Raw genomic sequence first — 288,358 nt, 5'->3', positions numbered from 1 at the left:
AAAAAGTGGGCAGAAAATATGAACAGACATTTTTCCAAAGAAGATATACAGCTGGCCAATAGGCACATGAAAAGATGCTCAACATCACTAATCATCAGGGAAATGCAGATCAAAACTACACTTAGATACCATCTTACACCCATTAGAATGGTTATAATCACCAAGACAGAAAACAACAAATGTTGGAGAGGTTGTGGAGAAAAGGGGACTCTCATACACTGCTGGTGGGAATGCAAACCGGTGCAGCCACTGTGGAAAACAGTATGGAGATTTCTCAAAAAATTAAAAATAGAATGACCATATGACCCAGCTATGTCACTACTGGGTATTTATCCAAAAAACTGGAAATAATTCAAAGAGACTTATTCAGCCCTATGTTCATTGCAGCATTATTCACAATAGCCAAGATGTGGAAGCAACCCAAGTGCCCATAGATGGATGATTGACTAAGGAAGATGTGGTATATACACACAATGGAATACTTCTCAGCCATAAAAACAGATGAAAACGTCCCATTTGTGACCACATGGATGAACCTTGAGGGCATCATGTTAAACGAAATAAGCCAGACAGAGAAAGACAAATCCCATGTGATTTCACTCATATGTGGAAGATAAACAAACTTACGGACAAAGAGAATAAATTAGCGGTTACTGGGGGAAGGGTGGTGGGGGATGGGCACAAGGGGTAAAGGGGCATACTTATATGGCGTCTGACAAACAATAATGTACAATGAGATCTCACTATGTTGTAAGCTGTTATGACCACAATAAAAAGTAAAAATAAATAAAAATATCACAGAATTTTAAGGCATCCCTGGTATGGAGGTGTGCTTACCTGGTTGGTTGTAATCTTTGATGTCTATGTGGAATTCTGGGACTGAAAGCTCATTTTTTGGAGTATACTTAAAGGGGCAGCACTAATTCCAAGAAAGCAATACTTTAATAGTAGTAAATATAACAGCTAACATTTGAATGCTTACTAAATGCCAGGCACTATTCTAAACATTCTACAGATATCAAAACAATCTTAAGAGGTGGTCCAGTTGTTGTCCCTGTTTCACACATGAGGAATCTGAGCCACAGGGTGGTAAATTTTCCTCATGCTGCACAGCTAACGCTGAAAGTTTCTAAGCTCAGACTGCTTATTTCAGATAAGTATCATCTATGTAGGTAAACCATCAGTTACATTAGTGCAAATACAGTGAGTTGTTACGAGTTATAACTTCACATTACCAAGGTCATTGGACAGTTCCTGTTATAGAAGGAGGTTTAGCACGGGACTTTTCTATTATCCGGTCAATGCATTCCAATTAACTGCGGGTGCTAGACAGTGAGTACAGGACGTGAACACACACTGGAGGGAATCATAAGAGGAGACCCATAATTGTGGAAAGCGTGTAACTTTTATCAATTACAGCAAAACAGCCACGTTAGTGCCAAGGAGAAACTGCCTAACAGGACAAGTATAGTCACGTCATGCCAGTAGGCAGCAATCTCTTAAAAGATGAAATAGACAGATTCGAGTCTAAAGCCTTGTCTGTATTTTTATTCTTTTTGAAGCTGAATGGGTATCTACTTGTAGATCCCAACTTTCTATAAGCTCTAGTCCTCTTACTGACCTTCACACACCCTGCCCAAACTCAAACCCTGTGTTCTCCATCTCTCAGATACGGAAAGACCAAAGTGAGGCATGAGTTCGCCTTTGGGAGGAGAGGGCGGTGGAACAGACAGGGCTGGAAAAGGCTAGGAGGAGAGAGAGGTGGAGGAGGGAAATAGGAAGTAGTTAAGGGATGGAATATTATACCCATAGCTTTGAAAAACAAAACCAAGGGTGTAACTCTTGTAAATCTCAAGAACTTATAGGAAATGTCACTAAAGTCCTTCTCAGAGAACCACTGGTGGTTATTGTCACCATGACCATCTGCTCAGCTAGTGCTTAGATAAGTCATGAGGATGCTATAGTTTTTGTAAGAAAGTTGTTGAAAAGTTCACATCATGCTTTTTAAAAAACTTTCCAAGGACCTCACTAACTGGTCCCTCCTTCATCTAGGTATGAAAGAATTTGACTAAAATTAGAGAGAGCATGTCACTCCAAATGAGCCTTTTGACAAGAAAGAAGGAATCTTGTTAGGAGTGTTTGACATGGTCACAATTTACCTTCTCCGGAAAGTCTCATTGTTGAGGCATTTAAATTCTTAACTACTTGGGGAAGTGGAATAATCCTGGAAACTTGAATTCAGTCCTAATGAAGTGGTAAAAGCTTTGGTAATGCTGATGAAGGTGACATAAACTCTTAAAGACGGAAGGGCCCCTGGAGATATCCAACCTAATCCTTCCGTTTTACAGAAGATGGAATCAAGGCCCAGGAGAGATGCAGTTACTTGCTCAGGATCACAAGGCCGGTTAGTAGAAAAGAAAAAACTCCCACTCTCAGATCAAAGGTCTTTTCCTATAATATATCTTGTTCTGAGAACTAGTTCAAAAAGACTCTCACTTTACCAAGCACATTCTTGAAATTTGCCATTTTCACCAAAATATATATGTAAATCCAGTAGGGATCACTAATTGGTTAATTGGTCAATCACATCATAAATATTCACTCACTTATTACTCTTAAAAGCCCTCAAAGCTTCTCTAAAGAGCAAAGATTTGCATCACTTCTACTTATAGCAACTCCAAGCTCATCAGGGTGGTAAGAAACACACACAGGAAAGGACGGCTAAGTGTCCCAAGGCGATGGATGATAAAACGCCAGATTAATGTGAGAGAAAAGGGTCTGTGATGCTGGATGGGAAAAAAATCCATCTTTACTTTTCTAATCTGTAGCTGAAATTTAGCATTTTCTACAATTATGAACATAAACAACAGATCACGGTGGTATTAGCAATTCCTGTGACCGTGACCAATAAAAATGACAGATATTTTTGTACTTCATTACAGTTGTTACTGATATGTTGAAAAACCATTTGTGCTCATCACTACTTTGAATTTATAAACATTATTAGACTTGCTCTAGATCTTGTTATTAATGTGTTAATAAAGACGAACATATTATGTCACATTATCCGTAATCCTAACTAGGTAGGATAATGGCCCCCAAAGATTCCCACACCCGAATGCCCAGAGCCTGTGACTATGTTACCTTTCCACGGCGAAGGGGATTTTGCAGGTGTGATGAAGGTTAAGCACCTGCCGGGGGATGAGCCTGGATGATCCAGGTGGGCTCAATCTCATCGCACGCATTCTTTAAAGGCAGGGAAACTTTCCCAGTTGCGGCGAGAGAGGCGGGTGTGGAAAGGACTTGATTCACCTTTGCAGGCTTTGAAGATGGGAAGAGGGAGCCACAGCTGAGGAATGCGGGTGGCCTTTAGAAGGTGGGAAAGAGGAGGAGACAGACTCTCCCTTAGGTCCTCCAAAAAGGAACAGAGCGCTGTCAACACCCTAAGTTTAGCCCAGTGAGACGTCTGTCAGACTCCTGACCTTCAGAACTCTAAGATGATCAATTTGCGCCGTTTAAGCCACCAAGTTCGTGGGAATTTGTTACGGCAGCAGTAGAAGACTACTACACTACTTATTTTATGCATTAGAAACATTACTCTGAGAAACTTCACCAAAGGTGTTCACGCACAAAAATAGCTTAAAAACTTGCTTAGCAGTGTCTGTTGCTGCAGTTAAAAGGAAAACCTGCAGTTTGACACTGACACCAGTCAATGTCTACTGGGACCCCAAAGATAAATCTATATGTACGTATTTTTGACAATTGTCCAAATGTTCCAGTAAAAATTTTTGTAGCAAAGTCACAAGTATAGTTCTCATTCAAGCTTGGCTTTTTCTCCCCACTTTCTTTCTCAGTGGTTCTTACTTTTTCTGGCTTCTACCATTTCCGAATCTGGATTGCATTCCTGTATGCAACTCATTCATGCAGGAATGAGAGCCAGCGGAAGAGAGATTTTAATCCCTTTAATCAACATTATTACTTTATGAGTTTCCAAATGAACCTAGCAGCTAGTAAAATATCATGCTTGGGAACTTTTGTAGGAAAATGAAAATGCAATAAAGAGGACCTCTGCCAAAGGAGATGTGTTTCCCATAGCCAGTGGTAATAGGGTCTGGTGATTTCTTTGTTGGTATTCTTGGGATCAATTCCTAATCTTGTTATAATAAGTTAATGCAAGAATGATTTTAAAAAGAGTTTCCATTTTCCTCCCTGTTAAATGTAAATAGCACTGTTTGAAGTATCTGGCTAATTAAAATTGGTAATGATATTTGGTTTTGTAAAGTTCCAGGAAAATGCTGACACAATTTCACCAGTATATTCTTATCTATTATTCTGAAGTCCATCATAAAAAAATTACTTCTTTAAAATTCCAAAAGAGATGTTTCTTTCTTATGGAAAACCACAATCGTGAAGGAACCGACGTGAGTCAGCCTTTGTCAACAGCAGCCAGGTCTGTCTACTGTTAGGCACAACGTGCAAAGCTCTTATCAGCACAGCATCCACGTCCCCTTGTAATAAGCAGTCTTGTTAAATGTGTGCATTTGGAGCTTGAGAAGATAAGAAAACTGCCAATGCTAACATTATAAAATTGGAAATTATTGATCAATTTGCTTTTGAAAATAGGCATAAAACAATCTAATCTTTCTTTCCCAGGACTAGCTCATTTGGGTAATAAAAGGCAGACGTGCTGGTGCTGCCGAGGTCAGGAACATACAGTGTATAATGAAGTATGATACTGGACCTGGGACAAAATGGAATGTCAAAGCTAGAGGGCTGCCAGCTTTCCACTGTGCAACGTCTAATTTAGTTGATATATCTGTTTTCCATGCTTCATGACCCTCAATGCATTCTTATGAATTCAAAGCTAATATTTCTCGTTACTAAAGACACATAGTTGTTCCAGCCTCAGGTACCTAAAGTTGTTTTAAATGACATCTATATCTACATGGGAGATTTTCAGAATGCCTTACAGAGAGTTTTCTAAAATGTAAAAAAAGTAAAGTGATGCTAATAGTCAGTCAGCTGAAAAGTCCATAAACATTTAAGTTGCACTTCACAGAGTTTCCAATTACTTTTTCACTAAATCAATTGCATGTTCCCACATCCAAAAAACATCTCAGATCTCTGATAGAAAGCTTCAGCTGAGACCAGCATTGTATTGGCATTTTCATGTAACTAAACACTTCCTAAATGCCTGTGCGTTGTATGGTAAATGGTGACAAAAGGCAGAAAACAACTGTTGATGATGCAGTTTGCACTTAGCAGCTCAGATTTTTTAAAATTAATCTAATAGAAAATAGCATACAATTCCATGCTGTTGAGGAAAATCTTTAGGGGTCTATATTAGCTAGGGTAGCTTATACTACTATAATGTATGTTCTCCAAAATGCGTAATAGCTCAAACACAACATGTTTGCTTCTTGCTCAGATGGAAGTCCAAGGTGGGTGCACCTGGTGAGGGAGCTGTGCTCCCGCAGGCGGTAAGTGATGGACACAAGTTTCTTCTGTCTTGTAGCTCTACCGTCTCCCAGAGGCTCTTCATCATCTACATCCAGCTGGAAGGAATGGGAAAGAGAACTTGGAGGTGGTACACCCTCCTCTTAAAGTCTCTCGCCAGAAGTTGTACAAATCGCTTCCACTCAAATTCCTTTCGAAGAATTAGTCACATGGCCACAATGAACTGCAAAGGAGAATGGGAAACGTAGCACAGTGGCGTGCCCAGCAAAAGGAGGAATCAGATTTCGTGAACAAGCCCTAGTACTTTTAGGGTGATTTCCACGGGTACGAGACATACAGCTTCTTATACCGGAAAAATAACTCATTCTCAGTGGGAAAAATCCAACACTGTAGAAAAAAAGTAGTAAGTGAAAAATCACATCAAGCCCAGAGATTATTACTGTAAACATTTTGATAAACATTCTCCCTTTCTGCATGTTTATATATTTGTAAGATTTTACATCATGCAATAGTACTCATGTAATTCTATACCCTGATTCTTTTCATTTAGCAATATCTATTACACAGTTTTTCATATCAACAATATAAAACTATATCATCAATTTAATGGAACATAGTATTCAATTTTATCTGTGTGTCACAATTTAATTAGTCTCTTCCCTTTCTGCTATTATTAACAATTATTCAATAAACATGCTTGTGGTTATATCCTTTGGCATTTGGGCGGGGTTTTTTTTGGTACAAATTTATATAAGTGGAATTTCTGGATTGAAGAATTTGCACATTTTATATTTTTAAATATATTGTCTATCTGCTCCCCAGAAATGTTACACCAAGTCGCAGCCCCACCAAGGGCACGTGGTAGAGCCCATTTCCCAATGCCCTCTACATTGCAGCACTTGGTACTATTCACATTTTTCTCTATGCAATATGACAAGTGAAGCATATTTCATTTTTAATTGGCATTTCTTTTATTATTAGTGAAGCTGGCTATTTTCAGTTCTTTGGGAGCCATTTGTCTTTCTTATGAATTCCCCGTTACTGTTCATTGCCAATTCTTCCATAGAGACTTAGTTTTATTACGTTAATTTGCACATGCTCTTTGCATAAGCATATCAATTCTTTGTTTTTCAAACATATTGCAAATATGTGTCCAGTTTGCATTTCATCCTTCTGTATGCTTTTATATGTATGTAGTAAGAAAAAATTTAAATTTTAGATGAGTCAAATAGGATTTTTCTTTTTCTTTATTGTTCTAGGTTTTGTAACATGCTTAAAAAGCATTCCACAACTGAGACGTACAAAAATATTCACCACAGCAGATTTTTTTATTGATTTTTTTTTTGTATTTAAACTTAGTTGAATCCCAACAACAGAACAAAGTACGAGACTTCAGTGCTCATGCTGCATAGTGCTTTAACAACAAACATCTGTGCAAGGAGAGACTAAGCCTAATGACTAGTTTATTAATCAGCCCTGGAAACTTTGTCAGGGTGGGAAGTTTCCACTCAATTTGCGGTTTGTTTACATAATGTCAAACATCCAGTTTAACTAATTATTTTCTTTGAATTGATCAAGTATTTAGTTATGAAATAAAATACAGCTTTCATATTATTCTAACGGCATTTTTGTTTAATAAGGACCAAGGCAAAAATGAACCTAGAGTATATACTGTATTATGCATATAAAATACAAGTATAATTTGGATCTATTCAAAACAAATTATGCACACTCCTTAATTTATATTTATGTTCCAAGGTTGATAATTTCCCCTGTGGATTCTATTAACTATGAAGAGCAATTAAAACCAAACTTAAGAAATAAACAACCTCTGAAAAATATATATATAGAAAAGCAAACTTCTGATTAAAAAAAATCCATAATGGCACCATTATACTAATTTAATTATAGGGATCCTTCCTTCTCTGAAAATACTAAATAAAAACGAAGTCTCAACTTGCCACAAAATGCTGTGGCATAAAGAGCCCCAGGCCGGCCGTTGGGAGGCCCGCCCTCCACCACCCAGGCCCTGCCGCCATTTAGCCACACTACAGAAGCGCCCTGTGTGTGTTTTCATGGGGCCCACAAGATCTGGCTAGATCTTAGTCTTCTAAAACATTACAATTTATTTGTGAAATAAATCTTCCTCTCTCCATCTTTTCAGGGTTCAATACAAGGTATCCTGGCTCCAAAAGCTGCAGGAAATCAATGTTGACTTCCATAATGTCAATGGCATATTAAGCACTTACCATGTGACAGTCTCTCCACAAAGTGCATGCTCTGCTCACCCTCCGGTAATCTGACGATAACTCTGGAAGGTGTCTGTTGGTTCCTATTTACATCGGAGGACACTGAAACCAAAGAGGTTGAGTAACTTATCAAGTCCATGCAGCTAATTAGGACGTGAGGCATCGTTTAAACCACATCCCTGTGACTTCAAAGTCTGAACTCTACTGTTAGGCACCCCTGCCCTCTTGTCACTTGCTGCCCCAGATATTTCCTCAAATGAGGTCATAGCATGCCGTCAGTCTCAGGAACAACTCTTGTTCTTCTAAAATGTAAGCTTGGAATTTCTCTGAAAAATTGCTGTAGCTTAATCATTTTGTTGTTTTAGCTGTGATGTGCCTTGGGTGAATTTTTTTAATAATAGTTTTTTCCTGATTATAAAAATGTATATTTTCATTTTAGAAAATTATGAAAATGTAGAAAGAAATACAAATAATAAGGATCATCCATAATCCCACTACACTGAGAAATTCCCTGGTAACATCAACGTCCACCCTTCTCAGACCTAGAAGAGGAAAGGCGGAGACAGGCTCGCCCGTCAGGCTGCCCAAGGCCAGTCAGACAGCAGTCCTCAAAGGGACAGAAGCAGGAGCACCTGAGGACGCAGCTCACAGCGTCAGCCGGACGTGTAGCTTGAAAAAGAAAAGCCCTGCTCCCCAGGAAATTCTGATAACCACCCCCCCGCCACGCACGTCTTTGGGCATCTTGGTAGTAAGGAGAGACATCAATGTCTGCTGCATTTTTAATTTATATTCAGGTACAAACAATGTGTCCAAACCTCCTGGAAACACTCTCCCTCTCAACCTCATTCCACACTCTACGGAGTTCAAGCTTACTTTTTGACCTCAGATCTATTGCAAACTGAAACATGTTTGTTTTAATCACATTTTTTGCAAGAAGAAGAGATCCTCTAGTTTTAGATTTTATAGTTATTTGAAAAATTACTAAACAGCATATATTTTATCAGTAGTTCAAGTGTTTCTCACCCTTTACTATGTATTCAGGTAAAGTCAACATTTCATTATAAAAATTAAGAACACTGAGAGTATATTTACCCAGAGAAAATGCATCCTTTCACTGGTGCAAGCTAGCACTGATTCCGTCAGCCTCCTAGACAGCGCTCCCCTTGGGAACAGGCCTCAGCATTCTATATCACAGAACAGACGTCAGCAAACCATGACCCACATGCCAAATCTAGCCTGCGTCCAGTTTTTAGCAATAAAGTTTTATAGGAACACAGCCATGCTCATTCACTTCTGGATTGTCTGTGGCTACTTCCTGGATTGTCTGTGGCTACTTCCATGCTGAAAAGTGAGCAGTTGAGTGGTTGTGACAGAGACCATATGGTCCAAAAACCTAAAATATTTCCTTTCTGGCCCTTTACAGAAAAAGTTTCTTGACTCCTGTCATAAAATCTAATTGCAAGGACTTTAACCTAGGGAGTTCAATGCCAGCTAGTACTAGTAATCCTGAAAGATGTTCAGTAGGAATTCTTTAAAACATCTGGTTTAAATTGCACTCTATTCTGATGGACCTACCAGGAGGAGTTATGTGCAGAATGTACCATAGCAGCAGAATCAACTGATTCGTCTCAAGAGAGACTTGGCATCATAAATTTGAACATTAGAAAATGTCTGCCAAATGTGTGTGTGTGTGTGTGAATGTTGTCTTTGCAGAAGTTAATGTTATGACGCTGAGCTGCTCTATCAGGGAGTAATTAGTCATCAGACCCTACTCTTAAGAACTTCTTGGTTTAGGATAGGAAAAAGACATCATCATCATCGAAGAGGAAATGGTTTCGATTATGTCGACAAGTTGGTATGGGTTCAACTTATCTAAAAACCAAACCGTTTAGATATGTTAACAAGAGGTAGGCAGAGCTTGCATCAACCTCTTTTCTACCACTTAGCATTGAATTCTGATCTGCCAAGAGACTACTTCTTTAATCTCCAACTATAGCTTCAGCATTTCAGTACTTCCTGGGAAACATGGTTGTTAAAAGTATGTCTTCTTCCACTCTTTCAACCTGAGTATAATCAGTGAGTGCATGCTTCTGTGCATAAGCTAACCTCCAATTCTGTATTTTTGGATGTGCAATTAATGTTAATAATGATCCCCTTGTGGGGAAAAATAAACAATAAAAATACAGGCCCTGAATTCCAATCACCAGAATAAAATCAGTCTCTGCAACTTACTGGCCAGGTTGCCATTGACGAGTTACTTAGAACCAAGAAACTTCCATTTCCTTATCCACAAAATGGGAGGGAAAATAGTAACTACCTCATACAGTTTTCTTGAACAAAATAGAATATTTGTGTATATAATATGAACCTAAACTAAACAAAAAAGATTCATTTGTGTTTACACACGGACAGAAATCCCTGGGACGACAGGGAAGTTTGGTCCCAGTGCAGGGTGAAAACATAGGCAGGGTAGACAAGGGCCAGATACCAGAGGAAGGAGTTAGTGTGTGGTGGAATTATTTTGGTAACTATTTTACTCTCTAATATTGTCTTGAATAGGCAATTACAATTGCAAGGCAAGAAAACTGTCAGCAAGCCTAGAACTGTCAAGGGGTGACAGAGTACCATATGAGTGACAGTGGAGCCAGCTGGTGGGGAAGTGGTTTAAAACATGCATGGAGCACACCGGCTGGTCCCAGCGTGTTCACATGGTCCCTCTGCCTACCACCTCTTTCCACACTCTGTGGACGGGGCGTTTGTAACAGAGGTAAAGGATCTTGACACGTGCTGAGCCTGCGAAGGGGTTTCACACTGTAACGACCCTGGGTAATTCCTCTCCCCCGACCCAACCCAGGCCTAGCAGGAGAGGCGCAAACCGCACTGTCGCTTTCCCCACCCACCTCATATGCCTCATGAGCCCAGGTGCCTGATATCCCCAGGACAGGACATGGGAGTTCACAGGAGAAAAAAAGAAAATAAAGTTTAAAATAAACAAATTCAATAAGGAAGGATATTACGAATAAAGCAGGAAGAAAATGTCATAATGAAGCAAATAAAAATACTGGGTATGGAAAATATAATCACCGAAATAAACCTAATAGATAGATGCATTGAAGAGCAGAAAGGATACAGTTGAACAAGTTAATAAGCTAAAATATCAGGTTCAAGGCACACTGCAAGAATAAAATACAGAGCATTTGTGAAGCGCTCACGGGACGTCTTGTGTAGAGTAACATGAAGGGAAGTGAGTGCGCCTCTGCTTGTGGCGAAGCACGCAGGTGGCCTGTCCATGTCGGGCATCCACGACGACAGACCAACAATGGGCGCCGAGAGGCCTAACGGTGAGCGTCGGCGGAGCGCAGCGTCTTCCGAATCTGCTTCTCAGCGAGGAGCAAAGCTCAGCGACGATCAGTAACGGAAGAGCTGCGCCTAAGGTCCGCTTCCTCCCTCTTCAAGGTGTTGAAGGGACGTCCAGATTGTAGCGTCTTTTTTTAAATGTGAATCTATTTACTTACTTATTTTTAAATTTAGTTTATTAGGTCACATTGGTTTATAACACTACATAAATTCAGGCGTACATCATTGTATTTCAATTTCTATATAGACTGCATCGCATTCACCACAAAAAAAACAGTTTCCATCCAGATAAAGAAGATGTGAGATGTGTGTGTGTGAGAGAGAGAGATATGGAATGTTTCTCAGCCAGAACTGTAGCATCTTAAGAAAAAGACATTAAAATATGAAGAAATGTATAAAACGGGAGGCATAATTTGTAAGGGACAATTACTTTTTTGAAAAAGAGTAGATCAGTGCCTCTCAAAGTTCTTCTCCAGAAGGCAAAGGAGAATGCGTGGACGCCTGCCGAGTGTTCTGGATAAAGCAGCAACACAGGACATCTCTGGAATCATGAGGTGTAACGTATGGTTCATTGAAGTGTTATATTCTACATCTGATTTTTTTATATTTGTTGTTTTAAAATGTCCTCAAAATCTCAATGATTTTGTACATCAGTGTACGTGTGAGGGCTTCCTACCACACTTCCACTTATCAGATAAGAAGCACCAGTTGCCAGGGGTTTATTTATAGTCTGTATACTTGTTGAGGGAATTATCTCTAAGGAATAAATTAATTTGGGAGCGAAAAGAACCTATCACCTTGAACAGCACCCAGAGAGTCAGTTATAATGATGATTGTTTTCCCTCAAACCTGTGAAGTTAAAGTGATATTAGAGAGCCACTCAAACAATCCTTTGGGAAAATTGTTAGACTTTTATTCAAGGGAGCCAGAGGCAATCTTGATCTTAGGAAACTAGTTACGTAATGGAAAAGAGGAGGATTTTTCGGTCAGTGTATTCTGAACCCAGGTGTGCCACTCACCGATGAAGGAAAGTTACTTAACTTCCCTAAGCCTCAATTTCTCATCTGCAAAGGGGAATAACAAGGAACGTTGTTTAAGGGATCAGAAATAGTGTGTACAAAGTGCCTGGCTTGGTTACTATGTGGAGTGGATCCTCACTGTAATGGATATGGTAATATTTATAAGGTTTCAGTCATTCACTTGTATATAACTTATTCATTTTGGTTGAATGGTATGTCAGACAAGGTGAAAAGCAGTGGTCTGAATACTGTTCTTGACACACATCTTAGTGATGTCTAATGCAGCAGTTTCTCCAGATAGACGTATAGATCACAGAGTGCACTGGCCACTAAATAGTCCAGAGAAGTCTGAAAAACTTATCTGCAAAGCAATGAGGTTACAATTCCATTAGGGTCAGTTTTTACAAAGGTCCATCTAAAAGTAGTTATTGAGCTTTCACTACGCAAAAAAGCATCGTACTAGCCATAAAATGCAAAGGGCTGGCATAAAATGGAAGTGTGTATTATGACGAGAGCAAAAATTGCCGTTCCTAACTTCTAAAGAACTTACCTCTAAGGGGGGTAAAGTGAACATGCAGTAAGCCCAGTGCTTTTGTCCTTGAAAAGGACAATGAACCCAGGCTCCGGAAATATATATTCTCAAAATTTCTGGATAAAATTTTATGTAAATGCAATATTTGCTGGATGCAGGAAGCACCCAAATGAAACTCAGCAGTGTCAGCTCCAAAAATGCTCATAGTTGGGGCTTGAGGCCATCTGGCTGGAAGGAAGGCCAGATAGACTTGTCTTGAAGCTCGGTTCACCTGTGCTCTGATTTCATTTGGGTGCCTTTGGTGGTGGTAAAGGAGATTCTGGAGAAGGTTTAACCACGACCTCCACCCACCACTCCCCCCAGTGACGCCTTAGCACCACCTCTGAAATCTGGGTGTTAGAACTGGTTTTATCTTGTGTTTGGAACCTAGAGATAACGGCTATCCTCTGAACACATACTGAGTACCTTAAAGGTACCGTTCCAAGTGCCAGTGAGGACACAGTATCTTTTCCCAAAGGGCTCAGAGTCTCACCTATGGGACAGAGCCCTGAGAACAAGTAAGTAGAGAGTGTGAGAAGCATCCATCTGGACTGAATTATCTCTAAGATGATATAAATGGGGTGGATAGCAGGCTTCCATCTAGAAAAGGCAGGGTAATCTTCCAGAATTTGGGTTGTTGAACCTAAATCCTGAAGGAAATCTTTCTCCGCAGCACAATTTCTATAAAATAAATGTTTATTTTCAAAACTCATGTTCCCTGAAAGTTTTATCTTCACTGATAAATTTTTAAAATGGTTTGAAACACAAAAGATTTGCATGTAACTCTCCTGAGGAACCCACAGATTGAAAACAAACTTCACTAGTGCCCTAACGTTGCATTGGGAGAAAAAGAAAAGTGCTTTGGCTGCCCCTTGCTAATTCAGTTAATCAGCGCCCAAAGAAAGCCCAGTCCTCTTCGATAAAAAGATGAAAATATCGAGTGACTGGCATAAGCCAAAGCTGGTGCTGGGTTATTACATATATTATCTCTATCAGAATTCCTGAGAATAATTCTTCTTAAACCAATTTCTATTTCAAAGCCCTGAATTACTCTTCCCAACAACATTTTGAATATCCTAGTTACGTCCTTCCCTTCACCTACCAAATGTCACTCCAAGGGCGGAGTTTGGAAAGCAAGACCCTAAACGGCTTAACTCCCTGTTGACGGTGCTCTATGTGGGATCATAAATATTTGGTTCAGAATTGATAGCTTCTGTGGCACCTTAAAAGGGCCAAATTGCAATGTGGCTCTGACTGAAATATTTGCCAAAGGCTTGAGGCTGTCAGTATAATACTGACTTTATAAAGACATGAGTTCCACCTAAGTGTAAATGTGCTCTTGCCTTTGGCCTAAAAAGTAGTTAGTTCAGGAGGAAGATTTTGCTCTATATCTCCAGTTTATCCAACACCAGACCCTGCACACTTCGGGTCACATGCTGTGGTGAATGGGCGCACGGGGCAGAGCTGGCCCAGTCTGCTCACGTTGTGGATGAGGGAGCCGACGCAGGAGACTGAGTCTCCCCTGACATCACGTGGCTTAAAGAGAAGCGCGAGTGCAGCTGGAATGCAGCTCTCCTCCCTCCATTCTCTGCCTTCCCTCTGCTCCTCCTGTTAGGGGTCCCTGTGGCTTTTGTGTACAGAGTTCCCGAGAGCTCTCCATCAGTGTGTCATGCTAGTTACATCTCTGTAGTCTGCTCATCCCGTTATTTTAAGTACTTCTCAACATAAAAGGTCACTCGAGCAGACAGTCTTTCCTAAGACAATAGCCAACTGTAACATAAAAGCATGCTGATGGTTTTCTGCAGCAGGAATCCCAATATCCCACAGGATGTTGTGGAATGCAAATGTGTAATAACAGTAACGACTAAGTCATTGGAAAACCAAGATAACACATGACCAGAGTTTAGTTGGGGATCAGGCATGTCAATGCCTGTGGGAATGGCTAAGAGTTGATAATGGCATAAGCTCAAAAGAATATATTCCAGTTTCTGTTAATTGATAGGGGCAGAAAATTAATAAACAATAAAAGGTAATCAGTAATTTATGTGTGTGTGTGTGTGTGTGTGTGTGAGGAAGACTGGCCCTGAGCTAACATCTGCTGCCAATCTTCCTCTTTTTGCTTGAGGAAGATTGTTGCTGAGTTAACATCTGTGCCAGTCTTTCTCTATTTTATGTGGGACGCCACCTCAGCATGGCTTGATGAGTGGTGTGTGGGTCCCTGCCCAGGATCCAAACCTGTGAACCCCAGGCCGCCAAAGCGGAGCACATGAACTCAACCACTATGCCACAGGACAGCCCCTATCAGTAACTTTTTAGTTACCAAATTCAAAAGCTTCCTTATCTCTCTTGTCTTTTTTGTACATCACCGATTGTCCTCCCCTTTTTGAAACTGTTTTCCATTGGCTTCCAGGACACCATTTTACCACCACAACTCTTTTATCCCTCCAACTCTCTCCTTCTGGCGCTTCATCCTCTGGACGCTTGCTGAATATCATCCCTCTATGACGCTGATCCCTCTCTCTCTCTTTCTCTGCCCTTATTTTTCAATGGAGATACAATTTTGCATTTTCAACACTCACAGAGAGTTTTCACTGTGTATTTCCAAGGCATCTCAAAGTCTGTGGTCAAAAATGGACTCATTTTATGTACAAGCTTCTCTCTCAGAGAAGTGGACTATAATTCTCCATTCCTTTAAGTGTGAGCTGTGCATAGTTACTTCTTTCCAAAAAGCACAGCATGAAAAGGAGAGGGAAAGAGTAACTTACAGTGGAGAAACCTGACAAACCACCTCCCCAGAGGGTCAAGATCAACATCCCCAGTCAGTCACCTTGATAGTACATACCTTTAACATGAAGTGATGAAAATGGTACTTTTCTTTTGTGGTCTTCCTTCCAAAACTCCTAACCTAGGTCTAATCACGAGAAAAACAAAAGTCAAATCCCTTAGGGACATGCTACAAAATACCTGACCAGGATCCTCAAAACTGTCAAGGTCATCAAAAACAAGGGAAGTCTAAGAAACTGCCACAGCCCGGAGGAGCCTAGGGAGACATGAAACTAAATGAAATCTGGAGTCCTGGAAGGGGTCCTAGAGCAGAAAGAGATATTACATAAAAACCAAGAAAATCTGAATAAAGTATGGACTTTAGTTAATAATAATGTATAAATATTTGTTCATTAATTGTATGAGTGTACTACACTAAGAAATCAATAAAGGGACAACTAGGTGTAAGCATATGGAAACTCTGTACTATCCTTACAGTTTTCCTGTAAATCTAAAACTACTCTAAAATAAAAACTTGGTTAAAAAAATGAATTCACCTTTTTCCCTCTCAAACATTTTTCTTCTCTTATGTTCTCTATTTGTGTCAGTGTAATTATGGTGGGCCAACCAGGGCTTTGCCTTGGGTATCCACATTTATAAGGCACAGATTTTAGTGTGCAATGTCTTAGTAGTTTTTAAATTTAATATCTATTTAGCATCTACATATTGGGAAAAAAAAGTTAAAACAAGAATCTTTCAAACAGCCCCTATTGTTAATGACATGACTCTAGGTACCACATCGTGAAAGACAAAGTTGATTGAGGTGATCTATAGTGGCGAAGTCAAAATGCACCCACTATGACTCAGACTCAGAAAACTGCAACCTTATTTTTCTATTACTTATCGAAACTGCCTCATTTAAGACCACCCACAGGCCCTTCTGCCTTTTCTGCTGGCCAACTTAAATTTATTAAAGTCTTTCCAGTTTAAAGCCTAGACCTATCTTCCTGGTTACCTTCAGTTGAATAAATACTTAGTACTCAAGTCTTTCTCCTTCTTCCGCTTTCTACTCATCAGAGACATTTTAATGTCTCAAGTAGCCTATGTACCCTGTGGCATAAAGAGAGAAGTAGCATCTGGTTTGCCACCATCCCCATGTCCTAGTGGCCTCTTCTATGGTCCAGATTGACCTCATTGGTCACTAACATCCTGAGCTGATATCCACACCAGTGGCACAGCTAGGCCCATCTTGCTTTCTCAGGTTTTCTACTTTTCATGCTGACTCTCTGCAGTGGCCTCTGGTCTCCTCACTCTTCAGCCTCTGCTTCCTGACCTCTGGCATCTTCCAGTTCTCCTACCACTTCCGCATAGCTTTCAGGACACATGGAAAGTTCTGGATCCCTTGCACTCCACATATAGGCCTTGGGTGCCAAGAATGGTATCTAAGGTCCATCTACCTACACCCCTTCTTTATCATTGGTAATTATTGTTTTGTTCACTGCTGTCTTCTCCGGATGCCACGTTGCGTTATGGTGAATGCAGACCTTGTTGAAGGAGCCATGCCACAGGAAAGAAGGAGCAAATCTTCTACTTTGGGATTATCTCAAAACTACTGGGGTCTTTTTACCACTGTGCGTGGCACCAGATCTCTTCCCCTTCGCCTTGGCGAGGTGGCAATGGAATCTGGACTACATCCCCCAACTGGTTCACCTCTTGCTCTGCTGTTCATGCCTACTTGTGTTCGTGCGCTCACTCTCTGTCTTTTTTGCTTTCGCCCTCTCTCTCTCTTCAGCCCCCTCCCTTAGCTCCTCTCTGTAGACATAGAAAGAATTTTTATTTCCTTTTCCTGCTTAATAGGAACTGCCTTCGTGTCATAGCCCCATCCTTCTCTATTCTATAGTTTATATTAAAACATATTTGTATGGCTTATATTAAAACTTTATGCTATAGTCCTCTGTGTATGACTCAATATTCAAAGCCTAGATTTGGAACTTCTGTGAAATTCTTTATCTCCCATGAAGCCAGGCTCTTACAGATCAAAAGACTTCTTTTCAAACTATCATCTCACCATGGACTTCAAAAATCTGTTTTTGAAATGCAAAGCAGAACGCTAATTTCTTCTGATTTTTTGTCTGGCCAACACAGTGTCTGCCCTCTGCTGCCCTTGGACAATACGATCAGACTTGGGTCCTGGCCTTCTTGGCAGAAGGGCTGCCAGAGACAAATTTCAGTTACTCAGAGAGAAAAACTCAGTAGCTTATATTTAAGAGATCATCCCAAAATAAATGCTTTTGGTCTGCTTGGCTTCAATTCCAACAATGCAGGCCATGGCTCTGGATGGAACCCCCATTTGCCCTAGTCAGCAAGCCTTATAACAGTGGCTTTTTCTAGACTTCATTCTTTGCCCTCATATTCAAATATCATGTGTTGATTCTGCCATTGTAATATTTCTATCATTTTTCCTTCTCCCCATTTCCCATTAATTCACTCCTTTCTTCTCACCTAGATTATTTCTGTAAACTTCTAACTTGTTTCATTGCCTGAAGTCTCTCCTTTCAGAAATTCTTTCAGATGTTCTTTCCTTAGGTTGGGAACATGAACCTTAGAGTGACATAAACCTGAGATCCAATTCTACATGTACATTTGCTAGTTTGTGAATTTGATCGTTTTTTCCTTCTGTTTCCTCAACCTTAGAAGGTTGCCATGAGTCCGAAACAAGATAATCTCTGCAGAGTGCTTATTATGGTGTCTGACTGAGGCAGAGCAGGTGCGAATGGTTGCCGTTATCGTTATTATTCTGCTCAAAAGTCTAAATGTTTCAAGAGGTTCACGGATCAGATAGACACTGAAGGCAGGATAGGCTTCAGGAAAGTATAGTGGGGGAAGATCATGAACACAGGTGTGAAGGGAGGAAGGTGCCGAGCAGCAAGTGGGCAGCGAGACGGGGGCAGATGCTGCCGGGGCTTGAGGGAGAGAAAGGGTGGGGAGACCAGCTACAGAAAACTATGGATGACCTTAATTTCTAAGGCTAAGAATTTGTATTTTGTTTCAGAAGCATTGAAGATGTTTTTGCTTTAAACAACAAAATTGCGTGTAGTATGAGCATGTGAGTGTATGAATTTTAAAAATAAATAAAAACAAAATGTTCGAAAGACAGCAAACACTATTGGATCAGCCTGTTGAAATAAACATGCTCACATTTTCCGAATATTTGCTTCAGAGTTTTTAAAGAAATAAATCCTCACAGATGAAGTTTAAGTATTGCAATCCTCCTTCCCTATCTATTAGCCAAATAAGTCATTGGGTTTTATATCATGTATGCAAGATATTCTAATTTTTTTCCACCATAGTTTCAGCTTGGCAGTAAGGTTCTTCTGCTTTGTGATACTCTTAATGCAAGTAAAAGGGAGAGAGAAAGAAACATTTTAGGGCCAGCGAGAACAGAGAAGGAAATTACCAATATAATACGATTTGGAAAACCTAGGGATAAAATCTTAAGGTTGAGCCTCATGAGAAGCAAATAGCAATAAAGGCACTCACATACTGAAACAGTCGGTGACTTCTCCCCACAAATAACCCAAATCGAAGAATAAGACAATTAGGCAGGTAAGAAACTGAATCCACTTTATCTTTAGAAGCAAAAGGCGCCAGGTGAACCTGACAGCACTGTCAGTCGTGTTGGGACAAATTCATGAATCAGCTCATCAGGGGACCAATTGCCAGGCTCTCAGCAGAGAGAAACCACGCTGTATTTATTGTGTCAGCTCCTGTCACTAACACCCAACTAGCCTTCAGTCAATGTATTGAACTGGACTACACTGGATGCCTGAGGGTTGGAGGATCTGAACTCTGGCCATGGGATGGGGTTGGCTTTTCCCAGCTTTCAAGGAGCTCTGAATTATCCTCTCTCAGCTACGCAACACCTGGGCGGTGGGACTGGTGGGTCAAGACTTCTTTAATTTTACATTCTGACTGAGGAGGGTTTATGGGGTTGATTTTTCCCTTACCGGCCCTTAGTGTAAAGACAATTTATTTACCATGACTTTACGCTCAAGGATCCAATTGTTCCCTTCTACCCGGGTTCTCAGGAGCTGCAGAGAGTGGACCAGTACTCCGACCCTGTGCCGTCCCAGGAAAACGATATTCAAAGTGCAATCCTTATTAACTCCATTCTCCTTCCTGTTAGGTCCTTCCTAAAAGATGGGCCACAAGGAGTTCAGAATTACTAACGATAACCGAGAAGATGGAGAAAGGTTAAGAAAGCTAGATCAGCGGATTAATAAAAAACAAAAACTTGAAATAATGTTCTGTATCCTTTACCTCATGTCCTTCAGGCTCTTAATTACTCTCTTTAGTTTATAAGAAAAATAGAACCTTAAATCCCGGCGGATAAGCTTTCTTTGAACCTTTGTGGTACACTTGAATTACAGCTATTAATAGTGAGATCATGGAAGAATGAGTAAGACATTCCTACTCGTTAAAGTTCTCCCAAATGATACATTCTAAACTTGAAGTCCCTTAAGTGGCTGTAACTTTCCATTAATAATGAAGAAAGTTTCCTTATTCTAAAATTTCTAGGAAACGGGGCCTTGAAATACATGTACCCTAAAAAAGATCAATTCATTTGTTATGAATTATCCAGTGTATTTTTTCTTTCTGTTTCTTCTCTTTTTCCTATTATCGAGGTGCAAGAAGTGTGACTAGAGTCCTATTCTTTATTTCTAGGCCCCTCTCCCAGAAGGTTACATCCAGATCAGTGAAGATTATATTAAAGATTCAAAAAGTCTGATGGTGTAAAAAATGCAGATACTACTATTATTTATTTTTTTTCTTTTAAAGATTGGCACCTGGGCTAACAACTGTAGCCAATCTTTTTTTTTTTTTTTCCTGCTTTATCTCCCCAACTCCCCACCCCCGTCCACAGTTGTATATCTTAGCTGCAGGTCCTTCTAGTTGTGGGATGTGGGACACCACCTCAACGTGGCCTGACGAGCAGTGCCGTGTCTGCGCCCAGGATCCGAACCCTGGGCCGCTGCAGTGGAGCGTGTGAACTTAACCACTCGGCCACGGAGCCGGACCCCAGATATTACTATTATTGACATTGTTGTTATTGCTATTACTCTGCTAACTTCCATTTCACGTGTTAACTTTCCATTCCCAGTCAGTGGTTTTAGCCTGCTCAAGAAAAGTTTAATTTTTATTAATGTTCACTTCTTAAATATCAGATAAAATAACAACATTTCTCCTTAATTTTAGATGGAAACAGAAATGAAATAGTAATAAAAGCAGAGAGGGGATCTGTTCCTGGAAGAAGTTATCAAACATGTTTTTGGGACATTTTGGGACAGCTGTGTCCCAGGACAGCTCTGATTACCTAGATCTTTCATAAACCAAATTTTCTTGTTTATTTTCTTGTGATGAGAACTGTTAGGATTTACTCTCTTAGCACCTTTCAAACAGACAATACAGTATTGTTAATTACCGTCACCATGCTGTCCATTACATCCCCAGGACTGACTTATAACTGGAAATATATGTCTTTGATCTTCTTCACCCACTTCATCCACCCTCAACCCCGGCCTCTGGCAACCACCAATCCGTTCTCTGACTCTATAAGCTTGACTTTTTCTTGAGATTCCACATATAAGTGAAATCATACGGTCTTTGTCTTTCTCTGACTTCTTTCACTTAGCCTAATGCCCTCAAGGTCTGTCCATGTTGTCACAGGTTTTCTTAGTTTGAAAAGCAGCTGCATATATTTTTTATTAATCAGTTTGAAAATCTGCAAGAGTTTTCACCAATGGATGAAAGACAAAGAAAATACACAATTAAAAAACAAAATTTCTCATCTGTTCAGGTCTTAAAAGAGCCCCGGTTCAATCTGCTTTTTCCCACACAGCTGAGGTGCTTCAAAGTTGCAGTGGGAATAAGATTGACCTGAGCTGAGAACAATGTGGATTGGAAAGGAGAACTTTCCAGTTTTACTTTGATTCGAATTCCTGAGGGGTGAGGCCGCAGGACAACCTGGAATGGGGGGAGGTGAGGTTGGCCTCTGTGCAGGCTGAATTCAGACTCCTGCAGGGGAACAGAGCGAAAATCAGTCACCAAGCCAAATCCACGTGTCTTCCATACACTGTGCCCCGGGAGGCTGACAAATGTAAAACACGTGAAAAAAATAGTTGGGTAGCTATAAATTCCATCATAAAAGTTTCCCAGTGGGAATACGCAATAAGTCCATTAAAAATAAACCACAACAGGCATTCTTGACGGTGGAAAACATTACAAATAACTCGCAAGCTGGCGAGAAATCACAACCAATAAGCGTGTTCTAAGAATAGCAGACTGAAGGAGGGAAACTACCTACAACAAATGGTTTCCAAAGGAAATTCCAATTACTAGAAAAAGGCCAACGAAAGAGGCGGCAGTGGCCTGAGTGCTCGCTTGCAGGCTTCTGTCTTTCCCCACTGGCTTCAGTTAAAAGGAGAAACTTTTTTTTCTTTTTAAATTTCTCCATTATGAGTAGTTCCCATGTTTTAATATAGTCAGAAGATTTACATGTTTTTCCCACAGTGTGAAACGGGGCCTTATTCTTTAAGAAAAGCACAGGAATTGCAAAGAGTTCTTACCATTACTGCGTCCACATAGGTTCGTATTTCTATTTCTTGAAGAACATATCCAGACTTGACAAAGCAAGCCAGACGGTGGCCCCAAATCCTAGTCCTTTCAGAAGTGCACGCATATAAAGCACACTCTTGTGTCAATTGCCCACCCAGAGTCAGGCACCGGGCCTTCCCATCAATGATCATGCTTGAGTGGCACAGAAGGGCAACATGTCGGCTACGATATGATTTGTTCAGTAAGGGAGGTATGCAAAGAAACCCCAACGAGAGACCAAAGACACACTGGGAGGCAAATTGCTTCAACTGGGACCTGGATTTTCTCACCCAAAACACGGCAACAAGAACAACTACAGCACGTGGGTGCTGAGAGGATCGGATGAATTCTATCTTACTGAAGGTTTTAAAAGTTAAGAATGCTACACAGACGCAATCTAGCATTAATTTACTTCTAAAGTAAAAGGTTTTACTGAGCACTAAGCACTGTTAACAGCCATTAACATTTATAAACTGATCCTCTCTGTGTGTATAAACCGGTTCTCTCAACACTCTCTGAGGTAAGTACTTCACAGATTCCTGCTCCACAAATGAGGAAACTGAGGCCCAGAGAGATTAGGTAACTTGCGCAAGATGACGCAGCTAGGGTTCAAACCCAGCCATCTGGCCCCAAGCAGAGGATTTACCACGAAGCTAAAGAAGCTTACGCTTTGGGACTTCTCCCCAGCATGGACCACTGCAAGGCTCTAGGTGGAACCCCAGTAGTATCTTCACATGGTCATATGCTCTTGTAATATTTGCAAGAGTAAGATATTTTAGCCAGTTGGTTAAGAATATTCTCCCTTTCCACTCCAATACGAGATCTCCCAGGCTCCCCCCTTGCCAGGTAAGGCTGGAGTAACCATGTCACTTTTGAAATCCGGCTAACAGGAGTTGAGTTGATGATACACTGAGTTTGGGTTTAGTGAGATCCGTTTGTGCCGTCTGCAGTCACTCCTATGTCTGGCTCACTTCTCACCAGGGAGAGTCACAGCCTAGCAGGATGTAGAGGTTCGTCTGACGCTATTGATAACGCTCCTGACTCAACATTGCCTTTCACGTGTGTAGTGATCCATCAACGGGTCTTCAGTTCCTTAATTGAAATGCACGATAGTCTGTCCTCAGCCACCAAACAGCATTTGCCAGTGTGTTCATGTCCTACCTGGCTGTAACACACCTCTCAAGTCCATGTCCCTCTGCAGCTCTCCCTACACATTCCATCCAGACCACACTCCCCCCTCTGCTGGATCATGACTTAGGCTCATCCTCAGGCTCCTGTTACTTTCTTGCTGCCTTGATACAGAATCCAACATTAACAAAGATAACATAAACCCCTAATGTGCCATGGAAGGACTGACAACAAAGTGGTCAAGGAGGGTTGGCAATTCAATGAACATTTAAAATAAGTCACTGGACAAGAAGACTTTAAATGTCAGAAATCCTACAGCTTGTACATGAAAAAAGAAGGTTGATAGAGGTTCCCCAAATTTAACAAAAATGCTAAAAGTTTATATGAAATTATCAATAATGGCTTTTGAACCTGAAAGTTTTCTAAAAATATCAATAATTATAATTGTTGACTCATAGTTTTAGTCTCTCATGATGGTAAAAGGACTGAATATTCTTTTCATTCTCGCTCAAAAAGAGTAATATCGTAACAGTTGTTATATACTGTTATGCATAGTAACAAAAAATATATAGTAAAATATATGTTTTACAGCAAAAAATATACAGTAAAACTATTATAAGCTTATCAGCAGTTAATTAATAAAATGTTTTTTTCTGTATTTTCTGGTTTATGGTGTCAGTTTTTGGAAACAGCCCTTATTATTTTTAATAATTTAATAAATAATAATTTTTGATGAATATTTGTTTTCATACCTATTGCATTCTTGTTCTTAAACAGAGTCTCACAAATTGTACAAGATTTGGGACCCACAAAATTTAAATTTGTCCCCATTCCTGGCCATACATTTTTAAAAGCCATTCGGCTGGTTAAATAGTGCTTTGGATAAAGGTGCTACCTTTGTCGTATGGATTTCAGGTTGCTTGACTTTGCCTTAAAGGCGTGTTTCTTTGAGAGACAGCTGCACACGTTGGACAGAGCTCTGGCTGGGAGCGGGCGGCGCCGGTGCCAACCTGGTTCTCCCTCCAGAACGCCGCGCGGCCGGGTCCTCTGCGTCGCAAGTGCATCTATGCCGGTGGCACCTACGCCTAAATGTCTCCAATGACCCCTCTGTGGTTCTGGGTTCTGTGGTTCTCTGACAACTGTATGAAAAATATTCTCTCTCCCCACTTTATTCTTAATTTTGGTTTGGCTAATGGGAAATGAATGTTTTTTGAACAACAGAAACCAAATAACCAATGACTCCCTGTCTTACTGCTTAAATTGGCTTCTAACCCTATTAGCTGCATCATTGAAGCTTCTTTATGGGTATTATTAAGTATATAATATTAAATTTACATTAAGCATATAAAGTCAATTAAACGGAAACACTAACAAAATCAATTGCTGTAGAAAAATAGGCACGTTGCTGGGGCCAAAGCAAAGACCAGGATGCAGCAGAATCTGCGGCTGTGAGAGGAAGCCAGACTGAAAGACTGCTTCCCATCCTAAGGCCAGAAGTGGGTACATGAGACTGGAGGCCTTGCAGGTGCCAACAGCAAAGAGCAGTGAAGCGAGGCAGCAGCCAGACAGCTAAATCAGCAAGATCCCAGACAGGGCCGTGCAAGCAGCCCCTTGGGTCTGCAGTTCTCAGTGCCAGCTGAATGTTAGAATCACCTGGCAAGCTTTTAAAACAAACAGTCCCCTACCCCCTCTGACGGGAGTAGTTAAGGTTACCAGGTGATCCTAATGCGCAGTTAGGGTTGAGAGCCACTGGTCTCAGTGCTGCAATTTCCGGGGCACCTCAGAGGCTGGGCTGGATGCTTAGGAGCTGTCTTTTAAACAAAGGCTAATAGCAGAGCTGGAATTCATTTACTAAAAGAATTCAGTTAAATATAGATCTCACTGAAGGAAAAATATCTTAAAGTGTCATTAGTCACACTTTAGTGCAGACCTTTCCAATAAACACTCATCTATGATGAGGAAAGTGTCCTACATATAGGGTGCTGTCCTGCTCAGTTGCCCACTGGCCACATGTGGCTGTTGAGTGCTTGAAATGGGGCTCCAAAAACTGAGCAACTGAATTTTAAATTTTATCTTATTTTAACAAATTTAACTTTAAATAGCTTCATGTGACTGGCGGCTCCCACATTATTGGTCAGTGTAGTTCTGGTGTGAATGTCTGAGGGATAAAAGGATAGAGGATAAGGGTACTGAATATCTGGGGAGATGAATAAGAGGGAACACTGAGGATGGAAAGACGGGCTCAAACTCATTCTCTAGGGAGAGCGGAAGGAGACGCTATGGTGAAATGTGGCCTTGGGAATGTGTGTCATTCTCTGTGTCTCCCCAAAATAATGCTGAAGAGGAATTTCTCAGGAGGTGACTTTTGCTACTTTCTCTTGTACGGACCAGTGCCATACAAACTGTAAAGCTCACAGAAGCCCTTGCTGCCGTATCCATTACCAGGAAGGCAGGAAGGGGTGGTGGAGAGAATAAAGCACCTGAAATCAGGCAACCTAGCTTTGCAGTTCGGCTCTGCACTTACAAGCTTAAAAAAGTCACCTGGTTATCTCTGAGTCACTGTTTTTTCATTTATAATGCTTGAGCGGTAATACACAAGTACCTGCTTGGCATCATTCAACACATCTGATATTGTAGGATCAAATAAACCCTTGTAAATGGAAGCCCCTTGCACCCTAAGAGAACCATTGAAAGATTCTTGATTTTCCTGTGGAATGATCTGATCCTGTTTAAATACCATCCCTTCCAGAAGTGTTTCATAAAGAACTTCCGAAGACACGAAGGGCATGGTGTCTGAAGACACCAAGACCAAAAGGAATATTCAAAGAATAAATTTAGGACCCACAACAGGCCAGTCAGCCACACCCCATCCTGTTAACTCTTGAGAACCGTTCTTGGCCTCTGGCCTGCAGTCCTTACCTTATTCCAGGGAGCTGACCACGTTGATCTCTAAACAATAATGTATTTTTAAGCTGACAGTATGTATTGAAGATGGGTTCATCTAATTTAATAATTCCTAGTTAAATAACTACGTAAGGATATTTAGGTCTTATATCTACCCTCAAATCAGTTTTATGTTTTTAATGATACTACAGGTTAACTATTTAAAAAAAATAAGGAAATAAAATATTTTTATGCTTAATTACAATTAACAGTCCCGGAAAGCTTTGGCATACATTTTGACAGGAGAGTGAAAGAAGTTCAGCGAAAACAAAAAGGGAAACGGGAAAGTAACAATAAGACGTGAGGAGAAATGACAGGCTGACCACCTGGAACACACAAGAGCATGGATGGCTGCCCTTCATGATGTACCATAAAGAGTTGTTGACATGACCTCTCACCCTGTGGGCTTGACTTCTAGCATATTCCTCCTGGTCTAGACTGCATAGCTATCCTTCCCTGGTTAGTCTTACCAGCTCACCTTGCATATGCGAGGCACAGCTCTGGGCCAAGGATCTGTGGAACTCCTGATAGATATTTCTGTAGCCCTCCTTAAGCACAGCACCTTTCCTACTTGTCCCTTTTGATTCCAGTATCTGCAGCAGCCCAGGACTCCCATCTCTGCTTCCGCAGCTCAGTGGGGCCAGTGTTCCTTCTGTTTACATTCTACCTCCTTGTGCCCTATTCAGAAAGTTTTCTCCAGGCACAGAGCCAAGACGAAGTGTAGCTCATCAGTGAGATTCCTTTTCGTTAGGGATCACTGACTTACACTACCCCTTGTTCATGTCTGGAACAGTTGCCTCAGATATTTTGTCTGATTTTTGAGTTTTATGCTTTTTTCATGGGTAGAAGTGGAAGTAACTTCTGCTTTATAGAATTTTAACAAACTTTGAAATGTTGTTTATAATAGACACACAAAATATAATGAAAATGTGTAAATAAAGAGCTAGAAAAAGATAGACCTGGAAAATACTAGCAAGGAAAGCTAATGTAGCCCTATTGAAATAGACATGAAAACAGCATAACAATGAGAAAAAAGGATTCTTTATATGTTGCTAACAGGAAAAAGTCATGGGAAAATATAATAAAGCTGAACTTGTGTGTGCTTCAAAACAGCCCCCAAATGCAAAAGCAAAATATTTAATTAAATAGATGGAGAAAGTTACAAATATTCTGTCATAGTAGGGAATTTTAGTCTGCCTCTGCCTCTCTCAATAATTGATTGATAAAGCAGGCAAACAATTAACTGATAAGAATATATATTATTTGAAAAACACAATGAACGAGCTTTACCTAATGGAGAGATGCAGAACTCTGTCCCTGGGAATTGAGAATACACATTTGTTACAAACACATGTGGAATGTGAGTATTGAGCACATAATAATTCACAAAACAAGTTATAACAAATAATGAAGTATGTATTAATTATATAGATATCTAAGTACTTTTAGAGGTTTAGAGACCTTCCCTAGATAATTTCGTCTATAAGAAAATGCCATGGAGATCCGGTGTCAAGATGGCAGCATAGTGGACTCTGAACTCACCTCCTCACATGGACACAACAAATTTGTAACTACTCTTGGAACAATTGCCCTGAGAGAAAACTGAAAACTGGATAAAAAGAACCCCCACAATAAGGGACAGTCCTGACTGAGGTGGGAGAGGCAGAAATTCCTGTCTGGAGAGAAAAAAGCCACCTTCATGAGGCACAGAGATTCACAGCCAGGCAGGAGCCACCCTACAGTATGCAGCCTTCCCTGGAGGAGTCGGGGATCTGAGCGGGGGAGCATGACCACCATAGGCAGCTTTTGGAGTCAGCAAAACTGAGACAAATGTTGTAATATCTGACTTTGCTGGCTGTTAACAACAATGGAGAATACCCCAAGAAAAGCTATTGGACATAAGGGAGAGAAAAGCCTGCACTTAAAGGACCAACACACAAATTTGCCCATTTCAGAAAGCAACCTAAAATCACCAGAAATAAATGTGCACAGTCTTTTGGTAAATAAAGACTCACTTAATAGGCTCTGGGTACATTTCAGCTAGGGATGAGGCCTCCCCAGGCTGGGAGCACCTCCCCAGGGAGGGAGACATTGGTGGCAGCTATTGCTGTGACCTAGTACAGGCATGCTGACACAGACGCTGGCAGACACCCCTGGAGCTCTTCCCCTGGTCTGCTAGTGCAGGGGTCTGCCCCACCCCCTATGGCACTGGTTTAATCCAGCTTAGCCAGGGAAGGCAGTCCACCCTAGGGACAGGCCCCACCCAATGGCAAGCCCTGGGGCAACTTGTGGGCCCAAATATGTGGAGCATGTGAGACCTCTGCAGTGGGATGAGTGGGTCCACCTCTGTGGAGCAGGGTCTGCGCAAGGGGCAGGCCTGCATTGGTGGAGTGTTTGGGGGCCTCTGCAGCGGGGCAAGTGGGTCTGCTTCAGTGGGTCAGGGCATGAACACAAGGCAGGACTGTGTTGATGAGGTGTGTGGCTCTGTGGGTGGTGGAGCTTGTTAGCTTCAGCAGACTTGTGCCTCTCAAACAGCCACTAAGGGGATTAGCCCCACCTTCCAAAGCCTGAAGCCATTGAGTGCTCACATGCCTGTGGTCAGCCCCACTCAGTTGCAATCCTGAGATAACTGACAACAGCCTTGCAGACCGGAGGCCTACAGCAATTCTAAGCTCCTGGGGTTAGCAACCAGCCACACTGGGGGCCTACCCACTTAATGGGAAAACTGCAACAGGACTGTGCTATTAGACCTCACAACCAACTATGCTGGGTCTCCCCATGCCTGATAAAGTGACTGAAGAAACCATAGCATCCATACACAGCTGAGCATTACAACCTACTTGTCGAGGGGACAGCCTAGCCTCCCTGGGCACCTGCAGCAAGAGCAACCCTGCCACAGTAGAAGGATACACGTAGCCCACACAAGGGACACTTGTGGAACAGTTGGAACTGGTGATGAGAGGGAAGCACCCTACTGGGCCTCAGAAAGCATCTCTTATGTAAGACCACTTCTCTAACATCAAGAGACATAGCTGATCTACCTAATACATAAATATAAGCACAGACAAATACACAAAATGAGGAGACAAAGGAATACATTCCAAATAAGGGAACAGGACAAACACTCAGAAAAAGAACTAAATGAAACAGAGATAAACAATCTACCAGATAAAGGGTACAAAAATAGTCATACTGATACTCACTGATCTTGGAAGAAGAATGGATGAATTCAGTGAGAACTTCAAAAAAAAATTGGACAATATAACAAAGAACCAATCAGAAACGAAGAATACAATAATGGAATCGAAAAATTCACTAGAGGGACTCAATAGCAGAGTAGATGATACAGAGGAACAGATCAGTGAGCTGGGCAAAAGTCTAGAGGAAATCACTCAAGCTGAACAGATAAAAGAAAAAAGGATTAAAAAGAATGAAGACAGTCCAAGGGAGCTCTGGGACAATATCAAGCACCCTAGCAGCTGTATTATAGGTGTCCAGAAGGAGAAGAGAGAGACAAAGGGGCAGAGGATCCATTCAAATAAATAATAGCTGAAAACTTTCCTAACTTAAGGGAGGAAACAGACTTCCAGATACAGGAAGCACAGAGAGCACCAAACAAGATAAACCCAAAGAGGCATACAACAAGGCACATTATAATTAAAATGTTAAGAATTAAAGGTAAAGAGAGAATCCTAAAAGCTGCAAGAGAAAGGCAACAAGTTACATACAAAGGAAATATATATGCACCCAACATAGGAGCACCTAAATATATGAATAAATAAAAGACATAAAAGGAGAAATAGACAGTAACACAATAATAGTAGGGGACTTTAACACCCCACTTACACCAATGGATAGATAACCCAAACAGCAGATCAATAGGGAAACACTGGCCTTAAATGATACATTAGACTAGGTGGACTTAGTAGATATGTAGAGAACATTCCACCCAAAAACTGCAGAATACACATTCTTTTCAAATGCACATAGAACATTCTCCAGGATAGATCATATATTAAGCCACAAAACAAATCTCAATAAAGTTGAGAAGATTGAAATAATATCAAGCATCTTTTCTGACCACAATGATATGAAACTAGAAATGACCTATAGGAAGAAAACTGGAAAAGCCACAGATATGAGCAGATTAAACAAAATGCTACTGAACAGCGATTGGGTCAACAAAGAAATCAAAAAATACCTGGAGACAAATGAAAATGAAAATACGACATGCCAAAATTTATGGGCTACCACATAAGCATTTCTACAACAGAAGTTTACAACAATTACAGGCCTACCTCAACAAACAAGAAAAATCTCAAATAAACAATCTAACAGTACACCTAAAGGAACTGGAAAAAGAAGAACAAACAAGACCCAAATCGGTAGAAGGAAGGAAATAATAAAAATCAAAGCAGAAATAAATGAAATAGACTTAAAAAATGAGAAAAAAATCAATGAAACTAAGAGCTGGTTCTTTGAAAAGATAAACAAAATTGACAAACCTTTAGCAAGACTCGCCAAAACAAGAGAGAGTAGACTCAAATAAATAAAATCAGAAATGAAAGAGGAGAAATTACAATGGAAATTTCTGAAATACAAAAGATTAGGGGGCCAGCTCCATGGCCTAGTGGTTAAGTTCGGCACTCTCCACTTCAGCAGCCTGGGTTCAGTTCCCTGGTGTGGACCTACAGCACTCATCAGCTCCCCTGCTGTGGTTGTGACCCACATACAAAATAGAGGAAGATTGCCACAGATGTTAGCTCAGGGTGAATCTTCCTCAGCAAAAAAGAAAAAGAAAAGAAAAAAATACAAAATATTACAAAAAGCTTATGTCGACAAACTGGATAATCTAGAAGATATAGATAAGTTCTTAGAATCATACAGCCTTCCAAACCTGAATCAAGAACAAATGGAGAATTTCAATAGACCAATCAGCAGTAAAGATATCAAAACAGTAATCAAAAACCTCCCAAAAAATAAAAGTCCAGGACCAGACGGCTTTCCTGGTGAATTCTACCAGACCTTCAATGAAGACTCAATAGCTGTCCTTCTCAAATTCTTCCAAAAAATTGAAGAGGAGGGGTAGCTTCCTCACTCATTCTACGAAACTAATATTACCCTGACACAAAAACCAGAGAAGGAAAACACAAAAGAAGAAAATTACAGACCAATATCACTGATGAACATCGATGTAAAAATCCTCAACAAAATACTAACAAATTGAATACAATAATACATTAAAAACATCATACACCATGATCATGTGGGATTTACTCCAGGGATGCAGGGATGGTTTAACATCCACAAATCTATCAACGTGATACACCACATCAATGAAAGGAAGAATAAAAATCACATGATCATCTCAATAGATGCAGAGAAAGAATTTGACAAGATATAACATCCATTTATGAGAAAAAATTCTGAATAAAATAGGTATAGAAGGAGAGTACCTCGACATAATAAAGGTCGTATATGACAAACCCACAGCCAACATCATTCTCAATGGAGAAAAACTGAAAGCTGTCCCTCTAAGATCAGGAAACAGACAAGGGTGCCCACTGTCACCACTCTTATTTAACATAGTACTGGAAGTCCTAGCCAGAGCCATCAGCAAAGAAAAAGAAATAAAAGCGATCCAAATTGGAAAGGAAGAAGCGAAGCTGCCACTCTTTGCAGATGACATGATTTTGTATACAGAAAACTCTAAAGAGTCCACAAAAACCTTTTTAGGAGTAATAAACGAATATGGTAAAGTTGCAGTATACAAAATCAACGTACAAAACTCAGTTATGTTTCTAACAAACACTAACAACAAAGTGACAGAAAGAGAAATTAAGAATACAATCCCATTTACAATTGCAACAAATAGCATAAAATACCTAGGAATAAATTTAACCAAAGAGGTGAAAGACCTGTACACCAAAAACTATAAAACATCACTGAAATCAATTGAAAAAGACACAAAGAAATGGAAAGATAATCATGCTCTCGGATTGGAAGAATTAACATCGTTAAAATGTCCATAATTCCGAAAGCAATCTACAGATTCAATGCAATCGCTATCAAAGCTCCAACTACATTTTTCACAGAAATAGAACAAAGAATTCTAAAATACGTGAAACAACTAGAGACCCCGAATAGCCAAAGGAATCCTGAGAAAAGAAAACAAAACTGGAGTTATCACACTCCCTGATTTCAAAATATGCCACAAAGCTATAATAACTAAAACATCATGGTACTGGCACAAAAAGAGACACACAGATCAATGGAACAGAAGTGAGCGCCCAGAAATAAACCCACACATCTATGGAGAGCTATTTTTTTTTTTGAGGAAAATTATCCCTGAGCTAACATCTGCGACCAATCCTTCTCTTTTTGCTGAGGAAGATTGACCCTGAGCTAACATCCGTGTCCATCTTCCTCTACTTTATATGTGGGATGCCTGCCACAGCATGGCTTGACAAGCAGTGCCATGTCCGTACCCAGGATCCAAACCTGCGAATCCTGAAGCACTGAAGCGGAACGTGCACACTTAACCGCTGTGCCACAAGGCCCCTATGGACAACTAATTTTTGACAAGGGAGCCAAGAACATACAATGGAGAAAGGAAAGTCTTTTCAATAAATGGTGTTGGGAAAACTGGACAGCCACATGCAAAAGAATGAAAGTAGACCATTATCTTACGCTATGCACAAAAATCAACTCAAAATGGATTAAAGACTTGAATGTAAGACCTGAAACCATGAAGTTGCTACAAGCAAACATAGGCAGTACGCTCTTCAACATGGGTCTTAGCAGCATATTTTCAAGTACCATGTCTGACCGGGCAAGGGAAACAATAGAAAAAAATAAAGAAATGGGACTACATCAAACTAAAAAGCTTCTGCACAGCAAGGAAACTATCAACAAAATGAAAACACAACCTGACAATTGGGAGAAGATATTCGGAAAACATATATCTGATAAGGGGATAATATCCAAAATATATAAAGAACTCATATATCTCAACAACAAAAAAACTAACAACTCAATTAAAATATGGGCAAAAGATCTGAACAGACATTTCTCCAAAGAAGATATACAGATGGTCAACAGGTACATGAAAATATGTCCAACATCGCTAATTATTAGGGAAATGCAAATCAAAACTACAATGAGATATCACCTTGTGCCTGTTAGAATAGTTATAATTAACAAGACAAGCAATAACAAGTGTTGGAGAGGATGTGGAGAGAAGGAAACTCTCATACGCTGCTGGTGGGAGTGCAAACTGGTACAGCCAAATGGAAAACAGTATGGAGATTCTTCAAAAAATTAAGAATAGAAATACCATACAATCCAGCTGTTCCACTGCTGGGTATTTATCCAAAGAACATGAAAACACGAATGTGTAAAGATAAATGCACCCCTATGTTCATTGTAGCATTATTCACAATAGCCGAGACTTGGAAGTAACATAGGTGCCCATCAAGGGACGAATGGATAAAGAAGATGTGGTATATATACACAATGGAGTACTACTCAGCCATAAAAAAGATGAAATATGGCCATTTGTGACAACATGGATGGACCTTGAGGGTATTATGTTAAGCAAAATAAGTCAGAGGGAGAAAGTCAAATACCATATGATCTCACTCATAAGTAGAAGATAAAAACAACGACAAACACACACATAAAGATAGAGATTGAATTGGTGGTTACTAGAGGGGAGGGGGGTAGAGGGAGAAAGGGGTGATTAGGCACAGAAGTGTGATGATGGATTGTAATTAGTCTTTGGGTAGTGAACACGATAATCTACACAGAAATAAAAATATAATGATATATACCTGAAATTTATATAATGTTATAAACCAATGTTACTTCAACGACAACAAAAAATGAAAGAAAACATGGAAATTAGAAACTATTTAGAACAGAGCAGTGATAATGATACTATATATGAAACATAAGATACAGCTACAGAAGCAGTCATTCATAGATACAGGTATAGTTTTAAATCCTAATGAGAAACAAGGTCAAAAACAAGGAGTAGTCAACAACTCATAGTTTAGAAAAAAATGAAAGGTAAAGGAAAGAAAATATTGACGAGAGCAATATAGGAACATTATACTTTTTTCAGAGAAACAATTGAGATTTAGAGGTGAAATATAAAATGAGAATAATTTTGTAGGAAAATCTAGAAAAGTACATGTCAAACACAGAAGAAGAGAAAATCTTAACCAATATTAGAAATTCAGTATTGTATAACAATTTCAAAATTGAAAGTTTTTATATAGCAAAAATGTTACAAATAAAATCAGGAGGTAATGACAATGATGGGAAAATATTTGTAATGTAGATTTTAAAGAATATATGTGCTATACAAAAAACTATTAAAAATTTGAAGAAAATGACAGACAGCCCAATAGAATATCCAATAGCACAGCCTAGGAGTAAATGAATCACAGAGGAGTTAATCTAAATGGGCAAGAAATACTTGGAAAAAATACTTATTTGAAAAAAAATGCTCAAAAAAGCAGAAAGATATCACTTTGTACCCATCAGACTAGCAAAGTTTAGCAAGAGCTGTAAAACCTATTGTTGGCAGAATGAAGGGAAAGATTACTTTCCTGTATTTTCAGTGGAAATATGATGTTTTACAACTTTTTGGAAGGCATTCTGGCAAGATACACTAAAATTAAAAATAAATGCATTCTTTGACTTAGCCATTCCTCTTCTGGGAGTGTATCCCAAGGAAAGTAAGTACTAACATATAGTAACAGATGTATAAAGCTATTCTGCAACCATGTTTTAGTGGCAAGAAAACAAGCAAAATGTTAATACCCATTAATAGGGGAGGAGATGAAGAAATTTTAGAATGTTTTTTCAGTGTCCTATGGACACTTGTTCTTGCTCCTGGACACTTATTCATAAAGTAATATTCAGCCATTAAAAAATTATTGCTATACTAGTTTACTTAGAGATAGTCCCAAAAGATACTATTGAACAGAAAAAGTAAGATATAAAATATATATAATATGACCTCATTTTTGCAAACCAATGATTTTTTAAAACCCTCTGCACATGTGTGTTTATATTATGTGTATGAAGGAAAGGAAAGGTTACTTTCTCAGTTTACTCATCTAGTCTAATAGTCTAGTATAAATGGGAACTTGATGTATTGCAGATCACAAGGGCATTACAACAGCCATTACATATCAGTAGGGGAACAATGGATATTTAATAACTGGTTCAGGGACAATTAACAATGGAAGAAAAAGATTAAATTAGATCTGAAGTGCACATCAAATACTAATAAAAACCCGGGAAAAAAATCAAGATCAAAATTTTTTTAAATAAAAGTTTTTGCATATACATGGGAAAAATTGTTATAATATTGGCAAAAATATTTCTTTTAAAAAAGCAACAAAAAGGGACATTCCATAAAAGAAAAATATTAACAAAGAGGGCATTTTTTTAATTAGAACCTTGTATACAACAAGAAATAATTAACAGTGGGGAAAAGCAGGCCACAGATTGGGGGAAGATATTTGGAACTTTATATATCCATCAGATATAAGAAAACTACAAAGTATTAATACAAAATGACAACCCCATAGAAAAATAGGTAAAGGGTTTGTATTAGTTAAGGCAATGCTGCTAGCTTCTCTAACAAATAAACCTTCAAATTTCCTTGGATTAAGACAAAAGTTAATTTCCCATTCATGTAACAGTCCAAAGGGAGTATCCTGGTTGATGGTTTCCAGCCTTCCTCCACACAGTGACTCAGGGACCCAGACTCCTTCCATCTTGGAGAGCTCTCCATCTCCTAGGGGCTCAGAGACCTCTGCATCCAGAGAGAAGGGAGAAAAGAACAGGGAAAGCTCACTCATTTCTTATCCACCTCGCCAGGAGGAATACATCATTCTGCTCATACTCCATCGGTAAGAGCAATTCATATGGTCCAATCTAGTCGCCAGGGGTCCCTGGAAATAGATTTCTGGTTGATATCACTTATCAGCAACAGGTCCACAAAATCAGTGGGGAGCATGAATGTGGCAGCACTCTCTGCCACAGGTTATGACGCGGCAGGTAACAGAAGGAACTAGAAAAGTCTACAAACAAATGAGAGAAGCTTAACCTCAGCATTCATCAGGGAATTGCTAAGTAAAACAACAAAGAGATACAAAGAATTTTACACCAGATACGGCTTAATCAAAAGATAGTAAAAATAAAAAGACCTGAGAATGTACAGTTAGCAAGATTGTGGGGAATAATTTTTTAACCGTATGGTTGACAACTGAAATTGATAGAACCACTTCAGAAAGTAATTTAATTATCAAGGGAAAATGCAGAATCCGTTTCGTACGGCACACTAATTCCAAGCGGACAGCTGGAGGACCTTCGTGGCAGCATGGTTTGTAACGTCCAAAATGTGGGAAAACTCAGTAGGAAAATGCATATATAAACAGTACTTTCTTCAGTCAACATAATTTATGCTACATTAAATTAACTAAACAAACATCTATATACATCAACATGGATAAACTAAAAAGTAGAAAGTTGAGAAGCAGATAAAGTTGCAAAAGAGTATGATGGCATGCCACCACTTATTCAACATTTTAAAGCATAAAAAACAATGGTACCTATTGCTTGTGGAGACATACAAATGCACTAAATGTATAAAAATATGCATCGACTTAAAACTCCCAACTTTAAGATAGTGGTTACATCGAGCAAGCGTGCTGGAATGGGGGTGGGGGAAATTTTAGTTTACAGATCTGAGACAAATACAGCAAAATACTAATGTTTAATGTAAGTGTTGGGTACACATGTGGTATATTACTTTCTATTCTCTTTTCTGTGTTTGAAATTAAAATTATGAAATTGTCAAAACTGAAAATGTTTGTCATCAGTCTGGGGTGGTCTTTTGGAAAGAGCTGGTAGGCAAAATTCTTGCAGTCCAAAATCAGATTATAAAATGCCAGATATCTTTAGATGCTTTCATAGGTAGTTGAAAAAGTGTGACATTATTTTGCAGTGGAAAGTGTTCCATATTTATCGTTTTTAAATAGCACACTCTGCCACTCTATATTACATTGTAATACAAATTACACTAATCTCCAGAACACACCACACTGAAAGGTTTATGTACAAGAATCTCTGCTTACTGCCATAGAAAATATTGAGAGCAAAAATTTGACCTTTCAAAATATAGGACCAGGGGGCCAGCCCGGTGGCGTGGTGGTGAAGTTTGTTCACTCAGCTTCAGCAGCCCAGCATTGGCGGGTTCAGATCCCAGGCGCCGACCTACACCACTCATCAAGCCACGCTGTGGCAGCATCCCTCAGACAAAATAGAGGAAGATTGACACAGACGTTAGCTCAGGGACAATCTTCCTCACCAAAAATAAATAAATAAATAAATAAAATATAGGACTATGAATAAAAACAGATGAAAAAAATAACTATTGCTACATATTAACAAAATGATTTGTATCTATACTTACATTTTCATCTCTAAAAATATCTGACAAAATTTTTATAGTTTTAGCAAAAATACGAGGTAGCAATTTTTATTCTTACAGCTAAATATTCACACAACTAACTAGAAGATTTAAGCAATAACAAATAAATGGTGAAATTAATATTTGAATTCAGGTTTATCTTGTTCCTAATTCTTACAATTAAACACTAAACTACACTCTCTTACTTTCCTTATCCCCAGTGTAGAGAAGGATCAAACGAGAAAATCAGTGAAAAGACAAAGCAAAATTTTTGAAGGTGGGTGATCATCCTTGTTCTCCTTGACTAATTTATAGTGATTGTTCTTGTCCATAGTCTAGACAAAAGTGCACAGGTGTGAGTGCCCTTCAGTCTAACTTTGTGCTGTTGGGATACGTGTCGGGGCCGGCCCCGTGACGGAGTGGTGAAGTTCGTGTACTGATGGAGCGGCCTGGGGTTTTGCTGGTTCAGATCCTGGGTGTGGACATGGCACAGCTTGTCAGGCCACGTTGAGGCGGCATCCCATATGCCACAACTAGAAGGACCTACAACTAAGATATACAACTGTGTGCCCAGGAGGGGGGGGATTTGGGGAGAAAAAGCAGAAAAACAAAACAAAACAGGATACATGAGTATGTTCACAGACACCAGCTTGTTATTAAAATTTGGTATGTAAATGATTTTGAGTGAAATTCATAGGTCAACTTCCCTTCCTGACACTAAAAGAAGTATAGTGAATTTTTTTAAAAAGAATTATTATAAAATGCTAGCTAGAAAACACTTCCTCATATGACTGTAAATGGTACCGCTATGTTTTGTCCTGTTCAATGAACTGAGGAAACCCACCTCCCATCTTGGCGATCTTCATGTGTAAGAATGCATGAGAAGAATGTATAAGAATGTTTGATCTTGTAAATAGCTTCTTCCATGAAGCACATTTGTCAAGGAGAATCGTTAACGGAGAAAAATTTAAATTTAGGAAAAAGTTATGATCAATAAAATATGACAGAGCAGTCAGAGGATTGTCATGAGAAAGCTGAAGATATCAATGTAAGGGCAACTCCATCCCTGAAAATTGCCATATCTCAAAAGAGACCACCATTCACTACCTCTTAATAAATTTATAGTCCCATGTAAATAGTAATATGGTGAAATTTGCAAAATTCCAGATTAAACAAATTTAAATGTTTCTTTATTACAGGACTTCTCAGAGCCTTTATTTTGTTAATCTTATTTATTATTCTTCAAAAGAGAGGTTGTCTACTCATAACTGTGGAGCCCCCATCTGATTCAGGCCGTCTTACTCAATAAATGTTTCCAGGAACATGTGTTGAGGCCTGCTGACCCTTACGGCCGTCTTTCAAGTTCTGTCTTCTTTTCATTCGGGACACATTTGTTTATTGAATTCCTGCAGAACACCTTGCACTACGGTGGAAGCCAGCGGCCTCCCGAGGCTCAAAGGCTAGCTGGAAAAGCAGGCATGCAAACAAGCTGTTAGACAGTAGGCTCAGTCCAAGGTTGGCTCCGGGTTAGAAAATTACTGGAGGAGAAGGAAGAGCGGACATTTGCATTAACAGTGCGGGGAAGAGCAGGCCTCTGACTCCAGGCAGGTGGAGGAGTCACAGCGCGGACTGCGCCCGGCAGCTTGAAACGCAGATGGTACACCCTGAGGGTCCACGTGGCACTGAGACTCCACCAGGAAGGAGCCTTGATGGTTTTCTTTTTTTTTTTTTTTTTGAGGAAGATTAGCCCTAAGCTAACTGCTGCCAATCCTCCTCTTTTTGCTGAGGAAGGCTGGCCCTGAGCTAATATCCGTGCCCACCTTCCTCTACTTTATACGTGGGACGCCTACCACAGCATGGCTTTTGCCAAGCGGTGCCACGTCTTCACCCGGGATCCGAACTGGCGAACCCTGGCCAACGAGAAGCGGAACATGCGCACTTAACTGCTGCGCCACTGGCCAGGCCCCATCTTGATGGTTTTCTTTTCAGCAAGGTATTCAAAGGCTCTAGTATAGAGTAGACGCCCAAATATTTGCTGAATTAATTACTGAATGAATGTGTGTCCCCACCTCATGCCCACGTTCCTGCCAGGATGTGCCCTGGAATACTCTCTCTGGAGCACGTGTCTAATCTTATATTGAGGGCGGGGCATCTCTTGAGGCTCTGTCCTCCAGGTCCCCAGGGGAAGATCTCTTGCTGAACCCATTAGAAGATGACTTCCTCTGGTTTCTTCAGAAACTTCTTTGTTTTCTTATCCTAGTTCTCAAAGCCAGACTTTTTCTATCTTCCCAGGGAACAGGTCTGAGGTACTGATTCTCACTAATGTGCTGTCAACCTGTAGAAATCAGAAACCAGGTCAAAAGGAAAAGCTCTTATTTGAGATAGAAAGAATTGCAATTTGGGGATCACAGATTCAGGTGGAAACCCAAATTCTGTCTCAGTTACAGAAGAGGGGCTCAGAGTTTTTACGGGAAAAAGGGAGGACGATGAGGTGAGCTGTAGTAAAGGAGAGTTCACAGGTGCTAGATGAGGTAAGGCTGGGTTTGCGCCTCAGACGTTGGTTTGAGATTCGCTCATCAGGCAAAAGGCCAGACTTGTACTTCACTGATGGGTTAGCATTTGGCCATCAGCAAAGTCCAGTTTCATCAGTCCTTGCAAACAGGATATTCTCGCTTTACTGCCTTCTTGGAATGTCGGCGGGATGGTCCAGTTTGGAAGATAAAGAAAAGACATACAAGGCAATTTTTCTGAAATGGCTGCCCCTGCTCTGTTTTGATGTGCGTCCGCTGACGTCGCCTTTCCCAGTGCTAGTGGGAGAGTGTTAGTTTTAGACCTCCAAAGGCAGATGGGATTAGGGGTGCCAGAGAGTTATGGGGGGGCATGCTTATGAAAGTTAAAGGAAAGGAAATAGGAGAGGGTGGGAAACCGTTAGTCTGCAATGCAGATCTGACATCTGTGAAACTGACGGTGAAGGAAGGAGGCCTGGGAGGAAAAATCTCAGACTAGAGCACAGTTCTGGAAAGACTTCAGCCAGGCCAATGGAGAGCCCTTGAGACAAAGGTACTCATTACAGGAGCTCTGAGTCAGGGAGGAGTGGCTGGTGCTAATGCCCCTGTCATGCTCAGCTATGGGCTGGGAGTGGGAAACATGACCTTGAGGGGCATACCGGGTGTGTGCAGTGGGAGAGCAGTAGCTGGAGCTTCAGTCAAATACTTGCTCCCTCAGAGGATCTCGGTGGTGTCTTTTTATGACCCTGCAGGGAAAGAATTTACAAGTGTTCCTTTAGTGTTTCTTTCTCTGCCCTGGTTACAAATGGGAATTTTCTAGAGCCTTCTGGAAAGAAAGCTCTTCTTTTGTTTACCCTCATGCTTCCCAGGCCTCTTCTTGTCTTGGCACACATAGAAAATGCTAACATATTGGCAGCACGTTGTGGTAAACAGACAGAGGATGTGAGGTTGCAGCAATCCAGAGGACAGATGGAATCAATATCTCAAACTTTCTTTTTTTTACTTAGGTCATATTGGTTTATAATATTATATAAATTTCAGCTGTATGTCATTCTATTTTGACTTCTGTATAGAATGCATCATGTTCATCACCAAAAGTTTAGTTGTCATCCATCACCATACACATGTGCCATTTACCCATTTTGCCCTCTCCCCTCTGGAAACCACCAATCTGTTCTCCGTATCTGTATATTTGTTTGTTTCTCTTCCACATGTGAGTGAAGTCACATGGTATTTGTCTTTCTCCATCTGACTTATTTCACTTAGCATAACACCTTCATAGTTCATTCATGTTGTCTTAAATGGCAAGATTTCATTGTTTTTATGGCTGATTAGTATTCTACTGTATATGTATATATATATATATATATATATATATATATATATACCACATTTTCTTTATCCATTCATCTGTGGATGGCCACTTAGGTTTCTTCCAAGTCTTGGTTATTGTGAATAATGCTGCAATGAACATAGAGGTGCATATATCTTTTGAATTAGTGTTCTTGTGTTCTCTGGATAAAATACTCAGAAGTAGAAATAGCTGGGTCATATGGTAGTTCTATTTTTAATTTTTTAAGAAATCTCCATACTGTTTTCCATAGTGGTTGCACCAATTTACATTCTTACCAGCAGTGTACAAGGGTTTCTTTTTCTCCACATTCTCTCCAACATTTGTTATTTCTTGTGTTTTTAATAATAGTCATTCTGATGGGTGTGAGGTGACTTGCATTGTAGCTTTGATTTGCATTTCCCTAATAATTAATAATGTTGAACATCTTTTCATGTGCTTGTTGGCCATCTGTATATCTTCTTTGGAAAAATGTCTGTTTATATCCTCTGCCCATTTTTTTAATATCTCAAACTTTATTTACCTGTGTGGGGAAGAAAGAAAATTTCCTCTACCCTTCTAGGTTCTTCTGGCTTGTCTAAGAATTGAATTGACATGAGACAGTTTAACAGAAGAAAATCGAGTTTAATAGCACACATATGAGAACCCCACATGCACGAGCTGTTCAGAGACCTCATATGCATGAGAGGTTCAGAGACAAAAATGTAAAATGAGGTATACACACCATCTTGAGCTAAGGAAGGGGATAGAGGCCTGATGCTTCAGAGGAGAGGAGAGTAATTCACAGGACAGGAAGAAAAGCAGATGTTCAGTAATTAGAGGTTTGCCCTGCCATACAGATGGGTCACACAGATTCATTTCTGGTCATAACTCTTGTTATAGGCAAAGCCCCCAATTTAAGTTCTTTAAGGGACACATAAAACTTTCTCTTGAACCCACAAAGGCCCTCCATTGCCTTTAGCTCAAACATGCCAAAGTGGCACATATTGGGTATGCCTGTTCTGAACCCCCTCAGTCTCACCTTCAAAACTTCATGAGACATTTCACATCCAAAAGATGGGTTGGGAGATTGCACCGTTTCATTGCATCAGTCTCTTGGTTTAGAAAATGGATCAGTCTAATCAAACGGCAGTGTCCAATTTCAGGAGGCAGTGATACAGGTGGACTCCCAAAGCTAAGCCTATGGTGCAAGAAATCAGCAGAGACATTCCCATGAAACAAAAGGAAAACAACAGCTATTGATTGGAGCAGATTATAATCCTAGTTTTGAGTTCTAAAGGCAGCCAGTCGAGGAGATTATTAGACGTTTGGTTTGAAGGAATTTCAGATGGATTGAGGGCGGACAGTGGGAATCTGACAGATTTTCCTAGATTGCACTGTGAATGTCTCTGACGATTTTTCTGAGGGGCCCATAGAGTAACAGGTATAAAGATTATCCATACATAAGCTGTTGTGGTAATTTTTCTGAAATTTATATTAAGATTTTTGGCTTTAGTTTGGAAGGATTCAGGAAAATGGTAGTTTTAGTTCTCAATGATTTCAAGTCAAAAAGTGGAAGAAAATTGGATATGTTCATTTGGAGGGTTGTAGCCAAGTATTGGAGGAAATTAGAAAAATTCAGGATCTCATCCAGTTTATAGCTAGCAAACAGAACCTTAAAAGATAATGAACAGCACTAGAATCTAATATCCACAAATGCGTATTATAGTTTCTATTGAAACATAATTTTTCTCTCTAAAGTTACTCACATTTCTATCAAGTATAACCACAGTAAGATTAATTTGTTTATAAAATAAGTTTAGGTTCAAGAAACTTGACTTGTTATTTTCATAAGTGCAGCAAGAATAGCAATTGGTCATATAGGCACTTTTAAATGTGCTTGGCTGGAATCTTTCATAAGGAATCTCTAGATTGAACTTAGAGACTTCTCAAGGCCAGGAAACCAAGCTGAGGACTTTCCATCAGACTCACCTGCAATAACTACAGATTTGTGTGAATTCCTCTCTTCTTGAGGTTTCCAAAATATTTTGAGCTTCCTGCACCTGCCAGGAAGTGACCTGCCTTACTCCCTGGTAAGGCTACTGAGAATCCTATAAGCAAGGTACCAGGATGATATTTTCAAGGGGATTTATTGGCTCTATAAAGTCAATATTGGTTCCTCAAAGCTGACTAGTCATATCTGAGTCTATGTACATTCTCTCTCAAATATGACATTCCAGTCAAAGCCTTGGTAATATAACCAGTTTCCAATTGTGCCCTGCTACAAGGAGAACAGATTATTATTGAATTTATGCAAATAACTATATTGATATGAAAAGAAGAATAGTCACTAAATTTCTGAATTTGGAGGGATCAGGTGGTGAGAAAAAGATGTTTCGATTCTGCTTATAAAGGTATAATTTACCAATTGCTGTAGTCATAGTTGGCTTAGGAGAAAAACAATTTCTTCATATCAGGAAAACAAAAGATTTAAAAAAATGATATTTTAGACAAAAAGCATAAAAATTATAATCATATTTATCAGCTCATTCAGTTCTATGTAATTAAGTCTTGTTGATTGTGGTCTTTTGTTAGTAGTTTTATGAAGCCATCAGTTTTTCCATTAGAGTTCTGTAATTTCTTACCCAGTTCAGTGGTATGATCTGAAAGTTATCATAGACCTATACTTGTCAAAAAAGTTGCTTCTATGAAGTTTCTTGAAGATGAAGCATTTTTGAAAAAGCATCAGAGTAAAACAATAACTGGCTATAAATGACAAAAGACTTAACATTATAATGCAGTTGACAAAGAAACTTGGTTATTTTTATGACATGCAATATTTTAAGAAAATAGCTAAAATTATAAGTGGTAACATTATACCAAGACATATCAGAATTTTAGAAATTCATTTAATTTCTAGAACACATATTTATAATATTTACCCACACAGTATAACCTAAGAAGATTCATCAACATTTATTTGACAATGCTTCCCAAGTAATTTAACATACCAAATAAACCTAATTAGTTTAACATCTTTTTGTAAGGAAAGAAAGCAAATCTTTTGAGGTGTTCCAGGGACCCTTTGGAAAACCACTAAGCCAAAAATATTTCATTTAGAAATTGATTTGGGGAAGTTTGTCAAAAATATCAAAAGGTTTTAAAACACTTGCTCAAATAGGATCATAAGTCATTGTGAAACAATGCTCAGTTATCCACTTAACTATGGTAAGAATTAAAGACTTTCAGGCAAATACAGAAACTTAAATGGCATTTCCATACTCTAATAATGAACTAACAGAAGTTAAGGATTCAAGAATACAATTCCATTTACAATCGCAACAAAAAGAATAAAATATCTACGAATAAATTTAACCAAGGAAGTGAATGAGCTATACAAGGAAAACTATAAGACATTACTGAAAGAAATTGATAATGACATAAAGAAATGGAAAGATATTCCATACACATGGATTGAAGAATAAACCTAATTAAAATGTCCGTGCTACCTAAAGCAATCTACAGATTCAGAGCAATCCCAATCAGAATCCCAATGACATTTTTCACAAAAATAGAACAAAGAATCCTAAAATTCCTATGGGGCAGCAAAAGACCCCAAATAGCCAAAGCAATCCTGGGAAACAAGAACGAAGCTGGTGGCATTGCAATCCCTGACGTCAAAACATATTTCAAAGCTATGGTAATCAAAACAGCATAGTACAGGTACAAAAACAGGCACACAGATCAATGGAACAGAATTTAAAGCCCAGAAATAAAACCACACATCTATGGACAGCTAATCTTCGACAAAGGAGCCAAGAACATATAAGGGAGAAAGGAAGGTCTCTTCAATAAGTGGTGCTGGGAAAACTGGACAGCCACGTGCAAAAGAATGAAAGTAGTCCATTATCTTTCTCCATACACAAAAATAGAGTCAAAATGGATCAAAGATTTGAAGGCAAAACCTGAAACCATAAATCTTCTGGAAGAAAATATAAGCAGTATATTTTTTGACATTAGCCTTAAAAGGATCTTTACAAATAGGATGTCCACTCAGACAAGGAAAACAAAAAAAAGATAAACAAGTGGGACTTCATCAGACTAAAGAGCTTCTGGAAGGCAAAGGAAACCAAGATCAAAATGAAAAAGCAATCCACCAACTGAGAGAAAATATTTGCAAATCATACATCTGATAAGGGGTTAACCACCATAATATATAAAGAACTCACACAACTGATCTACAAAAAAATAAACAACCCAATCAAAAAGTGGGCAGAGGATATGAACAGACATTTTTCCAAAGAAGATATAAAGCTGGCCAATAGGCACATGAAAAGATGCTCAACATCACTAATCATCAGGGAAATAAAAATCAAAGCTACATATAGATACCATCTTACACCCATTAGAATGGCTATAATCACCAAGACAGAAAACAACAAATGTTGGAGAGGTTGTGGAGAAAAGGGAACCTTCATCCACGGCTGGTGCGAATGCAAACTGGTGCAGCCACTGTGGAAAACAGTATGGAGATTTCTCAAAAAATTAAAAACAGAAATACCATATCACCCAGCTATCTCACTGCTGGGTGTTTATCCAAAGAACTTGAAATCAACAATTCAAAGAGACTTATGCCACCCTATGTTCATTGCAGCATTATTTGCAATAGCCAAGACATGGAAGCAACCCCACTGCCCAAGAACTGATGAATGGATAAAGAAGATGTGGTATATGTATATTCAATGGACTCCTACTCAAACATAAAAAAAGACATAATTGTCCCATTCACAACCACATGGATGGATCTGGAGGGCATCACGTTAAGCAAATAAGCCAGACAGAGAAAGACAAACACTGTATGATTTCACTCGTGTGTGGTTTATAAACAAACTTACGGACAAAGAGAACAATTTAGTGGTTACTAGAGGGAGGGTGTGGGGCAGGGTGGGCACGGGGCATGCAGGAGCAGATTTATATCGTGTTTGACAAATATTAACGTACAACTGAAATTTCACAATGTTATAAACTATTTAGACCACAATAAAAAGACTTAAAAAAAAAAAAACAACAGGAGGATGGGCCCAGATTTTAAGAAGGGGTTTTATGTTGGAGTCTTAAGTCTAAACTTTTGTTCTTTCGTCTGTTAAGGAGTCCATAAGTCTAGCTGTTATATTATCTTTTTTCCTTTTCTGTCTGAGTGCTAGACAATTGTACTTCCGATATCTTGATTTTTTTTTTTTTTTTTTACAATATCTGCAAAAGTCTAAAGGTAAATAGGAAGGGGTCTGAGTGGCCTTTGATTTTTGTTCTAATTTCTCTCCTTCCATCATATTAAGGAAGTCTTAAAGACTACTCATTAAACGAATATGAGAGATCTCTAAAAATTTTTTCCAATGTAGAAGTTTTTTCAATTCAAAGGATCCATCATCTGGCCATTGATAAGTAGGATGTTAATAGCAACTCAAACCAATAAGCCTATTTATGACTTAACCATGGATGCAAGAGGTATTCCCAAAGGAGAGTGCAGACGAGGTGATACTGGCTCAACAAGAGGTTGACATAAGGGAAGTTATACTGTAGAAAAGAAACCCTACAGTAACTTTGAGCAACCCGATTAACTAACCCAGCTGGATATGCACCCTCCAGGAGGTATACATCTCTGTAGGCTTTATGGCCCCTCCCAACTGCTGTAAGATGATAACTTTGGTCTTTCGAGTTCCTTAGGAGTGTGATGACCCTGGGCAGAGAGTCTATGCTGATAGCCATCATCAATGACACTGGAAAGATCTGGGTATAGGGTGTTGCTCTGGTCTCTGATGTTTATCCTGTAAAACAAAAGATTATCAGGAACGAAGGCCAGACGTCTGCCCCACCCGAAGATCAGATGTCTGCCCCAACCCAGAGACCAAATGCCTCCCCATCTGGAAACCAGCCCCTTATATAACCAGCTTGTAGTCTTTGCTCTGTAACATGGTTATTTCAGACATTAGTTGGCCATCTTACCCCTTGCTAGCAAGCTGTAAGAAAACCCTTTCTCTCCTACCACCTTGCCTCTCAACTTTTGGCATGTCTTGTGGCGGGCAGACAAACCCCCCACTGCTTTGGGCAGTAATAGAGGCAGCCCTCACAAAATCCAAAAAGTTCACCCCCAGAGTCAGCCTAAGAAGGTAAAGCCAATAATTATGAGGGCCCCTGTTTTTAAACAGCCCTTCGAAAACATAGGGAATCATGTGTTCCCCCCACACTTTTGAACAGAATAGGGTTTTAGGTTCCCTAGCTCAGATCCGTAGCTTACTAGGCTGCCCACCAAAAGCATATGCATCCTCTGGCTGATGGAGACAAAAAAAAAAAAAGAAAAACAATGACCACCTCTGGGAGAAATGAGATTAACAGAATCAGAGTACTCATCCCAAATCTTTGGCAGAGTCGCTTTTGCCACAGAACCTAGCTTCACAAATATTTTCTCCTCCTATCTAAATTTAGAAAAGAGAAAAAAGACTCTTATTACTCTCACTTCCAATAGGCCCAGAAACAGGCAGAGATCTGGGAGACAGACAGGGCAAGAACTTTACCTTCTGCTGGTGCTTGTCAGATGTCCCAGGATCTCTCAGCTGCAGCAGCCTCTGAGAGAGCAGAATCCAGCTGAAAAGTTTATCCAGCTGACTGTGCCAATTGTGGGGGAGGAAGAAATTTTTTTCTACCCTTCTGGGTTCTTCTGTCCGGTTGGAGAATTAAATTGACATGAGACAGATTAACAGGAGAAAATCTAAGTTAATTGCACTCATATGGGAACCTCACATACATGAGAGTGTCAGAGACTCCACATACATGCCAGATTCAGAGGCAAAAAGGTAAAATGAGATATAAATGCCATCTCGAACTAAGGAATGGGATAGGGGCCTGAGGCTTCAGAGCGGAAGAGGGTAACTCACAGGACAATAAGAAGAACAGATGTTCAGTCATTAGAGGTTTGCCCTGCCATGCAGATAGGTCATAAAATTTACTTCTGGTAATAACTCCTATTACGGGCAAGGCCCCCAGTTTAAATACTTTGAGGGAGGGGTAAAAGTTTATCTTGAACCTGCAGATTCTCCATTGCCTTTAGCTCAAACTATTCCACATGCCAGAGTGGCACATCTTGGCAAGACCTGTTCTGAACCCCTTCACCCATTGGAAGCACACTCTGGGGAACCTGCCATCTAACCCCTTGGTTATTTTTATTGGGGAGGAAAAATTTTCCTTCTCTCCCTCTAGCTTCTTTGTCTGGCCAAATAATTAAATTGATATAAGACAGATTAACAGGAGAAAAACAAACACAAGTTTAGTAACATGCATACATGGGAAAGACCCAGGAAAACTCGGTAATTCCCTGAAATGGCAGAAATTATCATCTTAAATACTGTCTTTAGCTAAAGACAAAGAAAGACGTTGGGGGTGGGGAGTCAGTTGTGGACAGTTACCAGGAAATGCACAGTAAACAAATTGTTATGCAAACTTAGGTCACTGCCTTCTGAACTGATAAGAGTTTCTAGAAATTTGGTCATCCTCCTCTTCCTGGTACCGCAAGGGAGACACCCTTGCATATGGAGATTTCTCTCATAAATGTAAATATCTCTTACAAAAGGGTAACTTCTGTTCCTTTTCAAAGCTTCTCCTGTGTCTGCAGTTTCTTTTTAAAAAAAGCTTAAAACAATCCTTATGCCAAAGAGGCATATTTTTGGGTAGAAAATTCTGCTCCCCTACATTTCACAGAAGTTTTTCTATGCGGTGGTTCACAACCCTGGCTGTGCGTTAGAATTGCCTGAAGAGTTTTGAGAAAGAATGAATTCCCTGATCCCACTCCAGATCAATCAAAATCTATGAGTTGGATCCCAGACATTTGTACATTGATTTTTATGTATAGTCAAACTTGAGAATCACTGTTCTGATGCCTACCACATGACAGTGATGTGGGGTCAGCGAGCCGAAGAGTCAAAAGAAAGATTTCTTGGACTCTCAAGGTCTGGCAGTAGTGCTCTTTTATTTAGAGAATAGTGTGGAATAGCATGAGGACAGGACCCATGGGCAGTAAAGAGCTGCCGCAAACACGGGTTGAGGGTAGGGCTAAATTTAAGGCATAGGTATGAGTTATCTCTTTACAAGACAAAGGAAAGGTTACATAAAGAAAGTTATTAAAATGGTATCAGTATCCGTGGGGTCTGGTTACTGGGTGGTCCTATAACTTTTAGATAAGAATCAAACCTGATTAAGTAAATGGCAGAAGCCTCCATCTTAAATATCATCTTCAGCTAAAGACAAAAGAGGATGTTGGTGGTGGGGGGAGTCAGCTACATGAGGTTACCAGACAAACACAATAAACAAGACTTAAGTCCTTGCCATCCCCATTAAGAGTTTCTAGAGATAAGGTCATCCCCCCTTCCTCCTGGTGCAGAGAAGGAGACACCCCCACAGATGGAGACGTCCTTCACAAATGCAAATGTCTCTCATCTAACGGCAAGCAAATTCCACTCCTCAAAGCCTCCTTCTCATCTGCAGTTTTTAACAGTAACCAGCCTAAAATAATCCTCATCAACAGGACAAAGGAGAAGAGATTGTAGGGCAGGCAAGTCCCCAAGGCACACATCTTTTTCTCTAAATAGAGGGAGTCCTGACAAGAATGGTAATGGTGAAGAGTACTAGGATTGTCAATGCCCTCAGGATCCTTTCTTCCCATTCCTCCTGGCTTTCTAGGAGCTGGGAGACTGTTCCGGGCTGGGTTTCACAGCTGTACCACCATAGCCTGTCTCTCAGCTAGTGTTTCATACTAAGTCTACATGGAAAGGCAAAAGACCCAGGATACTGAAGAAGTTTTGTAGTTTTTAAAAAATTTTTACATTACTGAAATTGGCAAACACTACAAATCATGACTTTTCTTTGTCCAAAGAGTCGGTTTAACAGCACTGTTTTAACATAGACTTCTCCTTTGAATTCTTTTTCTTTTTTAAAAAAATTTATTTGTTGCAGTTACCTGGCTATTTTTGCTGATTATAACGCTCTTTGGTGTGGTTTAACATGTATTTCCTATAAACAAGTAGCATGACCAGATTCAGGTTTACAGTTTTGAAGACTACGTCATTTGCTGTTACATTCTTCTACAAGGAGGCATGTAATCTAGAGCTTCTCCTCCTTTTATTAACAGTTACTGTTAATGTTAACAGTTACTGATGCTCAAGACCTTGATCCATTAATTCATTATGGGTTACAATGTCATTCCTATTTCCATTGCTTAACTGCAACACGTCTATAAAGGGAAGCTCCCTTACCTACGATGTGGTTGCACAGTGACATAGATTTTAGAGGAAAGACAGGACATATGTTTGATTCCTTTCCCATACTTACCATCCTCAAAATAATCAGTCAGTTCCACAACATCCTCTAACGGCAACCATTAGGTTGTAGTTTTTTTCCCTCAGTATTACTAGAACTCATGTATATGAGCATGCATGATGTGTTTGAATCCATCACAGTCATTATCCTTGTAGACGTCCCAGCTTTGATTGGTGGGACCACTTTAGGTTGGATCCCGAGTCCTTCTGACCCAATCCTAGTCTTTAATAGATTCATTACCTTCTAGTGTGATAACATGTTCCAAACTCATCTTATACACTTCCTGCCCCAGACCTAGGAATTACACAGATTTCTAAGATATGTTCTTTTCAGTGGGAAATAACATTTAGGGACCACAGTCCAAGCTTAGGGGTACTATTGCTACAACTGACCGTTTCTAGGTCATTTCAGTGGACAGAGCTGCAAAAATATAAATGAATCTGATACTTCCAATACTAATGCAGAACTGTATGGTTTTTGTATCTCCTCAACTACCTTAAATTTCTGTCTCTCTTCTCCAATGTCAAGAATTCTGGTCGTTTAAGGATACCAGAGACGCTAAAATCTGAATATCACATAATTACTTTCTTGATTTAATAAACTTGACTCACTGAACACTTTCAGAAAATAGTGTCATTACTATTAACAATATAATTATTGAAAGAACTAAACATTTTACCAGTTCTTCTGTTCCTTGATATCCTACTAAAACTGCATAAATTCCTGTGTTTTAAAGTAATTTGATATAATTCTTCTTGGTGTAGTTGTGGCACCAATACAGAGTAGATTCACTTATTTTTCAAATTATTTTTGATATTTAGAAATTCTTTTTTAAATTTAAATTTTGTTTTAAAATTATGTAGAATGCCTATCTGCTTCAAAATGCAAATCTACAAAGAGAAGATATATTCAAAGAAATCCTTCTCATATCCCTATCTCTCTACCCTATTCTCTCTCTCCATTTATTGGAAACCGTTTAAAATAATTTACACTTATCCTTCCATTGTTCTTTATTTCATATAACATATGCGTATGTGTCTATAGTCTCTCCTCTCTTTGATTGATAAACAGTAGTATTCTGTATACACAACTGTGCTTTTTTGGCTTAAATCTTGGAGATTATTCCATAGTAGTATGTCTAGATAGTCCTTATTCCTTTTTACATCTTCATAATATTTCTTTGTGTTATATAGTTTTTTCAACCTCTCTTGATGGAAATTTGGGTTGTTTTTCCAGGTTTTTGCTGTAACAACAGTCCTGCAAAAAATAGCCTTGAACATACATCTTTTTCACATTTTTGGCAGTGTAGCTGTTGTGCCTAGAAGTGGAGGTGCTGATTTAAAGCATATATAATTTTATTAGGCGTTGCCAAAATCTCCTACATTGTGATCGCACCATTTTACACTCCCACTAGAAATATATGAGGGTTTTTGTTTCCCCACAGCCTCTCCAACCATCTAGATATCAAACTTTTGGAATTTACTTCCAGTGTAACAGGTGAGAAATTGCATCTCAGTAGAGTTTTAATTCACATGTCTCTTATTATGAGAGAGATCATGTGTCTTTTCATATAGTTAAGAACCAGTTTCATTTCTATTTGTAACTGTTCATTTTAGTAGCCCATTTTTCTATAGTATCAGTCTTTTTCTGCTCTATTTTTAGAAGCTCTTTATATATTTGTAAACCTTTGTTGTATAAATGGAGTGAGAATAGAATTGAGGGATATGGAGAAATAGGAACCAAATTATAGTTTGGCTGAGGATGACGAATGAAGCCCAAACAGCTTTCTCAATGTGGCTGTGGACTTCCATCAGATCACCTTCCAACGTAGCAACAAAAAAATACTGAGTTCCTCTCATGTGTAATTCTCTGCATTCTAGTGAGGTCACTGATGCTTTACTCATGTGACCCAAGACATAAATTACTTAAGATTTTATTCTTATTAATATTCTTCTTATTTTCTTATTCTTTTATATCTGCTGACCAGACTATACTCTACAAGGCATTGCTTCCAAACCTTTTTCAAATTATGGCACAGGTAGACAATTAGAATATTTACGTAGCACAATGAGGTAAGCTACAGGGGGCTTGGAGATGTTTACATCAGGCTTGCTGAAATTATCTTTATATCATAAAAATAAAGTTACTAGAGATATAGTAACTGAGTTGGGTACAACTTCAAAATTAAAATTTCCGAATTGGTTAATGTAAAACTGAAGCTTGTTTTTGTGAACGTAACTTTTTAAGGTTGGTTTGAAATAGTGACCTGGAATTCCTAATCTTTGAGGAAGGGGCACTTTATTCACAAAATGAAGTGACAAAAATATTGTGACCTCTTGTTTCACCCCTCCAAAAATTTACAAAAGTTGAAATTTTATTACAGAAGCTAACGCCTCTTTTTCTTCTTTCATTGATAAATGTATTATGAACATTTGTTACGATTAGTGAACACACAGGCTTGGTGCTGGTCCTGTCCACAGACCTGGCCAGGCTTCCTCAGACCCACACACCTTGGTCTACAGGCCTTTTCCTGGGATGCATGGAACACGAGCTTCTCCTGTGGCTTTGCTAGTGGAGGAACGTGATGGGCAGTGGCATTCTCTCAGGCCAGTTGCTAAAGGAGCTGTAAGACCTCCTCGGAGATCTTGGTTCACCAGACACATCACTGAGGGAAAGGTGAGTGCTCGACCTGGCTCATCATTCTTATCACCTGCAGGGATAGCGAGATGCGCCACTGGACCCTGTGCTGCTAGTTACCATCTGAGGAGCTCCGGGCAAACCTGCTCTTGGTCAGAAATGACCATCCCCAGGGCTCCAGCCACCTGAGGGCTGAAGGGATCAGTATCTCCCAGCACACAGGTAACCCACCCCAGTTGACAAGTGCTGCTATCATGTGCTACGAGCAAAACACCTCTGAGAGGAAACGCTCTTCCTAAATCCTTTCCTTACCGCTCCATGATGCTGGCGTAAATGAAACATAGGTTCAAAAGGCTGTTTTTAAATGAAATGTTTGTAAAATTTTTTAAAAACTGAGAAGCAATCCTACTACAGATTTTATCTTACCGATTTGTGTGGAAAAGGGAGTTTTAAGGTAGTAAAAGTATGTGTCTAAGAGCTGTATTTCCTGGGTCACTTCTCACATTGTCAACCAACTGTACTTAAGTAGTTATGGCCATCCCAACTGGCGCCCTCAGCTCGTGAAACTCACTGTGGCCTTGCCTAACATTCCGTTCACTACAGCTACATCAGAGAAGTCGAAAAATGAGAGAGGAAGAGTATTGCATACCACACTCTCATCTTTGAAGAAGATATTCTATAAAATCATCACTTACATGTACATTGAAACCAATCAGACTATAGGCCTCCAAATTCTGTCATTTGGTTGAGGATAGCATGACAAATTTCTTGCTTCTCCAGGCAGATCTAAAGAATAACATGAAGTGTGTGCACATGCTTGTGTGCATGTGCGTGCGCACATGTGTGTGTTGGGTGGTGGGGGTAGGTAGTAAAGTGAGGGGATGGTGGGAGGAGGGGGGAAATAAAGACAGAGGGGAGGGCTGGAGAGGGAAAGGATGAGATCACAGGATAGAGGAATCGAGAGACATATGTGGTTAGAGATAGAGATTGCTCTTATAGGCACAGAAGTACCCATATTATAAATCATTAATTCAACAAAAATGTGGTAAGTACCAACTGCACTGGGAGCTGGGACACAACAGTGGAGAAGCCAGATAAAACCCCCGTCATTCACAGTTTATGTTCTAGCAGATTCTGTGCAGCTGCCAAACCTAAGTGAATAACCAACTTACAATAGATTGGGGAAAAGTCCCTATTAGTAGTGTATCTTGAGGGCAAGACGTACTTTCAGTTTGATTTCTAATCTTGAGAAGTAGCAGAGGATAAAATATTATACAATTGTCTTAATTTCAGCAAATATGATGTTTTTTTAAAAAACGTTTAAAAAGGGGGTTCGGTGAAAAGATATAAAGGCAAAGTTGTACCTCTCATTATCACTATGCATTTCTCTTTCTGTATTTTTTTTTTTTTAAAGATTTTTTATTTTTTCCTTTTTCTCCCCAAAGCCCCCCGGTACATAGTTGTGCATTCTTCGTTGTGGGTTCCTCTAGTTGTGGCATGTGGGACGCTGCCTCAGCGTGGTCTGACGAGCAGTGCCATGTCCGCGCCCAGGATTCGAACCGACGAAACACTGGGCCGCCTGCAGCGGAGCGCGCGAACTTAACCACTCGGCCACGGGGCCAGCCCCCTCTTTCTGTATTTTTGACAGGAATTTTGTGAATTCATTTTCAGATTGCCCATTGACCCCAATATGCAAAATTCCTTCATAAACTATAAAATTGTATGCAAAGGGGACAGGATGAATTCTCTTCCCCATTTGTCACATTTCAGGGAGCTTCCCTTTCCTCCTCTGGGGCTCTGACCCCCACCAGGTAGGGTTAAGGGAAGAGGGGTGTCTGAAGACTCTAGTAATGGAGCAATGGAGCCAGAGGTCTTGGCGTAGTGAAGCACCGGAGAAGCTCTTTCCACAGAGGAGTTCAGGAGGGACCAGTTTCTCTCACTCTTCCCAGATACACACTAGACCTGAGAACACCCACGGACACTCTAGCGCTCCATCAAAGGGAAAGCCAGATGGAACTGCCCAGTTGTTAGCTCAAACCCAGAGAAAGAAGAAGTGCCCCACTGGGGAGGAGAAAGAGAATGGAGCCAGAGAAAGACAAGGGGCACTCTGATGTCCACACAGATTTATCAATGTACACCAAGCTCTAGACACCAAAAATCAGATTTTCTTTCTGTCTTTCCAGCAAGAGAGAACATGGTTAGGGAGTTTCACAAACGCTTTATTATTATTATTACAATGATTATTACTGTTCTTGTTACTGTGGAGATGACTCCAAACATGCCTGTCTCTCACACCCCCCCCAAGACTCAGACAATGGCGGTCATAATGGATGTCACACAACAGCAGTCCCTGCCCACCACACCATGCCCATGGGATTAAGGGGGAAACAGCAAAGCTGTGCATATCCAAGGACCCAACCCTAATCTTTCTCTTTCCCTTTGGATTCTCGGCATGTGCCTTTGCCTCAGTCCTGCTTTCAGATTAGAATGAGACCGTGGGCTGTGGACTGTTGTGAAACAAGAACTACTCAATGGAGAAGAACAGAGGCACTGAATAAGTGCTGCATGCCAGAAGTTTTGCTTTTCTTATTTAATCCCAATAATAACACTGCATGTTATTATTTTTATCACCATTACTTTACAGATGAGCAAATGGGAGGCTTAGAAAAATTAAGTGAATTGTACCGTGTCACACTGGCCAATAAGTGGTGAAAATAGAAGCCAGCCCTAAATCTATCCAAAGCCAGAGACTATATATTTTGCACTGTCTATCTTTGTCATGCTACTTTAAGTGGCTCTGTGAAAATCCTCTTTGTGCCTACAGCTGCACTGCGTGCTGGGAGGGCACGAATGAGTCCCAGTTTGTGTGCTTAGTAAGAAGCTGTGACTTGTGGCCTCCCATCCTACCCAGACCCGTCTCACTCAGCGCAGGTGTGGAGCCTGGTGAGGTGGGGCATTCTAGGGATTTGCCCCCTGTGATGATACGAAGATGGGCACCTGAGGAAAATATTCTTTGGCTCCCTTCTTTTCCAGAGCCTCTGTTATTTCTTTGGGCATGGTAGTGAAGTATATGGATCAAACTATGCCCTTTGGTGTCAGACAAGATCTGGGTTCAACACTGCTCCATCACATTCTAGCCATATGATTTTAGCCGAAATGTTCTCATCTGTACAATGGGGATAATGACAATATCTGCTCATGGGGTAACTGAGGATTAATAAAATAATGTACCTAAACTCATGGCACAGTGTGTTACGTAGTAAGCAAGGTAGGTGCGAGAGTCTAGTTGGAACAGCATATACCTGATTCAATGCATTGCAATTTAACTTTCATTGCCAAGGGCACTCATTCTGATTTCAAAAAAAATCCTGTTTCTTACTCTGCTCTCTGTTTAAAAAGTCACAATCTCCCTGTAGATGGAAATATCTCCTCTGAAAAAAAAAACTTTCCTCGTAAATAACAGCCCTGCAAGGATTTGTTCACTTTGATCTCAGCCATACAAAAAGGGCGGTATGTAGACAGTGAGAGTAACTGTGCATCTCAGTTTTCCGTAGTGAAGTTTCGGTCCCTTTTCTTCTTCAGCCAGGCCACCGAAACATAAAAGCTCTTAGGTATATGTGTGGACCAAATTTGTGTAAGACATCTCTCCAAGGTATATTTCTCTAAAACACATGGCTCTCTCCTGAACACCAAGGCATGGGAAGAACTCAGCTTCTCATCAGGAAAGTGCTTTGGGTGACATTTTTAACAAGTCACATCCTTCTTTTTAAAATATTTTGAGAGGCTTGAGTGTATTTGTATATGATTTCACTTAATTCACAGATTTTTCATTTATGAATTGCAAAGTTCAGCCCCAAAGATGCCTTTCTTGGGTGGAAACTGAAATCCAGACATCAGCATTTTCCTGGGATATAGAGAGATTTGGGGAAATGAGAAGGTGGCTGCCAGATGTTCAGAAAGCCAGCCCAATGTGAGAGGAAAATAGATCAACGAGTCACCTGCAACAAACACGTATACACATGCGTGTACACACATACACACATACATCTAATTGTACATCATGAGTAAGTTGTGTTTAAATAATTTTGAAAATATTAATCCATGTTCTAGATGCACCAAATGTTCTTACGTAAACAGACTCCAGATAATTTAAGCAAAAAGGGAATTTATTGTAAGTTGCTGAGTAAGATCACAGAATTGAAGGGGAAGCACAAGAACCACGTAAGAAAATTCGGGAAGCAGCTAGCTTCAGGGCTTTCTATGGCAACAAAACCCCTGTTGTCTTCATCAGTGGGACACTAGAGCTAGAAGTTGTAAGTTCCAACCGTCTCTTCTGACTTTCAGCTTAAGACTCAAAATCCTAGAAGAGAATACCTGATTAGCATAGTTTTTGCTTTATGCTTACCTCTTGGCAAGTTGAGGAAAAGCACACTGTTTTGTGGTAGTTCCAAGACTACAAACAATGGAAGGAGTAAGAAACTGGGAGATGTAAATATCCAAAGGAAAGAGGAAATGGGTCTTGAGTAATCAACAATAACCAACATCCACCATAGTTAGCTATTTGAAGAAAGCCTGAATTTTTCTTTAAAAAGCAATCATCCAACTCATCTTCTTTCCTCTCCAGGGTGCTTTCTTCAGCCCTGCATATGGGTTTCTCTTTTCTCAGAACTCCTGTGTCATCTTGTGTGGACCACTCACTTTGTCACCTACTCATCCATTACTTTGTAATGTTATTGTTACTCATTGTGTCATGAGTCTGGGAAGAAGTTAGCACTTAATAATACCCTTTCTCATCAGGAAATAATGGGGAAAGTTGGACCAAGCAACAGGAAGAGCTTTCAGGTCAGAAGAGAGTCAAAGGAAAATGCACAGATGTGAATCACAGTTTTCACTTCTTTTCAAATTTCCGCAGAAGCCGGCCAAGTGCTAAGTACCTTTATGGGACCTCAGTAACTCACAATTGAATTTCACAGAAAAAAAGGAAGAAATGGGGAAAGAACTATTTTGAGGAATCAGAGAACTCATGTCATTCTGGGTTTTTCTTTTTTAAAGTGAACCGAGTTTGAATATGTATCCAACTGTTTTAGTTCAGAATGTTCACGGGACAGAGATCAGAGTGGTCATGGAGGTGGTCCCCACTTGTCATTTATGCCCTGCCTCAGAAACCTGAGGACCTTCAGGAGCTCCCAGCATAACTCCCCAAGGTGCTATCAGCAGCTGTGATGAGACTCTGTATCTTCAGTGCCTCTGGGATAATTCATCCCTTCATTTCTTCTAGTTAGGAGCTTCGGAGGTAGGAAAGTCAGAGCTCTGCCTCCTACCTCTCCCTCAGCAGTGACCAAAGGATAATCAATCACAGCAAAACAGAAACGTCAATAGGGGGTCATGGGTTTCACGTCTTTGTATCCAGGTAGAAACAGGCAGAAAGTCTGTTCTGAGGTACATTATATTAACTTTATTTTTGCTGTAGAAGCTCAGAGCTCAACAGGGGTCTTACATATTTTTGTCTCTAAACATACACATCATGTTTTCCACAGGGAGCTTTTCAGTTTGCTCTGGTTTCCATTGTGACCACTGCATTGTACTGACCACCCACCAGTTCCTTGTTTTTCATGCATAATAAATTTTAAAACCACATTTCAGCCAACATTTCTGGTAAAAACTCCTACCTCAAGGGAGGGAAATGAGGTATTCTTTTGATTTATTAGTTGCCATTAGGTATAGGCATTTAAGTGAATGCAGAGAAACAAGCGCTCAATGAGGTCCAGGTGACCAAAGAATAAAGTTTCTTGTAAACAAAATAAAACGAAACGAAAAGATACCCCAGAGAAACCATATTTAGGGGAGTTCCAGAGGGCATATCTTTATCAGCCTCAAGTGCAGAGACAGGATACAAATTTCTAGTGGAATTCTGGGCACTTACCAAAATATTCTCTTCTCTCAATCAATAGGAGATTTTAAGGAGGAATTTAGTAATGACTTTGCGATGACACCGTGCTGGACAGCCGCCACGTTAATATTCAGTTTTCTCAACAGTTCAGATATCAGGTCTCCATGATTTACATTTCTATACACCTGGGATACATAAATGACATTTTTCTTCGGCCAAGTATTCCCCCCAGGCACAATCCCAGGAGAGCCATCTCTAGTCATTATTCTCATGTTCTCTTACAAATTATTTGGTTCTGTATCGACGTTGGTATGCTGCGCGACAATAAGGTGCTGTTCTCTTTTGATCTGTTTAAAGATGACCCAGGGGCTGGGCAGGTGGCACTATGGTTAAGTTCGCACGTTCTGCTTCCGCGTCCTGGGGTTCATCGGTTCCGATCCCGGGTGTGGACATGGCATGGCTTGTCAAGCTATGCTGTGGCAGGCGTCCCACATAGAAAGTAGAGGAAGATGGGCACGATGTTAGCTCAGGGCCCATCTTCCTCAAAATAAATAAATGAATGAATAAAGATGACCCCAACAAAGTCACATTCTAATTGTCATTCGGATATTTTTCTGATTCATATACTATTCGAATGTAGCTGCAGATTATGAGTCACTTAAAATCTATAGGCAGAGCTGACTTCTTAGGGGCTGGCAGAGGACTTCTAAAAGTGACCTTTGCTAATAACATAAATTCCTGAAATCCTACTATTAGATATTTATTAATTTTGTTCCTTACGTGTTAATCTACAAATACCCAGGGAAGAAGGTGGCTGGAATGCTTCTAGTTCTCTTATTTACAGTTTGCTCAACTTTTTAGATTTTTACGGGTGGTAGGAAGAGAACAGCATAACCAGGAGGGAGCCCGGACCTGAGGGAGGGACGGAGATGCTCTAAGAGAAAGAGAGAAAAGGGGGAGGCGGCTTTATGGGGAGATCAGGCATGAAGGTTCACATCTTTAACAGCCAACTTAATGTCGCTTTCTCCTTGAATTCTTCGCTGTACATCCCAGTGAGACGCAAGATGATGCCTCTCTCCTATCAAATCTAGGAGGATTCAGCACCAATGTCATGATATTCCCACATCCTCCTTTGTACTGTGGTAGTGTTTACAAAAGTTTAATTTCCTGTTTTGTGTACAGCTATGGTTTATAAATTTCTCGGATCCTCTTTTTGTTGCTTCTAATTCATAAGCAGGTTTGCCTAAGCCTGGGGCGAGTCATTTTACACAGTATTTAATTCTGAAGTGAGGAGGTGAGAAAGGAGAACAAAGACTGTCTTCTTTCATGAGAACAATTGATGCTCCCCTGAACCATGACCTCAGAGCACCCTATCAACACACAGAGTCAGCCTTCGGTTACAGGAAAAACGTGCTCTCAACCAGGTAACAGCCTAGCTTAAACAAATACTCGGTGTGATTAGATTACGTGCTTTTTGAATAATAACAGTAATCTTCGTCTTTATCCTCACTGTCGTTCAGCTGTTCTGGGACGATGTCAGGTGTTGTTAATATCTCTCTCTCTTTCTGTCTCAGACAGAGGTGAGTCATTTGAAGCTGAGAGATGTTAAATAACTTGCCTGAAGAGCAGATAGTGCCATGGATGCAGAGCATACTACACCCAGAAGGGGAGAGTTAGACCACTTTGGTATCATAAACGCCTCGCTGATCCTTTCCTAGAAAGGAATATCTACACTTTCTCCTCTCTCTCATTTTGGAATTACCATCCTCTTGTTCATCCAGATAAAGTCACAGAATTATTTCATCTCTTCCTGCACCCCAGAATCCAAGATCTCTCCATTCTTCTTGGGCAACGTTCAAATCATTCATTTTCACTGAAAACACCTTAATGCCAGTTTCCCTGCCTAAACTATTGACATTTTAAATTTCCAATTCATTTTCTACACTGCTAGAGTGCTCTTCTTAAAGTTAAGTCTTGAATAGTTCACTACCTGATTCAACTATCCATTGATGGGTGTAGGATGAAATCCACATCCTATTTAACATGAGTTTCAAGATATGGTCTCTTAATTTCCCATTTGAAGAGTTGATACCCTTACTTCACATCTAGTCATCCAGGAAAAGAAGAATCTTAGTCTTTCCCAAAACACGTCTGTGGTTCCCTAATTCTGCGCTGCTTCTCACTCTTTTCTCAGCATGATACCTGTGTCTAAAATTTATTGAACCTGTTCTATGCCCTGGGTTCTGTTTTAAGCAATGGGTATACATCACCTCACTTATTCCTCACAACAACCCCACAAGATGAGCTTTCTTCTTCCTACTTGGTAGTCGGCACACAGGGATTTAACAACCTTCCAGAGTGATAAAGCAAGTGGAGACAGAATGTGAACCCTCTTTTATCTGACTTTAAGGGGCACTTTCTACCTCTTCTTCGGCAATCTTCCCAACTCACATGTTCCTTCTCAAATGCAAATATTTTGTTCCCCTTATGTTCTTTGTGTCATGTTGTGTTTAACTTGCTAATGTCATTAAGGATTTTTGCAAATAATCTTATGAGGAATATTTGTCTACAGTTTTCTTGTCTTGTAACTTTTTTTCCTTCTGATTTTTGTATCTAAGGAATAACGGCCTCATAAAATGAGTTGGGAAATGTTCCCTTTTCCTCTATATTCTGATACCATTTGTGTAGGATTGATACTATTTTTTTCTTCAATGTTTGATAAGATTTACCTATCAAGCTACCTGGGCCCCAAATTTTCTTTGTAGAAAACATTTTATTTATGAATTCATTATTTTAATCAACATAGGGCAATTCAGATTTTTTGTTTCTTCTTGAGTCAGATTTTGATAGTTTCTTTTAAGGAATTTGTCCACTTAATCTAAGTATTACATTTATTGGTATAGGTTTTTCATAATGTTATCTTTTTCATGTGTGTAGAACCCTCTCTTTCATTCCTGATATTGATAATTTGCATTTTTCTTTTTTTAATTGATCAGACCAGCTAGAGTTTTATCAACTTTATCGAATTTTTTAAAGAACCACTTTCTAGGTTCATGTATTTTCTCTCATTGATTTATATTCTTTTCTTGTGTGTGTTTTATTCATTTCATTCAGATAGGGTTTAATTAACTTCTGAAGTTGAAAGCTTATATCATTGATTCTAGATCTTTCTTCTTTCTTAAATGTAAGCATTGTATGTTATAAATTTGCCTTTAAGCACTGCTTTGGTTTCATTCCACACATTTAACAATATTGTGTGGTCATTATCATTCATCTTAAAATATTTTCTAATTTTCTTTTTGATTTCTTCTTTGGTAAACGGTTTAATTTAATTTCTAAGCTCTTGTTTAATTTCCAAATTCTTTACTTTTTAAATATTTGGGGGAATTTCCAGATATGTTTCTGTTTGAATTCAAGTTTAATTTTGTTCTTAGAAACACATTCTGTAAGATTTCATTCCTTTAAATTTATTGAGAATTGTTGTATGGCCAATGGTCTATATTGATAAATACTCCATGTGTGCTTGAAAAGCTTGTGTATCATGTTATTACTGTGTCATGTCCTTTTACACGTCAATTAGTTGGTTGATAGTGTTATTCAAGTCTGCTATATTCTTCCTGATTTTCTGTCTACTTTTTCTTTCAAATATGGGGAGAGGAGTATCAAAATCTTCTACTATAGTTTTAAAGTTATCTGTTTCTCCTTTTATTTCTGCTAATTTGGGGAGCTCTGTTAGTAGGCACATATACATTTATATTTGTTGTATCTTGTTCTTGTATAGATTCTTTGAACTTCATGAAACGTTCCACTTTTCTGCAGTAATATTCCTTGGCTAGAAGTTTATTTTGTCTTCTATTAATATAGCAACTCCAGTTTTCTTATGCATATTTGCATGTGCTTTTTTTCTATCCTTTTTCTTTCAACCTATTCATGTATTTACATCTAAAGTGTGTCTCCTTTACACAGCACAGAGTAGAGTGCTACTTTTTTAATGTAGTTTCACATTCTCTGCATTTTATGTTGTGTGTTTAGTCAATCCACATTTAATAAAATTATTTATCTTGTGGACTTTAAGTCTGCCATTTTACTTTTATGTTTTCTTGTTTCATTTTTGTTTTGTTCCTCTCCCTCCTTCCCTGCTTTCTTCTGTGTTAAGCAGACGTTTTGGAGTCCATTGTTGTAAGTCCTATATTGACTGCTTAACGTACGTCTTTACAGTTTATTAGTGGTTGCTGTAGGGATTATAACATGCAGCTTTAACTTATCAAAATATATTCAATTAGTGTTGAATTACTTCCAGTTGACAGGAAACTTTCAATAGTATAGTTCTGTTTATCCCTCCCTTCTTTGCATTGCCTTTATCTATATATTTTAATTCCAACAATATAGAAGTATAAATTTGGGTTTAAATAAATAAAATGATAAAAAAAAGTATTTATATTAACTCAGATATTACATATGTATCTTTTCTGGTGCTCTTTATTCCTTCCTGCATATCTGAATTCCCATCTGGTGCAATTTTTCCTCAGTCTGACAAACTTTCTATAGCATTTTGAATAGTGCAGTTCTATTAGCATTAATTTCTCTCAATTATCTTAATCTAAAAATGTCTTTATTTTAGCTTTAGTTTTGAAGAATAATTTCCCCCACTACAGATACCTTGAATAATAATTTTTTCTTTCAGCACTTTGAATATGTCAACCCAATATCTTGTAGCCTCCATTGTTTCTGATGAGAGGTCCAACATTAATCATGCTGTTATCTCTCACTACATATTATGTCATTTTTCTCTTGCTCCTTTCAAATTTTGGCTTCCGTTAGTTTGAATCTGATGTGCCTGAGTATGATTTTCTCTGTTTTTATTCTACTTAGATTTCACAGAGATTCTTGGATTTGTAAGTTTGTGTTTTTCAACAAATTTAGCACATTTTACAGCCACTGTTTCCTGAAATGTTTTTTTCTGCCCCTTTCTTTCAGTGCTCTCCTTCTGAGACGCTAATTACGCGTGCTGAACCACTCGATATTGTGGCAAAATTTTTTCATTTTCGTCAATCCTTTTGTTTTTTTCTATTTGTCAGATAGGGTAACTTTTATTCATCTATCTTCAAATATGCTAATTTTTTCTTTTATGTCATACAAAACCTGCAGTTGAGTTTATTGTCAGTTTTTTAGCTCAGTTATTGTATTTTTGGGGTCTAGAATTTTCCATTTTTAAAAATAATTTCCATTTCTCTGTTGGCACCCCTATAAATTCATTCATTAATATGCTGTTTTTTAAATTATTAGAACAAATTTCTTTTCATTATTTGAGTATATTTATAGTACTGTTTTGAAGTTTATAACTGTTAAATTCAACTCCTGGGCCCACTTAAAACTAGTGTCTATTGACAGCTTTGTTTTCTGATATTTTTGTATAACTTTTTTTGTGACTAATAAATTGCACTTGAAAATTAGACATGGTAGCATCTATGGAATCTGTTTTGCTCTTAGGAGAATTGTCAGTTTTTTTACCCAGCAGTCTGTAACTTGCCCGACTCAAGTTACGAAACCTGTTTCCATGAAATGTGTGGTAACTGATGTCTCTACTCAGTTTTTTTCTGACTTGCAGTTGCTGTTTTTTTAATTTAATTTAATCTTTTAGTTGGCATCTTGGACGTCTCCATAGTTCAAGAGAAAAAGTTCATATGACAAAGTGTGTGTGTGTGCATGTGCCTTCTCTTGATTTTGTCTTAATTTTGCTTGATGAAAATTGACAGTTGTAAGACTGTCATGCACTGATAATTTTCCCACCACATTGCCATACCAAGGGACTTCTTCCTGCCAGGGTGCCATGTTTTTACATTTGCTCCTTCAGTCTTGCCTCCCCTTCCAGAACATGATGCCCATGGGGGTCAGGGGTGCTACAGAGACCATCCAGTCTACCCCAATCTAGTTGTCCCGAACAAACAATAGGTTACTGGCTTCGATTTTGGAAGTCTGTACTTACTTTGAAGAACTCTGAGCTCTGCCAACTCTGCCCGAGGTCTTCACTTTGTTCTCTCTTATGTTGGCAGGATTTTGCCACACTTGGGAGCCCTTCTTTATTTATTATGGGTCAACTTTATAAATGTTTCTTACTGTCATCAACGATAGAGTTGTTGGCTGTTTTTTTTTCTGACATCCTAGAACTAGAAATCTGAAAACAATTTAAATCACATGGAAAAGATTGAAATAATAACAAACATTTGCTCAACACTCTGCAATTTTAACGCATTGCCCTGTCTATTATCTAATGTGATCCACACCATATGTGGAGTAGGTGTTGCTATAATTCCAGTTTTACAAAAATTAAGCTCAGTGTTCAAAGTCTCTTAGAGAGAGTTACGATGCATATTTACAGGATACATGAGATGATCTTGCTTTAACGTCCTCGTGGACCATGCCATATTCCATTCAGCTTAGCCTCTCTGGGACTATGGCAAGGGTTCATATTCATTTTAACTCCAAAATTAACACTTTTTTCATCTATACTATGCTTCCATAGCTATAATACTGTAAGACTAATAGAGATTATATCAAAAAAGTTAGTTTTAGAAATCTAATTAACAATTCAATTTGAAAGTCAAACAATGAAGAAATATTCTCACATTTTAAACTTAGATTAAACTCAAACCAGACATAGTTACATATAATTACAGAGCTCATAACTCACACTTATATTTATGTAAAATATAGTTCATCAATTTAAGCCAAAATATTATAAAATTAATATCAGTATTTAGCATATGAACACTAAGGAAAATATATAATGTAAATAATTATAAGTTTCACAATATAGACAAAGTGAAATATGACCAAACAGGAAAAAAAAGTGGCATGATTATATTAATTAGTCACCTATAATCTTAGGTAGAAATTTGGGGTTTAGTATGATATAAAGGAAGGAAGCTTACCTTTTAAGGAAGAAATTCAGATGTACAAAAAAATGAATAAAAATTTATAAAAATATCATAACCAATTCTTTATTTTAATGACAGGCACTGGAAATTGTTTTGATGACAAAAGAATACTAAAAAATAAAACGTAATACTTTTGTTGACAATAATTATTACTATAATTTATTGAATACCTACTCTGTGCCAGGTTTGCATAATTAGTAAGTGTTTTAAGCTTATTACCCTTTTCAGTGAGATCTAAAAAGGAAATTTTATTACACTGTACAAAATCCGAGTAATACATATGAAAATTGGCTTTAAATATGAGCATACACATTAAAAACTGGTCTTCCAGTCTGGGATTATCTTTCCACTTTCCATGAAATATCAAATAATACCTCTCATTGAGTTCTATATACATTAGAACCTTGGCAGATGCTGATTTGCTAATAATTAAATGTGAGAAATTCCCAATTTCTTCATTAATCTAGTTCTGAGGGTAAAAACAAGGAATTAAAGCAAATAATTTTATATTATTTTGCCTACTTTTATAAAGACTCACTGAAAGGGCAACATCTCCTTTAAGAGACAGTGGCCATTTTCAGTACCTTTGAAGAGTGAATCTAGCCATTTTAGAATATGACTGTGTATTGCGTTCACTGTGTTAGCATGATGAAAAAGACTGAAGACCAATGTCCAACAGGGATGGATTAATAGCTCTCTTGAGCTCCACTGGAATCAGTTCCTACCCAAAGCAATGACCTATGTCTTGATTATAAGAGTAAAGTTTGTTGAGTCTAGCTGAGCTGAGAAAGTAAGATCCAGGATTCGGGTTCATTTGGGGAAACCATAAAAATGATGGTGTGCTCACAGACATGAATCTTATTAATTTTGGCAAAGATTTCCAGGGAAATAAATGGCATATATGAAAATAGAAATACATAAGCTAATGGTGCAACTCCATTAATCATAAGTGGTATTTGGAATTTAAACAATAGCCATCTTAAATTTGACACACTCATAGGGGGACACTGATAAAGTAACACAAAACATCGATCCTTTGTATGAATGATGATTTCTTTGAGACCAGCCATAATTTTTTAAATGAGTGAGGAGAAGTTGATTATAAAATGTATTAACATGGCACAGAAATAATTGAGAAAAACATCATTATAGGCTCTGCTGAATATATAATTTAAAATATATTTTTAATTAAATTCACTTTTAAAAATATTTTATTGGCTGAATCAGTTTGGATTCTAGACATAGTTGCCTATGCCCAAATGCACTAGCATTTTCCATGTCAAAATATTTCTTTTCCTGAAACTCCCCAGCTATTAGCAGCTGTCTGTGTGAGAATAGAGAGAGGATTGTTTTCACTTCACTCCAAGATTAATGATATTTTACAGCTTCAAAAGAAGTTTTCAGTTCTGGCTTTCATGGCAAGCACCTCCTTCTTGTCTCCTTTAATTATACTGCCTCTTTTTAAACATAATTATTCATTCTGTGGCATATTGAAATAGTCTACAAAGCAAAAGTTTTTATTGGAAATAAGATTTTGCTTGCTGCTAACTCTGCAGAAGTAGATTTCTCTCTTTCTCTCATTTTCCAGGTAGCATTGTAATCATTCCAATCATTTTTTAAAAAATTTTTGCTCAAATATTTAATGCTGGCTAATGGAGACATGGAAAAGGGGTGAGAGAGGGGAGCTGAATTTGTTCTATTTTCCTCCAGGTTGTACATTTTTTGGTTCTCGAAAGAAAATGTAGCAAAGTTTCAGTGATATAAATTAAGTTCTGAAATAGTGAAATTGTCATCCACATCCAGTATTCTCTGACCTGCTGTCAGAACTGAACCTAGGGTAGCACAAGGATCATAAACCTAACGTGGAACATCAACAAGGCTTCTGCCAGGCCTGTTCTTTTTCTGATCACCCACTTTCACTTCTTTCAAAAGCCTTGGGTTTCCTGGCCACTTTTTAACCTTGTGTGTGATTCTAGCAGGACGCCCTCTAAACTCTGAGGATTAAATGTAATAAAGCATATGTAACACCCAATCAAAGTCTCAGCAAATTATTTTGTGGATGTTGATAAACTCATTCTAAAGTTTATATGGAGAGGCAGAAAACCCAGACTCGCCAACACAATATTGAAGGAGAAAATAAAGTCAGAGGACTGACACCACCCAACATCAAGACTCACTAGAAAGCTACAGCAAGCAAGACAGTGTGACATCAGTGAAAGAAGAGACAAAGAGATCAATGGAACAGAATAGAGCGCTAGAAATAGACCCACATAAATACAGTAACTCATCTTTAACAAAGGAGCAAAGGCAATACAGCGGGGAAAAGATACTCTTTTCAGTGAATGGTTCTGGAACACCTGGACATCCACATGCAAAAAAACAAATCTAGACACACACACTGTATCTTTCACAAAATTAACTCAAAATGGATCACAGACCTAAATGTAAAATGCAAAATATTAAACTCCTAGAACATAACACAGGAGAACCTAGATGACCTTGGGTATGGCAATGACTTTTTAGATGCAACACCAAAGGCACGATCTAGAAAAAAAAACAATTGATACACTGGACTTCATTAAAATTAAAAATTTCTGCTTTGCAAAAGACAATGTCAAGAAAATGAGAAGACAAGCCACAGACTGGAAGAAAATATTTGCCAAAGATACATCTGATGAAGAGCTGTTATCCAAAATATACAAAGAACTCTTAAAATTCAACAACAAGAAAACCAGCAACTAAATTAAAAAATGGGCCAAAGACCTTAACAATTACCTCATCAAAGAAAATATACAGATGGCAAATAAGCATATGAAAAGATGCTCCGTATCACGTCATCAGGGAAATGCACATTAAACAAACAATAAGATACCACTACTCACCTATTAGAATGGCCAAAATATGGAAAACTGACAACACCAAATGCTGGTGAGGATTTGGAACAATGGGAAGTCACATTCATTGCTGGTGGAAATGCAAAAACTTTGGAAGACTGTTTGCGGTTTCTTACAAAACTAAGCATGCTCTTACCGTATGATCCAACAATCACGCTCTTTGGTATTTTCCCCAAAGAGATGAAAACTTATGTCCATGCAAAAATCTGCACATGGATCTTTATAGCAGCTTTATTCATAATTGCCAAAACTTGGAAGCCACCCAGATGCTCTTTAGCAGGTGAATGGATAACTAAAATATGGTACATCCAGACAATGGGATATTATTCAGTGGTAGAAAGAAACGAGCTATAAAGCCATGAAAAGACATGGAGTAATTTTCAAATGCATGTTACTAAGATAAAGAAGCCAGTGTGAAACAGCTGCATACTGTATGATTCCAACTATATGACATTCTGGAAAAGGCAAAACTAGGGAGACAGTAAAAAGATCAGTGTTTCCCAGGGGTTGTGGGGAGGGAGGGATGAATAGGCAGAGTACAGAGGATTTTTAGGGTGTGAAAATACTCTGCATGACTATAGCGGTGAATACATTTCATTATACATTTGCCTAAACGAATGTACAACACCAAGGGTGAACCGTAATGTAAACTATGGACCTTGATTGATGATGATGTGTCAATGTAGGTTCATAAGTTGTAATATATTATCCACTCTGGTGGGCAATGTTGATAATGGAGGAGACTATGCATGTATCGGTGCACGGGGTACATGGGAAATCTCTGTACCTTCCTTTCAATTTTGCTATGAACCTAAAACTGCTCTAAAAAATAAAGTCTATTTTTAAAAAGTTAATGCATAAATTATGCCTTTGGAAGTAAAAAAAAGTAACAATCTTAAAAAGGAATGAATTGTATATATACTTCAATATAGATGAAACTGAAAGGCACTGTGCCAGGTGAAATAAACCAGACACGGAGGGAAAAATGTATGAGGTACCTAGAATAGTCAAATTCAGAGACAGAAAGTAGAACAGAGGCTACCAGCAGCTGGGGGGAGGGGACAGTGGGGAGTTATTGTTAACGGGGATACGGTTTCAGTTTGAGAAGATGCAAAAGTTCTCGAGCTGGACAGTGGCGACAGTTGACAATAATGCAAATGTACTTAATGCTACTGAACCATAGACTTAAAAATGTAGTTTTACCACAATAAAAAAGTTGATACAGCTCAATACACCATTTTATCTGTAATTTGAGAAGGCATTTTGGAATGTTTCAACAAAACAAATAAGAAGTTACAAAAAAATTAAGTGTAATACAGATGGCAAATATACAGACAGCACTTTAGAGAAATTATGAGAACAAGAGTCTTGTTGTATGTTTCTTGTCAATCAAAAATGGGGCGGGTTATAGAGGACTCAGAAAAGGTAGTTTCTGATGACGGTATTGCTCACAAAATTGTATTTTAAGAATACATTAAAATTGTGTTTTAAGAATTTCACTTCTTAGGTGAGCTAAAGACCCATTTTACCTGGCTTGTATGTTGACACTGTAAATCTTCAATGATCACGTCATACTTCAGATACCACAGCACAAGATCTGTGTCCTCAGTCCATGGCATGTCAGCCAGACCGTGAACATCTGAGGTGGCAAAATCTGTTACACTACAATTCAGGGATGCTGGCTACAAACTATATCCAGGATGAACGCACACAGACACGAAATGAGTCACAGAATTCAACCTGGTATGAATTAACAACTAATTTTGGCTATTTATTCTGTTAGTTAATCTTACCCTCTTCCTGAAGAGGATCTTTATTTTCCCATAGAAAAATCTGATTCTACTTTGAAATTCTTATTAATAATAAGAGCTCCTATCATCTTTAAGCTCCAATTCTGCCACATTTTACAAATACTATCTCCAAGCATAATAACAGTTAATGGAGCTGGGCATCGTTTATTCCCACTTATAGATATGGAATCGGGCTCAGAGGGACCAATCTTTGTCTAAGGCCACCTAATGAGTAAGTGGTACAGCCTGGGTTTTCATTCTGTGCTTCCCAAGTGTGTGTTTTCCAGTGTGCTCTGCTTTCTACTGGAGCCCCAAGTTCGCTGCTCATTCTGCTGGATCCAGGGCCTACGACCTCTTGATTTCTTACTCTCTGAGACCTCTATTCCAAGGTTAAGTTTCATGAGTAGCAATTCTCTCTGAACCATTTTAAACAAATTTGACTCCTTATTCCTTTTTCTGACAATTCTCATCTATAGTCTAATAGGCATGTCTTATTTTCAGTCCTATTTTTTGGCCCGGGGGACCTGTGCCTTTCCTTATTCCCAACTGTTCTGACTCTGCTAGATAATTCTAACTAACAATAAAAGTAGCTTCTCCAAGAGCAGCAGAGGAAAGGCATGATTAAAAGCATTATTAAAAAAAAGGAAAAAGTCCAAATTCTGGCAATGTTTCATACCAATTGGCACCCCAAATATCAAACGAATAATCAATGAGACAGTTGGAACTTAAGTGTGCATAAACTTTTAGAAAAATATGTTCAAAAGTTTACATGTGAATAGATATCTTTGACTGAAAAATAATTTGTATAAGTTTGTATGATTTTAGACTTATCTTTCCAAACCGTTACAATTTTAAACTAATCATAATTTTGCTTAGGAGAATATGGATTTAAAAATCTTAAGTCAGTTTTGCCTTCCTGAAAACTAAACAAAGCTCACTTGCTCTTTCGTACGCATCCTAACAATCCTTCAGTCTCATGGAGGATTTTCAATAGACGGTTGAACCGCCTGTCAGTCCCACCACGAGTTCACTTTCTTGCTTGATGTTGGTAATCCAGGAATATAATCACTATCTTGCAGACACCATTTTTCTTTTTTATTGAGATAACATTGGTTTAGAACATTATATCAATTTCAGGTGTGCATCATTATATTTCAATTTCTGTGTAGACTACATCATGTTCACCACCCAAAGACTTGGTACCATTTTGGATACCATCAGACACCGTTCTTGGATAGTGTGATGGGACATATTAGAGACCAAGTCCTTCATATGCATTCCAGATTCTTCCGCCATTCCCTCTTGATTCTCAAGGCCATCACTCCTGCAATTACCTTCCACCCCCACTCTCATCAAGTTCTTCTTTCTGGCATCATTTATATCAACCTACAAACATATTTTTGTGTCTCCATTTGGAGGGGAGAACATCTCTGCCACACTTCTTTTCAAGAACATCATGTTCCGTTGTTCTGCTCCACTTCAGAGCTAAATTTCTTGAAAAATTTGAATATTGCCAATTGCTCATCTTCTGTTCTTTTTTCAGGTTATTTCATGATGATTTCTTGTCTCACCACTCCACCGACACTACTCCTGTGAGTTACTGGGGAGCTGTGTTGCCATTTCCAAGCATCTCATCTTTATCAGCAGTGTAAAGCTGATAGCCGAGGCCCTTCTTCCTTCTTGAAACGTGTTTTTTCTTTTACTTCTATGACAACACATTTTCTTGCTTCAGTTCTATCTCACCAGCCACTTTGTCTTCTTGGCTGGCCCCTCTTCCTCTTTCAATGTTGGTTTGTCCCAGGGCATGGTCTCAACCCTTCTCTTCTCTATATGTCTCTCTGGACAGTATTCTCACTCATTCTAAGAGCATTAAATGTCACTCATATGCTGATGATTTCCAAATCTGCTCCTTAAGCTCTAGATCTATATGCCAATTGCCTATTTGATATCTTCTACATGGATATCTACAGACATCTCAAACTTAACATGTCCCCTTTCCTCCAAAACCACCCCTTCAACAGTATTAACCTTTTGCCACCACCATCCACTCAGCTGTTCAAGCCTAAACCCAGCTGTCCTCCTTGGTCCCTCAGCCCTCTGCATCTAAGCCATTATAAGTCATGTGACTTCAACCTCCAAAACTTGTCCTGAATCTGTCTCCTGCTCTCTTCATCTTTACTATTAACACCTTAATCCAAGCCACCATTACCCCTCACCCCAGAATATGCAATACTCACCTAAGTCGTCACCATGCTTCCATTTTGTCCCTCTTGAATTCATTCTCAACCCAGCATCCAATTGTCAAGCCTCCATTTGAACCCCTTAATAGCATACCATAGTACTGTAAAGAAAATTCCAACTTTGACCCAACTCACAAGACTGTATAATCTGGCCCCTGCCTATTTTTCTGCCCTTATTTCCTATCCTCTCCTCCTTACCCTCTATGCTCCAGCCGCACTTGTCTCACCCTTTCCCCTCAAACATATTAAATGTGCTCCTGCCTTAGACTTTTATAGTAGTTATACCCCTCTGCCTTGATGCCCTTCCACTGTTTCAGCACAGCTCGCTCCATGGTGTCAATCAGGTCTCATTTTAAGTGTTACCCTCTCTGAGGTGCCCTCTATGGGGACTCGATCTAAATTGGAACACTTTCTTCCAGAATTATTTTCCCATTTTTTTTAAAGCAGCAGCCGCTGAGTTAAGTCTGGATAATACCTCTCTGGGTTCCCATCACATTTCCTTTCTTTGTTTTTTTAAATTTTTTTTTTGGCTGGGAAAGATTTACCCTCAGCTAACATCTGTTGCCAATCTTCCTCTCTCTTTTCTTTCCATCCCCAAATCCCCAGTACATAGTTCTATATTCTAGTCGTAGGTCCTTCTAATTCCATCTCTAGCATGGCTCCTGACAGACGAGTGGTGAGGTCCCCCTCCCAGCAACGGAACCCAGGCTGCGGAAGCGGAGCACGCTGAATTTTAACCACCTGGCCATCAGGGCCGGCTCTGCATTTCCTTTTTAAGAAAATATTGGAAATGTATTCTGTCAAAGAAAAAACAAAGCTGGACAGTAGTTAAAACAATAAAAGCTGATATTAATCAGGAACTATTGCAATAAGGAAAAGAGATCTCAGTGTGGAAGTGGGCTCAATTCTGAATATAACAAGGAAAAGTGGGGATTTATAACCAAGGAGCAAGGTTGGGAGAGGGGGTTGGGGGGAAATTACTAAGAGGAAACATTGGAGTAAAAAGAGACTTGTGGCTGAACTAATGTACCGGGATTCTTGCTGAACGCAGGTCAGATATTACCTGGGGTGGGAAGGAGGACATCGATCAGATATCAAGGGTGGGGATTCTGGCTCAACTGACTTAGTGGGATTCTTGCTAAAACTGGGCTCTTGGGGACATGCCCAAGGATGGGGCTTAGTCCGGCTCACAGGGCCCTGTCTAGAGTGGGTCAAGAGAGAGACTCTGCCAGTTTCAATATATCTAACACGTGAAACTGAGGGCTTGTTCACCTCTATAGCTACATTCCTGGCTGCAAAGTTCTAAATAAAATGGCATGATGTCCTTTGGGTTAAGGAGTGTGTTTATCCTTATTAACTAATGAGCTTTAAATTAATCAATGTTGGGGCCGACCCTGTGGCACAGCGGTAAAGTGCACACATTCCGCTTCGCCGGCCCGGGTTCACCAGTTCAGATCCCAGGTGTGGACATTGCACCACTTGGCACGCCATGCTGTGGTGGGCGTCCCACATATAAAGTAGAGGAAGATGGGCACGGATGTTAGCTCAGCACCAGTCTTCCTCGGCAAAAAGAGGAGGATTGGCAGCAGATGTTAGCTCAGGGCTAATCTTCCCCGAAAAAAAAAACAAAAAAGAGTAAAAAAACCAAATTAATCAATGTTTTCTCCAATTATAGAAAAGTGCATTGGTGTCACGGTGTTTACTTCTCCAGTTTTGTCATTCTCCCATGGGGAATGTAATATTCCCCTCTCTCATGCACAGACACACGCACACACTTTCCATTTTCTGCCAAATCCCTGGAAAACTACTTTACTTTGATTTTTTAAAAAAACAGGTCACAGAAGGCTTTTATAGAATCAACTCAGTAAAGCAAATACATAATAAAAACTATTACTTCCTGTCCAGGCTTGTCTCTTTTGGGTGAGACTTACAAATATCATTATATTTCAAGTGATACATCTGTTACTCAATCCTTTACAAATGGAAATATAAGATTTTCCACGTGAAATAGGTCCCTCAATTATTTAAATATCTTTGACATTTGGGTGTACATTGCTTTATTGATTCCTTAACAACCATTATTGTATCAGTCAGGATCAGCTAGATTTTAGCCTAGTAACAAATAACCTTGAATCTTAGTGGCTTATCGGAACAGAAGCTTATTTATCACTCACTCAGCCCTGCAGGTTGGCTGGAGTAGCTGTTCCACATCTTCCTCACTCTGGAATCCAGGCTTACGGAATCTCCAACATTCTATAATATTGCCAGTTGCTGTGTCAGGAGGAAGAGATGGTGACAAATTGCACTCTGCTTTTGAAAACTTCTCTCCCAAAATGAGACATCTCATTTTACACTCACATGCCATTTTCCAAAGCAAGTCACATTACTAGGCCTAACATCCAAGTGAAAGGGAAGAGGACCCCCACCATGTACGGAGAAGGAGAACCATCATCCTACTAAACAATCCCAATGGCTCCCACAGCTATATCACACAAAATAGCAAAGGATCACGAATAATTGCATAACTTAAGAATCCAACCAATCATACTTTGTCTGCATGATGTCAAGCATCAAAGAGCTTAGATATCTGTTATGCAGGTTTGCACTAGATAAGAATCACATTTCCTGGACTTCATAAGTCTCTTGAACTCATTACTTATTTTCCATTTTCATTCTTCCTACAATATTTATTTTCTCACCCAGTGCCTCTGCAGTCCTGTCCTTGCACAAATCTTCTCTGCTATAGTCCATCCTGATTAATTCTCTACAAACAGTGCTTTTATCACGTGGTTTCCTTGCCATCAAGCTAAACAAAAACAGATGTCAGTTAAAAATAAGTCAAACTCCTTAGCCTGACCCTCTGAGCCTTCCAGATCTCCCAGCAATTAGCCTTTCTTTCCCAATCAGCCTCTAGATCTACAATTGCAGCCAGACCATTTACTCACTGACCCTCAAATATTTATCATCTTTTCCTACATTGTTGCTAAAATAGTTCCATCTTCAAGAGTTAACTAAACTTCTAACTCTTCTATAAAATTTTATTCTACAAATAATTGCCAAGGAAGCTTGACATTGAACTCGAGGTAAAATCTTAGAATGAAACGCTTGCTTGCTTAATTAATTTATTAACTTTTATTTTACACCTAATAAATTCTAACAAGTGCGGTAGCTGCATGTGTTAGAATGTCTAATAAACATTGTACTTACTATGTTCAAAACTGAGCACTTGATTTTCCCTCCTGACCCCCCTTTTCCCTCTCTCTTTTCCATCATGGTTATTAGCATCTCCATTCACCCAGTCGTAGAAGAGAAAACCCCAGAGTACTCTTGGACTCTGCTTTCTCTCATATTCCATATTCAATTATCAGCAAGTCACCTTCAAAATATCCCAAGTCCAATTACTTCTCACCATTCCCATTTCTATCGCCCTAGTTCAAATGTTCATTATCGCTTTCTTTGATTATGCAGCCTACTAAATAGTCTCTCTGCTCCCACTTTGGAACTCCCAAGAGACTATTTCATATATATGTCAGACCATGCTCTTGTCTATTCAAAATTACTCCAATGACTACTTAACAATAAAATCCAGTTTTTTTCTATTGCACATAAGGCACAAAAGTTAGCCTTTTGGTATCCCCCAGACCTCGTTCCATTTTTCTCCCTCAAGTCGCGCCTCTCTGTTCCCCTTGCTCTGGTGTGTAAGCCAAGCCCATATTGCCTCAGAGCATTTGCACTTGCTTTTCCTTCTTTAGAACACTCTTTCTTCATATACAGTCATGCACCACATAAGGACATTTCAGTCAATGACAGATCGCATATACAATAATGGTCCCACAAAATTAGTGCCATATAGCTTAGGCGTGTAGTGGGCCATACCATCTAGGTTTGTGTAAATGTACTCTATGATGTTTGCACAATGAGTAAATTGCCTAATGACACATTTCTCAAATGGTATCCCTCTTATTGAGTAATACATGACTCTAACTGCCTGGCTCTTTTCTCCACTTAATTCAAGTCTCTTCTACAGCAACATTGGTGAGGCTTTCCTTGACCACTCTGTAGAAAAAAATAGTACCCATCATCCCTGTCTTCTTTAATCTCTCTTGCTTTACTTTTCATGGAACTTATCATCATATGTATACTATACACCTAATTTTTATTAGATTTTTACTGTACTATCTACTTCCCCTCCCACCCCAAGTGGAATTCAAGCCCAGCAAAAACCGGGACTTTGCTTATTTTGTTTATTATTGTAATGACAGCGCTTAGAACAATACCTGCCATAAAGTAGGTGATCAATATTTTCACCTAATGAATGAATGAGTGAAAAGGGAAAGTAATAATTATTTGGATGAATGTAGCTCTCATTATTGCATTTCTTTCCATATTTGATTTTCTTGTATAATTCAGAAGTGTTTTCCAGTTTTTGAAACTGGGAACTTTACAAAAGCAACGTATATATATATATATATATATAGCTAGATTCTCAGAAACGTTAACTAATACCCACCCACCTAGTGAAAGCCAGTTTTGGAGTACTTTTGAGAACAGGGTAATGCAGTAGCAGAAAGATCTGAGTGGTTGTATTTCCTAGATTCATGTCTTTTTTCCTTGCATTTCTTCTGACCAGACTGTACACGGGAACCTCTGTATAAATGTTCCAGGCAAGTAGAGGCAGACCAGGACGGGCTGGTCGAGAGTATAGGTGTGGCCGTCAGAAAAAACTAAACCCTTTTAGGTCAACTCTCTGTATCTGTAGGGTTGGTGTGAAGATTAAAGGAGATACTACATGTAATTATCTTAATAAAGTGTCATGTACATAGGAAGCACTAAGAAGGGTGGTAATTATTGGTGATATTAATATTTTCATTATCCATGGAAGACTAAGCAGCTTCCACTACATGAAAGCACTTTTAGTACATAAATTTCAGAGCAGCCCACGGTCATCGCCAAACAAAAGAACCAGGCTCACAGTTATGTCATGACAGCTTTCAAACAACATATCATTTGTTCTGATTTTCTCATAAGAAAGGAGGATTTGCGGGAAGTCGAATTGATCAAACTTGATGTTTCTCCTAGATATCATCAAGGATGGGTTACACAAAAGATGGCTTTTGAGCACTTGAAAAGAATGAGGTATTACTGAGAACCAGCAAAAACTCATCAAGAACAAGTCACATCCTCAAACCCATGTTCAGGATTGATAACTAGAATGTCTACATTAGGAGATCAGGAAAACATAAAAGCTACATGACTTTCCTGATGTATTTAATGTCCTGTGGTAGTCTGGGGGCTCCAGTCGGAGGAAGTGTACGGGGTGAGTGAAAGGCAACATAGATTAACAACTGGTTCAAAACGTGTGCCATCCAATGTTGATTACCAGCAGATCAGCATAGCCAGGAAGCAGGGCCCTCAATGAATTCCCCAGCGGCTTTGCTTGGGTCCATGTTATCATTTACACATCCAAATGGAGGAAAGTGCATTATTAAATCTGCATGTGGCAAAAGCTTGGAAAAGATTGTTAAGATAAATGAAGAACTCAAATTTCAAATTGGATTGAATGCAACAAAATAAAATGTCCTCGGCCCCCTGACCTGGATCCAGACCTCGCATTAGGGCTGGGTGGGCTTTCTGACTTGGCGACAGCACACCTGAAAAGACTTGTGGCCAACAGCAAGGAGAGGCCATGAGGGAAAAGCACAATATTGCCAGTCACTCAGCAGCCCTTGGAGTGGGTTCAGCTTCCCCTTTCTCATTGCATGATCTTGGGCAAGTTGCTTAACCATTTTGAACGTCAATTTCCTATGTTTAAAATAGCACTAATAATCATTTTAAAAAAAACCAATTTGTGGAGGTGTGATATTTTTGTGAGATGAACTTCTTATTTTCCTTTTTCCCTCTATTTATTTCCCCTTCTTGTTCTCCCTATTCAAGCTTTCAGCTAGCGTATGATCATAGCTTCTGGAAAGGACTGGGCAGAGGAGAAAACAGAAAGCATTCAGAATGTCTGGATTTGTTTCTCATAAGCACCAAGAGAACCGAGGGGAGTGGAGGTACAGCAGAGAAAGAGAAGCTATTGTGCCTCTCACAGGTTAGAAGGGGAAGGGGGAGAGTTGGGGGGGTGTTGAGAGCAGGATGCTGAGAGGTCTCCTCCACTCTACCTCTCAGATAGAGACCCAGAGAGGAGTCAAGATCTCAGGGAGAGAAGAGCTGCTTGAAAGGACGTGGCTGGTAGACGGTGGAGGCCCATCAGGGAGAGGAGAGAGAGCCATGAACTTAGAGGACCCTCTCTGACCAGACTGGCTACACACGTGGACTGATGACCCGAGACCACACAGCTCGATATCTGCTGACATGGATAAGTCCGCGACCAAATTTCTTTTACGCTCCCTGCTGAGGAAAGCCGCAAGCCTGGAGAAAGAAGAGGAATTAATTGATGAAGGCAGAATGAGAGATTACAACAGAAATTGGGTTGAATTACTTACAAATTAAGATATATGTCTTGAACAACTCGATTTGTAAAATAAAATTTATATATTCCCTGGCACATAGTAGAAGATCAATATAATGAAAGCCATTCACCTTCCTACTATAAATATTTTATGTGGCTATTCAAAAGGTGATATTAACTTTAAGTTACATAAGAGTAATATCCAGTTCAGGAAAGATGAAGATCCCACTGTTATCTGGGATGAGGTGTGAAATCCACTGTGAGTACATTGTCAAGAGGACTGATAACAACACATGTTGATAGTGAAGGACAGTCACGTGTGTAATGAGGAGCCAGGCACTGAACGGTTAAAATAACTTGGCCTGTGAAATGGAATAAGGGCAGGCTGGGGAGAGAGATGATAGCTGTCTTCAGATATTTGAAAGGCTTTTTGTGGAAGATAGAGTGTCCTTGTTCTGAATGGAAGTTGATGGCATGAATGTTCGATTCAATCAACAGAAAGAGGAAGTTTCTCATAGTCGAGTGCTTGTCAATGCTCAGGATTCAAACAGATGTTCAATATTCATTTCGTCTGGAATGTTGTCAGGGGATCCCTGTACGCAGAGGAATGTGGTCCTGGCACTTTCAGTTTTAGGATGATACATGGGGCAGGCAGAGGCGACCAACATTATCAAATTCCAGGAAACACGCTGGGTGCTCTGCACGATTAGCTCATCGAATCTGCCTGATGACCCTATGAGTTAAACATTATAAGTATTATTACACATCGGGCTTCCATAGTTTACATAGTAACTGCCAGAGTTCATAGTGCCGGGAAATTACAGGAAGAAGTTCTGAACCCAGGTTGTTACGTTAAAAGACCATGTACTTTCCTCTACACACCCCATTTCCCTAACATGCTCTTTCCAAGGAAAAAAAAAGGAAATCCTTAGTCTGAGGACAAGTATCAAAATATACAGGTTTTACTAATGTACTGAGCAATGACAGACACTGGCCTCTTGAAATATTTTAGCTATGATTCAGGTATTGTATGGAAATACTGATACATAAATATGAACATTTAACATATAATAGCACATGTGAATATACTACTCCTGTCTTCTATATATATGGACATTTGTTCTAGTTACCGTGATGGTTAATTTTAAGCGTCCACTTGGCTGGGCCAAGGTGTCCAGATATTTGGTCAAACATCATTCTGGAAGTTTCTCTGAAGGTGTTTTTCTGATGAGATTAACATTTAAATCTGGACTTTGAGTAAAGCATATTACCCTCCATAAGGTGGGTGGTCCTCAGTCACTCAGTTGAAGGGCTTACTAAACAAAGACTGACCCCTCCCAGACAAGAGGGAATTCCACCAGCAGACTGCCTTTGGACTCAGACTGCAATTGTTCCCTGAGCCTCCAGCCTGCTGGCCTCCTCTGCAGACTTTGGACTCACACCTCCACAATCATGTGGGCCAGTTTCTTAACTTTGTGTACATGTTTGCATCCTGTTGATTTTGTTTCTCGAGAGAACACTGACTAATCCAGTTATTTCTATTTCTTTGCCCTTATGTTTCCTGGTTTCTTCTAGCTCTAAAATGCGATGAGTGGAAAAAGTACAAGTACCAGCTTGCAAGCATATCACTCCCCAGTCAAGCCTTCAGATAAGACCACAGCCTTAGCCAACCCCTTCACTGCAGTCTTGTGCGAGACAATGAGCTAAGTTGCACTCAGTTTCCTAAACCTGAAAATTGTGAAATAACAAATGTGGTTGCTTAAAAAAAATTAATTGTGGAACTTAAGTTTCCTTAGGACAGTCTGGGGCAATGGGTACTGAGTTGAATTGCAAGACTTGGGTGCTTCCAGCTAGTCTGTGCAGACCTCCCATCGCAGGGTCGCATTTCCCTATCTGTAATACCAGAGGGTCAGATAGAGGGACTTTTTTCCTTAAGTGCTACAATTCAATGTCTCTATTAATCATACCACTTATTCATCAAAATAAACAGTGATAGAAGTCACAGGAACACACCCTGGCATTTCAGGCATCTGGATTTGGTGGCAGCGGGCCAGCTTCCTTTCTGTCTGTGGTTGTCTGTGCTTAAATCCGGCTCTACTGCTTTTTTCCCACCCCAACAGCTCTCTATCAGTAGCCAATCAATGTTATATAATTTTTTGGCCCTTCTGTGTGTGGCTGTGCATGCGTGCATGTGTGTACATGTTCACAGTTCAAGCTGGACTCCTCTGGCTCTGCATGTGTGTACACTTCTGGCATCTGAGGTCTGCCTCTAGCATTTTGTGGATTAACTCTGGCAGTACAGAAGAGGAAGGGAACTTCTTTTCTCTGTTCTCATCTCCAGGGAGGCGTGTCCAGATCCCCTTGCCAGGCAGCTGCCTTATAGGAGCACTGGAGGCCAGGTAGCTGACTTTCCTCAGTGAGTAACTGGATTTGCATTTGTAAATCAATCCTGCTGAATAAAATGTTATGAGAACATCTTCCCAGCCCCTGTTAATACCCCTTCATTTGTTTGTGATACAAATTTTTTTTTTTTAAGGTGTGACTTGTCTAGCCCTGTCCCTGAGTCCCAGTAAAGCAGCAGACTGGATTTCAGGCAGGAGGGTCCCAGGCCAAATTGTGGAGCAGGCAGTCTGTCACTATCCTGCCAAGTTTTGCTTTCCTGAATCCCTCTGTACCCACTCTCAGACCCCTGAGGGTGTTTCCACCTCACATCTTGAGACACCCCCACCCCCCAATCCCGGCCACCCTAGCTTCTTTCCAGAAAAGATTTGAATGACTCAAACTAAGGGCAATGGCAGAGGTTTAAAGTGTCACCACTCCCTGGGGTATTTAGATGCATTTATACAGAAGACAAAATTCTGAGCCAAAAGGACGAATCTCTAGTTGTGGAACTAGGGGCGTCCACGATCAGTGGGAGAAGGGGAGCGGGTGTATCTTTGTGGTGGGCGCGGAGGTGGGCATAGGTGTACTGCAACCTGCACCTGTTCAGTTCCTCTTAAGTCTAGCCTTCATCCTTGTTTGGACCCGGGCTTCTTGGGGGACTGTCTCCCCCCCCCGATCCCTGCAGAGCCCAGGAGATGTGCTGATGGTACCGGGTGGCTGAATGTGATCTAAAGACAGACGGGCTCTCCCTTCACTCTGATTATTAGGGGGGAAAAAAGAAAGAACAAAAGAAGGAAGAGGAGAGAGAGAGAGACAGAGAGATGAGAGGAAAGGAAGGAGAAGACAGAAGCCAGGCATGTGGCCGAGGGCCCCGCGCGCGGACTCGGCCGGGCTGGGCAGCGGCGTCCCGGCGGGCGGGCGGGGAGGGGATGCTCGCCTGCCGCCTGCGCTGCGAGCTGCAAATTCCCTGCGCGGAGGGAGGGTCTCCCGGACTCGGGGCGACCCCGGGGCTGCCCGTCCCCGCCCGCCTGGGAGCCGAGCGAGCCCGGCCCGCGGTCGCGGGTGGGGCCGCCGCACCTGAGCCCCGCGCGGGCCTCCTGGCGGCGGAAGGGCGGGCGGAGGGCCGGCGCCCGGGGGTGGGGTGGGGGGACGGCCCGGGGACCACGTGCGGCCGCCGCCCGCCGAGGGCCCCCAAGCGGCCCCGGAGCGGCCCGCCCGCCCGCCAGGGCGCCAGCGCGGACGCAGCCCCGCGGCCCGCCCGCACTTTCCTGAAACTTCGGCAGGAGGGACCTGCGGCCGCGGTCGGCGCGGGAGCCCCGGCGCGGCCCCCCACCTTGCGCCGCCCCGCGCGGGCGGAGCGGCCCCGAGCGCTGATGAACAATCCAGAAAGAGCGTGAGGGCAGGTCCGCCCGCGGCGCGCCGGGCTCCCAGGGGAGCCGCAGAGCCCGAGGACGTGGAGATGATCGCGCGGCCCCAGAGGACCCCTGCGCGGTAATGCCAGCATGTAAGTCTCCCCGCCGAGCTCGGAATTCCTTCACACCTCCACCTGTCCCTCCCCACCCCCAACGGGAGGCTTTTGTCAGGCCCTCAGCTGCATGGACCCAATAAACCGGTTTGTCTTCAGCTTGCCCCCCGAGGCGCTGAGGGGTGAGCTGGCATTGCCACTCGGAGCTGTGACATGTGTGCGCGGCTGACTTTCTTTCCAGCGAGAGGTAGCCCTCACATTTGGGCGGCGGAAAGCCGAAGAAGGAGGGCAGAACTTCAAGAATGGGGAAAACGTGTTTTCGATTCAAATTAAACAAGGAGTAACAGGCAAGGCTCCTCCGTCCAGGGGCCTCGCCCTGCCAAGAAAGCGCTCTCCTGGACCAGCACGGGGGGCTTGGAAGGTACTGGTACGCTGACAAAATGTTGACTTTACACATTGTCACCCTCGACTGTAGAAGTTATTCTTGGATCTTTGGGTGGTTTGAGTGGCTAAAAAGGAAAAGCGCGCTTTTGAAAAGGTTCTTGGTTCTACTTTGTACACTGTAATTAAGGAGTGTGTCATTTACGCGATAGGATCCGTGAGGTGACTTCTGGAGAAGGAGAAGCGGGGAGGTATAGGGCGATGAGTGGTCAGAGAGACCTAATAGGTTTTGCTTCTGTGGAATTGTCATCTGCGTGGTGAGGTCCCTCAGAGCCACCCTGAGAAGGGGCCAGCGAGCACCGCCTGGCCTTCCACAGTGGAAGAAAGGTGGTTCTCGAAAGGGCCAAACTTATTTTTGTGGCTAACTCAGAAGTTCCCTTTTTCTTGTATGTAATTTTCCCTCTGTTATTTAAACTTGGGCAGGTAGCCTGATAGTCTGCTCCCTTCCACTAATACACAAGAGTTTCTAGAAATTGAGATTTACCCTCCCTCCCCCACCTACTGGAACCTTATTTGAGTATTTCCACTTCACTTTCGTCTTTCAGTTTACTACCTGGGAAAAGACATGCCCCTCGGGCTGGTCTTGCCCTTCCCTGCCCTGCCCGCCCCCTCCCCACCCAGCACACATTTTTAAAACAGGAAAAAGAGTAGTACCCACAAGCCTCGCGGCCTGCGGCTCTGTTCCTGGTGGTGAGCAGTATAATTAGAAAGGACCCACTTATTTTTATTGAAACTGTATGTGAAGTAATTCCACACCTGTGAATTTTAAGGTTTTATTTATGCCAGTGGAATCCGCAAGGTATAACCTGAAAGAATTTATTTTGGGACGCAGCCAGCAGTCTCATATAAGACTTGTGCTCACAGGGGACACATTTGAATGAATGTGGGTTTGTTTTAAAACTTCAGTTTTTCCTGAAAATATAGTAGGCTTTTTAACAGCAGATGTTTGTCTAGCTTCCTTTCAGCTTTCCTAGGTAGATCTTGTGGGGGGAAAAAAGCATGTTACACATATGCAAAAAATATGGATACCAGTTTTTAAAATAAAAGATGTGAAACCGATCAACAGGTAATGTAAAAATTTCCTAATTATGAAATTAAGTTATATACTCCATTTGAATTCCGCATGATTTAAAAATCTTATGTCATTATAGGGTAAAAGCAAGAATATTTAATCACATGAAATATAGTTTAGTACCCTGATTTGAGTTTCTTTATTGAGCTATTTTGACTGAAATTTTTTCCATTTCTTGCTAGATTATAACTATTTTTTTCCATTTTGCTATGTATAATTCATATGGAATGGTTTAAGATGATCTGACACTCTTTTTAGATATTAAGTATCTTAGAATATATTGAAGTTATACCAATCTTTCCAAGGTAAATATTCCTACTATCTTATTTAAAAGTGTTAAAATGAGGAATGTAAACTATATTATCTTTTAAATTTTAATAGATTCAAGTACACACTCTACTTAAGTATATTGTCTGCCTACTATGTGGAGAAAGAGTATTTATATGTTGTTACACTCAAGTTTTGAAATTCCGGACTTTGTAAATACATTTTGGAGTTGTAGTGACTGTGTATTTTTCATACCCTAAGAAATTTAATAGATTTAGCAAGACTTGCATTAATTGGTCTCAAGCTGCATGAAGCCACTGTTCCGTTTATGGCTTATATAAATTACATGACATTGTGCTTTTCCAGTGTGAATGGTGAATGAGGCTATTGTCTCTTGGCTTATGGGAAATATTAGAAGCTTGTAGTTTTACTGCATAACTGGACACATCCCTCTGATTTCTGGAAATAATGATTTGAAAGAGAGTCAGTTTGTATATTAAAAATCAACTGACAACTGCTTCCTTAAACCTGACTGTTTTTCTAACTGCCCATATCTTACAGAGTTTACATTTCCGATGGGATGATTAAAAGTTTCTGGGGATTATTTAGACTTTAGACTAAATAGAAGAAGACTTTGTTCAATGTGTGTGGCATGCTTGGGCAAAAACCGTGTCTTTCCATTTGCATTTCTAATTGGATGACATTATTACATCGTCTACACTGGATGACATTAAGATGCACACTGAGTGACTGGGCTGATAACGTTTAAAAGACATTTCACTAGTAACAAAAAATGCCAATAAAATGTGAGTGCGGCTACCTGAGTATCATCTTGGTTTCCTTTGTAAGCATTACTCAGGATGGAATTATCTGGAATGCCTTAAGGAAGATTTCAAGATTACTGTATTTAAAACGTTTATAGCAAGTGTAACAAAGGCTTAACATATTTAGTATAGAATTGATTAAAAAAATCACAAATCAGTAAGAAAAATATTTACATTGTAATAGAAAACTATACAAATGACTTGAACATGCCAATACAAATAAAGGAAATCCAAATGAGATGCCACTTTTATCAAGCTGGCAATGATTAAAGCAATAATAATCAACATAGTCATGTGCTACATAACAACATTTTGGTCAACGATGGATCGCATATACGATGGTGGTCCCTTAAGATTAGTACCATATAGCCTATGTGTGTGGTAGGTTGTGCTATCTAGGTTTGTGTAAGTATGCTCTGTGATGTTAACACAATGACAAAATCGCTTAAGCACGCATTTTTCAGAACATAACCTTTCTTTAAGTGACACACAACTGTAGTGATGAGAGTGTCATGAGATAAACATTGACACACTTCAGTAAATGTGTTTGTGTGTATTTAACTTTATTTAGAAATAGTTTTAAACCTACAGAAAAGTTGCAAGAATAATACAAAGAATACTTGTACACTCTTTATGCAAAATCATTTAATGTAAATATTAACCCCATTTGTTTTCTTTCCTCTCTTCTTCCCTCCGCCCGCACTCTCTGTACACATACACACACACACACGTAATTTTTTCCCTGAACCATCTGAGAGTAAGTAACATACATCAGGGCTTCAAGGTTTACTTTCTAATTGAAATTTTTATTGAGATATTTGTAGAGTCACATGCAGTTGTAAGAAGTAATACAGAGAGATCCCACCCGCATACCCTTTACTCAGTGTCTCCCAGTGGTAACATTTTGCAAAACTGTAGTACAATATCACAATCAGGATCTTGATACAATTTACCTCTCTTTTTCAGATTTCCCCAGTTTTCATGTACTTTGTGTGTCTGTGTGTTTCTCAAGGTTGCCTTTTAATTTCACTTATGGTCCAAGCCAGTTATGCATGTTACAGCTCAACTGAGGGTCCAGATTTGTGCAGATTTGAAGAATAAACCTTTCTGCCTTTTTGAAGCGGGGGTGAATCCAATGAATAAAAGAGCTAACTTGAGAAATAGAATAGCGCTTTCTTTTTTTATTCATTGCATAGGTTCAGGAACATGGTCTTTAGCCAAAAGAAGAAATACAATTATAAGCAGCAGACTTGAACAAACTAGATTACCGTTCTTTTCACTCTGGAAGAATTCAGGTGTTCTCTGTGTCACTCCTCAGACCCCTTTATGAAGCGATTTACCATAGAAATACAGTTGGGATGTGAAGAACAAAGCTAATTCTGACCGTTAATGGAATTAGTACCATATCAGTTTCTCCACTAATTTCAAAATTTATTCACTAATTTCTCTTTAAATTGTGACTTTTAGCATCGCCAGTGGGAGTAAAGAGACGGAAGATGGTTGGTTTTGTAAATTATTTCAGTGATGCATTTGGGTTAAGTCACGTCTACAAGAGGTCATACCCACATTTAAAACAATTTCTATAAAAGGATTGTTCTAAAGTTTCCTGAGACAGGACTCGAGCATATTGTAAATTTTAGTTTATGCAGATTGAAAAGGAGAGAGAATTTGCAATAGAGGTAGCTTGGTTTTCAAAAAGGACCGGTGACTTGGAAGCCTGGTGACACAGGGGGTCTTTTGTCTTTGCCACCATCGATTATGCGATCTTGAGCAAGGAGTTTAGCATCATAGTTTTTTCCACCTGTGAAATGATGTCCTATTGTGTAATTTTTAGCTTCTTTTCTGGTTATATAAGTCTATGACTCTCTTTTACTTAAAAATATTCTTGCTCTCTCCTCTAGAACTTTGAGGCCACAACCCTAGTGACAGATTGTACTATGTTTTCCATAGTTCCCATTCAGAACCTTAGTAACCCTATTTTGGATTTTCCATTCCTGTGAGAAAGTTGTTTACATCTCAGGGATGTGTCTTTGCTAAGTGATCCCCTGAGAAGACACACTGTGCTTTCCTTCCTCTGTTCTATTCTTAATTTGTTTGTTTCTGTTCTTTGGTAAACAGTGAAGGGATGAAAGCTGGCGTGTCTTATGGTTTGTGTTTGGTTACAGGCACTTGCCCTGTCCTGGGTTCTTTTCTGTGTGTATTGATGGTGCCCTGAGGCTGGCAGGCGTCAAGCGCTTGGTAGTCCTTTGTGCTATCATCTGGTGGCATTGCAGGCTGCCTTTGTAAAACAGCTTCGGGACTGGATATGGAACCCATAAGTGTCGGAACCTTTTATAACAGAAGAAAGTTGTGTGAGCACTGAAAATAAACAGCATGAGTGTTGCCAAGCTAATGACCGTGATTCCCTGGGTATCGATTGGAGAGCGTGTGACCTTAATAGGGTCCACTATTCACACATTGATAAAGGAGGATTGTCATGTGCCATGAAGATCTCGAAGCTGGGAGTTCTCTTGGGCTGATACTCTCTTCTGTTAATATCCGTAAGGCTGGTAGCCGAGCGTGATTGGTCTGCCCCCTTATTTCTCTGGGCCTCAGTTTTCTCCTCTGTGAAATGTGGAGGTTAGACTTCGTCTTTGTCCTTCTCAGCCCTAAACTTCTTTGACTGTGTAATTGTGCTTTTGTCTTCGAGGCATACTCTTTCATCCCCAGCGTGAATGGGGAACGCCTCATTCATCCAGCATCAATGGGAAATAATTGATGGGTGCAAAAATAATGGGTGGATAATATCCTATTTGCAGAAGAGGAAAAGGCTCACAGTTTAAGCAGTTGCCCCCAAAACCACACAGTAAATAGAGGCCCTGGCATGCAACTCTGTGCTGTTCCAGAGTTTGTATCCGTTATTACTGTATTATACTATATTATAATGATACTATGTCATTATTATCGTGACTTACTGTCACAGCTTCTCATGCGCAGTAACACTGCTCTTAATTGCAAATATTTTGGGCAGATAAATTTGAAAACATACCTTCTGTGCCCATCCTCTGCTTTACATGTGGGCCGCCTGCCACAGAACGGCTTGACAAGTGGTGCGTAGGTCCACACCCAGGATCTGGGCCGGCGAACTCCAGGCCGCCGAACCAGAACGTGCAAACTTAACCGCTACGCCACTGGGCTGGCCCCCTTAGCCTTGTTCTAGTTTAGAATTGCCGTGAGGAGCTGCACGATGCTGGAACTTCTAGTTTGGTGAATATAAAAACGTGGCCCGAATAGCAGGCAATCCAAGCTTCTGTATTCGTGGCAGGCATGAACACATCATCCATTTCCTTTCTGTTCCCAGGTGACCCCAGAAGTAGCCACAAAGTCAGTTGATTGGTGTTGCCTTACTGTTTGTCAAGTGCTTGCCGAGCGTCAGGCCCTGTTCTTAACAGACATGATCTGATTTAATCCATCCAGCAACTCTGTGGGCCAGGTACTATTGCTGTTCCTGTTTTACAGATGAGAACAGGAGGCACAGGTGGTCAAGTAAATTTCCCAAGGGTTGCATAGTTGGTAAGTAGCAAACCCTGGTCTGGCTGACTCTAGAGTTTGGTCTCTGCTGCTTAGCTGATCTCGAACAGTGGAAGACTCTAGCAGCAAAAGGTTGAAAATGCGCTTGAGGCAAGTGCAGGAATCATTCGATGTCTATTTTTGCTATTTGGGATTTCTCTTCCTACTTTTCTGGTTTTTTGTTCAGTATTACACGTTTGACTCCAGATAAGCAAGCTTCAGGTAAAGAAGATCTTACTATGACTGGAAAGCATCTTATTAGTTGTCCTTCTTTTAAGAAATAGAGTGACTCTCGATTACCGCTTATGGCCGAGGTGACTCCCTTTGGGGATTTTAAGATCTGGAGATTTCTTACTGCTACTCAACAGTCTTCTTGCCTCATGACTCTCCTGCTCACCAGTCCGTTTCTGGTCCCTTTTGGTGACTGACTTTTATTCTTGCTGCCCCCTTCACTGGTTTGCCTCTTTTGATGGGGCTGAGTCAATGAAAGGTGTCATACCACTGTTCTAAGGCAAGATAGCGTGGATGTTCCTGTCTAAATCATTATTAAGTATAATTTTGAGTTTAAAGATGAATTGTACCGAGAATTATTTGAGAGCTTTCAAGGTACCGCCCGTCCATCTAATGTCATTTACTAGTTTCTACAATACTTAGTGTTTACTAGCCATTTGAAAACGTTGATGGCCATTGCTGTATATAAAGAAGTTATTCTTTTCAGATGTTAATGACTCAGTGCTTCATTTTCAAGAAAAGAAGAGAATTTGGGCAATTTAGTTTCAATAATTCCATTTATAAAGCAGCAGATGCTATCAAATGAAGACATTTCCTTAAGGTCTAAAGTTCTGGGAGACTATAGAGGAGGTGGATAGAAACATCCTCTTGCTACCCAGGTGTGCATGTGACTGGTGATGCTGAAGGCTGAAGCTGAAATTGCTTTAGTTTTTAATAAGTTATTTTTTTTCTTGAATTATCTGAATATTTCCCCATCTTCGGGCAGAGGTCACCTATTATATAGTCTCTGATAAGGAAGGTGCCACCAGGTGGCAAATAAAATAAATGGATGTTTTCTTTTGCCTACTTAGCTTAAAGGAGATAGTTTATCGTCTTTAAGATGCCTTCTGTATTCGGAAGCCGACTGAGGAAGGTTCCTATTTTTCAGTCCTTGCTGGGAACCGATGCCCGTGTTGTCCTGATGCCTCACTGAGAGTCAGTGTCCTCATGGGTGCTCTCTTCCCCTGCAGGATGCTACCCTCAGGCCGAATGTGGAGCTGTCACTGGAAATGGAAGCGAAGTTCTCTTTTGTTCTTCTTTGCTTTATATATCGTCTGTGTTCCTCACTCAGGTGAGTAAGACTCTTTCTTTTTTGAATCCCAAATTTTGATAATGATTCCCTTGCCTTGAGGCTGAGCGTGTTACTGACTTAGGGTGCCCTGACTTCATTTGTCGTCATTTCTTTCTCTTTCTGTCCTTTCAGGCTTTTTCTGTTCATGGCCTCTCATTCCTCTTGAATTCTGTGTGAAAACTGTTCCTTTGATCATTGTTTTATCTTCTAATGATTTTATTTCTTTAATCTTTGTTGCATTTCTTTTAGTTTTATTTATTTATCTAGCCCATATTGAATGATGAGATAGCTGCATACCTGACATTAAAAAAGTGCTAGCTGTTTCTTCTACTATTGGATAAATATATAGTACGTAGTTCTCTCTCCTTTTAAAGTTTTCAAATAGTTATTTATGGAAAGTAAAGTTTAAGCTTTACTGTTTTTATTTGATTTTATTACTACGTTGCAGTATGAGAGAAGAATTTGAAATGTGTTTAGACCATTAAGCTTATTTAGTTGACTTGATTTGAAAAATTAATTTTAATTGTAGTATTTGGGGAGTTAAAATATCTAATTTTTGTAATTACAATTTTTTTCCCTAAACTTTGAAACAAGATTCCTTTAGCCATTGTTGAAAGCTAAATTTTCTATAAACAGCTAATTAAATGAATAAGCCAGTGAGAACCCGAGAAATGTGAATGATGTTTAGAAGTAAACTGTTTCTTCATTATCTGGTTTTGTTACTGAGCAAACTGAATTGCTCTTGTCTATTTTGTTTTACTTTTTTTTACTGCTGTTTTCAGTTTATTATATTTTCCTTTAGAATAAAATCATTACTCATGAAGTCTTATGTATTATTACTTGGGATTTATTTGATTTTGTACGTTCCATATTTATAATATACCTGTAAGTTATTATAAATAATACATTTAACAAATCGTGGAAATAGATTGCTAAAATTGTTTATTCATGGATCAAGAAATTCAACTTGTATTTAATATATAAATACTTTTTTCCAAGCCGTCAAATATTTTAAGAGTTTCAGCTACTTTGGAAAATCCCTGGCACTTGTTTTAATGACTTCAAAACAAAACTGATCTTTGAGTGAATTTTTTGTGTCTTTGTTTCAATTTCATTATAAAGTCTCTCTTTCTGTTACTTTCATTGCCAGAAAGAGGAAACAGACTTGTAAGGAGATCTGAAAATTAAATCTACACTGTATCTTTATGATGTACAGTGTTGAACTATTTCTTAACTTTCGAAAGTGATCCTTCAAGAACCAATTACGCAATGTAAAATAAGTTAGGAGATTGAAATTAGTTGAGGTCTATTTGCTTTCATTTTTGTTAGGCCATGGTCTTTGTAAATTTTCAAGGCTTCTCCAGACCTTAAATTGGGACTTTTAATTTTAGATGTCAACATTTTAATTGATATATGGACATTCATTATTTTAATCACTTGAGTAAATGAAATGAAACACATGTTTTTAGACCAATTAAAAGGAGTCAACTGGCCAGGGACTAGAGCGAGGCAAGAGAAACTCCTAGGGTGCAAAATTTAAGGAGGCCCGTGTTCTCAAGGGTGTGGGAATCAGAGAACTTGCAGTTGTTTTGAAGTTACCATCTGACACAAGAAATCTTTGAAAAAAAATTCTTTCACTCCCCAACACTTGCCCGGTATCATGTAAGGCTTTGGGACAGATGCTTATCTGCTTACTCATACAGCCAGAACATTTTGTATCTATAGATCTGTAACCATGACTCACCTAAAATGCCACCACCTCACTCATGAGTGTCTGAACTCACAGAAATACTATAGGGATTGTTACTGGCATGTCCATGTGAAGTTTTTGCCCTATAAGGTAACTCAGGGTAGAGTTCCTTAAAATAATGCATATTAAAACTTAAGATATATCTAAGTTTTCAAGTCCTGTCTTTAAATCATGGTGTAATACCACTATATTTTTGAAGACCATTTAGTACTTACCTGTGATGTGATGTCTCTCTATATACACTCTTTCACTTCTCTGGATGACCCCGAGGTGACCTTATGGAGTCCATGGCTTTAATTGGCATCTTGCTGCCGGTGTCTCTTAAATCCGTTATCCTCAGCCCTGGCTCCTTCCTGGACCCTGGAGTCACCACTTGGGCTGTGTATCCTCATGTGTACTTGGATATATAATAGATGTCAAACTTCACCTGTGTAGACAAGACTCTTGATTCTTACCTCCTATCCCAAATCTGCTGCCCTCTCAGTCCGTGCCAGCCACCCCACTACCATGCTATTTTCTCTGCCCTTACAATTTTCTAGACTCATTGGCCTTGCTATTTTTTGACCATACCTTCTAGTACTCTCTTCTTCCCAATCTACACATGGCTGGTTCTTTTTCGACACTCAGATCCAAATAAGCCTTCCTATACCCCCATTCAAAGGAACTCCATCATCGCGATCATCTTACTTAAAGAGTTATAATCTGTACATTGTGGTTGCTCTCTTGATTGTTAATGTTTTGTTCATTTAACTGGATAGCTAGGTGGGAGGGTTGGCAAAACCTCTTTTGATTGTTAAGATTGGCACTTAGTTCAGATGATTAAAAATTAGAATCTTATAGTTTAATTTGGATAACATCCATAGTTTAATTCATGTAATGGAATTGCAGTAAGTCTCCCAGTAAGTGAGTTAACATTTTTGTAGTTTCATGGAGCATTTACAAAGCAAATAGTGTATAAGGTTTGTGCCCTTCAAGATTTTAAAAGGTAATGTACAAAAAGAGCTCATTGTTTCTTGACAAGTGATGAATATAATTTTTAATAAGAACCACAATAAAATAACAGCCAAATATTTAAACTGGTCCCACAGAAGTGCAGATTACAGAATGTGATTGTTTTTTACCCACTGGCTTGACAATAGCCAACCTCGTGGTCTAGTGGTTAAGATTCTGTGCTGTCACCGCCGCACAGGGTTTCATTTCCTGGTCAGGACGCACACCACCTGTCTGTCTATCCATTGTCATACTTTGGCAGCTGCATGTTGCTGTGATGCTGAAAGCTATGTCACCAGTATAGCAAATACCAGCAGGGTCACCCAAAGTGGCCAGATTTCCCTGGAGCTTCTAGACTAAGACAGACTAGAAAGAAGGACCTGGCTACCTACTTATAAAAAAATTGGCCATGAAAACCCTATGAAGAGCAGTGGAACCCTGTCTGATACAGCCTCAGAAGGTGAGAAGATGGCGCAAAAAGACCTCGCAGGGTTCCACTCTGCTGTATGCAGGGTCACTAGGAGTTGGGATCAACTCTCTGGCACTAACAACAAAACTTGATGATGTTTAGAAAGATTGATAATGTTAAGTATTATCGAAGTTGTTGGGGCATGCACCAACACTGTTGGCTCTGTCTTTGGGGAGAGTAATTGGGCAGTGTGTATTCTCTTTGACCTGTCATTCCCACATATAGGCATCTATCCTATAGAAATAAAAAATGTAGTAAATATATAGAGAAATATGTACCAGTATGTTAACTGTAACAGCAAACAATTGGTAAAGATTCTAATTGTTCATCACCAGGGGAATGGCTAGACAGATTATTGTAAATTCATAGCGTGAGTGAAATACTGTGCAGTCGTTCAAAACAATGCGGTCAAACTGTGTATGTTGGCTTCAAAAAATGTTCATGGTAATAATGTTAAATTGAAAAGCGAATTGTAGAACAATATAAGATTACCCCAGATTTGTAATAGGTTGTATTACAATACTGGAATGTGTTATGTGTAGAAATATGTTTGTGTAAGACTGTGTAAACATATTAATAAAACACGGAGTGACACATACCAGGCTTTAAAAAGGGTCATCTCAGGGTCATAGGTTGGAGCGAGAAGCGGGAAGGCAATGGAACTTTATACAACTCTGAATTATTTGCCTTGTTACAGTGAGCATGTATTACTTTAGTAATTTGGAAAAACAGAAAAACCTGATAAAATTCTTTGGGTTTTTTTTTTTTAAGCCACATTAAAAACATGGCCGGAGAGGCTGTCGAAGTGTATGAATGTTAGAGTTTTCTGTTAGTCATGTAACCATTACTCCTGGTCTTTCTTCCCTTGATAAGAATCTCTAAAAGGTGTTTCAGATAAGAACCTCTTTTTATGTGGCACGATGCCTCCTGACTCTGAAGACGAACGATGATATCTCAAGCAGACAGCAGGTTATGGCTTCAAGGGGAGTGCAAAGCAAACAGCCAAGAGCCAGTGAATTCCTAAGCAACCACGCGGGAGCCTGTTTCCACACCGAGAGCTCAGTTGTGAGCACTGAGGGAGGAGCCTCCCTTCTCTTCTGAAAATCGATGACATGGCAATTATTTCAGAATCCACTGTCATTCTGGTGTCTGTGATGCGTCAACGCTGAAAGGGGAAAAGTTTCTGCAAGTACAATCTGGCCTCAGTTGTGTGCTTTCTAGCCCAGAGTGAGGCACAGTTGTGGAAGGCAGGTGATTGGGCAAAGGGAATCTTGTGCCTTTTTTTTTGGTTTGTGTGTTAATTTTTTGTCATGATCTTAGATTGAGCAGTTATTCTGTAGTATCAATTACATTGCAATCTGTATTTAAGTGTTAGACATACCACTTTATACATATTTTAATAGTTGATCAAAAGGCTTTCAAATACATAAAAAATAATCCTTTTATAAATCGGCCAAGTTTTTTTTAGCCATTTTAGTGTTAGTGTGTCCTTAAAATTACTAAGTAAATGTATCTGAATGGTCAAAAATAAGGCTGTAGTTGTGCAAACTATTCTTATCACGTGAAGAAAGAGCCAGAATAACGATTGAGTGACTAACAGAAAATAGTACAATGATAAATGTTGTTGGGTTTTTTCCAGTCAGGGTCAAAGGCTCCAGATTACTGTCTGAGGCTTTCAGCTAAAGGGCTGTTTCCAGTGTACACTTTGATGAGAAGAGCCAGTTTGAACAAACAAACCCTAGAAAGTTGCTTACAAAACTTTCTTTGAGACATCTTCCTGGATAATTTCCTTCATATAACTTTGAGAGGATCTGAATATGATGTAGGTAAACCTGGAATCCTACATTGGGGTCATAAAATCAACTACATAATTGTGGAATAGAGTTGACTTATCTTGTCACGGCAGTGGCCATTTCAAGTGACTAAGCAGTGTCAGGGGCCACTAATGAAACTGACCCCACTGAGACAGTATTAGGAAGAGAGGGATGTCAGCCAAGAGTCCTACCCCTCACTAGCCAGATCATACTCATCTCCAGGCGTGGTAGTCATCCTGTAGAGAGAGTTAGTAAACAGTATCTAGACCAGGGGGATCAGTATGGTGCTGAGTCTCCAGTAATCTAAGGAATGTATCAGAGCGTCTCTGTCTACGCTGTGTTATGTGAAGCCTCTGTGGGGGTGGGCCTCAGCTGTGGGCTCACATCCTTGTGTCAGCCACAACATTGTTGCTTTTGTGTAACAGTTTGTTTTTTAAAAAAGTAAAAATCCTGCTGAATGAGAAAATCAGAGAAATGGCATACTTTAGAATAGTGAAGTCAGTCAGCGTAAGATAGCGGTTTTTAGATACTTGAAGTGTGGTCATTTGGATGTGATAGTGGACTTATCTTAAGGATCTCAAAGAGTAGGCATAGGACAATGGAGTTAATACTCTAAGTACCATGTGACTCTCCTCGAAATTGGTTGCTGAAAAATAAAACCAGCTATCCTTCAAATTCCAATACTGGAAATAAGGACCTGAAGAAGGAATCTTAATACTGAAGAGGAATTTGTGCTAAACCTTGAAGGCCTCCTCAGCCTAAGATTTAATCATAGAGTAGGTATGTGTGTGTGTTACACAATCTGGTTTTTTGATGTGCACATAGTTTTAATTGTTTTACCTCAAAAGTTGTATTCTGTGTGCATTTCCTTTCAATTTTAGCGTAGTTTTCATATGGAGCTAGAGATTGGGCAGGTAACTTTCTTGGACAAGATAAATCTGGGGAATTCTAGACTTTGGCAGGTACAATATTTTCTGCCACTTTGAAATTAATAATTCTTTGAGTTTTCCTTCTTTATTCAGCAAGTAGAGTATGTGCTTTTTGGCACCATTCTTACAAAGATTTCGATATCATAGTATTCAGTAAGTAAAGAATGTGAAAAAGAACCAAGGAGAGAAAAAACGTATTCCAGATTTAATAAGTAAATATATTTTCCTGGTGGGGCAGCAGAGGAGGAGAGAATGGAGGTTAGATAGAAAGCGTGTTAATCCCACAATGAGCGTGAAGTCACAGCATTGTAAGCATCCTTTCCCCTCCACTGGACTAAGACAATTCACGGAGAAGGAGACAAGGCCTTTTGCCAGCCCCTGGGTGGTGGCCATCGCCACTTCAGGTGAACCTTTGTGACCATTTCCTAAACAAAAACCAGGAAAAACTCTCAGAGAGGAATCAAGTAGTCTGATGGGGACTATGTTACTACCATATTTCTGTAGTTAAGACTAGTTATCTTGATTTTTAAAAAAAAATCACTGAAAATCTTTACAGCCAATTAATCTTTTTAGATGAGCTCTTTTCTCATGGAAATAGTCTGAATTATGATGCATTTCATGTCAAAATACCTTGGTTTACAGTCATTCCTACACCAGCTTCATTTTAAACTTGTGGTTTAGAAATGGTATACTTTTTAAAACATTACGAAATTTTCTTCTTTAAATCAACTGGTATGAATCAAAAAAGATGCCTCCACCTCTAGTACATTCTGCCCCGAGTTTGGAGCTGCTAGTGTAGAGGAAGAAAAGAGAGGCAGTTTTCCCACGGGAGTTGAGGTGATGGATTATGTCAACCCACTTAAAAATCAATCTTGGGGCCGGCCTGGTGGCGCAGCGGTTAAGTGCGCATGTTCTGCTTTGGCGGCCTAGGGTTCGCTGGTTCGAATCCCCCGGATGCGGACATGGCACCGCGTGGCAAGCCATGCTGTGGTAGGCGTCCCACGTATAAAGTAGAGGAAGATGGGCACGGATGTTAGCTCAGGGCCAGTCTTCCTCAGCAAAAAGAGGAGGATTGGCAGCAGTTAGCTCAGGGCTAGTCTTCCTCAAAATAAAAAAAATTAGAATCTTTTCTTCTCTTTAATTACAAAATTACGCTAATTACTATTATTGGTCTGGGCAAAGGTACAAGAATGAGCTAAAGCTCATACTTTTTCCAAATCCCCAAACAAGGATCCTTTTAGAAGATTCTTTACCTGGTTGAAACTTTAGATTAAAGAGTATTGTTAAAGTGAAATACAGATCTCAAAAAAAAAAAGTCTGGATGAGAATAATAGTCACTGCTTTGAGACACGTCCACGGTTCCTTCCTTTATTTATTTTTGCCTTAAATATATGCACAGAAATAGGGAATTATGTGTAATCAATACTGGCCCTTATTGGATATAAGTAACAGTTTGCGGGATTACTGGCTTTATCGAATAGAATTTTAAGGCAGAGAATGAGAGTTTTCTGGTCATAGTGATTTCAGTGGCCTCGGTGGTGGTGCTATGGGGGAAATAGATAGACTTTTAGAGAGATTTTGCCTCGGTATTGGGTTTTTTAGAGAACGAGCTGTAAGTATACACACTAAGGCATCGTGGAATGTGGCCCCCACCTCTTCCTGAATTCTCTTCCTCACACTGTGTGCACAGATCGTTCCCTGGCTGACTCGTCAGAGGTCAATATTAGCTTTCTACTTGGACTGCTAACCTCCTCTCTCTTAAGAATGGTAACCTGAAAATGTGTTACCTGTAGGAGGGTCATGACCAGAAAATTTCTGTTACAGTTCTGGTGAAGCGCTAGCATTTATGTGAACAGTGATGTTTGTGTTCTCCTCTCGGAGCCCTGCTAAGTTGTTGGAGCGCTTCTCCCCTCCCCGTGGGTAAGCTCTGATGCTCTCGGTGCTGTTTGGTTAGGAGCCTCATTCCTTATCCTCTGACTTGCATACGTGTCTCACACACACGTTAGAAAGGTCTGCCTCATTCAGTAACTATTTCAGAAGAACCTTCTCTCTGAATTTGCAACCATTCCTTTTTTTTTAAATTGAGATATGCTTGACATATGACATTACATTATGCAGCCGTTTTTATGTTTAAGGGGTTGCCGCCATGGGGGAGGTTTGCAGTGAGGGTATAGAGAATGACTCAGATTGCTTTCCGAGCTGCCCTTCTGTGACTTTGGGTTTCCTTAGCAGGGTGAGTCTAGCAGATGTAAGGGTCAGGGATTCTTTGTGAGAGCACTTATAGTACTTAGAGGAGTCCCAGAGAACATAGACTTAGTATTGATACTCTTAGATGCATTTAAAAGCTAAGGGCTATGTCACAATAATATCATCATAATGTTTGAGCATTGTGTGTGTTGTGTTTGTGTGTGTTTGTGTGTGTATTTGTGTGTGTGTATCAGATATGTATGAGACTCTTTTCAAAGTCCTGGCTATGCAGAGCCAAATCATAGTCCTCAGTCTCGAGTTTTAGTGTTGATGGGGAGACCGACATGAGAGAAATAGGAAGCCCTGTGATATGTGGTCTAATAGAATTGCGAAAGTGATAACGAGGGATAACGGAGGCGATCTCAGAAAGGTTTCCGTAAAGGAGGGAATGTTGAAATATGTCTTCTAGCAGGAGTGGTAAAAAAATATTTACAAATTGGTATGGCTTTGTCCTTGACCATTTGGAAAGCTTTCCCTGCAATCAGGTTGGGTGGCCAGCTATATAAACTGCCGCAGCCGTGGGAGGGGTTTGTACACCATCAGCCCTGCTGGTGACAGAAAGCAAGACGATGGAAACGGACAGGGGCAAGGGCAAACCACGAATGCGTTGAAAATGATTTCGTGGAAGGATCGATACTTTGGTTACTAAGAGTTTCTGCAGAAGAGAGTAAGGACTGAAGTTAGACAGGTGAGCAGGAGGCGAGACTGTGGAGGAGGTCGCTCCAGGGGCTGTGCTGACAGAGCTGAATGAGGACTTCCAGCCCAGGAAGGGGGAAGGACGTGCTGCCACTACCTAAAATTCAATAAGATATGTGCAATCAGAAATGTATGCCAAAGAGAATAGAGGCTAAGAACTTCCCTAGGGTCATAGTTACGTCACTCAGTGGCAGAACTGTTTTTGTTTATTGAACTTGTAGTTTATGCTTTTTATCTATCATACGATTTTGTTTCAGAAATGGCAGGCTTTCTTTCCTCGCTGGGGAGCAGCATTGCTATACATATTGAAAAGCTGGAGATATTAATGGAACTTCAGGTGCACCCTGGAGGCCTTCTCTTTCTTGCTCAGAACCATATTTAGTTGCGACCAAGCGTTGCTGAATCTGGATCAGAAATATCTTCTTTATGTTAATAACTAATGCCTCCAAGGCTTTCATCTCCACCAGGTATTGTCTGAGCCCCTGAGTCATCTCCTTGTATCCAGTGTTTCTGTTAAACCACAGCTGACATCTTGCCCTGCCCTGGTTAAGTTCCCTGAAGATTCTTCTTGTCCCCAGGATAGAGTCCACAGTCCTTAATTTATGTAATTTCACAGCTCCCTAGCCTTGTAATGCCCTATCACGTGCCTGCCAAATAGTAGGGTCTCAAATATTGAACGAGGACAAAAGTTAAAGAATTAACATATTTTTGCTAAGCACAATTGGGATTTAGCCATAGAAATGCAATTACTTAAGAAATTTGTGCTTAGTATAGGTACTATGTTGAGTTTTAAAAGCTAGTAGGTCAACTCTTCTATCTGTTTGGAAGACCAGCTATTTGAGAGAGGAAATTTCATGAAACTTTGTGATAATTATTTGTGCCAAAAGAAAAAAGCGGTCACTCTAAATGAGCTCAATAACCAAAATAGTCTTTATTTTCACTTGCTGCGAGAGCTGAGCTTCTTGAGGAAACACGGTTCGTTTTTAGGGCCAGACTAATCTCATCACTATGAAAATGTACACTTAAGAAAAAATTTTTTTTGTTGTTGAAAATAGAAAAAATGGTTGCTTTCTTAAAATTCTTTCAGCAGTTGTACTCCTCCGACCTTTTCCATGGCTCTCCCATCATCACCTCTAGCTTAAGCTTATCTTGGTTTATACCTTACCCAGCCTAGTCCACAAACATATTCAAGTCTTTTCAAAACTAAAATTTCACACCTCCCCTGGACTCTTCTGTTCTTTTAGGCTATCATTTTCGTTTGTCATTGTCTTCGTTTCCACGGGTCTTGAAAGAGTAGTCTACATTTGGATTTATTACTTTCTCACCCTTAGAACATAGATGATTCTACTTTGTAGATGCATTGATGAGTATAATTTTGTGGTGTGTGTGTGTAACAATTATGTTATGGTTTTCTAAAGATCTCCTGGAGTCTTCCAAAGGGTTTTTATTTTTAAGAGCATTTTTTAAGTAGATGGAACATATTCACTGCAATAATTTGTTTGTTATTGAGAGGACAAGAAAACACTTTCTTTGTAGAGTCTGTTTTAGGATGAAGTTGCGTCACAAAATGAGATGACCAGTGATCTAGAATTTAGTCTGTTTACATTCAACTTTAGAATGCACACTTTTGCATAGAGTAATTGTTCCTTTCGGTGCCTCTGACTTCCCAGAAGCTTATGTTACTTCCTTTTTTTTCTCATTTCGATCAGATTTACATCCTGATTTGCCTAGTTGGTTCTGTTTCTTGTTCCTCTTTCTTTCCTTTCGAGTACTTTTCAGTATCCCCATCCTATCTTAAAATTTTCTATAACACAGGATATTTATTTCAAAGTGGTTGGTTTAAGCGAAACTGAAAGACTATATTCTCTGCCCACTCTGTGTGCTGGCCTTTACTTTATACAACAACCTTTATTTTTGTTATAATTATATTTGAAAACACCATGAACTGGGAATTTCTGCCTAATTTACATTTAAAACTCCCATATGTAGGAAGTAGAGAAATATAAGATATAAAAATTTAGTGCTGTGGGTCACAATTTATTGTTTTGGTCAGAAAAGCAAATAGTTCATTAAACTATTTGTTAAAATAGGTTAAAAATCATCTAACTTTCAGGGCAGAATATATAAACTAAACCTATTTTGTTAGTCATATGGAAGTGAAAAATTAGATTTGAAATCTAATAATAAAATTGAACATGTGTAATTTTGTTTTCCCTATTACTAAAGGAGAACTTTGCGGTTTTTCAAAAGTAAGACCATAGTACCTGCTGAGTGTTTGAAATTTAAGTAATCCTAGTCAGAAATAAAATCAGAAAGTATATTATGGGCTATTTCAGTTTAAAAATACGGGTAAATCCTGTATTGTTCAAGAGAAAAATGTGCCTTTGAAAAACATTCTTTAAAAACTTTAAACCTATGTTGGATTTTATTTAAACCTGAACTGCCCAGACCAGCTCATCAAGGCATTTGTCAGCGCATCTAAACTGATAACGAGAGTGAAAAAGTTGGTTAGCTGTCGATGGTTCTGCTAACCTGACTCGGGGTAACTCGATTGGTCAGTAACACGCGTTAAATGCTGACTCTGAAATACAGTTTTGGAAAGATGCAAAGATGTTCTTTTGCAGTCAGAAATACCTTCTCAGGGGCTGTCCTGGTGGCACAGCAGTGAAGTCCATGCGCTCCACTTCGGCGGTCCAGGGTTTGCCTGTCCGGATCCCGGGCATGGACCTACACACCACTCATTGGTGGCAGATTAGCTCAGGGCTAATCTTCCTCAAAAACAAAAGAAAAAAATACCTTCTCAGTGCGTCCTGGAGTTTATTCCTTGTGGGCTCCAGGTGGGAGGAGACAGTTACTACACGTGATGAAAACTGTTTGATCTTTTAGATTCTGTTTCTGGCAAAATTTGGCAGATGGTACTTACAAGTTATTACACTGGGTCGATTTTTGTTTTTCTGGCTGCATAGCCTAGATGTCACTTGATCAAAAAATTAGCTTCAGTTTTTATTTATTCAGCAGATGAATATGGCACAACTCTAATCGAAATTCTTCAGTAAGTTGAGAAAGGATCCTGTGAATTTGATTTATTTTACATTCTTCTCTTTCTGTAAATTTAATATATATTAGAATAGTAGGACTTTTTTGAAAAGCTAATATATTTTATATCTATCAAGCTTTGTCAAAGACTTTGACCAGTAGGAGCCTGTGGGTAACAACACATATGACTTTTCATTACAGAAACAGTTACAACAATAAGTTTTAAAGACAACCTAAATATCCAACAATAGGGAATTTGATAAATTATGGTATATTTACATGACAAAATGGTACATATATCCCTAACTTTATTTTTTCAAATGTATAGTGAAGTGGGATAAAGATGAAAATGTAATTGAAAAGAGCAGACATTAAATTATGAGTAGTAGGGTTTTGGAGTTTAAAAAAAATAAAAGAAATACAGTAAGAAAACAATCTGTGTGTTCTTAAGATTCAGGTATTTTCTTTTTCATCATATCTTTACGTTTCCAACAAAAAGCATGCATTGATTTCATAATAATATAAAGTCAATGCATACTCATTCTTTTTATATTTTTATGTAAGGATGTGATTAAGCTGTTTGACTCATATTGATGTATATTCACCATATATATACAATGCTCACTGGTTACCTGTGTATATAAAGTTCGCTGATCTAAGTCTATTGGTTAATATTTTTGCATAAGAAAACTGGCTTGAGCAGTGGTTATCTCACCTTGAAAACTGGAAATACCACTTCATCTCCGCTAGGTTGGCTAGAATTAAAAAGACTGAAAAATACTAGTGTTGGTGAAGATGTGGAAAGTTGGAACTTACATATGTTGCTGGAACAAGTGTAAAATTGTCCAACCCTTTTGGAAAATAGTTTGGTAGCTTTTTAAAAAGTTATATATATCTGTACACACACACACACACACACACACCTACCCCCAACGCTATCATTTAATAATTACATTATTGGTATTTATCCAAAAGAAATTAAAACATTTGTCCACAAAAGCTTCTGTTAGAATTTCATAATATCATTATTCATAATAGCCCCAACTGGGAAAAATGCAAATGTCCATCAACATGTGAATGGATAAACATATTTTAGTATATTCACAAAATAAAATAGTACTCTGCAAAAAAAAAAGGGGGGGGATGAACTACTGATACATGTGGCAGCAAAACGGGGATCTCTAAAACATGGTGAACAGGAAGGGACATAGTTACACACTCGATGATTTTATTTACATGGAGTTCTAGAATAGGCAAAACTAAATGATAGGAATCAGAACAGTTGTTGCCTCTAGGGAACAACTGACTGGAAGGAAACAGAGTAAGATATACTAGGTTGGGGATGGCCCAGTGGTGTAATGGTTAAGTTCAGGTGCTCTGTTTCCATGGCCCAGGGTTCATGGGTTTGGATCCCGGGCATGAACCTACACACTGCTCATCAAGCCATGCTGTGGTGGCATCCCACATACAAAATAGAAGAAGATGGGCATAGATGTTAGTGACAATCTTCCTCAGGTGAAAAGAGGAAGATTGGGAATAGATGTTAGCTCAGGGCCAATCTTCCTCACCAAAAAAAAAAAAGATATACTGGGTTGATGGAAGTGTTCCAAATTTTGGTTGGGATGTAGCTACATAAGGCTATATACATCTATCAAAACTTGTTGAAGCACACTTAAAATCTGTGCATTTGATTGCATGTCAATTATACCTCCAAGAAAAACAATCTCAGCTAATTAGAAAAAATACTGATAGTAGTTCTAGGATGCAGTAAATAGGATTCCAATGCCCCAGAACTATCTGGATTTTACTAGCTACATTAAGAATTAAACAGTAGCTTTCGAAAGCACAACTTCTTTGTTGTATTTGCTGGGGTTTTGTTTGTTTTGTTTTTGGGTTTTTTGGCCAGCAGGAAAGTAATATTTTACTGTATATAGATTAGTTGTACTTATTCAGATATTTTCAGTACTCAAGAATATTCTTTTTTCTGTGTGGGAGAAGACATTTCTGCAAAGGATGTAAACTTCACCTAGCTCAAGTGTAAGTGCCCGTCCCACCGTTCTCTAGCCTCTACGCACATTCAAAAGTTCGAGTGTCGTATCTTTGCGCGGCAGCTCTTTTCCTTGAGAGCTGCTTTCCTCCATTTAATAGAAACACATGCAGTGATCAACATACCATTTTTTCCTATTAGTTATATTTTACATACACATACTGGGTTTTGTTGTTGTGTTTTTTTTTGTAAAGATCGACCCTGAGCTAACATCCATTGCCAGTCTTTTTTTTTTTCCTTCTTCTTCTCCCCAAAGCCCCCCAGTGCATAGTTGTATATTCTAGTTGTGGTCCTTCTGGTTGTGCTATGTGGGACGCCACCTCAGCGTGGCCTGATGAGCGGTGCCAGATCCACCCAGGATCCGAACCGGCAGAGCCTGGGCCTCCGAAGTAGAGCATGTGAACTTAACCACTTGTCCATGGGGCCGGCCCTGGGTTTTACTTTTTAACTAAGACATTATGGGAGATATATTGTATTTTTGGCTTGTTACCATTAATAAAAATAAAGATAAAAAAGGGTAGTCCGGGAAAACTCACTCCATTTTTTGTCGTTGTTGTAAGCACGCTTTTCTTTCTGTTTATTTTGTTTTATCTTAACAGAGCTGTTTATAATTTACTGTAAAGTGATTTGTACTCATTTCACAAATGCGTGGTATTTGTGAAAAACTCCACAAGTCTTTTTGTAAATTTGATTGCTCAGCAAATATAAAGTATGAACCAGACAGTAAATTTTAATCAAACACTTGAAAATTCCAACCTAGAGTAGACGCAGCACCTGGTGAGTAGTTTCTGAGGGGTTATTTGTTCTGCCCTGGATACTGACTTGAGAGGTTTACATGGGTAAATACTGGGTTGAAAGCATCAGTCAAGACAGTCTCATTTCTGAAGACGCACCTGCTGTGAGTGTACCCCTGGATAAAGGTCACTGTTTGCCTGTGAAGGGTGTAGTGAGAATGTGGCCATTCATTGAAGCAAAATAATGGGACCCATAATCATCAACTGTTAATAACAAGATCCCAGATGATGCACAGATTGTACAAAAACATCTCTTGAAACTGAGAATATATCCTTATCAGATGGACAATTTGAGGAAACACTCTGTATGATTCAGTAAATCCAAACAGGGAAAAGTAGTATAATTTCATACTTCAATATTACAAAAAGGTGAAGCTCAATTTTTACATCTTAAAGTCTGATCTCATTTCTGGATTTCATCCAAGTTTAAAATTAAGCTGATTTAGCAGATGTTTTGCTGTGCAGGACCTGTGCTAATAGAGATAATATCTTTGGCCTCAGCCGTGGAATAGGACAACCTTTTATTTTCTTAAAAATCTTCACATATTGTAAGATACTGGCAGTCCTTTGAAACCAAGCCTACATGATAAAGAATAGGGGGAATTTAATGCCTCATCAGTGATTTTTAATTTTGATTCCTTTACGGCAGAGAGGGACTGCTTGTAAAGTGATCTGGACACAGAATCCTTTTTCTGAGTTTTACTACCAGTCATTAAAGGTCTTGCCCATATCTAATGGCACAGCTGTTTTTATTTACCTTTATAAGAAAACTTTCCTAACCATTCAGCTAAGTTTTCGTAGACCCCTATATCCTTTTGCTTACATATTTTTGTTGGTTCATGTAAAATACAATAAACTTTGTAGCTGGAATATGAAGTATATCTAGCAAAAAAAAGTCTAGGAACAAACATAATCTTATAAGCAGAACTCAACTAATGGGAGCAACTGTTCACAGGACGATTAGCTTTGAATATTCGGCTTGCTGTGTCATTCGGTGTGTTTTATGGGAGGCAGTCCTGAGTAGGTTAATCTGGGGCTGGTTGGAGAGCATCTCGTGGACCTCCGTGCAGCAATCTCAGCTCTTCTTCAATCTCAGCTGCTTTTTCCTGGCTTCAGTGTGTCACTAATATCATCATTTTTCTTCCCTCCAGAATCGGAATTTCAAAGATAGCTTTGACTCCTCCATAGCAGCTCCTCTCTGAGATGGAATCCATTGCTAAATCTGGGAGCTTCTCTAGTTTTCCTGAATGCTCTTCGTTTGAATGCCTCCTACCTAAACTCTTGTAATAATAGGGAAACTGATGCTGTTGTCTCCTGTCTTCCTCTGCAATCTAGGAATAAACCACTTTCATGTAAACATTTCTTAAAGTGTAATTTGCTCAGGAGCCTTGAAGAGCTTTCAGTTACTGAGTTAAGGACTGCCTTTCTGGATTGACATTCAAGGTCTTTCATCATGTATCGTCAACCGGTATTTTCTAAGCCTATTTCTAAGATTCCTTCTACATAATCTAAGAAATCAACACACTGAAAAAATATTTCTCTCTGACGTTCCATGTACCTCCCTGCCTCCAAGTCTTCATACCATTTCCTCAACCTAAAACTCCTTTTTCCTCTTTTGCTACCTAATCAAGTGCTTCCCCATCTCAAGACGTGTGTTAAATGCCTCTTCTTGGAAGGAGCATTTAAAATGAGCCTCATAAGATGGGTAGTTCTTTCCCATAATTTTCATGTATCTATATACCCTTGTAACCACCTGTTGGGATAAAATTTTAAAGTAGAAATGGAGCAGGAAACTGTTTTATAAATCTTCAATTTTTCTCCATCTCTCCTTTGGAATTCTGTAACAATTTGTACTTATTCTATGTTTTGTTGCCATATTGTGTTTTATGATTATTAATATATGTATTTTCTTCCTTATTGATTATTAATGCCTAAATGGTGGGAGCCATGTCTGCCTTATTTTTGTGTTCTGCACAAACCCGAGAGAGTGTAGGTTCTGCAATACGAATGAATTAAAGCACGTAATTTAAAGGAGACATTTGTGACTGGGGTCATCCATCCACTCTGCAGGTTTGATGTGAAGGGCGGGGAAGTTAGGCTGTGAAAAAGTGGACGGAGCGCAACCATGCATTTTAGTTATCATTCCAGAGCAGATTTACTAGAATTGTTCAGAGTGCTGCCAACCCTGCTGGCTCAGTCTGCGTTTCACTCATTTTGCCTCTGTTGATGCATACACAAAATTAGATATCACCTAAGGAAAACTTCCCAAGAAGTGGTAACATGACAGCCCTGAACTTTACAAAACAACATGTCTGAAAGGCCAATATGGTGAAGTTTACCTCTTCCTGTGTTTTCTGGGCAGAACTACCCCTGTGGTAGGTTTATGCTCCAGCACATCCCTCCACTGCAACCCACCTTCCTCCCCTCTCCATAGGAGACCAGGGAAGCACTGGCGTTCCCACCCAGCTCCCTCTTCTGTTCTTTACATCCCGCATGAGGCTCAGAGCGGAGCAGAATCTTGGGCTGAGGCTCCAGGGTACTTAGTGGATTTGGGGTTCTGGGCTATTATTAATTTTGTTTTAGCTACATTATGGGTTGGCCTAGGATTTTAACTGAATTTTACAGTGCGACTTCCATGGGAAAAATAATTCTAAAATATAAACAACAAACTAGAAACTTATTTTTTGCAGTATAATGAATTAGTACATTTTAGAGTTGGTATTTTTGACTTTTTAAGATCAAGTGTTTCAAAATCTATTGTATCCATGCCCTATTCTTTTAAATAAAATTAAAATATTATGAGTTATTTAGAAACATGATATAATCAGTGTTTTAAATGTTTATCAATTTATCTGATATGCTTCCATTTAAATGAATATTTGTAGACTTTAAAAGATTTATCTCTCATAATAAGTGGATTTATTATACTGAAATTAAATGTAGATGTTTAATTTTTAAAAATAGTCCATGCTGGATTCATCCAAGAAGATGAGGTTGTACCTTCTGACTAATCACTGGGAGATTTACCAAGGAGAATAATTTAGTAGAAACAAAGCTCACAGGTGGAGATGCTCATTTAATACTACCTATGGTAGGAACAGCAAAGAACTACGTACAGTTCCAAAATACAGAATAATTTTATGAACTATGGCAAAATGACTACAATTACAATGTAAAAATACACACAAGGTTTAGAATGGTAAGCAAAATAGTACTAAGTATTAGGTATACCAAGTTTGAAAATACTCATGCATATAAATGACAGGGAGGTAGTATGCAAGTATTAAACAGGAGTAAGAGAGTTAAGACTAATAGCTTTATTTTGTCAAAATGTGTCTTTAAAAATAATTCTACTTGATTTTAAACAAGTTGCTTCTGGAATAATAGTGCGGGCTGACTTAAGCCGTACGTATCCAGAGAAATTCGGAACTAGAAGTTTTGCTTCTCTGTACTCCCTCCTAACAAGAGAAGTTGTCCTTAATAAGCGCTTTCCAGTTGTTGTGGTTCCTTTTCCCTACATTGCTGCAAAATTTGTGAATTTTCAAAACTCCCAAACAACAATAAATGGGAATTAAAAATTAAGTAGACTTTTAGAAGGATCATTGGCGTATCTCACTGGGCCTAATTATTCCCAATATGCAATATTATCGTAACTTTTCGCACTCTCAGCTTATTTTTTTTTTCCTTTTTGGTCTTGAATGTGGCTCAAGATGAGTGTCACCCTGAATGCTGACTGCTTGTCCAGAACAGAGTTGTTTTGTTCTTCTGTACCCCTGACTGTTCCCTGTTCTTTTAAATTAATGGTGCAGGGACGAACTCATTCTATGAGACTGAGATCATCTGTTATCCAAACTCAGTTATTAGGTGGAGACAGAGAGCTCGTGGCTGAAGTGATTGCAGAAGCATCTGTGGAAGGGGCCATATCGTCAGGTTGTGTGAGGCTGAAGGGGGTGTGTGTGTGTGAGTGTGTGTGTGTATGAGTGCTGGGGTGTGTGTGTGTGTGAGTGTGTGTGTGAGTGCTGGGGGGTGAGTGGTAAGTCAGCTGTGAACCCTTTTTGTAGACTATGGGAGTTGTATTTGCATACATTTGCTTTTTTTTTTTAAGATTTTATTATTTTTTTCCTTTTTCTCCCCAAAGCCCCCCAGTACATAGTTGTATATTCTTCATTATGGGTCCTTCTAGTTGTGGCATGTGGGACGCTGCCTCAGTGTGGCTTGATGAGCAGTGCCGTTTCCGCACCCAGGATTCGAACCAACGAAACACCGGGCCGCCTGCAGCGGAGCGCGCGAACTTAACCACTCAGCCACGGGGCCAGCCCCTACATACATTTGCTTTTTATTTAAAAATCTTTCCATTTCAAGAATCCTTTTTAGATTAATTGACATAGATCATTCTTTCAGAAACTGATAACATCCAGAAAAATCTTAGTACATTATTTAATGATTCAGTACCAAGTCATGGGTATTGTGAAAGTATCATTTCTCATCTTGATCTGATAATGAGACACTAGTATCCCATCTTGCCCTAATACTTTGGGTGTTTATACTTTATTAATTTGTTTTCAGATGTAATGCAGTTGTCAATGGGATATTATTTTTTCTAAAAATGCTTTACTTTTTAAAGCCTGGTAAAATAAATGATGAGGCAAATGAACCATGGCTTTTACTAAAATAATAATAGGGAAGAAGAGAAAAAGAGGAATTTAGTTGTTTTTTTAAAAAAATAAGTCTATGAGGACTAGGAGGAACTGGAAGTAGCATATTAGCAACTTTCTGTGTAAACTGGAGAATCCCCTAATTCAAAATGCATTGAAGTCTATCCGTTAGGAAATGTTTCTGAACACAGTATGAAAATCAGTGCAAGGAACAGATTTTATTAGTACAGACAGAGAGTAAACTTCTGAGGCTGAACGCTGTTGTTGAATTCACTTTAAAAGGGAGCTGTTAGATATTTGTGGCAAAAGTGTGTTATCTTTTCTTGGTGGTTGTGTGACGCTAGGAGGCTTTCACCTGCCCCTGGTGGTAGATGCAAAGGACTTCTTACCGCCACCTCCCCTCTGTTTCTGCTCTCTCTTCTCAAGAGGGTTGTGTAACCAATCTCTGTTCATTTTATTGTTCAGAAGTCAGTTATTTTTATAGAAGATGCACTCTCCAATTTTCCAATCTTCCGTCGTCTCCTCTAACTCTTTAGGAAATTTTTGAGTTAGAATATGCTCTGATCATGACTCCTTATAATAGTCAACAATCTTAAACTGGTGTAAAATGTAGTTTTCTCTAAGGAAAAACAAAAGCTCTACATTTTGAGGTTAAATCAAATTTAATGAGAATCACAGCAATGCTACCTTACATTGTGTATTGTTCCTTACTGTATAAAATATTTTTATTCAGTCACTTCATCAGATTCTGACAGTATACAAAAAAAAAAAAAGCAAAACAAAAAAAAGGCAAGAGAATTATTATTCCTGTGTTCCAGAAGAGGAGACTGGATTTTAAGAATGGTTGAATGCAGCTATGTAGTGCAAGAACCAGAACACGTTCTTCGGCTCCTAGTCCTTCTTTCTGCTGTGTCGGGTAAATCCCCACAGGGCCCATGAATACCAAGCCAGCAGCTGCTGTGAAGGTTTATACACCGTCACGGCTGCTTCTTTTCTGATTACACGTACGTCATCTCGATAACCAGGAGTCAGGGTATGCATTTTATGGCTCACTTCTTTTCAGTAATAGTACCCAACAAAATTTCTTCCGCTGTGTAAGTATCACTCAAGTGATGGTTTGTACCAGTGCTTCTTCAAGTGTGGTCTGATGAGCATCACCTGGAAGCTTGATAGAAATGCAAATGCCTGGGCCCCACGCCAGCCCCACTGCGTCAGAAACTCTGGGGTGGGCCCAGGAGTCTGCATTTAACAAGCCCCCCCCCCCAGGGGATGCTGATGCAGCCAAAGTGTGAGAACCGCTGTTTTAAACTCTTTTTGTGATGCGGTTGAAATTCAGGTTAATTATAGTTTAATTTTCTTTTTTTGAGACATCTAAGGAGTCTATGCAGCATTTCTGACAATGTTCTTGGGGATGTCTGCAGCCCCCACATTGGTGGCCTGAGCTGGGAGATGTGATGGTTCAGTATGTGGGCTCTGACGACACTAGGAGTTGGAATAGTAGTTCTGTTACTTACAAGTTATGTGGTCTCAGGGAAAGTGACTTTTCTGTGTAATGAGGTCATGATAGTTCCTACCCCCTAGGGTGGTTGTGACAATTAAATAAGGGGATTCCTGTAATGTAGTTAGCAGAACTTGACCCCTTGGAAAACACCAAAGAAATGTTAACTATAATTGTTATCATTGTTCAGCACAGTGAGTAATTATTCACCAAGTAAATATTATTTTGGAAACTATTGTTTTGGTTTAACCAAGGTTCTTAAAAATGAACTTTTGGGGAAACAAGCAATTTAGGACTTTCCAGGGCTACAACGTAATGTGCATGTCTCATTAGCACTCTTTTTCCTTTCTAAATGTTGTTTCCTGATTTCCTCCTAATAAACAATTTAATAACTAAAAGTAGGCATATAGAGAATGTTTATGCCAAAAAACTCATTTGAAGGTAATATTCCTCATTTTTTCCCTCCAGCATTTTCCCTTTTGAAAGGGAAGTAAAGAATTGCATAAGCACCCAGCTTCTAGGCCTCAGCCGTCTGCAGCACGTAGCGTCTGCTTTGTTAATTCACGAGATGTTCATGATCCCTACTAAAAGAAAGTTATAAAAAGGGAATTTAATCTGCACCTTCTAGTATTTCCTCCTTCCTTCAATGAATAATCTTTATTCATGGAGAGCGCCCATCGCAGAGTCATTGCTCTTGTGACCCACACAAAGGGTGTGTGATGAAAGGCCCCGGAAGTGAGGGGAAGGTGTTCTTACACGGAAGGTTTCTTTTTCATTTAAACATTGGTGCTTAAATACTTAGGTTGCCAAGGCATTCCCTTCAGAAATCCTGAAGATTTCATGTTCCTCCCATCCATTTGCGATAGCCATGCATGTGCCCCTGTCTGACGGCTCTTCCACCTGTAATAAGAAGAGGGAGAAAAGAAAGACGGCCCGGAGGTCGGATATGTGACTGCTGCTCTGGGACGTACTCTTCACAGCAGCCTAGAGCTAGCAGCTGTTGCTTCTTTATTTTTGTCTTTAATAGGCTCTGGCAAGAAAAAAAAAAAACTTCTACTGGAAGAAATTTTTTATTTGCCACTGCAATTTTTTTAGAAGCAGAAAAACAGGGTAGGAGAGCGGTTAGGAATTAGGTGGTGAAAACATTTTTTTCTGGATGGCATTCTCAGCCAGAGGGGGCTTCTGTAAGCCAGAAAGATGTGAGAGTAAATATGGGAATGTCATTCATCAATCATGAAAACCGTATTAAGAAAAGGGCTTCCCCTAACCTCAGTGTCATATATAGGGTCACCAGTTCCATTTTGGGACTCAGTTTTCTATACTCTGAATCAAGAAACAGGTGGTGTTGAACACTTTGCCTTTCCCCACAGGAAAAGAAATAAAATATGTTTGAGAAGAGGACAGGTTTGATTTTCTCTAACCTTGTCATATTGAATGCATTCAGTGGGCTGAAAGTTGAAAATAGTTTGTCTTTTTCCCTCATGGACATTAATTTGGGGCTTTGAGGAGGAGGAATTTACAAGTTGCTGTTTCCGTTTTCATTACTGGAGTATAAAAACATGCTCTTTCTATCTTGAAAAATCAATTTGCAATTTGTTATTCATCAGAAGAATTGCAGCACAGCATTTTTAAAGCGTAGTATTTTTGCCCATGTAAAACATTTCAGAATTGTTTTCAAAAAGGGTTTTTTAAGCTTCATTTATGTAACGGGGCTCGGTCAACAGCTTTGTCTGTGGGAGCTCAGCAGTAAAACTTGCGTTTGCCTGAAAGTCATGGAAGGGGCCCGGGGAGGCTGAGTCTCCTGTGGTGTTGGGGTCAGAGATGCCTTCGAGTGACGTGGATATTCTATAGAATATAGCAGGAAAAGAATTTAAAAAGTAACTCTCAAACTGGTGTTTTTCAATTGTCTTGGATAGTTGTAACCTTTGCCGTCACTGTGCCCCTCGTTCTGAGATTCCTGCCTCTTCTTTGTCTTCCCTGTCACCGCCCCTCCCCCGAGTCTTAGGGTTTCTTTACAGTGCGCGGTTCAGAGAGAAGCCGCGGTGAAAGGGCCATGTCTTTCTAGGCACAGTGAAACGAGTCCTGCAGACCGTGGCCTTTGTCTGAGGCTTTCTGTGACCTCGTCTTGCAGGGTCAGAAAGGAAAAGAGATTCTTCTGTTCTCTGTTTGCCGGTATAATCATCACTCTGGATGACGAAAATGCGATGGGAACCCAACAATGACAGGACCCTCTGAAAGGATGCGAAGAGAAAACTTTTTAGAGATGTCGTTCGCTTGAGCTTGTTTTATTTTCGTTGATGAAAATGGTTCTGAAATTCATGGGTATTCACAGACTGTAGATCTGGATTTGTATATTTAAAAAATTTTTTAAAGCAACAATATTGATCATTATTGGCAAGGCTAATGGAACAGAATAGTTGATGAAAACTATTGCCCTCTGCTCTCTCTCTTTTTTTTTAAACTGCTCTTTTTTTTAGCATACTTATGACTAAGTAGGAAAATATGTGTCACTGCTTCTCCCACCCCCCCCCCCCATTAACTAATCTGCTTAATTCACAGCTTGTGGAATTTGACGTATTTTCATGTTAATTCTTTTGGTCTAGTCTGTTAGGCCATCTTTTAATGAGGAGTGAAGAAATAGTGTTATCTCAAAAAAGTTAACTGCATTTTTACAATTCAGGACTGTATGGATTTCTTGTGTTAATGAGAGCTTTACAATGGGACAGTTAAATAAAAATCTTTAGATGTTTAGAGTAAAATACTGACAAATCTAAAATATATATTGTTGGTATTTCAGAAAGAGAGAAAGCATATGTAAGTCCAGGTATGGCACACAATTCTTCTTAAAGTAGACGTAACAGAATTTGGTATCAAAATATGGGTAGCTTACTCCTTGTTGATTCCTTTAACATGACTCTGTTGCTGTAGCAGATAGTAGATTCCCATCCTTCCTTATGGAAGATTCGGGCACAGAACTCTTGCCACAGAGGCCGGCCGTGCTTGCCAGCAGAGTGATGAGTAGGTCGCAGGTCCTGGACTATTAGGGATAATCTCTTCTAATTCAATTCATGAACTTAAACATATGTAGGTATTAGATAGCATTCCATAGAAATGGAAAAAAAATTTAATAGAAGTAAATTATGTAAATGTTGGCTTGATGACCTTTCTCTGTTCTCCACTGGACTAGAATGTTTTTAACCAGGATGTTTTTTGCCTCATTTGTGAAGGAAGTCTGGGTTAAGCAGAGTTGACATTCTGCTGCCTTAGATAATGAGCCAGCTCGTTCCAAGGCAGTTTCTCTAGAAAATGATTTCCTTTCCTTATAAATCTTGCTGTGAGGCTTGGATGTTGTGTGGACATAAAACATTATTATTTACCAAGTCAAGAAATGATAGCTTTTGTGGGAAATACAGATAGATTATGTTTATTTTATATACACCTGTTTTGTTTATCTTTGTGGTTTTAAGGACATCCTCCTCTATAGATTATTTTATGTAAATTAGTGAGAATACCCTTGAGGTCCTTTCCCTCCCACTCCAGAGAAACAAGGAAAGAACCAAAATATGGGCTGAAGGACCCTGGCAGGAGGAGCAGGCCAGCGGGAGTTCTTGAACCTTCCAGGGAAGAGCTTCGTCCAGAGGCTTGGGAAGTTTGGCATGTGGCATGCTAGCATGCTGTCTGCTTACCACTCTCAAAGCTACATGGGGCAGTTGACCTAGTGTAAAAATCGCCCGGCATGCACCTTACTGACTCAGAGAGTGGAGATGGTCACAGGCTTCCAGCATCCAAATGGTGATAACAGTGGAAGAAGATGATCCTGTCATCTGCCTCAAATTTGAGAGCAAAGAGAATAGATGATAACAAGGCTTAATTAAGACAACATTAAATTATTCTCTTGCTTGGATTTGTCAATTAATCGGTGTCTCAGTGATCAGACCTACCCAGGGAAGAACTTTGGACAGAATGGGAGGCCCAGGTGGTTAGAAAAAGAGCACTGTGTGCTGACTTTTTGTTTTGATTTATCACCAGGCATATTTAATGTTGGTTTTTCAGGTTATATCCCTTCTCAACTATTTTACTATTCCGTAGGTGTCTGCATATGTCATTAGAATTGTAAAATATGATCAACCCTGAACCTCATCGAATTCTTCTTCCTCGTTTTAGTGTGTGGTGTCCTCCAGAGTGGATGTTGGAGTTGGGCCGACTGGAGTCCTTAACTCACCTTCATTCAACACCTTTAAGAGTCAGGCTCTGGGAACTTGAAAACAGTACTTCATGTTCGGATCTTTCGAGGATGGGGTTAGAAGTACTGATGTCACACTGCACTCAGGTTGAAACAATATAATAGATGTCTGTGGGATGTTGTAATTTATTGTTTGCAGATGAGGAAATTGGTTTGCAGACAAGTTCCGTGGTTTGCCCACCATCACTTTAGGACCCAGTGTCGGGGGGCTGGGCTTCAGGCCTCCGTCTCTAATCCTCTGTCTTTGCCAACTATCACTCCTCTAATTCAAATGGATTTTGTGAATAAAATCTTTTCCAAGGATCAGTATGTAGGTAAACTAATGGTGTTTGCAGAAGGAGAGCTGATATACATTACCACCAATTAGTGATATCAGATTGTTAACCAGGAGAGGAAAGTGGGTTTTGCAATAACTCCCATTGGATGGGTATGGCAGTTGGTTCTGTGGTAGTTTCAGAATGTTTCCAAGCTGAGCCCCAAAGTATGGCAGCTCAACCTGTAATTCTAGAAATATGGTCAGTAGAGGAAATACAAAATTCCTAACCAAAAGATGGAAGAAATAATCCAATGAGGAAGCTAGAAAGAGTAACATTTTTGTAAGAATCAGAGAATTAAAACAGTGAATTTGGCTAAAGGGAGCAATTGATAAAGAAAAGGAAGGAAAGAAAAAACTACTCTGCATTATCAGACATTAGTTGTTAGTGCTGTCGAGCAGATTCCAACTCCTAGTGATCCTATGGACAGCAGAGCAGAACCCTGCCCGGTCTTTTTGCACCATCCTCGTACCTTCCGGTGCTCTGTCAGACAATGCTCCATTGCTATTCACAGGGTTTTCATGGCCAATTTTTTTGGAAGTGGGTGGCCAGGTTCTTCTTCCTAGTATGTCTAGTCTGGAAGCTCCACTGAAACCTGTCCACCATGGGCGACCCTGCTGGTATTTGGAATCCCAGTGGCATCAGCTTTCAGCATCACAGCAACATGCAGCCACCACAGTATGACAACCGACAGACAGATGGCAAGGTTCCCTGCCTGGGATGGGAACCCAGGCCGCAGCAGTGAGAGAGCTGAACCTTAACCACTAGAGCACCAGGGCTGGGTTATTACCAGATATAGTAGACATATATTACACTGGTTAGCAGGTAGGGGATCCAGATGGTCTGTACCATCCTTTGACCCATAAAACAATAAGGTGGATTTGCAAACGTTAACAGATTGTAGGAGTCCTATTATCTAACTCTCCAGAAATAACAGAAGCCCAAGTATTTGTAGTCCTAGAGCTGGGAGTGATGAGGAAAAGTTACCAGGAAGTATGTCTTGGCCCAGAGTAAGGAAGAACTTTCTAACAATAATAGCTGCCAACAATGGAATGTCCTATTCCCCAAAGTCATGAGCTTCCTCTCGCTGGAGAATCAGCAGCCATCAGAACATTGTCTGGCAGGGGTGCCATCAGCAGTCTCAGCAACGGGTCAGAGTTTGAATCAGATGAACCCAGAGGTCCCTTCCAAGGTTCTGTGATTCTATGACTGTTTTGGTTACACCTTATTTCTCTTTCATACTCAAGTTTCACTGTTTTTCATAAATATCCTTTCCTATACACCGGGAGAGAGTTGGGCTTATGAAATAAGATTAGCTGTGACAATCCTTGAAAAAGAAGTAATCAAGTGAAATTCTAAATAATGTCTGCTACAGGAAAATAACCAGAATACGAGATTCTTTTGAAAGTCGTATTGTATAAGGCCTGTGGGAGTGATTATAAATCCCAATAGAACGAATAAAGGTGGTTTGCAAAGGACACAAACACATCTGGGAAAGAGTTTATCAGTTGTGTTTAATATTATTTTGGCAGAGGAAAGAGCTTACACGGAGCAGGCAGCAGCCATGAACAAGGAGCCCCGGGCAGACGTTTTCCTTTGGTATATAGCGGATTGGAGGAGAGTGTTGAGGAAAAAACAGTCAGAAATAGCGTCAGATATTTCGAGTTCATGTTTTGATCTTTGTGGAGACCTGGTTTCTATGGAAGGTTTTGGTTTTTTAAATAGAGATGGGCGTGATCAGAATTGTGTTTCGCAGGAATTAATTTGGTAGTGGTGGGAAGGAAGATTTAGAAAAGAGAAGCTTTGGAAGGGAGGGATCAAAAGTATAGATGAGACAGACTGAAAGGAAGAACGGAAGTCCTGACAACTGAGCTTCTGGGACAGAGTTAGTTGCCTTTCACAGAAATGGGAAACCCCAGGGAGAAGAGAATTCGGAGGATGTCAGCGCGAAAGAAGGTTGTCTTGTCCGTCTGACGGCCACAATGCAGATCCAGTGTGTGGGACAGAGGTCAGGAATTGAGACAGATTTGGGGGTGGTTTACGTAGAGGATGGAACTGAAATAATCAATTTGATGAAATTCCAATGGGAGAAACTATCGGGAGAGGAGACCTCTGAGCTGAACTTGGGGAAACAGCAAAATATGGGGAATGAGAAGGAAAAACCATCAGAGAAGGCAGTAACAAAAGAATACTTAATAAGGAGAAAAGCCAAGAGACAGTATTTCTTGGAAGCTGAGAAAGAGGAGAATTTCCAGAAAATGTGGTCAGGGACCCTGTGAGAGACCATAATGGTGGGAAGTAAGGAAAAACCTGAGTTGGAAGTTTCCATGGAGGTTGCTAACCACCTCTCAAGAGCTTGGGGACTGGGGTGACCACATAATTTTGTAAATGTGAAAGAATAAAAAGCAGCCAGGTTATAAATTAGTCAAAGTTTTGTTTGCTGCTCAAAGTGACTCTTCATGATCTCTTTTCCCCTCTGGGTGCTAGCGATGCCTCTCTCTGCCCAGGTGTGCAGAATTCGCCTTCCCACCTGCAGCTCAGATGCTCTCAGGGATACACAGCAAGTCAGACTGAATTTGTGGTTTTGCGTCAGGCTCCCCTGGAGGACGGCGTTGCTCCGGTTTTTCTTTCTTGGGGGGAAGTAGACAGTTGGGGCGTCCTAGCATTGCACTTGCACTTATCTCTGGAACAGTGTCGTGTGCATGATAGCCTGTTGTAAGACTGACTTTGCCTAAGCTGCAGTTCAGAAGGGGCAAATCCCTACTTGCAGCTGGACTCATTGTACATGCAGGGAGAAATAGGATCGGAGAGTACGTCAAGGTTTGCTTTTCTATGTTTTGCTGTCTGATATGATAAAAGTAAATAACTGCTTCAGTTGAAACCTTAGACCTTATGCAAAGAGTTCACCTGTGAAGTGTAGCAACTGTAGTGTGAGCCGCTGGTGATCAAATACACTAATTCTACTAATATGAATATAACAGACACCGCACATGGATTGAGGCATGTTCTAAGGTTCTGTGCTAGACACTACATGTAGTTACATATATGTACACACATGCATCTGTATCATCTTCTTTTATGACAGCCTCCCTAGAGGGGTGGTATTGTTGTCATTATACAGATGAACAAACTGAGTTTGTGAGAGATTTTGTGACTGCCCAAGCTCAGACGGATGTAAGAGCTGAACTGAGAAAAGGCCCGAGGACAGTCTGTTTTCAGATCCGATATTCTCCATCCCTGTGTCACGCTGCACTTTCGAGGATGTGGAGATATCATGGTGGAGACCGTCCACTCAAGGGGTTCAGCATTGAGGCATGCGGGCGAGGGAGCCGAAGTGCCTGCCTGGGGCTCAGGCCCAGCCTTGCAGGCTGCTGTCCGGTCCGCGTCTGCCTCCCACCGTGGGCTGGGGCTCCCTACGGCCTTTTTCTCCTTTGGAACAAATTTCAGACCATTGTGTCCAACTTTTGTCTTCAAAATTTCTTGCCACTAGCATTCTTTAGGATAATATGCTTGCATTTTATTGTAATATTGTGTGTTTTCAAGAATTTCGTGTGATCTGGTTTTCTTAGTGAGTTTGGGACTGCACGTTAGCAAAAAGAAGACCGCCACTGTTAGCGTGAACAAAATTTCCACCTACTGGAAGTATTCACGTGGCGTGAGAATTTCAAAAGAATTTTGCACTTTGTCTTTTGGAAGTTATAGTTAAAACGAAAGAGATGGTGGTTCTGTTTTAATCTTAGGTGGACTATTTTAGAGAATGCTGCAGTATGACTCAGGCAACGAAACCAAAATGAGCCAGAAAAATGGCAACAGTGCATGTTAGGGAGAAGCATTTCTTCCTCTGATGGTTCCTCTCTGTGATGGAGCTCCAGGCTGACTTCATTCCTGGAGGGACTTTAATGATTGGTAATCTGTAGAAGGCACGACTGGGCATGCTCAGCTGGACCCCACCCTCCCACGTGGAGGTAGCTGCCTGCCTGAGGGAGGAAGCGTTCTACAGCATTCTAGTGCGTCTCCACAGGGACCCATGTGGGCATATATGAAATGAATATTGTTAGCGAATAGTTATTATCTGATCATTTTTATATACGTCTGACATTGAATTTAAATATACTTCTTATGTTGAAAATGAACACATGTTCTGATAGTAAATCTTTTTTTATGCCCTGTATCTTTGACATTATATTGAAATTAAGGAGATAAATCTTTTTTTTTTTTTTTTTTTTTTGGTGAGGAAGACTGGCCTTGAGCTAACATCTATTGCCAATCTTTCTCTTTTTTTGCTTGAGGAAGATTGTTGCTGAGCTAACATCTGTGCCTATCTTCCTCTGTTTTGTATGTGGGATGCCGAAACAGCCAGCATGGCTTGACGAGCAGTGTGTAGGTCCATGCTCAGGATCTGAACCTGTGGACCCCGGGCTGCTGAAGCAGAACATGCGAACTTAACTGCTATTCCATTGGGCTGGCCCATAAATCTTTGATTTTAATGATATTAACAGTTGTTTCTTAATCTATGTTGAGAATACTTCATTTTCTTTGATTGTAGTTCAATAATTCTTAATAAAGCCTGTAAATAAGAGTGTTTATTATATTCCATAAATTTAAAGATTTAAAAGAAATACTCGTTTAAATAATGGCTAATAACTTTACATTGACGTGTCATCAAATTCATCTTAGCCATAAAACTTTAAAGTATCCAAATTAATTTTCTTTGATCATGTTAATACAAAGATTTCTCAGCAGAAGTTTTGCTAAGGTAATTACCATTTCACAAATAGTTATAATATAGTTAATATCATTAGAGTCATATATCATAATCCTCTAAATAATCTGAAAGAAGTTAAGTATAATTTTTAATTTCATCTGATATGTAATTGAACCATTTTAATTATTTTTTCTAATTCAAATAGTCACACCTATTATCCGTCCACCTACTCATCCATCCATCCACCCACTCCCCCTGACACACAAACTTGGAAGCAACCCAAATATAAATGGACGATTTTCTCAATGGCTAGCTAATTGTTCCAGAAATTTGTCAAATTTACCCCCTACGAATACAAACCCAATCCACACCCCACTGGTTATGAATGACATTGTCTTAACTCTGCAAATTAACGTAGGAATTTTGTCTCTGTATTCCTAAAGCTTCACATCCAGGACGGTTATTAATTAGTGACCCGTTTTAGCCAGCTCTTGTACAATCTCAGATGTTGATTTAAATGTTCGTATTCCTCAGCAGTGTTCTTCACATTCTGAGTCAGACACCCTGGTGGAATTGGACGCTAGCTGTGCCCAGGCCATGGCAGTCACTCCCTGGAGGTTCGTAGACCTCTGACAGCCTGTCAGGTGGGGAAATCCGTCTCCACTGTAAATTGCCCATTGGTGTTGGAGGGGTAACAACGGTGCAGATGCCTCTTGAGAAGCTGGAGAGAGGAGGCAGTAAGAATTGGCATAGGGTGCTGAAACGAAGGATTTGATTTAGGAACTCTCAAGCATGGTTCTATCAGGGCTGATCTCAGAGCTTTCTAGAAACCACACTAAAATTAGAACCTCTCCTTTCCCTCTGCAGTGCCAAGAATGAGTACTGATGCAAAGTTTGGTTGTTTCTTCTTCTCTACTTCTGCTTTGCTCGAGTGCCCAGATTTGTCCTTGTGTGTTGTTACTGACATCGTCTTATGTTAAAAAACAGAGCCCTTTTGTGATAGCAAGGGTTAGTTTCGTGCTATATTCTGTCACACTTGGCAGTGGTGAGCAGGCCTTCCTCGGGACTGTCTGTGCTCCTACGATGTTTTGACTTTTAGGATTGTCGTGTACCTTACTAGAAGTAAAGAAGAAAAACCACTCTGAAATCACCCACTTAATCTTTTCATTAAACTCTCTGTATTTAGTGCCAGGTCATTGTTTCTGGATTGCCTTACATCACTGAAACTTGAGAAAAAAGGTGATTTTCTTTTTGCTTTTATTCTGGTGTGTGACTCCTCTGCATAGTAGGGTAAGTATTCCCTTCCACGTTGCATTGTTATTTATGCAGGTGTTGCAGCTGTGGTTGGCATTGGAAATGCTGGCTCCTGATCTAATGACAACAAAGCTTTCAAACATTAGATGCAAAGTTGGGTGGTGCGAGGCCACTCTTGTTTAATAAACTTTTTTTGTCTTTTAGTGATAAATATTGCAAAATAACAGTAGCTTTTATGCACAGTAGGACCAGGCCGTCTTTTTGGTAAGTGACTACACATCTGTGGAAAGAGGAACATTAGAAGTGGGAGTTAGATTAACAGGTTGTTATGCTGACATACCAACCACTGCTGCAAGCTATTTTGCAAGGAAGACAGCATGCAATGCAGACGCATCCCAAGCGTAAATGTCCATCTGTGGCAATTTGTCCATCACCAATTATTTATTGATTACTATGTACAAGTCCCTATGAATCAGAGAAATCTTTAACTCTTAATCTGTGAAGCTGATGAGTTACAAGTGAGTAGCAGTGAAAAGCTTAGAGAATTTATTTGAAGTCCATATAAAGTCTATTTCTGTTACCTTCAGCTCCTGGGATATTTCCTAGTAAATTCAGGGATTAAACAAGTAGAGTACTGCTCCCCTGCATCATTTTCTCTAGTCATCTGGGACTTCGAGGCATTGCAGGACGATTGAGGTTGTAACATTTTTAATATTTACATAAAATAATCTCATAAAGTGCAAGCATAGGAATTGGTTTAGGAAGTCATTGTGGAAAGATGTCTTAATAAAATCATAAAAAGGAATGTGGCAAGAGAGTGAGCTGCTTGCTAGTAGATTTTGAGAATGAAAGAGGTCTTCAAAGTGGAAAGTGACAGCCTAGAGCTGGCTTCTGTATTTGAAGGTCATCAATAATGGTGCTCCTGGGGTGACGTGACGTGGAGGACTCTTTCAGCTTGAATCCTGGTTCCACCACTTCCAAACTTTGTGGCTTAGTAACTACTTAACTCTCTTTAAGCCTTGGTTTTTTTAGACTATTCAATAGGTGTTATTAATGGTGTCTGCCTCATTGGGTTGCTCAGCGAATTGTAAGGACTTAATACATTTTTTAATGGAATATCAAGATCTTGGTTTATTACCTGCTTGGAAATGTGAACAGACAGCTCCTTGGAGACCAAGATCCTTTTTTTTTTGTTTGTTTCTTTAAAGATTGGCACCTGAGCTAACATTGGTAGCCAATCTTTTTTTTTTCCCTCCTTATCCCCGAAGCCCCCCAGTACATAGTTGTACATTCTAGTTGTGAGTGCCTCTGGTTGTGCTATGTGGGATGCCACCTCAGCATGGCCTGATGAGCGGTGCCATGTCCACGCCCAGGATCTGAACCGGCAAAACCCCGAGCCCCGAAGGGAGTGCACGAACTTAACCACTTGGCCACCGGCCGGCCCCGGACAGCAAGATTCTGACTGTAGTTGTGCCAGTGAGTGACTGCATGGCCTCGGGCAGGTAGCATTCTCCCCACCTTCTCCCCCGCCCCTCCTCCTCTCCTTCCTATTCCTCCTTCTCTTTCTAAATTATAAAATGAAACAGTGGACTGTATGCTCTCTAATTCTATTCCACTTAGAATTCTGTAACTCTATGAGTATTTTACCAGTGAAAACCAAATTCTTTAAACAGTCGGTCACTGCACCTTGACTAACTGAAATGCCCCCAAAACTGTTTTTGTTTTGTCAATGTTAAAAGTGGAATCTGGAGTCAGGCCCCACACCTAGAAGACTCGCCACTTAGTGTTAATCTAGAAGACGCTTTTTGGGGGCAGTTCAAGTCTTAAGATGCCCATAGTTCCAGCGCCTAGGGAGTCCCTGGTTATAAGCGTCTGCTGCTCTCAGGACCCGTGTGCCAAGAGGGAGTGACGTGGAGTGGAGGGCGAGCAGGCCAGAGGGGGCTTTGGAGAGACGGGACAAGCGGCAAAGAGGCAAAGTGTGGCTGAGTGGAACAAAAGTTCTCCAGAGGCCAGAGAAAATTGTAGAAAGGAAAAACATTAGGAAACTAAGTTTATCTCAGGGATTTATTCCAAAAATCAAATTCCGGAGGAGTTCCATTTCCACAGTGCTTTCCCACTCCATATTTATGCTGTCGTGCAGTGATCATTATTATTCAAAATGAGAAGTTATAATTTCCTAAATAATCAAGGGAAAATTGAATGATTTTTATTGTTCCATGGCACACAGTATATTCTTTTCTTTTAAAAAGATTTTTAGGAGAAATGATTCCTGCCGTGAACCTGAAAATATTTATTGTGAATCCCCTCATTTCCTGAGCTTTCTTGTGCTTTTTTTTTTTTTTTGGGTGAGGAAGATTGGCCTTGAGCTAACATTTGTCCCATTCTCCCTCTACTTTATGTGGGATGCCGCCTCAGCATGGCTTGACAAGCAGTGCTAAGTCAGTGCCCGGGATCCAAACCTGCAAACCCCGGGCTGCTGCTGAAGTGGAGCCCATGAACTCAACCACTACACCACTGGGCTGGCCCCTTCCTGAGCATTCTTATTCTTTACCATCTGAATAAGGCACATGGAAGTTTCATAATTAACTGGCCATTTCACTTGTGGTTCACCAAGATCAAAATGAGTAAGCCACAAAGCTGATAGTAGTTTTCTTCCCATTGCCCTCTTCTGAGTTTTTAAAGAGTTTATTAACCTTATAAACAATTTAAAAAATCATCAAAATTCCTTAACAAAGACAATCAGAGAGTAGAAAAATCAATGAAATAAATTTTATTCATAGTCATCTGGAATGAATTATCATCTCCTCACGGTAAATATATATTTAGCTTTCTAGAAGAAGAAAAATAATGGAAAAGATCCAATTTTATTTATTTTAAAATATATTTAGATAAGTAAAATTTCTGCTGAGAGTACAGATGACATTCTGACTTCTGATTTACTCATGTACTGTTATTTTTATATGTACCCCAATGTGGCTCCCAGATACACATGAATGTATTATTTATATTAAACTGGGTAAAAATATAAATACTTGTCTATAAATGTATTCTTTGCATTTTCTGCAAAATGAGATATGTGTTTTTGACAACTATGTAAAATTTATTTCCTGCTTTTCATATATTTTTATTTAATAATTTTGATGATACTAAAAAAGTGCTTGTGTATTCCTCATATTCATGGAGAACTTAACTAAAACTTACTTGGTTATTTGGAATAAAGAGAGCGTAATATCTTTAGAAAATTGAATAGTGGAGATAGTGAACCATCTTTAAGCAAATAAATAAATTCTACTTTAAATAATAACATTCAGAAAAACAAATTATATTTATTCCTTTTAGTAAAAATGAGGAGAGGTACCAGCATCTTTGATCAAAGATCTTTATTTATGGTTTATTTTAAATTATGCGTTTTCCCTCATGATCTTATTTAGTGAAATTGTTCTATGAAAGATAAAAATATAAAGTCTGTAGAGATAAATATTTTTATTATATACAAGTTCAGGTTTTTCCTGAGATTGTAAAATTATAGATTTACATTCTGGATTTTTAAATTTGAACAATGTAAAAGTAGTTTTAATCTTTTAATTACCATTGAAGAAGAGAGTAAGAGTCAGCCAATTTGGAAAATACATTTAGTTTCCAAGCATAATATCATTTAATCATCCATTGCCTTTAGATTAACCAGATCCAAAGCCATGAAAATTTGCATTCACTTTTTTAACGTGGTACAAAAGTCAAGACTTTTCACGTGAATTTTCTTGCAAAAGAAAAGAAAATTCAAAAAGGGGCGTTTCTCAATTTTTATTCTCCTGGATTTAAACACTAAGATTTATAATACCCCAGTGTTTTATTTGGTATACTTGACTATTACTTGAAACTGACAGCACTGAATTCCCGTTTCTACAGTTTCTCTAAATGCTAAATGAAATGGATGAAAGATGTCTCTGTTGAACAATAGCTGCAGTTCCTGCTGGAGTGTTTTTTGGTTGGAAGACTGAGAGGGTGTTCCGAGAGAACTCAGACAGATCTAGCCTTCGTGCTCATACGTGATTTATTATTCTGGATTTACTACTCTGTGAAATGTGGGGAAAAAAAAAAAAGCCTTCTCTAGATGGTGTCACTGATTGTTTTGTTTCCAAAGGATTAGTGATAAGAAAAATATTACATGAGCTCAAAATTGTACAAGAAATACATACTGGAGAACAAGCCATCTAACAACGTGATGATCAAAATAGCTAAGTGTTATTTATCCTGCAACTTTGTAGTACAAGGATATTTGAAATGCTTTGTTAATACCATCAGAATGCTTTACGTGAGTTCCAGCACATCACACAGAGCCATCCTACAGTGCATACAAAATATCCAAACTCAGAAGAGAAGATATGACATGATTTATCCTTTGGATGCAAAATTAACTTGGCGTTTAGTTACAAGCATATTTTAGAGAAAGTAGTGTAGAGGAATATTTAAAGGGATGGAAATTTCTGAGGCTAGACAGTCTAATAACGTTTACAGCTAAAGCAATTAAGTGGTGTTTTCTTTAGACCTTTGGTACCATGAAACATATTAAGAAGTACTACCTCTTCCAGAAATTTTTGTTAAAGTAGATGGGTGCCTTAAAGCTGTAAATGCAAAGCTTCTGTTTCCATTCTATTTTAGGCAATAGTTGGTAAGTAAGAGTCCATGGAATGGGTACTCTGAGGACATACACATGCTCCTTTGAACACATCTGACATTGTGATGTTCAATGTGAGTCTAGAATTGTAGTTATCAAGTTGTTTTTGTGATAAAATATATTGATAACTACAAGGATATTTGCAAATCTCTTTAGATGACGGGGATATTAGGAAATGAACTGATTCTACTTCCACTTCAAATAATTCCAGATACCCTAGACTAGAACAGAGCAGAAAGGAAGAATGAGAATTAGAAGAACTGAGAGTCATGCCAGCCCAGATAAAGGTCAGAATCATGGGTCATTCAATAATTGGATTGTAAAATATTGTCAATTATGAAAGTCAAAGGAGAGTTGAGGAATATTCATTTTGCATTTTAAAAGCTTTGCATGAGTGAAAAATGTCCTACAGAGTGTCACAGGAGAAAAGAAATATGTGCTACAGATTTGTTGATGAGTTAAGAGTGTTTTTGATGGAAAAATGCAGTTGTCTTCAATCTTTCTTTAGTTTTCAATTAAGAACTAGACTAGGGGAAAATGTCTATAACTTGGAAAAATATCTTAGTATCCTTAGCAGTCATAGTAAAGGCTGTTTTGCTTATATTTGTTGACTGATCACTGTAAACATTGTATACATAACAAAAATACTGAAAAACCCTTGGTTTGTAAATATAAAATTAACCACTATATTAAACCTTTTGCTTTTTTGGTTAGAAATCCTTTTCACGTCATGATAAACTGTTTGAATTCAAAATAGTCTTTCTGGTTTACATGTCATTAAATGTGTGAATTTTTAGTGGGTGTTTCTGACATGCGAAAGGGAAGGAAACAGAATATTGTAAATATTAGCCCTCCCACAGTATGTTCTGAATATACCCTCTAAGATGGTTTATTTTATGTTTCAAGTAAATTTATGATCAAATAATTTCATCAACTAGACATACATTTTCCCAATAACAACATGGCTGATAGTCCGAGTCTAAAGCATAAGAGATGAAGAAGGGAAGTTTTATTATTACATGACTAAAAAGACTGTTTCAGGGACCGGCCCAGTGGCCTGGTGGTTAAGTTCAGTGCACTCTGCTTGGCGGCCTGGGTTTGGTTTCTGGGCGTGGACGTATACCACTTGTCAGTGCCCATGCTGTGGCAGCATCCCACATACAAAATAGAGGAAGATTGGCACAGGTGTTAGCTCAGGGTGAATCTTCCTCAGCAACAACAACAATGAAAGGCTGTTTCCATAATCAAACTTGTAACTACTAGCCAGACTTTAATTTGCAGCAAAATTGACTTATTGTATTAATCCATTAAGTTAGTTAATTGTTGTTGTGTCTTAGATTTGTGTTGAGAAGACAAAGCATGTGAAGTTGTTTTTAGGAAAACACATCAGTAGATGCCTTTGATTTGGGGGGCTGGATTCTTAGGGGTTGTTCCAAGTCTGTTCCTTATGTTGGTAATGTCACGGTAGGTTCTGTGCGGGAAAATCCCCATGGTGTCTGCAGGGCTGGGCCAGGAGACTGGACTGCCTGTAGGAAGGCTAAGACTATTTCCCAGGAGACCTCACTGAAGGCTGCTCCTCACCTTAGTGAATTGGTCTAACCCTTAAGTTTGGGAGGCTCAGAAGTCTGATTATGAACTCACTATGCAAGTGGATCCATCTCGTAAAGGTAGATTCATCCAAGCTAAGGCGCATTATTTATTGACTTATTTACTTGTCTTTCCTTCTTCTTTCTCTCCCTCCTTCCCTTTCTTTCTTTCATTCTCTCTCAGGGCCAGGAATTATACTAGCTTTGGAGATCAGTGGTAAATAAGATAGTCCCTGGGCTCGTGGACCTCAAAATGTACAGAGCTGATACTCAGGTGTTTTTAATGGTGCACCTTCCTGGCCAGCATTTACTCTGACTGGTCAGGGCCCAAGTCCTAATTGTTATGGGTTGTTAAATATATTTAATATTACCCCTGTTTACGTTACTGTCATGAGGATAGCTCTGTACTTGAGAAGCCAAATTTTAATGAGCCGGGTTGTTGATATATAATGAGTAATACCTATTAGAGAAACCAGAAGAGTCAGTAGTCTACCACTGTAGGAAACAAGCAATGATCTGAGCCTGAATTGAAGGACGGTGATGAATTCAGTGTTTAACCGTATCAGTCCAAATGAGCCTTGTGTGTTGGGCTTATAAGAGGCTTGATCTTGGTGGCACAAGGACTCTGAGCCATTTTCCAGGATTTTCTTGCTGGCCCAGTACAGTACTTACATAGGTACTACCACTGAGGTCTTCTTAGATTTTCCTTTTGCCGTACTCACTGTATTTCTTCACATTCATTCTAATAACAGTCAAGTCTTACTCAGAAAGATTCTCCTTTTCTAAGATGACTATGTTCATTGCTATGAATGCAGCAGAGTTAAAACTTAACACTATAATGAACAATCTGATTTTTAAATTCCTGGGGAACTCTTCATTATAGCTCCCAAGTACTGACAAGAGTTTTATTGGAATAAGGTAGCTAAATATTCTCCTGGATTCCTATGTTAGTTTTTTAATATTTTGGACCAAACTACTATGTTTTTTCTGGCCAACAGATTTAAAATCTAAACATAAAGGTTTATTTTTCATAAATATGTTTTGAATTTGACCTTCACAGGGAACATTTTAAGTCTTGTAATCAGTGAGTACCTCCTTACAGAGAACTACTGTGATTATGTTTTTGTGGTTGGATTTTTCTGAGCCCATTAGCTACATGGTAATGGAGTGATGGAATTAAGGTTTTGAGAGTTGTCACACCACACGCTTACCAGAAATTCAATAAAAAACACACATGAGTGATAGGTGTGTGCCCTAGCACAGCGTGCTTTAAATGGTGCTTGTTAAACCCTCTAGAGGAGACGTCAAAGGCAATATGAAAATCCAACTTGGATCAGCTGAGCCTTCTTATAATTGGACTTTCATCAAAGGTTAAAAGATGAGATGGAAGAGGCAAATTTAGACGTAGGCACGAGAATGGTCATTTTTCTAGTAGGAACAGCGTGTATCTTTGGATTGGTAAAAATAGGGTCATAGGAAAATATCATTTTCTAATTCCCTACATTATAAAAGTTCCCCTCCTCTGTTCATTCCTGGCATCATTTGAAAGCATCTGTTACTTCAGTGTGAAGACGAAGTTCACTTCACTGACAGATGACTTCCTCTCTGTGCTTCAAAAAAACTCATGGGTCATTAGCAATGATATATTTAATCAGGAAGTGTTTTGTTGAGATATTTAGATTTCATAGAAGAAAAAAGAACTAGTTTCCTAAAAATTACTTTAAATCTTAATGGAAATATAGGAAATTTTATTTAAACAATATAGTTTGATTAGCGTTCCACAATGAATTATTTAATGAATTTCCACTTGGTTAGATCAATCTGGAAAAGTTCTGCATTCCAAATTTGTTAAGAAAAACATCACGATTTTTAAATTACTCGTCTTTGGTCTACAAATTGATTGGGATTTGATGAGACTATCATTATCAATTTTTTTTCAATACAGGTTATTTTTTTCTTGACCTGGAAGAAATAAGTGTTGGACCTAAAGAGAGAACTAAAATGAGGGAGCCTAAACTTGTGTCAAAGTTAGAACGCCGTCACCTTCTAAACCATTAAAGCTGAAATATTAAGTAAGTGACCGGACGTACCCAGGTAGTGACCGGAACCAGAACTCACGTCTTTTAGTTCTCACAGTTTGAATGGAGATTTCTTTACTGAGCATCCTCAACGCCTGTTGTTTCATTCAAGCATAAGACAGTGAAACGACCTGATATTGCAGGGCGAGTTGCTGTGACTCCGACTCAGAGATGGAGGTCAGCCTGTGGGAGGGTTAGCAGGGAGAACGCTTCAGCCAACACCCGTGAGGGACGTGAAGGCAGCACAGGGAGAAGGAGAAGTTGGGCTGCGACACAGTCACAACAGTGGCCTCAGCAGACACTGCAGGCAGCTCTGGAGCTGGGATGCCCTTCAGAGTTCTTACATTAGGGCAAGGGGCCTGGGCCTCGTAGCCCTGCTTTGACCGGTCACTGGATGGGGCTATCCTGGGGAGGCTTTGGGGAGGTGTCTTTTTCAGCTGATGGCAGTCTTCTGAGGGAGACGCAGCTGGGAGCTGTCGGTGGCTGACGCTCAGCAGCTGAGAGAATGAGTGGCGTTCTGAAGGGGGGTCTGGGCAGGGGTCTTCAGCATCCATCACACAACAGTAATCAAATGACTCTTCTATGTCAGCCAGTGGGCGAGGCCATTTCTATAGGGTTTCACGCATGTCCACAGTAACCACAAAAAAGGAGGTGATGTCTTCCCTTTTCTGAGAAGAAACAGAGGTTTAATAACTTGCCCAAGATCACATAAATGTGGCAAGACTCCTTGACTCCAGAGCTCGTGTTCTTTTCACGTTGCGTCTTCTTACAGTAAGAGAGATGGTGGAGTGGACTATCTAGACTCTACGGTTCCTGGAAATACTGATTCTGAAGACAATTCGAAGAATAATTCATTGTCATTATTAATACTGTGACCACCAATACTACCACCACTAGGGATGGATTTAGCATGTAATGGGACTAAACCAAGTTAGATGGGATCCCTAACTTCCAGAAGTGTACTGACTAGAGTACACAAGAAAAGTCATGCATTGAAATGATACACAGAAATCTCAGTTTTCTCATCAATAAAATAGTGATAACACTACCTGCTTTGCAAGATTGTTGTAAGAATTTAATTTACATATATAAAGATAATAGTACATGGCTTGAGATACCTTAGGCACATAAAAATTTATTTTCTATGTTTACATTTATTATAAGCATACGCGTATTAGACAGTATTTGCATTGACCATAGTTGGGAAATAGAAACAATTCTCTCTTTTTTTTTTTTGAGGAAGATTATCCCTGGGCTAACATCTGTCGCTGATCCTCCTCCTTCTGCTGAGGAAGACTGGCCCTGAGCTAACATCTGTGCCCATCTTCCTCTTCTTTATATGTGGGATGCCTGCCACAGCATGGCTTGATAAGTGGTCCACACCCAGAATCTGAACCGGCAAACCCCGGGCCGCCGAAGCGGAATGTGCAACCCTAACCACTATGCAACCAGGCCAGCCCTGAAACGGCCTCATTTTAATTTTAATTTGTAGTGTCCTCTCAGGCAAGTCAGTTGGTATCTCTGGGCCTTAGCGTCCACGTTTGTAAAATGAGGGGCATGACGTGAGTGATCTAGGTTTCTACAAGCAGTAATATCCTACTAAATGTGGTTGATGATAGAGATCCAGATGGTTCAAGAGGAAACTGCATAATATCTACAACTGGCCCCACAGAATCACACAGCGACCCTCCTACATCGGGAAGCTTTGGGCACCTCTGCTGTAGCCTCTCTTCCTCATAGTAAATCATTTTCCTCTTCAGTATTTATAATGTGTGCCTTACACATGGCACATGCTCAGTAAATGTAGATTGAGACAAGTATATTGTATAAAACAAATATAATCTCAGCCTAGAGTGAATTCAGTTTAACTTTTGTCATGACCAACAGGAGGAAGGAGCAAGCAACTTGATGTTCTACCATGTACAAATCCTGGTTGTTAAAAAAAATTTATCTTGTAATGTATATATTTAAAATATATATAAAAGCATATATGTTAATAGTGTATATATTTTGAAGTACGCACATATGTGTGTGTGTCCTTTTTTCTCAATTTCTGGATATTTAAGTGGTGAATCTTTGCCACGTGTAGCACTGGGCACTGGCGACTTAGAAGGGAATCAAATAGATGTGGAAACTGTTTGCATATATATCATATATACATCCAGAAGGCACACACATTATGCATATACGTGTCAACATTCACCCTTTTTTATTCTGTCCTTTTATTTTTGAGTCGGATTCATCTTATGAATTTGTGGTATTTAATTGAGAAAAAAAAAATCTCACGAGAAAAGCAAGCAAATAAAATTAGATGAAGGGTGCCAAGGAGAATAGTCTTAAATTTCAGAGGGTGTACCACGAGATTTTCAGATCTCCCTCCCACCAAAAAAAAACCCAACAAAAACCAGCACAAGCCTTTCTCTATGTGAACGAAGGAAATCTGTAACTTTGTGCCCTGGCCTTACACAGTGTCACAGTATGAACTCGATAAGTGGGTCATCTTAGAGATGTCCACTTGTGTTTTTTTCTTCTCTTTACTTCCATTTTTATTGGCTATAACCCAAAGAATCAAAGAGGATGCAGACAGTAAATGGCTCCCACCCGACCTGTGTCCAAAATACATTTTAGTTCTGTCTTCCTTACCACCAGTTACTAAAGGAGGTCAAGAGGAAAGTGTGACAGTTTAATCGGCCATAATGCTATTCCAATTATGTTTAACGAGATGCCACTCATCTTGCGATGATTTAATCACAATTTATATCAAACATTCTTAGTGTAGAATGTTTCCTCCTAATCTCCCCTAAAATCCTGGATGAAATCAACTGAACATTGGCATTATCTTTTCTTGTTTTACTTCTTTGTTTTTAATCCACCGAAGAAAGAGAAAGGATCAGCACATTAGTATGACTTGGATATTGTACCAAGTGGAGTACAATTTCATATACTTTTCTCATTAAAATGTCATTAACATTACAATTTGCCTTTATTAATGTTACTCGAACTTAGGAGATTTTCTAACTGAAGCCCTGATTTTTTTATACTTCTGAAAAGAATGTGCCCCGGGAGGTAGATGCCCATCTTTTTACATGGGTTTTACATCACTAGAAGCCATGTAAAAAAATTAAACTGTGAATGGAAAGGCTGTCCCTAAAAATGACGTCATGAAGCAGATTGATAGAAGCAGACAGGATATAGTGCTGCCTTTGTCCTTTGCTTCAGCAGCCCGAATCGAATTGTTGAATAATGTGCCTGGGAGGACAGTAGTGCCTTTCACTGGATCACTGTGCACAGAGCTCCAGCCAGACCATGTGCTATTTCCAGTCAAGTATATGGAGGGTTTACATACTGAGAGCAGCTGTGAGGATGTTGGCATGGGAGCACCTCCAAAGCCGGTTCAAACAGAAACTGAGACTTGCGTCCAAAATAACTTGTGTGAGCTATAGGTGTTTAATTTTCAGCTCTCCTGTGAGCACATGTTTAAATATAGTAAACAGAAATGATACAAGAGGCTATCCTTTAAGGTTTTGCTTTCTTTGTATTCTGTGAAAAGGGGCTTTGTTGTGTCCGAGTTGGTAATGAGCAAACAGGATCCTCAGCTGTCAGCTGTACGTTGTCTTATATACAATCACGTACAAGATTCTCTTTCATGCTTTGGCCAAGAGCTCTGGCTTGCATTTTAAGTTCAGTGTGATGCATGTATTTCTTACTGACTATGTTATAAGATAAATGGTGACCAAGGACCTTCATCTGTATTGTCTGCTTTTGAATCATGACTTAGTTTTATAGAAAAGAAATTTGTAAAACATCATAAAATAATACCCATAAAAAGTATTAGAGAAAAAAATATTTTTGATAATTTAAAAAACTATTCCTTTCAGATAAAATCACATATATGTAAACTATTAACATCACTTTACAAGCAAATATTGTTTTATTAAAATTTCAATTAACTTTTTTTTTGTCCATTTTGCATAGTGAGGCTAGCAGTCTTTCCACTTAGAACAGTACCACATTGGCTGGGTGGTCCTTCAGAAAAATGCCTGATTTCTTGCTCATGCTAAAAACTGAAAGTCAACTGATTATCTTGGAGGTAGAAGATTATTTTGATTTCCTTTAGTAGAGATTCACCTCAAACTATCTTAGCAAATAACTTTCAGAAAGATCTCTTAGTCCAGATAGCTTCTTTATACTTTAACTCATTATTACAGAATCCTGAAATCTAAAGTTTCTCATCTTTTTTAGGTTGAAAGTTGATGCCAGAATGACACATAGTGTTCCCATCATAGACCCTTCACTAGGAAAGTTATATACGGTCATGCATTGCGTCACGACATTTCAGTCAACAATGGAGCACATATACGACAGTGGTCCCATAAGATTAGTACCATATAGCCTAGGTGTGTAGTAGGCTACACCATCTAAGTTTGTGTAACTACACTCTATGATGTTCACACACCATGATATTGCCTAACAATGCTTTTCTCAGAACGTATTCCCGTCATTAAGCTGTTCATGACTGTATATGTATCTAAAGCTTTAAGTATTGATATTGGGATCCCAAATTGCCATTGTTTGAAATTCCCCTTTCAGTTTTTCTGTAAGACAGACCCCCCATGTGATTTCAGAATCTCTGGGGCTCTGAGTCTGCCTATTCACCTGTGTTATTTTGATGAGAGCACGGTGACTAACCTATGTGCTGTAGCTTCTACTGAACCAGAATAGTGTTATCCCTGTTCTCGTTTCAAAATAACTTCCTGAGATAATACCCTACAAACTTCCCTACTTGGTATTCCAAATGGGATCATGAAAGGAATCTGTATATTGACATAATATTTCTTTCTCTCAAACAACATTCCAGAGCTAAGTGGTAATGAAGGACCTAGAAGCAATTTTACAGAAATTTCAAATGATCATTCGGCTCCCCCAATAGTGAATGAGGAAGATGGATGCAGCTCAAGGACTCCTACACTCTGCAGCGACAGTGAGCTTGGCTCCCAGTTCAGACCTCTTGGTCAGGCTGTGCCTCTGACTGGAAGCATACTGCTGTGTTTGTCTGTAGACCACCCAGCCCACCCACTCTTGGTGGTTTGGCCTTCGCTCTGCCTTGCCTGCAGGTGTGACCTGATCCACCCACCTATAACAAGTCAGTCTCCCATTTTTCTGCAGTTTAAAAATATAACTGGCTGAAAGAACGCAGTAAGCAAGTAGACCTTTATACTATCCTGGAAACTTATAATTATGAAGTTTGGTGAACTTCACGAACTTTTTCTAGTGTTTTTGCTGCAGACATGATTGATGTGGAGGCTCCCTGGGGCAGGGGTGAAGGGGTTTAAACGTAGAGAAGTTGAGTGAGTTCCTGGGTGTTCATAACCTGCCAGAGGCTCTACGTGGTTAGCACTTCCATCACCTCTTCCACAACACAGTGCAATTAGAAAGAGAGAAACATTTTGGCAATGTTACGGCAAACCCAAATTCAGCCATACTTCTCAATTGGTAGACTAACTTTATAAAAGTAATGAACTATTTTTTTTTTTTTGTCCAATAAGCTGGTAGGCATCAAGAACATGCTAAAGCAGCTATATTAAGTAGAAAGGAGGTGTTTTTTTTCTGATGTAACCACACTCTAAATCTTCACAATCTGTCACAGCTTGCTCCATAATTCTAAGCCAGCAATATTCAAAATAGCACAATAAGTACTGTTAGCAAGATGTGGAAACTTTCTCGAGCAGTCGGAATATAGCCCAGAAGCCAGGATGTTTGCTGACCATTAGCTCCACTTGCCTTCCATCTGTATTGGCTGACTTACGACTCCAAAGTGGACAAGTGAACACAGACAGGCTGAGACTCATAACACTCAAAAAGACCCTCTTGCCTCCTAATCTTGTTGACCTACACATCAGTTCACCCTTTTCCTTAGGGAATTGTCAGATATCTTCATGACTCTTCTAGAAGATTCTTCCTAGTAAAGGGAGCATTTGAAGCTCTGTTAGGAACTGAATCCATCATCCATACTAGGATTTCAGAATCAGAGGAGACATTTCTTTCAGATGTTGAATCCCAGGACTCAATGGCTGGTGACTAGCTCAGGGTCACATTGTCAGTTAATGGAGAGCCAAGACCAGACCTCAGTGTGATCCCACCTGTAATATGGCCACATGTTCCCATAAATGTGGATTATTTCAAGAGGAGGGCAATCTAGTCTTTCTTCTCTCATCTGGCAAAAAGTAATAACTCAGTTAATGCCAACTGTTGTTGCAGTCATTGTTATTTTTATTTATCTGCCTCTGCACATTATTGTTGTGAAAACAGTATGTTTTATGGGTTCATAGGGCTTGTATTCAAATTTTAAAGAAAATGCCTTGAAAGTCATCATTTTAGATCTGGAAAGGATCCTGAGAGACCTTCTAGTTCAGCTTCATAAATGACTTGTCCTTCCCAGAATGATTTTTTTCTACACTAACAAAAAATATTTTTTGTTAGCTAGATCTTGTGATTTGGCGAGAAAGAAGTTTGAATAAAGGAAATCTTTTTAAAGTTGAATTTCAGAGTTTGCTGAAAAAGTTAATCTATTTCTCTCTCACACACAAGAATCCTCTAATATATTATACTTGAGATCTGTGTGTGAAGTTAATACTATATAAATATTTTGAAAAGTAATTAATTCCAGTGATGAATTAACTTAAGGCAGTTGGCATATTTAAACAAGCTGTTTATATATAAAATGGGAAGTTTTACTGAAAAAACATTTTTTTTTATTTTTAAAAATCTATATTATGGAATTTTTACTTCAATGCTTTCTTATTACTAAGATGTTTACATAAAAATGTATTCCATAAAGGGGCAAAATTCTGTCAGTTGCATCAGTAATTTGCTTTGCTCAAAACCTTGACTATTTAAACTGCTTCCTTTTATGTGTACAGACCTGAGAGGTTTTTTATGCCCTCAAATTAAAGGCTTATTTGGAAAATTTGAGCTAAGATGCGCACTTACCCTGCCACTGCCATCTTCTTCCTATTATATTCTTCCAACTTATTGGGAGAACAAGTTTGTAAAACCAAAACATGTTGTAGCTATTAATTTCAGGTTCTTCACCTGCACCACATAACGTGGAATAAATTGGAAGCAATAACCTTCACTGACTTCTCAAATTTGTTTTACTCCTACCTCCCCTTCTGACCACCGTCTGGTAACCAGATGTAAAGACATCTAAAAGAAAAGTGAAGATGAATGGAAATAGGGGCCCAGAAAATTAAATGAATGAATGAATGAATGAATGAATGAATGAATTGAAATATGGCTAACATGCTCTGCTAGTAAATAACAACCATAACCACAACAATACTAAGAACTAATATTATTTGAGCATCTTACTACAAGCCAAGTACAGACTAGTACTTTATATGGATAGCTCGTTAGCTGCATTCATGTGCTCAAGAAGTCAGTAATGCACTGTGTAGCCAGTAATGACATCATTGCCTTCATGGGTATAAGAACTATAATTAGCTTTTATTAGGCTAAGACATTCTCTACTTATGTTGGTAGTATTTAGCAATATTTTTCTGGTTATTGCCAACATACACCAGTTTTACCCTGCAAAGTTCCCTGGATAATCCATATGGAAAGATTTTCTGTAACATTCTCAAGTGTGGAATGAACATTAGGTGAGTGTTGTTTTTATAGTTCCCTCAGTGTTTCTTTAGGGGTCATAAACACATGAGATCAAAGGAAGGCACATCTTCAGTGAACACGGGGTTGGTCACCTGGCTGCTTTTATCTTACCCATCAACACTTAGGCTTGCTTCAGTGCGTCCTTGTAGCATTCATCTTTCCTGCCACTACGACTGCTACTTTCTTCCCATAAACAAGCTGTCAGGGTGGCTTGCTGTCTTTTGTCTTTCTTCTTGTCGTCTCTCAAGTCCTTTGAGTTTGGCTGCAGTGATGTTTACCAGGGTCTTTCTTCACTGGTAGCTTTGTGTTGTTTATTTGTATAAAAGGGTGGAGTTTTAAAAAATATCTGGCTAGACACAAATCTGACTATTTTACTTTCCTATAATTAAAACCTTTGTATTTTCACTACTGCTCTTATAATTTATCATTTTCTTTAGCATGGTTATGCAAAATCCTACAGAATCTAATCTCTGCATAAGTTGCCATCTTTATCTCTTATTTCTCCTCACTTTGTGCATTCTGCTTCAGCTAAACCAAACTCCTCAGTTACTTTAACAATCCATGCTCTCTCTTCCCTGCAAGCCTCTGCACCCACTGACACTACTGCTTGGAACACTCTTTTCTTTTTCTCCTCTATCTCCCCTTTTTACTTGGCCCGCTTCTGTGCTGCATATTTAGGTCTCAGTTTCTTCGTCTGGTAGAAACGGCACCATTTCTATGAAGTCTAAACCTAGATTATTACATTCATCTACCTGCTTCCTCAGAGCAATTTTCACATTGTATTATCACTATCTACTTATTTATCTGTATTTGCGATAATCTATCTGTTCCATAAAGTCAGGGATTATAATTTATCTATGACTGTATTCCCAGCCCCCAGCACAGCGCCAGGCACATAGATGCTTGGTAAATCTTTATTGAGTGAACTCTATGGGTCATTCAAAGAATCTTGTCTTGTTGGATCCCAGAGAAGATTTTGACTTATAGAAATCACACTTACATGCTTGCATTTGCATTTTCATAGACGTTTCTTGTGGTGGTGTGGAGAATGAGTTGGAGGTGATAGGACTACTGACAAGAAGACTAGTTACTGAGCTTTTTGTTCAAGAGAGAAAAGATGAGAACCTTAAACTAAGCAGCCATGGGAATGAGACGAGGGAATAAGTTAAATAACCGTGAATAAAATAAATGTCATCACCCTTGACAGACTGTTTGAGATGGTGTGGGAGAAGGAAGAGAGAGGGATATTCAGAGTCCTAACTCGGATGATTCTCATGCTACTCACAATTATAAAGTGGATGAAAACAAATCATCTGAGGAATGGTGTTTGGCTTGAGAGATCTCTGGGATCTCGAAGTGGAGATGTTGAGTTGACATTCGCAGTTGTGGGTGTGGTGCTCAGCAGAACGTGTGTGTCATCAGCATTTGGATACAATGAAGGCCTGTGTTTGGATGAGCTCACCCAGCGAGAATGAGTGTAGAGAGAGGAGAGCTGAAGAGAGAGGGGAGCCCCGCAGAGTGTTGGCTTGAAGCACACTTGGTTATAAGGAACAGAAATCCACTAAAGCTGCATCAAGTGAAGAAGTGGGACAGTAGGTGTAGTAAGAGTTCTTGTCATAGAATCCAAGGACAAGCCACAAAGAACAGCGCCTCCCATTAGTTACTGGACGTGGAATGTCTAGAAAGAAAGTCTTTGTGTTTCTCAGGCGCCTGGTTTTCTCTCATCATTCTGTTCTCTACATTTTCTCTCTCTCTTTTCTCTGTCTGCTTATCAGTGGCCTTTGTTTGCAAGTGGCCAAGGCAGCTGCTGCCTTTGAGTTTATATAACCTGATCATTCTATTGTCCTTCACTCTCTAATAAATTATCCATATCTCTAACTTCAGATTCTTAGAGAATCTGGCAGCGTAGCCAAGCCCATGATCTGGTTCTCTTCAGGTCGGGTGTCCTCCCCGGGAGCTGTGGTACAAATATGACTCCAAGAGATGTGGGAGGGGCAGATCTTCTTGGGAGAAGGATATGCATGGAGGTTGTGAGTAGCTTCTGCAGTATGTTGTAATTTAAAGGAGGACTTGTCAGATTTTAATGTGCTTATGAATCACTGGAGAATCTTGTTAAAATACACATTTTGGTTAGTAGGTCTGTGTGATCCCACAGTTTCACAAGCTCCCGGGTGATGCCGACACTGATGCTGCGGATCTGAGGACCATACTTGGAATAGCAAGGATTGTAAGGGCCCGTAGAGCAGGGAGAATGCTCAGAGAAGGTGCAGACAAGGACAGGAGAAGAACAAGGAGAAGGTGGGAACTGTGGAGGAGAGACTCAAGAATCAGGGAGTGTTCAGAGGTGTTGAATGTTGCAAAGGGTGAGTGAGATAAAATTGGAAGCCTCTTGAGTATAAAGAATGTGCACAACTTTGTGAATTCTTTTCAGTAGTGCTCAGAAGCATACGCATCAGAGAGCAAGAAGGTCCATAGCTAGATTATTACAGAACTGGAGGTGTGCAGTGCAGGAGTGTGGAAGAGGATAAGAGACGTGCATGTATTAATAGAGGGTAGATTAAGTGATAGACCATGCAGCTTTAGCTTGTTTCAAATTATGAAATTGCCTTTCAGTTGTTTTTTTTTTTTTTTTGGAGGAAGATTAGCTCTGAGCTAACTACTGCCAGTCCTCCTCTTTTTTGCTGAGGAAGCCTGGCCCTGAGCTAACATCCGTGCCCATCTTCCTCTACTTTCGTATGTGGGACTCCTGCCACAGCATGGCTTGTGAAGCAGTGCCATGTCTGCACCTGGGATCCGAACCGGCGAACCCCAGGCCGCCGAAGCAGAACATGTGAACTTAACCACTGTGCCACTGGGCCGGCCCCTCAATTGTTTTTTTAACAACGAGAAAGACTCAACCACTGCTTAAGAGAGAACAGTTTCCCATACAAATGTGTGTGGGTGTGTGTGCATATGCATGCATGTGTGCTTGTGTGTTTAATCCTCTTGCATGGGATATATATCTACATAATAAGCTGACTCCAGAAGCATTTTCAACAACAGTTCACCTGTTTGGATCTTCCAAAAGGATTACCTTTTGCAGTTACTTATGGAATGTTCTCATGCCAAGGGGATTATGGAAAGACAGGACTTGAAGTCTAACCATTAACAACGTTACAGCAGACGGAAGTTTGTTTGAGGGTGTGGTGCGTGTGAATCTCTTTGGAGATTCAAAAAGTTGTCAGGCTTAATGGTGCCTCATCAAGGGGCCTTCAGTTCAACTTGTTATTAGTTTTCTAGCTGTGTCAGACTTAACTGACGTGATTCAAGTAAAGAGCTACCCTTTTGAACTCGTGCTTAAGTTGTTGCGGTTCCTTCGTATTCGTGGTGCTTCCGGAGAACATTTTGAGGTTGAAACATGACAGAGGGAAGTCAATTTTCCAGTACTCTCTGGGGAAACCAGTGTTTTAGGAGGAGTTTGGGAGTGAACTGAAATCCTTGCTTGGCTGCTGGAAGCTCCAGCAGGAGATTGGAGTGACCCGTGTAGCCCTGGTTTAAGAGTGACCCTCCCCTACATGGAAATGCTATCCTTGAGTGAGGAGTTTGAAGAGGAGGATGAAGGAAAGTGGGGATGGCTGCCAAGTCTGTCACATTAACAGAATCACACATGTCACAGCCAGATTGCCTTCAGATTCCTTGCCATCCTGGAAAGAATCTGAATAGAGGCCTGAAATCACTTAAATTTAAATACTTACTTTGATGAAGTTGTTCGGTTCTGTATATTATCAGTCATTTAATACATGCCAGCATCTGAAGTCTTATTTATATTTTGCATTTCAGTGATGTTACATCTGGGAGCCTTTTCTAGATCTGGAGAAATGGTGATTTAGGCATCGGAACTGGTCGTAGGGCTCTCAGTTGCCAGCCGTTAGGTTTAATCTTCAGAAACCAACAAGGCTGCTAAATATTTTAATCCTTTTTAGGCAAGTGAGAAACCTTTCCTTCATGAGAATTTAATGATAGTCACATAGATGATTCAAACAAGGGCTTGAATAGATGCAAACTGAGCAGGCAACTTCAGTCAAATTCTCTGGAGGTGATTTTCACCAGCCAGATTTTCCAACAAATTCACTAGCAACAGTTTTACACACATGCAAATAAAAAGCAAGATGTAATCTAAATGCCTTCATTTCGTTCAACATTTAACACAGTGTAGGAAAAACACTTATTCCGTCTATAGCTCTGTGTTGAAAGCAGCTGAAATTGATCTCTTGATTTATCTCTTGGGATCTGATACTCCTATCTTAGATTTAAAGAACATGGTATTGGATTTACAGAGAAGTACTTGCAGCAAGGGTGGAGTAAGAATCCCAATGTCTGTGATTAAAGAAAACCTCATAAGATAAGGGTTATTCAATCTATTATATCTAAATGTTGTTTATAAGTCGAGCTGGGCTTTGGCATGCGTGGGGGGGTTTTCTATTTTAGATTTGAGTTTCTTCGAATAATGAAGTTTTGTGAGACCATGCATGAGTAAATTACTAGTAAACATTTGCAAGCATAGGCAAGAGCCAAGGGTGGGGTTTGGTTTGCTGTTTGTTTAGATTACCTGAAAACTTTTTATTTTTCTTTTTGGTGAGGAAGATTGGCCCTGAGCTAACATCTGTTGCCAATCTCCCTCTTTTTTGCTTGAGGAAGATTGATGCTGAGCTAACATCTGTGCCAGTCTTCCTCTGTTTTGTATGTGGGTCCCTGCCAGAGCATGGCTTGATGAGTGGTGTGTAGCTCGTGCCCGGGATCCAAACCTGTGAACCCCAGGCTGCCCACACTCTCTAACATTCTTTACTCAAATATTTCAAAATTAGTTTCTTAAAATATTAATTTTAGGGTGATTACACTATATTTAAGAAATACATTATGTTAAGAAATTAAAAAATACTGTCTCTTAAAACACTACTTGGGCTCACCACTTTGCTCTGTCATTTGTTTAATTGTAGCCACTTTCTTTTTCCTGTAAAGACACTACACTTATGTTCAGAAGATTGGGTTGAATCTTGGTCCTGTTATTAATTAGATGTGTAACTTCGGGCAAGTTATATAATCTGTAGTAGCCTTTTTTGTTTCATCTGAAGGTGGAGGTGATACTAATTCCCAGGGTTGTTATGATGTCAAATGAGGTAATGTATGTGACAGCCCTTTCCTGTGATCTGTTGTAAGTATAATGAATATGATACTGTACCTAGTAAATTGCCATTTCATCCAGTTAAGATAGTTAGTATATAGCATCACTATCTCTAAATGCTGTCTAGCTACCATAGATAAGAATCATATAGAAGAATGCTTTAAATGTTTTTTAAATGAATATTATGGATGTCTTCTCTTTCTTTTTTCTATCCCAATGTGTGCCCAAGGGAGAAAAGATTCTACTAAAGTGTGATGCTATTTTCCCCCTCTTAAATTATTGATGCACAGATTTTGTGTTACAGTAATGATTAATAATAGCCAATACTTAACTAGTGCTGACTCTGTGCCTGGTCCAGCTCCCAGGACTTTGCAGTATGGACCCGTCCAATCTTCTGAATAACCCTGGGCAGCGGGTGCTGTTATTACCACTGCGTAAGGTGGTAAAAGTGAGGCACAGAGGGATTGACTTGTTCACGATTACACAGTCAGTGTTATCAGTCAAACTGGATTTTCCTGTACCTTTCATTCAACTTTTAGGGAAGAATTTGGTGAAAATAATGAATCAGGGTAAAGGAAGTCACGACCATTACTTGGGTCTTGGATATAGTGGGTGGCATCTCATTTTGGCAAAACAATGCTTCCTGAATGCATGTGGGAATGACACAGAGATCATGTCTTATTTTCCTTTCTATTTTTATTTTTTAATCTTCAGTGCCTATTACTGGATACATTATTGTGAATTTATTAGGATTACTTCTCTCTCCTGAGCCCAAGATACAGTAACAGGTAGCCAGACTTCTCAGAGGGGCCCAGTCCTCTCAGTGCCGTGCTGTGAGAGAAATGCTTGGAAGAAAGAGCCCCCAAACCCCAAAACCCCATCCAAAGAGGTACTCCAGAGCTCATGCACTCCGTATCTTTTTTCCATACTTAGATTTTTTTTTTTTTTTGAGGTTGATTAGCCTTCAGCTAACGTCTGCTGCCAATCCTCCTCTTTTCGCTGAGGAAGACTGGCCCTGAGCTAATAAGATCCGTGCCCATCTTCCTCTACTTTATATGTGGGACGCCTGCCACAGTGTGGTTTACCAAACGGTGTGTAGGTCCCCACCTGGGATCCAAACCGGTGAACCCTGGGCTGCCGAAGCTGAATGTGTGAACTTAACTGCTGTGCCACCGGGCTGGCCCCATACTTAGATTTTGTTTGACTTAGTTTCGTATAAAATAATTAGTCACTTTTGATTTAGGCACATTTCCATTCATTTAAGCTGCTCTTTCATTCATAAATTTAACATATTTTATCGAGGGTCTCCCGTGTGCCAGGGACTGTGTGAGGTCCTGAGGAGTAAGATGGTAAACATGACAGTACATGCCCTCTGCTCGTTGAGCTTAGAGACTCAGCGAAAAAGCTCACAGGTGGGAGTCACACAGCTGCTCTGAAGAGTGCTACTGAGGAGAGGAATGTCGCGCTCCAGGGATGGATAAGAGGAGGCATTTGGCGAACGCTGGATGATCATAAATCTTTTTCCCTGTCCGTCTTTAGTCCTGTACAAGATGTTGGAGACTTAGGGAGGAAGAGCAGAGGGAGGGCAAGTTAGAAAGAATGGACAGGGGCAGAGTTGGCAAAGCACACAGTGCAGACTACAAGGCAGCCACGGGGAGAAGACAAAAGAAAACTGAATTCGAGCAACATCCCATACCTAAGAAGTCCTTGAATTTATCTCCATTATCATAGAAGAATAAGTCAGATTTTCAGTAACTACTATTTTCAAGAAAAGTTATTGCATATCCGTTCTACTCATCTCGGTAAAAGAGAAAGGAACACAAAAAATTAGAGTGATTCCCATTAATGTGGTTAAAGTATTTCACTGTTTGAAAATGTGTGCATCAGTTTTCCTACATTCTCTGGAAGTGCACGGGCAGTGTTGTGGCCTCCGTGCGTTTTTCTGGAGAGAGTTCCCATAACTGTCGTCAGATTCTTAAGAGTCTATGACTCCCGAGTTTAAGAATCATTGCTATAAACTGGTGTATTTTTCTTTTACTTCTTGTCACCTTGTGGATTTTCTTTTTCTCCTTAAGATGGTTTCATTTTCCTTTTAATTTCAATAATTATATTTTGGTATTTTAAAATGTGTACTGTTTGGTTGTCCCAAGTGTGTGGTTTATCAGATGCCTAATCCAGCCCTTCTCTCTGTCTCTCTTTTGTCCGGCCAACAGTGTGGGGATGTGCCAGCTGCAGGCTTATCCTCTCCAACCCTTCTGGGGCCTTCACTTCTCCCTGCTACCCTAACGACTACCCTAACAGCCAGGCTTGCATGTGGACCCTCCGAGCCCCCACCGGCTATATCATTCAGATAACGTTTAATGACTTTGACATCGAAGAAGCTCCCAATTGCATTTATGACGCATTATCCCTTGATAATGGAGAGAGCCAGACTAAATTTTGTGGAGCAACTGCCAAAGGCCTGTCATTTAACTCAAGTGCGAATGAGATGCATGTGTCCTTTTCAAGTGACTTCAGCATCCAGAAGAAAGGTTTCAATGCCAGCTACATCAGAGGTATGTAAACCAAAGGCAGTGCCAACCTTCTGCTTTCATTTCACATGTTCTAGAATAAACACGAGGACCAGAAGACAGAGTTATGCTCTTTTATGTGAATGTGAATGATTAGGGTTAGAATTTAAGGGAAAGAATCTGTTAATATTCTCTGAGCATTCTCATTAGCAATATACAGTTACCAAATCCAAACTCTGGTTACAGTAGAGCCAAATCCTTTTGTATTTTTGTTTATATGCAGAACATTTAAGAGCTGCTTGGAAGACACTGTAGATATTCCACAGCTGATAATTAAAATCTGTAATTCTTACATCTCTTCACTGAACATTTAAAACATTCCTAGTTAGAAATCATTTTATTTTGGCCTTTTGAGATGTTGCCCTTTTAAGGAACTATGCTGGGAGACAAATATAGAAAATTATCATATAAATTAAAATTCAAAAAGAGCTATTGATAACTTAAGCTAATAAACAACATAACCCAAGGGAAGCCCCCTGAAAATGGCTAATTGAAGAAAGAAAAAATATTTTTATAAAATATTTCCCAGATTCTGGCATGTCATAACATTTAAACAATCTCGTTCCCTCTAAAAGCTGTTTGCTTAAGAAAAACTCAAGCGTCAAAACTGTGAGATTTAGTTATACATTTTTTTTCTTGAGTTTCTTAAGTAGATGTCAGGTATCAAAAAAAGAAATAAAAAAGAAATGCGCCACTATGAAAAGGACTGGCCTTCATTATTATAAATTGTGTTTTTGGTGGCAGAGTTATTTACTGTGTGTGATTGATATTAGATATATGTGTGGTTAATTGAAACACATGTGCTTTAATTTTTCAAATAATGTTTTAAAAATTATATTATAGAAATTTGAAAATAAATAGAAGCAAATTAGAATTACCTATACGTGTACCCCCAGCCATCACCACCAATATAATGTTGATGAACATATTTCTTTCCAGCCTTTTTACTTTAACAACTAATATAGAACACTAGGTTTGTATTGCATAAGTGTCCCATTGGGTAAATAGGCCTATAAACTGCTTTATATTTAAAAAGTAGGCTAAAATCTGTGATTCTATTAAATTCCATTGTGAATTTTTAACTAGAATATTTATATTAAAATGATGTTTTTACCATAGACTCATTCTTGGTGTATATTAAAATATATTCAAAGTAGTATTTATATGAAACCAGTATTAAACAGTATTTTTGAGGAGAGCCACTTCTCTTTTGAATCAGTACATAACGTTTCACAATGACTATTATATTAGCATAGGACTAACTCCATTGCATTATTTAATAATTTCACATATGTCCCAGAAGGAGTAGGCTAACACATTTTTAAATTTATTATTCATGTGGTAATAGTAATCAGTATTAGTAATTAATGATAGCTGTATATTGACTCTGGCAGGGGCACTGCCCCAGGGCTTTGCAGGTGTTAACTTATTTAATTCTTATTGACCAGCTGTGCAAGAGACGCCGTTGTCTTTCATTTCACAGACGAGCCTAACAGGTGGAGGACGGGCGCGAGCTCACCAGCCCTGTGTGGGAGGTCTGCCTTTTTAACCACGGCTCCTTCCTGTCCCTCAGAGCTAGCTTAAATGCTCAGATGTAAAGGAAATATAGCTTAAAATTCCATTTTTGTTTGTTTTTTTACTAGACTCCCTCTCCCCATGGGATGTCTTTGCCTTTGCTGTTAAAATAGCGTGGCAGTGGGGAGACGGCATACGGGGTGTCTGAAGTGGGGAAGGTGGCATAGGAGTGTCTGGGAAGAGTGAAAGGCAACTGTTAATGAAAAATAGAACTGTTAGCTATTCTGTTTAGAAATTATTTGAAAAATAACATAGTTTGAAAATCTTCATGTATAAACAGAGCAGTCTTCCTGAAACTGGTAGTTTCCTTAACTATGGTTTGTTGTTTTTTTACCCCCCCCCCCCCCCCCCCCCCAGTTCAGGGATTTAAAAAAAGTACTTATCAATTTGCCTGGTTGTCACTCAAAGGTTCAGGTTCCTGATTAGAGTTAAAAGGGGTGGGGTTCCGTTCAGTTGTTATTATTGGTGTGAGGTGATGGGTGATTAGAGAGAGCCGGATGGGTAGAGAACACAGGAGGATGAGGCCGAAGTCAAGTGGTAGAGAGTGGTGGAGGGCTCAGGCATGTCAGATTAGTCCCCATCTGAAGTTAACTTGTTTTATCTGTTAATATGTTTTGTTCCAGTTGCCGTGTCCTTAAGGAATCAAAAGGTCGTTTTACCCCTGACGCTAGATGCTCACCAGGTGTCTGTCGCAAAAAGCGTCTCTATTCCAGAGCTCAGCGCTTTCACACTCTGTTTTGAAGCAACCAAAATTGGCAAGGAAGACACTGAATGGATAGCTTTCTCCTACTCAAATGCATCCTTCACACAATTGCTCAGTTTTGGAAAGGCCAAGGATGGCTATTTTCTATCTATTTCTGACTCAAAATGCTTCCTGAGCAACGTGTTACCTGTAAAGGATAAAGAAGACATTTTCACAGAAAGCTTCGAGCAGCTCTGCGTCGTTTGGGATAATTCTCTGGGCTCCGTTGGTGTAAATTTCAAAAGAAACTATGAAGCTGTTCCCTGCGATTCTACCATTAGTAAAGTTATTCCAGGGAATGGGAGATTGCTGTTGGGCTCCGATCAAAGTGAAATTGCCTCTCTAAAAGGGGACATTTATAACTTTCGACTTTGGAATTTTACCATGAATTCCAAAACCCTGGCCAACCTCAGCTGCAGTGTGAAAGGGAATGTGGTCGACTGGCAGAATGACTTCTGGAACATCCCAACCGTAGCTCTGAAGGCTGAGAGCAACCTAAGCTGTGGTAAGTCTGTGGCACATTCACTCTTATTTTAGCATTGTTCTATGAATCTGTGTGTCACCAAGAAATTATACACACGTATATATGTGTATGTGAGTATATACATATATGTATGTGTGTGGGTATATATACTTATCTATATTTGTTATTAATGAGCTCTTTTATTTTTTAAAATGTTACCTGCTCGGCCGTTCATATTATACATTTGATTACAGCCATGCTTATTCTTTTTTTTTTTTTTTTAGATTTTTTTTTTTATTATTTTTTCCTTTTTCTCCCCAAAACCCCCCGGTACATAGTTGTGTATTCTTTATTGTGGGTTCTTCTAGTTGTGGCATGTGGGACGCCGCCTCAGCGTGGTCTGATGAGCAGTGCCATGTCCGCGCCCAGGATTCGAACCAACGAAACACTGGGCCGCCTGCAGCGGAGCGCGCGAACTTAACCACTCGGCCACGGGGCCAGCCCAGCCATGCTTATTCAATTGAAGCTTTTGGTCCTACTATTTTTAAGTTTTCCCTATGCCATAAAATATCACACAGTTTATCACTAATGTAACAATGGTTTATAATTACCATGTCTCACATAGAAATATTAACACCATGACCGAAACAAAAGAAATTAAGTTATTGTTTTTAATCACAAAAATGACATGGTAAAAAGCTGATCTCTATCGTCCTGGAATGAAAATTCCATTACAATATTTAGACAAACACCCGCCACCTCAAAGAATGTTATTTACTCAGTCAGTGTTAAATATCAAAACTGTGCATTTTCTCGAAAATCTTTGATAATCTAGAATTATCAGTTTTTCCCTTGAACTTCTCTGTTTGAAAGTGAGCATTTTTCGTTTGTTTCGAATACTCTTCTCTTCGTTGGTCTTTGAGGGACTTTAAATGTGAGGTTACTGAAAGTAGCTAAAAGCAAAATATTCAGGGAAATAATTCTGTGCAACAAAATTATATTAAAATAGACTACTATCGAATATTTTCTATGCACGTAAATTAATCTTGGAAGTCCTTATTTTTGTTGCAGGACTGATTCAAATACCAAAAGTAGAAGTTTCATGATCAGTTTTGAATGTCCTGTGACTAAATCTAAGGTGCTGAGAATGTGTACTTGTTAGTCATGGAGATAACTTTCATTCAAGGGGCCAGGGGAACTCATATTAAAAAGTGGTTTGTATGTGACTTGTGAGGCGATTCCACAGAAATTTGTTCCCAATGCTTTGAGCAAAATAGGACCCCTGTGAAGACCTGAGGCCGTCTGCCTGGTTCCCCTGACCTGTGTCTGCCCTTCAGGACTGCGGAGCTCCTGTAACCTGCCCTGCGTGTGGGTCGGCCGTCTCCCCGGGTGGTCCCTCTTGCCTCTGCAGGTGGTGGGAGGCTATTGAGTGATGTCATTTGGGAAGTATTTCCTCGTGGGGTTGTTGGAAAGAGGGTAAACCACGACCCTGTTCCAGAAGGAGACTGCAGAACTTTGTAAGAGCTGTGCTGTGCCCAGCGTCCTCTCAGCAGAGATCCCCTGCAGAGGACCTTCGGGCCTCCTGGGAAGCCTGTCACTCAGGGAGGAGATGGGGAAGACCGAGCATGTGGCTTGGTGTGGGATGGTGAAGAGTGGGGAGATGACAGAGAGGGCAGTGGCATTTCCTCCATCCAGGGTGATCATCTTTAGTCGAGGGGCCTGTTTTTACCATATCTTTGGCCATTATTAAAAAGTAACAATATAGACCACTTAGTATTGCCTTTCTAGGGGGCAATTTTTGAGGACTATAGCAGCCAAAAAAAATAATAATAATAATTTGGCTAGCTGTATGAATAATTGCTAATACTTAATTTATGCTCAAATTGAATACGTATCATGTACAAGGTACTGTTGTAAGCACTTTACATATGTTAACTGATTTCCCATAACATAGATCCCATAATGTGGGCTTTCTTATTAATCCCATTTTGCAGATGAGAAATCTGAGGCACAAAGAGATCAAGTAATTTATCCGGTGTCACTTAATTAATAAGTGGCCAAGCCAGGAATTGAACCCAGAAAGTTTGGTTTTAGAGCTGTGCTCTCTTAACCAGTATAAATTAGACTGTTCCTCAGAATAAGTAGGCTACAAGAGGAAACGTAATGCTGGAGTAGCAAGCTAACTGACCCAGACAAGGGTGTGCACGTCCAGAGTGCACTCTGGGAAAACACTAGCTCCCAGGATGTTAACATGATATTTATTTTAAACAAAATTAATAAGGTTTATTTCCTGTAATGCTTCTTGGATTCCTTAATATAATAAAATGTGAGGGATATAGTATGTAAGAATTCCTAAACTTCTCTAAGAAATCGTGTAGACCAGGGGTTGCAAACTAGGAGAACCTGTGACAGGTGACCTGTTTTTATAAATAACGTTTTATTGGAACGCAACCACGCCCATGAATTTTTGTCTTGTCTTTAACGCTGTCTTTGAAACTCTTTTCCCAAGCCTTAAGGTTACCAGAAGGCATCCTATACATACTCTTGGAGCTTAGTCATCTAGAAGGTTCCAAATGATTGTATCCAAAAGAGTGGCACAAGCCTGCAGAGTCAGTGTATTTGAATTCCTTTAATTTTTATGGTGGTTGTCTTGACCTTCCCCAATGACGCTGCACACCCCCGTTCCGTGGACTCCAATATCCTGACCGGCGCTTCTGGAGTCCTAACGGGAGAGGCAGAGGGAGTTTCCTGCCGCTTAATCATCAGCTTCGGGAGTTGAAGAACCCAAGTCACTTATTAACTGACAGGAAATACCTGTTAACAGAGATTATATCTAAGCTTGTTAGCTAAGCAGAACTTAATAAATGAAAAAAAGTATGCTTTATTAACATTTTAACCTTTCTTTTTTTCCAGAAGGTTGTAGCTTGCTGTTTATGGTAATGGTAATTTCCAAAAACTAATGATCAGTACAGTAACCAATGGGAAAATAGAATTTCATGCCTAACATTCCATCGGCCTGACAATGTCTATTAAATATGAGCTTTTATTCCAGAATCAACTTGTGGTAGAAAACTCAATAGATTTTCCAAAGGTCTATTACTAAGTAAATTTTCCTATGAAAATAAGTCATTTCAGAACAGAACGGACTACATTTAACATTAAAATGTCCTGTCATTTGTTTCACATATTAAGTATCCTCACCTCAATAAAATCAATAGATGTTTCAACAATTTCAGAATTGGGCTTTTTTATTTTCCTCAAGTATTCTAAGCATGCTTGGGGAATATACCTTAATTAAGACGTTTTCAGCAGGTTTTCTTTTCTTCTAAACGTGGTTAACCTCGTCGTTCCTTTTCAGAAAGAAGTGCTTTATTTAGCAGCAGTTCTTTTTATTTTATAGCATCATTCTTTTTCTTAGGACAATTTTATTGAACATATTCAGTTTTATGACCTCCATGGATAGACAGTTCCCTAGCGGGCTCTTTAATTATAGGAGCAAGCATTTGCCTGTGTTATGATTCACGTTTAGAAACTGGCTAATGTCCGTCACTTTTCACAAAGAACAGGCAGTGCCTTCTCCACCAGTTTTATTTATTTTACTGCTGACTGCTCTTTCCTGAGGAGTGGTACAGTATAACTCAATGAATAGTCTAAGTACAAACAAATCACATTTATTTAACAAGCATTTATTAAGCACTTCCATTTATTAGCCACTGTGGATGTAGAGATAAGGCACAATTCTTAAGTACCCAACTTTATTGTTATTCTTTTCTAGAAATGTTTGGATTTATACTGACTTTTGTTTTCCTTTCCAAAATTTTGCCCTCTTGGATTCCTGCCCTTCCATTTTCACAGTGTAAAACTCTGATTCACTGTTGGTTCCTTCCTTTCATCCCTAACTAATTATTGCGTACAGCATTTTTAAATTATGAAATTATTTTTTTAAACAATAGAGATAAAATCACTTTATAGAGCACTTTATTCTTTGAAGATGCCCAGACTTTGTCCTTCATGAGCCTAAATGTCTTCCAGAAACAATTTTAAATTATCTGTTTATGGAAAAATTGTAAAATTCAATTTAATAACAGCTGCAAAGAGGGAATTGAAAGGAATTATCTTTTTCCCATTATTGCAACTCACCGTGAAGGGTTAATGTTGTCTGCTGTTATTTGGATTATTGTTAAGTAGGATGGGAGATGACTGGCTACACGTCAATCTTTTTTACAACAACTTGGGTAAATAAATAGTGACTCCTTTCAGTAGGATGATTTTGGAAGAACTACAAGAGAAGAAAGATTAACAGCTTTACAGCTCTTCATCAACTGCCCATTTTCAGTGATTACATTTTTTTTCAAGGAAATTTGGTTCTAAATTTTGCAGTTAATATTAAGTAAATACTTTAAACACCTTTGTGGTATCCACAAAAATCAGTGAACACACATAGTCACATTGTGAAAACAATTCCTTCATGATAAGTATATCATTCTCCAGGAGAGAGAATTTCCTTTTCCTCCTTAACGCTCTTCTAGTTTGTAAATCTGTTGCTCTAGGAAAATGGATGACAACAGTGAGTTTTTAATGCAAATATGCTGAAAATGGAACTGGGTAGAAATAAACAAATTGTGTACATTTTCTATATTTCACATATTTGTTTATATAATTTGGTGTATTTGTAATGTAAAGATTTCACTCATAAATATAACTTCCTTCTAATTCAACTCATCACTTGTATTTATGCCATTTTCCCTAGAGCAGTCTTCAAGTTTAATTTCTCTTGCTATATTGAATCATCATAAAATAGTGCGCTTATTGAATATTTATAAAGCAATGCCAATTTGCTAAACTAAAAGTGCCCAAGAAAGAACAACTGATCATTTAAATATTGAGAAGTAAATGTTACAAATTTCCCATGACAAGATGTCACATATGAGGTTTGTACTTTTTACCGTACAGTGAAACGGATGAAATGTTAAAGAAAATGTTAAGTATCTTCCTCTAAATCATAACTCTCCTGATTTTGTTTTCTTATTTCCACCTCTCAGCCCTTCCGTGGACTGCAGTGGAAATGTAGCTAGCCTGAAACTTCTTTCCCACAGCGCTATCCCCTTATCTCCCTTTGTCTTCCAGAGATAACCGTATCAGTGCCAGAAGCGGCCTAAGGAGCCTTTGACTGCCAACATTGTGTATAATTTGAGAAGCACAGGAACTCCATCCAAGGGTCTCCTCTCTTGCATGTCACAGTGCCTGAGAGTTCCTCAGTCATTTTGAGTTTTAAAGACATTTTAGTTTTCAGAAGTTCCTTACTAAAATATAAGTACCCGAAGGAGTAGAGAAGTCCTGCAAGAGGAGGATGTAAGTTAAGAGCAAGGGGAAAGAAGAAGGGGCAGAAAACGTTCAAGATAAAATTCTGCCTCAGTCCTGTCCGAGGCGGGCCTCAACTTCCGCCTCCCCAGGGCTCTTTTTCCATAGTACCCTTGTCTAAGTTTCCAATCAACTCCCTGTCCCTATCTCAACTTCCTTTCATAGCGGAGTTTCCTCTTTTTGCATTTCACTCCTCAATCAAATGTTGGCAGACTAGAGTTCATCGTTCCCACGCTACTGGAACAACTTTCTGTAGAGCCCCTAGCAAAAGTCCAGTGCAGAGTTGAAGGTCTTCTGAACCTTTATCATCCTTGACCTTTCTGGTATACTTGATCTTGCCACACCCTCCATGTAAGGAACATCTATAGTTTCATCCTGTCCTCTTCTCAGATCTACACTAGCTTTAGTGATCTCAGATGCGTTTATCGATTCTGTTGAGATTCCTTGCTAGACCTCTTACAAAAACATGTGCAACTACCTAAGTATCTTGATGTCGCCCAAGCACCTCAGTTCCCATTACTGGATTTACTACTTAGCCCACCCACCTAAGTTTGCTCTTCCCGCATCTCCCATCTCCTTCTGTGAGATCATTAGTACAGATTTCTCAAACTGGAAACCAGAAGAACATCCTTTCTTCTTCCCTTTCTTTCCCTGTCCTCCAATTAGTCAGTAAATCCTGTACATTCTATCTTCACATGTCTTGTGTCCATCTCTTTCTGTCCATCCTCGTTGAACTCATGGTATCAAGCTTGGATTACTAGTATTCATGCTGCCTGTATCTGTCCTCTTTTAGATGCTTATGGAGCCTCAAAAATGAGTGTTTTCTAATTTAAATCTAATTTTCTCACCAAGTTCTCTTTCATTTGTTCCCATTTCCTTTAAGAAAGAGTTCAAAATATTAGCAGTCATTCATAACACATTCGGTAATTTAGTCAGTAAAGCCTGAGGACGCCCCAACTGTGTGTGTGTGGGATGAGCCGTTGAAATAAAGACACAGATTCCCAGCCCTTGTGGTGCCTACATTCTACAAAGCTCTGCACGAGCTCTGCGTTAATTACATATCTGATCATTCCTACCAGTTTTCTACAATTACCCTACTCTAGTAATGCCATGCCACCTGCGTTCCCAGACTTTTCACTGCCTTCTTCGTATGTGTTTCAGTAATTCTGTCTGCTGGTACTATCCATCTCCAGTCTTTTATCCCCTGATCTGTATAGTGACCCCTCATATTCCTCACAGTTCTTTTTCTTGTAATGGGTTTCCTGTTCACCCTTCTCTCCAAGCTGTTGGTCTCGCCCTCCTCTGGGCCACTGAACACTTCATTTAAAGCATTCAGAGAACTGGGAAGCCCTCTCCCGTTCATGCCTCTCTGGGAGCAGTGACATGGTCGTAAAGCATTGTTCTTGCTTCTGTGTCTCACACACTATAAACAGTGAGTAAACGTTTATGGGATGAACACAGAAAGGCCTGTGAGGAGAGTTTTTGCCAGTTAACATCACACACCTGCCGGAGGGTTGGGTCTTTTCCGAGGTAACGTGATTCCTTTTTTGGGCCAGGTGCGTGAGGCAGGCGAGAATGATGAAACTACGACTCCTGAGATGCTCTTAAACTGTTGGGCTGCTTTCTGCTTATGCGTGCCCGTTACCTGATTAGACATCTTTTCTCAGATCGTGTACCTGCTCTGCCTTCATGTACTATTCCCACAGGAAAGTTTGGAAAATACTTTTCAAACATTAGAATGGAATTGCTGTTATAGAAATGTCCTTTTAAATTAAGTGTATGTGTTACGTATGTGTGTGTATGTATATTTGTATTTCTTCTTCTTCTTTATTCGTAGTGCAGCACGTTTTGTGATAAGTTTAGCCCATCTTCCCCAGCCTCAACCTCTTGGTAAAAGTCTGTTAATTGCCAGAGGGAGATTTAGTGCAACAGAGAAAATCCACTACTCCTACTCGAAAATCAGCTTAAAACTTGTTTCCTGCTGAGGATGAATCAGCAAAAGCATGAAATAAAAAGACACAGAGACCGACTCGAAGTCCCGGAAATAGATTTTGGAATTGCAAATAGTGTATGTTAGTGCCTATGAACCGAAAATATGCATTTTTTGAGTATTAATATTATCCAAGTTCACTTTGGAACTTATCTTTGATGTTTTACATTATTTCATTTGTATGAATTTCCACCAGAGCCTTATAATTTATTATGCAAAAAGGCCTTGAACTTTTTACATGAACTTTAAGGGACAATAGCACTTCTTTTCCTTTCATATGTGGATGAGACCAATAAATTGAGTTAAAGATTTTGAGGGAAATTTCAATACTTTGACTTTACTTTTATGGAAGTTAAGACACAATGACTTTGAGACCTTCTTGACGTTGGAGTATTGCTGGTGGACGCATCTAGGGCTGCTCCTCCAACACCAACCACATGATTCATGATTTTTTTCTGGGTAATATCATTAAATGATAAGTCAAATTTGAATTCTTTCTCGGTGTTGATCCAGGTTCCTACCTGATCCCACTCCCGGCAGCAGAACTGGCCAGCTGTGCAGACCTGGGGACCCTCTGCAGAGGTAGGGAGCAGTGTCATCCTCTGGAGTCTCTGTTCTGCTTGCTCTTGTAGATAATGTCATTGTCACTGTTTTTATTTTTATTTTAATTTTCACTTGAGAAGGCAGAAACCAGCAAAACAGAAGAATTTCTGGATGTGTTTTAGCTGTGTGGGTGCACAGTACATGCTCTTGGAGAAAGAATGCATTCACATACTGGATAACCACATTTCCATCAAGCACTGAGTTTTTTTAATATGATGACTATATGCTATTAAACAAGGGTTGATTTTATTTTTTCCCCTCTATTTCTTCTCAAGAATATTGCAAAAGTCCAGTATAAATATAGTCATATAATATTTTGAAAAAGTGTTTATGTCTAAAAAACAAGGGAAAAAGTTAAGTTGAATATTAAATTTAAGACAAGGCCATGAGGCAATTTATATGTGCAACATAACTTAAATATTAGGATAAAAATAGTTATACTAAACTAATATTAATGTAATTTTATTATTAATGCATAATGACTATACTATGGTCAGTATTATCATTATATATTATGTACTAAATAGTTGCATGTTAGATAATATATATTTGAAGTAACATAAGTTTTAATAATATAAATATTTTGCTTTAATTTTATCATTGCTTCTCCTAATTACCCCTGATCCATTTTCATCCATTTATTCTCTTAAATACCTCTGTATGAAGTAGCATGTTCTATGTACCACATTAAGAATCATGATCATCCCTCTTGTAAAAGCTGGATCTCTTATTAAGACGATCGTAGAATGAAAGTGATGGGGTTAGAAGTGAGATTAAATACATGGAAACCTTCTCTCTCTTCTGTGGTGCCGCTGTGGGAGTAGAGTAGGCAGAGAGGAGGGGTGTATTTCATTATTATTTTTGTTTCCTTTCTGAGACATTATTTTTTTGTGTTGTTATCGACAAATACTCTCTGAAAATAAAGTCAGTAAGTAGTTTCTTTCCATGAACTCAGTGTAGTTTTAAAATAGTTATATGAAATAGGAAAAACTTTAATTTTGCTTAGTTCAAGATCTGAAGGTTTTTAAAAGAATTTTTTAATTTTTTTCTTTTAATCTGAGATGTCTATAGTACTGATTCCTAGGGTCAAAGGACCACATGCCCAGCTTTTTCCCCCCAATGTCCTCAATCACCAAAAAGCATTTTCATGTTCTTTGATGCATTTTGCATTTAGATAAATATAACTGATTATTCATAATTTTTAAAAAATAAAGACTTCAAAAAGAATCCCATTCTTAAGTATTATATATTACTTTGGACTGAAAAATTATTTTAGTTAAGGAAGCATATTTTGAGTCAGGAATTCAAATCAGGGCATTGAGTCAATTGAATACAGATGCTCCTCACCTTACGATGGGTAAACCATCGTAAATTGAAAATATCACAAGTGGAAAATGCATTAATATACTTCACATACCAGATGTCCTAGCTTAGCCCAGCCCACCTTCAATGTGCTCGGAACTCTTACGTTAGTTCCAGTGGGCGAAGTCATCTCACACAAAGTCAAGTATATAATCAAGTCCTGAATATCTCAAGTGACTCATTGAATACTGTACTGAAAGCGAAAAACAGAATGGTTGTGTGAGTACTCATCCAAAAAACGCTGGCGACACAGTGTAGTGTAGCGTCTCAGTTCTCTCCCCTCCCGATCGCACGGCTGACGGGAGCTGAGCGGGCTGCTGCTGCCCAGAGGCGTGAGGGAGTACCGTGCTGCGTATCAGCAGCCCAGGAAAAGATCAAAATTCAAAATTTGAAGTACAGTTTCCACTGACTGCGTATTGCTTTTGCAGCATCGTAAAGTCAAAAACTCCTAAGTCGAACCATCCTATGTTGGGAACCGTCTCTATTTTCTAAAAATACTTAAGGTAATTCTCTGCATAATCACTGAAATGTTTTACATTTAGATAATTAAAAAAATTGAGATGCCTAACAAATGGTCATTGTACATATGAAAGTACATCTAATACAAATGTCCTCCTAAGGTAAACTAAAGGAAAATTATGTGTATAGTTATTTTACTGCTTATATAGTTCCTCCAGAATTTCTTAGAAAGGTATTATCAAAGCATTTTATAAGGGTTTAATCTTTGAGAGTTTCGTAGTATCTGAAGCATAGTTATGACATAATGCCTTGAAAATGTCTCCCCTGTAAGGCTTGCCCTTATCAAATTGGTTTTATCCGTAAGTGTTTAGTAAAGTTGTTGGGATCTAGAAATGATTGATTTAGTCTATACATTTTATTCTCTTTTGTTTTTCTTTACATTTGTCTTCTCAAGGAGAAATTCCTTTTCCCCTGAGATTTCATCTCTCTAGTCTCAGTGTTTCAGGAAGACCGCCTTAGTTTAGATATTTTTCAAGCTGATAGGTGCTGTAGAGATTGACTTCTCTAAGCTTTTCTTTTTGCAAACTTAGGAAACTGAGCCCTAGAAGGGTTTAGTAATCCACTGTGTGGTCATCGGCCTGTTAATGGCAGACTAGGTCTAGAGTCTAAATGTTCGTTCTCCAGTCCCTTTGCGCCAGCTCCACACTTTTGTGCAATATGGAACCAAAGGTCATGGGAACTGATTCTTAATGTGCCATAGAAAGCATTACTTCATTTTATGCATTATAACCTTAGAGTCTTGTGTTTAGTGGCAAGAAATGGTTTCCATTTCTCCTCTGTATATTTTTATGCATTAATTATAGATTGCTCATCCATATTAACTGTCATATGCTCCTTGCAAAATTACATCTTTCTCATCTTTATTACCAGCTACTGTAAACTCTCCTTGTACTACACCACCCACTGTCACCACTAACATGCCTGTTACTAATAGAATCGGTAAACAAAGCAATGGTAAGAAATCGTTACCTTTTATATTCGTACTATGTCTAACGTGATAAAAAATTGTATTCTAAGGGTGGGAATACCTAGTGTTCCAATAAAATTTCTGTTATTAGAATCGTTTGGTACATTTGGACATTTGCAAGACTAGTAAAATAAGTAAATATCACTTGAGTTCCCCATTCTAAAGACCAGTGGAATGAGTCCCTTTCCAGGACTCTTCTGCGCTTTTAGCTAAAATTTCTTTCAATAGAAGCTTTATGAGAAAGGCATTTAATTAAAAGGAATTAATTTGCATTATACTAGAGATCTGAGAAAAAAATTATTCGTGGTATTTTGTCAGATTATTCTCTTCAGGAAAGTAGGTTTTAAAGGCTCTGTAATTTCAAAAAACTGAAGGATTTTAGTAATTTAATTTCTCACTAACGCCAAGTTTATGTTCAAACATTTGTAACATTTAAATCAATTTATATGGTAATACTTTGCCCTCTGTTTTTATTTGTTGAAGAATAATGGTAAGAATGTGATTGTGTATCTGCTTAATCATAAATCAATTTCTAACCAACCAAAATTCAAGTAATTGCCAGTACTTCTTGCATTTTTTCTCTATGTGTGGTTTTCTGTTTATATTATTTGTAATTTGCAAATATATCTGTTATATAAGATAAGAAATAGACAGAGGCATTGCCTATGAATTGAGTTATTATTGAATCTGCTACGTATATGGACCACGTACCATAGCCTTTAGGTAATTCAGAGTAAGTGATTTCAGTTTCTTCTAAAAAGGAGAAATCCCCATCAGGTGACCACACCATTGCCTCCAATTTGAGATATTAGAAACAAAATAATTTTCTCAACCCCAATCATTTAACTTGTGAAGCCAAGACATCTGTAATATATCACCAGGGACCAAAACCTAGAGAAAAGAAACCCACATAGTTCATTTTTTCTTTTGGCTTTGAGGGTTACATCAACTTCCTCTGTCAGGACATTTAAATTGGAAGTATGGAATATTTTACATGAAATGCAGATATAAATTTCATTAGGGTTATAAAGACATCAATTCAGGGAAGTGTTTATGGTTATTCTGGTTATTCTACACCAAGGAGATTTATGATGGAGCAAAAATTCCAGCACCCCCAAGAAAGCAACAGCAGCTAAAGTTTCCAGTGCATATTTCACATGGACTTCAGCCAGTAGATGGGAATATTATAATTCTAACTAAGTATTTTGCTCTTTGTATGAACATACAAAGAGCCTCTGTGGCATTCTCCCCCCAGGACCGGCACATCCTCTGCTGCCCAAGAACATTTATGTGATGCTTCAGAGAGCTTGACTTGTGGAGTGGAGCTGTATTCACTCAGTCATGTCGTTTCTGACATTCTCGAAGAGAGCCTTGTTTAGTCCGTCTCTCTCTGCGTCACGACCTTCACTGGAGTTTCAACAAAGCCAGCAAATGTTAGAATCAGTTAAAACGGGTTGATTTGACCAACACTAAAGGAAAAGAAATCTAATTCAGATGATTCTTGGTGAAAGTGTAAAAATATTCAAAAGTCATCATGTGGCAGAAATAGTCTCAAAATTGTGCACTCAGATTTGTATACTATCTGAAAAATTTTTGCCACATCCTTGAGCCACCTATTTATTTAATAGTATTTTCCTAAAATGACACTTTTTTTACATAAACATTTGTATTTATAGGGTAAAATTGATATCACTATTGAAAAATGAAACCAGTACTACTTGTTTTAAAATAGAAGTGAAAATAAACATAATGAAAACAATGTCATTGAATTCTCCCTGTATCCTTTTGCTTTCTCACGCCTCAGCACCGGAAGCCTTCATTGTCTTTTTAAAAACGGAGAGTAACAAAGTGTCAGAGACAGGCTATAATCTGTTTAAGATTTTCCCTATGATACGGTCAAATTTGCAATAATGGCAAAGGGAACTGCTTGTTTGCCCTGTGAATGAATGAGACGTCGTGTCGTGCCCCGGACTGCATAAGATCGTTCACATACTGTCAACAGTTTCAGATACGGTTTGCTGCTTCCTTGGGAAACTGATAGTCAGCATCCTCAGCCTCCTCATCTGGTGTGTTAGAGAATCCCATTTTGTTCAGTGGGGGAAAGACAGGACAGCTATCAAATCTGTTGTCCCCTTATCCAGGCCTTCAAACTTGGCACTGGCAGCGTTTTACTGAGCCCATCAGTAATGATGTGCCAGAGGGGGTAGAGGGGAAGAATGGAGGCTGACAGGCAGGCATAGCTCTTCAATATATCAATAAAACTTTTTTTCCTAGCTTTTGTGAAATGGTCCTCTATCTCTGGGTAAAGTTGTTTTTTGCTGTTTTCAAAAGGACTTTTATCTGACTGACACCTCAGATTAGATACTAAGAATATCTTATCTTTTAAGCTACTTTTGACAAACAGATATTTCAGGATATAATGAATAATCTAGGTATTTCCGCAACTAACCTCCGTGCCTTTTCCATTACATTCCCAAGAAAAGCTCTTGGACTAATTTTTATTTCCATTCTAAATCATGTCTTCCATCTTGAAACATCACTGAATGTTACTGAATATTAAACTTCTGTGAGGTCAGCACAGGCAACCCAAGTAAGGAACTAACTGTTAGCCCTTATTATTGTTCTAAAAACCTAGTTTACAAGGACAAATTGTGACTCTGCTGCTAGTTTCTCACATGCATTTAGCTACTCAAATAAAAACCTCACTCTTGGGGTATTTGTATGGTTCCAACAATCAATCTAGCTTTATATGCCAGGCATCTTAAAGAAATTGTGTGTGTAAGATGAGCAGGACTTGGGGCTGGCCCAGTTGTGCAGTGGTTAAGTTCGCACGTTCTGCTTCTGCGGCCCAGGGTTCACCAGTTGGGATCCCGGGTGTGGACATGGCACCACTTGGCACGCCATGCTGTGGTAGGCGTCCCACATATAAAGTAGAGAAAGATGGGCATGGATGTTAGCTCAGGGCCAGTCTTCCTCAGCAAAGAAGAGGAGGATTGGCAGCAGTTAGCTCAGGGTCATCTTCCTCAAAAAAAGAAAAAAATAATAAAGATGAGCAGGACTTCAGTCACATTACAAGTGCCACTGTCGTATTATAATTGTCTCATCACCAGTTCAAAGAAATAATCTTGAATCTAAAATAACATTTGGTGTATATTTTAATATCTATCTTTTCAAATATACATTTTAAAGTCCACCTTTTCAAACCTATATTTCATACCCTTGAATATAGTGTTATTTCTGTAGCTTCCAAGAAATTCTGAAAAGAGTGTTCAGAAGATGAAAAAAGGAAAGATTAATTGGAGAAAAACCTACACAGAGGAATACTGTTTTGATCCCACGTCTGTAATGGCAAGCAATAATTTCTACTTTGAAGTTCTGGATGGCTAGAAGAATTATCTCACTGGAAAACGGATATATTTTTACGTCCTTTTTTTCCCAAGTAATATCTGCCATGAATTCTTTTGGCTTGGATGCCATTTTTACAACAATACATACATCTTTTGAAGTTTCTGGAACATGTGAAGATTTGTGAATAGCTTTTCTACTGAGACACCGTGGGAGTTGTTACATCTATAGGAGAGATGACCTGACTGCCAGGAGGACATGGAAAAGCCTGCATCAGTCTCTGAATTGCACATCTTCTGCAAGGGCAACGCTTAAGCCAGTTATTTTGCTACAATCCAAAGCCTTCTCGCCAGTGCTTCAGAACATTTTATCTTGCTTTGATAGTTCACTCTTAGACATTTCTCATGATTACCTTTGACTAGCTTATTCAAAAATTTTAAATAAATATAACAAGTAGATCCCGCTGGTAGTTTTTGGCTAATATGTTAATGCCTCAGTCCGAGGCTGCTGAAAAGAGACTACTTGACAGAGATCCATAGCCCGAGAGCATCCATAACTCGAGGTGCTAGGTCATTTGACTTATTCACATGTTTCATTTGCTATAAGCAATGTGACTCTAGAGAAAGCACTATATTATGATTTGATTTAGGCTGTCTCGGTTATTGGATGTCTTCGCAGTTATAAAAAACAGTGAATTGAAAAAAAAGTGAGGCAGGGAATCTTTAAAACACAAAGAAAAATATCTTAAATGTTTGGATGCTTCCATAAAATTTCAGAAATGTCAGTGATTAAAAATACACATTTTTAGTGCTTTGCATTATTTTCCTGAGAGGGAAAGAATATTGCTTTTCCAACAATCACATGCTTTAGCTCTCCATCTAGTGGTAGTTTTTCAGTTGCTCTGCTGGCACCAGTGAACATGCACAGTGTTCCTAGGATGCCGAAATAGATGGAGAAGCTTGGAGCCCTGCCACTGGCATTTCCTCTCCATCATTCAGAATGTCCATGATCTGATGAGATCTACAGTGCAAAAAGGGTTTTATTTAATCTGAATTATCGTTTGTTTTAAATAGACTCCTCTAAATATGTTTTTATTCAGAATATTTTTAAAGGAATATAAAATTAGGATCATTAAAATACCTGCAGAGTTTTAGAAGCTGCAATAACCCAATATGCATAAATTAAACTCACTGTCCATGGACTTGTACCGATTTCACACATTTGTATTCCTACACCCAGGAGTGGTGATCTTTCTCAGCGTGAGACTCAGACCCCTACACTGGAAAAGCATTGCTGCGGTGGTGGGATCGCCATTTGCACTTGGTAGATGTGAAGGATTCCCAAAGGCGTACTTTTGTACTTTTTTCTACTGCCTCCCCCAAAGCTTCATGAAATCCGTTCCTAGCGTTATTTTAAATTATAGGTTTCTACATTTTCTGTGCATATTCCACTCAAGACTTACCAAACCCTAAGTGCAAAGAAAGGTGACTGACAACAATGGAGATTCAAAAATTTCTTTCTGTCTATAACCTGCCATATTCTGTTTATTTATTTATTTTGAGGAAGATTAGCCCTGAGCTAACATCTGCTGCCAATCCTCCTCTTTTTGCTGAGCAGGACTGGCCCTGAGCTAGCATCTGTGCCCATCTTCCTCAACTTTATATGTGGGACACCTGCCACAGCATGGCTTGCCAAGCAGTGCCGTATCCGCACCTGGGATCCGAACTGGCAAACCCCAGGCCTCCAAATCAGAACGTGCAAACTTAACCGCTGAGCCACTGGGCAGGCACACCCGCGATATTTTAGAAGGGTCCTTTTCTCATTAGCTACCTTTAGTAAGGTGCCCTGGTTGGTGAGTTCGATAGTCATTAAAAATACATAGAGAGAGGCCGGCCCAGTGGCGCAGTGGTTAAGTGCGCACGTTCTGCTTTGGCGGCCTGCGGTTTGCCAGTTCAGATCCTGGGTGCGGACATGGCACCGCTTGGCAAAAGCCATGCTGTGGTTGGCGTCCCACATATAAGGTGGAGGAAGATGGGCACAGATGTTAGCTCAGGGCAAGGCTTCCTCAGCAAAAAAGAGGATGGCAGGCAGTAGTTAGCTCAGGGCTAATCTTTCTCAAAAAAAAAAAAAAAAATAGGGATATATGAAAATCTATCCATATATTATATATATCAGATTACTTTAAAGATTGCCTTCAAAAGGAAAAAGCAAAGGCTTGTTCTGACATAAACTTTTCTTTTTAAAGCAAGTTAGTACAATGAAAATTTTATCTGCAAAACGTCTTTTTTTCCCCCTCTACTTTGGTACAAATGACTACATTTATGGAATTTTGATGAAAAATCTGATGAAATACAAGCCAATAACTTAGTAGAAGTGAATGCTTTCTTGGAGATGGGAGAGAGAGATGGGGCAGTAAATCCATGTCTGCCTGTTCGTTTTCGGATTAACTCCTGCCCATCATCTCACTCAAGTTTTAAGATCCCAAACTCTTTATTGTTCTTTATAATGTACAAAAAAAGATAATCTTCTTACAAGAAATCAAACTGTACATCAAAAAATCACCACTTTACTGACAGTAGATATCAGAAATCTATAGAATTAAAAAATACGAAGAAACGTGTGCAGGTGATAATTTAGGAGCAATGAATTATCTATAAGAGTAAACTAATTGATAGCTTTTTGTAAGAAATTCAAAGGTCAATGAGCTTAAAGTAAAAATATCTCAGAAATTTTCCGTATCAGTGTAGAAGGTGTTTCTTCTAAATTGTATGAAATTATGTGATCGTAAATTTAAATGGATAATTATATGACTGTAAAATATAATTAATGGACTAAATCTATTTCCAATGGACAGATGGAATTGCCTATAGAATTTCCATAGTGATTCAAAACGTACTTCGTCACCCAGAGGTCAAAGTACAGAGCAAGGTGGCAGAATGGGTAAGTGAACTTGTAAAATTTCTTTTTTGATTTTAAACCTTTAACCTCTGGAAATCTGGAAAAGACTCGACTGTCTGGGTAACTGAATCCACGGGTCAAACTGAAACATAGATGCTGTTAATTATAAATGTGTGAACAGATACCGTTGTGTGCTGCATAGCAGCGTTTCTGTCAACAGCAGACTGCGTGTGCCATCGTCCCATGAGATTAGTACCGTGGAGCCTCAGTGTGTAGTGGGCTGCACTGTCTGGGTTTGTGTCGGTACGCTCTATGGTGTTCGCACAATGACGAACGAAGTCACCTAACAACGCGTTTCTCAGAACGTGTCCCTGTTGTTAAGTGACACATGACTGGACGTAAGTGAGGTGTTGCCCTTGGGCACAGAAAGAGAGGTGCGTCTAAAAGGAGGACAAGAAACTGAGCCTCACAGACTATTAATGTCTAAATAAGAAAAGTGCCACCCAAGTGGGAATGTGTTTTGGTAGGTATCTTTATTTACTATTATATCCTTATATTTTCAGCACTGTTTTTAAAAATACATTTTTTAAATTTGTTTGAGTACTTGATTCAAAAACCAAAAGTGTAAAAAGATGTATCATGAAAATCTTCCACTCATCCTTGTACCTCATCTGCCCCGAGACCAACCCATCTGCTTAGAAATCACTGTTAGTTTTTCTTGGGTTTTTCTAGAATTTCTTTGTGGACATAAAAGAAAATAACACTATAGATTCTTATTTGTTCTCCTTTTTACACTAAAAGTAGCATATTTTACACCCCATTCTTTTTGTTATTGCCAGATTTGCGGCATTCACACAGAGACCTTCCTTAATCCTTTTTTGTTTAAACACTGCATAGTATTCTATTACAAGGCTGTCTAGTCATTTTTTTAACAAGTCTTCTGTTGAGGGATATTTAGGTTATCACCTATTTACACAGTATTCTATTGATGAAAATTTTGATAATTTCCAATTAAAAAAGAAAACTTTACCATTTTTTCTTCTTTTCCTTACATATATAATCTGTGGATTTTTTTTTTGCTTTCTTCTTCATAACAATCTCAAAAATTTAATTTTCCGCAGGTTTCTATCTTTTCTATTATTTTGTTTCTCTTTGTACACTACAGTATATTGTGGGACTTTGTACTCCTTTTTATATATACTACTGCTATAGTGCAAGCAATTTTTTGTAAATAAAGTCACTTGGGTCTACATTGTGGAGTAAGGAGAATGGGTTTGTCATGTGGCAGCTGACTAATAAATGTGTTCTTGGTGGCAGACAAAGTTAAACTGCGTTGAGAGGTGGTGGTGACGATACTTCATATATGTATGTAATATGTTTGAAGAATGATAGGGCAACGGTGTTATTTTTAAAGGCAACGTCATTTAAAACAAGTTGACCACAGGAAACAATAGTATATAATTAACAACTCTATTACAAAATTGGAGGGGAAAAATGAAATTCTCTAATAGAAGTCAAAGAAAATGCTGCTTTTGACTTTCTGGAATGACACGTGAACATTAGTAACTAATTCAAACACTAGCAGATGTGTTTAATTTCTAAATGCAGAGCAGGCTTTACAGAAGGAGTGTATTCTTACATCTCATTTTCTTTCCAGCATTGTTCTCTTTGTTTTTTTAAACTCAGAAGAATATTTTAAAAAGACAGATTCTTTATTTTCATTCTCAAATAAACCACTTTTAATGTTATGAATCTTGAAAAATGGAGCATCTGTGCTTTAGACAAGCATAATTTTTCATTTATATTTATTTTCATGCATGGTTTTCAACATAGCTTCCTTCTCATCTGAAACTAAACTTTACTGGACACTTTAAGATGCAAGATACCCAAAGCAGATACTTGCTAAGAGAGAAAATATAAGCAATGTCCCTCATTCATCTTATTACTATTTACAATTTAAAAATAATAACACTTTTGGCAGAATTTCCTAGAATTTGCATTCAATTTTAGGAATGCTTCCAAGGAAGACTAAATGTGTATATGAAACAAGGCCTAAAAACCCTTTGAAATTACATATAAATAAGAAAATTTTGTATCAGTAAGAAATCCTGTTTTGTGAATTGGATGGTGCATCGTGGAAGGTTTTATTTATATTGAGAGGAATCCACTGCTTCATTAAAAAGTCTGGTGCTGAGGGGCGAGCCCTGGGGCCTAGTAGTTAAGTTCCGTGCACTCCACTTCAGTGGCCCAGGTTCGGTTCCCAGGCACGGACCTACACCACTCATCAGTGGCTGTGCTGTGGTAGTGACCCACATACAAAAGAGGGAGGACTGGCACAGATGTTAGCTCAGGGTGAATCTTCCTCGAGTAAAAAAAGAGTGGAAGATTGGCAATGGATGTTAGCTCAGGGTGAATCTTCCTCACCAAAAAAAAAGGGAAGATTGGCAACAGATATTAGCTCATGGTGAATCTTCCTCTCCAAAAAAAAAAACAAAATGGAAGATTGGCAACAGATGTTAGCTCAAGGTGAATCTTCCTCACCAAAAAAAAAAGGAAAATTGGCAATAGATGTTAACTCGGGGTGAATCTTCCTGACCAAAAAAAAAAAAAAAAAATAGTGTGATGCCAAGACCCATAACAAATGTTAAATAACCACATAATAATTAACATAGTTTCCAATAGTGTTGAACTTATTTTTTGGGTTTTTTTTAAAGGTTTATATTGTTAATTTACAATTTTTCCTACTACTAATATTCTTATGAGACGGTAATTACTAGAAAAACATGTTCTTGCACCTCTTTGTGTGTTGAATGAAGAATATGGAAGGCGTTCAGTGTGCTAATCTTCCCTGTGTACCCTCTTACAGCTAAGTTTTCAGTGTTATGGCTAACTGGGAGGCCCGTTATACTAGGAGCTAGAGAGGAAAGTACAGTATTTCCAGACAGGCAGACATGGGTTCCATTCTGGCATCTATTACTTCTTGGTTGGGTGACCTTGGGCAAGCTGTTTCATCTGTGTGAAGCTCAGTTTCTTCACATATAAGACGGCGGGGGCAGATAATACCTACCTCATTAGTTTTTGTGAGATTGAAAGGAATAGCATTTGTGGAGCTCTTGGCATGCAGTGACCCAGTAGCTGTTATCTTTACCTTTCCTTCGCTCCTCTGGCTCTCCAGGGTTTTCCCAGGGTCTTATTCCAATAACAACTTATCTTTTGGGAGGGAAGAAACTTGATTCAGATTTTTAAAAAAATATATTAACAAGACTCACCCTTTTCCATTGTTTTTTCAGCTCAATTCAACCTTCCAAAATTGGAACTACACTGTTTATGTGGTTAATATCAGGTAAGTCACAGAATGAATTATTTGAGAAGTAAAAAGTAGTGTCTAATTTAATACTACTCTCTCTCTCTCTGGTTATACCTACATATACATACACACAAGTACACACATACACATGTGCACCATATTTTTAATCTTTCTGAAACAACTCTATATTATGTCATTTCTTTGCACAAAAAGCTTCAATGCAGCAGCAGTGGTTTAAAAAATTTTTGATTGTGGATACCAGTCAATTTTTTAAAATTTAGCATGTACTTCCAAAATATGTTTGTTATTTTGAATAAATTGGATAGATATGTGTGTGTGTGTGTGTGTGTTACTTAACCAGTATAAGTTATGATGTATCACAAATTTCAAGAGGATAATTAAAAATAAATAAAAGTTCTCTTAGTTTCTTCACGTGCCCCAGTGAATCATCTAGGGCACCCCTTGGGCTGCATGCTCCCCAGTTTGGAGACCATTTTCCTACAAGACGAGCCATCTACAGTCTGATGGCAACCTAGCTTTTCAAAATTATCACTCACTATTCTTCTATTTAAATACTCCACTAAATCCCTAGCAAATAATATCTTCTATATATCCTCCTCTGCACCTTGTTTTCACAGTTTTATACTTAAATAAATTTTCTAAAGTGTGTTTCATGAACACTAAACATATATCCTGTGAACCCAAGAGATGTAATAACTTAACACAGAAAGGGGGATCAAGTGGTCTGACGAGTCAGGAAGTACGTTGTTAAAGAAACTGTAGCAAATGTCTATACCTCAGAGCCTCTCGGACTCTAATGCATTGACACGCGTAGTGAACCTGGAACGCAGAGCGAGGCACCCAGCTGCGGGGCTTGTTTGACTGTTGAGCGTTTGGTCGCAGGCGCAGGAAGGAACTAGATCCTCAGAACACTCGTTTGGAAGTGCTGGCTTAGAATGTCCATTCTGCCTCTTTCTGTCACCTCCTCAAATTTTGTTGTTGATGATGCAGCAGACGCGGTTGATAATGAATCTATGTATTTGTATTTGTAGTTTTCACCTGAGCACGGGAGAGGACAAGATTAAAGTCAAGAGAAGCCTTGTGATTGATCAAAGGTAACGCTGACAAAATCTTACAGACAGGGGAGCACCCTTTCTCATGCTCTCTGTTTTGACTATCTGGTAGAGAAATGAAATAATGAGCTAGGAGAGAAATGTTTTAGTCAGGTAGCACATTGAAATTATTTCTTTAGCACTAGTGCACACTATTTTTTTCCTTGTGGTTAAAACTGTACTGTAGCAGATTGGGTAGAAATGTACATCTGATGAAAAATAATTCAGAAGTAGAACATTTAAAACGGATGAGTTATTGTTTTTAGTATTTCGAGTTTATGAAAACCCATTACCTGTTATTTGAAATATCAAAAAGACCTTCAAAGAAAAAGTTAAAAAGCTGTAGCTTTGTTTTAAGTAAGGTACTTATGTACTATAGTATTTAATAATATGGGTAATAGGTGCCAAAATATTTTCAGCATTCAAAGCCACCAGCTAATTTTCTGAAGTCTCCATTTTAAAATTTAGATCAAGATCATGACTTAAGCAGACAGATACTTTAATGGATATGTGCACCATATATAATGAGTTGGCATATAAAGGCTAGCTGTTCAGAGTGCTGTATAATGAAAAACAACCAAACTCCTAAATGAAATAAATTTACTTGTGTTCCAGTAGTGTATTGCATTTCCTTAGAATGAAGAATAAGATTAGTGGAAAAGCAAAAGTTCGTATAAGTCTTGCTCATTTTCAATTGACTGAATCGATGTGAATTTACAACCATAATGATGGACTATACTTCTTTTCAGGTGACATATTTGTACTAGAAGATAGAAATAAAATTTCATGTGAGAGTTGACCAGAGAGTTTTCGTCTTACTTTTTCCTTTTGCTGTTCAACATTAGCAAAATAAATGTTTTTAAAGTTATATTTGAAACTTATCATTTCTGTGTATATTCAACATACTGGATTGAGCTATCTGATCAGGGAAAGTTGTTTTTATTTTCTGACCTTGTTCCTTTTCCTTTGTCATCTGAAGTATTTTAATACTGTTTTCTTGATGGTGACAGGACTTTTCTCCTCCATTTAACCAAATGATTTCTTCTCCAACCATTCCTGCTGGATTACAGTAAGCTTTGAGTAAAGGGTCCACAGCAGCCTGGGTGCCTTTGCTGGACACTGGTTAGCAATTGGGTCATTTCTAGTTTGGGATATCACCATGGCAGACCCTGTTCAGAAGGTCAGCGTCGTCCTTTTCAGTTTATGTACTGAGTTCTTTTACTACCTGACAGCACTGAAATCAGCTGTCATTAGTGTGCGTCAGGACCTCAGAAACTCCTGCTTGAAGGATGTTTAAATTCAATGCCATCTCAGTTTCCTCTCAGTCAAACCAATGGGTAAGTTCACAGAAAATTCTGCAGAGAGTGAACTAAGACAGTGTATATGGGAAAACCACACATTTAGTTTTTCTTTGGTATGAACTCTGGGCATTGTTTTAAAATTTATTCTCATAGTCTTTCCCCCTCACTTTTTGCTGCTCTCTACTGCTTTCGTTGCTCAATAACAAACCTTTAGTAAGTCTCATAGTTTTTCTCAAAACCACAATCTACTACTTTTATAAGAGTGTGTAAAATACTTTGTTCCAAACTTTTCCTTTCAATTTGATCATAACATGGACCACAGCTTCAGATAATGCTATCATACTCTGTCACCTAGACAGACAGGAAACCAAAGCCACAGAGACTGGTTTATTCAAATAAAGAATGATTGATGGCAACAACAGAGAGACCTTGACTTTGTAGAAGCATAAGAGAGTTTCAGTTTTCAGGATGGGAGAGGAAAACAACACAGATAAGGCCTGTGAAAGTGCGTGGTCATTCTTGAATTGCTGAATTTGGGTATTCAATGTCATCCACAATACATTGTGCTAATTATGTTCTCAGTGTTCAGGAGAAGTGAAAGGTCACTTTCCCACCTGTAAGTTCTCAGGAACTGGAGGAGCAAAGCTTATCTTTCAACAATAATTTAATCAGGATACTTTTTCATAGGCTGTGTTAAAAAGTATTAAGATACCACAAGTCACCATTATACTCACATCTGTGTTTGTCTCATCCTGAAATATGGCTTATGTATGAACATGTGTGAATCAGTAGGTCATTTAGAGATAAGTAGCTTTTCAGAGTGAATTATGACAACATCAGAGCCCTCTATCCTTGAGATTAGCACAGGTATTAGGGAAAAAGTAGAGCTGTTCTTTAATTTCACCTAACCTTGAGTAGCAAATATTTCGCTTCTTTTTTTTTTTTACCACCACAAATATATTAATCATCTGACTATTTCGTTTTTATTGATATCCACAGGGTTTCATAAATAAAATATGCCTTGCCTCTCTACTGAGTACTTTGTAGTGATTTCAGAAACAATGCTACTGCTTTGACTTTATCATGTGGACAGAAACTGATATTGATAATATAATGCTTTATCTTATGTCATATTGTTCGTTTCTCCTCAGAATATGAAGACAATGAAAGTTTTGTTGCAAACCCAGAGCTTTCACATATGAAGGAAAAATTTTCCCCTCTACCTGACAAAACGATGTCATTTAATTTTACTTCAGTGTTAAAGTGATGGCTTTGATTTGTGCTGTTGACTCTAGCTGTGATTACAGTGGAACTGAAAATTATGTCACTTCAAAGTGTAGAGCCGAGAGTTTCGGTGGTGCCTGTAGGAAACTTCCGTGCTTCTCATAGAGATGTTTTCTTTGTGAAAACATTCAAGGTCAGATAGTCTGTGAACTGCTTCGACAATATGCTGGCCAATCACCGAGTATATTTTGAGTACTTATTTTGTAACTTTTCATCATACAAAGTACTCGCAAATGCTTCATGGTGATGGAAAACCATTTGTCACAATTCTGGAGAAATTGTAAGATATTTGTTAACAGTAACACTCAATTTCAGAGGTCAGATGATCAGTTTAGTTGAAATTTAATTTTTCTAAGAAACTTTATGTTGGCTATAAAGAAACAATATATAATTAACCACAAGTATGGCCCTTTCTTGCATGTATGCTATAAAATATTAGTTAAAACATTTCTGAAAGAAATGAGGTGATATGATAGAAGTATTCTTGCAATATCCTATAAAATCTACTCATACTGAAGTATTTTTGGCATCATAATTTATGCAGCACCAGACGTCTGTGAGTGCCTTGGCCTGTTTCTTCAGTCTCAACACTTTATCTTCATCCCTCTTACTACCATATCCAAATGTTCTGTTTTTCCACCAGCCAACCAGTCAACAACCCCAACAACAATTCTATTTAAAATGTTTTCCTAGGTTCGTGATTTGGGCACTTCTAATTTACAATGCAACCAACAACCCCAGTTTAGAAGGAGAAGTCATTCAGCAGAAGCTCTTAAGAAACAACGAGTCCCTGGACGAGGGGTTGAGGCTGTACACGGTGAATGTGAGGCAGCTGGGTGAGTACCCTGAATTTTTTTATAATATGTATTTTACACGGCTACATATTCAGGTTTAATGGAAACAACAACGAAAATATTCTTCCTATGTATGTTGTTTGCTTATTTTTCCTGAGGGTGAAGTTCATCATATTGGTGACATTGTAACAAATGGGTGACATGATTACCATGAAGGATGTTGGCTCAAGACCTGTGAATCTAAAGGAATGAAAAAGGCACATGAGAGTTTATACTCTATTTTAGGGACATATTACGAAAATATCAAGAATATGGGCAAAATGCCAGGATAACCTTGACCAGAATTGACTTCAACTTTAGAAACAGAGAATTTATATGTGCTTATGGGAACTCTAATGGGGTAAAAGTGTATAAAAGAGTATAAAAGGCAATTTGTTATTGTAAGACATTCCTTTCTCTTATGTTCACTATCTCTGTTAATCATACCACTGTCTTCACAGGCACAGGCCAGAAATCTGGGAGCCATTCGCGACCTAGATTCAGTTCTTGCCCAGACAGCATTCACGTCCTCAGCTTCCACCACAGATGTGGTCTTGCTATCCCTTCCTCAGACACATGGGTTCCCCTCTGCCTCCTTGCTGTGCCTGCCCACACCGCTCTGCTCTCCTCTCACCATCCACCTGCTTGTCACCTGCGTGGTTTTAAACACAGCCCACAGTCACCTCCTCTAGGAAGCCTTTCCTGATAGCATCATGTATAAATAGTTATCACCACCTGTGAGCCTCCACTCCTTGCTCTCCAGATGCCTGGAACACCATACACGTTGGAAGAACGTTGTCTCTGACTGGACGTATTTGCGTTCTTATATATATTTTCTTTAAACAGGATTTCCTCTGGCTTGAGAACACATCTTATTTTTCTTTCCCATCCTCACGTCCCACTTCCTCCAGCACCCAGCACGTTCCCCGGCACTTACGTACTCGGATAAATAAATGGATGAGGCTTTACGGGAATATTTTAGAAAAGTAGATGATCAAAAATATGGACAACAAGGGGCTGGCCCCGTGGCTGAGTGGTTAAGTTCGTGCGCTCCGCTGCAGGCGGCCCAGTGTTTCATCGGTTCGAATCCTGGGCGCGGACATGGCACTGCTCGTCAGACCACGCTGAGGCAGCGTCCCACATGCCACAACTAGAGGAACCCACAACGAAGAATACACAACTACGTACCGGGGGGCTTTGGGGAGAAAAAGGAAAAAAATAAAATCTTTAAAAAAAAAAAAAATATATGGACAACAAAAAGGAAGGTTATTGTTCTAAGGTTGTTATATGATTACAGTTATATTGATTAGGTACATTAGTAGAGATCAAAAGAGAAGAGAACTTTGACACTTTTCCTTAGACGCACGCAGGAGGGTGAAGTGGGGGAAGCGGGTGATTTCAGCTGAGGCCAGAGTCACAGTGTGATCAGGAAGCAGGCATCTTCGCTGCCGTGAGGAGCCACCCATCTCTGATATGTCACCATACACAGTTATGGAGAACTCAGAGAGGTGGACGGATGCAAATCACCATCATCCCCATCCTCAGCAGTTTCTGAGTCTCTGTGGGAAACGCTCGCTTATTAACAAACAGGGCTCCTTGGGATGGGAGAGTGCAGATGCTACCCTTTCAGACTTAGGAGTCTCCATAAAGCACCCTGAGGAGTGCTAGTTTATACCTGGGGAGCCCTGTGAGGACCAGCCACCTCTGTGCTCAGAGGCTGAGGAATCCCAGAACAGCGCTCTCTGCGTCCTTCGACATGAAATTTATACCACTTAATTTAAATTCTGCGCTTTATTGTTTTTCTGCAAGTGGACGTGTGAAGACAAGTTTCTACGAATTGAAAAAAAAAAAAAGACCAAACCCTGACAATTTTAAGGCTCAGAATATTGATGGGAAAGTTATTTAAATGCTCAATTGGGGACTACAATGCTGGTTCCCAGTAGTCTGGTAAACCTTGCTGTTTTTCAGTACTGAAATACAAGATTTTGTTGTTATTAATGATATATTGCTTGTATTTTGTTATTTTTGCAAATGTGAAATCTGAGTCCTTTGTGTCAAGATGCCTGCCCCGAGAGTGTGGACACACCGGGTGGGATGATTTGTGGATGAAGGTGTGTGTGTGAGGCGGTGGTGCTGGCCCACAGGTGTCTTCCTGCCGTTCTCTCAGCAAACCACAGCAGCTGGAAAATTTTCCATAAAATGTGCTCACAACTCAATGACGACACTATTGGTGCATCATTTTATAGACTTTCCTCTTTGAAAAAAGATCAAATTCTATTTTGAGTTTTTCAGGACTGTTTTCATTTTATGTTAGTGTTTAAATTTTGAATAAACCTTTCTTTTACTAATTTTATCTGCTAACGATTTATATTAGAATGATAGTGTGTTTCATGTTTATAATCGCGTAAGTGTGTGTTTTTATTTGATGGTTTTGTAAGATGTAATAATTTTTGTGCCTGAAATGTATTGGATGTTTATTTTTCCTAATTTCTAAATTTTTACAAATTCCAAACATAAAAAGCCAGTATTTTGGTAGTACATGAATTAAATACCAAATTACCAACATTGTCATTTTGCTTTCATCTTGCACGTCTCATTTGAAAAATTAGATGACTATTTCTCATGTTGGTTCTTGTTTTCACATAGGTATATGTGCTGGTGAGGAGAACCCCAAAGGCTATCAGTGGCCGACCATCTCCCCTTCGGAATACAAGCATCCCTGTCTAGAGAAGCAGGGGTTTTATGCCTCACGGACATGGTAACACTTTGATTGACTCTTGCCAGGAAATCTCCACGGTGTCTGCCTTCCCAGGGTTACGCATGCCTCACAGTAGTTCCAGTGCATTGCGTGTGGATTGGGAAGAAGGGTGGGAATCTTGGTGTATGTCTAAATCATACACTCCAGGGAGGGTAGAGAGGAGGCAGGGGGATTCCCAAGAAAAACCTTTTCACTTCAAGCAACATGCTCATTTAGCCTTCTCCAAAGAAAGAGAGAAATTTGGAAACCAGAGCAGGGCTCTCAAGCAAAGTACCTTGTAATTGGATAAACTGAGCCAGCTCACAGCCTTGGAACAGGCATCTGAAATTCCAAGACTTCTGAACAGTTTGGACTGGTTGTTGCTGTTGGAGGGGGCGGAGGTGGAAAGAGAGAATAAAGACAGGATCCAGGTTAAGGCAGCAGCTAGTGGAGCCTCTCGGGGTATAGAGTTTCCCTGCATGCTTCACAGAAGCCTCAGAGACAGGCAGATTACAGAGGATTCACCCAGTAGCAAGTCCAATCCAGTCCTTCACCCTCCAGCCTGCCCCCAGTTCGAGTTTTCTGGTGGGGGAATTCAGAAACAAAAACTGCCCGAGTAGAAACATTTTGAGCTTCCTGCTGTGTTTGGCAGGTCGCAGGGCGGAAAGCAGGGCATGTTAGAGACTTGCTGACTTGGGTTGAAATGTGGCTTCTAATTCTCCCTGGCTGTGAGACCTGGGGAAATTCTTTGACTTATCGGAGTCTGTTTCCTTATCTATAAAATGTGAATTATAATCTACTTTATAGAGTTATATGAAGTCAAAATCAGATTTTATCTAGAAAGTGCTTAAAGCAGTACTCGACTCGTGTGACCTGATGTACCCTTGTTAGGATACAGGCTCTTGCTAGTGTTTTGTTTCCGTGATGCATGCACCTGATTTTTTTCCAATAAGAATTTCTTAACATGAGTTTTATTTCCATGTCTTACAGTTTTATTGTCAAATGAAGCTTACCTAGATATCGAAGCAAATTCTAAAAGTTATTTTTAACTAGTTTTGTAAGTTGTAATGTCATTTATGCCAAATATTTGAAATATCTTTGTTTCACAGTCATCCTGCCCCTAACAGCACCTCTTCAGCCTACTGGGGGACCCCTGACCTCTCCAATTGTTCAAGTAAGTGAGCGGTTTTTCTTCAGTTCTCAAAGACAAATGCAATGACCTTATGCTGCATGATTTTCATCTCTGCAGACATGTTCTTCTGCTATAAGATACTATTGTATTATTAAAAGCTGGCAAATAGTTGTTTCATGTAAGGGAGAAAATGCTCTTTTTCCTCATTCTGTTTTTCTGTTCTGTTCATTCTGAAAAAGATTAAAAAGACTAAGAAGATTTCAGAGAAGACAAAAATAATATATAAGTTGATATCTGTATAAATGTTTTATAGTTTCATATTATTTTTAAACAGCAAATATACACTTATTCATCGATTCTGGGGGCATTTCTCTTAGAACTATATGTGAATATTTGCCCCTCCAAGTTATTTACCTAAGTTGCACAATTTATATCTTACTAAAGAGAGGTTAGTCTCTGTGAGTAAAGAAATATTATTGCCCTGTGAAGACTGTGATAAGGGGCTACACACAGGAAACCCAGTTTGTTGCTTCAAGCATGAAGTGAAATATCACACTATGTTTTAGATTCCTAGAAATTCCCAAAATACATAGGTAAAACTTTGTATGTTGTTTCTTCTGCCTTTTTTTTTAGAGGAGGCAAATGAAGTTGCCAATCAGATTTTAAATTTAACTGGTGATGGGCAGACCTTAAACTCAGCCAATATCACCAGCATTGTGGAACAGGTCAGGAGGATTGTAAATAAAGAAGAAAACATTGATATAACGCTTGGCTCGACTTTAATGAATATATTTTCTAATATCTTAACCAGTCCAGACAGTGACTTGCTCGAGTCTTCTTCTGAGTAAGTATTTGTTTTCTTCTAGAGAGTAAAATTTATTGGATTCATGTGTTGTTATGTAATTTCTCACATATCTGAATGCTTGGTGCCCAGCTTTCATAATTTAAACCTCTAGAAGATACATTGATATTTCCCAAGATCGTTCACAAAACAAACTTCAAAATTCTCTATTTTTTTTTTCTGCTTTATCTCCTCAACCCACCCCCCGTACATAGTTGTATATCTTAGTTGCAGGTCCTTCTAGTTGTGGGATGTGGGACGCTGCTTCAACATGGCCTGACAAGCGGTGCCATGTCCGCGCCCAGGATCCAAACCCTAGGCCGCCGCAGCGCAGTGTGCGAACTTAACCACTCGGCCACGGAGCCAGCCCCTCTATTTTTTTTTGAGAAATAAAATTTACAAATTGATTAACATTTTCCATCTGATTAGATCTATAAATAGTCCCAGAAAAACATAATCCATATTTCATTTTTTCGTCTAAAAATGTTAACTGGGGTTAATTCAAAAGACAAACTATTATATATATTAGTTTATGACACTTCTTTTTGCTTGCAAAGGAGACACTTAGGAAACATTTAACTCACATCTTTTAGGCATGACTTGGTCTCTATAAGTCACTATCCTGTGGACCGTAGCACAGAACTGCCACAGCTCTGTGACTTCTGGAATAAAATTCTTGGGGCAGGTGAGATGTACCTATTTATACACAATTCACTTGGTACCCAATTATTTCATTTAATGTGTGAATATTCAGATATTTAATTCTCTCTTTGTATTTCCTTTCTTTCAACCAAATTTCTTCAATGGAACTTTTATTTTTGTTAATATGTATTCTCTACCTTACCTTATCTACATAATTGTAAACTTGTTTTTACAGTGTCTTACAGTTCAAAAAATACTTTTGTTACATTATTTCCTTTGATTTTCATGCATTTATGAAGTAGGAAGGGTATTTTTCATGTGAGGAAAAGAAGGCTAAGATAAGTGAAAACAATATTTGTTTAGGATGTTTATTGATTTTAAGGAAAATATATATTTCTCTTGAGAGTATATTCATTGCTATGATCTTGTGTTTTAACTGATATTGTGGTTTGGGGTAATTTTGTGGGTATTCTTGTTAAGATCAGAAAATTTAAAGACAATTTTATTTGGTTTGTATTTCACCCTGCAGCAAATCATGTATCTGCAGTGCCTAAAACGTGTTACTTAACAGTGGTATTTGTCATTTATTTAGAGCTTTAAAAACAATTGATGAATTGGCCTTCAAGATAGACCTAAGCAGCACATCACATGTGAATATCACAACGCGGAATTTGGCTCTTGGAGTGTCATCCCTGTCCCCAGGGACCAATGAAATTTCGAATTTTAGCATTGGTCTTCCAAGCAATAATGAATCCTATTTCCAGGTAACAAGCCAGTGGTTCCTTTCATTGTAATTAACTAGACAAATAAAAACTTTCTGATCACCTGCTAGTTGCTCCTTCAAGGAGGTCTTGGTCTGACGGGTGGCAGGCAGGTCGACCGTTGGCTAAGGTTAGCAGTAGCAATGGCATAAGGCGTATGGGCGTGCACAGGAGGTGTGCTCTCAGAACCTGGGTGACAGCTGGCTCAGCCTACCTTCCACAAGAGGTGATGGTGGAGCTGAGTGCCCAGGCGTGAGTCGGGGCCTCCCTGTTGAGATTGGGGGTGGGGATCAGCTCAGTCAGAAGAAAGAGCTTTATTAAGGGCCCAAAGTGGGAAGAAACATGGTGGATGCTCTTTGCCAGATTCTCAACCTGTGCATTCTAATCACCTTGAGGACTCGTCAAGCAGATTGCTGGGTCCCATCCCCAGAGATTCTGATTTAGTAGGTCCTGGGTAGATCCTCAGAATTTGTACTTTTAACAAGTTCCCAGGTATTGCAGATATTGCTGGTCTGAGGACCATACTTTGAGAACCAATGATGTGGAAGACTGGGAATGGCAGGGATGGGGAGGCTGGACAAGAAAGCTGGGGCCGGATTGATGGAGAGCCTCTCTGGCCTGTTCAAGTGACACTTCAGCAAGTAATTTTCAGGTTCCTGCTGTGTGTTAGACAGTGTTAGCCATGCAGGTAGGTGAAAGGATTCAGCATTGTTCTTGACACGGAGAACACACATGCAGCATGTAATACTTCTTAACTAGGGCACAAACCAAGATGAAATATAAAAACATCTGGCTATAAGGAAGAACTTTTTTCCTGCTTTAGACCAGGGGCCCCTTTGGATCATTCCGCTTCAAATTTTAAGGGTAAAAACTCAGTCAGCCTCGGTCTCATTCCAAGTCCATTTGCAGGAAAACACTGTTTGGCCTGATGTTTGGGGTCAGAATGATGACATCCCGGAGTGTGTGTAGAACTTCAGCTGTTTCCCCTGTGTGGAGATGCGCATTCTCGGCAGTTAGGCAAATTGACGCCAGTCTTTTTTTTTTATTTATGCTGAAGAAAATTCACCCTGAGCTAACATCTGTGCCAGTCTTCCTCTGTTTTGTATGTGGGTTGCCGCCACAGCATGTCCACCAAGAAGCAGTGCCAGGTCTGTGCCAGGGACCCGATCCCAGGCTGCCAAAGTGGAGCATGCTAAACTTAACCACTAGGCCACAGCGCCAGCCCTTTAGTCTTCTTTTATTGTTGTTGTTGTAGTTATTTTTCACTGTATTCTGAGAAAGGCTCAAAATCTGTTGAGGGTAAATCTAATTCTTATACTTGGACGTGTTAACTCATTTGTAGATTTCAGCTTGCCTTGGTTAAACTCAGTGCTTTTTGTCTTTTGCCACACATGTAAAACTAAACTCAGACGATGGGGGAAAATTCACCCTGAGCCATGATGGGGGCCATGCTTTTGTCTGTTGGGGATTCACCCAGGAGGGCAGTGCCTGCCTCAGAGGCAAAGGGAAGCTGGGTCCCAGCCCAGTCGATGCTCGTGGTGGTTCCTCTGCCATCGTCAGCACGTGGAATAAAGTTGTCATCGCGATTGAATTGTGATTCCTTGACCAATATGTCTCCGTGTGTGACAGATGGATTTTGCGAGTGAACAGATGGATCCATTGGCTTCTGTAATGTTGCCTCCAAACTTACTTGAGAATTTAAGTCAAGAAGATTCTGTGTTAGTTAAAAGAGTACAGTTTACTTTCTTCAATAAAACTGGACTTTTTCAGGTAAGTGTTCATGAAATTATAATTTTTCCATGGAAAATTGAGTTTCTTTGCTCAAAGGGAAAAATAAAATTTCAGATTCCTTGAAAATAGATCAAGAGATACAGAGAAATTAACCTACTGTATTTTCAGAAAATGAAAAATTTTAGCATAATTATTTATGTATATTATTGCAGATAACGATATGCTTACTGACAGGGCTTGTTTAAGTTTTTAAAATGAATCAAATATTAGGTTAAGACTTGCGTGATGCACTTAGAAATGGAATTTGTCAAGACGTTATTATTTATTATTCCTTTTGTTAAATATTTTATGCTCTCCAGCAATTTAGACCATCAGAGTTAAAGGAATTGTGTGCCAAAGAAAAGCTTTTTTTTCCCCAGCAGGAAGCACTGTTTACATAATGAGCAGCATTCTTGGCTTTAATCAGTTTTCCCCTTGGTGTTTCAAATGGCCTTTGGCCTTCGCACATCCCAGAGTAGGGCGGCATTGTGCTCAGCACATATTATCATTTTTATTGGCATCATTTCTAGATACTAGAAAGTCCACAGCTCGCAAACACTGGTGACCTCTGGTTGCCTTTGAAAGTACAACCCCATCTAGCGCAGTTTCACTGAGCCCTTTTTTTAAAAATAAAAGTTACCTGTTGAATTGATACCATTGTATATCAAACAATGTGACCTCTGTGAGACCAAGTGGCAGGTGTCACGGCCAGTAGAACTGTTTCTGATCGATCCGCCCTGTCCGTCCTGTGTGGAGGAACAACAGGGGAGGCTCCGGGTAAGCAAAGGGGACACCGTGGAGTCATTTACAGTAACTCCAAAATTTTAAAATTTTATTAGCAAATGTTTTGGGAACAAGCTATCTAAAAATTTTGAGTCAATTAGGAGGATAATTACATGTAATTACTCTGAAGGATGTAAAAGCTGTGAACATAGAAACTGCAGTTGTTAAAATTATTTGAGGCTTACAGCAATGTCCCCTTTAAAAACAATACAGAAACGTCAGGGGTGGGTTCAGCCCCGGGGGGGGGGGGGGCGGTCTGAGACAACTCCCAGAGTTCTAGAAATGTGTCGTCATTTCATTTTGAATCTTCTGCATGTCATCGTTTCCTTTGCCTTTGGCATCTCCCAGTCAATTTTCCTCTTAGGAAACATATGTTTGTTTTTTAAAGTAAATTTATAGCAGAGAGAAAACCTTTTAAGGGTCTGTGGTCCTCCCAGAACAGCGTGAACAAGATATGAGTATTTTTTGAGAAAAGGCTGTGTATCCCCAAGCAATAGCCGACCTTATTGAGAGTGACCACGCAAGAGTGATAAAAAGCTGCATTCTGGTTGCTGAGATTTATTTGGCATTTAAGAAATTCTGTAATTATTCCAAAGCAACTGACTCGTAAGCTGAGATAGGGACATTCAGGAGGTTGGACAAGAAAAACACAAGGAGAGGAAGAGAGGACCTCACTGGAGAGGCAGTCTGCTGGTTCCGGTCATTTCGCAGATTCACCGATTGGATTTCCCGACCACCGTTGTCTCCGCAGTGGAGGCTCCAGACAGTGGCAGGTGCACAGTCAGAAAAGGTAGACGTTCTGGATGGAGTTTAATCCCGTAGAATTACGTTTAGGCGTAAGTTGGGAAACACGTCAAGCTGTTGGCAGGGATGTGAAAGGTGAATTTTTTTTTTTTTCATTTTTCACACCATATTTCCTTCATAATTCTCTAAAGGCAAACAACTTCATCTATTTTCTAGAGTAGGGAAATGATCTAATCATTTCACAGCTTTTATGAGTTTACATTATTTATGAGGTAGCATTGTTTCAGATGTGAACTGGCTGGCATCAGTCACGACAATCAAGAATGAGGTTTTCTGAACATTGCCTTACAACACTGACTGATTATGCCCCCTCAATGTATTTATTATAATAAGGGAAATAACAGAGCTCTTCCAGGAAAGCCAGCAATTTGATGTTATAAACAGGATGTTTTATAATTGAAGATCTTAAGTGTAAAGAGTCCTGACAGTTTGCTTATTTTGGAGCAGCGAAAGAAAATTAAAGTGTATACTTCTGACGAATGATACCTTTTTTTCTTTCGAAGGATGTGGAAACCAAGAAAGGCACCTTAGTGAGTTATGTAATGGCATGCAGTATTGGAAACATTACTATCCAGGGTCTGAAGGATCCTGTTCGAATTAAAATCAAGCATGCGAGAAGCCAGGTAAGAAAATGCTGCAAATAGCACTGGAACAGAGGCAGCCTGTTTCAGAGACTCCTGGGCCGTGTGCTCTCCATCAGAAGACGTAGCTGGCAATTTTTTGGAGGGAGGCAGTTTTCCAAAAAGGGAGCAGCCGGTCCAAGTTGTGCTCTAGGTCAACGGGACAACCTGGCCGTCTTGTCTGGGACTCAGTAATCGGAGGGAGAGTGGGAGTGAAGAAAAGGACCACTGTCTTTAAGACATAACAGATATTACTTCGGATAAATTAGATGCATACAGTTGCACAATCCTGCCATTAAAGATTTTGGTTGTTTTTTGAAGTCCAAGATTACTGCAACTGAGAAAGCCGAGGGGGAACAGGAGAGGAGACGTTTTTCAGAGGTTAGCAGGTGTCTAAAATCTTGGCAAAGGTTGCCTTTTTTTATTGCTTTGTTACCCTTGCTGACATCAGTTTATTTGATAAAATTATATGAGGGTTCTTACTGTCCAGAAGGCCCAGGCTGCTCCCTCTTTTATGGAGGGAGGGTCCAGTCCCGATTCTGCCACTTATGAAGCAGGCAGGGAGGAGGCGGCGCTAAGCGGGCTGGGAGGCAGTTGGCTAAGGACTAGCCCTGCACAGTCATGGAGCCCTCCAAAGCCGCCTCTTTCTACCTGTGGCCTCCTCTGATTCAGCTCCTTCATCCATAAAGAATTCTTTTTATTGTGCTAAAATATACATAACAAAATTTACTGTTTTAATGTTTAAGTGTACAGTTCTGTGGCGTTAAGTACATTCACTTTGTTCCACAACCATCACCACCGTCCATGTCCAGAACTGTCACACCTGAAGCTGTGCCCCTATTACACAACACCGCCCCGTCCCCCTCGCCCAGATCCGGGCAGCCACCCCTCTCCTCTTTGTCTCTATGAATCTGACTACTCTCGGCACGTAGTCTAAGTGGAATCGTACAGTATTTGTCTTTTATGACTGGCTTATTTCACTTAATATTTGCAGGGTTCATCCGTATTATAATACGTGTCACAATCTCCTTTCCTTTTAACTCTGGATAATATTCCGCTGTGTGTGTGTGTGTGTGTGTGTGTATGTGCGTAGACACACACCGCATTTTGTGTATCCATTCATCCATTGATGGACACTGGCTGCTTCCACACTCTGGGTGCCGTGAATAACACTGCTGTGAACATGGGTGTGCAATGTGTCTGAATTCCTACTTTCAGTTCTTTTGGGCATATTGCTGGACATAAAAGAGAATTTTGAAGAGGAAGTGAAACTACAGTGTAAAGAGCTTTGCTGAAAGCTAAGACTTGGGTTTGATGATGAGATATATGTGGTAGCCAACAGTAGAGGGCGCCTGGCTCCTCCTGAGGCTGTCATGGATTTCCACTTGAAGTCTTTGTGAGCGGTCCTCCCAAACAGCCTGCCATTCTTGGGTTGTGTTGGCATGACTAATGCTGATCTTTGTGAAAACTTTAGCGTTTTAATTCTTTTCCCATATTCAAATTGTGGGATTTTTCATTTATTTTAAACACAATTTCACATGTTTATTCTTCTGTTAATATAGGCTGTGCATCATCCCGTCTGTGCCTTCTGGGATCTGGACAATGGTGGTAAGTTTTAAAACATTGGCTGTCTGAATAACAACTGAATTCTAAACATTGTTAGACACCCCCGTTTCCTTAAATTCCACCCCAAACGAGGGTGAGTCACGTTATAAGTGTGATGGCAACTGAGCTGCAAAATTTAGTTTAGGTAGCTTGGGAAGTGAATTTTAATTTCTGTGAGTTTTTATTCATTTCAAGAAGAAATAGGCAGACTTGACTTTTTTTTTTAATCAAACTCTTCAATTTCAGTTATTTGTAAAATAAAATATGCATTTTTATTGCCACTTTCAGATGAGTGTCGATATATGCTTGATTTCATTCTTCTGGGACACCTCTGAGGAGATTATCTGATATGCACAAGGCATACAGTTTAAAATCTGGCTTCCAGACCTCAGATGGTGGGTGAAAGTAGACTAAAGAACTCTAAAGAACTGTAAATAAAGGAACGGTTAGAATGGATATATATTACTTGAAAGGAAGTTCTGCCTCCAAAGTGACAGTTGACAATCAAGAGAGAAATGCAAAATTAAGGGGTCAGTCAGTAGGTGTGAGGTGTGGCCATCTCTGAGAGGAAAGACAAGTGGTGAGACCTCCCACCTCTGCCCCCTAAGGGTCACCTTCCCTCACGGCTCCCCAGTGGGGTTATTGGGGAACCAATTATCAGTACAGGCTGCTTCTTGGTAGAAATGTAGTGTGAAGGGTCTCAAACCCCCCTTTTTGGGTTCTTCTGATCACAGCTGGAAAGTTTTTTGTGATTGTTTGGGTTTTAGTTACAGTTCTGAGAAGATCCTGATTTACTAGATACATTGTTAAAAATGATACCACCTTGAAGTCTTAAAATATTCTTCCCATTCATGAGTTGCTCATATTCCGTATCATACCATAAAAGTCAGACAAAATGTGTTAAATGTGTTTATAATAAGTGGCCACCGTACACGGCTGCTGTGTACATAACGCATGTTCCAAGAAAGCTGACCTCCTTTGTTCCCATGTCTTCACGAAAACATAGGCTGATCCAAGGAAAAAAAAGTGTGTTGATCTCCAGAGACTTCATTAGAATGTAGCCTATTTGAAAAGGGGTTTTCTTTTTATGGAAGTTGATTTTGAAGTATATTAAAAATTAATCATGAGTCAAATTTTGCAGAACCCCTGAAGCACTTCAGTGGAACCCAATTAAAACCACCCTCCGTCATCTCTAGCTGCCCCCCAGCGCTAGCATTCTGTGATTCCAGGAATCTAAGTGTGGGCAGCTTTCAAAATAGATTCTGTTACTGATAAACTGTAAGGCAGAAGAGCCCGGGGCATATTTCCCTAAAGAAGTTATCATCCGCTACAGAGAAGGAACTGGCCCGCGGTTATTTTCACACTGTTTGTTGACTTCCTCCCACAGAAGCTTCTGGATTTTGGAACACATCAGGATGTGTTACACAAGGACATTCAGATGCAAGCGAGACGGTCTGCCTCTGTAACCACCTCACACACTTCGGAATTCTGATGGTAGGGGAGGAACTTCTCAACGTCTTTTGAAATGATGTTTTGGAAGGAATACTTCTATTTGTGAGCCAGCCTCTTTAGATTATGTGTTAGGGAAATGATTTCCTGATAATTTTCGTCTGTACCCTGAATTTTGATTCTTTAAGGAAGAATCTAATGAGCAGAGAGATCATATGTTAAAAATATGCAAAAGTAATTATAGAAGAAAACCTTGCTTTTTTCCCCCATAGCATTAACAGTGATGATAAATAGTCCCAGAAACAAGATCACCAGGAGACCCTTGAATTATGAGAGAAACAAAAAGTCAGGGAAAGAGAGAAGAGGGAGAGAGAAAAGTTAAAGAGGAAGAAAATGTTGGGTTTTACCAACACGGAAGGGGACTGTGAAAAGTTTGATCAAAAATTTTCTTTCTTAAAATGTATTACTACTCAATATGTTTAAATGTGACTTAGTACCAGTTACTGTGCTAGGTGACCCAGCTGTGACCCAGAGTGGCTGCTGTCCCTCTCCTGGAGACCACAGCCCATTAGGATAGGCTGATGACTCGGGATGGCAGTTTCTCTCACTGTTAGGCCTTTGTATCATTTTTTCTTCCTGTCTTCTTTCGCATGGCCCTATTTTTATCTCGTTATCCAGCCTGTCCAACAGTTTTGGGTTTTTGTGTGTGTGTGTGAGGAGAATTTGCCCTGAGCTAACATTTTTGCTAATCCTCCTCTATTTTGTATGTGGGATGCCACCACAGCATGGCTTGATGAGCAGAGTGTAGGTCCATGCCCGGGATCTGAACCTGCGAACTCCGGGCTGCCAAGGTGGAGTGCATGTACTTAACCACTATGCCACCAGGCCAGTCCCCCGTCCGGCAGTTTTAAACAAAAATTAGATTGCATCAACTCTTTCATCCCACCCACTTTTCTGGAGCCACCTTACATCCAACAACTTGTTTGAATTCATCCACAGACTTATACCTTCATTTATGTCTGACCCACTGGTGTTTTTGCAGACACTTTTTTGGCACCCTCCAGGTTGTAACACAGTCACTGTTTCTCTAGTTTCCATAAAGGGATCAAACCGCATTTGTTTCCTATTGGAGATGGGAATGTGCGCTGAGGCAGTGAAGCTCCTGGAATTCGCGTGTCAGACATTGAGGCTCTGTTGAGCTCCTCCCTTCAAGGTCTTTGCCGCCCCCTGGGGGCCTGGGAGGACGCGGATGGAATGCAGGATGCAGTATTTGGCGCATGAATCTAGTTGGCCTATGTAAATGGATGTTGTCATATGACAACCTTGCAAGCTTTAATTCTCCTAACAGTCAGTACATAAATGCTCTCAGGGATAAGGACGAATAATTTAAAAAGGCAACAATCGTAGAAGATAGCCTTTTAACTTTCTCAAAATATAAATATTTTTTCTTTACTACCAGAACATGACAGTGAACAGTTGAACTATAGCATGTTTTCCCCAAGTAATTAAAAACAAAAACCCTCAGTTTGCTTCCATGTTCTCTTTTCTCCAAAAGTGACAGCAGGCATTCTTTCAGAAAACACTTATTTTGCATGATTACTTATGCAGTTATCTAAGCTTTGGCAATTCATTTAAATATTTCAGCTGTGTTTGTGTGTGTTTTTGAGCATGCGTGTGTGTGTGCTATAAATCTAGTATTAGATAAATAGATAGCTGACACAATTCACTCTTCAGAGATGATTTATATGCATCTAAAGTTTGGCTTCTCATTACTCTGGTCAATTTCTTCATGTACTGTTGAAATTTTATTATGACTTTGAATTACTTATGACTTTTCTGTTGCCGTCTGATAAAGCAGTTAGTTTTACATGTGTGCGGAGACGTGCATTTTTTAGTGCTCTCATCCATTTTCCACCTTGGCTGCTTTTGTGGGATTATAAAGTGCTGGAAGAAAAACTTTCCAGAATTTCTCCTTTCTGGCAGTGTGCCCACATCCTGTCAGCTTTTCCAGACCACCGAGACTGTGTTACGAGCCTTTCTTGATTTACAAACTCCTTATTCACTTGTGTGAGATATTCCCAGAGTCCACATTGTGCTGTGAGACACTCACCATATGGGAAGTTAAAAGAATGTACCCCAGACCCATAATTATATCTTCTAATCTACAAATATATGAAGAATTTAATAGCCTGTGCTACATTTCCTTGTGGTAAAACTTATTTTTGTATTTTTAACATTGGTACATTTCCATGTTGGCAAGTTCAGAGGAATAAATATTTTCGTATTCTTGATTCTTGAAAATTACAAAACAACATGAGAATTGTGTGTAAATGTGTATCAGTAAACGTCATTATTTTATTTGATTTGCATCTTCACTGTGGCTTTAATTGTGGTGTGCGAGTGTCTACCACTGTGGTGGTGACACTGTGTGGTCTCTACCACCTCAGCTAGATGGCAGCCGGGGGTTTTTCAAGAGGCCATGACAAGTCACCTGGAAATTCCTCCAAACCCTTTCTCTAGCCTAATGAGAACCTGGAGTAACCAAAATGTTGGTTGAGGTGACCTGTCTCTGAGTCACGTGGCTCTGTCTCAAACTCCACCCTGAGAGCCATGGGGGTCCCACGTCCTCCCCGTGTTTTGAGGGGTTCCTGGGAGAGGACGATGGAGCACGTGCCCTCAACCCTGAGGCCTGTGTCTGCTGAAGTCACTCACTTTGTGCATTTCCTGATGTCACAGAGGTGTCACCTGTTCCTCACGGCATCAGCCAAACCTGGAATTGAGTCCCATTTCTTCGTTTCACACACATGTACGCACATACAATACCACTTGCTGCAGGCCTTTGTGTGAGTAGCAGATTTTATTGACATTTTGGTGAAAATTAAAGGAAATTCAAACTTCTAAACAAGTCTTTTTTTTCCCCACAATTTAAGACCCAAAAGTTTAAGCCACATAGTCCTTTTGGAATATATACCTTCGAACATCTGCATAATTGAGGGGGCTTTCTCCTCCAATGAGGATTGGATGGTTGATCTTAACTCAACATTTATCCCTGTCCCAAATTCCCCATTTAAGGAAGAAAAGAAAGGTTTTCCTGCCAGGCCCAGACTGCAAGTCTGTCTCAGCACAGTGAAATTAATACTTCATATTAGTATGCCAGGAAGTGTTCACTTCTTTCCACCCCACAACCACTAACATTTCAAGTGGTACCCTTTTAGGTCCAGAGGAGTCCAAAAATTATGACCCCAAAACTCTTAATAGCTTCTCATTTATGAAAAAAATAAAGACCCTACCGGATACACACCAAGCTTTGAAATGACCACTTAGGGGCCTCAGCGCCAAGCTCAAAGTGACAGCCGCAGTGCCAGCACTGGCCTCTCTCTGGCTGTCTGCTGGCGGAGCCCCTCCCTACCGTGCAGAGAACCAGGGCCCCCTGAGGGCTTGGCCATCTGGGCCATGGTGGCCTCTGGTTGTACTTGTGCCCCCAGCCTTGCAAATGTTAGGAATGGCCTGCTTATTATTATTCAAGGCAATGACCTCCTCTCCAGTTTCTGTTGGGGGACCCGGTGGTTTTGCTCTTCAAGTTATACTGGTGTGCAAAGAGCTTGGATAACAAAGTAACGATGAAAAAACGTGCAACTTTCTCAGTAACACTGCATTTTTGTTTCGTGGAGTGATCACCAAGAGTACAATTAATGGGAATTTCAATATTGCTTTACACTGTTGTTTTTAGCCTCTAGGACTGAGCTGAGATTCTGAGTGCTAACAGTGGACTTTTCTAATAAAATGAAACAGCGTTCTCATGAAACGAGAGATTCTTACAGCTGCTTCCGTGTTTTATGTAGGACCTTCAAGGAACCACCTCACAGATGGATGCAAGAAACACCAGAATTCTCACCTTCCTCACCTATATTGGGTGCGGAATATCTGCTATCTTTTCAGCAACTACGCTCCTGACGTATGTTGCTTTTGAGTAAGTATTCTTCTATCTGCCAAACGCAGTGCTCACCACTCCAAAATGTGAATAGGAAAATTGCCTCAGCTTCTAAAAACATTCATGCACTTAGTGAATCATGTAGGGTGGTTCACTTTTAATGTTCAGCTTTCTCATGAGATATGTGATGCAGCGTGAACTTTCCAGCTATAGAATCTTAATTTATAATTACTGTATTTCTGTTGATAAAAATGCATTAAACCCCTCTTAGAGATGATTACCGCTTCAGGAAACAAAAATGGTATGAAATGCTTTTTTTTACGTTGTAAAAGGTGAAAACATTTGCTTCACAGATCTTATTAAATTAATCCTGAAACAGGAAATTTTTTTAAGAAGGATCCTTACCTCATTAAAAATCAACAAACTTCAAAAAATTTCAGAAAATTGTTTTGTAACAAAAATATTTTTATAGCTCTAGAATTTTTCCTGGATTGAAAAAAATCAGTTCGTTGAAACCAATTGGAAATTTTGGAAACAATTTTGCCATAAAATTAACATTTAAAGAGAATCTTTATAATTTGCAAAATAGTCACAAATATCTTTAGCCCTGCTCCTAGGGGAGCCATGTCATAAGGATGGTGCAGCCTGGCCTGTTGCAGAGCATTATAAAGTATGAATTTACTGCCTGTGCTTCAAAGATTTATTTACAGTATTCTTGTGTATATTTCTTTTTTCCTTTTCTAGAAAATTGCGAAGGGATTATCCCTCCAAAATCTTGATGAACCTAAGTACGGCCCTGCTGTTCCTGAATCTCATCTTTCTCTTGGACGGCTGGATCACCTCGTTTCACGTGGATGGTCTTTGCACGGCAGTGGCTGCCCTGCTGCATTTCTTCCTTCTGGCAACCTTTACCTGGATGGGGCTGGAAGCAATTCACATGTACATTGCTCTTGTGAAAGTATTTAACACTTACATCCGCCGATACATACTGAAATTCTGCATCATTGGCTGGGGTAAGCCTCCTAAAATTTTTTATTTTCCTTTTGACTGTCATAGAAATTGCCAGTTCTCATAGGAAAATCCTCTTTCGAAAGAATAGCACCAGTAAAAGGAACTTCAAAATTGCAAATGATGTGGATTTGATAATAGACATCCTAAGGAAGGGACTTCCTCAGAACGGTTTTTTTTTTTTTTTGAGGAAGATTAGCCCTGAGCTAACATCTGCTGCCAATGCTTCTCTTTTTGCTGAGGAAGACTGGCCCTGAGCTAACATCCATGCCCATCTTCCTCTGCTTTATATGTGGGACGCCTACCACAGCGTGGCTTGTCAAGCGGTGCCATGTCTGCACCCGGGATCCGAATGGGTGAATCCCGGGCCTCCGAAGCAGAACAGGTGCACTTAACTGCTGCGCCACTGGGCCAGCCCCTAGAACAGTACTTTTTAAAACTATTCAGCAGTCCTTACTAAATTCAGGAGTAAAGGAAAAAGCCCCAGCTCCTGAGTCACCACAAACTTATTTCCTGAGCCCAGAGCCGGCCCACCCAAGACTGAAGAAGCAGCTGGCAGACAGGGGTGCATTTCCAATATGTTTCAGAATATAAAGCCAGTCCACCCTCCTAGCTCTGCTGATCCCCTAGACACATGCCCCTGTCTTGGAAACCAGAGAGAGAATGTTACTTTTGTGTGTACAACCAGAATACTGACAGAATTCTTGCCTTGAACTTCTTAACATGGTTCCTCAGCCAGACGTGGATAGTTGTATTAACCTGTGTGGAATCTTATAATTGGGCTCCTTTCTTTATCTGGGTTTCGTATCAGACCAGGCATTTTAGCTTTCTCACAGTTCTCTTTTTCAGACGGCAATATAGAAGTATGAGACGTTCCCAAGGTATTTGGCACCACCTTAGGAGGCAACGAACGCATCTTTCAGGGAGTTAGAGGGGCAGAGCATTTCCCCACTGAAATACGCATGCAAATACTTTATTGATCCTCTCAGGAGCATCAGGAAGACTATAAAGACTTCGTACCCCCATTGTGTTTCTCTTACTTTTTCTAAAGGCTGTCTTTGTATGGAAAGAACACAGTAAGCTGTAGGTCCCTTATTGCATGAAGTCTGACAGTATAACAGGCATCATTAATGAAGCCACATTTGGCTGGTGCTGGATTCAACGTAAGTCAGGTTCTGGTTCTCTAGTGGGTACCAGAAAGCAAACAGAGTCTTTAAATATCTGTCCTTTAAGAGTAGGTTTTCATTGTTGCTGGTTAGATTTGGATATTTCCTAACAAAGAGGGGATTTTATGGTGGTTTTTAACCAAGTTGTCAGTTCTAAGAAATTTGATTCTGTCATATGGAGTGTTTTCTTTCTTTTTTTTCCCTTGCCCTTATCAGTTTACAAAGTAGTTCCAGATGCTTGAGAAGAGTTTTTGATGCCATGGTCTTTTTTTAACAGGTTTGCCTGCCTTGGTCGTGTCAATTGTTCTAGCAAGCAGAAAGCAAAATGAAGTCTATGGAAAAGAAAGTTATGGAAAAGAACAAGGTGACGAATTGTAAGTAATAAAAACTTGTTGGGAATTTATTTGTGGTGAGTGGATATCTTTTGTTTCCTGAAGTTTAGTGTAAGCTTCTGTGCCAGGAGCGAGCTTCTTGTTTTGGAAGCTTGCAGTGTGTTTGCATGCCTTTGCCATGGTCTCTGCTATACCACAGATGAATTCAGTTGAATGCTCTGATCTGTTTGGGCTACTTTTCCCTATTAACACTGTGCTCTGTCATCTGGGGGAATTCACAAGTCTAAGATACTGTCTCCTAGGCTAAGAAGACCCATTCTATTCTAAGGAGAGTCCATAATACTCCCACCTCTTTAAACCCACGCACGTCTTCAAGAGAGTTAAAGGGCAGTATCAGACAGTGAGCGAGTCAGTGCCAATACCAGTGTTATGTGGAAATGGAAAGAATGGAGAAATCAGTGAGTTTTTGAATAATTTGGAAAATTCTCTTCAGAGTGTGAGATCATTGAGGCTGGGATTTTTCTATTGTTCAGTTTTGGCAGTTAGATCTCTCATATGTTATCTAGCACGTAGTAGGGACTCAGTAAATCTTAATTGACTGAATTACTGCATAAATACAGAGCCTATCCCTGACTGAAAGAGCTTACTCATTTCTGTGCACATTTCATGGATGGATAACACTTTTATACCCAATCAGTATCCAGTCCTGTCCCTTTCCTTCTTTTAATATTCCCAAAGTAGCACTCAAAAGACCCCACAAGAACTAGCAGAAAATAAAGGACCCAGGTCAGGAATTTCAGGATCCCAGAAGGACTTCCATGTGGACCTCTTGGGGACCTTTATAAAATAGATATATTAAAAGTGTAGAAGTCATAAGTTCTAAATGAGGAAATTTGGAAAGTATGTTAGTCAATTGTTACAGGACTTCAAAGTACTATTTAGTAAATTGTTGTGCTGGCAACAACTCTCATTTATTGAGCATTTACTGTATGCCAGGAGTCATGTTAGGTTATAGGATTCAGAGATGTTCAGGACAGCTTTTGCCTTTGTGCAGGTCATGTTCCATTGTGGAAGAACCCAGAATGATGACCATGTACACTAGAATGTTAAGATGAATTTAATTGCCTCGTATAATTCATGCAATTTTTCAAGTACTTAAGAGCTTCCAGAGTATTAGTTAGACACTGGGGCATTGGCAAATTGTAGTATTTTAACTTTACTCTTAGCACACTTTACACATAGTACAGTTTTTAAATTGCTTTCGTCTATTTTCTGATCTCTGTATCATTCTGAATATCAAGTATATCATTCCTCATCTCATAAGGATGTTATAATCGATGTAAGCTTTTTAATTGTGCATGAGAAGTGTCAGTGTGAGAATATCACAGTCTTGCCTCAACTAGACCAATTATATTAATAGGAATTATTTTGTCTGCGGTAATGGAATGCACTATTTATGTGTGTCTCAAATAAGTAGGAATTTACTCTTCTCACATGACAAGAAACTTGGAAGTAGACAACAACTGGCATTGGTCCTGTGGCTGCAGACGTCAGGGCCCATGGCTCTGCAGCTCTCCTGGCTTTTGTCTCTGGATGTAACATGATTACTGCAGCTCCAGAGCTCGCTTTCATGTTTGAAGCAGAAACGAAGAATAAGGGCCTTGCCAGTTGAGTCTGTCGAGAATAGCTCTGTCCAAATGCTTTAGCGGACTCTGCTTCCATATCATTTTGTAGAACAATGTCCACATGGCCACCCCTTAAATACAAAGGAGGCTGAGGAAAGGGGTCTTCACTATTCCCATTCTCTGGAGTGCAGGCACAGAAGAGAAAAGAGGCTTAGAGTCGGTTTTGGGTGAGCCAAGCAAGAGTGTCTTCACACCAGGCCAGAATTCCAGAAACCATCTTGTTTTCTTCTTAATTGTTGACTTAAAGAACTAGATATTAAGAAGATGGCTATCCAAAACAAACCAAAAAAGCTGTGTAAACTGGGGTACAAGAAAATGAAGTGACTTTCAAAAGGCACTTGAGAAAGGCCTGCTGTGAGATCTTCAGAAGCCCGGACTGAGCCAGGAGAAGTTGTAGGTGAACAGGACTCGGCAGTAAATCTTTCTCTTTCTCATTTCTTCTTCTTCTTTAAGCTGTTGGATTCAGGATCCAGTCGTGTTTTATGTGACCTGTGCCGGGTATTTTGGAGTCATGTTTTTCCTGAATTTCGCCATGTTCATCGTGGTGATGGTGCAGATCTGCGGCAGGAACGGCAAGAGAAGCAACCGCACGCTGCGCGAAGAGGTCTTAAGGAACCTGCGCAGTGTGGTCAGCCTGACGTTTCTGCTGGGCATGACGTGGGGTTTTGCTTTCTTCGCCTGGGGACCCTTAAATGTCGCTTTCATGTACCTCTTCTCCATCTTCAATTCATTACAAGGTAAGAGAAATGGTACCTGCCCAGTTTCTGCTTTCTGATTGTATCATATTTTCAGACAGCTTCACTGTTTGACAGATGCCATGCTAAGTTTCTACATCTCTGTTCCACGGGCTGAGCACAGTTCCAGGCACGGGCTGGGTACTCATGAGAAAGGTCTTGAAGGGAGAGATGAGGTAGAATGTCTGTTTGTTTTCCCTGATGTATCCTCAGCACCTAGAACAGTGCCTGGCAGACAACAGGTGCTCAATAAACGTATATTGCTGCGTGAATGAACATGGGGCAGGGAGGTGCCCAGTGGGAAGCGTGAAGGGAGGCACAGACAACTTCACCTTCTTCACAGTTTTGCTGAGTGTCCATGCTCTTCCTGGAACCTCTTTGTGGTACGTGTGGGCCCCACTCTTGGCCAGTAGAATCTTTAACCTCCATGCACGGACAGAGCGGTCCACCTTGATTCCTTGGCTCCTTGACTTTCAAAATAAATACAAACTCTCTGGTTCAGAAATCCTCTTTTTTTTGGCAATTAGTTCAACAATTTAACAGAAATTTTGGCAATTAGTTCAACAATTTAACAGAAATTTGCCAATGACCTTGCTTTTACAAAAATACAAGCGCTCCTTGAAGGAGTTACTGTGATGCTTCTGATTTCCTGGGACTTCCTCAAGTGTACTCTAGGAGGAGTGTAACTTTTATGCTGGAGTGACTATGAATTAGGTTTTTTGAAACTAGAATGACGTTCTTTAAGATATTGGGTATACCCTGTGTTGGTAATAAAACTCCCTAGTGTTCGGAAGCATCCTGAGGCCCATGCTGCAAAAGGAATGAGGTAACAAAGCCTGGAGTCTTTTTAAGCAGGGCAGTTCCCCTGGCTCACCGGAAGCTACTGGCAGTGCCCTTGCAGGTGTGTGGGGAAGGTGGCACTGACTAAAGCTGAGGAAATCTAAGCTGGGGTGGAAAGTGTAGGGGGAAGCAGGTTTACGCCACTCACCGAATGAGCCACAGAGGCAGCTGCTCCCTACAGGTGTGTTCTAAGTCTGTATCTGCCTGCAGGAGTGTGCTTACTGCTTTGTGTCGCACATCCCTGCTTTGCTTTTCCTCTTAGGTTTCCCACAAGCCTGTGAGCTCCTGCAAAACGATCTGTCCCCTAGGAGGTGCTCAGCAATTGTTTGTTAAATGAATAAATGGACTGCTGGATGAAGAAAGGGGGAGGGGCTTTGGGGATGGCCTAAATCCAATCTGAGACTCCTCTGGCATAAATACACATTAATTACTTCAGCAAATTTTATTTAGGTTTACTCTTCCATAAGAGAGGAAATATGTGGGTTCATTATCTTCAGTAAATAGAATAAGGCACCTCAAGTGCACCTTCAGAAGTTGCAAGCAGAATAGGTAGCATATGAATCCATCCTCTTTGCATCTAGCTTTGTAAAGTGAGCATTCCTCTATTTAATCTCTTGTGTAACAGACAACATGAAAGTGCCCAGATAAGTATTGACCGTAAGATAAGAAATGGCCACTCACATTAGAAATTCCATGGTTTTATATTTCAGGACTTACTTGAAAGGCACATTAATTTGCCGCCCAGCCTTCTTTTTTTCTTTTAGAATTTCCTGGCAGTTTTGCTAACCTTCAGCTCTGTTTCCGTTAGTGAGAATTGGGATGTTTCATTTTTCCCAGCAGAGGTCTCCTGTCAGGAGGGAAAAATGTTGTAAAGCATCATCAAGTCAGTGTTCTTCATAAATCACCAACTTTTAAGACTGATTTTAAATTCTCTAAATTCAGAACAGATTTCTGCACATCCAGTGATATTAAAAACACCTCCTGCAAAAGGAGTTTTAAATTAAAAGACAGTGGGACAGCGCGCGGGAGTCCACCAGCAATGGCTTACCGGCCAGGCTTGTAGAAAACTTCTCAGGATGCTGTGGAAAGTCACTTAATGGTTTTTATTTGAGTCATTTTCTGAACATTCCAAGAGAGGCTTGGTTGTTGTTAAAAGTATATGCCTTATTAAAGGATGCACATAGAATCTAGACAATTTAAGAAAACAATTCAGTGGCAAAATGAACTTAGGTAGTATAGGCAAACTAAACTATGTCTATATTTTTTCTTTCTGATATTCTTTATTCCATAAAAAAAAAAACTTGATGTGATCCTTTCACCTCATGGAGCTTACATGCTAGTAGGAGACTGACGTTACTCAGATATATCCCATATAAAACATACATGGTGGTATTGGGAGCATATGACAGAAGGCATGATGTCTAAGCTGAAATTTGAAGGAGCAACAGAAATTAACTAAGTGGAAGGTGGGAGTAGGACTGGGGAAACACTACTTCAGGCAGACGGCACTTCATGTGCAAAAAATTTGCTGTAGTTAGCGACTATATCATATGCTCAAGGAATTAAAAGAAAACTCATATAACCTGAAAGCAGAGAGAGAGAACAGAGCCAGGGGAGCAACAGGTGGTGTGGTGCAAAAGGAAGGCGGGAGTTAGACCACAGGCACTCTATTTTGATCTTTATAAGAGCAAGGGGAGGTCTTTGGAAGGTTTTAGGCCTGTGGAGTGACGTGATTGGATGTACATTTTATAGAGATGAAGCTGGACATAGTGTGGAGCATGGATTGGAGCAGCCCAACAGGGGCTGTAGGGAGAGCAGAGGCCACCATTGCAACGGTCCGGGTGAGGTCGGTGGCGCAGTATGTTAGACTCTGGCAGGGGTGGGGCAGCTGGAGAGACGGGCGTGAACGGAGGCAAGAGAAATTTAGGACGTAAGCTGCTACAAAACTCTCATCACTGGTTTGGTCGTTAAAGTAAACTTTTATTTTTCTAGAATGATTAGGGTAAGAGGTCTTCTTGGTAATGTAATATTGTTCATTGAAGCTTGTCATCACAAGTCTTAGCAATGGCTGAAGATTTAGAATGTCATATGGTATTCTGAAAAAGAAAACTCTGCCAAACAAATTCTCATCTTCTCAATTTAGCCTGTAGTTCAGCGTCTAAAATTCAGCAGGGTCTTCAGTATGAATGCCCCAAGTCACCATGCAGTGTTACAGAGGTGGGACCTGCAAGGGGGACACGTGCTGGGTCTGTAGTGATGTCAGTGATGTCAGGGTGGATATATCACAGGAGTGGCTTTTGATAGCATGTTTATTTTCAGTTTTTTGTATGTCTTCAAAAATTTGGTTCAAATATGTTAAAAATCCATTTTATCTTTCAGGATGCTTAATAAATGTATGTATGTGTATGTACTAACACACCTATACATGTGTTGTTATCTGGATACTCACATAAATTTGAATAGCCTATATATTACAATTTTATATATGCTTTATTTTTATGTTTTATTTTTTAATATGTTTTTTATTTTTATATGTATTTTTATTTTTAATGTACACTTATAACTGTACAATTTAATTGCCAAAAAAACATGTTAAATGGATATCAGAAAATTATTGTAATCTACATGGCTATAACTAAAATTTTACCTACTTAAATAAGCACATGAAATCATGTATTGAATAAGGCTGAAACCAAGTTTATTTTCTGATTTTCCACAATGTATTGCTTTGTTCTTTTTATTTTACCTACTTCACTTGATTGTTATATATTAACTTTTTTTCTTATAAGATAAAAAGATAAAAACATGTCTTCGCTTAACATGGTGGAATTACCTATCTATCTGCTTTTGCTATCTTTGGTACTTTCCCCAGGATGAAACTGGCAAATCATTGTATTAGAAATTTTAGTTATTTCTAAAGAATACAACTTGAGAAAATTGTAGGGTAAACAAATTACTATTCAAAAGACAGCATATGTTTGACAAAAGTACCTCATAATTCACATGCCTGAGAGTGTTATCCTACAACTGTAATGTAATTCGTCCTGAGGAGATAAAAGGCAGTTCCCTGGTTTCTGAGGAGATCCAAGCCGGAGTCCTTTCGGGCATCTGTATCCCGTGGCAGTGTCGCTGCCCTTGTGGGTTTGGGTTGTGGCTCTGAGGTGCAGCGCAGGCTTGTAGCTGCTTGTTATACAACTGATGAACAGTATCGCAGACTATACTGTTAACTATAAAGAGTGCTTGACGCTACCAATTAGATCAGGCTTCTCCAACGTATAGGAAAGTTTAACACTCCTGGTGAGTTCATCAGGATCTAAAGTCCAGCCCCATACCAAGAGCTTGATCTTCAACTTTCCTTTTCTGGTATGTGAAACGATATTGATTAATGGTCTTGGGCATGACCAGCCCATCTTCTGTATGCATATCTGACAGCGTAATGAGACGCATGATGTCGTTCTGCAAATAGCAACTGCTGCGGCGAACACAGAAGGACCTGAGTCTACTCAGAGGTGATGTTTGCCGTCCACTAATTGGGTAATATGAAGATGCCCAGAGCAACGGAAATCGTTGGCGTGTGTGTGGTGCATTGTGGTTTACAAAGCACTTTCACGTAACATCCGTGATCTGATGTAATTGTTCAGTGAGTCTAGAAAATAGATGCTCAAGAAAGAGAATATTTTCTCCTTGTTATAGATGAAGAAATGAGCTCAGAAGAGTTAATGAGTTTCCCAAGGTCAGTTTGAATCCGACAATGTAATATTTACAATATAGTATATATAAAAATGGACACGTTATTAGGGTACAAATGCATAAGCAGAAAAATAAGACAAATTACTGCCTGTCTAACTTTTTATTTCAAAGTTTCTAGAAAGTGAATATGTCCATTTAAAAGAACTGTTAGTAAATACAGTTTAATGACTAAATGGGAATTTACTCTCTTACCCTCAGTTAGCAAAAATCATTTAGGGAAATATGTTTATTATTATTATTATTTTAATCTTATTGGTAAACTAAGAAGATTAAATCAAATCATGGGTCCGGAGCCTCCCGGCAGTTCAGCTGTGCTGCAGTTGCAAGTACGGCACGCAGTGAGCCGGCGCCGAGGCAGAAAGAGGGGCCCCTTCACCCTTGACATCTGAAGCCACATGTTGGCTGAGACATTGCACACTGCAAGGAAATGAATTACTCATCTTTTGGCAGGGCGTCTTGTGCCACAGAGGAATAATTTTCTAAAGGGCACCTTGGTAGAATGAAAGGAGGATTCAGGAGGTTCCCAAAGGGAAACTATAAACCGAGATTCCCGGCCCAGCAGCCAGCTGGCTGTGTCTGTAAGACAACATATGAGCTGTTCAAAGCTTTGGACTCAGCCTTGCTAGGAAGCTCAGAGGTCATCGAGACCATTTTTGTCAAAAATCAGTTAACTAAAGCATGTATCTATCCTTTTTTGCCCAAACACCTAGTTTGATTGATTCTTGATTGATTTTCGCATCAAAACTCCAGAAGCGCTTATGTCCAGGGGCCTGATTAAGATACTCATCATCACTATCCACTCGGATTCCAGCCCACATCCCTGAAGTTGTCCTTATCTGCAATCTTCCTCTTAACTGTGTTTCTGGATCTTTATCATCCAGGGTGAGAAAAACTCAACTTGGCCGTTTGTTGGAACTTGATGATGACTGCTCAAAGTGTCGATGGCCTTTAATGGGTAGAGAACTCATTAGGAGATAAGGACCCAAGGTTTTTTGTTTTATTTTCTCCTCCAGGCTTCTTGAAAATGACCTTTTAGAGTAGTGAATGTGCTGCCCTGAATTTTACTGTATAGCATCTACTTTCATACCCAAGGGGATCTGTTCCTTGGCAGTTTTTTTAACTTTTGATAATCAGGCTGAAGATCTGAGAACATCCCTTTGGCTACTTGTTTTACGTCTGCCCTGGAAAGCCGCTTATCTTTGCCAGAATCAACCAAAGGGAATGAATTCTATGTGGGAGCCAAATTCCTAGCCAAAATATTGAGGCTAAGTATGTCTTTTTTTTTTTTCTAAATAAATAGTTAAATAGCTCTTATAAAGACCAAGATTAAAGACAAGCCCATACAATCTACGGTGAAAATAATGCTGATGCTTGAAAGGAGGCTTATTTTCTGCCAGACGTGCTACTTAAATGTGTTCTGAGGTGGGCGAAAGGACTAGATCCCCAAAACCACATCCACTACCTGATGAGATTGTGCAGACTGTTTCTCCCTCCCAGTTGGGAGCACTCTCTCAGGTGTCCCTTCATCGTGTTTACGGAGCCATCTTTGGCCCGCGCTGCTTGTCTAGGAGGATTGAGGAGGTGGAATGCGTTGCTCTTTCCTCTCTAACAGAACCCTTAGGCCCTCTTCCCACGTACTTGCGACACCCCTCCTGCACGCTTGAAAAGGTCATTTATTTTAAATGAGAAAATTGCGAAATTTACTGAGAATTAAGATGTCTTGAATTCACACCTTGGTCTACACTTTTTTAAAAAGTGAGCAGATACCTCCCGTTAGTGAAAGGCGGAGGTAACAGGAAGGAGGGGTGAGGGTAGGACCAGGGGGCGGAGGACTGGTCAGGAATCTGTTCATTTACAGTGGGTTTAAGTTTTTGTTTTTTCTTCTTGTCTAGCATGGAATCCGGGTTCTTATAGGTGTAAAATAAAGAATAAGGCAGTTGTCAAGCTGCTGAAACTCTTGCTAAGGACCTTTGCCCAGGAGTCATCAGACTGGTGGTTTTTTAGACTGCGAGTCACCTAAAAAGGACCACCATGACCTCTGTGTTGTGAGCCATGCAGGTGCCATGGAACTAGCACAGCCTGTCAAGATGGACTAAAGCCTTTACATCTGAATTCAATCTTTTGAGCCACTCTAGCTTCCAGCTTTTCTGGGCAATGTTCCCTACTCCCTGGTCAGTTAATAGAGCTGTAAGGCACTAGGAAGTGTAAAGGCGGATGAGTATGGTCCCAGGCATGGCTGAAAGCCCTTTCCAGAAAGCCAGAGGAGCACGCTTTCCAGGGGGTACGAGAGCCTCCTCAAGGTGCTGTATGATCCATCTGGAGATGCTCAAAGGGAAAACCTTTGAAAGGAAGAGAACAGAGACAGGGATGAGAAATCAAACCGATTCCATGCATGTCAATGTAGAACTCTAAAGTTTTATGATTTGGGTTATGCTTCTGGCACTAAGATCTGTAAGTAGATGGAAAAAAAAAAAAGAGCACTCAGAACTGCAGAGGGACTAGCCCAGTGTTCTCTCTTTTCGGCCTCCCAGTGCCCTTGGCTCGCCGCTGCATTTTCTCCTCCTCCTGTGCCCAGAGTGTTTAGAGTTTCTTTCCATGCTGTGTATGTGTGCTGCTCCAGATGCAACACCTACCACATTTCCCACTGCTGAACTCTCAAAGGGGTGTTTGGTCATGAAAGAATTTGGGTATAATTTTTATTTCCAGACTAACAAATTCATGTGAAAAGCGCTAGTTACTGCAAGTAGAAAAATAACCTATAATGAGAGTCCTATTCTGATTTAAAATGGAAATGTATCTTATGGCTAAAGAATCTGCGTATTACCTTGGAATTTAAAAATCTATTCATTCCTAAGAATTCCAACTTTTCCTACCTATTATCTAATTTTGTCCCATTGCATCAGAGTTGATAGTGGGCCATGGAGCATTTAGATGACTTCTATCACATAGTTTTAGAGCAGATGTATCAAATTTTGCATCTAATTTATATATTGGATGCCTGCGTATTTACAAGCAAATGTGGTTCCTTAAAAGCAGGCAATGGCATCTCACGTTTTACAGTTAGGATTCAGGGGAGCACTGAGCAACCTAAAACAGTTGTTTCATTAAGTCAGTTTTATCTTATCTTTAAGCTCCTTCTCTCTGACTCCATGTGGTCGGCATCAGAGCCTCAAAATAATTCACATCATAACACCCCCAGCAAGGCTGAAAAAGCCCAAACCATGAACTATTTCTCTTCCAACGTCCTCAAAACACCAGACGTAACCTCAAGGTTTTTCCTCCTGTATATATGACATTTATAAAAACTACGGAGTGCCAAGCGAGGCAGCATCTAGCAAATTTTACCCTCTGCCCTCAACTAAATGAAAATCAAGGCCCTATGGGGAATAAGGCCTGGGTGAGCGCCTGGGGATGGAAGCCCTTAGCTGGAGTTTTAATCTCTTCCAGCTCTAATCCTTGATTCTGTTAAACCATTGTTGAAGAACACACGGTTACCTGTATTTTCAGCTGTGTGATAAAAATACCTCCAAGAACAAAGTCTGCAAATTCTGCCCTCGTTAACAAAAATAGAGTAAACCCGAGGCAAAGGGCTCCCTCTTCTCAAACCGCACAGCCTCCTTCAACTGTAACCTGTGTTGACTGTACCTCAGGCTTCTGTGCCCTCGCTCTCTTCACTCTGACTGCCACCACCTCTTGAACACTTCAAAGGATCTGAACCAGTTCACATTTTTTATACACATTGGTTATTTACACTGCCAGTGATACAAAGCATGCTTACTTATTCAAAGGATTTTCTGTATTAGCAAACTGGCTAGGGAATTGGGGGTCGTCGGTGTGCGAAGGCTTTGGAAAGCAATCAGATTTAGTCATTTCAGGTATGAAGATGAGGGCTGCACCCACTGGTGTTTGTTCCCCGCTCCCTGGGAAGGTGGGCAGACTGCAGGTCCTGAGGCCGAGGGGTTTTAAGTGTGGAAGGAGATCTTTCCTCTCCCTTGAGACTTGGGGCGCCCGAGCACAGGCCAGGACAGTCTGCAAGCAGTGTCCTGTCTCCACTCTCCCTCCCCAGCCCGACCCAGCACAGGGACCTTTGGGAGCTGTTTGTTTGTTTGTTTTCTGAAAGATTGAAATTTGATTCATATATATTAGAGTATTTTAAAATAAAATTAGAACTTCCCTAACCTATCTGGTATAATTTCAGACAAAGAGCTAGGTCACCAGGGTATATTTCCTTCACTAATTATTACTGATAATGTATTAGTAATAAATAATGTAATAATAAACAAAGTAATATTTTACTTATATAAATATTTATAATGATATAAACATAATAAAATGATAATATTACTAATTACTAATATGACTTCATTTAGATCGTTAAATGCCTTTTTATACCTTTCAGATAAATGTGTTTGAATTTCCCAGGAAACTTTTAATGGGCTGGTCATCCATTTGAAATCAGTGACTAGAGTTTAGTCAGTATTTTCATAGTAACATTTTTCTACAAGTCAAAATAAGGAATCATTTTCAAGCAGTAATTTCAGTAGGAATTTATAGAGCTCCTACTAAGTGTCGGGCGCGCACTGATGATCAGACGAGAAGCCCAGAGGCGGAGGCTCAGCCACGGCCATTTCTCTGCGGTCAGGGCCATCCTCTAGAAATCCAGCAGGCTCCTTTTTAATACTTCCTAAGAATGGAATTTATTCTGGGATAAAATTATGGGCCATTTTAAGTTGCGGTACTGAAAAATAAAACAGATAAGCATAACCTGAGACGTATTTTGCAAATTTAATTGTACATATCAGAAGAAAGTACTTTCACAACTTTTTCCCACTTGCCACTTGTACACACTACCATGTAATTTGCAGTTTTCTTTATGATCCTCCATATTTGAAAGGAACAGGTAAGTGTTAATGTCCCTCAAACATTCTGTAATAATTTTTACTTTTGTGCCTTTCCATGCTAGACCCTTCGCCCCACGAGAGCAGTGATTGTCTACCTTGTTCCTCTTTGAATATCCAACTCCTAAAACACGGGGCCTCCTGCTTTGCAGTGCTTAGTAGTCACTCAATGAATTACCTGTCCTGGAAACTTCCCCCACCTCCCCACCAAAAGCTTTTTTCAGGTTCAGTTCAACCCTGCATCCTCTAGCAGACACTCCCATGTGTGGATGTTCTGCTTGGTACGTGTATCACTGAGGCAGTCCCTCGGCAACTCACTTGCACACTTTTCAGAAACTTTTGCCTTAAACGTATTTTCATTGTGTTCCTCTCACCCCTTAGTTTGTGTTCTAGTCACTCCTGTTTTTAAGCCCCATCTCCAAACACATTTAACACATTAGAATATGTGTAAGTGTCTAATTAACTCATGTGGAACAGATGAACGATTAATCTTACTATTCATTCATTCATTCCACAAACATTCGTGGAGTTCCTGCATAGTTCTTGGCATCCTTCTGGGAATGGCCAGTACAGCATTGGATAGACAAACATCTCTGTGTTCTTGGAGCTTATTATCTACTAGCAGGAGATAACCAAGAAAACAAGTAAATGGGGCTGGCCCATGGCCTAGGGGTTTAGTTTGGCGTCGTCTGCTTCAGCAGCCTGGGTTCAGTTTCTAGGTGCAGACCTACACCACTTGTCACAGCCGTGCTATGGTGGCGACCCACATACAAAATAGAGGAGGATTGGCACAGATGTTAGCTCAGGGTGAATCTTCCTCACCAAAAAGAAGAAGAAGAAGAAGAAGAAGAAGAAGAAAACAAATAAGTGAATAGATGAGGAATATAAGGATATCAGGTACTGATCATTGCCACAACAAAAATAGGTATGTGCAAGTGTGTGACTAGAGGCTAAGACGTAAAAAAATACAGTAAACAGTTGATGATGCCTCTTTGAGGAGTTAACAATCCATCTGAGACCTGAATGACAGATAGGAACGTGTTACGGAAAGATTTGAAGGAAGAGCCTTGGAAGTGGTGTCGGGCAGGAATAAGCTTGATATGTTGATTTGAGGGTAGTGATGAAGACGACTTCTATTTAGAATATTAGGGGTTTGAGATGCTGCTAAGTGGAGATACAACCAAGTGAAGATGTCCTGTAAGCATTATGGGTTGGAATTGTGGTGGTGCTGAGGAGAGAAGGGAATGGGGGCAAATATGAAAATTAGCATATGGTACTTGTCCAACACGACTGGGTGAGATTACACCTGCTGGGACAGTGTAGCCATAGAAAAGATAGAAATCCTGGACTGCGGCACGGACATGTCAACATTTAAAAGTAAAGCCAAAAAGTCTATCAAGGAGAACAGGAAGAAAATTGGGAAAAAACCTAGGAGAAAATGGTGTCAAGAATAGGAGGATGGTCAATTGTGTTGAATGCTGTTGGGTGGTCTAGTAAAATGGGAATGAGAACTGAGTTAGCAATGTGGGAGTCGCTGTGATTTTTACGAGAGCAGTCGGAGTGGCATTGTAGATGTGGATAGAGCCTGTTTGGAGTGGGTTGAGAAGAGAAGAAATGAGGAAAGCTGGAGACAGCAGAAGTTAACCATTTCAAGAAGTTTTATTTATTGGGAAAGGAAATGAAGAAGTTGAAGCTGGAAGAAGATTAGGGGTTGAAGGAGGAATTTTTTGTTTGATTTTTAAAAGGGAGTTACTAGAATATGCTTGTAAGTCATGGGAATAACCAAGTATAGAGGGAGAAATTGATGAGATAGAAAAGAGAGGGTAAAAATGCAGAAGGAAATTCCTTGAAAAGTTCACAGGGGTTGGCTTCCAGAGCCCAGGTGACACAGGCAATTTTTGATAGGTGCCGAGAGTCACTATAAAAATGACAATTGGGCCGGCCCAGTGGCACAGCAGTTAAGTTTGCATGTTCCTCTTTGGTGGCCCAGGGTTCACCAGTTCGGATCCCGGGTGCAGACATGGTGCCACTTGGCATGCCATGCTGTGGTAGGCGTCCCACGTATAAAGTGGAGGAAGATGGGCACGGATGTTAGCTCAGAGCCAGTCTTCCTCAGCAAAAAGGGGAGGATTAGCAGCAGATGTTAACTCAGGGCTAATCTTCCTCAAAAAAAAAAAAAAGAAAAATTGAAGACTGTTTCACAATATTTCTGAAATATTTCTGTGTTAAAATGTTGAGAAACTGAAGCAGGCCAGGTGGAGCCACATGAATTTGCTGATTTGGGACCATTTTTGACCTGCAAAAATACCGCTTTTCTCTGGCCCAGACTTATACTAATGTGCATACATAAGATAGCTTAGAAGACACAAACTGAAATAGATGATGAGCACATGGATGTTTTCTCCTTTTTCTAAATTTTGTGAAATGTTTTCCCATAATTTTAGAACAAATACACTGGAAATGCTAAATTCCTCTTAAATTGAATATTGCCTATTTCAGCTTAGTCTTTCGGTTAAGTCATCACGAATAGCGCACAGAACAGGCAGAGACAGAATGGAGTCGAGGTGATTATTCTGGTTTGTCTGAGCTCTGTGTGCTGTTCTAAAGGATTAAGACATCCACTCCACACAGCAAGATCCCTAGCTCTGTGTTTCCTAGTGACTCAGATGTAAAAATTTAAATTAAAATGAATCCATGTGTCTTACAAGATTTATCTTAAAAAGTGTTTCCGTTGGCTTAAACGTCCGTATTCTCTTTCATCCCAGGCTTGTTTATATTTGTCTTCCACTGCGCCATGAAGGAAAATGTCCAGAAGCAGTGGAGGCGGCATCTCTGCTGCGGGAGGTTTCGGTTAGCGGACAACTCAGGTAAGGGGGCTTGCTGGTTTTCACATCTCAGAGGAGTCAGCAACGTTGGTCAGGTAGCCTTCCAGTCGAAGCAGCCCAGCCCCAATGGTAGCAGGATGTCAAGGTCGGGGGAGTGCAGATGCTCGGTGGGGTCTTAGTGCATGAGGACTACAGAGAGATCTGAGGACTCTGGGCCCGGCCCTCCTGTTCTGCAAAGGGGAGACATGAATTCCAGACAGGTTGAGTGAGTTGCCCAAGGTCATATGTCTCATTGAACAACTCAGATATCCAGAGGCGCCACACCTTTCCACATTTTTGAGCTCCTCAATTACATTATTAGGCAAAGACATAATATTAAAAATACCTGAAGAAAAGTAGTACTTTTTTTTTTATCATCAGTGGTTACTTCTCATCCTTAGGATATTAAAGTAGGATTTTAAACAATACATATACAGGGTCAAAGTAAGAAACGTATCTGTTTCTTCAGTTTACTGTTGATTAAATGTCACTCTCTTCTCTGCGCTATTGCCCGTGTTTCAGAAAATTGAACGCTCTAAGCAAATTGCTTAAATAAGGTGATGATGATTCTTGAGGGCAGAACGTATTCCCTTAAAGCAGATTCGTGAGAGATGTCGTTTCTTTCAGACTGGAGTAAGACAGCTACCAATATCATCAAGAAGAGTTCTGACAATCTCGGAAAATCTTTGTCCTCAAGTTCCATTGGTTCCAACTCCACCTACCTTACATCCAAATCGAAGTCCAGCTCCACAACCTACTTCAAGAGGAACAGCCACACTGGTGAGTCGTTCTGGCCGTGGTGAGCCTTCTTAGGTACAGTTATCATTGTGTTTTCATTGCGAAAATTGGCATATCATGAAGATTGATTGGTTCCAGTGCCCATTAGGGTGCTTATTTTAGGTTTGTGAAAATCAAAATCTATTTGAAGACTTTATCTAGCACCTGTGTGAATATTTTGTCTCTTTTAAAATTTAACAGCCAAAATCGAATCTATATGGTCATAATATCATTAACACTGAACATTATTGTGACTTCATTTGATTCAAAGCTTTGTGTTGTTTAAAAAATTTGGTATGTTGTTTTAAAAGCTATGTGTTTTTATTTTAAAAATGTAGAAATTGAGTTGTAGATTATTTTAGCATAGGTTGAAAGTTACTTGGCAAGTTGGCATGGGAACAGGAAGAAACACCATCCAGGATGTATGTTATATTTAGTCCTTAATAGAGAACATCATATTTGAAAAGTGATGCAGGATGGTGAGAAACATCGTGTCTTTGTTGCTCGCCTGTCTCTTCATGATATTTACAATGACCACACACTCTGACACTGAGCCTGTGTGTGAACAATCCTGAAGACAACGTGAAAATAAAGACTATTTTGCAGTATTTGATAGCCAGTGAGTGGTGCGAAAAGGTGTAATCTTTTAACCATTTCAAAGGAAAATAGCAGAACTGCTACTTTTAAACACTAAATCTCAAGCAAACAGCTGTCAGCACTTAGCACCCAGCACATTCCTAGTTAAAGACGCTCTACAAGGATAATGGAAATACTTTTTAATTTTGAATTTGTTTAGCTATTAAACATAAGCAGAGGTTAATGACACAGAACAGATTTATATTTGGCTTTTTGCAAATCGGGAGTTTGTTGTGTGATGTGTCTGTAAATGTTCACGTTGCAAATGTTTGAATTTCAAATGACCCGTATGTACTTTTGAATCCTTCCACACGTCCCTGCCTGCACCACTCTCTGTGCCTTGCCCCTGGAGTGGCCACTGCCTGGGATTCAAAATAGCACCGCGGAAAAAAGTTTGAGCCTTTAGAGAGTTTGTTAATTCAAAAGTTTAATTAAAGAAAGATCGGAAACCTTGGAGCAGCTTAGGACGGCAGTTCTGAAAGTTTCTTGGAGTCAAGTACATTTTTGAGAATCAAATAAAAGCTATAGACTCTCTTCCAGAATAAGGTGCAGCCTCTGAGTCCTGTACACAAACAATTTTGCCAACAATTAAGAGGTCTGTGCAGCCCTGCTTGAAATACCCATGTAAGGAAATTGCTGACAGGGGTATAGTCTGAGCTGCATCATTCTCCCTAATTGGTGGTTCCCTGGCACAAAATCTCTTTACTTATAATGAATGAATTTTTCACTTTATTTAATCAGCCTTAAAACTAGATATTCACTTTGCCTCCTCTTTTAAAATGGAAATAGTTAATGCATTGTAACTCACTTATGAATGAATGGGGATTGCTAGACCAAGTGAATTGTTTTCCTCTTAACACAGCTGAGAATAGCTATCCTGGAGAAATGCCGCTATCAAAAGGGGAGAGAAGATAACAAGGTAGATAATTTGGAACAGGGGGCATTTTGGAAGTATTAATGAAATATTTGGCAGTATTAAGCATCAGGGGGAAAACTGACTAGAAGATAAAAGGAAACGCAGAAATGGAGAAACCAAAGAAAAACTTTAATATTTCAATATGACGAGTGTGTGTGTGTGTGTGTGTTAAAGAATTAAAGAATGCATTAACATTTTTCTGTTTCTCATAACAAAAGCCTTGAGGTGAAATAGGTTCTTGTCAACTAGCGTAAGGATATAGTCTTCTATATGGCATTACTTCTGTGATATAATAAATTCTGGTTTCCAATCAACTGCCCTCCAAAAGGCCTTCTGCTACCTGGCCACTTCTCAGGGGGACTGCTGGTGTGCTTAGGCCACTTGGAGGATGAGAAAGTCACTATGTATCATCATGGATATCTAGTTGGTTTATTCTTGGAATTGATTAGAAATTCATATGTTTATGGTGTAGATAATGTCTTCTAAGAGCATTCCTTCAACAAAAGTGGATCATTCAGGTAAACTTTTATTACTTTTTTGAATGCATGAATTTTTTGCAAGGTAGTAAGAGAATATTTGCATGGATTGAGCTAAGACTCTTGCTGCACCAGCAAAATTGCTTGTTTTTTATAATACCTCTCAGCTAGCACAATGACATTTCTGCATTGAGCTGGAATTTCTGAAATTTCAAATGGTTGTGTGCTGTGCTGGCTCTCTGCATGGGGGTGTCTGTAAGCCGCTCCTTCTAGGAAATGTGCCATGTTCTGGAGTTGGTGGGTCACATATCAGGTAAAATAACAAAAAAAGCAGTACTTGAGAAGTTTGTTGCAGAAGAGAGTGAAATTCTTTACTTTTCCACTGCTTTTATGAATTACTGGATATGTCATGGTACATTCATAGAAGTCATAAAGAAAAATTGTCAATTCCAAGCGAGCTTTTTGAAGATTTTTATCTGCTTGAAATTTCAGCGTAGGTCAAATTAGAGTTCATTTCCCTAGCCCCTGGTTTTCAAACTTGCAGCTATCATCAAAATCTGGATTGCCCCTAAAGTAAAATCTAACCAGAGGACTGGGAAGAGCATATATATTGAAGTACAGCTCTTGCTCAGAATTTTACTTTATTGTACTAGGAAGACCCAGAAAATTGGGTCATATATTGGGAATAGAGCTGGTCAGATCTCTAAAAAGTACATGGAAGTCATCAATGAAACAGAATGAGTATCACCTTGAAGTTTGAGCATGTGTGGTTTTCTAAAAACATCAGGCACAAATTGTTCATTGTTGAGATTTAAGTCAATAGAAAAATCTCCAACAGAAAACCAATGGCTAGTGAATATGAACTGAGGGAAACACAGGATCAATCAGCTTGCTGAGAGCTAAGTGGGGAGGGGCCCAGACAGTGTCTCCCTGAGCTTCATCTCACCAGTCCTGGGACGTAATCATTCTGCCATGCTGCACTCTGCCCGTCCTTCCCATAAACTGTCTGCTCTCTCTTGCTTCCTTTAGTATGGGGTGAGCACACCATTTCCTGTTTTAGCCTTCGTTTTATTTCGTGTCTGCTCCAACACAAGACGACAGTTGAACAAGTTGAGTCAGTTCCAAAGACAACAGATGCAGCAATGATAACTTTTACCAATTATTGATGGATTTTTAATGTGATGTCACATACTGGGTCCAACTTACCTCGAAACATAAAACTCCTGGAGTGAACGTTCTAATTTTGGAGCCACGATTCCTAGAAGGAATTTTTCATGATAGAGTTTTTGCCTCTTCTATGGTGAATAAAGAGGACACATCTGTAGGGAACTGAGTACTTTGTAGAAGGTCATATTTGCTCCTTCTTGGGTGTGAAATCTCTGTGGTTAATTTTAGAGTAGAATTTTTCTCCAAAATCTGTTGGGAGAAGGGAGGAGGGTAGATACTTACAAGATATACATGAAGATAACCATATGGATTTGTAGATAGTAGAGCTTAAGTGAGTTTCAGAGCACTATCTGAGCCCATTTTAGAAAGCTTTTGGGTCTAGGGAAATGATATTTAAATATATTGAGAAATTCGGAAGTGTATTTAGCAGTCCTTTATTGCCATCGATTACTCTGATACTGCTGTCAGCAATAACATCATTCTGAGACTGTAGCATAGTTAGTAAATACATGTACTTAAAATATTTCTGATAAAGATTCTGATTTCTGAAATTTAAAAATAATTAACAAAAGATGCTTTTTTTCCTGTATTCCAATCATTTCACAAGCTAAAAGCCATGGGAAAATATGTTCAAAATAGACTTTTATGTTTACTTTTATTCACTTTTATTCTCCAAAATCCTTTAAATTATATTTTATAAAATTTTTTATTCTGAAAAGTTTCAAACATATATAAAAAATAGACTAGTATAATGAATCCCCTTATACCTATCAACTCATAGCCACCTACCAATTTTCCCCTTCCTGTATTATTTTGAAAACATATCTTAGATATCATATAATTTCTTCCATAAATATTTCAGCATCTTTTAATTCACTTGTTATATAATCTGTCACTTCTTCTTTTGAGCCATCTGCCACGTATATTTTTGCTGCAGTATTCTGATTATTCTATTTGAAAAATATCACTTAGAAGAACATTTCTGAAACCCCAACGCAAATTACTAGATGGCAAATTAACATTCATTCATATGTAAGAATGCATTTTGAAGATGAAGACCGTGAAATTTTAGTGCTGCCTGTTACCTAACCGAAGAAGGAACCAGAGCTTCATTTCTTTTGTGCAAAATAGTGTCCAGTTTGGCGGCCCTGAGGCACGTCAGCAGCTCATCTTGCAGCCTAATTTCTTGTATCATTTCTTACAGACAGTGCTTCCACGGACAAGCCCTCCTCCAAGCTGACCCATGCTGACGGAGAGCAGACGTCAATCATTCCTGTCCATCAAGTCCTTGATAAGGTCAAGGGTTATTGCAATGCTCATTCAGACAACTTCTATAAAAATATTATCATGTCAGACTCCTTCAGCCACAGCACAAAGTTTTAACGTCTGTAATATAAGAAAGAGGACTCAGTCTGCAGAAATGTGAAGACCTGCACGCAGTGAAAACCGTGGCTAGCAGATGTAAACGTGCAGTTGTCTAGGTAACTGCATACATGTGAGGACTGTATTTCGTTAAGAAGCCTTTTGTGAAATTCAGACTCTGTCTTCTGAGTGTATTTCTGCCACAGGGGAGTTTCCATCATCACCAAAACTTCAGTTCTGAGAGAAACATGACTCAGTACCCATAGGGGATGTGATTTTTTTAAATATATAATTGAACCAGGCTAATCAGACCTCGGGGACATTAAAGGAGTGATGGGAGAGGCAGAGCTGGGGAGGAGCCCTGGTTCAGAGCTCACGCACACCCTACCTGATAGTTAGGTTTGGATGTGGCCATTAGCTGCATTGTCTTTCTCAACACTCAGAAGCGTCCGGATATTTCTCACTATTCTGGACGCCCACAGTCCCATCTCAGTGCTAGTTTCTCTGAAAGCAGTAGCACTTCCTCTTTTTCAGTGAAATTTCAACCACAGATACAAAAGAATGTTTACTGTCTGACTCAAGGCTTAGAAAGGAAGTTTTCTGCTTATACCAAACATTTAACCTTCGAGACCCTAACATGCTCAAGAAAGAAAGGATTCCCCAAATTTTGACCTAGTTAATATGAGGGCGTGTAAATTTCTTTTTCACGTATCCTGTTCGTCACCCAAGGCTTGAGCGTCATCATCGTTATAATTTAACCCCACGCATCTGAATCACGTCAGTGCTGGCGTTCCGTGAGCGCGGGTCTCGCAGCAGTGCTTGGAGGACAAATCCCCTCCACCTTTGCTTTCGCTCCTCTGCTGTGTCTTGAGTCCATGGCTCATGGGAGGAATGAGAATTGCCATGAGGCATGCTGTGTACCATAGTCTCTCCCTTTTAGGAAATACAACCATTGAGGCTCCGTGGTCCTGTCCTTGCTCTGGAGACTTGAAGACATTTCCACTTGCGTAAATAAAAAGCCTCTTATTTCCTCCTTCAGGAGTTTTGTTCCAAGGAATAGAAACTGGGACGTGTGGGTGACTTATCATCATCAAACTAATTTATAAACATCTGGGTCTACAACTGCTAGTCTAAAAACCATCTGTACGTAAGTCCTCTGATTATAAGAGCCGGAGGAGATCTGGCAAGGTAGATGCTGTGTTATTTATGGGTTAGGTTTCTGCCTACAAGCCATGCATAATATTGAGCAACTTACCCAACTTTCAAACTATCCTGAGTAATACGCTTGCTAGTGAATGTGTAGGAGATTACATTTTAACTGTTCTTAAATGATGGAGCCATTTCCAGTGTCTTAGAAATTGGTCTCAGCACATGCTGTACCTGTCCATCTGCTCCAGCTTATCTGGGAAGTGTTGGGGTCTGGGAGGTAGCGGCCTGTGATGAGGAGATGAGAATTCTGGCAGAGCCAGTCTGCTGAAACACAGAAGCCAGAACTGAGCCACTGGGGGCCTTTCTCTGGGCACAGAGCAGGTAGCCCTTGGTCTGAGAAGCAGGACAGCTTTCAGGCTACGCAGCAACCGAGGGGCTTCTCGCCTTTTGCTGATCTTCTGTCATGAAGCAATTTGCAGACTTGAATGGATGGTAAGATGATGTGGTGGTGGGTTTTTATTACGGTTCCATTTTGCAGCAGCCTGGAACACTGGCCTGGGAGAGATGAGCATGCCCACCTTGGCCTTCACGGGCGAGGGGTGTGGATCATAGGAAAGGAGAGTAATAACGTCACTAGATTCGCTCCAGGAGAGCCAGGTCCTTTCTGTAGGTGATAGAACAGGCTGCTTATTCTGGCAGAGGTGACATACAGATGAAAATTCACCTTCAGTAGTCACTGAACCTTCATGTGCTTCCTCGCAAGCCTTAGAGATTCATGGTAGAATTTAATTAGCTTTCTACTGTGAGATTTCTATGCAAAGTGCTTATTTAGTTTTTAGTAATTTAAGAGAGAGCTTCAAAAATGGCTTTGATTTCTACTCATGTTCATCCAGATCTGGGAAAACACTTTTTTTTTCATATTTGACAATAACGTCAGCTCCACTTTAGAAAAATGAAGAACCAGCTGAACAGAAGCTTTTGAAATGGATGTCGAAGGCCCATCATTCTGAGGGCCCAGCGCTCAGCAGGCGGTCCTCCCCTGCGCTGGCCCTCAGAACAAAGGGACAGGAATTCAGCTGTGGAGCCAAAATTTAGTTTAGCCTAACTTTGAGAATAACATCAATTCAGAATCTGGGTTTCTTCTTCTTCTTCTTTTTCCTCTTTTTAGACTATATTTTGTTAGAGTCTTAGTCTAGGCTCCTGAGCTATTTTCCAGTCTTGTCACCATTACTTGCGTTGTAAAGCTTTTCTTTGTTGTCGGCATAGACTCTTTTGTACATATTTATTTATTTGTGTTTATAAATGTCAGCTTGTTTCATATCTTAGCTTTAAATTGCCTGGCTTGTTATTTTAATTAACTTTCTGTTGGAGAGTCTGTATATATTTTTTTCTAAATACTTGGTGAAATGTTTTTCTGTAGCAGTATCTTTGAATATGATGAATAAAAGTGACTGTGAGTGTGAATTAGAATTAGTAGTAAGAGCTACTACAGCTGATTTGCCATTTTACTTAAATGGAAAATGTTTTTCAAATAAATACTTATGTTGTTCGTGTTCCAAATTATTCAGTTCCTCTACGAGTGAATGTTTTTACTTCTGACTCTTAAATAGGAAAAGTTTATTTGACAACTGGAAAATAACCTGCCATCAATTAAGCTAGTGACATGGGGCTACTTTGCCAAAACACTAAGAATGAATATGTTGCAAAGATCCAGTTCACTGGGGATTAATGCATTTCAAAGTTCTTAGATTTTCTTAAGATGACTGTTGTGGAGCCAAGCTCTGTGGAAGATTACAAGTAATGGAGGTTTCTTTTTTGGGAGGTTTTCAGCATCCCAAAAAGAGAACTGAATCAGTAATGTTATCTAGAAGTCAGGTCCTGGGATGTCTTCTCACATTTTCAGTTGCTATTTTCATTGTAGGAGGCTGAGAAAATGACAGAATTTGGCAACCTTCACTTGCATGATTAGACGAGAACCTCCCCCACTTCCTTGTGCCGTGGTTATTTAGGATAACTCTTTTCTGCCAGAGCCAAGGCCCAGTTTGGCTCACAGGCACACTCAGTGCTAAGGTGTGAGGTGTGTTGGCTGGACACTGTTAAATCAGGTCTTCTGAGCCAGCGTTCACAGCTCCTGGCCAAGCCAGGTTAAGCAAACAGGCAGGCACCTGCTTCACATTCATCTCTGGCTATATGGGAGCAGGTTACTTCAGAACGCTCAAGGAGTAGATGGGAAACACTTATTTGATTTGCAGGCTGACCTACGTTTGCAAGTATTTTGAAATCCGAAGAAATTGGGCTTTATAAATATGGTGTTTTGGAAGCTCCTCTGTGTTTTCGGTCGAATAACATTCAACTTGTCTCATATAAAAGCATGAACTCTCTCTCGCTCTGCTTTCTCCCTCCCTGCCTCCCTTTTTCTCCCCACTCCCTCCAACTTTCCTCCTCTTCTTACTTCTCTTTCTCCTCTCTCCTACCCCTGCTCCCTCCCTCTTCATTTCAAGGAAGAATACTTACAGGACCAGCTTTCTTTCTCCACTTCCCTAGAGAAAAATAAGAACAAATTTGAAACGTTCAGATGTTTGCATTCATCTTCTACAGCCTGTCAAAAGAAAGGGGGGAAAATGACGTTTTATTATCACAGGCGGCTTCAGGCTGAGTAATTGGGACCTGATAGAAAAACAAAAATCAAATTGATAAACATGTTCAGTTGCCAGATACTTCTTTGCTGTAATTTTCACCACAATTCTACGCCGGGGATGTTGTTATTTCATCTTCCATTTGGGGAAACTGGCGGTTAAAGATGGTGAGTGACCGGCCTGTGGCCAGAGAAAGTAAGAGCAGAATTCAAACCCAAGTCGGGCGTGTTCACTCTCCTACGTCAGAGCGTCTAGCGGCCCCTTCAAAGAACCTGCACCCTTGTGAGGGAAGGTCGTCCAGGGACGGGATCCATGTCGTGGGTGTCCAGTGAGAGCTTCCAGAGCTCCAGACCAAAGCTCTGCCCTTCCACAACATGACGGCCTTTAAAGTTCTAGAGATGCTGGTAAGCCTTTCCCGGGAGTCAGGAAGGTCGTTGGTGCCTCCCACGGGGGCTGGGAAGTCCAGCGCAGAGAGTGGGCAGAGTGGAGGTGGGCTGGACCGTGGGTGCGGGAGGGGCTGTGGGGCTGTGAGGAGGCTGGGGCCAGGCCCGGTGCAGGAGCCGAGGGTCTGGCGGAGAGTTTCCCCGCGTCTAAAAGAAGCTGCTTACGTCAGGAGACATAGGGAGACGGGCCTAGTTGTTTAGAGGGCCATAAACGTACCGGCCGAGGGTCTTAGGAGCTCTGTTTTACGTCTGTTTTGTGAATGGAATACAGGAGCTGACGGCACAGAGGGAGGCAGCCGAAGAGGATGGATGGTTTAGGTAAACAGGGTCCTGCGGGTGAGGGTGAGGAGGGGACAATCACAGGGCCGCTCGGCCCAGCATCGCTTCCTTGTGGGGGTGAAAAACACAACCGACAGAGACGAGGAGGGGTGAGCTGAGGGCGAGCAGGAGAGCTGGTGAATCTCCCCGTTCCATCAGGTAAAATCTTGAGCGGCTCACTCCCCCTGCAGGGTGTTGTCAGGGCCGGGCCTCAGGATGGGGATCTGAGCAGGATGGAGTGCAAATCCTTGGCTAAATTAGATAAAGCAAGTTAATAAATGGTGTTTGCCCTTAACATAGCTAAAGTTATTCCCCAAACCGTCTCATTAAAATATTTTTATTTGCTGTGTTTTGCAAAACTAGTTTATTTCAAGGTCATAAGGAAACACTTAATATTCTGAAGTCGCAAACCTTATTGATCAAGGATTTATTTTAAACACTTGTGCATAATTGGATGATGAATAATTTCAGACATACTCCAAAATCCTTTGATTTTTTTAAATTACATCTTCTGGCTGGCTTGACTTGTTTTCTTTCTGAATTAATTTAAATGATTTTTACAAATTCCAGATGTCAATGAGGATCAAATATTTGACATTCACACTAAATACATTTGAGCATTGATATTTATAGTGTCTAGTCACACTATGTGATAAAATAAAGAGTTTAACTACTCGAGGAGCGAAAGAAAGCCCTGCAGTGTTTTCCAGCCTCACCGTCCTGAAGCTCTATCCGTCAAGGACGTTAAGTGACTCCAACCCTGTGACCTTCCTACAAGGAGTCCACTGGCCAGAAGAACTGACAGATCTCACACATCTGAAACTGTTTTAACTGAAAAAATAATTGGCTTATCTGTAAAGACCTGAAATGTGATCATTATGGCCAAATTAGAGCTAATGCATCGTCTCCATAACGCTTAGCAGCAATAAAAATAAAGTGCCTACAACGTCTAGAGCACTTGAACTTGACACGTTATGTTGTTATTTTACTTTTTTTAATTTCATATGTGTATGGCTTTTCTAATGAATGACATTAGTATTAAGGTCCGATGCACTGGGTTACGTTTATGCTCGTCATTTTCATAGGTGATAGCATACTGCTAGTCACATAAGAGGTGCTTGGTTAATCTTTATTGAATTAAATTGAAATTTATATGTAGTTTACCTGGTCCATTTACGTTTTATATTTTGGAAAAGGAGATCTCAAAATACCTTGGATTTTGGTGGATTTGCAAGAACATGGAGTAGAAATACAAAGGAAAGGAAAAAAGAACTGTCTTAGCATTATGGCGTTGAAGACCTCCCCCCAGTGGCTGTGTGTTCACTTTAGATGATACCGGCAGGTGGGAGAAGAACACCAGTTTGATATTAACTCTAAATCCTTTTTAATAGTATTGGCAAAGGAACTAGGTTCATCTCCAGTCTGAGATGAGTGAGTACCTAAGGCTGCTTCTGAGCAATTATCATGAGAACTGTTTTATCACTCAAACTGGCTTCAATATTGGGGAGTGTAACGTAAGAGCACAGAGGCTCCTCGTGAAGTCCCACAGCCACGTGTGCAGCCAGACCTTGAGGAATCTGGGATCAAGGGCTGATGGGCTTGGACAGCAAGCAGTCATTTCCTTTGTGATGCTATAGTTGTTTGCTTTTGGTTTTTTTTAAACTTCATTTTTGGGGAGCATTTTTAGGATCACAGCAAAATTGAGAGGAATGTACAGAGATTTCCCATATCCCCCCGCCTCCACAGATGCATAGTCTCCCCATTACCCACATCCGCCACCAGAGTGGTACATTTGTTACAACTGATGGACGTATATTGACACATTATCACCCCGAGTCCATAGTTTACCTTGGGGTGCACTTTGGTGGTGTACATTCTATGGGTTTGGACAAATGTATTATGGCATGTGCCCATCACTAGAGAATCATGCAGAGTATTTTCACTGCCCTAAAAATCCTCTGTGCTCTGCCTATCATCTCTCCCTCCCCACAACCCCTGGCAATCACTGATCCCTTTACTGCCTCCGTAGTTTTCTCTTCCCCAGAAGGTCATATAGAAGGAATCATATAGTATGTAGCCTTTTCAGATTGGCTTCTTTCACTTTGTAATATGCGTTTAAAGTTCTTCAGAGCACATTTGTTTTTAGTACTTAATAATATCCCATTATCTTGATGTACACAATTTATTTATCTGTTCACCTATGAGAACATCTTGGTTGCTTCCAAGTTTTAGCAATTATGAATAAAGCTGCTATAAACATCTGTGTACAGGTTTTCATTTGGACATAAGTTTTCAGTTCTTTTGGGTAACCACCAAGAAGCATGATGGCTGGTGGGAAGCTACTGGACTATCTTCCAAAGAGGCGATGCCATTGTGTCCCATCTCTGTGCGTCTCTCCATCTCCGTGCATCTCTCCATCTCTGCAGCAGACTCACTTCCTCTCTAAGCCCTTTAGTGTCTATCTCCTCATAGCCATGTTTTACATGACGTCTGAAGTTGCCATGGTGCCAGTTCTGGCCTCGACTCCAAATGTGAGTTGACAGCTCCAGATCTCAATACCACATAACCATGGTTTCCTTATCTCTTCACTTAAATTCTTGAGAAAGAGCTCCTGCATGACATGAGCTTCTTCAAGTGTCTACACCTGGCCCAAGGACACCTGTCATTACTATGGCTGCACAGGTTCACCCATCAACAGAAGCTGTGGTGGGGCAAAGGGATAAACTTGCGAATTCAGACAGGATTCTTAGAATGTGTTCAATTAGAATAATTGGATTATGAAAAAAAGTGATTTATTAAAGGATGCTTTAGCTCAGTGTGTCAGCTTGGGTCATCCAGGAGGCAGAAAGGATTTAGAATCTAAGGCAATTTATTGGGAATAACACCTCTGAAAGATAAAGGAGAGTCTGCAGGTGTCATACCTGTGAAAGGAGAAGGAGGAAAATGGGGTAGAAATAGTCTTAGAGTGCACTACAGCTCTGGAAAGTCTCGGCCAGCCCAGCAGTAAGCTCCGGCAAGATCTCTCACTGAGGACTGCCGTGCTGGGTCACAGCCAGGCCCTGATGCTCCTGCTGTCCTCAGCTAGTGGCTGGGGCTGCTTAGGGAGACACCGTCCTCAGCTCTAAGCTGGCAACAGATCTCAAAAGCGCTCTATCTTGAGGCCGTTAGCTGACTCTACTGTTGCAGCAAGTTCTCACTTGAAAGATGCCAGTGGCCTGTCTCCATGGCTGCCCCTCCATGTTCACAGAAATCCAGAATGGCTAGAGAGTCTGCCTTGAAGGGTGTGTAACCAGGAGCAAGATCAAGTCACCCTGGTGGGTTGCTAACCGGCACCGTCCAAGTGCCTCTGAGCACAGCCCAGCAAACAACCAGCACTGGGCACTAGTGAGCAGTATCTTCAGCCAGAGACTGATAAGGAGAAGAGATTTTGCTCATAGAAAGTGGGGTTTAGAGATCAATGGTGACTATTAATTATCTCTATTTTTCTCTATCTACCTTTACTATGTAAAATCAAGAGATACTTTAGAAACCATGCTGAATTGAGCATTTGAAAAAAATGTTTTCATCTTCATTTGATAAATTCATTCGTTTCTTTAAATGGCTTTTAGGTTGCTGAGATAACAGTGGTATAATTTGGGTAACAAAAATCCAATATTTGTTAGGCTTGCCTTGTATGAACTTCTGGTAAATATGTTTTTGTTCTGGTTAACTTGTTGCAATTAAAGAAACTTCTGAGACCCCCAACCACTTTATTAGCCTGGGTTTTATTACTGTCTGTCTAGCAGTTTCTACAAGTGAGAAAACCACATTACAGGCTGCAGTAAGGGTGGTGAGCTCGATACTGTTGACTAGTAAGGGTGAGAACTAGAGGAAGCAGTCATGTAGAATTACCACTGGGTAGGGTTTGGATGGGTGGATGGATCCCATTTTGCCAACAGTTCCTTCACTCTGAAGGAATCATGTAATGCAGAAGAAAGGTCACTGGTTTAATTTAGGAAATATTTACTCTGCTAGTGGTGGTCCACGCTGGGTGACATTAGCATGCCACCTATCTGCTGTGGGCCTCAGTTTACTTATCTGGTAAATAAAGGAGGCTGCTTAAGAGCTAAAATACTTCCAGCACCAGAATTTTATAGTTCCCTTTAATGTCTTTAAATATAAAAATGCTAGTAGTTTCCGTTTAAACACAGAATCCATGGACCTTAAAAAACTAAATGTCAAGCAAGATATTTAACCTCATTCAATCTGAATTTTTGAAGGGATACAAGTATTCTGTGTCTTTTCATTTCCACAATAAATTCCTTTTCCATGCACGTACTTTAATATTTTCAGGGCACAAGTCTTTTAAGAATAAAATTAGTAGGCAGATTCATTCTCAAATGCAAAAGAGAAGATGGTCCCTTATTGTGAAAATCAGAGATGAAGCCCCAATCTTTCAGCAACTCTGTGGAATTAATGATCCCAGCACCGTGGGCACAAAACCCCAAGTCTCCTCCCCAGATAAGTGACAACACTGTGGCACAGTCCACAGGGGAAAAGAAAACGACAGACCAGTAGGAACTAGGAAGACAGCAAGAAAACTCCTTGACAGTGACGGAGAATTGCCCTCCACTGTGCCGTGCAGCATCTCTTGCTGCTCAGTGATAAAAACAAAACCAAGAGGCTCCATGTATCGAGCACACCTGCCTGCACCCCCAACACAGAGGCACACGTGTGTACCTTCACCCCAGCGCCCAGGCCAGGTTTGCATTCAAATTAGAGAAAGCTGTGTGTAGGCAAGCTGTGGAGGGCAGCTCTCAGCGCAGAACTCAGTGGCAAAGACCCGAGAAGCACTTGAAAGAGGTAATGCTTCATGTGATTCCTTTTTAAGGCCACTGAGAATCTCCTCACTTGTGTTAAACATGAGTTTACAGACGTCCTGACAGTGGGACATCGTCCACAGCCACGCAGGTCCATGGAGCAGGGCAGGAGGGGTGCCCGGGGAACCTGGAAGTCAATATGGCGGCTAGATTAGTATCTTAATCTTTCTAGAACAGTAACACATATTTCTGCAAAAAAAACATTGTCACTACCTTGATTAGCCCATTTCCAGTTCACATTTTAACCTGAAGCTAATAAATACTCACTTCTTCAAAATTTTGGTAGGTAACTATACACTGTAGGAAGACATTTTCTTCTCAGGAACGATCCCGAGCAAGTACTCCAGTCATAAGTTAGTGTTTCTCTAAACCTTTGCCACAGTCACAGAAAAATCAGTTTGTAGTTACAAAGTGTTGGGTTTTTTTCCTTATCTGCAAAATGTATGAGGGATCGTTAACATAGTTGTTGCTTCATTCTTCCAAATAATTTCCAATTCCCTTGGAAATATTTTTTCCTTCAAAGGATCTTTTTTCTGACATTTGTTCTGCTGTTTTGCATAGTCAGTGTTTACTCAATAAAAGCACTTAAAAAGCGCTCTCTCCCTAATCCTCCAGTGAATTTTTCCTGTGTCCCCCTTGGCACGTATTTGGGATGAAGGTGGCCGCGATGAGCCTGGAGTCACAGTGAAGAAGCACGTATTTCGTAGCTTCTCCTTGTCTCGCCTCTCTGACACCCACCAGGCTGACCAGTGTGGTGGCTCCAGGGCCTCTAAGCACTTCCTGAAAGAATTACGATGTGCAAAGCCTGGCTCTCTCCGTAGTCTCAACAAAATGGCGGAGCAGATCCACTGGGTCCTGATCCCTCCTTCCTCCTCAATTCTTCTCAGCACAAGCCGCTGTAAGTCCAGCGTGGTGGTGGGCAGCGAACCAGGATCCAGTGTTTCTGAATGATAATAGCATTACTTCCTAAAGTCATGAAAATGAGCTGTTAGGTTTTTAGAAACATTCCTTCTCTTGAACATTGCTCCATATTGTTGAGGCAAGTGAAAATGGTCTGCTGGAGGGCCTGGAAGTCAAGCCGAGTCCCTGTCTGTGTCCTTCACAGAGGACAAAGCAGCTCGGAGTTCTAGTGATTACTGCCTTCTGTCTTGAACCCTTAACCTCATACCTAGAGACAGCCAGGGTGTGGTTGGCATCTGCTTAAAAGGATGGTCTGTTCACTTGGTCAGCAGGCCAGTTTTACTTTGATATGGGGGAGGCGGGTAAAGCTCATTCATTTCGATAGCTGTATTCAGTATATATACATATATGTGTATGTCTATGTCTATTTGTGTGTATATACATATGTTATATACTATACTACTACAATGTGCTATGTAACATAGATAACATTATTAATTATGCACGGTTCTCCAGAGAAACAAAACCAACAGGATATGTGTATAGAGAGATTTATTTCAAGAAATTGGCTCATGTGATTGTGGACATTGGCAAGTCTAAAATCTGGTGGGGTAGGCCAGCAGGCTGGTGACTCAGGGAACAGCTGCAGTCTGAGTCCAAAGGCTGTCTGCTGGCAGAACTCCCTCTCGCTTGTGGGGAGGTCAGTCTTTCTTCTGTTAAGGCCTTCAACTGCCTACATGAGGCCCACCTACATTGTAGAAGGTAATCTGCTTTGCTCAAAGTCCACCGATTTAAATGTTAATCCCATCCAAAAAACCCCTTCACAGAAACACCCAGAATAATGTTGACCAATTATCTGGACATTGTAGCCTGGCCAAGTTGACACGTAAAATTGACTATCACCATTATATTAATTGAGAGGGACTATGTGCAAGATGCTTTTGGCAGGATTGGTGATGTTAACCTTCATATATCTTCTTCTCATTCTTGGTCCCATGTAGAGTCAACACATTTTTGGAAGGGAAACACTTTAGCACTTCCTGGAGTTTAAAAGAGGTAATGCTAGCTCATGTCTTTGGAAACTGTCTCTAAAAGGCTAACATAATGGGAGTGGAAGGAGTTCATATGGTCCTGCCACCAGCTCCCAACTTCTCTGGACCCTGTTTCTTCTTTATACTCCCTTTCTCTTCATTCGAACTACAGGACACTCTCCAACAGTCCAGGAAAATGATATACAAACGTCATTAATTTAAAATAAAAACGTTCATAATATTGACGGTTCTTTCTGTCCCTAAGTGTAATTTCCTTAAATCAGAAGAGGGTAGTATGATGTTATGGAAACAGCGAAGGGTTTGCTATTAAGAAAGAGGTTTGCAGTCCTAGTTGTCACTTACTGGGAAATATCTTAAGCTTTCCAAGCCTCAGTTTCTCCTCTCTAAAGTGGGGATAATTCTGATGACGATAGCTAACTCGCTGGATTGTGAAGATCAATTGAGATGAAACATGTGAAAGTGTTTTGTAAGTAATAAAACATTGTGGCCTTGAATAGAATACCCAATTTTCTATTATGTCAAATTCTCTGAGTTATAGACTCCTGGGCCACATTCAAGGCCCCAGCTCTCTTACCATGACGGTGGAAATCATGACGGTGGAAACCATGACTGTGGAAATTGTGATTACTAAAGAGGGCGGTTCTCAGTTCTCATCTCTACATGAGGTTACTAACTTATCACACAGGAATTTGACCTGGAACTGGGTTGGGAGGGACTTCCAGCTAGTGGGTGTGTGGCCCCAGCAAACAGACTGTCTCCTTGGAATACGCTGAGTTTCCTACTGGAGAGTCCTTCCGCTTCAGGCAATCCTCTCCTTCCACAGCACAGCCAGTTGTCTCTGCATTTGATGCAACACTCTCAGAAAATTGCTAGACGTACCTTCTGTCTTACCTGGATGAAACTAAGGCAGAAACATGACGTTACATTTGGCATCATTGGTCCTGGTGAGGACTAGTGTTCATGACGCCAGTAACAGTCTTGTTCCTTCAAAGTCCAGGCTCTCAGATATCAACTCAGCAGAAACCTCAGCAACGTTCGCCAATTTATTAGTGGAAAAACCCTAAGTGCACAATGTTTCCAAATTTTTCTGTCAGAATATTGGTTTCTAGTGAGGCTAAAGTTCTCCAACTCTTATAAGTATTTCCTTTTCACCATTGCTAGTCTATAAGAAATGTTCAATTTTACTACAATCTACCAGTGGAATTTTCATACTTTAATAAGATTCATTACCCCACTCTATCCTGACCATTTCTCAATGTATTTATCAAATTGATTACTAGAATCATCATAATCACAGCAGAAAATATTCTCTAGTTATCCAGCACATAAATTTCTATTAGTGGGACCAGCCCCGTGGCCGAGTGGTTAATTTCTCACACTCCACTTTGGTAGCCCAGGGTTTCGCCAGTTCGGATCCTGGGCACGGACATGGCACCTCTCATCCAGCCATGCTGAGGTGGCATCCCACATGCTACAACTAGAAGGACCCACAACTAAAAATATACAACTATGTACCGGGGGGCTTTGGGGAAAAAAAGGAAAAATAACATCTTTAAAAATAAACAATTTCTATTGGTTTGTAAAATCACCCACATTCCCATTAGTTCCCAGAGCAAGCATACATACCATACATCGTAACATATACTAGGAATTTGTGAAACTTAATGTTTTATCAACTTACATGGAAAACTATTTGGCATTCCTCTTTTTCATTGTTTTTCACTTCTGAATTTGTAGAGCTGTATATTCTAAAATTCATTCAACCAACTTCCATTGAATAAACCACGGAGTACTTGCACCGACCTGCAACCTGATGAATTTTCCTAAACCTAGCTCTATCTCCACCCCCTGCCCTTGCCTACTAAATTGGGTCTGAAGTTCTGTCCTTAAAATTCAAGGCTTTCTCTAATACTCAGATCCCCCGACCCAACCAAGCTGTTTCCCCAAATATGCCCTGCCCCTTCCCTACGCATTGACTTTGGGCACACTATTTTTTCTCCCTTGGAATGTTCTCTCTTATGCCTTGACCATTTCAGGTGGTCCCCGTTTTGAGTGCCTCCTATAACATGAAGTCTCTGCTACCCCCAAGCAAATGTCATTTTTCCATTCATAAAACATCCAGAACCCTTTTTGTCCTTTTCATTTCCCCTAAATACTAGTCATTTGTGAGCTTTTCCAGTCCCCTCTGTTAGGGCTGTGAGCTTCTGTCAGGCAGGAACGGTCTTAAACACTCATTCACTGTACATTTCAGGAGCATGTAGTATTTCTTAAAGGATACGAGCAGGAGATATGGAGCCCACTGCCTAGGTTTGGACTCTGGTTATGCCTAAGATAATCATAAATTTATTTTCCAAAAGGGACGCTTTGTATAAGGTGAAGCAATTAATAACTGCACTAGAAAAATAGGCATAGGGGCTGGCCCCTTGGTCGAGTGGTTAGGTTCACGGGCTACGCTTCGGTGGTCCAGGGTTTCACTAGTTTGGATCCTGGGCGTGGGCATGGCAACACTCATCAGGCCATGCTGAGTTGGTGTCCCACACAGCACAACTAGAAGGACCTACAACTAAAATATGCAACTCTGTACTGGGGGACTTTGGGGAGAAGAAGAAGAAAAAAGAGAAGATTGGCAACAGATGTCAGCTCAGGTGCCAATCTTTAAAAAAAAAAAAAGGAATAAATCAGGACTGTCCCCAACATATCATGACATAGCAAATTATTTAATCTAGGCCTTGGTTCCTTCATTAGCAAAAATAAAAATGCTTTCATTGTACGGTTATGTGAGCATTAATTGAATGCATATGTGTAAAGCATTAGGACGGTTCTGCTTCTATGATTGTGATTGTTCTTGTTGATACAACTGTGTGCTGAGTGCGGTATTAGTCAAGCAGATAAAAACGTGGGCCCTGCATTCAAGAAGGTTGTAGTCCAGTAAAGAGGCAGATATGGAAACAAATAGGTACGCTGAAGTGTCGACAGTGTTGAGGTAAACGTGTACAGAGGCGAAGGGCTTTAAGGAGGGTGTTCTTCTCTGAAAAGGGTCTTGAAATGGACTTTCACGCATTGAGTCTGTCAAGCGGAGAGACGTTCGTGAGCAACGGCGTAGAGAAATTAAACGTGGAGGTGTTGGAGGCCTTCAGTGAGTTTGGTGTGACTGATTGACAGGGTGTAAGAGAAGAACGTTCAACTAAAGAGTCAGTTAGGGTCCCAGTGCTAGGGCCTGAATATCATTGCTATTGGTCATCTCTGTATCCCATGCGGCAATGAACACAATGCCTTACACATAGTAGGTGTTCAATAAACATATATTAGATTTAATTACTTCATTGATTTTTATTAACCTATGACTCTTATAATGGCAAAGAGTTGCTTCAACTCTGTTTTAAATAGTCTAGAAAATTCTCTCTCTGTACTTTTTTGTAACTGACCCACAAGTAGTTTTATCCATGCAGATTTCATTAATATAAACCAAACACTGAAACAGCTTTACAGTCAGAGTCCCAAGATTCCCCAGGAAAGCAGAAAGCTGAGCTGCTTCTCACTTTGCATCTCCCCCCCACCCCCCAGAAATGCCTACCCCCAGCCCAGAGGGCTCTTTCAGCATCAGAATTCTGTTCAGAATTCCCTGGGCACAGAGGCACGTGTCTGAGGCAACGTATTCTTGTTGTTTATTAATTTTTTCATCTTCTGTACTTCATAATGGCTTATACGATTAGGGAGACTTGGTTGAGAAGTTACCTTGAAATAATCACCCATTTCTAAGGCATTGAAATTAGCTAAAGAATATTAAGAGATCTGACTTAGGGTCCCCTTCTCACTCAGTATATCTCAAATTTAATGTATTTCTTGAGTTTTCTTCCTACATGCATGGCCCAATTTTCTTCCTATATCTTCTTTATGTAGAAATTCCTTCTTGATGCTTTAGGTGGAGAGCCAGTGTCTCCCCCTGTGTAGATAGATTAATAAGAGTTGTTCCAATATATGAAGATATTTTACTTTTTCTTGTTCATTCCTGGTGCTCCTATATGTCTCCACAATTCTTCTTCCAAAGGCACTCCACTAAATTGTTTCTTACTTTGGGCAAATATCAATATGGTTCTTTTCAATCCTTCTCTTACAGTATATGCTAAAATAAAAGCAAAGTTAACTATTTTCAGGATTGCTTATTCTCCTGATTTCAAATATGTCAGCAATTCCTTACCACATCTGGTTACCTATCCTTAAAACCAACAAAACAGCTTTTCAAGGATTCTAGCACAATCTAATGGGAAAGAAATACAATTAAGAAGTTAAAATTTCTTATGAGAAGTGGGTTCATTAAAATCATGGATTTAAAAAATAAAATAGATTTGGGATTTACTCTTTTTGTGCCACACTACATTGTCCCTCAAAACTTCCTAGCAAGTGAGAGGAAAACTACCAACGTTAGAGACAGAATAGGTCAAATTCCATGTATTTAATTTCTGTTAAATGCAAAGAGCAAACTAGGCTTATACATTACTAGCCCTGCTCTCAACCAGCCTCCCCCAAATGGAAAACACCCAGTGTCCAGTTGGATCCTGGGACCTAAGCTGGTGGTACCTGCTCCTACTGAAGGCAGATGGTAGGACAGGTGTGTCTATGGCTACACTGAGTATGCTACAGCAACTGAAAGAAGTTCTGACCCAACGCCTCCCCCTCATTATGCTGGTCCTGGGTCTGTGAAGGCAGATGGAATGTGCCCAGGTTTCCTGGTTTTACTCCCATAATTCCTTGCTGGGTAAAGATCCTTGTCCACACATCTGTCTAGTCCTTAAACAAAAGAACAACTTTTCTAACTAGATTAGGGATCTGCAGGGTAAGCCAGCAGGGTCCCTTAACAGCAACAACAAACAGAATTTGGGTAGAAGAGCTTGCCATTTATTTTTCACCCTTCCTTATACAAACAAGTAACAGAAAAGGCAGAACTTACATGGGAAAATGGTCATAAAAGTTATCAATATTCTTTTTTTCCTATAACAAGGAAACAGGAAAGCATGGAACTATGAAGTTCATATATGAAGTTCAGGCCTCTGTAAGGAGTTTTCCAGATGCCATTGTAGCCTTTATTATTTTTTCCCTGGACTTCTACATAGCGTTCTAACTAGTTTTTTGCTCTCTCCTCTCCTTGCAGTCTATCCCCTGCAACACCAGGATGATTCTTTTTCTAAAACATAAACCTGATCGAGTCACTTCGGAGCTCTGTGGGTTCACCTCACTCCTGCCTGCATTTCTAGCCTCATTTCCTACCACATCTTCCCTTGCAGCCATGACTCCCTCCACACTGGCGTGCACGCAGCTCCTAAACTTGCCGAGTTTTCATTTACCCAAGTAAGCTCGCTATCTTATACAATGTAGAACCTATAAGAGTTAGTATTCTTCTCGTAGGAGGACTTCCTGACAACAGGCCAAATAAGGGCAAAAGCAAATTCTGCTCAACACAAAGATGGGATGGGTGCTAACTGTACATGTTTTAATGATTTTGTAGCCTCACAGCCCCTTTGACTGCGAGTTTCCTGAAGGCAGGGGCTGTGTCTTGGCAACCGTGTGTCCTTAGCGTCTAGCACAGTGCCTGGCACGGAGCAGGCAACAAAAATGGTTTATTTTATTATGTTTTTACATAAATAAGTCTTTAAGGAGTGGAAGAGACAGGAAATAAAATGAAGGGAATGCAATAATATTAACTGCAGTTTTGATGACATCTCTACACTTACACTAAGTAGGACAATGATATTTTTGCTAAAGGTTTAAATCATTAAGAGAAGTCTCAAGAGAGCCAGCCCTGATGGCCTAGTGGTTAAAGTTCTACGTGCTCCTCTTCGTTGGCCTGGGTTTGTTTCCTGGGTGCAGAACCACACCACTCGTCTGTCAGTAGCCGTGCTGTGGTGGCGGCTCACATAGAAGAACTAGAAGGACCTACAACTAGAATGACAACTAGGCACTGGGGCTCTGGAGAGGGAAAAAAAGAGAGGAAGGCTGGCAACAGATGTTAGCTCAGGGTGAATCTTTCCCAGGAAAAAAATAAAAGAGAAATCTCAAGAAATGAGTGGTAGTGTTGAAAAAAGTGTAGTGGCGGTGTGAACAATGGTCTCAACCTGCATACAGCTGAGTGTTCAGAAGGGTGAGTTCACGCATCTGGATAGACATGCCCAGTTCCAGCCCTGCCGCATCTCAACTGGCAGAAGCAACTGAAACTGTAGCAGAGAAAGGGCCTCTAAGACTGAATATGTAACACTCCTCTACTAGAAAACGGATTTTTACAACAATCCTGTAAATTGTGGAGACTAAACATATAATGTTTCTTGGCACAAAACAATGGGATGACCAGACCACATTTAACTTACGGAGTCCCTTTCCTCTAAAGTAACTCAGAGAAGAAATAGCCCTCATTCTTCCTCCAAGAGACATATTTCTACTTGGCTAAGCAGGATTTGAAATAATTTCCATAAATATTTTAAATTAAAATTTAGGTAAGTATTAAGAATTGGTCGTGTTTGGACAATTGCACACCATCTGGAATAACTCATGTTTGTTTACATCCATTACGCGGAAAATTAAAGCAGACGTGTTTAAGAAGCAAATAATAATATTCTATTCTAATGAAAGCAATCAAAGCACTTTCCTACGTATTTACAAAAATCTTATGCAAGTAATCCTTATCATGAAAAAACTGAATGCTAAAATACAACATATTATATATATAATATGTACTATATATAATACATACAAATATGTGTATTTTTATATAGCCTTTGGAACTTGTCCCACCAGTAATGAACATTTTCCGTGGAAAGGTAAATTGTATGGTTTTGGTCTCAGTATTTTGTCCTATTACAAACTGCTTGGTTCTAAAAGCCAGGAACTTACATAAAGGGTTGAAAAACTGTGGTGTGAGCACCCTGAGATCCCAGAATCACAGACTTCCCTGTTGGATAGACAGGACTCTCTAGGACACTGTTTTAAAGTCACGTTCCCTGTATGGGCTCTAAGGGGTCTGGTAATTCCTCAAATCTATTTACAAATGTTTTTGTGTGATCATTTTTCAGGGGAGCAATGTTATAGGTTTTATTTGATTCTTGTAAGATTAGATGATCCCTCCCAAGTTGAGAAAGAATGAACTCATGCAACCAGCCTCTTTCAGCTTCGAGTCACGCGAGTTATGGTGCCGTGCCTTGTATGTAGAATCCTGTCCTGGAACATTCCAGGAAAGATTTGAAGACAACAAGAGTTATTTTCCAAAGTACCCACTGGGTCTCTGGAGATGCAGCTATTATTATTTTTTTCGAATGTTTATAACACATTTATTTATAATTGTCAAAACATAGAACCAACCAAGACATCCTTCAGTAGGTGAATGGATAAACTGTGGTACAGCCAAACAATGGATTATTATTCAGAGCTAAAAATAAATGAGTTATCAAACCAGAAAAAGACACAGGAGAACCTTAAGTGCATATTACTAAGTGAAAGAAGCCGATCTGAAAAGGCTATGTAGGGGAGAAAGACATTTCCTCTACCCGCTCTGAGTTCTTCTGGCTGGCTATTATTTTTTACATTAATACTCTGTGGCTTGGTGCATGCCTGGTTCATCTGTGCTTATTTCAAAGTGAAGGTAATACTTTTCTGTTTGTAGGGAGGTGGCAGCAAGGTCAGACCTGGTGGAGCATAGCTCAGGGCTGGCCCATCTCTAAGGCCCATATTGCAAGAGAATCCTCCTGCAATCCAACTGTAGTAGTCAGGGCTCTCCAGAGAGGCGGAACCAATAGGGGCTCATATATATATATATGGAAATACATTGTGAGAAATGGTTTACATGATTTTGGAGGCTGAGAAGTTCCACGACCTGCTGTCTGCAAGCTGGAGACCCAGGAGAGCCAGTGGTGTAGTTGCAGTCCAAGCCCGAAGGCCTGAGGACCAAGGCCAGTGATGTGACTGCCAGTCCAGGGAAGGAGAAGATGAATGAGGGGTTAAAATTCAGCAAGGCAGGAACAAAGGGACATATTCCTTTTTTCTCCACCTTTTGTTCAATCAGGCCCTCAACAAACTGGCGGATGTCACTCACATTGGGAGGGCAACCTACTTTACTCAATCCGCTGACTTAAATGCTAGTCCTAACCAGAAACACTCTCTCGCTCCCATAGCCCACGCAACATGACACACGAAACAACCATCACACCAGCCCTGATGGAAAACAGTGCAGTTGGTGATGGGTGGATCCCAGTAACAGGATAAAAACTTGTATGGGGTCTGTTGGTAAGCCGAATCATCATGGGAAACCTCCTGTGATGAAGAACTCTGCCTTCCTCAAAGTCACACTTTTGTTTTTGGATTAGTATACCTGTGCTCCTTATCTCTATTTTTCTTTTTTCCTTAATCAACTTTTTGATTTTTCTCCTGAACCAACTTTATTGATTGCATTCATTTTAGGTTCACAGTTCACTGAGGTTTGACAGAAGTCTAAACCCATGTGACGGCTTCATAATCAAGGTGCGGAATGTTGCCTTCATCCTTAAAGGTCACTCGTGCTTTGCAATCAATCCCCCCATCAACCACAGGAAGCCACGTTCCTGTCACTACAGATTAGTGTGTCTATTCTAGAATTTACTGCAGATGTAGTCACACAGTACTGATTACATACATATTTATTTTGCTCTACACGTTTTTGAAATCCATCCATATTATTGTTTGTATCAGTAGCTTCTTCCTGACTATTGATAGTATTAGTCCTCCAAATTTTTCCTCCTTTTCAAAGTTGTCTTGGCCATTCTAAGTCCTTTGCATTTCATATAAATTTTAGCACAAATTGGCAAACTTTTTCTAAGGCCTGATAGTAAATATTTTAGGCTTTGCAGGCATAAGGATAAGGTCTCTATGGGAGCTACTCAACTCTGCCATCGTAACATGAAAGCAGCATCAGTACATAAGTGAATGAGTGTGGCTATGTGCCAGCAAAACTTCATTTACTAAAACAGACATGGGTCAGGTTTGGCTGGAAGGCTGTAGCTTGCTGACTCCCAAATTTTTTAATAAGTTGGAGCTAGATAAAGATATCTATATCTACATCTACCTATCATCTATCTACACACACACTCACACACATATACACATACAACATATATATATGTATGCCAGTTGGGATTTTTGACTGGAGGTGCACTGAATCTATAGATCAATTTGGGATAAGTGACATCTTAAAAATATTGACTCTCAGCTTATGAACAAATGTCTCTTCATTTATTTACATCTTCTTTAGTTTCTTTCAGCCATGTTGTGTTTTTAGTATACAGATATTTACATCGCTTGTCAGATTTATTATTTCATGTTATTGCTGCTATTATAAATTGTATTTTTTAAATGTCAACTTCTGATTGTTAATTGCCAGAATATATTATTATTATATAGCATATAATATATAATTATTCTTGTGTCCTACAATGTTGCTAAAGTTACTTCTAAGTTCTAGTAGTTATTTTATAGATTCCATTGGATTTTCTATGTATACAATCATGTCATCCAGGTGTACAGACAATTTTGAGACTTTCTTTCCAATCCGTATGACTTTTATTTCATTTTCTCATGTTGAGCTGCCTAAAACTACCAGTTCAATGTTGAATAGAACTGGTAGCCAAGATGGGTTTCATTTTAAGCGGTCACTTACTATGATGTAAATAGAATAAAGTAAAAGTCATATGATCATCTCAATAGATACAAAAAGTCCCCTTGATCATGAACATTTGTTAGCAAACTAAGAATAAATGGAAACTCCTTTAAACTTATAAAGTTATTTACAAAATGAAATCTATTATGAATATCAGTTTAATATTAAAATATTGGAAGCTTTCCTCTGCTGCATTTGGAAACAAGACAAAAAGTCATGCCAACACCACACCTATCCAGTAGGTCTTAGCAGGACAACAAGGCAAGAAAAAAAATAGAAATTATAAGGATTAAAAAGGAAAAAATAAACTTGTAACCATGTGAAGATAACGTGATTCTGTACACAGAAAATCTGAGAGTCATAAATGAGTTATTAGAGTTGGTAAATAAATTTAAGACTACTGGATAAAATGTCAAATAAAAAATTAAACATACTCTCTCTATATATTATTTCTATGTATTTCTGTACATATATTTATTTATATCTCAACATGTTTCTATATATAAACAATAAGTTATATGAAAATAAAATTATAGAAAAGTGCCATTTGCAATAGCATAAAAATCTTAAATGTAGAAAAATGTACAAGATTTCTACACTGAAAAATATAAAGCATTATAGAGGAAAATTGACAATCTCAATAAAATGGAGGTATATATCATGTTCATAGATTCCAAAAGTCAATAATATGAAAATATCAGTTCTTCTCAAATTGATTTACACATTCAATTCAATCTTATTTAAAATCCCAGAGGGCTTTTCTTTTTTGTCTGCAGAAACTAGCAAGCTAATACTAAATTTTTATAGAAAAATGAAGGGCCAACAGTAAGTAAGGCAATCTTAAAGACCCATGTTGGAAGGCTTACATTGCCATGTATCAAGATTTATTATAGGGGCCAGCCCGTGGCTGAGAGGTTAAGCTTCGGTGCCCGGGGTTTCGCTGGTTTGGATCCTGGGGGCGGACATGGCACCACTCATCAGGCCACGCTGAGGCGGCATCCCACATGCCACAACTAGAAGAGCCCACAGCTAAAAATACACAACTATGTACCCGGGGGCTTTGGGGAGAAAAAGGAAAACTAAAATCTTTAAAAAAAAAAATTATTAGAAAGCTTCAGTAATTAAGACAATGTGATATGGACGTGGAGATTTGACAAAGAGACAAATACGCAAATAGAATAGAAAGAGTCCACAAATAGATCCACACATTTATTATAGTGTCTTGATTTATGACAAAACTAACAGGTCACAGAGTACTAGATAGTTTTCTCAATAAATAATGTGGAGTCGACTGAATACCGTATGGAAAAAGTAGAATTTGACTCCTACTGCACACAAAAAAATAAAATCTAGGTGACTGGTAAATCTGAATGGGAAAGGTTAACAAATACAGTTTCTATATAATAACGTGGAAGACCATCTTTGCGACCTTGAGCAGGTAAATATTTCTTAAACAGAAGACACAAAAATATTGTTAAATTTTTGTGCTTCTGTTTTTTTTTTTTTTCCCCCGCTTTATCTCCCCCAATCCCCCCTGGTACATAGTTGTATATCTTAGTTGCAGGTCCTTCCAGTTGTGGCATGTGGGATGCCGCCTCAACGTGCTCTGACGAGTGGTGCCATGTCCACGCCCAGGATCCAAACCAGCGAAACCCTGGGCAGGCCCAGCGGAGCGCATGAACTCAACCACTGGGCCACAGGGCTGGCCCCGAAATTTAACCTGCTTTTATTTGGCATCTACTATATGCCTTGACCTGGGCACTGTGGGAGATACGTTCTAAATAGAATCAACCCCTCTCCTCATGGTCTACTGGGGAAGCAGGTGTGTTACACAGGTGATGACAATACCTGGTGAACTACAAAACCAAGGGTATTTGAATATGGTGTTTGATATTAAGGACTTATTAATTTTGTGAAGTGAGATAATAGCATGATGATTATATAAAAAAAATTCTTATTGATTAAAGAGATGTACAGTATTAGTTTCCTCTTGCTGCTGTAACAAATTACCACAAATTTAGTGACTTGAAACAACACAAATTTGTTCCCTTAAAGTTCTGGAGGTCAGAAGTCTGAAAATGAGCCTCCTGGGCTGAAATCAGGAGTCGGCAGGGCTGGTTCCTTCTAGAGGCTCCAGGGAGAATCCACTGTTTGCCTCTTCCAGCTTCTAGAGGCAGCTGACGTTTGTTGGCCGATGGCCCTATCACTGCAGTGTTACTGTGCCTTCTCTGACTTTGGTCCTCTTTCCCCCTCTTATGAGGATCCTTGCGATTATACTGGACCAACCTGGACAAGCCAGGATAATCCCCCATCTGAAGATCCTTATCATAGTTACGTCTGCAAAGGCCCGTTTGCCGTGTAAATTCTCCTGTCTGCAGGCACCGTGTCCTAGAGACAGGAGGGACGGGAGGATGCTTTTGAACAGGAAAGCTGAAATGCTTATCAGATTTAATGTTTTCAGAGCTTCAATTACCTTAGAGTTTCTCTAGAACAATCCATATTTCATAGGACAAAATCGAGGCCCAGAGAAATCGCACATGGCAGCAACCTATCCAGGCTTCTAACAAGAAACAGATTTTGGTCACAAGGATTATGTTAAAACGTGGTGGGAAGGATTTAGACATAATGAGAGAGATTTTGTTTCTAAAGGACCAGGACTGATAGCAAATGAGACTTGGGATTTTTCTAGGGGTTCAGGAATCTCACAATTTTAAACTCTCTAAGAAGGGGTCTCCCGGCAACCAACGGAGCCCGACCTTCATCATTCTGGGTAAGGCTCTGAACGTCCACAGGGGGGCGCCCTTCACTCTTGTTCAGTTCCTTCTCCCTCTGGCGAATCTGTTAGCTTCCCTGTCTTGCTTAGATTTATTTCCCCTTATGGGTGAGGGTACATATTTTGTCATTTTGTGTGGAAAATGAAGAGATGCTGTGGTCTCTGGAGATCACATTTTTAATTTTATGATTAAAGACATAAAATATTCGCACAATATATTTTCTCTAAATACTGCTAAAGCAATATAAAAACAAAAAAGGGAAAAGGCCCTCAAGATTTCATTTTCAGGGATGCAGCTGTAACCAGGTGGCCAGCAGATGGCGCTGCAGCATCAGTAACGCTGAGCACATCCTTAGACCGCGGTGGGTCGCTCAGTTCTTTAGGGGTTGGCAGGTCTACTCGTCAAACAAGTGTTTATGGATCTCCTACTGTGTGCAAGGTTTCTTAATGAGACTCCAAGTTGCACTGGTTAATAAAACAGACAAAACATGCTCTGTGGAGAGTAGTCCTGGGGAAGTCACATGTGGCAGCAAGAAGAGAGAATCACCCCAAGCTTGTCTTTTAAAATTTCATCGCACCTCTCTGAAAGTCCCATTTCTCTAAGAGAAAATGTTATGGTGAAAAGAAGGAAAAAATAAAAAAAGACAACTAAAATCCTTTTATAGATGAGGAGACTTGGGAAAGATAAAGTGGTTTGCCTAAACATGCAACTAGCAATGCTTAGCTGCAAGCCAGTGGACTCAACATCTCTAACACTTCCCTACACTGATTCTAGTCCTTGTCCCATCCCTGGCTCTTCGTGGGTTTTTAAGCAAGTCGTTTCATCTCACAAGCCTTAATTTACTTTTTGGTAAAATTAACACATTTGACTAGGTAAGTAGGTTCAAACAATTTTACCGGTAGAATCTTCCTTGTATCTTATCCAAAATTTGAATACTTAAAATATAGGAAAGTGCGTGAGTAGAAGGAGACCTGTTCTCTCGAGCTTCCATCTTTCCTCCCTTGAAACTTCAGCCCCCTCAGCACAGTTTGAAAACTACCAGCCTGAGTGATCTTTCAAACACCTTCCAGCCCTAATATTCATTGTTCCCCAAAGGCATCGAATTAAGTGTGAGATAATAGTAATCTCAAAAATTTGCTTGGAAAAAAACTTCTGAAGATTATGACAAACTGGTGCAATCAGTCATTAAGAACAAAGATAAACTACGTTTAAAGCCGTTTTAATATTTTCAACACAATTTCTTCTGAATAATGACATTGTCTTCATGCTTCACAGCGCTCTCAAACACACTCAGCCAGCTTTCAGCTGAGAGCATCCGCTGGCACAGGTTCTCGGAGGTGAGAAGGTCGCCTGTGGAGAACACTGGCTCCCTGCATTTAGGCATCAAACACACAGGTTTTGGCTGTCATGAGAGCCAAAAGCCAAAGGTGGTATGGCTTACTGCTGATTCATGGTGGATTGAGCCAAAGAATTCTGGAAACCACTCCACCACATAGGCAGTGGTGGGAAGGGCAAATTGAGGTCAGAGCACTACGGGAGAATGAGCCAGAAAGACCCGAGAATTAATCTTCCTGGGTTTCCGTCCCAGCTCCATCACCTTGGACTCGTTACTTTGGTTCCTAAATTTAAATTTTGGATAATAACAGTAACTACTTCATAGGAACGGTAACACCTTATCTCCTAGGAAACACAATAGTAGTATATGACTACCAAGTTAAAGTTTCAATTGTCTCTCACAGGATTTTTGCACGTGCCTCCAGGCTGGGTCCCTCACTGCTCCTCTTGTCACCCACCAATCCTTTCTGCACATGACAGACTGCATGGCCTTTAAATTATATGTCAGGTCACATCACTCCATTTTGAAAACCCTTCAGTGACTCTCCCTTACACTTGAGAAAAAATCTAAATTCCTCACACTGACCTGCAAGCCTGCGTGGTCTTCCTTGTCTGCTCTCCAACCGTAATTTGCCCCTTGAAGGCCCTTCTCCAGCCACATGAGGCTTCTGACGGCTGCTGGAACTGCCCAAGCCTTTTCCACCCTTTAGAACTCTTTTGCATGCTACTTCTTTTCCGAGAACACACTGGCATTCCCTAAAGTCTCAGTTAAAATATTTCTCCTCAGAGAGGTCTCTCTGACCACTCCATCTAAAGTATCAAGAATACTTTAGATATACTTTATGAATACTTTATGCCTTCACACATGGGTTGGAAAATTTTGACCCATGGACCAAACCAGCCCACCATCCATTTTTTCATATAGAGTTTCATTGGAACACAGCCATGCTCTTTCATTTACGTGTCATCTGTGGCCACTTTGGTGCTACTGAGTTGAAAAGTTGCAGAGCCTAAAATATTTACTATTTGACCTTTTACATAAAAAGTTTACTGACCTGTGGTCTATTGTGTTGTCATACTTAAACCCTTCATTACACTAATCGCATCACATCGGTCATGTTTTACTTGTTTACTTGCTCATTGTCTGTGCTTGTATTTCTCTCCATGAGGCTGAAGACCTTTTCTGTCTTATTCTATTTGCAGTGCAATGCCTAGAACAACTTATAAATCTGTGATATTGTGAATTCCATTGTTTGAATAAAATAATACTTATTGGAGAAAAATAATAGAATCTAGAATCTCCATAACTCACATGTCCAGGATGCAATCCAAAAGGACCAAGAAAATGAAATACATTCTGAATGGGGAAAAAAGAGGTTGCCTACTGGCTTTTCTGTTTATTTGTGCAGCATAAGGAGAAAAACAAATTTTATAATGCCATGTACTTAAGGTCACAGCTCCAAATGGCCAGTGAATCAAGGAGTGAAATGCAACTTGAGGGACAGTGGAAACTGAGAAAGCAGTGTGACTTCTTAGCGATGAGACAGCAATTCACTGGCAGAACTCGTCACATTCCCTCCTTTGAGCACGGTCACGCTCCCCACCAGAGTCTCTCTGTTTCTGTTCGTTTTCCAGTACCTTCAGGGAGCTGCCTTTTTGTATTACATCTAGGTTTTATACTTGTTTTCTTGGGGGTGGGTCATCCTGTGGGGTCTTATTCTGTTACCCCCAGAAGCCAAGCCTACTTGTTTTAGAGATCCTGTGAGACAGTTAGAGCTGAGCTGTCTCTAGGTCTGGTTGAGGTGTTGAGATGCAGGCGACCTGTTCTTCTGTGCTTCCGAGCTGAGTCTTATTCTTTAGTTGATTCATCTCTTGCAATGGGTCACCTTCCCTCTATTTAATTTTATGTATCTCAGAATTTTTATGGAATGCCCAATATTATGTGTAGAAGAATGAGAAGCTGAGGTAAATAGTATTTGTACCTGGTAAGGAGCACGTCTCCTGTTCTGTCTGAGTAATAGCGTGGTGCGTGGAGTTAATACAGTCAGTAGTTGGGCTCTTTGGTGTTTTCTGTTGCTATTATAACCTTCAGTGCAGCTCAGTCTTCAGAATCTTCCACAGTGTCTTTCTGTCACCTTACATCTTGTAAGCATCTACGGGAGGTGTGTGGAAATGAGCTTGCACATGAGTGTGAACTCTCCTTGTATGGCACTTATGGTTATTCTAAGCTTATATGCTTGGTTCACACTTGACTTTTAATGTTTTTAAATTTAGTTGATTTTATCTTAATTTCTTTTATGGCAGCCATTTTCCTCCCATGTTCTGCCAAAGATGAACCAGTCTATGTGCCCCATCTTTCCTCAAAGAGTCTTGTCCTCCTTTGGAAATAAATCTGCTTGTTTGGCTTACAACCTCAGCTCTCTGATAGGTTCAGGACAAGTTATGATTTTATAGAGTGTCTGGCTTTTCTCTTTATTAGGGTAAGAGTGGCATTCTGTTGTACGTTTTCACCTTCCAAGCAAAAGCAGAACTCAGGAATCCACATTCTAAAATGCATTTACCCCACTCTCAAACGGGCAGAGATGAAAAAATAATAATGCCAGTAAGTTAAAAAAAAAAAAAAAAACAAACAAGACATTTTAACTGACGTTTGGGTAGTAAATTTGTTTAAGCACCTGAGAAGGATTTTGAAAAAATGAAGAAAGCACCTCAAAGTTTGAATACTTTGGGGCTAATATTTCCACTTCTAGTAATATAATAAGAGATGCTAACAAATATTCTTATATGTAAGGATATTGACCACACTGTTATTTAGAATACAAAATAATGGAAACAACCTAGATGACCAACATTTATTTTTAATAAATTCAGATCCTTCCATATGAGGAAGTATTATGCAAATATTAAAACTCTGCTGCCCAAGAATATTGACTGGGACAATGATTACAATATAATGTTGAGTAAAAAGCAGGACTGTATACGTAGGAAAATTCTAATTTTGCTATATATATATATATCCCATAAGAAACTTTTAATTACAAAGGTTAAAATGGTAACTTTATGGTGAAGAAATCTAGAAGACGCTACCTTAACCTGGTAATCATAGTTCATATCACCAGCAATAGGATAAAGAGCTAACATGATGTACTGAGAAGAATGCAATATGTTATGGTATTTCTGCCAAAGATGTAAAGTCTGAATCTAACTGTAAGGAAACATCAGACTAAGCTAAATTTAAGGACATTCTACAAAAGAAGTAGGCTGTACTCTTTGAAAATGTCCTGGCCAAGAAAGTAAGGCTGAAGAGTTTTCCATATTAAGGGAGACCAAAGAAGTGTGATCCTGGATTGGATACCAGGCCAGAGATGTAAAGTACATACATACATGCATGCATGCGTGAATACACATACATACCAAATACACACTTATCATTTATTTTTGTTATAAAGGATATCAGTGGGACAACTGAAAACATTTGAATAAGGTTTGTAGATTAGATAATAGTTCTGTATCAATGTTAATTTCCTGATTTTGATAGTTATATTGTGGCTATATAAAAGAATGCTCTTATTTTTAGAAAATACACACTAAAGTATTTATCAATAAATGGGTACAAGAACTGCAACTTACTCTCAAAGGCTTAGAAAAAAATTATCAATCTATCATCTATCTATCTATCTATCTATTATCTGTCATCTATAGAAGAGCGAGTGAGACAGATTGGATGACAAAGCAAATGTGGTAAGATGTTGACTTTTGGGAATCTGGATTAAGGGTGTACAGAAATACTTTATACTATTTTTTTCAACTTGTTTGTAAAACTAAAATTGTTATAAAACATCATGCTAAAATGTGAAGAATATAGGTTTTTGGGTGGCCAATGGGAAATATTATAACTCAGTCCTCACACTTCAACATTATTTCCTGGTAAATTATATTTACCTTTGCAAGGTGAAGCACGATAAATTCCTAGAAAGGCTTAATGCTTTTTCCTTCCTCCCCCCTCCCACACCTAGCAGAAATGAGCTGGAAGACTGTATAAAAACATATTAACAATGTTTGTCTACAAGCTGTATATTTCCTGGTGCAGTTTATTTTCTCCTTTAACTTTTCCATCTTTCTAAGTTTCTGTAATGAATGCTTACTACTTTTATTATTGAATCCTTGAATTTATTCATATATTCCACAGTCCTAGGAAAGAAAGAAGGAAAAGAAAGGCAAGAAGACAGAGAGAGATAGAGATGAGCCCTGCTGTGGTCCATGGCTGTCCGGGAACCGCTGAGTGTACCTGGATGGGAAAGTTCCTAAGGTTGCATAGTGTCATCTAAAGCTTATGAACTGTTACCCAAAGCCCTATCATGATCTGGCTGTGTGGAAGGAAATGCAGCTGGAAAGGAAAGTTGAAGGAAATCCAGCTCTTCAGGCTTGATAACTTGGGGGTCATTGAGAGCTAGTCTGGTGGCTAAACTCTAGTTCCATTCCTCTTGTCCTCATTCTGCTTAAAGAAAGAACCTCAACTCCAAAGGCATGAAGCAGCAAGGTCTACACACAAAGACAATGATGCCACTGCCAACTGGAGCATGACACAGGGGAGTGTGTGTGAAGAATGAGTACCAGCACAATGCTGGATAAGTGACAAACGAATTGGTGCAAGCTCCTGGAATGATTCACATACTTACTTCGTGGATATCTGTTCAGTGTTAAAACTCTGGAAGGGTACCAAGTACTGCAAAGGTCACAATTTCCTTTTCTAGGGACAATTTCTTTATTAAATAGCACCAATGACAAGCTAAAATAAAGCCTTTAGCCACTAGCTGTTTGACTTCTCTCTTCCTGAGTTACTCCAAGGCACATAAAGAAGCTTCTTCCTCCGTGCGTGTAGATGGATTTACACCCCACACCTGGCACTGCTAAACACATTACAGCGCCCCATGTTCCCATTAACAAAGCCACGTGTGAGGGTGGGAGTAAGTGCGGGAGAAGGGGTGTCACACAGTTTAATTACTTGGCGGGGTCTAGAGGGATCTTCATGATGTACAGCTGAGAACTGCCTGGACTCATTAAGCGCTGAACTCTCCGAGCCCCGCCATTCTATAAGACACCTGTTCTAAAGATATTTTATAGACTGTGGGGCAGTGGGGAGGACATTACATCATTCCTGAGAGGCCACGCTGCTTCCTGTTTCCGCTTTCCTTCAAGCTACATTTCATTCATTCATTCATCGGCCGTTTGGAGTCAGGGTTTCAGGAGCACACACATCATAAAAATTATTTTTCCCCTCATGGCTCACAGATAGATGAAGCAGCCAGCGTGCAACACTTTAGATTCAGTGAAGCCAAACGCTTTAGAAAAAACAACCATTTGGTCTTGAGTTAAATAGTCTTATCTACAAACACTCCATTTTAAACACCAAATCCACCCCAAGCCTGACTGTCTTCCAAGTTTCCAGGACAGGCTGCATAAGGAAGGAACGTGGATTTTGCCTCCATTTGCACCTCACTTCCAATCCCAGATGAGACCTTGAGTAAGTTCCTTACTTCCGAGAGCCTCACTCTCTTCGTGCAAAGTAGGATTAACAACTGCTTGTTAGAGTATTTTCATTAGGATTAGAAACAGTGTATAGAAAGCGTCTTGCACACACTGAGTGCTTAACTAGGATAGCACCTATTATAATTATTACTGTATGAGAATATGGCTTACCTTTGACAATTCCCAAGAAAAGACTTCTTTTTTAACATTCTCTAATCAAACTGGTAAAAAGAATTGAGAGGAAATGTTAGTAAGAAAAAGAGGAAGGAAGAAAGGAAGGAGGGTAGGAAGGAAAGAATGACAAGTATTACAGGAAAAACCTATTGGGGACCTGAAGTCTGTTCCCAGTAGAAATTTAAACATAGCCCCTAGGGCTGTCAATTTCCTTCTCAGCAAAAACGAGGGCATCTCTTGTCAAGAGATGAGGTTTGGGAGGGAGCAGTTCCTTAGTGTCTGCTTGAGGAAGAGAGCGTGCTGCCCCTCTGTGCCAAATGGTCAGGGTCCCCCTCTTCCCCCCATCGCCAGGGGACGCTCTGCACAATGCACCTGAATGCCCTTATTTCTCAGGGTGCAATTTCACCCACAGGGAATTTCCAGCTCAGAATTCTTCCCTCTGGAAGTCTCTACCTGAGCCCTCCTGAGAAGAAGCGCTTTTTGCATCGACCCTGCATCAACTCAACACTTACCTCTTTGCTTTGAGATATTTTAAAAATTTTATTCAAAGGAACTTGGGGTGGTTTTGTGCTGTTGAGTTTTTGTTTGGGCTGGTGACGTTTTCCTCTTTCATCTCATCTTCCTAAGTGGGAAGTGTCTAGATTATTTTATTTCCTATCTATTTTTAAGCGAGGTCTAGGAAATGGTTGCAGGGGGTGAATAATCCCAAGAAAGGACCCTTCTTCAGTGTGGATGTGCTGCTTTCTGGTCTGCTCCACAGGGACCTACCCAGCCTGCAAAACAGCACTGAGATGCCCACCTTTGCTGAAGCTCTTAGGAAAGACGCCAAGTTTAGAATTGTTTTTCAGGTGACTTCAGGGGAACAACAGCCCACCCTACCTCCTAAGAAGAAAGACGACGGCACCTCCAAAGAGAGCCCTGGGCTGGCACAAGACAACTGCTTTCTGTTTCCAGTATTCCCAAACTCAGCAAACGGCGGCGTTGTGCCAGGGTTTGGAGTATGGATTTGGGTCCAGGATGCTGTGGTTGAATCCCAGCCCTGCCACTTACCAGCGGCGCGACCTGAGGTCTGTCAGTGGTGTACACTTTCTGCACTCGGTGGCCTCATCTGTGAAATAATACCACCCCATAACTTGTTAAGATGATGAATGAGTTAATTTATAAAACCCTTAGAACAGGACCTGACACATAGAAAGTGCTATATATTTAAATATGGCCTAAATAAAAGCTACTATCTCTAATAGACACAATTAGAGATTGGTTGTTCCTCATGAGTGGCCTACTCCATGGAAGAAAAAGGGAATAAGTGGAGATCTTTGTTATTCCCCTTCCTTCTATGTGTGTGTGTGCGTGTGGGTGTCCACTGTTCCACCTGTTGCTTTACTGCTCTCCATTAATTCTCCTATGAGCCATGCGTGGTTGTCCTTGTCAACAGTTAGCAGATGAGGCTCACAGAGATCAATTGATGCTCAGGTCTCAGCGCCTATAGATGGTAGAGATGGGAGTCACGTCTCTGTTACCAACACCCAAGGCTCCTTCCAGTTCCACCTCCCTGAGCCTTGAAAGATACACACATGCACCTGGAGCTGATCCTCAAATTCTATTTTATAAGAACAATTTTGGGGAACAACCAGATGGCTTTTAACAGCAGAGGATCACTGACAGAAAATAGGCCAAAAAGCCCAAAGTGGCTTCGTTAGAATAGTGGGATTATAAACTTTTCCATTTTTTCTTTGTTTTTTTTTTAAATTTCCCTTTATAAAATTATATTACTCCATAGGTTTATTTTTTAAAGCATAAGTTATTTGTAGAATTATTTTTATATCTTCTATTTAGACTAAATTTGAGTAAACTGATTCACTTTTAAGAAAAAGATTCAAATGCTTCCTCCTCCCTGCCCCCAAACTGGAGAACTCAAGAGTCTGGGCATTAATACCTACCTTGACGGGGGCTCTTTATCCAAATCAAAAACCCTATCGTATCTTCTCCCCTTCAAGCCTGGGAAGAATTGTTGAGACCATCAGGATAAAGGAAACTGCTTTAATTCCCAAACAGGTAACCCCCGGGTTTTTCCATAAGTATTCTGAGAGTGCACAGAGATAGCTGAGGGCCTGCCATGGGGGCAGGCCAGATGCCATTCAGAGCAAAGTGACCAATAAGGGGCCTCAGGCACTAGATAACTCCGTCAGTCTAACTATTGACCTTCCCAACCTACATTCTAAGCACAAATCACGTTGCAGAATGACTCACACAGGTGCCTTTGGTTCTGATAATACCCCTGACATCAATCCTGTCCTCTTACAGGGAACAAAGCTTTATGGCTGGTCAGCATCTCCTTATCCTTCCTGTAGTTGGGGATCTTCCACTGTATGAGTCATGGCAGGTGGAACTGACTCCCATTTAGAAAATGGAAAGGTATGCCTGCTCTCCTGGGCCCTTTCACTAATCTGACCCTCCTATCTCCAGCTCTGAATTTGGGGACTACGATGCAAAGAAGTAGGCACAGTGAGAATTTCTGTCTTCTTGGGGCAGCAGCAACCCCAGGCACGTTGAAGAGTCAGCAGAGGGGGGGTGCCCGGGTTGTGTTGGTGGCATCACTGGGTGGTTCTGTGTGGCGATTCTGGAGCCTCCGCCAACGCTCTCCGTGTCCCTGCTGGCTCCCAAGCCTGCCTCCACCAACCCCATGAGCAACATAAACAGAGTCATTTTCCAGCACTTGTCCCTAATATCTTGACTAGTTCACACTTCCAACTCCTAGTGTGATCAGTTCACTCCCAAATCCCTTCCAGTGGTCGCCTTGACCTCACTTGTACCTCATCCCACCTGTTTCCAGTTATGTCATAACACATGTTATGACCCTTTATATTTGAATGATTCTTTCCATCCTTAGAGATCTGGCTTAGAAACTGCATCCATTCTTCCAACATGAACGAGTAACGATAATAATAATAGCTAACATTTATAGCGAGTGTACCATTTGCCAGATACTTTCAGGCATTATATCAGGTAATGTTAAGGAAAAAGAAATATAGCCTACTTGTCTATTGCAATTCCAACTTTACTGATTAGGAAATGTGCCCAGAGTGATTACGTAACTGTCCGCTCACGAGAGCAGAGATGGGAACTGAATCCAAGGCCGTCCAACTACCGCTCCTGAATTCAAACCACTTCACTCCCCCGTCTCTGGGAACCCTACAAACAGTACTCTACTTCAGCCTAGGAGACTGGATCAGGCTACCAATCGATCGCTATAGAAACATTTCATCTAAATTTCAGAAGGCAAAGAAAGGAAAGTTTCGTGAATCTGAGAGATTTGTTGAATCATATTCTATGATGATTAAAATATTTTCTCTTTTCTTAGAGAGGGAGGGAAAGACCAGAATAATAATCATTCCTTTATAGTTTCAAAATTCAAGAAATGAGGAATTTAGAGAAAAGAAATCTTCTCTTGTTCTAGGTGTTAGGTCCTCTTTCAATACTTCTGGGCATCGTGACTTTCCCAGAGCACAAGGCGGCCTGCACACGCTAATTTCTGCCAATTCAAAACTCAAAGCCATTCTAATCACATTCTTTGTTTGAGTGCCTACAGCAGGCATTATGAGTCCGGCAAGTTAATCCAAAAGACTTCTTCTGATCTAAATGACTTGAACAGCAAAAAATATATATTTTTCTTCTTTCCAATGAGACCCAGATAAAATAGACATGGAACTTTCAGTGTAAAAAATTTTTTCCTAGTAAGGAAGACGTTGATGGACTCCTAGTTCCTCTTTCATAGTCATTTAATTCCTAAATATTCAAAGAAGCTTGTAGCTGATAAGAAAAATCAATGTCAGTATCGGAAGTAGGACAGCATGAGTCTCATTCACAGATAAATATCTCCATAGATATTTTTTTAATTTTAAAATTTTAAATATTTAAAAATTTTTTTTTTTTTTTGGAATATCACGATTACTATTAGGGTCTACCTATATTTGATGATGGTGATAATTCAAAACAACGATGATGTTTTACTCCAGGACAGCCAAGCACTAGAAACCACAGTAGACTGCGTGGTCTATCCTGGCAGGAGGGAAACGTACGAAGTCCAACTAGTAACTGACAGCACATGGGGTTGGGAGACCTGTGTTTCTGCCACAAACACATATAAGGCTTTGGCTAAATAGCTTGGTTATATTATCTAAGTTTTCCTAACCAAAAGCTGGGAATGGTACCCTGGTGTCTACAACTCAAAAATATTTTTGAAATTAGGTGACCACATGATGTGTTGAAAATGCACTTTATAAAAGAAAAGATTTACAGACTTGTCTAATATCTTCCCTCATATTGTTTTATCAATTTTATTACATAAGCTTCTTCCCCGAAAAAATTTACTGTCACTTACGCTTGCCTTACTATAAAATGATGATATATCAACTATGGCAGGAGAACAAGTTTTGTAATGTATTCTGCAAGGAGAACATTACCAGTGACTTATGCTCAAACCATCCTTCACAGGGCAAACTAATCCATATTCCATTAGAAGCCCAGAGGAGCTAATGAGCATATCATTGACCTTCGACCCTTATGCTTTCTGCTTGTTGCTATTTTTTTAGATCACTATACCAGTTCTGTTTTTAATGAATTTCTCCACTGCTAACTGCCTTCTTCTCTATCCTCCCTGCCTTTCCAGAGTAGAACCACAGAAGCTTCAAAGTGGCCACCATGTTATGGAGAGCCCCCAGGAAGCTGTGAGGGACCCAACGAGTTCCTGCACACCGGTCTACTCCGGCATTTACCAGAGCCTCACAGTGGGTAACAGGATGTAAAGAGAAGAGGCGACTCTGCTCTCTTGTTAGGATCAACGTTGCATCAGGACTAAACTTTAATTCTCTAAAACTAGATTTAACCCCTCCTAACTTTGAGGAGAACAGACAGATTCATGATGGGCACAGTGTCAAGATCATTAGAAAGCAGGAAGTTTCCCAAAATAGGAATCCTCTTTTAACCATAGTAACTCTAGTGCGAAAGATTGAAATAGGAATAATGGAGACTGAACAATCTAGATCAGGCCACTTACAACGTAACAATTTCCCTAATTTTTCAGAAACTCAATTTTCTTACCATTTCTCATAGGATTGCTCATACTGTGCAACATCCTAACCCACGCAGTACGTATTCGTGACGTGTTGGGTCTTTCCCTCAAAATATTTTTGAAGAATTAGGTCTTTTAAAAATTAATATACCTATATCAACTGAAGAGTGTTTTTATAACAAACACAAATCACACACACACATATTTACCACTGACCAAGCTATTGTTATGTAAAACATAAGAAAGTTTAATCACACTCCGAATTTTTTTCATGGTTTTTCTGGGGTTGGGGTGGATGTGGAGTGCACTGCAAATGAGAAAAACAGAGGGATCTTTTTAAAGACAATTCTTTTTAGGTTTACAAAAAATTGAGAGAAAGAGGCAAGGACTTTTGACTTCTAATGTTTTTGAAGGGCAAATGTAAGCACAGGCTGATGCATTACAGAATAAGATCTTGGGGCATAAGTATACCATCAACCATTGCTCTCTGCCCCCAGTAGAATTAGGATTGTTTGCCTCATAAAGGAGTAAATATTATGAGTCCCAACTGACCAATTAAAAGTGTGCACAATAAAACTACTGAACAAATACAGATCAAAGAAAGAGCATCTGGCTTTTTGGCCATGGGAGGATACGTAGAAAACGCAGCAGGACATTATTCATGGAACTGCAGAGAAATTCAGCTGCATTGCTCTTTGTTTCAGAAGCCACATGCAAGGTTATGCTATGATGCACAAAAGTATTGGAATGCAACCAACCCTTCTTCCTCATACAAGCTTCAATTCTATTCAATTCCAGAGATATTTATTGAGCACCTACCATGAGAACTGACTACCTGCCAGGCACGTTGACTGGCATTTGTGGGAAGCAGTGCACTAGAATGCGACAAGCACGGACTTTGGTGTCAGGCAGAGAGGGTTTAAAACCCACCTTCATTACTTACTAGTTTGTTTTTGTTTCTACCATGGGAAGTTTGATAGTGCTCTCTGTCTAGAAACAGACACCCAGGAGGATGATGCTTATAGATAGACAGATGGATGGACATTCATTGGGACACAACAAGATAACAATGATAAAAGCCATTGGTTACATGATGCTTGGCAACTTGCTAAGTATCTTTTATATGCTATGTTGATAGATTATTGAGGCTAAAGAGATCCGACTTTCCTTTCTTGCTTCCACGTCATGAATAACTAAAGATGACCCAATCATGGAGAAGCTATAGTTAAATTTAAAAGGATGTCTTTGGACCACAACAAGGAAATTGAGGACTTGCAGAAACGGTGGTTGATGCAGAGCATGACTTCATGTCACTTGGCTGTACTTGGCTCTGATCATAGTTGTAGGAAGCGATAAAATTGTAGCAAGAATCAGAAGAGAAGAAGCAAAAAAGCTTTTAGCAATATGTGGGAGGACATGAGAAATTAGCCTAAATACAACTGACCGTGAGCAAACTGTGCAGGTGAGTGCCTGGATCCAACTACCCTCGGAGGTAAAAACACCTGCCCAGGAACTAGTGGGATGACCAGCTCTTCTCGGAATTCTCTTTTTTTGTTTTGTTTTGTTTTGTTTTGTTTGGAGGAAGACTAGCCCTGAGCTAACTACTGCCAGTCCTCCTCTTTTTGCTGAGGAAGCCTGGCTCTGAGCTAACATCCGTGCCCATCTTCCTCTACTTTATACGTGGGACGCCTACCACAGCATGGCTGCCAAGCGGTGCCATGTTCGCACCCGGGATCCGAACCAGCGAACCCCGGGCGGCCGAGAAGCGGAACGTGCGAACTTAACCGCTGCGCCACCGGGCCGGCCCCTCGGAATTCTCTTTTGAGAAAATACTTCTTTCCATTTCAACTATTAATTTTTAAGAAAAATAAAATAAATACAACTATAAAGCAAACTTTTCAATAGTCATTTTGGGTTTTTTAAATTCTAAAGTGCTTTATTACAGTCTTTAATTTACTCCAACAGGCACACATACCTCATAATTTGTTTGAGGTATAATTGACATGCAAGCAACTGTGCATATTTAAAATGTACAATTTTAAATTTTTCCACAGTTTTGTACAAAAATAAGTACAATTTTAAATTTTTGACATATATAGACAGCCATGAAATCCTCACCACAAACTAGACAGTGAACATATTCGTCATACCCAAAAGCTTCCCGTCATCATTTATAGTTTGCCCCATGCCCTCAGTGCTCCCATCCCTAGGAAACCACTGACTTACTTTCTGTCACTGTAGATAACTTTGCATTTTCCAGAATGTTATATAGATAACATCATCCAGTATGTATTCTTATGTCCGGTTTCTTTCACTCAGCCTAATTATTTTGTGATTCATCAATGTCACTGCATGAGTCAATAGTTCCTTCTTTTTATCACTGAGTAATTTCAATTGTATGGATAAACCATAATTTATTTATTCATTCATCTATAGATGGACATTTGAATTGTTTCTGGTTTTGAGCTATCATAAATGGGGCTGCTATGAACATTTGTGTGTAGCTCTTTGTACGGGCAAATGCTTTCTTTTCTCATGGATGAATAATTTGAGGGAATGACTGGATCATATAGAAGGGGTATGTTTATCTTTTCAAGAAACAGACAAACTTTTCCCAAAGGTCATACCATTTTACATTCCCACCAGCAGTGAATGAGAGTCCCCATTCTTCCATATCCTTGCCAATGTTTTGTATGGTGTCTTTTTAATTTTACCCATCCTAATAAGTATCTAATTATGGTTTTAATTTGCATTTCCCCAATGACTAAAGATGCTGGGGATCTTTCCATATGCTTATTTGCCATCCCTATGTCTTCTTTGGTGAAATGTCTGGTCTAATACCTTAATCATTTTTTAAAAATTGGGTTACTTTTTCTTTTATTATTGAGTATTGAAGAGGTTTCTTTCTTTTTTTTTTTTTTTTTGTTGCTTGAGGAATATTCACCCTGAACCAACATCTGTGGCCAACCTTCCTCCATTTTGTATGTGGGTCGCTGCCACAGCATCGCTGGCAAGTGGTGTAGGTCCAGGCCCAGGAACTGAACCCAGGCTGCCAAAGTGGAGCACACCGAACCCGACCACTACACACCAGGCCAGCCCTAAAGGCTTCAATGTTGGATGGACTTCAGTCATCATTTTTGTCTTTTACGTTTAGTGCTTCCAGTGTGGAATCTAAGAAATCTTTGCCTAATCCAAGGTCACAATAATTTTCACCTATTTTTTTTTAGAAAATTGTATCATTTTAGGTTTTACATTGAGCTCTGTGGTTCACTTTGACCTAATTTTTGTATAGGGTGTGATGTACAGGTCAAAGTTCATTTTGGGGGAGAGGGACATGTGGATGTCCCATTATTTAGCACCGCTGGTTGAATAGACTAGTCTTTCTCCACTGAATTGCCTTTGCACTTTTGTCAGATATCAACTGTCAATATCTGTGTGGTCTATTTCTGGATTCTCTATTCTGTTCCCCTTATCTATCTATTGTTATGCTGGTACCACACTGTGTTAATTACTATCACTTCATGATAAACTTAAAATAGGTAGAGCAAATCACCCAAATTTGTTCTTCTTTTTCAAATTTGTTTTATCTATTCTTGGTTCTTTGCATTTGCATATGTATTTTGGAATCAGATTGTCAATATTTATGAAATAGCCTGCTGGAATTTTGAGTGGGATTGTTTGGAATCTGTGGATCAATTTTGATAGAATTAGCATCTTAACAATATGGAGTCTTCTAAGTCATGAACAAGATATATCTCCATTCATTTAGATATCCTCTCATTTCTCTCTGGAACATTTCGTAATTTTCAATGTAGGCGTCTTGCACATCTTTTGTCAGATTTATCACTAAGTAATACATAATTTTTATGCTATTGTAAATGGGTATTTTTTAAAATTTCAATTTTTGATTATTCGTTGCTTGTATATAAAAATACAATTGATTTTATAAATGGAGTTCATATTCTACAATCTTGCAAAACTCACTTCTTGTTCTAGTGGTTAGAGTGGACATCAAGTGTGGTTTATCTGAAAAACGCAAGGTTGGTTTCACATTTGAAAACTAGTCAATAATAATCGCCATTTTAGTAAACTAAAAAAAAAATACTTATGTTATCTCAAAAGATGAAGAAAAACATTTGACGAAGTCCAATATCTATTCTTGAAAACAATCTTTCAAACTAGAAATAGAATGGAACTTCCAGGGCCGGCCTGGTGGTGCAGCAGTTAAGTTCTCACGTTCCGCTTTGGCGGCCGGGGTTCACCGGTTGGGATCCCGGGTGCGGACATGGCACCACTTGGCACGCCATGCTGTGGTAGACATCCTATGTATAAAGTAGAGGAAGATGGGCATGTATGTTAGATCAGGGCCAGTCTTCCTCAGCAAAATGAGGAGGATTGGCAGGAGTTAGCTCAGGGCTAATCTTCCTCCAAAAAAAAAAAAAAAAGAATGGAACTTCCTCAGTCTGATCAAGGACAACCATGAAAAACCTAAAGCAAACATCACACTTAATTGTGAAAGACTGAATCCTTTCCCCCTAAAATCAGAAATAGAATAAAGATACTACCATTTCCGTGGCTGAAGCCACTGCTGCCTTTCACGTGGAAGGCTTCAATGACCTCCTAACCTTGTGGCTTCTACTCTTGTTTCCTTAAAAAGAGTTCTCCACACAGCAGCCAGTATGATATTTTTTAACTTTTTATTTTGAACTAATTCCCTACTTCGAGATGAATTACAATAGTTCAGTAAACTTCCACTTAACTTTACCCCAACATAATAAGAATAATGGTATTCTTTTATATAACTATTGTGCAATGATCAAATTTGAGACTCTAACATTGGTTCTATAATATTATTCAATTCATATTTGTATGTATATATTTGCACATATCAATTCCTATTTAAAACTTTCCGATTTCCCAATAATGCTCTTATAGCCACTGCACCTCCTTCAATCCCAGGATTAATTGCATTTGACTGTGTTTTTTGGTTTTTTAGTCTCCTTTAATCTGGAACTGTTCCTCAGCCTTTCATTGTTTTTTATGACTTTGATATTTTTAAAGATTACACCTCAATTGTTTTGCAGAATTTGGGTTTAGGGTGTATCTTTTCCTTCTTCATGATTAGATTCAGGTTATGTATTTTGGCAGAAATATGGCATTATGCACAGTGGCATGACATATATACAATGACCCCACATGAGTTCACTTAATTTCCCCATCCCACCTGATCTCTTGCTCACTCTGCTCCAGCTACACCAGCTCCTTCCTCCTACAGAACTTGGATAATTGGATTCTCTTTGCCTGGCTCCACACAGGGCTGCTCCTTCAAGTCTCTGCTTGAACATCCTCTCAGATCAGTATATACTGACCATAATATCAAAGTAATACCGCCTTCCCTCACCCCCATGCCCAGCAGTTACTTCCCTTTGTATCATCCAGTTTCCTTCATGGCACTTGTCATGTTTGAAATGATGATGTTTATTCATGTGTTTACTTCTTCATTTCCTGTCTCCCCAAACAAGAAGAGTTTTAGGGACAGGGATGCTTGTTAACTTCTGAATTTTCAGCATCTGGAAAGGAAAAAAAAAAGTTGGGACTTCCTATTTCTCCTTCTCTTGTACTTTATTGTCATTTTAATTTCAAATATGAAAGGAGGATGGGCAATACGTTACTAAAGCAAGATTTAGAGTTAGATACCTACTGTTTAAAGCATCAGAAGATATCAAAGCTGTCAATGTGATCAAATTTGCATTTCCATGCCGGTTTTGCTCTTCTAAATGTTCCTGAATAAGATAAATGACCTAGACCTACTTTTTGCTATTCTGTGCCATAGCAAGTGGACACTTGGCCATGGAAATGAGACAGTAATTTTCTTGCTCAATGCCAATTCCATTACAAACAAATAGTTTTGAATAGCAGTTACTTTTTACAGCCCCATTACTTACTTCAACTACCGGATTTGCCATCAGTAAGTAAGTAAATAAAGTATTTTCCCAATGATAAATGTCAACATCCATTGACTTTAAAGACCAAAACATTTTGTCCCTCTTTTTCAGGATAAAATCAGGCCTTCTAATCACTTCCTGGGCCCAAAAGATCCTTGGTAATGTCTATAAAGTTTTAGATATAGAGTACAGAATAGCAACTTGAATACATTACAAAACATCTCAGCTGGAATCATTCTGGAAATGTACACTTAATGTGATGGAGTCATTCTCAGCTGCTAGGAAATACAAGGCTTAAACATATACTGGAATAATTTAACTGTAGAAAATTTCAAAACACTGGGTTCAAATGTTGATTTAAATAAAGAAAGAAAACCTGGAGAGAAATTCATTTAAAATATTTATTCATAAAAGATGCACTTTAATTAATATTATTCCTTATTCTCTCATTTATAGTTGCCTTCATCTATTTATTTCCTAAAAATCACCATACAAACTCACCAGCACTCTGAGGGTGCTAGTACATTCTTCACAGCATTTCTCATTTGTAATTGTTTATAAATTGCTACCTTTGAAAGGAAACCGAACTAAAGCATTGCCTAAAAATTTTTAGCTGTAGCTGTGCTAAATTCACACATTGAAATGAAAAGATGTTGTGAAAAATCCCTTTCAGGTGATTAGATGATGCTATCTACTCTTTTAGACTTGTAAACATATTTCTACGATTTTTTTTTTAATCCATAGACAAAGGATAAAGGCAGCTTTTTTGTTTCTTCATTCATTATTCAACCAATCATTCAAGAACATACGTTGGGTGTCTCCTAAGTTATAGACAGAAGATGTTAAGTCTTTCTCTTGTAAACTCAGACCAGAGGAGAGTTCAAGCATGTGCACAGTATGGCAATTACTATAATAGAGCTGTGTACACGTGTTACTCTGGAAAGCCAGAAAACAGGTGGGGCTAACTGAGGCTGGTGAAGTAGGAAAGCCATCACAGAAGAGGTAACATTGGAGCTGAGCCACAAAAAAGGATGTGTATGTTCATCAGAAGGGAATATGAGTGAAGAGCAGATCTGGATGAGAGAGAGATGAAAACCAAAAGGAGAGAAAGGGCAGTCAGTGGTACTGCCAATCAGGTTGAAACTAGAGAACTAATAGGCTGAAAGACATGAGACAAATCCTTTAATCCCCAAGTAGTTATTTAACGCCTACTGATTAAAAACTCTTGGCTAAGTGTTGGGTGTAGGGAGAGGGGATTACACAGAAAGTTCCTGTCCTCCAGTTTACATGCTAATTGGAAAAGAAGACATGAATACTCAGTGTAAGCCATGATAGGAGGCAATGATAGATGCTGAAAGGTTAGGAAAATGGAAACTTTATTGATTGGAGCAATCTGTTCTCAACCTCTTTATTACCCATTCCTACCTGTAAAATGGTTTTGAGTGTGCATGCCTCTACATGTATATTTATTTACTTAGAAACAATGCACATATACTATTGTCCCAATCCATTAAAATTGATGAAGTTTAATTTTTCTTTCTAGATGAAAGCAAATAAAAATATAAATTCTAATATTTTTTCCCACACCCCAGTGGATCACCTTTTGTAACTCTTAGGGTTTTGTAACACACTTGCTTGGAAGACCACTGGCACTGAGCATTTAGAAAGAGTTTCACAGTGGGAATATTTTTCTCTTTCACAACATGGCCTAGATTTGGCACAGAAATGAATGGCATTTTTAAGAAAGAGTGAAAATGGGAACAGGATATGTTCTAGAAACTGCAGGAAGAAAATACTCACTAGATCTTTGATTAAAGGAGGCCGTTATACCAAGCTCAGTAAATCCATAGCAGGGTTTCTCAAGTGCAGTCCGTAGACCACGCGCATCGGAAAGACTTCAGGCCGCTTGTAATGTACACTGACTCCTGGGTCCCCCTGAATCAGAATATCTGGAAACATAGATAGGGAATCTGCAATAAGCTGATTCTTTATCACTAAAATTTAAAAGCAAGTAATCTAAACAATGGAGACTTTAAGTAGTCTAAATTAAATTTTAGTTATGAAATCCTAAAGAGTCACAGAGGTTACAGATTTGTAAAAACAGTCTGTTAGAGAATGCGTAGGTCACAAACAATATAGAATCTGTAAAAAAGACTTCCTTTCATTGTTTAGTTTTGCCAAGTAGAGGAAAATCTGCTATTATGATCTCCATTCAAAATAAAAAATACTGTCTCTGAGAGAAGTGAGCCCATTTATGTTGAAGGCTACACTTATCTCCCCAATAGACTGCATGGTGTATTATTCAGGAATGTGGTTTTAAGTCTTTGGGACAGCTTGCTCTCCACACAGACAAGTATAGACAGATAGTGATGCCTGATGAACAGTTCTCTGTGACGATCATTAGTAAGGCTTAGTCTTTGGTTTATAGCTCTTGTCATATTTTGGAAGTTCTCGTACAATTAGATCATTCTTCTCTAAGGCTAATCAGATATGGGGGAATTGAATTAGAACCAAAATTTCTCATTGGCCTGTGCCATCAGTACATTTTGTTGCATCTTGGATCTTCCACTCAATAGTACAAACTGATTTTTGACCTTGAATTGAAAAGAAATAAAATATTGGTTCCTGGTGGTATTCATGACACAGTTCCAATTTGTACTCAAACGTCCCCTGATTGAATTGGAACATACAGCTTGTTTGTATCTCAATGACCCCATATTTAGATATAACTTTTATTGGATTTAGACAAACTGAGGGGAGTTGTTTAAAGAATCACATTTCTATTCCTTTCAACTGAAAGTAATAATCTTCTAAACTCCCAGAACACTTTATCTATACTTCTGTTATGAAACGTGTCACGTTCTCACCTGTGCCAATGTGTCTACCTCCTAGCATATATCCCTGGGATGATCCACGCTTTACAGAGTCAGTGTTTGCATTTATTTATCTTTGAAGATGACACCATATCTAACAGTAACTTAACGTATGTCTCAAAAATACTTATTTAGTATGAAATGAGCTAGTAACATCTAATAGAGAGTCATAGAAAATCAGATTTATACCTACAAACATGCCTGCTTTTAGGTCCTCGAGGTTCTTACCATAAGCCTGAAACTCTACACCAGCTAAGTCAAGGACTTTAGTTCAGTACCTTTCCACTGCTGGTCACCCATATGTACCTTAATTACTAATAACAATAATTTATGAGAGGAGATCTCATCAAGGTGGTGGTGAATGTGGACTCTGAACTTGTCTCCTCCCATGAACACAACCAGGTTACAACTATTTTTGGGAAAAGTACCCCAAATGGAAACCTGAATACTGGATAAAAAGAACCCCCGCAACAAGGGACAGTCCTGACAAGAGCAGAAAGAGGCAGAAATTCCTTCTGGAGAGAACAAAAAGCCAGCTTCTGGAGCAGCTGAGTTTCTCAGCTGGCCAGGCGGGAGCCACCCTAAGGTATAAAGCCTTCCCTGGAGGAGTGAGGTCTGGAGTGGGGGCTGATGCTGCTATAAGCATCCTTCACACTCAGCACAACTGAGACAAGGGTCTGACTATCTGGCTTTGCTGGATATTAACTGCAGCGAGGACACACCCAGAAAAGCTATCGGAAAGCCAAAAAGACCTGGGTCTTAAAGGGCCCACGCACAAAGTCACCGTCTCAGCAACCTAAAATCACCAGAGAGAAGGCTGACAGTCCTTTGGTGAAAAGAGACTCACCTTGTGGGCTCTGGATGCATCTCGGTGAGAGGAGGGACCTCTCCAGAGACTGAGACATTGGTGGTAGCCCTTGTAACCTAGTCCAGGTGTGCTGACACAGACCCTGGCAGATGCCATTGAAATTCTTCCCCAGGCCTGTTAGCCTAGAGGTCTGTCACACCCCTAAAGCACAGATTTAATCCAGTTCATCCAGCACAGGCAGCCCTAGGGACTGGCCCTGCCCAACAGCAAGCCCTCAGGCTACTTTTTGGCCTGCATTGACTGGGTGCCTTGATCCTCTATGGGCAGGTGAGTGTGTCTGCCTCTGTGGGGCAGGGCCTGTGTGATGTCCAGGTGAACTGTGGGGGGCATTGGTGGAGAGGTGGGGGCCTTGGCAGTGGGGTGTCCGGGTATGCTCCATGGGGTTGGGAAGTGAGCACAGACCAGGACTGTGTTGACAGTGTGTGTGGACCCTGTGGGGTGTGAGGCTTATCAATGGGCAGATGACTTGTGCTTCACAAATAGCCATAAAAAGGATCAGCCCCACCTTGCAAATCCTGAAACAATTGAGTGCTTCCATGCCTAGGACCAACCCCACTCAGCTGCACTCCTAAGAGAAATGACTACAGCCTTGTAGGCCTGAGGTCTATAGCAACTGTAAGCCCCTGAGCCTAGCAACCAGCTACACTGGGTACCTACCCAATTAACAGGAAAACTGCAACAGGAGTGTGCAGTTAGACCTTGTAGCCAATGGCGCTGAGGTTCCCCAACCCAGATTTACAAACAGCTGGGCAGGGAAGGAAAGACTAGACTCCTGGGGAACCTGCATTAAGAGAAACCCTGCCATAGCAGAAGGACACAAGTAGCCCACATAGGGGTCACCCCTGGATCATTTGGACTGGTGATGAGAGGGAAGCACACTACTGGGCCTCAAAAGGCATCTATTACATAAGGCCACTTCTCCAAGATCAGGAGACATAGCTGACTCACCTAATACATAGAAATAAGCACAGAGAAAGAGGCATAATGAGGAGACAAAGGAATACATTCCAAGCAAGGGAACAGCACAAAACCCCAGAAAAAAGACTAAATGAAACAGAAATAAGAAACCTACCTGACGAAGAGTTCAAACTAATAACAATAGTTTATACTTACTATGTTCATTTATAAAGCTGAAGAAACTGATGCCTACAGATTTTAAACAAGTTGCTCAGGATCACAGAGCATCAAGTGGGCAGAGCCAGTCTTTCAAACCAGGTCTCTTTGACACCAGAGTCTAAGACCATGACCGTATACTACCTGTCCTCTGTTGTTGACTCTTGCCCATTTCTCCATTCTGGTCTCCATCTAGTTTATAAATTTATATAACAAAAGCAAAATATATTTACAATAATTAACATCAAATTATGATTCCTGGTGAGAAAACATGCTATTTGTCAATAAACTTGTGTTTTACATTGCTTTGTTCATGAAGAGTGAAGAACACTGACAACATCAGACAATCACGTATCAGCATCACTATGTTCTACCCTAAAGTCAGGGAAACCCAGAATTTTCTGAGAAGCTATATTGAAAGGTTCCAACATTCTCTGAAATAATTACAGGTACTACTTCTTGAGCCTCAGTCATGTATTGGGTATTACACTACTTACTTTCAGAGATAATAACACTGTATGGAGATAACGGCTAAACTGCACATGTTAAGTAAGAGAAGACAAAGTCTCCGGGGTCATAGAGGGTAGGAGGATGAGGTCTTTGCCCTATAAGGCACAATTGGGAAGCAACTCTCAGATCTTTCTGCCTACAAAGCCTTCTTCCCTGCAATAAACCACATTCCCCCCTACAAGTGTTCCCTGCTAGCGTCAATCTGAAATCCTCTCTCTGAAGAGTGGAAAGAGGTGGCATATCTGAACGTTTATTATGCACGAGGTCTCATAACTCTCTTGTGCTCTGTTCTTAATTTTCTATGTTGGATAAGCTCTGTACTAAAACTAAAGAGTTGTAACTCTTTCCCTTTGAGTAGGACTGATATTTTCTCAGTTAGCAGGGCATCCAACATCTGACTAATCTAGCAATCTTATTCTACTCCATTTTTTTCTCTCTGCCACTTATTCCCCATATAGTCATAATTCTGGGCTCCCCCCATAAATGTGCAGATCCTTCCCATTCTCTTGTTCTGTTTTTCAAAAATCATTTTTCTGCTGAGTCTTCCCCTGTTGCCTTTCTTTATTCCACACAAATTGGCATTCTCCTTGGTGCCAGCAATAGTGAAAGCATACAGCATGAGACAAATGACAGCCTGCTTCCTATCACCTGACCTGTAGAGAAGTCCACACAGTTGCTTAATCAAAACCCATTCTAGAGCTGAAGGAACACTGGCCACAAAAATATTAACAGTTCAAACCCCTGCCAGTGACACATCTAGAGTGAGTTGTTATTTTCCCAAAAGGATTCAAATTATGCTTAAGATGATTCTCACAGGGAAGAGCTTTACTGAGTTCTTTCTTCTCTGATTCTCACCAAGAAGAAATAGAAAGGAAAAAAAAGCTTGCTATTTCAGTTCTGGCGGAGGCTATATTTGGAGAGGAAGCTTGTCTTCTATTGGAAGCTAATTTTGGAGGAGATTACAGTGGAAATTAAGGATAACTAAGATGGAGGGCTATAAGCACATAAAATTGAAAATGTTACTTTTACCTATAACCAGCCAAACCGGGAAGCACTAACACCTGTTACGTAACACTTCTTCAATGCCCTTTTGGAGATGCTATGGATTCTGTATGAAAGATACCACGCATTCACTAGTTTAAACCTTCCCTTCCCTCAATTGAAAAACCAAAGCCTACTTTTTAGACATCATGCTTGCACTGGAGAAAATAAAATATTCTGAGATGATAAATGAGTAATAATTTACCACCTGAAGAAACAACCACACTGCCACCAAGCATTTTTCAGGATAGGCAGGACAGCCATTGATCATGAGTATTTACCCCTGACATACCCAGACCACCTGTAAATTTCCTGGTCTGGAATGGAAAATGAAAAATGTTTGCCACACCATTACACTCCTCCAAGATGAATGTCAACACTGTATGAATAGCATTTTACTTCAGAAGAAATTTAACATTGGCGTTAACTGCCTTTAGCCGGTGAGAAATAAGGAAAGCATGGGTGTTAGTTTTAAGGATGTTACTGATGGAGCCCCACAGGCCGTGTAGGTATAACGTTGACTGTAGGGTTTGGTGGAATATCCACCAAATCTTTTTTTCTCAATTAAAAGTAACATTTAAAAAATCAAAAGTAGCATCTTTTCATTGCAAAAAACTAGAACATTTAGATAAGCAAAAAAAAAAAGAAAAGAAAGAAAAGAAAAAAATTTAAAAACCACCCATGATTCCAACATGTAGAGAAAAATTATGTGATACTTTGATATATATCCTTCCAGGAATTTTTTTCAATGCATAAATCTATATTTTTTTGCTTAAAAAACTATTGAACATATGGTTTTAAAACTGTTTATTTCACTTAAATATCATAAACAGGTTGTGTCATTCAAATGCATACTCTTCTACACATTCATTTCAATGGATGTATCAAATTTAAAAAATACTTTAATCTAATTTTGCCTTGCAGGTTACTTTGGTTTTAGTTTTTTAATTATTATTAACAGCACTGTGATGAATAATTACATAATTTAATCTTTCTACTTTAAGAAATATTTTTTCAGTGGAATTGTTCATAGAAAATACTCAAAACATCAAAATTTGAGAGCTGCTCTGTATAACATGAAATTATTTTTTCAAGTGGACAAGACTATAAAAAGTATTTATAACCTCCCCCAAAAGTTGCAAAATTATTTAAATCTAATTAAAAATCAAATTGTTGGAAGTAAAGAAATTTAAAGGTTGTTTTCAACTTATGAACAAGCATTTTCCAAAGGATAGTTTGTGGTTCAAATACTCTTTCCTTTGGACAATGTGTTTTGTGTTTTAGGTTTGTAGATGCTGGTACAGTCTCTAAGTCATTCATCATTCATTATTCATTCCACAGATATATTCTTGAGAGTTTCTTGCTTACAGAGTTATGGTTAAAGTCCTATTTCTACTGAGAAAATGGTAATAAGGGCTTCTAGAAAGAGAAGGTAGACATGAAGTTACTGTAGATAAGCCCCTCGCACTGCACTGCCACGCTCCAGCCTCAGGCCAAGCCCTCCACTATGCCCTGGACCCTGTCTTCTCTTGTCCTCTCAAAGCTATCACGGTAGCCACTTCTCCATCTCACTTCACCATCCATTACTGCTTTTCTGTTGGGTAAATTCGGTCCTTTATATCAATATACAAACATGTTCTTCTATTTTCTATCTTTAAAAAAATCCTGTCTTGACTCAATTCCCCCAAGAGCTTGCACCCTATTTCTCTGTTCCCCCATACAGCAAAATGCCTTGAAGGCATTGACTATACTCTCCAATTCCTCTCCTCCACCTCCTCCTTTAAAACCCAATTCAGGCATCTCCTCAGCCCAGAAATCTTCTAGGACTCTCCAAATCTGAGGTGGATAACCTTCCTCTGTCTTCCTCTGCCCATCACGGCTCCCACCACTTGGTATTATAAGGACCTGCTTTACTGGCTGCTTCTTTCATTAAACTGTAAGGATCTCCCAAACAGATACCACGTCTTATAAAATATCGAGTCCCTAACGCAGTGTCTGGAAAATTATAAATGACCAGTCAATGTTGCTGAATGAATTGAGTTTTGAAAGATGAGCAGGAGTCCATGATGAGCCAGAGAAGAGTGTTCTAGGCAGAAAAAACAGGATGTGCAAGAGCACAGAGGCCAGAAAGAATGACTCAGTATGAGTCCTTCAGTGTGGTGGGAATACAGGGTGGGTGTGAAGGTGGAGGGAAATCTAGTCAAATGTTGTCTATCCTGGGTCATTAAGATTCTAATACCTTATGCCAGAGAGATTAGACTTTATATTATTCGCAATAAAGATTCACAAAGGAAATATGAGTTGGCTAGTAACCCGATCAAATTTTCATTTTAATGTTAAACATTACTGAGCTACCCTATGCCTATTTCACATAGGAGGACATTAACACAAAAATTTTTTTGAGTTAGCCTGCCCAGGGTACATAACTAACAAGTAGTAGAACAGGCATTCAAAACCAGGTCTCTCTGAGTACAGAAGACATATTCTAAAACTAGTATTCAATAGCAAAAGATCCATTTGGCAACAACGTGGTAGACTGGAGAGATGCACCAGTTAGGAGACTGTTGCAATAGGCTGGGTGAGACGTGATGACAATGTGAACTAAGCTCAGGTCTTTGAGCACAGGGACCATATCTTGTTCACCATTGTCTGGCATGATGTTCCCAACATATTTAGGTGTTTAATAAATATTTTCTGAACAAATGAAAAGGTAACTGAGAAGAGAAGAGAGTAAATCTACTTAAGAAGTAGAATTGATGGATGGGAGGTGAAGGGTGAGGGTTAGTGAAAGGAAGGAATTGACGAAGGCTTCGGTTTCTAGAGGAAGCTACGAAGTGAATTGGGATGCTATTCACTGAGATGTAGAACACCATAGGAGGAGATGGTTTGCTGGTGTTGACGACGATGGGTTCTGTTTTGGGTTTTAAGTGCCTGTGTAATGCTTGGGTGGAGCTGTCTGGTAGATAGCTGGAAATACAGATCTGGAGCTCAGAAAAGAGATCTGATCTGAAGATAGCCATCAACATATTGACAGGCATCAATATAGATGATAAATGAACATGTGTGGATGCAGCTTTAGAGGCAAATTGTGCAATAAGAGAAAACTGCCAAGGGTCCTATCTGAAATACAGCAACGTTTTAGGGATGGGCAGAGGCTGCTGAACCTGGAGGGCACTGGAAAGGAGTAAGAAAACTCAGAACAGTGCCATTGATGCCAGAGGAGGAAGGCCAAGGTGAGAGTGGTCAGTGTGTCAGAGTCTACAGAGGTTTTTACTTAAGTGAATCAGTCAGGGAAGAAAACAGAAACCACTGCAGGTAGTTTAAGCAAGAAGGGATTGAATTCGCTGAATTAACTGCTAAAAAATTGTTGGAAGGATCGAAGCAGTAGCTTCTAGGCTTTTCTGATCAATCCAATACTGACTCAGGTCTCTTCCTTCTGAGACCTAGGCTGACGGCAACTCCACCAGCTACAGTGTCTGCGGCTTATCATGGAAAGGGAAGGGAACAAGGACATAAAAAGGACTTCTGTCACCTCCACTCATATTTTGTTGGACAAAACAAGTCAAATGGTGACATCTACTTTCAGGAAGCAGAAGCATGCTGTCCTACCAGGGGGTCAGAATGAGGGGACTGTAGTAATTGTGAGCAGACTAATGAATGACCCTTACAGGCAAGCTACTGAACTTCCTGTACCTGACTTTGTTCATTTTTAATAATTCTACTGAACTTATCTCTTAGGGTTGTCAGAGGGTTAAACGAACTAATATACACAGTCGTGCACCACATAACAATGTTTTGGTCAACAATGGACCGCATACGCAATGGTGGTCCCATAGGATTAGTACCATACAACCTAGGCGCATAGTAGGCTATACCCTCTAGGTTTGTGTAAGTACACTCTGTGATGTTCACACAACAACAAAATCACCTAATGACACAGTTCTCTCAACATATCCCCGTCGTTAAGGGACGCAAGACTGTACAAGATGCTGTAAACAGTGATTGATCTATAGTAAACTCCAAATAACTTTTAAGCATTATTTTGTTTCTCTATTCCTTTTTCTTAACTCTTTTCTCCTCCATGCCTCCCTTTCAGCCCAGCCTGCATTTTGTTCTGGTCTGCCAGTGCCTTCACTCTTCATATAAGAACAGCCCCTCTCTCCATCCCCCACTCCACGAATCCACTTCTAGCGAAAGAACGAAAACAGAATATTCCTCTTCTTCCATGTTAAAATAAATCAGATTTCTCTCTTAAAAAGAGGACAACTCAGGGAGATTACAAAATTATACCTAGGAAACGGCCCTCTACGTCCTCCTTCCCCTAATGGGTAACAATGGCCTATTTGCAACAAGCGTTGAAAAATAATTTGGAGCAAATTGATCCTTAGCTCTGTGATCAGCTGCTATGGGGACTTTCACTTCTAATCAATCTCAAATGGCTTGGAACTTCATATTCTCCAAGGCAGCAGCTCAGACAGGGAAGAATTGGTGTGGACAATCTTTCCTCTTGCTGTCAACGCTCTCTCTCCTGTCTCTGTAAACCAGGGAATTATATGCCTTCATAAAACTATTTTTGTCCTCTCCCTGAGAGCAACAGAATCCATCACAGCTGCTGCCTGGAAAGGGAAGTATCCTGAGTATGAACAGCTGCCTCTGCTCCTTGCACCAGAAGAAGTGCAGAGGAATTTATAGAGCCACACACGGTCAGGGGAGGACTGCAGCCATCCTCCTGAACCCAAGGCCTCCTTTGTCTCTCTCTTCTCACGCCTCCTTCTTTGAGTCTTCAGCTTCATAGCAGTCTAAGGCACAACACTGGGTGGTCCCCTGCTACCCTAAGGTTTTCCTCCTTCCCCCAGTCTCTTGGGATCAAAATATCCTGTTGGAGATTCTTGACAATGATAAAAAGCATCTGGCAACCGAACATCCCTTCCCGGTTCTGACCTTGTATTCTTAAGGAAGAATGGTGATATTTTTCTCCATACTGTCCTCTCCATCAGGAATACGTTGTCTGGGATGTCTGAACTCTTTCCTACTGCTTTCCTATAGAGTGCTTAGGAATGAATAAAGCCGCTAGCCATGAGGTTTTCACCTGCCAACCCTGCCCACTTTCTCCCTGCAAGCCTAAGCACTCTACCAGGTTATTTCATGCATGAGATCTGGTTTTGCATGCTCTCTAATGTCATCAGATGTCCGAAAATCCTTTGGTTGACCAGCCAATGAATTAAGCATCTACTATATCCCAAGCAAGCCCTAGGTGCTGAGAATATGGAACACAAATGATACCCATGTTACTTTGTTTAGCTCCCCAGAAATTAATTTTTTATTATGCAATAATTCAAATAGTCAAAAAGTATAGCAATTAATATATGCTTAGTAGATATAAATATCAACATTTTGCTAAATTTTATGAAGAACTTATATCGGTAAAAAAAGAAAATGTTACCAACAGAATAAAAAGATCTCTTGGCCAGCAGTTTAATTTTCCTTTCTCCTTCTCTCCGTCCACCCTTTCCCAAAGGTTACCTAGTGGTCATGTATTCATAAAATGTTTGATTTTTATTGTTTAAATATATAAAGATGGGATAGTTTTGGCCCTCTTAGACATTACATCTTCCATTCAAAATAGTGTTTTTGACATTTATCCAAGCTGATAATGTGTAGAGAGTTAGTTCAATATATTCTGCCAGTTGAATATTATTACGTTTACCATACTCTATCTTTTCTACTTTTGATGAATACTTACGCATTGCAAATATTTTGTTGTTAAGTATAGTTCTGCATTGAACATTGTTGTATATGCCTCATTGATCATGTATGTGAGAATTTCTCTAGGGCAGTGTTTTTCAGCCTTATTTTTACAAGGGACCACAGTTAGACTACATTTTATGTCATCAGCCACAAGCCCAGGGGCAAACACACAGAAACATATACACATGCATTGAACTGAAACAAAATCAAGACGTATTTTGATATTTTTCTATTCTATTCTATTCCATTCCATTCTATTCCATTCCTTTTTAAATTCTGAGATTGACATACTAAATTGAGTCTATGACCTAACAATGGCTTAGGACCTAAGGTTTGAAAATCACTGGCTTGAGGTACATATCTGGGAACAGAGTTGCTGAGTCAGAGGGTATGAACATCCTCAACTTTATTAGATATTGCCCAATTTCTACCTAAATAGTAAGATGTATATAAATTTAGAGATATTAAAATGTGAACAAATGTGCATTTTATAATCTAGGTTGAGCAATATTCTACATACTAATTCTTTGTCCGATATATGAGTTTCCAATATTTTGTTTACTTGTCCTTACAGTTTCTTCACATGTATTTTATCATGTGGAAATTTTTTTTTTTAAGATTTTATTTTTCCTTTTTCTCCCAAAGCCCCCCAGTACATAGTTGTGTATTTTTAGTTGTGGGTCCTTCTAGTTGTGGAATGTGGGACACCACCTCAGCATGGCTTAATGAGCGGTGCCACGGCTGTGCCCAGGATTCAAACTGGCGAAACCCTGGGACACCGAAGCAGAGCGCGTGAACTTAACCACTCGGTCATGGGGCTGACCTATCATGTGGAAATTTTTAATATTAGAGTAGTCAAACACACACACCCTGGTGGTCTAGTGATCAAGAATCAGTGCTCTCACCACCATGGCCCAGGTTCATTTCTCAGTCAGGGAATTTCACCACCTGTCTGTTGGTTGTCATACTGTGGTGACTGCATGTGGCTGTGCTGCTAAAAGCTATTCCACCAGTATTTCAAGTACAGCAGGGTCACTCATAGTGGACAGGTTTCAGTGGATCTTCCAGGCTAGACAGACTAGGAAGAAGGACCTGGCCGCCCACTTCTGAAAAAATTGACCGTGAAAACCCTGTGAATGGCAGTGGAGCATCGTCTGACACAGCACTGAAAGGAGCAAAAAAGACTGGGCAGTGTTCCGCTCTGCTGTCCACAGTGTCGCTAGGAGTCAGAATGGACTCTACAGTATTAACGAAGTCAAATCTATACAGTTTTTTTCTATATGGTTTATCTATTTATTTAGATTTTAAGATAGTCCTACTTGATGTTATAAAGATAATCTCCTCCATCTTTTTCTGAAATTTTTTCAGTTTTGATTTCTTTTTGAAGACTGGCCCTGAGCTAACATCTGTTGCCAATCTTTTTTTCTTCTCTTCTTATTCCCAAGGCCCCCAAGTACATAGTTGTATATTCTAGTTGTAAGTCCTTCTGGTTCTGCTGTGTGGTTTGCCACCTCAGCATGGCTTGATGAGTGGTGCTAAGTCCGCACCCAGGATCTGAGCCAGAGAAACCCTGGGCCACCAAAGCAGAGCACATGAATTTAACCACTCGGCCATGGGGCTGGCCCATGCAGTTTTGATTTTTTAACTTTAGACCTTTAACCCATTTGGGGTTGATATTTTGCTATAGTGTGATGTGGGGATTGATGAGCATAACCAATTATCAAAATATTTTTTTAGTGGAATGTTGTCAGCAACACACTGCAGAGTGAACTGTTCCTTTTATCTCTCCCCTTTTGATCTAAAACTAAATGGGCATTCATTGAGCAACAGAGGATACCCACATAGCACAACAGGACACCTGAGAGATCCACGCAGCTATACATCTTAAGGTGGATGGACTGGCTCCCTGGGAAATGGAGGAAATAGGTGAGCACTCCCTTACTCTTCGCTTCTTTTGTTCATTGCCACTAGACCTCCCCTACAAGAAATGATTAAGGATGCCCTCATACTTGAAACAAAAAGGCAAAGGTCAACAAAGCGTTGACCAAAGAAATAAATACACAGACAAAATCAGAAAACTTCACCTCTCTTTCAGAACAGGGTAGCAAACACTTAATTATAACTTAAAAGATAAAGGGAAGGAAAACATTAAAAGTAAGTATAAACCCTTCAACGGAATCACAAACTCACAACACAAAAAGAGAATAATTTGTGACAATAATAACTCATAAATGGAAGAGGAAAGGGATGGAATCTGCTTAGGATAATGGAGATAAGAGGCTATCAGAAAATGGACTATCTCATCTATGAGATATTTTATACAAACCTCATGGTAACCACTACACAAAAAATCAGAGCAGAGCCACAATTTGTAAAAAAAGAAAACCACCAAAATTAAATGGCAGTCAGAAATACAAAGGAATAGAATCAATGGAAATAGAACAACTGGAAAACAAGAGATAAAACGGCAGTATTAAGCCTTCGTATATCAATAATCACTCTAAATGTAAATGGATTGAAGTCTCCAATCAAAAGACACAGAGTAGCTGGATGGATAAGAACACAAGACCCAACAATATGCTGCCTCCTGGAAATCCATCTCAGCTCTAAAGAGAAAAACAGGGTCAGAGTCAAAGGATGGAAGACGATACTCCAAGCAAATGGCAAAAAAAGAAGTCAGGTGTTGCCAAACTTTTATCAGACACAGCAGAGTTCAAGATAAAAAAGACCATGAGAGACAGAGAGAGGCAGTATATAATGATAAAAGGGACATTCCACCAAGAGGACATAACACTTATGAATGTATATGCACCTAACACAGGGGCACCAAAGTATATAAAGCAACTATTAACAGACCTAAAGGGAGAAATTAACAGCAACATAATCACAGTAGGGGACGTCAACATCCCACTTACTTCAATGGATAGATCATCCAGACAGAAAGTCAACAAGAAAATAGTGGACTTAAATGAAACACTTGATCAGATGAACTTAATAGATATATACAGAGCATTCCATCCAAAAACAGCAGAATACACATTCCTCTCAGGTGCACATGGAACATTCTCAAAGAAAGACCATATACTGGGAAGCAAGGCAAGCCTCAATACATTTAAGAAGATGGAAATCATATCATGCATCTTTTCCAACCACAGCGCTATGAAACTAGAAATCAACTACAAGAAAAAATTTGGGAAAGTGACAAATATGTGGAGACTAACAACATGCTACTGAACAACCATTGGATCAATGAAGAAATCAAAGGAGAAATCAAAAAATACCTAGAGACAAATGAAAATGAAAATACAACATACCAACTCTTATGGGATGCACAAAAGCAGTTCTAAGAGGGAAATTCATAGCAATACAGGCCCATCTCAACAAACAAGAAAAATCTCAAATAAGTAATCTTAAACTACACCTAACAGAACCAGATAAAGAAGAACAAATGAAGCCCAAAGTCAACAGAAGGAGGGAAATAATAAAAATTAGAGCAGAAATAAATGAAATAGAGACTAAAAAAACAGTAGAAAGGATCAATGAAACTAAGAGCTGGTTCTTTGAGAAGATAAACAAAATAGACAAACCCTTAGCCAGACTCACTAAGAAAAAAAGAGAGAAGCCTCAAATAAATAAAATTAGAAACAAAAAAGGAGAAATTACAATGGATACCACAGAAACACAAAAGATTATGAGAGAATACCATGAAAATTTATATGCCACAGATTGGATAACTTAGAAGAAATGGATAAATTCTTAGTCTCATACAATCTTCCAAAACTGAATCAAGAAGAAATGAGAACTGAATAGACCAATCACAAGTAAAGAGATCAAGACAGTAATCAACCCTCCAACCTCCCGCCAAAAAAACCCCCAAAAGTTTAGGACCAGATGACTTTTCTGGAGAATTCAACAAAACATTCAAAGAAGATTTAATACCTATTCATTTCAAACTATTCCAAAAAATTGAAGAAGATGAAATACTTCCTAACTCATTCTGTGAGGCCAACATTACCTTGATACCAAAACCAATCAAGGACAGTACAAAGGAAAATTACAGGCCAATGTCACTGATGAACATAGATGCAAAAATCCTCAACAAAATATTGGCAATCTGAATAGAGCAACACATTAAAAGGATCATACACCATGATCAAGTGGGACCTACACAAGGGATGCAGGGATGGTTCAACATTTGCAAGTCAATCAATATGATACACCACGTTAACAAAATGAAGAATAGAAATCACATGATCATCTCAATAGATGCAGAAAAAGAATTTGACAAGATCCAACACCCATTTATGATAAAAAAAATTGCAGTAAAATGGATATAGAAGGAAAAGACCTCAACATAATAAAAGCCATATATGGCAAATTCACTGCCAACATCATAATTAATGGTGGAATACTAAAAGCCACCCTTCTAAGAACAGGAACTAAGTGAGGATGCCCATTCTTGCCACCCCTATTCAGTATAGTACTGGAGGTTTTGGCTGGAGCAATTAGGCAAGAAAAGGAAATAGAAGGAATCCAAGTTGGAAAGGAAGAAATGAAACTCTCGCTGTTTGCAGATGACATGATTCTATACATAGAAAACTGTAAATAATCCATCATCAAACTATTAGAAACAGTCAACAACTACAGCAAAGTTGTAGGGTATAAAATCAGCAGCTATGCAGTAATAATGAACTAGCAGAAACAGAAGTCAATAATGCAATCCCGTCTGTAACTGCAACAAAAAGAATAAAATACCTAGGAATAACTTTAACCAAAGAGGTGAAAGAACTGTATACTTAAAACTCCAAGATGTTATTGAAAGAAATTGAAGGAGATATAAAGAAATGGAAAGATATTCCATGCTCATGGATTGGAAGAATAAACATGGTTAAAATGTCCATATTACCTAAAGCAATCTACAGATTCAATGTAATCACAATCAGAATCTCAATGACATTCTTCACGGAAATAGAACAAAGAATCCTAATATTTATATGGAACAACAAAAGACCCCAAACAGCCAAAGCAATCTTGAGAAAAAAGAACAAACCTGAAAGCATCACAATCCCTGACTTCAAAATATACTGCAAAGCCATAGTAATCAAAACAGCATGGTACTGGCAGAGACACAGACACACAGATCAATGAAACAGAACTGTGCAGAAATAACACCACAGAAATAAAACCACACATCTACGGCCACTTGATCTTTGACAAAGGAACCAAGAACATAGAATGGAGAAAGCAAATTCTCTTCAATAAACAGTGTTGGGAAAACTGGATAGCCACATGAAAAAGAGTGAAAGTAGACCATCATCTTGCTCCATACACAACAATTAACCCAAAATGGATTAAAGACTTAAATGTAAGACTTGAAACCATAAAACTCCTAGAAGAAAATAAAAGCAGTACACTCTTTGATCGGTCTCAGCAGCATCTTTTCAAATATCATGTCTACTCAGGCAAGGGAAACAAAAGAAAAAGTTAACAAATGGGACTATATTAGACTAAAAATCTTCTGCAAGGCAAAGGAAACTATGAACACAATGAAAAGACAACCCATCAACTGGGAGAAAATATTTGCAAATCATATATCTGACAGGGGTTAATTTCCAAAATATATAGAGAACTCATGCAACTCAACAACAAAAAAACAAAAAACGCAATCATAAATGGATAGAGGATATGAACAGACATTTTCCTAAAGAAGATATACACATGGCCAACAGGCATATGAAAAGATATTCAACATCACTAATTATTAGGGAAATGCAAATACTAACTACAATGAGATATCACCTTATACCTGTCAGAATGGCTATAATTACCAAGACAAAAAAAAACTCAATTGTTGGAGAGGATGTAGAGAAAAGGGAACCCTCATACACTCTGGTGAGGATGCAAACTAGTACAACCACTGTGTAAAACAGTATGGAGATTTCTCAAAATATTAAAAGTAGAAATACCATACAATCCAGCTACTGTACCACGGGTATCCAAAGATCTCAAAATCGACAATCCAAAGAGATTTATGCACCCCTATGTTCATTGCAGCATTATGCACAATAGCCAAGATGTGGAAGCAACCCAAGTGCCCTGCCATGGATGAATGGATGAAGAACATGTGGTATGTATACACAATGGAATACTACTTAGCCATAAAAAAGACAAAATCGTCCCATTTACAACAACATGGATGGACCTTGATGGTATTATGTTGAGTGAAATAAGTCAGACAGAGAAAGACAAATACTGCATGATTTCACACATAAGTGGAAGAGAAACAAACACATAGATAGAGAGATATATTAGTGGTTACTGGAGTGGAAGGGGACTGGAAGATGGGTGAAAGGGGTAAAGGGGCACATATATATGGTGATGGATGAAAATTAGACTACTGGTGGTGAGCACAATGCAGTCTATACAGAATTTGATAAATAATAATGTACACCTGAAATTACACAATGTTAGAAACCTTTATGATTTCAATAAAATAATTGGGGGAAAAAAAGAGTATGTAGCAACTAACTGAAAAAAAATATTTTTTTTGAGTCATCCATCCATTCCCCATTGGTTTTTAATGCCATCTCCATCATACACCAAGTTCCCCAAATATGTGAGTTCCTTTCCGAGACTTCCATTTTTTGCAGTTAATTAATTAATTTACCCCTGCATCAATATCACAATATTATTTACTAAAGATTTATTTTAAAATCCCTTATCAAATTTGGTTGGCTTATTTTGAAGTTTTGTTTTCTTGTAATTTTTTAGAATCAGCTTGTCTAATTACATGAAAACCATGCTGAGAATTTGATTGGAATCATGTTGAATTTATAGATCAGTTTAGGAGAATTTTCATATTTCAACTATTTACTTTTCCAGCCCATGAATGTAGTGTCTATCCTAATGTATTTAGTTATTTTACATCTTCCAATAAAGCTTTTATAAATTTCTCCATAAGTCTGGAATATGTTTGTTAGATTTCCTTCTAAGCGCCTTGGATATTTTTGTTTATTATAAGTGGTGTTTCATTTATTATTATTACATTTTCAAACTGATTAATGCAGGTGAATGAAAATATAGGTTTTTTATGTTTTGATCTTTCATCCAGAAAATTTACTGAATTATATAATTGGTGGTAATGGCTGGTCTTTGCCTTTGGTGTTTTCCATCTATGGAGCATCTGGGATGCTCAGGGATCAGCCTGAGGATCATGACTTTTCTTAATTCTAGAAAATTATCAGCCACTATCTTTTAAAGTATTGCCTCACCTACATTAATTCTCTTTTTTTTCCTCTGAAAATATTTTGGATACGTATTGGATATTCTTCTTCAGTCTTTCTTCTATGCCCCTTACTCAGCCTTTTATATGTGTATACATTTAATGTCTTTATCTATTGCACTTCTTTACGAGCACTTGCACCAGATTCATCTTCCAATGTACTGATTTTTTCCTTTGGCGATGTCCAATCTATTGCTTACCCAGTTCATTAAGTTCGTTAACTTTAATAGCTATGCTTTTTATTTCTAGAGTATCTACGTTTTCTTTTCCAAGTCCATATTATTCTTCCTCTCATCTTTCATTTTATTTTCTGTTCCTTCTTCTATGTCTTAAATGCTTCAATAACTATTTTATAGTGGATTCTTGTCATAAGTTCAAATACTTGGGATTTTTTTGCTATTTCAAATTTTTGTTCTTTATCGTTGTACTTGCTATTTCTTCCTCGTGGCAGATCATTTCTTTGTGTCCTCTGTAATTTTTTATCCTGAGCTAATCTTCAGGTGTGGATGTGGGTTTGTCTATGTATTTTGTTAGAGACCCATGTGCCTTGATGGAGAAGGTGTTCTAGAGAGTGATTTTATATTTGCTTTTATGTAGGTATTTCACTACTCTGGGACCAAATTTTATATTTAGGTAGTAGGATGAATTGTGTCCCCCAAAACAATATGTTTAAGTCATAACCCCTGATACCTGTGAATGTGACCTGATTTGGAAATAGCGTCTTTGAATATGCAATAAAGTTTAAGATGAGGTCACATTGGATTAAATCCGATTTAAGTCCAATGACTAGTGTCTTATAAGAGAAAGGTGAGGGTGATTTTGATGCAGAGACACAGAAAGAGACACAGGAAAGAACGCCATGTGACGATGGAGGCAGAGACTGAAGTGATGCAGCTACAAGCCAAGGAGCACTGAGGATCGCCAGGCAGTGCCAGAAGCTGGGCGAGAGGCATGGAGCAGATTCTGCCTCACAGCCTTCAGAAGGAACCAATGCTGCCAACACTTGATTTGGGACTTTTGGCCTCCAGAACTAGGACAGAATGAATTTCTGTTGTTTTAAGCTACTTTGTAGCACTTTGTTACGATGCTCTAGGAAACTAACATGGTCCTGGCTTGGAATTTCCTGTGAGGGCATCAAAATTTCAGCCTTTAGGCATTAGAGTTTGTCTGGCATAGGTACCATTTAGCATCAGCTTAGATTCTCGCTGCTTTGACTTTAAAATGCCACTTCAGTCCTGGCACTTGAGGGTTTCCTTGTACCCTGTGGATGAATTTTATAGTAGTATGATTTTGTTTGAAATATTTTATCCAGGTCAGACAAGTGTATCTAAAAAGAAAAGTATCTATCTGTGTTAACTCAATCTGCTATATTTCTGGACCCTGAAATCTGATTCTCATTCACAGACACAGAAAGGAAACCACTACAGAGTGCTATTAGGGGAGGGTAAATGCCCTATAGGCACAACAAGGTGGAAGGACGTGGAAAGCAGGAAGTGTGCAGGGATGCCATGCACCTCTCCAAACCCTCCCCTGTCTTCAGTTCTCGTGTTAAAGCAAGCGTAAGCTCCTTCACATAACCGGCAAGCCCCCTGACTGCATCTGCTGCCCCGTCTCTCCCCACCTCCTCCTCTTCATAACCCAGCACGCAGGCACAGGAGCATATTTCATTTCCTCAAAGATAATCTTATGTCTGTCACTCACTTGCCTCACATGAGAATTTCTTCTTCTAAGAACATTCTTCGTTCCCTCTTGGTGTCCAAGTCCTACAGACCCTCAGGCCTTCTCAGGATGAGAAAAGCCCACCAGCTACAGAATGAAAAATGAATGAGAGAGAATCAAGACTGAAGTCAGGAGAGCAGTAAGGACATGATGCGACCCAAACTAAGGTTTGGGGCTGGAGCGGAATAGATGGTACTGGGTGGAAAGAGTCACTGACTTTCTGTTTTTAAGGACCTGGTGTCATCTTGTCAACAGACATCTTGAGCATATTTTGTTTGTATCTTTCTTACCAGATCAGAAATTCCTTTAGGTCAGGAATATTATGGAAACACAGTTTTATCCTACACAGGGCCTATTCCAGGACTTTACAATCATGTAATAAATATTTTTTGAATGAGGGAATAAAGGAGTAAATTCATAAACATATATTCATTGAAAATATATTTTCTACATATTCTAGTGTATCTGGTCTGACTGTCAATCAATGTGCTTCATAGTGGGGTTTGTTTGTTTTTTTATTGGGGAAGAAACGGTATCTTGTGCTGTTTGGAGGATAGTGGGTGGAATTCATTTTTTAATTCTATAGTTATGTCTCCTGTTTTAATCTTTTATTTTTCTAGCCCTTTGTGTCTTGATGAGAGCTCAGAGAAAGGACTTTGCTCCTTCTGTGTACCACTGAGAGCTTAGCATATTTTTGGCCTTCATTAAATGTGAACATCGACAAGAGCACCATGAAGAACGATGACACAAGAGAGAAGTGAACAGAAATGCCAGGGTTGGCCAGCGTCCAATAGATATGCCCACTTCTTCCTCCAAACTCAGGATATGGCAGGGATTTATTTTCTCAGCATCTTTAACTCTTTCATTTCTGGACACCAGTACAGAGCTGAACAGATTGCAAACATCGTTTTTGTCTAAAGAATTCATCAGGAATTCAAATCTTTTTTCACTGCAGCAGCTGCTCCAAGAATCAGAAAACAGCATTTATTCTTTTGAAACCTCCAAGGTCAGCAGCATCCATATAGGTAGGAATGAGAACATACAGTCCCAGTTTTTCTTTGCCCGCAGTAGTGAAAGGACTCCAGTGTGCAAGGAGCCTGCCTCGTGCCAAGGGACTGGGCCTCCTCACTCCCATCTATAGCAAAACCAGGGAAATATGTTAAAAAGAAAGCAAGACCCAGCAACCAAACACCTTGTCTCCATCAACAGTTCTGGCTGGATCAGCTGCTGTCTGATTCTAATTAAGTCTTTCCAAAGAAATTTGTATGTCAGCAGAAGTGAGAGAAATAAAGGAAGCATTTTGTACTCGGCAACAGGGAAACTTTCCGTTGGCCGAAAACTACGTGAATGAAGTAAGCTTTTAAGAGCTTACGGTTTCTTTGTCAATATGAGCAAAATAAATTAAAATTGGAAATATTTTCTGTCATTCCCACAAGATCTCATCAATCACCGGTTTGTTTCATCTCCCTCGTACCTCGAACCCGACGAGGGAAGAGAGCTGGCAAGCTCTGGGGCTTAGTTCAAGCAAGCCGCATGATTAGGGAAGAAAAAAGGCTCTTGCTCAAGGAACTTTGAAGTGCTAGCTTCAGGTTTTCTTTTCAAATGTGCAAAAGGAAGAGGGATGTTTTTGAAGGGGAGGGGGAAGGAAAAAGAAAATCTTTGGGATCTTCAAAGTTGGTGTTTGTTGGCATCACAGCTGTGTTAGCACAAAAGCCCCAAAGACATGGAAATAAGAAGAATGAATTAAATATCCTCATATCTATATCCTTCAGTTTGAATGGCATAGAGCACCACTAAAGCAGAGCAGTAGGTGTTCTCCAAGGATAAATATCAAAACCTTTTACTAGGTAAAATTTATACTCTAGCTAAATCCCAAAACTAATTTTTGTCTCCCAGATCTCTCTTTAGGCAACAAGATCATTAACCCATTTAAATATAGTGTAAAGATAATACAGCTGAAGCTCTGACTGTCTTCTCTCGTTTTGTAAAAAGGCAAAAAAAATAAAAGGCCTTTTGCATTTGGATCATTTGGACATTCATCAATAGACCTATCAAATCACAAAACTCAGAATATCATAAGCTTGATACAGACCTGGACCAGGGGTCATAAATGCAAATGTCTACAGATCTTAAATGAGCGCTGTAGGGCCAGTGGAAAACATTGGGGCAGTGGTGAGGACTATGGCAAAATGTAGAACTCAATTCCGTCTCAAGGTCATGATTGGTTTTGGCCCTCAAATAAGTAAAAAAAAGAAAAAAAGGAAGCAAGATCATAACCCATATCAATACAGCATATGATATTTGCAGCATGTCAAAGACCAAGAAAGACTCAGCTGCAAAGTCTCTGGCTTTCAATTTTCAGCCTCTCACCTGGATAAAAAAGGTGTGGAATTTCTGACCATTTTCAAATTTCCAAACAGAAAGGCCCTTCTCTTAGAAGATTATGTGCAATATTCTGATGCCAACCTAGCTTTTGTGGCCTCATCTGCCTGTCTTTACAGCACATATAAGTTCTGATACTGACACATCAACCAAAGCAAGGGATTTTCTTTACTTCTCTGTCTACAATAAAATCTCATGTTACAGAAGCCACCCCAGCTGGCCTTTGAGAAATCCAGGATTGTTTTCTATACAAAAGAGAAATGATTATATCCTAGTAACACTGCAGAACCCAGAATCTAGAGCACCCATTTGAGCTCTACAGACAACATTGCACAAAGCAATGACTTCCCTGTGGTGTAGATAGGTTAACCAACAGTGCAATATTGGAGAATTAATGTTGTGTGGTTGGTGGAAAGAATGCTGGCTATGGAGAGCACAGATGTGAGTTCAAATCCTCACTGCTTACTATTCGACGAGCATGTTACTTAGTCAATCTGAACTTCAATTTCCTCATCTGCAAGATGGAGGAGGTAATTGTATTAGTTTCCTAGAGCTGCCATGACAAAGTACCACAGACGCGGTGGCTTAAACAACATAAATTTGTTGTCTCACAGTTCTGGAGGCTAGAAGTACAAGATCAAGGTGTCAGCAGGACACCTGTGAGGGAGAATCTATTCCATGCCTCTCTCCCTGCTCTCTGGTGGTTTTCTGTCAATCATTGGTACTCCTTGTCTTCTGCTGCATCATTCTGATCTCTGCCACCATCTTCACACATCTTTCCCAGCACGTATGTGTCCAAATTTCCCCTTTTCTTAAAGACATCACATTAGGTAGGTGCTACTCCTGTATGGCCTCTTCTTAACTAACCATATTTGCAATGCCCTATTTCCATTTAAGACCGTACTCTGAGGTACTGGGCATTAGGACTTCAATGTATGAATTTTGGAGGGGACACAATTCAACCCATCATAGTAATAGCTCCAAGGGTAGCTGTCAGAATTAAATGGAGCAATACTTGGTAAAAGTCTGGAACAGGCTGAGCCACTTGCTGTTTGTTCTTTTCTCTTCCACACCTTGCTGCTTTTCATGGTTTGGACTGCATTTCCTCACTGTCCACCTGCAATACCCACTCATCTTTTATGACTAAGCTCAAAGATATCTGGAAGGAAGTCATTCCCAACATCAGCCTGTAAAACTGGCTGCTCCTTGCCTTATGTGCTTCGTGTGCCTTATTTTATTCATAGAATGAAACTGTGTCCTGAAGTTTCTTGGACAGTCCTATCTTCTGCTATTGTCCCAATATCCCATGCAAGTTAGGTTATCCCAAGTTAGCTCCCCCTTCCATTCTCAAAGGTATTGCATTTTAGAGGATAAATTATTTGGTCACTCCACCTGTACGGAGTTTATCTTAGCACCTATAACCCTTAGCTTATCTGCTTACAGGTCACATATTTTAAGAAGGTAAGTTCTTGTGTGAGCAAAGACATTATCTTATTTATCTCTATATACCCACTGCCCAGTCCCAGTACATAAATTAGCTTAACAAATAGTAGCATAAGCCATATGCTTAATAAATATTTGTTAAATTAAGGAGTGTATTTCTATATATTATTAACTAATCTACTCGAATATACAATGTGAGTGAAGAAAAACACAATTTTTCACCCAGTTTTTCCCTCCTGTGTCTTTCTTTCCTATGTCTCCTTTACTACTCACACTGAACACTTCACTTCTGGTCACTGAATGTGGGGGGGTAGGGGGGTTTCCCCACACCAAGCAGTTCTTTGAGACACCAGCTAGGTGTCCTACAATTCTACTCAATTCTAACACTATTTACCCAGAAGTAGCGTAGTTCCCACAGGTTAAGGGCTTGGTCCCACAAGAAGGAACCCACCCAACTTCAGACATCGGTCACAAGCACAGGTTGTCACCTGTGATTCTGACAAACTAGCCAAAGATCAGAGATTCTAATGACCTCCTCCTCAGGTTCGATTAATTTGCTAGAGTGGGTGACAGAACTCAGGAAAACACTTACTTACATTTACCGGTTTATTTAAGGACATGATAAAGGATACAGATGAAGAGCCAGATGAAAAAGAAATATATAGGGTGTGATCTGGAGGGTCCTGAACACAGGAGCTTCTGTTCCTGAGAAGTTGAAGTTTGTCACCCTCCCGGTGTGGATGTACTCACCAACCTGGAAGCTCTCTGAACGCCATATTATTAGGGTTTTGTGGAGGTCTTCCTCACACAGGCATGATCACTTATTAACTCTCTTTCCAGCCCCTCTCCTCTCTCTGGAGGATGAGGGATGGGGCTGAGAATTTCAAGTTTCTAACCATGACTTGGTCTTTCTGGTGACCAGTCCCCACCCACGAACCATCCAGGGGACCACCCAGAGTTGCTTGAATAGAACAAAAGATATTCCTAGTGATCCTATCACTCAGGAATTTGCAAGAGTTTCAGGAGCTCTGTGCCAGGAACCGGGGACAGAGACCAATATGTATTTCTTATTATTTCACACATGAAATACAAAATTATAATCATGCAATCATTTCTTGAGGCATTTCCTTCTATATATTCCCTTTCTGTACTTTCCTTGTCCTAGCTGTCCTAGCCATGAAAACTCAGAGAAGGGAAAGAGGGCAAGAGAGCTCTAAAATGCCACAGAGATACACTCACTAGAGGGGATCAGGGAGCAGCTGTGTTCGGAAAACAGTAGAGGATCTTGACAGGAAGAACTATGATGATACAGGCTACACTTAGCAAGGGGATTCCAACTGATGCTCAGCAGTTGTGGCATGGCAGAACTTATAGGAGGTCTGCTTTCCAGACACAAAACTTCAGTCACAGGAATGGGTTGAAGGGATGGACTCTACCCCTAGGAAAGGAGATGGACAGAGAAGGGCCTTTAAGAAGAAGGGGTCTGGATCACTCTGGGCTAAGGAGAGCTGTGACTTGAGGTCACACAGCAGCGCTGTTGGATGCTCATTCTGATTGTCAGCTAAAGAGATGCTGGGATGAATTTGGGATCTTGTTGGTCAGCACTTAGACCCTCCAGTTCCTGAGTTTGGGAACATAATTTAATCCTCAACCCTACTAAACCCTACTAAGAGTCTGGGCTGTTTCATGTCTTACATGTGGATTGGTCCTTGCCTGCAGAAAGATTGAGTCTTCAGTAGAGAAGAGCCATGGCAGCAATTCCATTTCATTTGGAATATGAGCTGGTAGAAGCCTGGAAATGAAGTGGGAGCTGACACTAGCTCCCTTCCAGGAATTCAGGAGCATCATTGTCTCACTCTAGATAGCAGTTTTTGATATTTCTTTTCCTTGTAAAGGCAGTTGTATAAGATCTTAGTGAAAGAGCTGGCTTTGCTAAGATCTAATTATTTGCCCTTTGTACTCAAATAAATATGTCCTTTTATCTCATTTTATCTGTATATTAAATTACACTGATAACTCAAATTAGAAGTCATGCCTCGGCTCTAGGGAAGAAGTATAGTTAATTTGCTTCCTGGAAAAAGAAAAAGAAATCTGCATAACCAGGTGGGCTATGGTATAGACTTCCATTTGCCCTCCAAACTGCCTCCTTAACCCCTCCCCCACTACCTTAGGAGGCTGGTCTGTAAGCAATGAACAAAGGAGTCTGTTGGCGGCTGACTTCCAGTTTGGTTCTAGCAGTGGGAGGAACCAGCAGGAGATCAGAGGGTGGGAGGGGTGTGAGGTGGGGGTTACCAGGGCTTAGCCTTGTGCTTCTGCTGGAATTTCTACAAGCTTTAAGCTTATTTTTTCTTTCTAGCTCTTGTACCAGGTTCCTCTTCTTATACCTTCAGGTCGGGATGTGGCAACATACACCCTTTTGCTTTCCTAGATCATTCCTTTATTTTTGTAAGTTGGCGTGTCCCAGGTTGGCTTCTGGGAAGCAGACTCCAAGATGGAGATATGTGAGCATGAAGTTTATTAGGGAGTGCTCTTGCGATCAAAACCCTTGGGAAGAAAGGACAGGAGCAAAAAAGGATAGAGGAAGAGGTTGGCCCAGCCCAAACCAGCCAGAAGCTCTGTAAGTGGGATGGACCTTCACAGCTGCCCCAGTGAAGAAAGGAGACAAGGCCTTTGTACCCCTACGCTGACAAGTTATTGGACACAGGCTGCCCCAGTGAGGGAATATGAAGTTGGATGAGGCAATTGTGTCTTCACCTATGGGAAATAGGTCCTTCAGACCTGACAAGGAATTTGGGTAGCGCAGTGTAACTTGTCCATGACAGCCTAGACTTGTGCTTCTTCCATCCACTTTGTTCTATACGTTGCGAAGAAGCTCTTCCAGGATACCAGGTGGCCTCTTTTCCTCGTAAAACTTATAAGAAGAAAGCTGGGTGGTGATAAATCTTCAATTCAGCTGGTGTCAAGGTCACACTGTTACTTATTACCTTTCTCCTTTACACTCTAGAGTCCCCTCTTTCTTGGTTAGCACTTCTGCTGGTCTAGTTGGCTGGTGGGGTGACCTAGATTCCCACTCCTGAGCAGCATAAGCTTCTCATTACCATCCCCTCAGGCTAAAGCTGTTGCATTTCTCCATTTTTCATGGAAATTGGGAAAGGGAATTCTAAGGGACACCTGAGCGAACTAGCCTCTCTACTCCCATTGTGTAAGAGCAGTCCCATCTCCTTCTGAAGATCAGGGCTGATTACTCCTGATAAAATGAAGAGTCCTCTTCTTGAATGTTTGTCTTTTGGTATGAGGAGCCTGATGTCTCCAGGTGGCAGCCTTAGCTTAATATTTGACTGAATGCTTGTTGTATCCCCTGGTGGAACATGTCTTCTTTGGGCACCGGGACCTCTAACCCACAGAGCCTAAGCGCAGATTCCTCAAGTGGACCAATTATATTGATGGTAAGAGAGGCTATTACTGCTTCTACCCCTTGGTTCCCAGACACATGTATTTTACTTGTTGGGGCCACAACACCATATAATGGCTGTCTTTTTAGTGTGTATATTACATCTGGGAGGATGATAACCCGTCCTTGCAAGGTAACAACCCCAAGCTCACACCTCAGCTATGCCTTCAACAAACCTTTCCATCACTCTATTATTCCAGCAGCCTCTGGATGGTGCAGTGTGTGAAAGTACCCATGGAGTTCACGATCACTTGCCCACCTCCTTTCCTGTGAAATGAGTCACTTGTTTTCATGGAATGTGACTCTCTGAGCCTTCGGATAGTAGTGCCAGCTGAGACCCTGCAGGCAGGAGAGGCAAACTCAAACCAGAAATATGAATCAATTCCCATCAAAATGAATCACTGCCCTTTCCAGGGTGGTAGATACCCAGTGTAGCCAACTTTCTGCCAAGCGACTGATTGGTCTCAAGGTATGACGCCATACCAAGGTGGAATAAGGGGGTCATCATCAGTCTCTGTGGCTGGTAGGTTAGATGTTTGTCAGTACCGGTGGCTAGATCAGCCTTGGGGAGTGGAAGTGTGTGTTGTTGGACCCAGGTATGGCCCCCATGCCTGCCACCAGGGCTACTCCATTCACACATCATTGTTTGAGCACTGGCATCTGATGACAGAGCCTTGCTGATGTCAACTGGCCAACTTACTCTCTCCTATCCACTTGGTGGTTTAGTGATTGGTGTTCTTTTGCAGTGTATGCTCTTTTGTGACCATTAGCATGGAATACAAAGATCTTCACACTTCCTTCCCACTCCCTTAAATCCATACACAGCCCTCTGACCCAGACCTTCTTAATCTTGATCTTCCCATCTGTCTTGACCAACTGGCTAAGCCATTTGCTTGTCCATGAATCTGTACATAGTCCTATCTGGAGAGGAGAAAGGAAGAGAAAGAGGAAGGGGGAAAGTGAGGAAAGAGAAAGAAAGGTTGAAATATTGGGTAGTCATTTCATGAGAACACTTGAGCAATCAGAATGTGTGGCAGGTATTGCCTATTACCATATAGTTCCTATTGAAGCCTCTGAAGACTCTAAACACAAATATGTTGTTTCATATTTGAAATATTCAGCAGGACAAATAATGCTGATATTTAAGTTACCTCAAACATGAATCATTTGACACATCCATAAATCATCTTCTCTGAAATTTCCAGCAAATTAAAAACAGGCAGATAGAAACAGCATTCAGAATGAGGTAATTCCAAATAAATTTCCATGATTTCAAGGAAGAAATAATGCTTCCTTCTTTGCAAACTGCTGAGACAGGGAGGAGAGGGAGCCACCCGGAGCGCACAGGGCTTGCACTGCTGCCGACACCGTTCATCCTCCCGCTTCAGCTCACGTTTTAAAGGAAGCAGGACACAGGATTGCCACTTCCTTCCCAGATCCAAACATTTCAGCTCAAGGGTTTCTCTGTGATGTTTCCCCTGAAATTTTTAGGCTTCTTGCTCACCACCAATCACAGCCTCAGCTCTTAAACCAAAGCTTTCACCCTGCTAAAAAGCGAACACTCTATAAAGAGAGAATAAAGCTTTAGTGTCCTTTTTGTCATTTATTACTCACATTCTTAATACCTTTTGGTTGAATGCCTCACAAAATGCTAGGCTCTGGGCATATGTGGATGAGCAACACAACCTGTCTAAGTCCAAATGTAACAACACATCATGCTTGTAATGATAAGAGAAGTGAAAGGGATCGTGGAAGTAAATATCAGGGGCACTCGTCCCAGTGTGGTGGGAGTACAGGGGTGGAGTCAGAGACTTGGCATTTAAACTGAGACTTGAAGTGTACTTAGGAGTGAGGCCAGATGAAAGCATTAGCCATGGCAGGTGAAGTGGAGAAAGGAGAGTTGGAGAGGCGAGAAGCATTTAACAAAAGGCTGGAGTCTAGCCCAAGGCCAGTAGGAAGCCAGTGATAGATTTCAATTATCTTTCTTCCTTCCCTCCCTCTTCACTGGCCTTCTTTCCCTCCATTCCTACCTCCCTTCTTTCATTCTCTCTCTCTTTTTTTTTTTGCATTTTTGAAAGATAGCTCTGACTGCCCCTTAAAATGGAAGAAGTGCATAGATTCAAGAGCTGTTTTGAAGGTGGGCTTGGCAGAATTTGGCCACAATGGATGTTGGGGTAAGAGACAAGCAAGCCTAAAGGATAAAGCCCTGATTTCTCACTCTGCCCATGAGTAGATGGTGGTCTCACTCACGGACATTGGGAGCAGAGGAGGAAGTGGAGCGCATCCCCGCTCTGTTGCCGTATCACAGATATAAATATGCCCCTTACGTGGCAGACTAAAGTCTTTTGTTCATTTTTTTATCCTCAGCACCTAGCCACAGATATCATTTCAGATTTTATTTCAAAATTCTTGTATTGATTTGGAGCCTAATTCCTATGTGATGACAAGGAATAAACACTTTTCATGCAAGAAGTTCATAGAGTTGAAAATTCCTTTTCCTGTAGAATATAACCATAGGATAACCGAAAGAAGCAAATAAACACTATGGCAGATTTACCCTGGGTCTGCAAAACTCAACAGTGTCCTTTAATTTTGGAGCGTTCCAGGATTCCGTCCTAGATTTTCTTCTCTTCATTATCTACACTCGTATCCATCTAACCCAGTCCCACGGCTTTAAATACCGTCTACACTTTGACAACTCCTAAATTTTTATCTCCAACTCCAATCTGTCTGCTGAACTCCAGATTCATACATTCAACTGCCTAATCAATATCTCCACCTGACGTCTAATAGACTTCTCAAAGTTGTGCAAAGCGAAATCGTTTATCTTCCCCCACGATTCCACTCCACCTGAAGTCTGTTTCGTCTCTAACCATCCAACTCCTGGGGACAAAACCTTTCTCTCACATCCCTTTCAGTCCTTCCCAAACCCTTTTGCCTACATGTTCAGGAACCACTTCCCACCGTCTCCAATAGTGTCACTCTGGTCTGAGCTGCCATCATCGCTCACCTGGATGCCTGAAATAGCTTTTCAATATGTCTCCTTGCATCTATCCAGCATCCTACAGTCTTTGCTCAACAGAGCAGTTCCTTTTAAAACAGAAGTCACGTTAGTCCTGTCACTCCTCTGTTCAAATGCTGTCAATGGTTTCCTAACTCACTCGAAATGCAAACTCAGGAGGCCCCATATGATCAGATGTACACTTAGGTGACTCCTTGACCGACTTCAAGTTTTCGCTCAGACTTTACTGATTCAGTGAGTCCTTCCTTGACAATTTAAAATTGCCATTCTTGGGGCCAGCCCAGTGGCGCAGCAATTAAGTTCGCATGTTCCACTTTGGCAGCCTGAGGTTCACCGGTTGGGATCCCGTGTGTAGACATATGCACCACTTGTCAAGCCATGCTGTGGTAGGCATCCCACATATAAGATAGAGGAAGATGGGCATAAATGTTAGCTCAGGGCTAATCTTCCTCAAAAAAAAATTAATTAATGACAAAAAATAAAATTGCCGTTCTTCTTCCTCTGACACTTTCAGTCACATGCCACCCGCTCCAAACCTTTTCTACAATTTCTTTTTCCATAGCACTTATCATCTCCTAACAAACATGATACAGCCATGTGTCACTTAAAGACTGGGACAGGTTCTGAGAAATGTGTTGTTAGGTGATTTCGTAGTTGTGCAAACGTCATAGAGTGCACTAACACAAACCTAGATGGGTAACCTACTGCACACCTGGGCTATATGGCACTAATTTCATGGGATCACCATTGTATGTGCACTCCTTCGTTCACCGAAACATCATTATGCAGCGCATGACTGTAATTTACTTACATATTACGCTTATTGTGTATTATCTTACTCCTCCCACTAAAATATAAACTCCATGAGGGCAGGGATCTTTGTATATTTTCTTCTTTGATGTATTGTAAGAGCCTCAAACCGTCCTTACACGTATTAGGGCCTCAAAAGTGTTTGTTGAATGAATGAATGCTTTCTTCCTGCTACTGAGGGATGTAGCCAGTGGTATACTCTATTATTATCCACAAATATTTGGGGTCTTTGCCTGCAAAAGAGCTCAGTCATAGCCGTGTGACTTGTTTAGCCAATGAAATCTGAGCAGAAGAAATATGTGTTATAGTTGGTCAGAAGCTTTAAGTACCAGTATGTGGTTTGGCACCCTCTCTTTTCTCCGCCTCTGTACTGTGGAAGCAAGTGTTGAGATGAGGCCTCCATCATCCAAGGCTTCTGAGTGTCTACAATGAGGAGAAACCTCTTGGTTTCTCACCACCTGCACAGCAGTGGAGATGTTTTTAAAGCCTACGAAAAGTTCAACTCAAACTTAGAACCAGGGAAACCAGTTGGGCCCTGGATGGCCAGAGCCCCAGACCAATTGCCTCTAGCTGTGGACAACTTTATGCAATTAGCCCAATGATTGATGCAAATATTTTAATTTTTTAATGCATGCTGTGAGCTGAAAAATTCAGAAATCACTGTAGACAATGTGATCAGTGATAGAGGAATATA

General features: G+C 39.8%; 1 protein-coding gene and 3 long non-coding RNA genes across 16 annotated transcripts; 3 read left to right on the top strand and 1 right to left on the bottom strand.

Annotated features, from left to right (window-relative positions):
* Nucleotides 1-3,842: 3,842 nt before the first annotated feature.
* On the bottom strand, nt 3,843-11,179 carry LOC138921687 (uncharacterized). The gene is made up of 4 exons (XR_011434476.1): nt 10,919-11,179; nt 8,799-8,890; nt 7,707-7,808; nt 3,843-5,844 (listed from the first exon to the last, which is right to left on the bottom strand). It is a non-coding gene; the product is annotated as an uncharacterized lncRNA (long non-coding RNA).
* Nucleotides 11,180-81,789: 70,610 nt separating this feature from the next.
* LOC138921691 (uncharacterized) lies at nt 81,790-82,957 on the top strand. Of its 2 annotated transcripts, none has more exons than XR_011434489.1 (3): nt 81,790-81,912; nt 82,017-82,091; nt 82,825-82,957. It is a non-coding gene; the product is annotated as an uncharacterized lncRNA (long non-coding RNA). The 2 variants fall into 2 exon arrangements; XR_011434490.1 differs by having other exon boundaries at nt 81,801-81,936.
* Nucleotides 82,958-83,250: 293 nt separating this feature from the next.
* On the top strand, nt 83,251-216,256 carry ADGRG6 (adhesion G protein-coupled receptor G6). 12 transcript variants are annotated; one of them, XM_014738228.3, is made up of 26 exons: nt 83,266-83,561; nt 90,917-91,017; nt 145,840-146,181; nt 148,395-149,018; nt 156,841-156,909; nt 159,682-159,765; nt 165,978-166,063; nt 169,312-169,364; nt 170,381-170,443; nt 173,719-173,861; nt 176,505-176,616; nt 177,705-177,769; nt 178,361-178,571; nt 179,803-179,974; nt 181,601-181,741; nt 183,832-183,951; nt 185,511-185,556; nt 186,941-187,047; nt 190,845-190,972; nt 191,678-191,946; nt 193,385-193,481; nt 195,578-195,861; nt 208,112-208,213; nt 208,838-208,990; nt 211,012-211,057; nt 213,387-216,256. In XM_014738228.3, coding segments are annotated over exons 1-25 (3,588 nt in total). In that variant the 5' UTR covers nt 83,266-83,559; the 3' UTR covers nt 211,026-211,057; nt 213,387-216,256. The 12 variants fall into 12 exon arrangements, with proteins under 12 accessions (XP_070112624.1, XP_001502760.3, XP_014593714.2 ...); XM_070256521.1 differs by lacking the exon at nt 83,266-83,561 and adding an exon at nt 83,647-83,943; XM_070256522.1 differs by lacking the exon at nt 83,266-83,561 and adding an exon at nt 83,700-83,949.
* A 561-nt stretch (nt 216,257-216,817) lies between these two features.
* LOC138921690 (uncharacterized) lies at nt 216,818-219,056 on the top strand. The gene is made up of 3 exons (XR_011434488.1): nt 216,818-217,733; nt 218,044-218,090; nt 218,661-219,056. It is a non-coding gene; the product is annotated as an uncharacterized lncRNA (long non-coding RNA).
* Nucleotides 219,057-288,358: the final 69,302 nt, after the last annotated feature.

The sequence above is a fragment of the Equus caballus genome, chromosome 31 (genome assembly GCF_041296265.1).
Source record: "Equus caballus isolate H_3958 breed thoroughbred chromosome 31, TB-T2T, whole genome shotgun sequence".
NCBI lineage: Eukaryota > Metazoa > Chordata > Mammalia > Perissodactyla > Equidae > Equus > Equus caballus.
The sequence above is the reverse complement of the archived record's forward strand: the minus strand, read 5'-3'. Positions and strand labels throughout refer to the sequence as shown.

What these genes read in the sequence shown, in the direction of transcription:
- ADGRG6 (XM_005608218.4), top strand. An exon ending in TGAGAGCAACCTAAGCTGTG is followed by an intron (nt 149,019 to 156,840) that starts GTAAGTCTGTGG and finishes GTGTTGATCCAG; the next exon opens with GTTCCTACCTGATCCCACTC. An exon ending in GGTGAATGTGAGGCAGCTGG is followed by an intron (nt 173,862 to 176,504) that starts GTGAGTACCCTG and finishes GTTTTCACATAG; the next exon opens with GTATATGTGCTGGTGAGGAG.